At 41.1% G+C, this 287,708-nt stretch overlaps 12 protein-coding genes across 15 annotated transcripts; 6 read left to right on the forward strand and 6 right to left on the reverse strand.

The window, feature by feature from the left end:
• The first annotated feature begins 4,605 nt into the window (after positions 1-4,605).
• On the forward strand, positions 4,606-93,612 carry LOC139294672 (collagen type XIX alpha 1 chain). Its single transcript, XM_070916597.1, has 49 exons — positions 4,606-4,693; positions 5,520-5,594; positions 5,689-5,788; positions 12,441-12,564; positions 12,695-12,970; positions 13,647-13,727; positions 14,223-14,336; positions 20,899-20,943; positions 23,742-23,786; positions 36,415-36,444; positions 36,556-36,582; positions 37,119-37,172; positions 53,602-53,646; positions 55,253-55,288; positions 58,850-58,903; positions 58,978-59,022; positions 61,007-61,039; positions 64,255-64,293; positions 64,428-64,472; positions 65,182-65,217; positions 66,752-66,796; positions 67,272-67,325; positions 68,804-68,884; positions 70,559-70,597; positions 71,685-71,762; positions 72,113-72,148; positions 72,349-72,402; positions 72,638-72,691; positions 73,478-73,519; positions 75,625-75,729; positions 75,905-75,958; positions 76,427-76,480; positions 76,966-77,019; positions 77,108-77,161; positions 77,667-77,711; positions 78,813-78,863; positions 79,008-79,052; positions 80,030-80,056; positions 81,254-81,307; positions 82,182-82,226; positions 82,558-82,602; positions 82,700-82,762; positions 83,210-83,245; positions 84,794-84,838; positions 85,349-85,492; positions 86,589-86,655; positions 86,743-86,880; positions 90,234-90,311; positions 93,512-93,612. Exons 1-49 carry the CDS (start codon positions 4,606-4,608, stop codon positions 93,610-93,612), a joined length of 3,180 nt encoding a protein of 1,059 aa, XP_070772698.1.
• Positions 93,613-98,240: 4,628 nt separating this feature from the next.
• Positions 98,241-110,759, reverse strand: col9a1b (collagen, type IX, alpha 1b). Its single transcript, XM_070916159.1, has 32 exons — positions 110,685-110,759; positions 110,133-110,195; positions 109,992-110,027; positions 109,838-109,900; positions 108,744-108,797; positions 108,337-108,372; positions 108,127-108,150; positions 107,963-108,016; positions 106,956-107,009; positions 106,688-106,720; positions 106,549-106,605; positions 106,397-106,450; positions 104,882-104,935; positions 104,713-104,766; positions 104,512-104,565; positions 104,370-104,423; positions 104,219-104,272; positions 104,079-104,132; positions 103,898-103,951; positions 103,277-103,321; positions 103,135-103,188; positions 102,995-103,048; positions 102,841-102,894; positions 102,112-102,183; positions 101,889-101,924; positions 101,737-101,781; positions 101,584-101,616; positions 101,317-101,463; positions 100,340-100,394; positions 99,235-99,423; positions 99,053-99,130; positions 98,241-98,437 (listed from the first exon to the last, which is right to left on the reverse strand). The coding sequence occupies exons 1-32, from the start codon at positions 110,757-110,759 to the stop codon at positions 98,241-98,243; spliced, it is 2,040 nt and encodes a 679-aa protein (XP_070772260.1).
• A 103-nt stretch (positions 110,760-110,862) lies between these two features.
• On the reverse strand, positions 110,863-113,977 carry LOC139294602 (collagen, type XIX, alpha 1). Its single transcript, XM_070916525.1, has 5 exons — positions 113,938-113,977; positions 113,342-113,474; positions 112,601-112,997; positions 111,257-111,340; positions 110,863-110,991 (listed from the first exon to the last, which is right to left on the reverse strand). The coding sequence occupies exons 1-5, from the start codon at positions 113,975-113,977 to the stop codon at positions 110,863-110,865; spliced, it is 783 nt and encodes a 260-aa protein (XP_070772626.1).
• A 3,327-nt stretch (positions 113,978-117,304) lies between these two features.
• Positions 117,305-130,636, forward strand: fam135a (family with sequence similarity 135 member A). Its single transcript, XM_070915743.1, has 22 exons — positions 117,305-117,345; positions 118,836-118,965; positions 120,084-120,163; positions 120,675-120,814; positions 121,231-121,301; positions 121,431-121,604; positions 121,927-122,053; positions 122,944-123,097; positions 123,642-123,719; positions 124,129-124,178; positions 125,320-125,478; positions 125,625-125,698; positions 125,859-126,013; positions 126,140-126,952; positions 127,010-128,072; positions 128,194-128,354; positions 128,450-128,541; positions 128,654-128,751; positions 128,973-129,124; positions 129,287-129,397; positions 129,506-129,619; positions 130,335-130,636. The coding sequence occupies exons 2-22, from the start codon at positions 118,889-118,891 to the stop codon at positions 130,538-130,540; spliced, it is 4,149 nt and encodes a 1,382-aa protein (XP_070771844.1). The 5' UTR covers positions 117,305-117,345; positions 118,836-118,888; the 3' UTR covers positions 130,541-130,636.
• A 2,372-nt stretch (positions 130,637-133,008) lies between these two features.
• Positions 133,009-143,496, forward strand: LOC139294047 (FERM domain-containing protein 6). Of its 2 annotated transcripts, none has more exons than XM_070915817.1 (14): positions 133,009-133,137; positions 136,396-136,579; positions 136,754-136,844; positions 138,082-138,161; positions 138,354-138,430; positions 138,580-138,775; positions 138,939-139,094; positions 139,606-139,671; positions 140,140-140,208; positions 140,314-140,488; positions 140,998-141,282; positions 141,492-141,623; positions 141,752-141,822; positions 141,926-143,496. In XM_070915817.1, exons 2-14 carry the CDS (start codon positions 136,502-136,504, stop codon positions 142,214-142,216), a joined length of 1,767 nt encoding a protein of 588 aa, XP_070771918.1. In that variant the 5' UTR covers positions 133,009-133,137; positions 136,396-136,501; the 3' UTR covers positions 142,217-143,496. The 2 variants fall into 2 exon arrangements, with proteins under 2 accessions (XP_070771918.1, XP_070771919.1); XM_070915818.1 differs by having other exon boundaries at positions 142,045-142,196.
• A 1,503-nt stretch (positions 143,497-144,999) lies between these two features.
• tarbp1 (TAR (HIV-1) RNA binding protein 1) lies at positions 145,000-157,235 on the forward strand. The gene is made up of 29 exons (XM_070916216.1): positions 145,000-145,924; positions 146,015-146,112; positions 146,212-146,281; positions 146,680-146,834; positions 146,949-147,001; positions 147,099-147,196; positions 147,290-147,425; positions 147,515-147,611; positions 148,208-148,297; positions 148,409-148,556; positions 148,656-148,922; positions 149,148-149,245; positions 149,328-149,486; positions 149,587-149,816; positions 149,981-150,224; positions 150,372-150,560; positions 150,671-150,870; positions 150,944-151,015; positions 151,108-151,228; positions 151,810-151,920; positions 152,029-152,178; positions 152,274-152,360; positions 152,448-152,653; positions 152,746-152,827; positions 152,927-153,098; positions 153,199-153,384; positions 154,045-154,169; positions 154,985-155,121; positions 157,055-157,235. Exons 1-29 carry the CDS (start codon positions 145,000-145,002, stop codon positions 157,233-157,235), a joined length of 4,887 nt encoding a protein of 1,628 aa, XP_070772317.1.
• Positions 157,236-157,866: 631 nt separating this feature from the next.
• LOC139294728 (5-hydroxytryptamine receptor 1D) lies at positions 157,867-160,892 on the forward strand. The gene is made up of 3 exons (XM_070916664.1): positions 157,867-158,125; positions 159,274-159,434; positions 159,594-160,892. The coding sequence occupies exons 1-3, from the start codon at positions 157,975-157,977 to the stop codon at positions 160,890-160,892; spliced, it is 1,611 nt and encodes a 536-aa protein (XP_070772765.1). The 5' UTR covers positions 157,867-157,974.
• Positions 160,893-163,567: 2,675 nt separating this feature from the next.
• On the reverse strand, positions 163,568-209,903 carry slc35f3b (solute carrier family 35 member F3b). 2 transcript variants are annotated; one of them, XM_070916241.1, is made up of 8 exons: positions 209,845-209,903; positions 207,242-207,456; positions 172,041-172,383; positions 167,597-167,816; positions 164,983-165,108; positions 164,308-164,500; positions 164,102-164,191; positions 163,568-163,809 (listed from the first exon to the last, which is right to left on the reverse strand). In XM_070916241.1, the coding sequence occupies exons 1-8, from the start codon at positions 209,901-209,903 to the stop codon at positions 163,568-163,570; spliced, it is 1,488 nt and encodes a 495-aa protein (XP_070772342.1). The 2 variants fall into 2 exon arrangements, with proteins under 2 accessions (XP_070772342.1, XP_070772341.1); XM_070916240.1 differs by lacking the exon at positions 209,845-209,903 and adding an exon at positions 208,403-208,500.
• An 8,486-nt stretch (positions 209,904-218,389) lies between these two features.
• On the reverse strand, positions 218,390-224,349 carry kcnk1b (potassium channel, subfamily K, member 1b). The gene is made up of 3 exons (XM_070916201.1): positions 223,911-224,349; positions 221,180-221,575; positions 218,390-218,863 (listed from the first exon to the last, which is right to left on the reverse strand). Exons 1-3 carry the CDS (start codon positions 224,263-224,265, stop codon positions 218,607-218,609), a joined length of 1,008 nt encoding a protein of 335 aa, XP_070772302.1. The 5' UTR covers positions 224,266-224,349; the 3' UTR covers positions 218,390-218,606.
• A 3,617-nt stretch (positions 224,350-227,966) lies between these two features.
• On the forward strand, positions 227,967-247,580 carry map3k4 (mitogen-activated protein kinase kinase kinase 4). Of its 2 annotated transcripts, none has more exons than XM_070915713.1 (27): positions 227,967-228,032; positions 233,444-233,634; positions 233,761-235,190; positions 236,856-237,116; positions 237,463-237,615; positions 237,751-237,908; positions 238,440-238,556; positions 238,659-238,758; positions 238,913-238,996; positions 239,101-239,370; positions 239,610-239,759; positions 240,163-240,324; positions 240,625-240,758; positions 241,420-241,498; positions 241,614-241,692; positions 242,298-242,391; positions 242,734-242,856; positions 244,454-244,554; positions 244,649-244,729; positions 244,849-245,040; positions 245,127-245,197; positions 245,288-245,404; positions 245,491-245,650; positions 245,777-245,899; positions 246,268-246,374; positions 246,934-247,113; positions 247,350-247,580. In XM_070915713.1, the coding sequence occupies exons 1-27, from the start codon at positions 228,001-228,003 to the stop codon at positions 247,368-247,370; spliced, it is 4,770 nt and encodes a 1,589-aa protein (XP_070771814.1). In that variant the 5' UTR covers positions 227,967-228,000; the 3' UTR covers positions 247,371-247,580. The 2 variants fall into 2 exon arrangements, with proteins under 2 accessions (XP_070771814.1, XP_070771813.1); XM_070915712.1 differs by lacking the exon at positions 227,967-228,032 and adding an exon at positions 233,084-233,160.
• A 2,664-nt stretch (positions 247,581-250,244) lies between these two features.
• agpat4 (1-acylglycerol-3-phosphate O-acyltransferase 4 (lysophosphatidic acid acyltransferase, delta)) lies at positions 250,245-254,301 on the reverse strand. The gene is made up of 9 exons (XM_070916059.1): positions 254,162-254,301; positions 253,323-253,504; positions 252,932-253,101; positions 252,653-252,814; positions 252,392-252,545; positions 252,138-252,240; positions 251,959-252,034; positions 251,290-251,488; positions 250,245-250,708 (listed from the first exon to the last, which is right to left on the reverse strand). Exons 2-9 carry the CDS (start codon positions 253,498-253,500, stop codon positions 250,617-250,619), a joined length of 1,134 nt encoding a protein of 377 aa, XP_070772160.1. The 5' UTR covers positions 253,501-253,504; positions 254,162-254,301; the 3' UTR covers positions 250,245-250,616.
• Positions 254,302-267,275: 12,974 nt separating this feature from the next.
• Positions 267,276-282,695, reverse strand: thbs2a (thrombospondin 2a). Its single transcript, XM_070916403.1, has 21 exons — positions 282,629-282,695; positions 281,670-282,223; positions 281,075-281,159; positions 278,556-278,752; positions 277,070-277,207; positions 276,891-276,984; positions 276,350-276,514; positions 275,331-275,507; positions 274,799-274,972; positions 273,604-273,731; positions 273,362-273,514; positions 271,997-272,215; positions 271,795-271,902; positions 271,547-271,706; positions 271,294-271,412; positions 270,963-271,197; positions 268,927-269,154; positions 268,536-268,807; positions 268,360-268,457; positions 267,902-268,041; positions 267,276-267,310 (listed from the first exon to the last, which is right to left on the reverse strand). The coding sequence occupies exons 1-21, from the start codon at positions 282,693-282,695 to the stop codon at positions 267,276-267,278; spliced, it is 3,546 nt and encodes a 1,181-aa protein (XP_070772504.1).
• Between the last annotated feature and the right edge of the window lie 5,013 nt (positions 282,696-287,708).

The raw sequence follows: 287,708 nt of genomic DNA on the forward strand, positions 1-287,708 counted from the left end.
TCACAGGGAACTGTTTTTATTTCAAGCATTTTGCGTAGAAGAAGTATTCCATGGTTGTGAGTGTTTGTTCAATGTAAAATAATCTGACTGCAGATGGAGAATCCTTTTTGTTTAAGGGTAAAACTGTCCCTCTAAATGCCAGCTCACAACCTAGTTATCATTCCATTGTTAGTGGAAAAACGCTGCAAGTAAAGCGAGAGCCATTACTGAGGGCATGAATCCACCAGAGTCAGAGAACACTGGGGCTGATCCAGACTCAGGGACTGAGTAAAAATAAATACATCAGCTAGTGTTGAATTTACGTAACAGTGGCAGTATTGCAGCTGAAAAGACAGTCAATTTGCTCAAAATGGATGTTTTATAGTATTTGAATTAAAATATTCCCACCACCACCACTTTCATGCAAAGTGTTAACTTTTTAAAAAACAATTATGGAATTCCAGTAACAGAAAAATACAGAAACATTAGCCATTTTCTTATGTTAACTTGTTAACTTAAGTAATTCAGTCCCCTCTTAGAACCAAAACAAAGAATTACAGAAAGACCCACCACTCAAAAGTAAAGTGCTCATGTTTGTATAATATAAAGAAACACAGCCATCTGCTTCATTATAATCTGCAGTTGTTCTTTTAACCATTTTCTCTTTGTTTCTTTGTTTCTTTCATCACACTGCCTAAAAGTATGTCTCTCTGTGTGTGTCTTTCTGTGTGTGTCCATGTGGTGAAGGGGAGGGTGCAGTGAAATCATCTGTCTAAACAGTTATGTGTGTGGAGCCTGAACACCTGTTTCTGTGTGAGTGGGAGTCTTGAACTGTTGGTGTGTTGTTTCAACAAAAAAAAAACTTTAACCTTCATTGAGATTCCTTCAGTTCTTAAAAAAAAACATAGCAATATAACAATATGGATGTGGCCTATACAGCTTCAACATGAGCAGACCCTCAGTGGCGTCTGAATAATATATATAGATACTCCACTGATAAGACTCAGCACAGCGCTTACTCAGAGTATAGTGAGTGTGTTTGCCTTCCTTATAGCAGTATAGTATTGCCACATGGCATTTGCGTCTTCTGGCTAAAATAGTATGTATGGAGTATGTTGCTGTAGCAATACAGGCCTGCCTTTAATCAGCAGCCCATTCTGCTCATAATAGCCTGCGTGTCTAATATGCTGTAGCTATTATGCGATGAATAGACAGGAAACATTGTTTAATTTCTGACTCGCATCAAGATGAATTGTGAGTTCAGACTTTCTTGTATTGTTCCGATATTTACCTTTAAGCTTGCCTTACTGCCACTAACGCACACGAAGCCACCTTAAAGGTGAGCAAATCCATATGAATTAGGCCTTTTATTCAGAATGTGGTCAGATGATAACACATCAAACGCAGTTTAATTCCCGCACCTGGCTCAGTTTAATGGGAGAGTTTGTTTTTTGAACCCCCCCGTTGTGCATTTGTTTTCCCCCTAATATGAAAGCTTTCAGCGGGTCCGTCTTGTTTGCTGGAAGTCTGTGTCAGTGCATTTCAGTAATAATGACAGAGTGGGAGGGCCAGTCGGTGCAACTAATAAGGACCGCGATCTAGCGGGCGATCCCACTGTGACTTTTATTTCCAAGTCCTGGAATCCGGAATCAGACTGATCGTAATCTCACATGGATTATGCTTTTGTCGCTGTGTTTTGTTTCTTTTTGCCTTAGAGGAAACTTTCTCAGCAACTGTAAGTACTTATAGACCAAATTAATTTCACAGTAATTTAAAAAGAAAATCGGCTTAATGTAAATATCAGCGTGTAAACCTATTGAAAAGCCCTTGATAACGGACACCTTTTGCACCATTTGTCGCTCGGTATTAAAGTGTTTTATTATTTTTTTTTTACGCATGGCTTGATCACCCTAACTTGTCCGTTCAGCCGGGACACATGCCTCGTGAACTGGTTACTTCTGATTTATGAACGCTCTGCAGCAGTAAACATGTAACCCGGATTGCATCACTTGTTAACAGCAAAGTGAATAATATATAAATATGCAGCGCGCTGAAACAATATCAGCCTCTTCATCCCGTAATTATTAAAAAATAAAACCACCCAGCCAATCAGCGGCCGCGCAGGGAAACACGCTTCTTTGAATATTGCAAAGTGTCAGAGTGAAGTTATTAGCCTTTCAGCGAAAGTGTCTTGAATGAATGACGGAGAGACAAGTAACGTCACTGTCCAATGTTTAGCGTTGTGCCTCCTCTCTCAAACTGTGAGGTGTGTGATAATAGCCTACAAATATAAATTCACCGTGCCAATTGAGGATTGAAGTCCATGCAGGTTCACAGCAGATGGTGCAGCAGCGTTGCAGTACACCAAACTACATGAGGTAAACCAACGTGTGGTCTTAAAGTAGCAAGTTAACTCCTACAGAATCGTCAATAGTACGAATCAGTCACGTAAAGGAGTAGAATAACTGCGGATGCAGGGTTCGGCTTAAGAGCTGCGTGTAATGCATGCATTTGCAGAATTGACTGGAATAACATTACGCCTTCACACAGGCAAGGAATGTGATATCTCTGTAGTGCTACTTGTCTGCTGGCCCATGCGTGGTTGTAGTTGTAAGCGGCATGGTCACTTCATCCCCGAGCGCCATGATACTGAGTAGGCCCGCATGCAAAACTTTATGAGCCAGTGGGAGAAGGCACAAGTGCTTGTGGCATGGATGGGAATTAATCATTGGTTGCAAAATTAATTTGGATAAAACAGCGGCAGTTAAAGAATGAGTGTATCGTGAAAAATACAATTGGTCACACTTTGTGAGAGTGTGCATTATAAATTAACTTAATGGGTTGCGGCGGTATTATGGTTTGTGGAGGTCAAGTTCATTTCTCAGCTCTGTCTTCAGTCGTTCCTCCCCAGTGGAAATAGACAAATGTGCACCAGGAAGGAAGGATTGTAGTGTTTGTAACGGGATTACAGCTGTGTTGTCATAAAACTACATTACAGGTGCTGAAAACGGCATGTTAGTCATTAAGAATTCTGATTTGCCACTTTCATTTTCTGTTGGATTGAGGAAAAGGTCTTGTTCTGTTGTTTTAAGAGAATAATCACAAAAACAACTTGATTTTACATTCATTTATTCAGTGTCACATCTAGATGATGTGTGCACCTGTTTGAAGGCATCTATTGAGTTTCTTCTTCATCTTTGAAGTCCTAGAAAGTCCTTGAAAAAAAAAGACATGAAATGATCGTCACAGTGCACCAGTTTTGCTGGCAAAGTAACCCAGAAGTTATTGAAAGTGTCTGACTTGTAATAATCTGCTATAACTGACTGTACTTTACTGACTTTACTTTGGACTCCTACCATCTCTGATCTAAAAAATTCTTGCCTTCTTTGTAATGCCATGTTAGTAACGTAGAAGATTTGCTTTGGCAGCACAGCCAAATGGTTTCAGAGATTTACTTGTAACTGGAGGTTTCCAGGTTTGATCCATGCCTATGACGTCCTTGACCAAGACACTGCTGACAGCTCACAGATCAAAACAAAAAGGAGTGTTAATACTGTACTACAGCAACAAAGATCAAGGCTTTGGCATCATAACTAAAACAATACACGAGGAGCCAACAACCTTCTCATACAGTTACTCTGTGACACATACTGTAATATAAATACATTCAGTTCGGGAGGAGAGTAGACTTAACACCCAGCAATAGGATAGGATGGTTAAACTTGCTCATTTGTTGTGTCTTTTTAACATGCGGCATACTGTATGTAGAACATCAGACATGGTAATATCCCCCCTGTTGTGTTCTGTACAGATTAAGTGACATCGGCGCAGTTCCACTGCTAATTTGTGGTGAAGACATACAGACCTAATGAATAACAAACTGTCTGTGGAGAACAAGCGGCAGCTTGGCTCGCTAGTTAACAACCCAAACTTCAACGTAAACATAGCTTAGGGTATAATGATTTAGCCTCAGTATAGACATCTCCATTCATCACTGTGTAGCAGGTGTTCATGAAAACTAATGAATGAAGGACTCAGGGGTGCATTCTCCAGGTTGAGCGACTTTACATAAATACACAGAGGCTTTAGGGACATGTGAGTGGGGGTGTAAAATGGGAGAATCAGATATGATTTACAGTTCAAATTGAATTTCACAATAATACAACTTGCACATAATCTTATTTAGTGGATGTTTTAAAAATGAGAATTGAAAGAACACAGAAATATGATTGCAGCCTGATATGAAGGAGGGAAACCCCTTAAGTTTTATTCATCTTGGTTGTGCTTAGCGATCACACAGACTCTGGATTGTTTCAGTGCTAGGCTTGCTCAATACATTAAATTAAGTCAAATAGCTGCTGCAACCTGCAGAGCAGCAGGTTTGAAATAAAAATCAGTAAAGCCACAATGTTTGCTTATGTCTGCTGTAAAGTTCTGTCTATTAGTTCTGCCTTTGTTGGCACTTGCATGCAGAAAAATGTTTAATTAGGATTTACGTGAGGCATGTGTTTCATTCATTATTTCAATTTGACCAAAAATAAAAGATGAATTGAACTGAATTGTAAAATAAAAGCTATTCTGTTTGCATCCAGGTTTTCAAGTGGACTGCTTTCTAGTGTCAGAGTCATGACTTGCTTGTTAAGATGGACTGCTTTCCTTTGGACTGTAAATTCCATTCCTTGCACTTTTGGGATGGCAGTGAGTGAGCGAACAGGTATGTGTGTTTGTTGTCCAGCAAGAGTGCCATTTTGAAAAACTGATATACTTTAGCTTAAAATACCATTTTGTTCTTTCTCTAAAATGTTTTATCTATAAAATGAATGATGTCTCATTAATGTTGAGGGAAAGAACAGATAGACAAGGACACATATGACATATGGTTGTTGAACCTTTTATGATTAAGAGGCTTTTGTTCGTCTTTAGATAATCATGTATTAAGACTTTGAAATACATCCCAAATTAATGTGTAGAGGATAACATATCCATACTGTTAAGCTAAGCGTACATTTTTAAACCTCTAGATTTATGTTTTACAAGACATAATTCAAATATTTTACAAAACATTTATGGTGCACAATTTATTTACAATGGCAAACCACCCCCCACCCACTTCCATTATTTGGGGAATCCACTTTATATGTTTGAAAATGACTGAGAGTGTGACAGTTTTGAACAAAAAGTATAGACTTAAAAAATAAAAATGTTATGGGACTATCAGTATTCATAAAGACAGTCTCCATTTAATTTTTAGTAAAGCAGATAGCGGTTTGGCTCTAAATTGCATCTCACAGTCTTGTCCCTGTCGGTTAGTTTAAACTAAAGTTTTTAAAGATTAATGAGAAAAAACTGTGAATTGATTTTCTGCTCTGATGTGGATTTCTCCTGAAGAAGATTTGCTTTTAAAATGACAGGAAATGCACTGTGGAAATGAATTCATCATTCAATCTATCTTTTGCCCTTCTATAATACTCAAAACTGGTCCAAAATATAAATGAACATCTGAGCGCTGCGCAACCAACTTCTTTGTGGCTTTCCTCCAGATGGCTCATGTCCCCCTCTGAGTGTAGAGGAATACAGGTTTTCTGATGTTTTAGACCGTCCCCTGGAAATCACAGGTAGGTTCTGAATGAATGCAAGTGCTTTGTGCTTTGTAAATAAGTCAACATTGGCTTGTTCAAATCAGGTGACATGCTGTAATCCCGTTCACAGGATTTGATCTCACAGAAAAGTTTCTTCTCCGAAAGGGAACAGTGACAGAAGACCTGCCGTCATTTCGTTTAGGAAGCAGTCCACTCATTAAGCCAACAAAGTAAGTAGCATGCTCATGTGTGTTACGCATGCGTTTATTTTTCTGCATCAGTTGGGTTCAGATGTTGTACTCTGGTTCCTTATAATATTTGAGGATAACTCAGACAGACAGCCTGCATGTCAGCCATGACCCAGTAAATAATCTCCCTATATTCTGCTTCGTTTCACAATGTTAGCATGCTATAAGACGCAGTCACTCATGTGTGGCCAAGGCTACATGAAACTGCAGTTTTCATTTGGATTAACACCTAGGCGATTACTATTTTTTTGCTCCGTCATGGACAGGTTCCGGATATGGAGTCCTGGTTATTTCTCAAATATTGCATTGATACTGTAAAAGCTCAAATATTACTGCTCTGAGAGATCTCTGTTGGTGCAGACCATGATGAGGATTTAAGCTGGCTTTCCTTCAGATCTGGTGGTGTTCTGAGAAAAAAGCAAGTGCAGCCATAACTGGATTTCATGAAAGGGTTGACTTGAGGCAACCCAGATATACCCTGCTCAGAGCAATAGTTCCATTTGCCTTGGCTAATAAGGGCACGCTGTGAGGTGAGCTGTTAGACAGGGAATAATTTGAACAGAATTAATATATATTGCGTTTATTCTAGAAATCTCCTAAGGGCAAAAAGTGGGACATAAAGGAATGAAAATGAGCACGTATAATAAGACAGGAATATTAAAATAACTACATAAATGACACACAAAGGTGCCATTTACGAAAGACCTTTATTCCCCTGGTCAACTGGTGGGATTGCTCTGTGACTTCACCTTGATGCTGATGATATAGTGGGGATTTGAATATGATATAATATTTATAAAGGCCTATTGCACTTTTCCATTTAGTACCACCAGCTGTACTAAGAAAGACCAGCAGCACAAATTTAGCTTCACAGTGATGTTTTGGATAAAAAAATAAAAAAAAAAGTTCATTGTTTTGTGTCCTCAGGTTGTAACAGTGAAAGAGAACAGTTTGCCATTCTTCCGGGAGGGGGGGATATATTTAGCATTTTTACATGACGTGCAACTGTAAACATTTACTGCCACTCTCCCTCTGGCTAGGTGAAAGAATCTTTGAGCCAGGTGATTTGTGATCTCCCTCCCTGTTCAGTCAGCCAGCTGAAAATACATTTACTTCAGCCCTTCCCTCAGTCCGGGCCCATAGAGCAAGAAGATGCTGGTTCTCAATGACACTGCTGACAGTGTCATTGGTTATAGTGGCGAGACTGCGATCCCTCTCATATCCAATTATCTAAGTACTTTGACAGGTGATACTGCATGTCAGCTGAGGAAGGAAAGCGAGGGCAATTGCACGGAGCAGGAGGCCCCTCTGCCCCTGCCACAGCCACTAAAACATTGCTCACTTTACTCGCTGGATATGCAGCAATAGATGCTCCACTCTCTAGATCTGGCTAATGTTCTGCCAGCTCCTTGGCACAATGCACATTATGGTGCATAGATCGGAGCTGACACACTCAAGGAACATTTGTGTGAGGTGATAAATTGCCCTACAAAAGGCAGCATGTAATCATAATGTGCTTCTATACAGTAGAAACGCACAGTGCTTTATCTTTACATATCTTTACATCTTATATGACCTTCTATCTCATATTCATATCTGAATTTATATGCACTACATTTACATTTAAAATTAAAATGTGTCTTCACTATCCACATTACACATTTTCCTATATATTTAGGCAATTCAAAAACATACAGGCTTCATGGAGTTTGTAACACTGCGCTTTTCTTTCCTTAACTGTTTAGCAACAGACAATCAATGAGTGGTTTCCTTTTCTTTACTTGTGTGACCCCCCCCCCCCCCCCCCCCCCCCATTTTTCTGTTTGTGAATGCCAAATTGAGTTTAAGCACTATTCAGGAGTACAAATGAAAGTGCCTTTGGTATTTAGCATTGCGGGTAAGATTTTTGGGAGTATCACGAAGGTTTTTTGTTCTGTTGTTTAGCCTGGTTACTTTGGTTACTTTTGGTAGATGTTTGATGGGTGCAACTTTTGTCCCCTGAGGATGTTTGATCTCAACAGGAGACCAACCATTTTATTTAATTCACTTTAGTGTGGCGGAGAATGTTGGCGAAGACAATGTCTTGAAAGCTTTTCCCTGGTTTCCAGAGGGTCGCCAGTTTCTGGTTGCCTTTTGCTTCTGGTTGCCTTTTGCTTCTGGTGGAACCAGTGCATTAGTACCCACCACCAGTATCTGTCTGAGGACTAGGGTTGAGACTAGTTAGATAGTAAGTGGAATTAGTTATGTAGGGCTGGGGAGCTTGCAATCTGTGGTGGTTATCTTTGACTTCACCATTGCACGTGTTCCAGTACATGTGTGAATATCTGTTTCTTGGGTTTGTAACCTCCTAGTATGGCTAATATTATAAAATCAGTGCTTTTTGTGTAGTCTAATGTGATGTTGTGCTAAATTGCCTCGAACCGGGTATGCCTTAAGAAGTTTACGTTCATGGTAGAATTGGTTTTGATACTGTAGGTGAGGAACTAGACTATTAGTAGTGAGGAAGTTGTTACCTTAAATGTTGTTGTGCCTCAACTTGGCAGCTTGGTCAAGCAGCTTTGGTAGTAAGAGCTATAGCTCATGCTTTTGTTTGGTTTTGTTTGCGTGAGCTTTGTTAATCCTATAGCTAGGTTTCCTCTTTGAATATGCACCATGGGATGATTTGGTTGGCTAGTGAGCCTTTGTTTTGGAGGAACCTTTGAGTATGCTACTTTGGGTAGCTCTTATATGGTAATTAAAGTTTTGTGTTTATTTGGTTGCAGAGCGTTGTGAATTTGTTGCTTTGTTTAGCTGCAGGCCACTTAGTGTTGGACACATGTGATGAGCTCATTCTGGGGATCCAGACTCGCTGGACTCGCTCCTTGTCACATTCACTGAGCCACTTTGTGACACTTGCTGTATGCAATAAGGTGACTGCCATTACTCCTTTTACACAGTGCTTTTTGTTATTGTAATTATTATTATTGTAAATGATCAGGCCTGATTGTTCTTTTGTAATCTTAAAGATTAAGAAAAATCCAATAAAACTGTCAGCATGAAGCTCAGCACATAATTGATGTGTATGATGCAAATAAAGAATAGTATGTGAAAAGTCAGTATCAGCAGAGTTTCCTTCCATCATCGAATCATCGCCTACATCTGGGGAATGAAGAAGAAATTAACAACATAATGAATCTATTTTCATAGTAATTGTTTCTTTAACGTAATAGTCATTGCTCATTTTGAAATGGGAATGGAATTAACACTTCCTTTGCGACCACAATGTCTCATAATGTGGTTTGTGTGATTGAATTGCCAACTATCATCAAATCAACTAGTAACAAGTAAAATGTAAAAAAGGATACAGTAAGATATTTTATGTGTAGATGCTGAAGATACTGTGTATTCAAAATGTAGATATAAAGGAGCCATTTGTTCATCAATCTGTGGCATCAGTGGCTTGTGACTGTCATGTCAGCTAATTAATCATATGGGTTTACTGCAATCAATACTGTCTAGCTGACTCACTCTTTCTTAAGTCATGAGCATCTAAATTATTTATGGAAAATACAGTTTATAAGTGCTTGCCTGTATTTTTTGATTTTCTGTTTAGAAATATATTTCGTAGCCATATACATTGACGTCAGTGGCCTTTTAGCCTGCACATGCTAACAGTGTGAAGTGCTTTTACTTATCTGCACTTACTGTCAAATCCACGTCCATAGTAACTTGTGTCAAGGGGTGGGAACGGGGCAGCAAGGAAAAAGACCCAAATGCATACAACCAGGCAGAAACAGTGATTTTAATGGTAGAATGATGATACAAAGGCTTACAAGCAAAGGCAGCAAGAAGCTAGCAAGCAATACAGAAGTAGCCGAAAACCCACGGCAGGTCTGGAAAGTTGATTGGAAGTAACAAATGACTTTAAAAGAATTTTATGGGATGTAGTCATGGTGGCAGATCACACATTTTTGAAAGTGTTTGTCAGTTGTTGGTGCCCTGTTGCAGTGTTATCTCTCCATTAGGTATGGGCGCAGGGGAACACTTATTTACACTGAAATGTTGATAACATAGCAATCTTAAACATCTCAGCTACACGCTCAGTTGTGTAAAGTCTCTTCACTGGTAAAATATCCTTCTTCCAGATCACAGGCGTGCAGTTGATTTGGCTTGATCAGTGTCAGTCTTCTATCATGCTGGCAAGCACAGCACTTCCACATTTAAACAGGAAAGAGGACTCATGCTGAGACAAAGTTATAGTCCTTTCTAGCATGAATGATGCATTTAGTGTATAAACCGCCATGGTTGAGCCGTCTTTGATCTGTTGGAGGATTGAGTGTCAGTGATAGGGATGTGAGCCAACTAGGCTAACATTTGAGGTTTGATTGTTTCAGCTACGGCAATCTGATTCCTCTGACTAATTTAAAAGAATCCTCCTGGATCGGATTTCTTACAAGCCAGGACACTAAAGCCGCTTCCGGGAGATTCTCTACCAGACTGGTAGTGTTGCTGTGACATTGTGTCAAACCATTGTCTGTGATTATACAAGGAGTAGTGTCAGCCAAGCAATATGCATGGTCAAAGAGATTTTCCAAGAGTGGTGATAGTTTCCAGAAAGCACATAGTCATTCCTTATAAAAAAGGAATTAGTTCTGATTATAACTCTTGTGGCAGCCATTGTGTTGCTCTGTGATCTTTTGTGCTTCTCTTGATTATGGATGTGCACTCGTTTACAATATGCAGTACATATGTACTCTTGTCTGAAAGACATGTCACTCAAGATGTTTTTCGCTCTGTCTTACAGCTGTGGCTGTTTCAGTAACTTGGCTTGGAACCAGGCCCTGCTACTTCACATTGTAGAATCCAACCCTGTCGTATACGGACATCACACAACTTACGTTGGAACAAAACACTGAATGTAATTCAGGAGGCAGTAACGTTTCTTCCAAAACATATTGGCCAATGCAAGTTAGTTATGTATAAATGGAACTCGTAAGAGACGGAGTTGGCAGAATCACACACAGTATATTGTAAAAGCTGTTACGCTACTGTAGCATGGGAGCAGGGGAAATTTAATTCAGATCCTTTTCATTCACTCATCATCACTTACTTTAACATGCAGAGTAGCAGTAGTAGTAAAGAAGGGTTTAAACCAGCCTACACCGAGCTCCGGGTTTAGCCATTTAGCCACAGGTGGCAGTCAACACGAGGTCAAGAACTTTGACCCTCTGGGCCCTCAGAGATCAAGTGTGCCGCTCTGTAGACAGACCGTGTTTTGAAATGAGAGCAGACTTACTTGGAGGCTTTGCAAAGAAGGGTGTGAACAGAAAACAGCCCTACAGTGTATTCTGCAGAGTATCTCAGTTATATTAAACCTGCTTACATTTATTATGTTCCATAAGTTGCAGTGTAGTGCATAAACTCTTGGAGTTCTCTTTTACGTTTTTCTTTTATGTTATTCCCTGCCTGTAATACATTTGGTACAAGCGGTTACTGTATATGCAGCATGGAAATATTCTTTGTTGAATTTATTTAATAAATACTCATTTTTATAAATTGCTCTGTCACTTTTCATTTTGATTTGCAGCTGAAATAGTCCTTTAGCCCTTCGGCAACAAATAACCTTCCCAGTCCTTGGCCTCTCAAAGAGGCATTTGATTTTTTCGAGAGTTTCAGCTCAGTGTATTTATCATTTTAGTCATGTACCGTTTACACCGAAATCTCAAAGAATTCAAGGGACACAATAGAAGAGGGTATGAAGCTCTGAGAGAATAGGAGATGATATATTAGAGTGAAAACTAATTTCCAACCTGTCTGAAGAAACTCTCTCTCTCTCCCTCCCCTAGGCTGTGCTCTGCCTTCTCAATGACCTTATCATTGTATTATTATTATTTTTGCTGATCTTGATTTATTATGTTTATGCTCCGGCACTTTTGACTGTTAATCTGAGTCTGGAGTTAGGGCTAGGGTTAGAGTATTTTGAAGGGTACAATGTTTTGTTGTTATTTTTATGCAATGTATAAAATTAGGAAGGGAGTAGGGGTGTGGGCTGAGGGATGACTTACTGAATAAGATGTAATTCATATGAGAGTGGGTGTGATTTGAAATACGATATTGTTTTTCCTATACATTCTCTCCTTTCTCTGCATATTTTGTTTCTGCTGGAGAACATTTTCAGCTGTGAACACATAATTGTTGTTTGACTTTACAGAGCAGCTGAGGTCATACACATAAACCTAAAGCTGCACAGCACTAGGCATCTATAACCCTATTACTGTAGCACATGGTATCCCAGTGAGGTAAAAGATTGGCTTCTGTGACTTTGGATCAATTTCTGAATGTTTTCATTATCTCAATGACAGGGAAGCCAGTATAAAATTCATCAAGCTAAATGGAATCAAGTTGGTCAGGTTTATTTATGTGAATGACTGCAGCAGGAGCATATTGAAATGTTTTATTGATCATTGAAGTTGATTGGCTGTTTCATTGTTCAACCACTGCAAGCTTTTAAAGGGTTTATGTTCAATGTTGAGAAATGACACTTGACACTATCATCTTTCATTTTTATGATGTTTTAATTGAGATTTAGATTAGTTCAGATTTGATATTTATATTTTGTGAGGTTCTGACTGTGTTATGTGATGTGTTCTTTTAGATTAATATTTCCAAATGGGATTTCAAGTGAATATTCCCTTGTCACCATCTTCCGGGTAAGAAGAACTACAAAAAAAGACCGCTGGTATCTTTGGCAGATATTCGACCAGTCGGGAGGCAGTCAGGTGGGCACCACTGTGTGTTTTAATGTCACATATCAGTTTCAGCATCTACAAATATGCTAGAATATGATGGGATGGATGTTTTTACTTTGTGACTGGAACACTGATTTTTAAACTCTTCTTTGCTCCTCAGGTATCCGTCGTGGTTGATGGTGGCAAGAAGGTGGTGGAGTTTTCCTTCCAGGGCCCGTTGAAGAGTGCTCTCCGCTACACATTTAAGAGCCGTGACCTACATGCCCTCTTTGATCGTCAGTGGCACAAGCTGAGCATTTCTGTGCAGAGCAACATCGTCTCCATTTACATTGACTGCAAGCTAATAGAAAGGAGACTGACCGAAGAGAAGGACAGCATTGACCCCAGCGGGCGCACTCTCATTACTACGAGAGTGGAAGATGGGCGGCCTGTAGATGTATGTCCCACACAAACTTTGTCAAAACATATTTTTTGGTCTTAAGCTAAATCTACAGTATCATTTCAGGATTTACCAGTATTGGTGCTGTAGTTTTGCTACTCGTCTCCAGTTTTAATAGCATGCTATCTTCACAGAAGGTCTTTAAAATGCACTCCCAGTGCTTTCAAAAGGTATTTAAAACATGCTTCAGGGGCATATTTTCTTACTCTGTGTAAATCCTCTATTGGGTCATATGTGTTACGCTCATTCTCAGAGATGTCCCAAAGTGCCAAAAAAACATCAGGTCAGCTTTGCCATTTGGTTACCCAATGCTTCTCAGTAGAACTTGGCTTAAGTAGCATTAACAGCTGACTTTTTAGTCCACGTGATTTGTAAAGTTGTAAGTCAGTAAATCCGAAAAAATGCTAGGGTTCAAGTTCTGCTCTGAAGCAGCTGCAATTCATGCAGAAGTTGAAGCCTTATTTTAAAATGTATATTTTAGGTTTAGATGTGATGTTTGAACAGTTTTGCTGACATTGGGAATAGAAGTATTAGGACAGTTGAACAAATTGTACTGTCTTAACCAGTGAAGAGCAGGCGCTGTCCGTTAAAAGAGGCAATATGATAGGGGATGTGATCATGAAACTACTGTATGATGCTGGAATTGTGCCATAATGAAAGCTCTTTTCTACAGGTTGAACTGAAACAGATTTTAATCTACTGTGACCCTTATATGGCTGAAATGGAAAATTGCTGTGAGCTACTGGAGCCAAAGGTAAAATGCCATTATGTTTCACCATAGTAATATGACAACAAGTAATGAGTAAAAATGTATGGCAATATTTCTGTCCTTATAATAATGGGTTTCACAACTAAAGAAGTAAATTAGAAGATAAGAGTCTGTTTCCCCTGATAGAAACTTAATACTTCCATCACCATATAATCAATAAGAGCTTATGTTACAGCGATTCCAAATGGAGCGATGACCTTTGACCCCTTACCATTACATGTCTCCAGAAGCATGCTGTCATGTCAGTGTAAAGTTACTCCTAGGGAATTGTTACAACCTTGCATAGTACTTTGTAAGTGTCACTGCACGGTATGCATTTTATGTTTGTCATTTGCAGCATGACGTAAATATAATGAAACCTGGCTAAAACCCAGGTTACCTCGTGTGCTGCATTACAGTGGGTTTTGGAGGTTTTTTTTGCCATGCTGCAAACATGACAAAGGAAGGTGTCTAAATGGTGAACTTTCTGTATTGATCCAGTGTGAAGCCGAGAAGACATTTAATGGGACTTCCCCTCCCCTGGTTACAGCCCAGCTACCCCAGATGCTGTCTCAGCCGGCCTCAATTGACAGATGTCAGTGTTCAGCTGAAAAGGTACAATCAATTCCACCCAACAAGGGCCTCTAATTCAGTAAGTGTAATGTCTATTGCAACTGAACCAGCACTGATTTACACCGCATGCACTCAATCCTTTATAGGCACTAAACAGCCAGTTAAAGGACATTTATACCAAAAAGTATTTTCTTTGGATGCCAACCACAGGCAGTATAGCCATAATCTATGAGTAAACACAGGTATAATTCTCCCAAACTGTTCGAGCATGGTAAATCTGCACCCTGCTATAAATCTGTGAAAATGCAAAATTATTCTTTTGCAATTGCAAATATTAATGTTAGATAAAAATGCAAATTGAGACCTGAAAGCTTCAAGGGAGCAGATGGTACAGCTCCAAGGTGATGTCCAATTCCACACCCAGCCTTTTATGTTTTTGAAATTTTGCCTGAACGTTACAAACAGAATAAACTTTAAACTTTAAACAGTCAAATCAACAATTTGGGGTCCCGGATTAGAGCAGAATGTTGCTACTATACAGACATTGCTATTTCTATCTATAGAAATAGGTTTTAGATATTAGGATAGGCTCAAATGATACAGATTATACATTTTCAAGTACAACTTTACTGATTAATAATTATTTTCATGTTAAAATATATTACTGTTTGGTTCAAGTACTCATTTCCATTCAGAAACCATAAGAGTTATATTTGTTGAACATACAGTACAGTATTTTCTGACAATTTACTTTATGGTATATATATGATTTTAGATTGTGTGTGATTTATTTTTGTTTTCTTAGACTAATGATAAAGAAAATGTTATTTCCTTCCTATCAGTTACCGGTAGTACTGTTTTCTCTTCTTTTACTTTAATAGCACCTGAGTCTAGTAAAATAAATAGTCTTCCGGTGATCTGTTCTCTCTTTTGGCACAGTTTTAAAGCAATTAAACAAACCCAGACCAAGAGAGTGGCTCACATACACCCACGTCTTTGTGGAGACTTAAGAATCCAAAGTCAGAATCACAATTATCAAAGTATCATAAATGTCCACGATTGATGTTGATGCCATAAATCTGTGTGATGGAGAGAGATCCAATGGCAATAGTCACATTTTCTTTGATTACAAGAAATCTTTCAATCCTACTAATGTATGCTATGTGCACAGGGAGATGCTGGTCTTCCAGGTGTAGTTGGACTTTCAGGACAAAAAGGGGATAAAGGAGACAAGGTATGGACAATATTTTTATGATGCTGATACATGCACTTGTTTGTTCTTGTTCTTGTATTTATTTGACAGGAAACATGCAGGGGTTAAGTGAATGTTAGACATGCAATATTTTCACTGCAGTCTGCCCTTAAGTAGGTGGGCATCACATTCAACATACACACTGTAAGTCATACATAATGCAGAAAAATTGATTTAATCATAGAGAGTATCACTGGGCCAGCGTGCTTTGTCCCTTGTTGTAAATAACGAAATGATACTCTCAACTGCTGCCGTGGGTTTTCTCTGTGGCTAGTACCACCACCGGTTTTCCAGGACAGCTGCAAGGTCTAAATGTCAAGAAAGAGAGCAAGTCATCTGTCTGTAGGACACATTTACACTTATCATAAATTCATTGTCAGAGGACGCTGAATACAGTTCTGTCTCTCAGCAAGCAAATGTCTATACAACACTATCTGACAAAGTTTCATGTTCAGCAGTCAAGGTCTTTCAGAGATGCTACCATACAATTACTTTCACAAGGTGAATTTTCTCCCAAATCTCCCAAGGTGTGTGGATTGGGAAATCATACATTTGTCCAGTCACTTGAAAAATAGGTAGTTCAAAAAGGGAAGAATCATTTCTCCTTGACAGCTCAATAGACAGGTGGAACTGTAAATGCTGAAGGCCCCCATCTCTGAAAATTGAGGGTGTTGTGTTGGTTGGAGAACAACAAAAAACATAAACGAACCCACCAAATACTCAGACAAAAAAGTGTTATTTTTCCCTATACAAATCGCATCATTTGCAGGATGAAATCCCCTTTTAGCTGTCTGTGCAAGGTTAAAAAAAGAACCAAGGGAGAATGTGTTCGGCTATGAATGGAATTCATAGGGATGAACAGGTGGCACTCTATGCCTGATAAGACCAGATGGCTTTTGGGGTCAGTGTCCTAATTACCATGATGTGGCTGTGGGATTAAGATATGCAGGATGACTGTTAGACTTTTGTTTCTGGAAAACCACTTATTCCTGGAAGGCACAAAAGCTACACACATAAGAGTGTAACATCATTATACCTATAGAGCTGAGCACTGGAATTTGGAATAGGGGGTATTTTTTGTGCAGTCTACATAGTGAATTATTCGTACTGTCAAAGTGACATTGTTTATTCTATAAACAGCACCAACCAGGCACCACTGGACTGCCTGGATACTTGACACTGGCACTGACACTTAAATGGTGTAAAAGTAATCATAAATGGTAGAGATTGCTAAAGTATTAAGAAAGCAATTCAGGTTTTGCATTCAGCTGTAGTATTTTCAAGCAATTATTACAAGATTATTACATGAGCATCTGTCATTTTCTTCCTAGAAAGATATAATATGGTAGCTTTAAAACTTTATAGTTGTTATTTCTAGTTAGTTTTTGGTTGTTTTTTTTAAATCATTTTATATGGTTAGGTGACAACTCTGCCTGCTTCAGAACAGTCATAGATATTTGTATATTAAACGTGTGGGAACCTCTTACATTCTGTAGACAGGAATACATAGTATTGTATTCAAAACTGTGTGTACATAGCAACAGATTGTACTAATCAGATTAGTAAATGTATTATAATTGGCCTCTAATGACTCTTAATTGACCTAGCAGGGATCAGTTCTCAAGCTGTAATGTGTCCGTGTATGTGCACTTTGAGTGTGTTGGTGATTAATTACTTGCTGCTAATTGATATGACTATATTCAGTGGGTAAGAATGCATCAGGCAATTTCACATTTCTCAAAAGGCAGCATGTATAGCAGGCACCATGACATGTTATTTTGCAAATTGTGAAATATTCCCCAAGTTAGTTTTTAACCAAAGCCGTAGAGCACATCTAAAGAGACCCTTAGTATGCATGTTTTATCTGCAAAGAACCCCTGTATACAGAAAAAGCATGTTCAGAGTGCACTGAGGAGCAGCTTACTGGGCTGTTATGTTACTCAACAACGAGGCCATTCCATTTTTTTCTATTATTTCTGCAGGCCACGTCTTGTGCTATGAGTCAGTGGCTCATACTGTTAACACGTGAAATCTAATTTCAGGTCTTCAACAAATCGATACTTGGCACCATTTGTTTACTTACTGAACAACAAAACTCATAACAAATCCTATTACAGGCTGGAACACTAAATCAATGAAGTTAAGGAAAAACCTGGCCAGGGATTACACATTCAAGATTAAGCCCCCTAGTTTGATGGTGGTGAACTGGCACAATCAGCTGACAACTGTTGTTTTTACTCAGAAAAAACATAATCTGCATAATTTGTTTTATTTTTGCAATGATATTGGTCCCATTTTTCCACTTTTTACTAATAGTATGTTCAGGTAAATGTGATTTGTTTGTCAGAAGGCTGAAAAATCTCAATGATGAACTGAAACTTGAAGTATAATGCCATGTTTGATTCTGATGAAGGCTTGTGATATCAGTAGCTTATATGTCAGCTGCAGCTCTTTATTTTTAATTAGCCTCAACATTTATGCCTGTTGGCACCAATTTTACTGATACCACCAATCTAAACCTACTACAACATTTGATTTGATATGATATATATCTTTTACTGCAAATATTTATTTTGTAATAATTATTTTGTCTACATCACCCACCCCTAGTGTAAGCAGAAATGATACGAACATATACGTACTTTAAATGAGGTTGTAGCATCAAAGAGCATATTATTTTGGCTGAAGTTAATAGGTTTTCTTGCTTTGTCTGAAATGTTATAGTAAATATGAGCAAGTATGTATTATATTCTTGACATTTATTCTTTTGTAAAGACAGTGTTATGGTGTAAATTTCTGACCTACTTCTCCCTACGTGTTCCTCCCACCTCTGGTCTTGAGAGGTTCATCCTCTTCTTCATTTCAACCTTCTTTTCCTCCTAATCCCCTTGTTCAGCTCCTTCATCTCCTCATACATGCATAGTGTAATGAATTGTTGTTGCAGTATGAGAGGTGAAGACATTCTCGGTGTGGAAAAATATCACATGTGATCTAAGGTTAAATCTTGGCTTAACAAATCTCAGGCAAGGGAGGCATTTGTTTAAATGATGAGTGAAATCAATACGTTTACAGGCACAGCAGCTCGAGTGCCACTCCAGCAATTAGTACACTGACAGTGGTGCTTTGATTTAGTGTTTGAATTAGTCCACTCAAGCTACAGTCGCTGTGTTTGAGACTGCGGTTCAATAGTTTTCGTGGCACACTTTATTTTGCCAATAAATAACGTGAAATAAATCCTCTTGGTTTAACATGGTAAGAGGTGAAGGTGTATTTGATTTAATAGGCAGAGCTGCATATGATGTGACGTCAAAGCAGTATATGCAGTATGCCATTCACTGACATAAGTTAAACTTTTTGTGAAGTAAGCAACTGGAACAGAATCATCATTCTGACAATAGCAGCTGATACTTGAAGAAAACGAAATGTCACTGATCATCGAGTGAAAATGTTTCTCATGTCTTGTGGGATTTGCAAATGTTCATGTGCCACTACCACTGAGAGAAAAAAGTAATGTAGTTGGAGCCACCTGTGCAATATATCAGACACGTCATGCTTTGACACCATCACGTGTAGTAATTGCTTTTCTCTTATTCGCTTTGACCTTGTTGCGCATGAATCTGTCTGGTAAATTATGGTAGCAGTGCACTAATGTTAAAGCATATGTAATTCATATTGATCCCTAAATTTCCAAGGGAGTTCCAGTGATTATTAAATGGTGCTGCACTCTTTTAGATTTACATTATAAAACATTAAAAGGGGGTAACAAAGTCATAGCACATGCTGTTAATAAGGTAAGCTCATGAGACTTTCAATTACCAGCATGAGAGTCTGTATCTGTATAAGATTAAAAAGCAGTCAGAGTATACTTATGAACAATTTAGCATGACTTTGTAGAGATTAATCAAAGACATCTGGGCAATTTAGAGCATCTAAAACACCCATAATGAGAACTGTAGGCCAATCATCGTGACCTACACAGAGGGTTTCTTGGGAAAGTGTGTGTGGATTACTTTGGCTGTGTTACTCCAACAGAAAGTACTATCCCGCATTACAGTCAGAGTTTGATGGAGGATTCTAATGCACTGCAAAGGGATTAAACTGCTATGATTAATCCAGAATCCCTCAGGAAATTAAACAGATAAGGATTGGGTTATAAGAATGCAGCTTACTTGAAAGGAAATCCATTTTCTATGGCCTTGCACATAAACCCTGGTATTACTAGATTTACTGCTTCTGCATGTACATGCAAAAGAAAAAAAACACAGGCATAATGGTGAAATTAAAACTTCTTCCCCTTTTACAATACCCTTAATTTGTTTTGCACCATTTACAACTCTCCTGCCCTTATGGCTTGTGTTTTCAATTAGCAGCCTCTAATTTAATTTATACCCATTGTACCTCCGAGTAATTCCAGGAATGGCATTCAAGACAGTTTATTATTGCACTGACACTGTATTTTGATTAGCTGTCAAAACCTTCTATTGTTCCTATTATATTCATCAGTGTTAGAATATTATTAGCTTTTCTACAAAGGGTTTTGTGTCAGTGAATGAAGACTAAAGTGAAAGCACTGTGAAATACATACATTCCCATATACATTTTATAGATTTATCTGTTGTTAATAAACGACATTGGCAGCTGTGAATTTCTATTGTCTCGTGCAAATGGAATAATCACCTAATTGCTGAGTTCATGCAAAGCATTACATCGTGCCACATGCTTAATATCTAGTCAATTGTTTCACTTCACTAAATAACTCAGAAGAGATGGTATGTTGTCTAGTATAGAGATGGCATCTTAGTTATTAGGTTTGGCCACATTTTCTTGTTCTTACTAAATCAGCCTCTTGAGTTCTAACAAACAGGGCTTGAAATGAAGATGTGGCCATGAATGGGCATCATGTTTAATTAGATTCTTAGCTTGCAGCAAGTTCTGTGTTAGCTTAATTTGTTGAATAACCATCTACCTCCATCTTCTCTCTCTTAGCAATATTGAGGACAATTAGTTCCCTTTCCTTTCCCATTCTGTCTTGTCCTATGCTTCCCTGTAAAGTTATACCCTTAAAACAATCAAGCTTTTCTTCCTTTCTTGCTCTGTCCTGTTCTCTTTTTTTTAATGATACCAATTATTAAAATGATACAGTGAACCTTAACAAGGTTCAGATTTGTGCTTTCCAGTTGTTGGGAAATAGTATCCTGGTCTGCAGCTGCTGAGCCACTGTGTCGGCAAGAACATGTAGAACAGCTGTAGGGGCAAGATCGCTGACGAAATGACAAGCCTTCATAAAGCTATTCACTAATCTGTGAACGAGAGACCTTTCACTAACTGTTCTGTGTGTTGTTTCTGTCACAGGGCGCCACAGGGGAGGCCGGGCTTCCAGGAAACACAGGACATAAGGTAGGCCACTCACTGATAAAACAACATAAAAACCTTACCTTCAAAATTCCTTTGTGTTGCTTTGAATTTACAGCTGTGATTAAAAGCTGTGATTGACATGAACTCAGTTGGAAACTTCACTTTTTATGTTTTATTTTCCTTGATAAATTTTGTTTTAGTTTCAAATTGATTTTTGTTTTTACTGCATGGTTTTCTGATCCAGCGAATAGCAGGTGGCAGTTTTTGTTTAGTGATTTATGGAATCTGCCACTGCCCCTCTCTGAGATGATTTTCTAACATCATTGGATTGAATCACTGGCTTGCTTTGTGTTGACCCCATCACAACAACACAGAAAACAAAGCAATCTCAAAATCAAATTAAACCAGCAAGTGGGTGCCTGGTTGGCGCAGAGTGAATGGTACTGCTACAGAGACGCACGTTCAGTCCCAAGCAGCGGCGCTGCTGGTGTGGGCCAGGCGCCCCATTGGATACAGTTGGCAGTATTCCTCAGTGGGAAGCCAATGAGAGATCATGTTCTTGTCGCTGCACCAGCAACTTCTACTAGATGTCCGGTCTGTCTGTGCAGAGAAGGCTGGGATCTGAGAGTGAACCTCAGCAAGCGCATTGCTGTTGGGTGAAAAACAAATTGCTTGCATAACTTTATGCGTATTTTAAGTAATATGTAACTGTCTACACCCTCCACAGGCCTATGGTGGGGATCAGGAGTGACAGACAGTCTGACATTTCAATTGGGGATAGAAATTCATATTCTTCTAATGGAAGCACTTAAGACTGGCTAAGTGCTTGTTTTGTAATGCGCTGTTACTCTTACAGTCCTGAAGAGCTGAGAAAATTGCCAGTTTTGCATGCTCTCAGTAAAATGACATTTTACTAAGATCACTGTTTTGTTGCTCGCTTATTGTGTTATATGGTATTGTCATCAGTAAAATTGTTGACCATCAAACGTGTCATCTTGGATGTGTTAATCTCCTTCAGTGAGGGAGGGCGTGTCCAGTCACCAGGAACCACCACTGACTGTGATGCCAGTACGTTGGTGTTGTTTCTTGAAGTGAATGTCCTGTAGTATTTCCATGTATTGGAAAGAGAAGGTGTGGGATAGTGATATTATTCTCAGAAAAATTAGGAAAATACATAGCAAGAAAAATTCATAGCCACAATATATTTCATTGCATTCGAATGATCAGTTGTACTATAGATGGTTGTGGAAGCAGTTTATGCATCAGCAGTAAATAGGATCATTCCTGGATGTGGAAGATGGCTTAATCCTGGACCTATATCCATTGAAGATGTTAAGCTCACTGTGGGGTGACATATTTGCAGATGAACTGTGGTACATGGAATATGGAATAACACTTAATCGCAAAGCTCTCTCCACTTGTGCTTCTTCAGATGAGGTACAGGAGCCAGCCAAAGCTGTTTTGTTACACAACAGTGCACAAGAAAACATCAAGAGCACTACCAGTAGTATTGATATTGATGCTAATACAGTACCATGTCTTGTAGTATTTCATACATAAGCTCAAATCCTCGTCAATAAAGCTTTTTCTGTTCCAGAGATGTTTCATGAAATCTGCCACAGTGTGTTTCGTTAAATCATGAACGTGTAAGTGTGTATTTGTAATATAATTTTCTACATTTATATATGTATGGTGTTCTGTGCAGATGGCACAAAGCACTGGCTTGAATGGTGCCCTTGGACAAAAACTATGACGCACACATTTTCAGGCTCTTGTGGTCGCCATAATGTGAGAACAACAACTTCATGCAGCTGTCGATATCATAAGAGTAATGATATGGATGCCCTTGGACATTATAATATGGCAGTTTGCTTGAGCTTTATGGGCCAGCTGAGGTCATGAAACTGTATAGGTTACACTCTTATAACAGAGCCAACAAGTTCCAAGACATCTCACACATTTCTGGCAGAGTGTGTGGAAAGTAGGGGCTGGGTAGCTTGAGAAGAATCAGTGATCAGGAAGATATTTGTGGAAATAAGCCTCTAACAGCTTATTCCCTGACAACATACGTATAATCTTACGGATGATGTAGACTTTGCTGAAGCTGAAATGATGCAGTGAGCTCACAAAGCAAACAATATTGCTGGGAATTTGGTGTCTGGTTCCCAAATGTGTTTTTGGTTTTTGTATCAGTTTCACCCTGGTGCAAGTGTGTAGTTCCTTGCTAAGCTCAATTTGAAGGAGCTGTGAGTGAGTTTAAGAGTTTGGGATTTAACTTTATCGCACCAATGAGGACAGGACAAAGAGTTCTAGATACTCTTAGATAGTTGTATTTAGAAAGGATTTCTTTTTTATGTGCCACCATGGCACATGGCAGTGCATGTGGGACACAATGTCGCCCTTGTGGCAAGTGTGTAGTGTTTGAATGTAGACACATTCTTCTAACCACAATAACTCAAGAACAATGCATGATAGAATCGTACCAACAACACACAGTCCTTCTGTGCACTTAGATTGTGCCTTGTTGGTCCCATGGTGCTTAAATTTGCATGTTGATGAGGATAAATGGCTTTCTTGAAACTACTACAACTCCTCAATCCTTTAAGTAAATAAAAAAATGGCATCATGATTGTCCATACTGTAATTGTACTATGTTGGTCTATTCTGTACACACGACATCTATTACATGTCTGTCCATTCTGAGAGAGGGAAGAAAGAAATGCGCCAAATTGTTCAGACCTATTGGGTGTAAAAGTGAAAAAAAAAAAAAAAAGATTAAAGTATGAACTTTTCAAGGGTCTTTTTTTTTTGCCTTTTAACTTTCAATCTTGTCATTGCAGGGGGAACTTGGATCAGAAGGGCAAAAGGGAATCGATGGAGAGAAGGTAAGTACTACTATCTCCTGCAGACATGTATTCCATACATAGCACATCAGCCAGATCTAGTTTCGTCAGGGAATCAATTCTTATAGGCTTTTCATTTTCTGCGTGATGCCCTGTTGGTAGGGGCGAAGCACAGTTATCTGTGTGGCTGATTTCAGGTGCTTGTCATATCTGAAGTGGATCTAAGTGTGTGCTAGCCCTCAATGTCCTTCTGCAGTGAAATTAATTGATATGTATGCTACCATAGGCTTGGCATACTAATGGACTAAACTCATTTTTCAAATTACTGTAAGCCCCTTCTATGTCCTTTCAGGTTACACTTTATTGCATGCTCTTAAATCTGGCTGCAGTGATGAAACTAATGGAAGTAATGTACACCACAACAAGAAGTACCAATAAATGATTTTTTCCTTTCTTTCATTCATTCTATCTTTAACTAAATGCAAATGCAGTAGAAAGAAATTCTTCTTCTTCTTAGTGCAGTTGTTTTAGCCACAAGCAAATTAGTGCACATTCCTTTAAAGTATTAGTTAAATCAAAGGGTGTTTTATGTTGTACAGCATTTGTTTGCCCACAATGGCACAATCTCAGTAGATGGTAGCTGTGCAGATGGTCAGTTTAAAGTGTCTTAATAAAGGGAGTTCTTTTCATCACAATCAGCCCCTTGAGTAGACAAACAGCTGCCACAGAAATCAGCCTCCCTGCAGGCTGTGGAGCTGCACTCTGCCCTGACAGTATCTCTGAGAGAAATTCAAAAAGAAAACAGGGATAAAAAGTATGTGGAGCTACAGTATACTAGAAGTAGAAGTACCTGATCCTCAAAAACGATTTAGTATGAGTAGGAAGGTAGCTCATTAAAAATGTACAACTGGGATTATTTTTATGTGTTTTTCATCAGTGTACACAGACTGCTGCTTTACATGCTCAAGGCTGAATTTCAGAATAGATAAACATATTAGCAGAACTTGAAGTAGTGAGTCTATCTATGCATTTTGCAACAAACCTCATCCTTATGTTACTGTTCTCTTCATTAAAGAGAATCAGGAAGCTGGTCATCAGGCCAGACAGGATAGATTCTGTATTTGTTTCTAGTTGCTTTCACTCTGTCCTCTACCCCCATCAGCATTTCCGTGAATTACCCTAAGAAGGTTACCGTGGATAAATGTGATTGTGCCGTAATCCAAGTAAAATTCAGGTTGAAGGAAAAAAAGGATTAAAAAAACAGAATTGGCAGGTTATAAAGCAAGCATTAGTTTGTCTTCCCACCACCAGCATGGCTCGCTTTGTCCTAAGGTAAGTAGCTATTGGCAGCTTGAAAAGCCAGTTGACATCATGTGCACATTTGCATATGAATGACATGATCAAGTTTATTTACATATAAATTTGAAGGAGAGTGAGACCGCCTAACTGGAGATTAACTCCATCCACATCCAAGACTGACTGATTTGTAGTCATAACATTAGACAATAATGAATGAAGATCAGACTTTGCATGTTTTTGTCATTGATTGCTACTGGGGCTACTGCAATCAAGAGGAGAGAGTGACAGAGCTTGAGAGCAGCCCTTCTTCCTTCGCTCACTGGTTCACCCTGGGCTCCAGTTGAAGGGACATCAGCGGTACATAAACTAGACAGCTGGAAGCTTGTTCACTATGGAGAGACTGAGACTGTGTTGATAACCCTTTTCCAAGAAGAGCAGCTGCTCCAAACTTTGCTAGAAGTCACCAGTTGATGTCGTTTGCTAATTTGCATATCAGCACAGGGAGGGGTCTACCAAGTGTATGGCAATTATGTTCATCACTTTGTCACCAGGAATGAGTTTCTCATTCTTATTTCAGTATTCAGTCAGTGATTAGAAATATGGAAATGGACTATTCCATTTTTAACCAATATCCTGCCACCAATCAAAGTTCTTCATTCACCCATTGACTCATTATTCAGTCATTTATGTGCAGAACCCTCCAACATTTTGAGAATTATGCTTTTACGCCATTAATCCCACAGTCAGATGACAAGATCAATATATCTGGTTCACCTCTACGTGTACAGTACAGGGATAGGTCTGGGACACAACTATGTTTTCCTAGAAGGCTAGCAGGAGAGATGACTTGTTTTTTGATCTTTGTGCATCCCATATGGGCAGTTGGGCTTTCTTTGGTCGGGCTCACATGGCTCACCATGCGAACCCTCCAGGGATTTATTATACTGTGCCCTACTTCCTTGAGTGATTTGAAACAAAAAGAAAAAGTTGAGAAATGGGGACTGCACGTTTGAAGCATTGCTTCTAGTAGGCTTGTTTGTCCAGCATTGCAGAGACCTATTATGGTATGGCTCTGAGACGTGCTTAGCCTAGCTTAGCACTAAAACAAGCAATCTAGCTAACTCAAAAAGTGAAAAGGATATGCTTTAAACCGGCTGTATCTTGTTAGCCAGTTACCAATACATCCAAGAGTCACCTGAGCTGTCTTTGAGCTAAGGTAGGTTAAACATGTCCTGGACCTGTCTTTGCACTGGACGCACAGAGATGACATTGACACCTCTTAGCTAAATGAGCTTATAGGAAACCTACTCTACTGTGGATGCAGTTTTAGATATAGCATAGTACAGAACTTAAGTAAAACGATATTTCAGTGAAAACAAATTACATTAAAAAGTGTGTGCTAAATAAACTGCTATTTCCATTACTTGCATTAACTAATTTTGTGGCCAATTGGGGGCAGTGCAAAAGCTGTCAACACATTACTTAGCTGACAGCATTATCACGTTTTAAGTTGATATAACAAACTTGCTAAACAGTTGCCTACTCACACATCCAGCAGTTACAAAGCAGGATTAGCATTCAGTCCACTATTAAATCTTAAGCGGCTAAATTTTCCAACATGTTCTCCAGCTAGTTTCTAACTTTGTCTATCTGCCATTTAGGCAGGTTGTGTACAGTAGGATTTAAAAGCTTTTCTCTAGTGAGAGTTGAACCACAACAGTGAAGTAGAGGGATGTTCTCTGTTGGTTTATCACTACAAGCAACTCCTTTCTAAGTAGTCATGTTTTTCATTGTTAATACAAAAATATTAATTGTAGCTGCTTTCAAGTGAAGAGATTAAACATAATTTATCATGTCTATTCTTATTGTTTTTTTTAGCAAATAATCCCAACACATATTTCAGCCATTTAGTCTACCTATGCATAAAATTACAGCATAAATCAAGATGTTCATTATTAGCCTTTTCTTAAATTGTGCTGATTTGTGCTTTATTTGATTTCTTGACCTAGCCCTCTGTGTTTGAGTTAGATTAATATGAAGGCAGGACACTGGAATAAAAGATATGAGGTAACCTAGCCCCCCGTGTCTCATCAGTTAGTGTAGAGCAGTACAGGATTAATGGGTTAAAACCAGTATCCCCAGTTCCTCCGTAAGTGAGTGGATGAAGTTGAGCCTCATTGACTACATAAGACTGCAGTAAGGCTGCCCGCTGTTAACCAGTTAATCACCTGCAGTAATCAGGTTTAAGACACTTACAAGTCCGATATTATTTGAAGGACCTCGACTGGGGATGTTCTTGGTCTGTGAAGTAGATATCGCATTGACCTTTTGGCTATTGCGTGGTTCCTTTAGGTCTATTTAAACTGAGAGCTGCAAAGGGGGATCATGTGGTCATATATTTTATATAATTAAAAAAATATATGTATAATGAGTCTTTTAATGCTCCCATCAAAACATCTACTTCGACTTTGACTTCAGTAGATTGTGGTTGTGATGTAATAAAAGGGAGCAGGTGCAGATAGTAAGAACAGCAGAGAATATGTAGGTTACTATCTTTGATTGTAAACAAATTAATTTTATGTTGTGCAAATAAACCTGCTTGTTGATTTCAGTTAACCTATTTACCATGACTACCAGACTCTATTACCCGATCTGTCCCTTTACTGCAATTAGCTCATATTCCATTTTTAAAGCTAGTATGTTATTTAAGGCTCGCGTAGACACCTGAGAAGCCAGAATTCTATGTATGAGCATGTGATCTAGTATCGTTTTGCAGATACACGTCCTATGGGACAGAAGGAGTGCGCACTGTGTTATCCAAGTTACATTTGTGGATACATGATGTTCAGTTGAAGAGGGAAGTGTCAGAAAAAGGAGTCAAGCAGCACTGATAGAACATGATATCCTCGGCACTAGAGGATCTCTCACAGTGTACTCTGATATCCTCACACAATGGCCCCTTGTTTAGGTTACCTTGGTAAACTGTATTTATTCATACAGTGTAATACACATGCTAATAAGCTATCTTTTCTAGCCCTCAATGTGTATGTGATTAGTCTTATACCTCACTGTATGTAGTGGTGTATCGCTGAGCAAATGGAAAGTCACAAAAGGCATTTCCTGCTGTAACCTCCCTGGCATTTGTAGGCCGGCACTCAAGATATCTATGTTACTTAGAGATCCTGTTCCACAGAGCTTTAAAGGCCTGTCATTCAGTATTACAACATCTTCCCACCAGAATGTTCTGAATACTTAATACATCTACAATTTTAATTTAGCCTCTCCCCAATAGGCTGAACCCAGTTTGTGATGATTAAATTGTGCACAGTAACTAAAACTTGCAATCAGTCCACCTCTTGTCAGACGAGGGCACTGACCTGCAGCTGCTCTGGTTGGTAAAAGGCATAAGTAAACGTAATTAGACTGGATTTGTGCGTCCCCGCTTCCCTGGCTCTGTTTATTTGCTTGCCTTAGTTGTCTTGTGCTGGGGAGTTGCCAGATTTTCTTGTGGCCCCACCGCTGCAGGAGTGACGAGACACAGTGGTGTGTGTAATTAGCAGGCAAGTGTACACAGCTCCCCACAGTGTTCTGACCTCGTGCTGCAGGAACGACAGCCACACAGCCAGCACAGGCCTATTCCCAGCCCCTTCTCCCTCCTTCATGCTTCCCTGTAAATGCAACAAAGCCCTCAGCTTGAAACAAAAGCTAACAATATATCCAGCTCCTCTAGTCTACATCTCCCTCCATGTCGCTGTGAACCTGAATTGGGCCTATGGGCTCACGACTGAGTCCAGTAGACAGAAGGGCAGCATCTTAACTAGGCTATGGTGGGCAAGATAGGATGATGAAATAGAATAAAGGTACACTTTTTCCCTGAAGGGGTCATTAGATGTTTCCTGCTCCAGAGATGGGACCTGCTTGACAATCATCAACATACATCATAATTGCATAATTTAATATTGGTCAGTTGAGACTATTTAAAACAGTGTATAAATCAGCATTTCAGTCAGCTTTGCTAACAACTACATTTAGCCATTTAGATCAAGGAACACTTTCTTTTTGACTTTAAGATTATCTTATCCTTTGGTATATAACAAGTATTTCCTAGTTTTTGAATCTTACATTGCATGTGTGCATACATGGGCGCTAGTCTCAAAGCAGTGTATATAGTCTTTCATAGATAAGTAGGATGTTGTTGTTTTCAGTGGTATAGTTAACATTATTATTATATCGTTTCCCTTTCTGCTCTAGTTTCAACTCCAACGGATGTATCCATTAAGTTTTGGTATTATTTAATTGAAAAAGCCTGGATTATTTCTAACGCTTAATTTCACTTGAACAACATTAGAAGGACAGTTTTAAAAGTCTCTATAGGTGGAGGCTTGGAGATGGGAGGGAAACACTTTACAGTGACAGTGTATAAAATTGGCAGGTAACATTTGACTGCACAATTTTGCACAACATTTGCAGCAGTGAAAACAAGTACTCTAAGTTCTAGCAAAGAAAATAGTTTATTTTTGCCCAGGGCTTTGGGACAAACCTTTTCATGTATCAGTTTTATTAAATACAGTCTAGGTTTATTATCTTGAATTTCTGCTCTCCTAAAGGGGATTGTTGAATAAATTGAAATCCTGCTTCTGTTATGTGAGGACCAAATAATTGCAAGTTTATCACCACAGCATATTATTAAAACAGCACAAAATGATGATCATAAAGGTTTTTTGACAAAATATAGCTTTGATATGTAGTCTTTATTTTGACAAGCAATAGTTTGTACCCTTCTAATAAATACATATGGTGAACATATTCAAAGTACCAACTCAGAAATGATAGTGTACATTAACGGCTGTAGGAAAATGAGACACTTAGAGTGAAAACTGGTTGATTGTGTGCGTGTTCATTTTGTGTGTGCCTGAGTAAGATTTTCTACAAAATGTGCAAGACTGCCAAAAACCTCAGCCAAAAACCTGTGAGGGCTCACTTTTAATTGCACTGGTTGTTATTATGTACATTACTACAGACACGTCCAGATGCTGTGCAGTTCCTCAGGTCCTATCCCTGACAGTACTGCAGTCCTGGAATTATCTGAATAGTCACACAGTCGAGCTTTTATCATAAATACCAAAATATATTTTGTCATACTAAATTAACAGCCACAAGAACACATGGGAAAGTGAGCATCGCTCAGCATTAGCTGAGAGAGTGCATTGATAGCAATTGGCAAACTTGATCAGTTCCCAATCTTTTATGTAAAACTGCTTTGTTGACATTTGTAATTAAAATATTTACCTGCAGAAAACATTTTTTGTGGCTCACAGATTAGCACCAGCAGTTGCAAAGCTTAGCTAGACTGTAAAACAGGGTGAGCGATTCAATATATGGTGAAAGAGAGACTTTTTGTTTGACTGAGCTTCCGACTGACCTGAATTTGGTTTCTGATAAGGACATGTGCCATGGGAAAAAATCACTCACCACCTTCCACAATTCCAGTTGCTTTATTCACTTTGGATTATGGCAGTTTCCTGTCAACTCTTCTGTAAACACATTGTCTTGTGTCTGCAGACTGCAGTAGAAGATGCTGGGGAGGGGAAAGTGATATAAAACATAGACTTACAATAAAGCCTCAGATAGTAATAGTATTATTTTGTAATTCTAGCTCAAATATGACAGTCCCAGGCAGAACATGTTTTAGGATGTCCAAACTGTATGTACAGTAGCTTCTGGGATTTATTTTAAGCATGTATTAACTCCTATGTTTTGCATGCTGATATATATATGTATATATATTCAGTTTAGATATTCAGTATTGGTGTAACTGGCATAGAAGATTCCTGTGACTTTGCACTAGATGGCTGCAACATGAATAGGAATGCAGGAGTGTGTGTTAATGGTTGGAAATCTTGCAGGAAACAGTCCCACTTATCCCTTCATTTAAGGCCACTGATACAATAATTGATCCATAACTCCAATCACTTGGCTGCTGGTTCATATCGAGTCAAGTCTTAAGTTTAGTGTTTCAGAGCCATGCAAACCACAGCTCTTACATCTCCTTTTGGGATCTATACTCCTAGAAAACGATGGACTGACATAATGCAGATTTCATGCTGTTCTGGACTGATGAATACCTCATTTCTGATTCTCTTTGTAATAATTCACACTGTTAAAATCATGGCTTCTTTTTATTCTTGAGGTTGCAAATGTGTGATCAGATTTTAGAGTTAAAACTATTGTTTTGCCAAGTTGACAGATGTTGGCATGTCAGTGTGACATTATTGGGTCTTTGTAATTTAATACATGATGCTAAAGCTATGCTATGACATTTTACATGGCTGAAGTACTGTGGTTTTAGAAATGTGCTTAAATTTGCACTTAACTCACCACACAGCTCTGAATGGGAGCAAACATCAGTCTTGTGGTCTGAAAACCACATAATGACTGTAAAGGATCTGAATAAGACAACATGTTTATATTACAGGACCCTGTTCACCACAACAATGAGACAAAATGCCCTTATTACAAAAGCAGTGGCAAAATTCTTATAAGATTAATCAAATACTCTCCCGTAATCGACAGAACCTGAAGTTGTTTACATCCTTGTTATCAGAGGAGCCTTGTACTCTCTGATGCTCCCTCATTTCTGCCACAGCTCTGGTAATAACTGCCTCTGGATCCCCTTGTGTCAGATTGCCCCAGTAAAGTGGTTAGGCTGTCGATTTAAATAAAGAATTGGGCTTTCGTGTGCAGCTATGAGACAGCTGCCCTATTACTGACAGTGTGTGTGGGCTCAGATTGTATCACATAAAGTGATACAATCTGATAAAATCACGTCACAATCATGTCACTGTAAGTGCAACTTATAGGCAAGCTGTGTTAGATGGCGTTACCATAGGGGCAATTATTTCACACCAGTATATATTCTGTTTTCTGAATGGTCGTGTTTAATATGAGGCTTGCTGGGAATATGCAATGAATTAGTCACGTCTCTGGTGGAGCCAGACTTAATGTGATAAAGGTAGGTAATCATCTTGCGCAGATATATAATTCACTATTAATAGCCTTTCTAACTCTAAATTTAACCATGACAAATTATTGTATTTCTGAGTCATTTTACAGATCGCTCGCGCGCCCCATCTTTCCTGCCCCCCCCCCCCCCCCCCCCAACCTATTTCAAAGAGTTGCTGCTACTGGCCCAAATGTGTCACACCTAACAAGGCTTGCTGCAAATTTAGCCTGTCAATATGTGTCAAGCCTCATTCATCATCTATCACTCTTTATCTCAGCTGTCCTTCTTCTTTCACATTTCAGCACCGAGAGGCTTGACTTTGCCCCAAGCTTACGTAGTTCAATTCCACCCTCCAGTCCTCTGCTTCAAGGTGTAAACGCAATGACAATCACAGTCCTTGCTAAACCTAAGTGCAGCGAAGGAAAACAGAGAAGGGGTTGGGGGCAGACACTGTGTAACCAGCTGATTGTAAATCTCTCAGCAGCATCGCGGTACGTGCCGTGTCTAATAATTGACATTATCTGCTCTTTTCTCATTGACTGGTTGTGACAGGCATGAGAATCTCACACCTGCATGAGATACTTGTCTACTGAGTGTCGACACACTGACATACAGTAACACATGTTGGCTTGTTATATATATTATAACCCGTCATTCTCACTGAAAAGAAATATACTTCAACATGTATATTTTTATTCCCAGGGTCTGAAAGGTGACCCAGGGCCAGTTGGTCCAGTTGGTCCAGTTGGTCCCAAAGGAAACAAAGTGAGTGAGCCTGCCATACATACTGGCCTGGACTAAATGACACTATAATTGTTTTGTTTTTTTCTTTTTTTTTTAATGAATATAGATACTTCAGGGAATCTGCTTGACTTTCATGAGCTGGTAATCCCAGTCTCAATAACGGGTTTGCCCATCTGTTTGAAGTGCTGCTATGATTGCTACTCCAAACATGGCCGGCTAAAGAATACTGTTATTGCTATCATAACTTAGAAAGACCTTATTGATGGTCATATAGAGTAGCTTTTATCCCAGCTAAGAGAAAATGTTCCACTCTCTATATTTGCAGAGTATTTGTATATTCATAGGGATAGCTGTTTGTAATGGACATACCCAACAAATCCCTTTATCTTGCCCTCTCTAAACAGTTTTCTTATGGGACTAAAGCCTATGGCAATAATGTGGATTGCATACTATTGCCCTCTTGTTTTGAGACTTTCCACTTCCACTCTTGAATTAGAATATATTTGACATTTGGTCTCAAATATTAGGAATCCAGCAGTTGCGTAGGTATTATCCTGTACAGTAGGCTATGACTGAGATTTGAGACAAGCTGGAAGTGCTGCAGAGGAGTTTGATGCAAAACCTTGTTCTCATCTGCAGCCCCTTTATAGTGTGTTCACTGACATCACTGACATGAATTAGATTAATTCTTGTTTCAATGCAGAAAATATTGGTCTTTTTAAAGTTTTCTTTTCTTTTCATCCCACAGCGGGATTATTTTCCATGTATGAGATGAAATGTTTTTCCTGTAATTAGTTGCCATATCTCCCCCTCTTTTATTTTCCTCCCGTATTGGGGCTTCGTATTCTTTTTTTTCTTTTTTTTTGTTGTTGTCTTTTGGAAGAACTCACCACATAATTGTAGGTGCAATGCTCTGTCTGCCAGCCTTGAAGTTATAATGAGGCCTGTGTGTTTCTGTGAAGACAACAGAGAATCACAGGGTATTTTATCCTATTTTCCAGATGGGAGGGTGGCGGTGGGGGGGAGAGAACGTTTGTTTGTATTGAAACTGACAGAGGGAGGCAGATTTGGAAGCATAAAGTAATGAGTCCCCTGAATATCCCATAGCAGGCATATTTTAGCTGTGACATTCATTTAGACAACAAAATGGATATGAACTACAAGCACCTTTTTTTTTCTTTCATCCACATCTGATAAAAGGGTACTGCCAGTTGTAAAGCCCACTGATTCTCAACTCAGTGCTTTATAAAGTACTGTTGGGATTGTGGCAAAAAGGGGAGAGAGCTGCAGAAATATTGGACAGTGACACATGAGTTTTATCTGAAAAGACAAAAAACAAGAGAGGCAGTAAAAAGCATGTGAGATCATTGCTTACATTGGGTTAGGCTGGTGTCAAAAGACATCTGCTTCTTTCCTTTTATGACTTTTCGTGACTGCCTGTATGTCACAGTCACCAAACAATGTTATCATACCTGTCCATTGTTAATACTGCAAAGCTTTTACATGATATAGTACGGCTGTGTTTATTTTAAGGCCTGTCACATTTAATAGCACTAGCCCACCTGCCAGTTGTCTAACAGTGTGAAAGTCATCAGAGAGGCTTCATTTCAAGATATACTGTAAATACCAGTAAATGGCCTTCTATAGAACATAGTGCATAAGTTGAAATATTACTGCTATGCATAATAAATCTTATTTTACCTGACCTTTAGTTTTTATCACAAACATGATGGCTGGCCTTTAGGGCTAGATGTTTAAAAGTCAAAAAATATATTGTATTGATTTACCCATAGCCATTTCCATTGCACATAGTTAAAGACTGTTTTAGAAGTTTTCACTAATTATTATCTTCCATCACAGGGTGATGTGGGTCTGCCTGGAGCTGCGGGGCTGCCTGTAAGTTCACACTGTTACATTTACATCTCATTATGCTATCTGTATCTTTAAAGACATTCAAAAGAGCTAGAAATGTTGAAATGTACTCATGCGGGGGTGACCTGAAATGGCTGGACTGAGCCCTGTAAATATCACAGCCTTTTGGCAGACCAGGCGCTACACACAGTGTTAAAGCATCTGGCCCACAGAGATGGAAAGTGAGGCACTCAGGTGAGCAGTCTCTGTGTCACATTACCATCGCCTGGGAATGGGTCAAACAAGGAGCAGATAGACAGGGCTCAGTGGGCATCCTCGCTTGGGCCAAAAAGGATAGGTATGAGCAGCCAGGCAGAGAAGACTGGGGCTCCATGTGTCGGGGTTAGGGTGGAAGTTGACAGGTAGTCGCTGGCTGTATCCTACATGGGTGAGCCGTGCACTTATTGGGTTGGTAGCTGTCCGCGTAGGGACAGACACCCGGGAAGAACTACAACACCCTTTATTTATTTCTATTTTATAATTGGACTGGCTGTACTTGTGTTTTTTCCTGTGGTCCTGTAAAATCCAGAGGACAGAGAACATAACCCAGAAATGTACTCATTCCAGTGCACAAACAAATTGTAGCTACATATGTCAGCAGACAGCAGATATATGTACTTGTATGCTTGCATAGTCACCTATCAGCACATATAGTCAATGTGTGGGCACAGATGCAAACACGCATCTATCTCAATGCATTGTAGCCAGGGAGTTGACGGCTACTGAAGATTAAAGGCATACTGCGGGTGGTTTGCTAATTATGTACACATCATGAGGGGATCAGCCTGCCAGTTTTAATCAGCGCTGGAGTGATACAAAAACTGTGTCCCACTGCTTCTGGCTTGCCCCTTTTATGTCACCAAGTGCCTACGATACCCACCCAACATTGCTGCCTTCCATAAGCTATTCTCTAAAACTAATTTTACATTTATAAGGACAAGCAAAATAACAATCTTCCCCCGACTAGTGAACATGGTTTTACCAGACTTTCTCACATTATGCCCGTAAATTGTTTGGTGAGAGTGAGCAGAAAATGTTGGGAGGAAGTTATTAAAGTCGTGTCGACTTGTCGGTGGTGGATTTGCATTGTCTTGCTTGTTACTCAAGGTCAAAACTCTGCTCTCACAAGCCAACAAAAGATGTACCGCTATACATGAATAATTGATTTATTAGCAAAAGTACTGCATGGAGACTGAGGCATGTTTTATTTAGGGTGTCACAGGTCAGAGCTGTCATTCTTTTTATAGATACACTGCAAATATATTAGGGCTGTCAGCCTCCTTGTTAAATAGTTTCTTTCTTCCTTTTGTTGTTTGTTCTTTGCATGAGGCCTCAGACTAACGTGAAAAACATATGTTGTGAATGTCCATTTCTGCAGCTGTTTCCAAGAGAAGTCAACAGCGTTTGACTTTTGAATGCCAATTGAAAGAGGACACCAATTATTTGGCTTGTATTTGAAAGCTGAGATGTCGTATGTGGCCTTGTGTCCATTCTGTGGCCGGGTGGAGAGACGACTCTGTCTGCCCTTTCCTGACAGTGGCCAGCAGGGTGACAGGGGAGTTGTAATAGTCATGCCCTAACTTCTCTCCGGGTCATTGCAGCCAAGGATAATTATCTCACGACCAATTGTGTCGCCTGGCAAACATGTATTGGTATAAGATATGACATGAATCATGTGATTTCATACTGACTTTTTGTTTGTTTAATTCCTAGGCTGACACAGAATGTCTCAAAGGAAATCAGGTACTTAATTTAAGTTGATATTATTTTCACTGAAAGTATCTAAGTGTTCTGTATCCTTTCAATTGTGCTTTTGTTTACATGTAAACCAAAATCTTTATTTGCCACATCTAGGGCCCGCGCGGTGACAAAGGAGAGAAGGTAACACGTTAATCACCACATTTAAATATATTTTTTTGCACACAACATGTTCTCAGGCAATCAAGCACAGCTTTTAGGTTCAACAAGCAATTATTGAAGCCCCCATAAGCATATCCTTGCGAAAGAACTTCAAAACTAAATCATGACTCAGCATATACCCTGATTAACTTGCTAATAGTTCCTTATGAAGATACTGTGTAGAATAATGGAATGAACCTCTGATCAACTGAGGCTGCAAATTGCCTATTAAGGGGATCGTGGAGAAGTCACCTAGAAACTGTTCATGACTGAGAATAGAAACTACAGCTGTACATGCTCCCTTCTATCTATTCACGCAATTTTAACCAAGCTAATGCTGCTGTGTCTCCCGTCTCTGCAAATAAGCCCGCTAGTTATCCACTGGTCTGCTGAGAACATGTGGCACAAACATCTGTCTACATCAGGTTTCACAAGAAGCAAGCCATAATCTCTTCCTGCTGCGCCAAATGCACATGAATGTAGCACCCAATTCACTATGATACATGTCCTTTCCCCAGGGATTGGCGGGGGTGCCAGGTCAGCCAGGGGAACCAGGCAAAGAGGGCAAAAGGGTGAGTAAACAGAAACAGTCCACCAGTTGTGTGGCCTGGCTAGTGGTTGCACTGACTGAGCAGACCTGGCCTGGGGAAAGGCCAAACAGCAGCTGAGTGGCTGTTGTTGTTTTGGGGGGAGGCGAAGATGATCTGTGGCAAAGGGATTGCGGTGGGCCTTCAAAGAGAGGAGGGGAAGTGTTTGCTTGTTGTATGACAATTAATGAATGGGCTTCATGGTCAAGGGGTCACACACACTCACAGTATGACTGGCATCACACATGGCGAAGTCCCACTGGGTGACTGTGGTGGACTGTATCCAGTTTCCGAAGAGGCCAGCTTGATTTGGGATTGAGACAATGTCCGTGACTGATTCAACCGAAACATTACACCACATTTATTTATTTGTCACCTCTGACTGTAATAACTGTGGTTAGGAATACAAGTGGCAGTCATGTAATGTCTAAATCAAAAGAATGCATTTACAGCAATATTGCTAAGTCAAGAGGGCTTCTTTTAAAAGCTTTGTAAAATTAAAAACTAAAAATAGTTTAGAAGTCACATTAGGCATTAGTAATGGGTAAACATTATAGCATTGTGGTGGGCTGAAGATTGCCCAACAGTAAGAATGTTATTGTTCCTTGACATCACAGCTGAAAGGCTGTGTTCAAGGACAGGTGGAGAGAGTGTCCTTTTGAGCTCAGCTTAATTGACTTGCTGTGAATACCTTCGCCTGTGACACTGTGATCAAAAATAGGCTCTTCAGCCGACTGCATGTTCCTGTTTGTCTCACAGAGAATGGTCATAAAACAGCAAGAAAACATTTGGCTCGGCGGCAGCAAAATATAAAATATATAGCAGGTTGAGCTGTAGAGCACCCATAAGTAGGTCAGGCAAATGTTCTTTTCAGATTAAGCAAGAGCCGAGATGATGCACAATACTCGAGACATCTGGACACAAGTATCTCAAGAATTCCACCCTTCTGTGTTTGTGAATACATTCAAACTCAAAACTTGTTCCAATAGCATAAACAATTTATGACCTATCATCGGTTGTATTTCTCAATGAATCCCTCAATGCATGGAGTAACTATCTATTTTCAGGGAAAGTATTCACGGTCAACAAAAGGGAGCTCAGAGGCTGGTGCAGATGTTCTTTTCGATGCTGTTGTCTCTCTACCTCATTAGTTCGGAGTTATTTTATACCTAACCTGACTTAAATAGGGATGGAGTGTCAGAGGCATCAATTATGATGTGCACTTTTCTTCCTGAATACATTTTTATGATGGATCCTTCAATCATAATTGGTTTTGAGGAAATAGAAAGTCGCTGTGTGTTTGATGTTGTGGCTTCTTGGTTTCCTATATACTCATAATATTTCTTGCACTAGGTATTTCTTTGAAGATTTAGTAGGTAAAACAGCCATAGGGCTTCAGACTGGTCATTTCAGACTTTTTGCTGTTGTTGTTGCTGAAGACACAGTCCTGATCTATTAATACCCTGTCTTTGATGACTGGCTGACTGTTAATGTGCTAAGGTTTCTGCTTATTCTTAGCTCTGAGGAGTCACATGTGGCCTCAAAGTTGTTGACCAACCTGTGTTTCTGCAGTTTGACAGCCTATTTTAGGAAGGTGGACAAGTATCATTAGCTAGCTAGCGGCCAGCTGATACAGCAGGAGACTCTCACCCAATTAGCAACTCTTGTCCACGCTCGCAACTTATTGGTTTCAGTAAGAGCCAGAGCTGCTTTACAAATGATGCAGAATATCTTGACGTAGACTGACCACTCCACAACCTTCATATGATGGCCGGGAGTGGAAAGCTTTCACAAGGCCTTAGATTCAAGCCAGACCATCTTTCACACTGTCTACTTCAATTTATTGTTGAGGAAAATGCGACCACTCTAAGCTATTTAGATTTACTTCAAGGAGATGTGGAGGACATTGTAGTGGGGAGAAGAGGAATGATGCCATTTGTGCTGATCCTTCTCTGAAGCTTAAAGCAACATATGCAAGAGATGATATCAAGGGCAGTCACCCAACCCCTCCTGTGACCCCATGTCTAACATTCACAGAATCTTGATTTTATCTTATTACCTTGATGGATGGCTAGTTCAGTTTGTCAGGGTAGAGGTAAGGGCCAGTCCAACCATGTCTAGGAATTTATGGGAATGTATTGCCCCCACATTACACATTGCCATTAATAGTAATGTGAATGGCTTGGTTTTATCTATTATGGATGGCATTGACACAGAATGGCAGGCAAAGAGTAGGACTTTGGGATTCAGTGGCACATTACAGCAGATCAAAAAAGAAGATGGGGAGCACCAGTAAAAAAGGAAATGTCCCCCTCGCTAACTGTGGTGTGCTAAAATTTTCATCAGGCGCTGTAATGATGTGCTAAGCTCTGAGTTGTCGTTGTAGACTGGCCCTGTCCTACGCAGGTCGAGGAGGCGAAAGTCATGCATGCTGGAGGGAACAACCTTGGAATTTTAGAGTTTTCAGTGTAGTCATTTGTAAGCCAAGTATTAGGCATGCTCATACAACATGCAGTGCAGAGAAGTGCCTGCCTGACACCCATCTAAAAATATGTGGAACTGTATAATAAAGTCCTGTGTGCATACAAAAGCGATGTGGGATTTGGTGGCAGAAAGCATTGCAAAAAGTACCAAATGACGTAATTTTGCATGCCCAAAATAGGACTGAAAACCTACGCTTGGTCAATGCACACTGCTTCCTTAATGCCAAAATATACAGGAACGCTGCGGCGAGCTTGGTTTATTCATGTTGTGCCAAGTCTTCCCAGCATACTCTGCTTCGGTAGTTGGCACAGGGTTGTGAGTGGGTTCAGTCAGACATGGGTTCATCCCTTCTATAGTAGTAGGCTCCCGTGGATTAATAAATAATCACCTTAAGAAATCCCCCATTACAAGGTGGGTCTTGGAGTTTTAATCCACCACATTAAGCCTTATTAGCTGTATAAATGTACCTGTATAGTAAAATAAGTCCTTGCTAAATATAAGTTACTGACAAATGCCATGTTGATTCCCTTGCTTTGCCATGCAAGCTGTGTGATGTTGTCATACATAATGGACAGGCATTGTTCTACTTAAATGTTTTGGGACCATTGCATAAGCATTATAAATAGATTTTCTCTATACATAGATTTTTTTCTGTTGATAAATGATGCAGTGTTGTCTTTGATGCATTTTGCAGAATGCAAAAAATGTGAATGCAAAGCATTTGAAATCCCCTTTAATCAGCTGAGGGCCTCTACTGTGTTCAAGGATTGGAAAATGCACATGTCTGACAGATGTGCTGCACAGTGTTTGTTCATATTAGACATAGCTGTGCAAGTGCAGAGATGATGAAACTCCAGCAAGCCCTAGAGGAAGCAGAACAGTGCAACTGCTCTGTCTACGGATGTGTTCTCTTCAAATGAATTATGCAGTGTAGATCCTCTTACTGATTTATTCATTTATTTATTTATTTAAATCTAGTTAGTTGGTTATTTATTTACTTATTTTGCTTAGAGAGCAAAGTAGTTAGCATAGTTGGTAAATTATGTGGTTTGGTAGCTGGTGAGTTGCAGCTCAATAATAAGCATGCAGGTGTCTTTTATTGTGCATGAGGTGAGAAGAGTCATGTAATCTTTGATGCTACAAAGATTTTACCATCAGGTAAGAGGTGACATTCTCAATTGACTGCCTTCCGATTGTCTCTAGTATCTCTCTCTCTTCTGTAAAATATTTCCTGCTTCTCATAGAAACATTCGTCTGCGAACATCAGCTGGGGATGTGGGTGGATGACACTGTGCCACATGAGATGCCTGCCTCATATGTCAAGGAGATAAGAGAGGACAAAAGTCATGATAAAAGGTGAAAAGGCCTGGAGACCAGGCCTGGAGACTGGCCAGGTCGCACAAGATGACCTCGTGGAGGGAAAAGCCATTAAAGGAGAGACTTTTAATCATTTTCTCACTAAATAAAATGATGTGCCACATCAATACCACAGATAAAAGAAGCCACCCAGACTATTGATGGCTTTTGAAGAAACATACTGATTGGAGCTCTAAGATATGGCAGGACTTTGATTTTACTAACAGGTTATTTCTCCTATGCTGAATCAGCTCCCCCTCTCAGCCTGCATGCAGCAGACCTGTCAGTACAGTGTCTGACAAATCATTAATTATTTACGTCCAAGTTATTGTGTTCTTACATCTGTTGTTCACTTTTAAACTAGTTATGGGACTGTAAAGATATTTTTATGTTTTTCACAGAAATATGTTGATAGTATGAGACAGTTCGATGTAACAGATGCAGGCGCATAAGGTTCCTCTAAAAGTGGCTTTAATGCATCTCTATCCTGTGATGGTAGACATGCAGCAGCATGGAGCCTAGTGTACTTTTTGTTTGCCTGCTTAGACATGTGATCCTTACGCCGGAAGTCGAATGAAACCAGAGAACATGATGTTCACTTGTTGACTGTTGGCTTGGAAGACAGTTTCTCAGTAAAGAGACTCTCCTCCAGTTATATTGCAGAGATGGCTATTTGTAAAATAATACGAGTCTGTATCTCAAAACTTCAACTGCTGTCACATCACATTCGTCAGCTGTCATCACTTCGGATCATGTGATGACACAGTCCCAGATCAATGCACGTCAGTAATTGTACCGCAGACACACTTTCAGTTCTTCACTTGTGTCAAAAAAATTTCAAACAATGTAACTAACGTCTGCAGCAGCTGCCTGGGCACTTTAAACTGCCATGGATATAATCTGTCAAAACAGTAGGAAAGATCATCTGTCTTGACTGGTCCACATTTCCAAAGAAGAGGGACGTAATTGCTGTCTTTTGGAAATGATAGTGGTGTTTACATTTTCCATTCAAGGCCTGTGCTGAATGACTGAGACAGCTGTCTATAAGTCCTGACCAAAGGCACAAGCATATTGTTCCTCAAAGGTTGTCTGTCCACTGGGTGCTAAACTAGTGGTCAAATATTTTCTCCCAGACCAGAGAACAACTAAATTATTTTCTCTCCTACCAAACTGTTGGTCATTTTCTCCCAGCACGAGGCACATGAAGCTTGTGCTTGACTTGGCCATGTTTAAATATGTATACGTGTGTCGTCAATATCGCCATGGAGCAAAGAATCCTTTTAACAGGGCACCAATATCCTACTGGTACTCTCCATTGGATGGCATCATGCAGGTGCACTGAGGTCAAAACATTAGTGTCAGATTAGATACAATAGCATTCATCTACTTTAAAAGTAAATCTATGTTTCCTCATTGCAGAGTTAATAGCTTTTGTCATTTAACCTAATTTGGTTTGAAAAAGTACGCCATTCTCTGAAAGCCAAATGCATGCTGTAACTGGAATTTAAGATGCCTCTCCTCTACAGGGCCGAGCAAATGTTGTTTTGAGATAATTGAGCCACCACAGTATATATAATATTCATATTGTATCTGATGGACTTGGCTCGGGTTCATTTGGATCAGTCTGTGTGTCTGCAGAGACCAAAGCAGGCAGTGACAGTGATAGGGAAGGAGTTATGGTCTGGTTTGTGGGGACTGGAACATTTGGCAGCGGTTTCCCTGCTCCATAGGTGAACGCAGACATGAACAGCGTTGCGACTATAACAGACTGTTGACCTCTACCAGAGCACCTGCAGGGCGAGATTATTAACTAACGAGTCCCTGGTGAGAATACCAGCCTTCCTGCCAGAAGTTCTCCATGGGAGGCTGCCGCTGATTTGGGTGATACAGTAAAAGCATGAAATTACAGCAGCTATTTGATAGGAGCCATGCTTTTTGTTGTCCAGCTCAGTACACAGCTATAATGATAAAGTAAATTACATTTTCTTAACAGGAGCCTACATATAAGTTACATTTTTGCATAATATTTACATTTATTATTGACTTTGTGTGATCTTTTGTTGTGTTTAGAACTGCCTTCAGTCAGATTTGATCTGATATGCCACTGGTCTGTTATATATTATTATATATCATAATATACTTTGATATGCATTCATATATCTTAGAAGAAGATCTTTAGTCATTTTGTGGCACATTTTAAAAAGCTTTTTAAGAATAATTACAAACTGGAGTGAAATACAGAACACACGACATGTAAACAATACTCAGTAACATATACTGCTACATATTCACACACAGCCCCTATAAAACAACAGTATATTTAACCAGACACAGTTGGTGATCATATTGATGGCGTGTGTCTTTAAAGCGGTGTTTAAATACAGTAGCGTGATGTAGATATGTAGTTACAGTTTTGGCCCGACCCGTTGAAGCTCAATGGCAGAGTAACACCGAGAGAAGAATTTACAGGTCAGCAGGGCTCACAGCTGAGATTTTATGGCAAGATTTACACCCTGTGAGATTTTACAAGCAAGGGGAGGATTCGTTAACCCTTTGTTGAACCAAATGCAATAGGTTATTCTTCTCTCTCCCTCTGTCCAAATTCGTATTGAGGAAATCCAGAGAGCCACTCTTTTGACACCTGTATTACACCAGGAGGTAACACGTTTGCCCAGTGCACAAGGCAATTAATCTTGTCAATGTCAAGTGCATTGGGAGGGAGGATGAAACAAAGATTTGACCTGATTGGCTGTGAAAAGGTCTCACATTTGGGCCCAGTTGGGAAAGAGGAGGGTTACAGGGGGAAGTGTTTGGCACATGCAAGGACAGATGCGCAGAGCTTTGATTTATCTGTCTGACTCTCGTCTTTCCCAGAGAGCCCCAGTATGGCTACATCCATGGGTGTCCAGAATAAACACACATTAATTGGCCAATTAATTACAGGGACGAATACAGGGGCAAGACTTTGGGAGGGGCCGCTTTGATTGCACGTTGTTCACTGGCTTTTATAGTCACAGTGCGTGTATGTGTGTGTGTCTGTAAGTTGATGTGTGTGTGTGTGTGTGTGTGTGTGTGTGTGTGTGTGTGTGTAAAAAGCTGATGTTCAACAAGGGGTAATGTAGGTCAACACATCCTCTGAGCATTAGATAGGCTTGCTATAGCTGGCCAAAGCGTGGCCTTCATTCACACATCTACCACCTCAAGACTTCCTCAGGAGACAGAGCTGTACCACACAACAGGGACACTGCAAGCATTATACGCGTCCCTGCCGCTCCAGTGTCAGGATTCATCAGGGCCTGGCATCCCCTTGGCCTGTGTCTAATACCTCTCCAACATTTTCAAATGTTGTTTCAATGTCTGCCAGGTCATAGCAACACTAATGGAGTGTCATGTGTCAGATTGGGTCAGCTGAACTGAATTCACTAGACTCATTGAGTTATGTCAATGGACAGGGGGTGACAGGCCCCTGTGACTGTTCTAGGTATCGTGGTCCACACCATGGTTTCAGTCATCCAAACAATGGGATTTCTCTGGCTCCAAACAGTCTAGTAATATACAAAGACACTCTCCTGGCATTTTAGGTCAGTTTAAGGAGGAGAAATGCTGAGAATGTAAATACCTTTTAAAAGGGCATTTTGGATCCAGGGTGCTTGGATTGAAGCATGCCCCGAGTAAGCTCTATCTATGTCTACCATTTCCTCGGCCAAGGGGAGGGAGGAGGACACAGAGAGCTCAGAGTGCAGGGAGAGGGAGGCTGGACGGGGAGGAGATGTAGTCCTGAACACTGCAGAACACAAAGGCACAGTAGTGGGAGGCTGCATCACTTACAGAACACTGTTACAGCCTGCCAACCATATTCTGATTCTTCACACTCTCATCCTGCCGGCAACCAATTTAGATACATTCATCTGTGTCCACTTTAATGGCATGCCAGGGAGAAGCGCATTTACAGTGGCCTGATATTATACAGATGGTAGTGTGTGGGACCTTAGTGTAATCTGTTATGCGTGGTGAGTGATATGAAGCATAAGACTCACTGAGGGCTACAGTACCCGGAGTGAGCGCCCTGTGGAACTTTGCACAGTGTATTCTCTCTGACCTCAAATATTTGGTTTGTAAAATGAACCAGGGTTTTTTCAAAGTAGATTTTCAGCCTCTCCTATTCACTTGTTGGATAATGCATTAATGAAACACTCTGTATCTGTAAACATAGGACGGGAGCAATCTGCTCCGGATGAATAATATGGCCAAAAGTCCAGATGAGACTGTGAAATTTCTGAGAGCCAAGACTAATAACAGCATCCATTAGGAGATGAGAACATTCAAGAGGCAATGCCGGCCTCGTGAGGAGCCAATGCAATAGGCGCCCAGCTTGCATGGAATCTCTGCATAGACATTCATCTGATAGGTGGGAATTGAGCTCATAGTTTAATATAGATTTATCATCTTCACCGCATAAAAATGCAAATTCAGATAATATCATCAGCCCTCTTTCCTCTCCTTAGGAGTTGTTAAAGTCAATGAGCTCTTAAAACTCATCGCTGAAGACGTGGTAGAGACGTGGCTGTTGTAAAGAGCTGTTCTGAGGCTCCCTCGGGACAGCCTTGGCTCAGTTTCCATAGACATCCACCGTCTGCATTTCCTGTGTTTGCCTTCAGCTCTAGTGTTTGCATACTGTGTGGTAGTGAGGTTTTGATGTTTGCTGAAATAGCTCTATAATGGATATTTTACCCAATGAAATGCTGCGTTCTATGACTGGGTACCCTTGTAATGCCACCTGTGTCCCTTTGTATTGTGCGGCAGTTGAAAAGATGCATAATGCGGTATGAAAATTATTGTCACTCTCTCTCTCACTCTCATACAGCTTCTTGCTCTCATCTATTTCCTTCTTCTCTCATCGTTGTAAGCCCTCTACAGAAAAATCTCCTTTACGGTATTCAGTGCCTAATTGCCAGACTGCCTAATTAGGGATGTTACCCAACACACATCATACATTCATGCATTGAGGACATCTATCCTCTCTCATAGAGAGCTTACAGTCGCCTCATTGGCTCTGTCCCCTGCCATGCTCAAAATTTGTGATGAAGCTAGTTTGCCATCTAGTGGCACATGTATAAATCACCATTCAGTCACGCGGGATCTATGATTGAGACTCTGTGTGGAAAGCCTTCATGGAAAGCTTCAGCCAAAGAGACTATAGGTGCAATCTTGGCCAGCTGAGCTGTGTCTTAAGTCGGCTGCAGTGTCAGCCATCTCTTTATACGTCCCTGAATATTTAGATGGCTGGGAGTTAAAGAGAGCATTGTGTGCCAGTCAGAATGGTGAAAAATGCTAAGCTGCATTTGAGCCCCTGCCAGGCAGCTGTCGGCTTTGCCGTTCTCTTCCTGCCCCGGCCGCTCCTCTTAACCCTCAGTAAACAACTGGAACAAATCCTATTTTATTGAGGCTTTTACCAAGTGCAAGGGATCTCTGCAAGCGCCAGTGCCCAGGCATTTTCTGAGCTTGTGCAGTGTCCTAAGATGGCATCCAGCGAGGGCAGTCAGAAGTGGGGAATTTGCACTGTCGGTCTCTAATTGGATCCTTAATCAGAAGCAGGTGAGGCTGCGGTTTCTGCAGCATGTTTTGTGACATTTCAAGCAAGCAGTATAATCGATATTTACCTCAGAAGCATTTCATCACTGATTTGACACAATGAAAACTGCAGCATATAGAGCTGCTAGTTGTTGTGAATTTACTGAATATTTCTCCCCTTCTCCAACTGATACTAAGCTGATATTTTGAAGCTAACGCCCAAAAGCAGCTGGGCCGATGCAGTGTATGTGTGAGAAAATATTATTAATGTTGGTGAAGCTGAGAATCACAATGAAGAAGTATACTGTAGATTTTCCATCACTTTTCTGTTCTCTATTTGGAAAAGAACCCTTTTAAGAAACTGTGACACTGGATATGTAATGTTCATATCCATTCCCAACATATGACTTTTATAATTAGATCCATACTAAACATTGAGAAATGTTTAAGAGGTTGGTATTTTAGAGACCCTTTGTGTATACGTGATGCTGTTTTTTCCTAGTCTTGCTGATTCTCATGGTTCATGGTGCACATTTTTAAATGAGAAATCAGAAAATATTTGCAAGGGGAAAGGATGACATTTCAGAATTAATTACAGAATAAATTCTTTTGCTGGCGATTTGAGTAATAGTCTGTATCTTGAATCTGGATATAACTCTAGGTTTGACCGAAGGACTGAGGGGATCAAATGCATCTGGTTGTGATGTCTCAGTCCTCTTTTCCATCTGTCACAGGCCAGGAGCAGACAAGCATTTTCACTTGGGAATAAATATTGTGACAGGCTGTGTTGTGGCAAACTTTCTCTTACTTGTGTCTGTGCGTGCACGCTGTCTGTCTTTGTGTCTTTTTCTGGGTGTGAATACACAAGTTCACACTTATGGATGTCCATGTCCATATCATCCTTTCAACACTGGCGTGGAAGGATGATTTTTCTGTCTTTGGCCCCTCACTGTTCTGCTAAAGTACACCTTACACATAACAGAAAACAGCCTACGAGCTACTCTTTGTTCTGTGAATTATGAGGGTTTATCATCTTCACTGTTTTGTACACATTTGTTTACCAAGCAAATACAGCTGCTGGTCATAAGATACACAGTCAGTTCCAGTTAAATGCTGTACAGCAGTTAGACAAAAGGCTCAGGTGGCCTGAGTACATGTCCCCAGAGGGAGACAGGACTCAGCTCAGGCAGAAAGAGTGGGAGTGGCATGTGTGTTTTTCAGTCAAGAAAAGGTCATCTCTCCCATGAGCTACATAACATTGTCGCAGACCAACTTGGCTTGGTAATGTCAGATAGTTTCCCCTTCAGGACATTAAACTTCTGTGTCACATATGAGACAGGCAGATGGGGAAAAAAGCAGCATGGCAAAGATTTCTGGTGATAAGTCGGTCAAAAGCCATCTAGCGTTGGTATGTAGGGGTGTAACCAGGCTACATCTGGTTAAAAGTTAAGGTTTAGTGGATGAATAGGTGGTTATATACAATGCGTGGCTTACCATACCTCACTAAAATGGTCATATTGTTGCTCCAACAAATACACAACAGTTTACATTTGGATGTCAAAGTATAAACAGAATGGATTTAAAATTTAGTAGAGAATGAATGTAAATAGGAAAAAGAAATCTTTTGGATTTCCGGTCGCCTTTATCTTTTTCACATAGAGAGGCAAATTAGCAAAAATCAAAGATGACATATTGCGTTTGAAAAACGATAAAACTTAAAATGTTACATGTTCAAATTCATTTAACTACTCAGAACTATCCATGCATACAAAAGGGGAAAAAATGCCCATCATTCTGTCCCTCTGTGCTGTGTCAGGTGTGAGTTGGGTCCTGTGGTGTTCATTTCAGAAGGCTCCTCCAGCTTATCTACTGACCCCTCTTGACAGGGGCATTTGTCAGTGTGGATTATGTGGCTTTTTGATGGTATATCTGCTTTATTGCTAAAAATGCATCACACTCTGGCCTCTCCATTTTATGCCACTGTGTTATCCCAGTATGGGTAGTCGGACATGGAATGTCTCAGAAGAACATGTTGACATTTGGGATAAGGATTATGGAGTCATCATAAAGAGTGCCTCTGCTGTGTGTCACTGTCGCTGTTGACTTTGCTCTCAGATCGGGGCTTGTGTTGCAGGACTGAGCCGGGCCCCATGTCTGTGCTTTACTTTTACACTTTACAACTCATGGCAGAGTTGACACCAGTTGAGGCTGGGATCTATGTGGATTAAGTCAGAAGTTCAAAATACGCTGTCAGTCTACTGAGGCCTCCTCCTTACCCCATGTGTACTCACTCCAGCTTTACTAGCAGCATTATTGAATTAGCAGTTAATGTGGAGGGCTTTTCACACTTCTCTTATATGGTTTGCAGGTTATTAGAGTAGAACAGATAAATAGTGCTTGTGAATATGTGTTTGGTCTTGCCAGCCCATCTTTCATTAACTTGAGAAGCTAGTTCATCTTTCGCTCCTGACGCTCTCTCCTTTTCTCTCCTCCACCTTCCCTTCATCTTTCGGCACCTCCTTCCCTTCCTCTCATCCTTCATTTCCTCCCTAGCCTTCCTCTATCTCTCCCTCCCTCTAATCTACTGCAATGACCTGAAGGAGGGCTTCACACTGCAGCGCTCAAATAATAATCAAGCACTAGGATGTTGTCAAATTTATAGGACACTGAGCGTTGCATAGCAACAGAGATTGCCAGGGTGATCCAACAGGCGCTGGAAGTTGGGTGAGGGAGAAACGGGGCAAGTGACAGGAGACAGCAGAAGGAAGGAGAGATGACAAGAAAAACAGGAGAGAGGGATGAGATGAGAGTAATAGAATTATGATCTTATACACAAAGGGGGAGATAAATGAGGGATGGAGAAACAGAAAAGGAAATGAGAAAGTTACGGTTGGCTTAGCTGAAAGAAAAGACTCTCAGACACTGCTCGCTGGTCTTGTGGGCTTGCCATTCTGTTATAATTCAAGTTATAATTATCATCATGTTGACATATTTTACTATGGCATTTTGGCTTACATACTGTAGGTGGTGTTAAGTTTAAAAGTGACTTGAATACAGCAGAGCAAAATAGCCGTGTGACTAATGGTCCAAGTCCGACTGCAGGCTGCTCTTTTTTTGTTTTTGTTGTAACACATTTCTCATGTTTTTCACATTGTCTCATTTATTTTCTTTCTCTTTTTTGAAGTTGAAATCCTCAGTTTCAGTTTTCTGTTCATCCTTGTTGCCTAGAGACTGCTTTGGACTGCATGTCACCTCTGACACTTATCTTTTTTCTGGTGTTGTGTCTACCTTCTTCGCCAGAAAAACAATAAAAAAGAAATCAATAAGACAAAACTACAATAAAGGTTTGTATAAAGCCCAGAATTCCTGGACTTTATAGGGAATCTGGGAAATGAGCAGTTGATAAACATATTCTTAAACTAGAAAACCATCATCATCATCATTTGAATGCTTATAGTGATGACAATGACAACAGTATACTGATTTTTGTTATCAAATATATCCTGGATGCTCTCTGAGGTACAATTGTAAATATTCTTCAGGAAAGTTTTGTGTTGTGTTGTGTTGTGTTGGGTCAGAGACTAACCTCTTACCAGAAGGGCTTTTACTATTTCATGAATGTAAATGTATTTAAACAGTGAATGCAGTGATTTCACTCAAACTCTGTATATCCATCAGGAAAGGTTGTTGCAACATAAACACAAAGCATGATTAACTATTATATAAGCTGAATGTGTGATATAATGTTTTTGTTTTCTGTTCTGAAGGCAGAAAAAGTAAATGCTGACATTGTGAACACTCTGTTTTAGTTTGTGCCATTAAATATGTATTATCCCCTGCAATGACAACACACCAGCAACCTGTGTTTAAAGTAACTGAAGAAAAAAAAATCTCTAACATGACTGAACATGATTGTAAAATTACCTCAATTCAAAATGTCAGAGTTAGTTACACTTTTACAAAAGTATAGGAGGTCCAAATGTGACATTTAGAGTTGATTAAAATCATTGAAATGGCATTAACACAGAAATCAACTTAGGACCCGGAGTTAATACTCTAAAACACTTCACACATTGTGCTAACTGTTGGTGTCGTATTTGGGTGCTCATGGGCACTACGGTGGTTGCAGGCGTCTTGATTATCTCAGTATTTCAGAGCCGGTGTGTCCCTTCAAAGGCAGTTATCTCGCTGTGTCACGGGCAGGTGTTTCAGTTTGGAGAGTCAACTGAGTGCAAACGGTGATGACAGCTGTGCTCCGGACTAATTATTTCTTGTCACTGTGCACAGATTTGTTGGGCATGGCTGCTAACCAGAGGTCCTCTGGAAAACAGAGTGTCAGTCTAACCCCAAGGTCACCTGGTGCAGTCTTTTTAATGGATTGCTTTATTGTGAAAATGATTGCCTGAGCTGTTGGTGTTTATAAATATTGAATGAATATGTTATCAAAGAAGAAAAACTCTGACATGGACTTCCGTCATAAACAACCAAGTTCATCCACACTCAGCGAACTTCACGAGCTACACATAGCTAATACTGAGAGGTGTGACCACCCTGTTTATGTCAGTTAGGGTAGACTAAATATTAGAAACACCTCTCAGTCTAACGCAGCACAATTCAGCAGCGCCACAGAAATACAGTCTTCAAAAGACCATAAAGTTGAATCAACATTTCTCCACATCAGTTTCAACAAAAACAGAACATTATAATCATCATCGAGGTAGGATTTATAGCAGGGCCGTCGTCTTACAGTGCGTTAGGTGAGGAAGGTGTACCTGATGAAATGGCAAGTGAGTATAAACCCCATGTGACTACTGTACAAGTAATACAAGCTGTAATCCAAGATGAAAATATAATTAATATATTTTTGTGAGCAGAAGTATATTTTAAACAGTAAGAAATGTTTCCTTTACAGCATTTTCAGATGTGGAAAAGGTCCTAAGCAAATATCATACCCTCTTATTAAGAACCATTTTATAACTCGTGAGTGCCAGTAAGCTTCAGACTTAAGTTTAATTGCATGGGGTTAACCCCAGATGGTTATTTAGTTGTTCTGACTTCATTTGTTGAAAATGGAGATCTAGAGTACCACTATTTATTTTGATGATAATATGCAAATACATGGACATAAAATTAGTATGCACTTTGGTGTTAAAAGAGATTTAAGGGCAGATGTGGGGAAATAATATCGAAAGCTGCATAATTCATGACCTGCTTGGAATAATAGCATATGAAATATTCATCAGCTAAATTACTTATCTATGTAATCTGCTTTTGTTTTGCTGGAGTTCAGGGGAGAAAGGGCAGCAGCAGGGGCTGAGGCCTGAACAAACAGTGTGATCTTTTTGCAAACGTAGCAATGATTCAGTGTCTTTCTATTCATTATCAGTGAAAGTAATCACACCATTCACCCACAACGAAACACTGTCTTTATTTGTGAGAAATAGACCTTTTGCACAGAAGTGATGTGTTTTGAATCGACACATAGCACCCTGGTGCACCGAGCACTCATTGAATACTTTGGCTGCCACTCTGACTTGTCTTTTTTTTGCCACAAAGGATTTTGAGGTTTTAAAGGTGCTGTTCATACGCATCAATGATCGAGTCGACATCTTCCAGCTCTTCTCAATGTGGCACTCATTCATGCTCACAGTAAGTTGCCTCAGAGCTACATTAACACAGATGATCAAAAGACGCTGGCCAAGGCTTTGTTGGTACATCAAACAGCATGAACAGAGGAAAGCGCGCAATTCCCAAGAGTAGGCACACACCGGTTGCACTGTGTCATTATTAAGGTTAATATTTACTGTGCTACACCTTGGCTTCTCCTGTTTTCATAATCCTGTAATCTGTGAACGACAAACAGAGAAAAAACACACACGGCACATGAGCATGAACACACATGCAAGCAGATGATTAAAAGCAATAGCTCTCAGTGCAGTTCCTCCCTTTGTCTTTGTTGCAGGCAAACGTACATGTCAAATTCGACCCAGTTAATCAAAGTCTGCGTACATGGGGTGTCAGAGGGAAGAGTCGGGGGCGTTGCGTTGCGCTTCTCTACTTTTCTTTCAGCAGCCAGTGATCCTTTCCCTTTCCCCAGATCTACGCCGCCACTAACTCCGTGGAGGAAAGAAGTGTTTTTGTGTCACCCATAGTGACATATACAGTAGGAGAGAAATACAGTGTTTCAATTGTGTCAGATGATGAAACTCTCATTAGAGAGAGGTAATCATATTTAGCCGTAATACAGATATCTGCATTGTTTCATACTTCTGCCGTTGATTACGCTGCTGTACAGTGAATTGGTATTGGCCAGAGTATTACCATCTCCTAATTGAGTTGATTTTACATCCGTCTTGTGTGTGTGAAAGCCAGCTAATTCCAGGCGCTCCTTATAACACAGAGCCAGTGATGCTCTGCCAGTTTATAGGATAGCTGTAAGGATATCCACAGAGCTTTATCCTCTTTTCGCACGAGGACATAAACCCTCTTGATGTAAATTATACCAACTTTGGTTTGGTTCAGATAGCATTACATCTCATTAAGATGTCAGCTTTTCAAGACTCGTAGACTTTCAAGCACTAAGGCCTTTTTGCAATTCACAGAATGTCACACACACACACACACACACAAAAAAAAAAGATCAGCCTTGAAACAAGCAAAGTGGTTCAAAATAGTCGCTTCCTTCTGACCTCGTTTTGCAGTGCTGGACAGCACTGGCTGGCTTGGTCTGTTTGCTGCTGTATCTACTCCTTGGGTTGATTGATGCACAGAGGGACTCACACAGCTGGAAAGGAGGTAGTAAACCAGAGGAGGGAACAAAGACTAGTGGGCCACACGGGGTGCTGCAATTAAGCTGTTTTCTTGTTGTTAATTAAAAGCAAATTAGAGACTGCGACAGGAGTTGCTGTCTAGCCTTAATTGCTGGCAGCATGTATGCCCAGTCACACCTGTTGGTGCATCTTCACTTACTCATTTTAATCGTCTTTTTTTGTGCCTTCCTTAGGGACGGAGAGGAAAGGCAGGGGAGCCTGGACTGAGAGGCCTGCCTGTAAGTGATATACAGTAACACCCACCCACCCACCCACACACACACACACACACGCACGTTCAAATTTGTATAGAAATTTTACTTTTTAATTTAAGAGGTGACTTCCTTCAACATGAATGAATGAATAATTACTTGATATACATGTCTGCAGTGAAACACTGAAAGCTTAGCTCAGACAATACAATACAGAAGCATTTCAATTTTACTTTATTTGACCAAGAATTCCCCAGAGACTACCAGTGTCTTTTTTTAAGAGAGACCTGGCTAAAATTGGACACATTACAAATGTTACAAAGTCATCATGATTATAAAAGAAAATTAAAGCAAACTGTCAATCAGTAGAGATACAAGATCCAGCTTAAAAAGAGCAATCACTCTCATAGTGAAACATCTGTGTAAACTTGCATTAATTCCATGCTTAGGCTGTATTGATCTGTTTAAAACCTTCTCCCAGTCTCCCAGCCTGCTGCAAGCAAGCTATATTATTAGCACAAAACCACAAGGGACATATTAAGGTAGCACTTGAGGAAGCTTGTATTGATGAGTAGGACAAGTCTGCCTGTAAGGCCCGTTGACTCCTTGAATTATGGTCTTTTCCTCAGGCGTCCAAACCAATCCCAGACACTGTTTGCGTGTTTGTGTAGTGACCCACACACTAAAGGGCACAAACACCACGATGCGTTAAAGGAGACAGCTTGTCAGACTCTTAACTGCTCTGATGTCAGGACAAACAGGAGTGTTTAGGCATCATGTAGCTCCAATGCTTTGGATGTCCAATTATTTTCATGCACTGTTGACCTGATTACACTCTTGATCAGGGTTTGTCTTATTTTATTTCATCCAGATATCCAGAAAGATTCTGATCTGCTTCTATCACCGTTATGCTCAATAGGTTCAATTATCTTTAGTATAATTGAGCTACTGACTGTTAAACCTCTCCCGCATGATTTAAAGAACCCCCTGTCTCCTTAATAATTTATGAAGTTGTAGGACACAAAGTCTTAGGACAGAAGAAAGACAGGATGGAGAAGGTGTGACATTTCTAAATGGCAATGTTCTGATGACACCCTTAGCATGTGCTTCGCCTCCATCCCCTGTTATTGGCATTTATGAGTCACCTGTTTTGCTGAGGTAGATCTCAGGGGCAAAATCATCTATTCAAAACACACACCAGGGCATCACTCTCTCTTGTCCATTGGCAGCAGGACAGTGCTCGCAGTCGAGGGGGCAGTGGTTATTTTTTCAAAGTCAAATTAGCATTGCACGACAACAGGAGAGTCTGTGAAAGGCACACAACAAAGACACGCTCAAAGATAATCTATAGACTGCTGGGGGCCAGCCACGTCTTTATGAGGGCTAACATTAGTGCAAAGGTTAGGAAATTTAATACAACAGGCCTTTGCTGTAAATGTGAATATTTTTCAGGTAAACTTGCCGATTTAAATAAAGGTTAGAAAAGGCTTCGGTTGGTGAAAGAGTTATGCTGAAAAATAAACAATAAACATATGTGCTGTTGACGAGTGCTTATATAATTGTCTTTTTGTGACATGAAATCCTTTTATCCTTTCTCTGTGTGAAAAGACTGTGTCATTGCTTGTAATTGCAGGGTCCCCCAGGAACCACGGAAGGAGCAAGTGTCAAGGTATCACTCAAAACATTATTCATCACACCACAAAGTACTGACATATGGCATTTAAAGTAGATTCGAGCTGTCTCCCTGTTTGATAAACCGGCCCCCACATACTTCCAGCAAGGGTGAATTGTCAAGATGACTGAACGGTGTTCATTGTAGCAGTCCTCCAAATAGGTGAGGCGTTTAGTCATCTGCACTGTGTTGTCTGTATAAAGATGTACCGTGTGTAACTAGCTGTCCCAAGAAGACAGCCCAGACAAGTCGGACATACCTTATGTGTGTGACCTGACCGATGTCCGTGACTGACATTTTTGCGTTTGTAGTGAGGAGCAGGTGTCCCTCATCTGAAAAAAATGGGCATCTTTCAGTCAATTGTAGCCTATCTGTGCAAGTTAAATAGTTGTTCCCACCCTGCACCTCCTGCAGCGCAGCACGGCATAGCACAGCACAGCGTGACTCAGTGCTCACACTCCAAACAGACAGATGGCCATTATGTACAGTGCTTTTGCAAAAAGGGTCTGCAATCATTTTCATGAAGCCCAGGGGTGCTGTAGCTCACCAGCGGCACATGAGATATGCAGTGTAAAAAACCCTCAGACATGGACCTCTACCAAAGCCTCCCGCTGTCTCTTTTGCTACCTGCTTCCTTCACAAACTCAAACCCCACCCCCTCGGCCCCCACCCACCAAGCCTCCAGTGGCCCACTTGTGATCATGCTGAGAGTGAAAGCTATTGTGTAGTGGACAACCTCTTGACCGCAGCTGTTCATTTGATGTATAGGTGCATCGCTTGCTGGGGTGTCAGCTCAGGCCACAGAATTCCTCCTGCTCCCTCTGCCCAGAGGAAGGAGAAGTGTCAGCTGGCCAACCTTGAAAAAGAAAGTTGTCTGTACGAGGACACACTTATTATACCTCAAAAGGGATTGCAGTAGATACACCATAGGTGGACGCACAGTGGATAATGGTTTCATTTGGATGAAAAATGAAACAGCATTAACAGTCCTAGTAAGTCAAACTTAAGAATGAAATGACACACAAACAAAGGTTACCTTAATTAAGTTTTCTGTAATTGGCTGCTGAGTTGCAGCTTTATTATCTCACTTGAATCGGCCTCATATCATAAAATAAAGCCGTAAAACTCAAACTTTCACATTCTGGGTTCAGCATAATTAAAAATGAAACAGTTCAATGTAACAGTAATGAATAATAATTGAATAATATTGTGTGTTTAAAGTTTTTGAAAAAGTACACCTGTAGGCTCACTGTAACTTAAGCCATTAAAGTGAATTCAGAATGATGGGAGGTAGAGAAACACTTCCAGGTGACAGATCCTGCAGGAGACCAAAGCTAGCCATTTGAGATTAGATTAAAGGTTGCATTATGACTAAAGAACGTGATTAAAGCATTCGTTTTAAGATTATTGACTCGTGCTGATGTCAGTTTGAGATATGGCGCTGAGAAACATTATTTCAATGCTCTAATGCTTGCATTAAATGTGCATGCCAGCCTTGCCCTTGCCATGAATCAGTCATGCCCTTGCATTACAGATACATCTTCGCTTTGTCATTATGAATTTATGCTTACTGTGGGTGACAAGAAAACTCTCTTGTCCCCGAGAATCACTTCACGTTTTGATCTGCTAAGGGACATGAGTATAGTCATGCATTTAATGTAATATACACAATCCAACATGATAAGTGTGAGAAACTAAACCGTCACACCTCCGAGAGGAATGGAAGTAACAGTTTCCAGCAGTAATAATTGAGCAGCTTCTCAGTGGCCATCATTGTGCATTTTTTAGCTTGGACAAAACAGTTAGACTAAACTGCAGCTTGTGTTACATCTGTGTGAGCGGAGCCTCCTCTCACTCACTCAGCAGAGTGTGAATGTTTTAAAGTGAAAAAAGGTCTGTGCGGTGCATGATGTGTCGAGAAGACGGCGTTCTCATGAATCACATCACCATAACTGTATCTCCCACTGACACTCTCAAACGGGCTCCGACAGAACGCTGCAGATATTGATGGAGCGACGGAGAGGGATGCAGACAGGCTTAATTGCAGTTTGATGACTCGAGGTGCCTCAAAGTCAACATCCCCCACAGACTTCCACAGGTGGACCAGCTCCCTGTCCTATACACGCTGGGATTTCCCATTGTGTAAATACAGTGATGATCTGGATAAATACTTGCCATGCTGTGGTTAATCTCATTTGAAAGGTTTATTAACTTGTTACATACCCCTCTGCCAATAAACTGACTTTGAATGATCTTCCATGGAGATCTAACAAGGATAACGATAAATATTTTGCCACGAGTCTACGCCAGAATACAGCGCACAACATTTTGACAAGTGACATCCATCCATCAACATCAGATGTGATTTACATTACATGTCAGTCATACCTCAAAAATAGGAAACCATTTTCTGTATACAGTAGGGTATGTGGTTTACAGTTACTGTAAGGCAGATACTGTACAGAGACTGTGTCATAAGCAGCCTTTGTTATTAAGAAAAAGGCCTCTGACTGATAGCACGACAACAATGATATAGTTTGCAAAATCATGGTAAGATTATGGTGTTAAAATCATGAGTTCCCATGTGATTTGTAAAACTGTACAGAATTCAATTAGTACTCAAAGTCAATTTTGCCACTAGCCCATCTGTTCATACATGGCGTCCGTCGACTGACTTAATAACAGCTCATAATTTAGACGAGGAAATAGTGACTATATCTCATTAAATGATCGGTATCACAGCGGCTGTCCTCAGCAAGTCGAAGGACCGGGGGAGGGGCTGGAACTGAATGACAATTATTGTCTGTTAGAGTCCAGCCGCTGCTAAGGATTGTGCAAATATTCTGCAACCTTTCTCAGATGTCTCTCAGATTGCTAAACAGATGCTCCATAATGTCTCAGCACAGAGTATCTGAAGCGTTCCCTACAAATCTTCACACATGTCACAACAACAATAATCTTTGATGAACAACCCTTTTTTTTGGTTCTCTGTTGTTTGTGTTATTGTTTGGAAAAGACAAAAATATCACAACATATGAGCTTTATTAAGCATGTCAGGAGATGCATTTAGTTAATTATTAGCCACACTTCTGCTACGTAGCTAAAATGATAGAACTTTGGCCTCCTTCACAAATCTTTTTAACTATTCATTCACTGTGTGTTTTGACCAAGGTGCAAGTACTTTCGTTTCACAGTTATGTGTACTTCTTTACCTCTCCACATAACTGACAGGAAGAAATCCTATTAAAAATACTCTAAGGACGGCTCACCAGCAGTCATAAAGTGCCATCTATTGGCAGACAGGGGAATTATTTTAACATGGAAACGTGCTGCAAGGCAACAGGGGCTTCAGTTTTTCCTGCTAGACTTGCAACACCATAGTCACACAGTGTTTCTTTTTTTCTTATCATGATTGCAAACACTTTTTTTCTGATATGACAGTACTGTATGTTTTTGTGATTACTTATTTATAACACCTGGCCTTGCCTAAGTTTCACTCTCAGAGCTTTCTGTCTTTGCTGTCAGTCAGTGTCAGTGATCTGCTCTGTTCACATGCAGGGGGAGTCTGGAGTCCCAGTGGAAAAAGGGGAGAAAGGAGAGAGAGGAGACTCTGTACGTATTTTCCTGCTGTGACATTTACAATTCTGTTATGTTACAGAGTCATTAACCAAGGCCTCCTCCCACAGGGTCAGCTAGGTGCAGAGGGGGCCAGCGGAATGAAAGGACAAAAAGTAAGTCACATCAATGTCAAGTGTCATTCATGATGTTTCCCTCTGTTTGTGCTCACTGAGACTTGTGACGTAGCCTGTGTGTGCATTGTGTGTGTGTGTGTGTGTGTGTGTGTGTGGGAGGGGGAGCTGTGGAAAGCGGAGAAAGAGGTTTTTGAGGTAAGGTAGTTTGAGCAATATAATTGGTATGATGTACCAGAATTCAGAATCACTTATCTTCTTCAAGTGTGCTTATCCTCCAAGGGTCTTTGAAATCATCTAGCAGTAAATAATAAAACCGCCGGTGATTATTTCTTGGCTTTTACAGTTGCTATTGTTTGTATCCTTTGCTCCTTTAAGCCTGATTCAAATCATTGTCTTGCTGTTGACAGTTTGTGTCTGTGTGAGTGTGTGTTTACATCTTTTTGTGGTTTTACATGTACATATCATTTTGGCTGAGTGATACTTAGCCCCCTGCAGTAGGCACAGAACCAAGACTAGAGTTTTGCCCTTATGTCTTTTATTTACCTCAGTTTATCTGTTTATCTGTCAATTAGCAGAATACTGTATCTAAAAAAAATGTTTTAGCAAAATCTTGTAGTCTCTAGGAAAGGGCCATGTGTCAAGGAATAACGTGTTATTGTTTGTGCAGACAGAGCCACCATATGGCCATTTACAAGATGTTTGCCTTTTTAATATCATTTAATACAAATACCAATAACACATGGCCGATGACGTCTGCATGCTAACATGCACACCTTGACTATCAATGGCTAACATGGTGATGCTAATCAGGTATAATGCTAAACATGTTCAACATCATGCTCAAAGCATAAATGTTAACCTCATTGCAGCACCAGAGGAGAAGTTAGTGGATCACTAAAGTCATTAGGATAATTATTTTGACACTGAAACAACGACTGTCTGTATACAACTTTGTGCCATTCTATCTAGTGGTTCTTGAGATATTTCTCAGGTTAAGTGACAATTCTGACCATCTGCGCAACATAAAAAGTCAAAGCATCACTTAAGTCATTAGGATTCATCGTCTGGGCACATTGGATAAATGTTCCAAATTTCATGACAATCCATCCAATAGTTGTTGAGACATTTCACTAAAACCCAAAAAATTCAACCAATTGATAGCGCTAGAGGAATAGTCAGGGAAGCCAGTATGATGCATCTTCTGGGAACCATGAATGTCTGTATGAGGGTATTGGAAGGTTTTATGGAAATAAGTGTGACTTGTTTGATTAAACCCTTAAGCCCATATGTTCCCAGGATTTAGATATTCTCAAAAAATCAGCATGATTGTCTGTCACCATGTGTATTTTGATCCAGATCCAGAGGTTTTAAAAACCTCTGAAACTTTTCTGTTATTAAAATGACTAATTCAGATGATTGTGCAGGCTTGATAAGGCACAGCATGCATTCTCTGAGTGCTTTTTAGTTGCTTATAGGTCCCTATATATACGAAGATGTTGTGCTGTGTTTTCTTGTTTTATTAAAAGCGCAGAGGTTATAGCTTGTAAATTATGAATGGAAGAGTGGAGGCTTCCTAATGCAATGCATCACAATTAAGAACTTTCTATGGTTCCCTGGAGTGGTTCCCGGTTTATACACGTATGAGTACATATATATATATATATATATATATATACACAAGCTATACATACGGCAACATTCTACATGATGCACATGAAATGCACACCATTGCAGTATGTTTTTAACAAGAACGCTTTAATCTTTTCTTCCCACTCATCTCATGACTCTTCTCACATCACATGAGTTAGACTGTATTTTCACAGGTCATGTTATTGCTTTCTTTATTGTTGCTCCAAGACCAATTGATGTAGCTGTTTGAGGTCACCTGTGGCAACTTGCTTTCAGAAGTAGTTCCTCCAGTGCATTTTTATGCGGTGTATTTCTTCTAGTTTTGTCACTGTCTGTTTGTCTCTGCGTCTGTCAGACTGCAGTGATTGATATTTTGTTTCTGTTGTATTTTCAGGGTGAAGTTGGCCCTCCTGGTCCCCCTGGCCCTGTAAGTACAATATAGTGGTGAAAGCCCACCTTACAGAATATTGTTCATTGTCAATTAGTATGAGATTGTATCAATGTTATATCATAAAGGAAACCAGATGATGTTGGATAAGTAACAACAAAAGAGAGGATTATAACATCAGTGCTTGTTCACTGCGACCAACCTGAGAAAATGTCAGATTTGTGTGCATCAGGAAGCTGTTCACATCCTACTATGAAAAATTTAGGGACCAGGGAGAAAAAAGCAACAGCAGTGCAGTGTGTTACCTTAGCTGTCACACTTCCAACCAGGTGACATGTCATCTTGTAACCAATTTCCATTCTTTGACAAGCCTGCAGATTTGTTCTATCTTTAGATATATAGTTTTCCAAAAGAACAACATTTTTTTTGGGACAAACTGTGGATCAGGGTTGATAAAGGGCATGAAACATGGGCAGTTAAGATGAGTTGTGTTGAATTTCTCTGAGGAAGAGCTTCCTTGTTTTTTCAGGTAATGAACTCACTGATATTTGGCAGCGAGCTCCCAGTGAGGGATGTTTTTAGCGTTGTACACAGCAGAGAAATATGCACAAAATAGCTTGCACAGGCACTGAAAGCTGTGAACTGTGATTTCCTGTATATCTAGTATCAAATTAACACATTTGCACAAGCCACCGGCCACTAGTGTTGTAATCCTTTGATTGGAACAAAAATCTTTATAGTGTCAATTAATGGGGGCCATGCAGCACACGACCTGCTCATAATGCTCATAATTGTAAATTATAGGAACATTTTGTCGGAAGGCACTCGTGCTGCTTTTAGTGGAGAAGCAGATAAAAAGAGAGAAACCCTGACGTCATGGTGGTTGTCTGATGTACGCTGAAGGTGACACAGAGTGGGTGGTGCTCGGGATGATAGAACTCATTGCTTAGACATTTTAAAGTCAAAAACACACTGTGACAAATCAGTTAAAGATCTCAGAGGGGGTAGTAATGACTCCAAAGACATTCTGCACCTATGAATACCCTTTTACAAAAAAAAAACAAAAACGAATTTAAACTATAAAAGTATCAAATGAAAACATGTTGTGTTGTTGGAGCCCACGTGTCACAAAGTGAGGGGTTTGACGTTTAGATCACTCTGTCCTAATGGGCTCTATTCTAAAGATCTGCTGCCTATTGAGCCTCTGAAGGCTTCAGGCGTGAGCTTGGAAACAAAGTTTGATGGCTTTCATTCTTATTCTCATTGTCATTGCTTGTGAGCAAGTGATTCATATGGAAATTAGACAACTTAATTATATAGCGAACACATATCACTCCCTCTCCACTGGTTTCACTGGTTTTTATCTAACCAACAAAAAGCCTACTTCCTTAATAAGAACAGATATCAGTGTAGGTGGTTTTAATGGCTGTTCAAAACATTGAGGTTTTGCTTTGCAATTATTTTTGAATAGTTGTCTCTTTTCCCTAATTTCATTTCAACTGCAGGAGGAAGATAAAGAAATGTTCTATCAAAACTGAAATACTCAGTTGTGTCCATTGTTTAGTGTAGTGAGGTGTGGGCCACATAGGCTATAGGAGATGTATACTATAGCACACAGCAGAGGTGAAAACATAAGTCATTTGATAAATGAGGCTGTTTGAATATTTAGTACCAGTCTCTGTCTGTGCTCTCTGCTTTCCCGTGGCAGATAATTTTGGCAGTTAAGCATTGATTTCCCTTACACAGCAGAAGCAAGGGTTCAGATCATTACCCTCCCTTCATAAACCTTCTTGTGCCTCTGTTTATTAGTGACGGGGAGGAGCAGTGGGCTTACAGGCACGAATGGCCATCACTTCCCCCACCACCCTTAAAGCAAAACAGTCTTTTCAACTCTGAGACTGTCCTGTTTTATAGCTGCCAATATTGCTTTATAATAGAGTTTTATAATCTAGTAAACTGTTATTCCAAGTTATGTTCAGTAAAAGCTTCTATGAAGTATTTCATTCATCTTGAGAAAAATGGGAAAAAAATGGAAATGAGGCATCTTTCAGCATCTGACAGCAGCTGCTTTGGTGAGCGACTGCAGGTTGAAGGTTGACTGATTATGCAGACACTCCACTGGGACAGTGGGGGATTCAGTACCTTACTGAAGGTTACTTTGACCATTGTTGCTGAAGGAGGGGAGAGCGCTTCATGTCAAGTTTATTTGTACTGTATAGCCCTTAATCACAGTAGCACTCTCAAAGGGCTCACAGGCACACATTAGTCAGGAAACAAGGACACCTGCACAGGTGGACAAAGTAAAACAAAAAAGAAAATGCTTAAATGGGAAAAAAACAAGGGAAGAAACCATTGGACGTGATCTCAAAAGAAGGTAAATCCCTTCCAAGTGCCAAAATACCCACATTTCCCCCACCTGGATATGGCTTTCTTTTATCATTATGCTAAAACCACTGAACTGGTTATAACTGCATTCAGGGGTGAACATGTGGTTAACATGACACAAAGGGCCTGAGGACATTCAGATGTAATGAGAATCTGATGATTATAGATAGATAATTAGATTTGCTCTCCAGATTGCTTTGCTCAGTTTTTAATACATTGGGCCTTCAACATTGGCCTCGCTTTTAAACCCTTTGTGCAGTTTACACCAACATTTTACTGTGCATCTCATATCCAGACTGTATCTAGATGCGCCTGTGCCACCTGCTATTAATATACTGTGTGATCACGAGCAGTCCAACTGAAACAAGCGCTCATATCATCAATGACTTTGCAGTTCCACCTCTGCCTGGTGTGTCCCGTATTCCACCCGTATTTGTATTTGATCAAGATTGTATTCTGATCTGAAGTTCTGTATGTTAAAGCCAGGTCTAAATGAGGTCTTTGGTTTGATGTGTAACATGGACAAAGAATGATATGAGGATCAAGCAGCTCTGTAGAAACAGTTTGAATCTGAGGTGTTTTAATATGGGATTTAAAGTGGAAATTTCTTCTCTTCTAGTAGTTCCAGGAATCAGGCCACATTATCTTGTTGGTCTTGACCTTTCCCCTTCCATTTCATTTAATTTAGTTGGAGACGGCTCTGCCCAGTGGCCCTGTCACCCCACCTAATCTAAGCTTTACTTAAGATATGAAAGAAATAGAGAAACATAAAATCTAAATAGTGATTCAGTCTTCTATAATCAAAGGTTCAGATTGGTAACAAGAGATCACAGAGAGATTTCAGAGTCTGTCTTTTTCATTACTTCTAGGTGATGACAGCTCACGGATTAAGACAGCTCTCTGGAACTGTAAGCAGCTGTTTATATCATAACACTTGAAATCTTTATTTATGGTATCTTATTTTCTGCAGCTCCTCTTCCAATTATATACAAGGTACGCTTCAGTCCCATTTTGAATTTGTCTGTTTTCTCTTGTGTTTGAGGATGAAATGAAGGAGAGGACCCTAAAGGGAGAAAAGGGAGATCAGGTAACTATTTCCCCCATTATTATTTCTCAGTAAATGTAACCATAAGAAACTCGGTATTAGTTTTCAAACACTGCATCCAACATTTGACACCACAGTGTGAAAAATGTTTCAGTTTCTTATGTAACATCAACAAAAGCAGCGATGACATTTGATTTGGGAAAGAACAATTGAACATCACCTGCTGTTCAGAGTTCAATGTCGTCTTTGTGCTCTGCAGAGGTGGAGCACAGCATAAATTGGCGTACAATTATTGTTTGGACCTCGAAAACAACAGATGCATCCACTTGAAGCAAGTACATTACAAAAGCCACTGATGCAGCTATTGACAAACTTCAAAAGCAGCTGAAAGAAAAAGAAAAAGAAATTAGAGAGAAAGAAGAATCTGCAGGTGAAAGAAGAATTACTGAATCATAGCAGGCATCAAAAGGCAAGAGCAAAAATGTTGTGTATCTCAGAGGTACATTTCTTTTTTTTTTTTTAAAGTTGCTGCTTTGATTATATTCACATTCTCAGAACAAAGAAGCAAAGTTGGCAAAGGAAATACTCCATATTCCTAACCTTCACGCAGTATGAAAGCTAACTTCATGAAGGTCCTTGAGGAAATTTTTTTTAACCATACCACAGTCAGCAAGAGGAATGGCTTACTTGACTATTTTCTTTATGCACGTCTTGAGAAATGATGGTTGTCTATCTCCTTTACTTTCCACAGGGGGAAGGAGGAGCTCAAGGACCGCAAGGCTCCAAGGTAACTTGTTGAAGACTTGCACTGGCACCAAAACTTGAGCATCGATATCCAGTGGAAACAAAATAAATCTCCAAAGTCCCTTATGTCCATTGAGTACCACTCTGTGTAGCCCTCCACAGTGTGTGCAACAGCGGTCACAACAGGGTAGGGCTGTATATATGGACTGGAGCATACAGATTGTTGATCAAAATCATTTTTATTGTAGAAAAGATCATTTCTTTGACATGCAGTAAGTCCTGAGCTAGACACTGGCCCTACAACATGCCAGAGATGAAAGGAATCCAGTGTAATTCTCTTCCAGTTCTGTTGTCGACATTTATGCCTCACCTTCAAACCTCCAGAAACCGTCTTTGAGACATTTGCGTGTGCAGCAGTTCAACTGTATGTTGAATTAAGAAAGAAATCAAATATATACTATTCTCTTTTGTGACAAAAACAAGTTAAAAGTGAGATGTTTCCATTTTCCTGCCTCCCCCATTCCTCTTACCCCTTTGCTCACCCTTTTTGGTGATGCCACAGGGAAACATAGGGCTGCCAGGACTAAAGGGAGATCAAGGACCAGAGGTGAGTCTTTACTGTACTTATCTCATGTCAGCTGTGCCACTTACAGTACGTCAAACGGAGACAAAAAATGGCTGAATATAAACAACAGTGAGACGACAGCTACTCATGTTAAAGTCATTAATAGAACTGGAAATAAATTCCCAGAAATTTTGGTCTTTTAAGATCTTGATCTCATTAACAATATCTTCGATAATTTGTTACTTGTAGAACTTGAACATAACAGCTGGTTCAGGCCAATATCAAATAGTATATTGAAAGGTGAACATCTCATTATATTCATCGTTTCTTCAGCTGGTTTTGGTAAATGTTCTGTTTCCATGGTAATAATTACATTTATAATAGAATAACTGGATGTAAATTAGTGGAATATGGAGACAAATACAAACGAATACCTGTAAACACACTCACTGAAATGAATTAAACTGAAAACTCTCATCATTATCTCATCTGAAGTATTCTTTTGAAGTAGGTTCATGAAATTATAGTAAAGCAGATTCCTTTTTATCCCAATCATGGGAAGAGGCATACAAAGATAGCTGCCTGGATACTGATGCTTGTGTAATCCTTTTTTTATTTGTTATCATTCAACATAAGCTCAGTTTCCATGGTAATATGGGGATCATTCACATCATCCGTGTATACAAAGACAAAACAAAAAGCTTATATAGAATAACAGCATAACCAGGATGTGAGCTTTTATTTGAAATAACATGTGCGTGCAAACCTACTGCTGCTCAGCCATCACGATATCCTCAGAATACAGTGCAGTAATTGTCATGAGACTAACCATGGTTTATTAAAAAGGCAGCAGGGGCAGCACTTAAACAGCACTGCTATTTGAAATACTCTCGAAAGTCGATGTCTACAGTGTAGCTGGCTGGGCTATAACATTTGAAAGCCCAGACAATTCTGTCACCAGACAAAAGGAGAAAATAGCCCAAAGTATTGGCTTTCCTTTGTGTTTTGCCAGGGGAAGCAAGGCCTGCCTGGACTCCCAGGGCTCACAGGCGAGCCAGTAAGTATATTGGCACAAGACACTAGCACTTCATGTCAAGCCTTCCTTTCTCTCATTGCCTTCTATCACCTTGCCATATCCTCTTCTATCTAACTCAGTCTGCCAAAATGAAAGAGATAAGAGAAGAGATAAACCTCAACAGGCAGAGACAGAGAGGAAGTAAGGAGAAAAGTCCAGAATTTTTACACAGACGATCAGTAATCAAATTTAAGAATTAATTAGTGGAAAGAGGCAAATCTAAGCGCTTTATGCCAGGAACGGAGGCAGAGGCCCAATCTGTTCTCCACACCTGCTTCGGTAATGAGCATCTGTCTTTACTCAAAAGAAGGGAGGGAAAAGAGGCATTTCATAAATCCTGGCTAAGGGAAATTATGTTGGAACACGGCAGCCTGCTGAAGCAGTGAGGAGGAGGAGATAATGTGTGAGGAGATGAAGGCCTGGTGATAGATGTGTCTCTTTTCACCACTATTTACAGGGCTCGCCAGGGGAGCCAGGGGTGCCTGGGAGAGATGGCCTGAAAGGAGAAAAGGTAGGTAAACTTCAAATCAAGTTCTCACCTCAAAGAAAAATATGAAGCTATGATGTTTTATCATAGGTTGAACATGCTAGACAACTTGTGAAGACACTTTTCAGATTACTTGCACTGCATGCCATCCTCAATCATGTTGTATCTTGTTATTGTTGTTCTCGCCTTTGATGCCTCTGACTACTCTGTTATTTGTACATACATTTTTTTTCTTGCAGCAGGACTTGTTCCAAATGCTGTGCTGAAAGTGGAAAAGCGCACAGTTGACATGCATATTTGATGCGGTTTGTCACTTGTCAAAATAAACGAAGCTGTACTCCCCACCCACTGGAGTCACTCTGTTACACTCCAGGGCAGAGAAATAAACCTAAAGTGCTTGAGCCTCCTACATCTATTCACATTTATAATCCTCCTTTGTCATCTTTGCTATACTGATGCAAAAGGCAGTTCTGGTTGTACATTCAAGTGGTGGAATAGATAAATGTGAAAAAACAAACAACGTCTGTATGCTAAATATGAAGCTAGAGTCAGGAGACAATTAGCTTAGCTTAGCATAAAGAAGGGGGCCTAGCTCTATCCTAGCTCTGTGGATACATAAAAGAAATCTGCCTAACAGCACCTCTAAAGCTGAGTGACATATCTTGTTTGTTTAATCCATACGGGGGTTTGTGTTCCAGACTATTTCCTGGCCTTGAGCAGTAGGACTAGCTGTTAATATTGTTGATCAAACTATTCCTCTAAGTATAAAACTGAAAGCAAAGCAAACGTGTTAGAACAAGACTAAGCGTCAACAGGCTCACTAGCGGCTCGATGAGGCTGTATAGTGGTGTTATGTTAAATGCTATCATCATCATGCTAACATGCTCACAATGACAATGCTAACATGCTGATTTTTAGCAGGTAAAATTTGCCATGTTCAACATCTTAGTTTAACCTGTTAGCATACTACCATTGGCTAATAAGCAGCCAGTACAGCTGAGTCTGATTTTCCTCTTTTTAAGTTTCAAAGACAAAGCCAAATATGCTCACATACTGTACGTACTTTCATTTTGAACTGCAGTAGGGATGTCAAGGTTTTGCAGCAGCTTTGGAAAATAATGCACTAAAGATGCCACAATTATCAAAGATGTTGTCATGTCAGAAACGTTGAAATTGTATCCATGACTAGATTCACCAAATATATTTGAGGCAGGAAATAGAAAGTAGATGCTGATGTCTCTGCTTTGTGGACAGCAATGTCAAACCTACAAACCTGATGGTTTTGTTAGGGTCCATGCAGGGCCAAAAGGTGACCCCTCGAACAAACAATTTTAATGTTTATACCCATTGATGTGCAAAATGATCATGTCTGCCCTTACTTTACCCTTCAGACTCTTCCTTATTTACCTCCCTGTGCGTAATACAGCGCATCCTTTGCATTGTTGAGATGACATTTTGTCTATGGAGAAACTTCTGAAATCTGTCTGTCTTTCTGTCTGTAGGGGGACAATGGTGGAGTGATGGGGCCACAGGGACCTGCAGGTCCTAAGGGTGAGCCTGGAGAACCTGGAGGTGGATATATGGTTGGTACCATACCGAGTTTAGACAGTCACTTTCACTTTCTGACCTTGTTGGCTTCAGCCCTCGAGTGACAGGACACAAAAGTAGAAGTTGGTAGTGTAGAACAGGAAAACAACAGAAGTTCACAAAGCAGATCTTCTGCAAACAGCTGGATCAGCAGCAGATAAGTTAAACAAAACTAGCACCTCCAGCTGTGTAGCTGCAATGACATTATGGGGATGCAGTGCCATTAGGTAATCCACCATTGGATAACCTCAGCCCGGGTAATCACCTATCCAGATACTTTGGAGCTTATAGCTGTTGAAGCACTCTCTTTTATGGACATGGCTTTGCATATAGAAATGTTCATTATAGCTTCACCAAAAAAGGGGGTGCATGTGTAGCCAAGGCCTCAGTCCCGGTTGACGGCACTGCGGCTTCTCAATCACCGGCAAGTGCCCTACAGCTTAAAACAATCATGTTTGTTTGTGTGTGGAAACGCTGAACTGAACATTAAGCCCAACAGCAGACCTACTCATCAAGCAAGGGGTACTGTGTTCAGTTGAGCAGAGTAATAAGGGAAAGATTGCGTTCAGGCAGAAGTATTTAAAGCTCTTTAATGTACTCCAGCACTGTGAAAATTGGAGTGGGATTGGAAAAGAGGGCTATAAGTGTGTGTGTGTGTGTGTGTGTGTGTGTGTGTGTGTGTGTGTGTGTGTGTGTAAGTGTCAAGGGGAGATGTTTACAGCAGGCCTATGACCTCTTATGGTGTTACATAGTTCAAAAGCTAAACAAAGAGTGACGACTATCATAGCACACAGTCCTTCTGCATAGATCCTGATGGTCTTTTACGAACGTCATTTCTTTCTGGAGTAGAATGGATTCTCAACATGTTATTGTCGTTGTTATGTAAGACAAAGAAAAGGAAAAAAGCAATGAACAGAAGTCAATGCAGATGGTCTGAGCTTCTTTAATGCATCAGCCTGCTCAAGTGGTTAATGTCACTTTATTGATTTTGCCTTTAAATGAATAATGAGCAATTTACTCTTTGTTTCTTTTGACTTTTATTATTTGCATAGATTAGCAATCTCCCTCTACTCTCAAGTACTGATATAAAGGTTTTGTTTCAGCAGAGCGCCTATGCACAATGTCTAATGGAACTTTTTGAAAATGCAGTCATAGGATTATATTATTTGCCTCAAAAAGTTCTGTACTACCCAAACTTTTCTCTGTTTTATGTTTGAGTGAATTGCTACATCTCTCCCTAAAACTGTAGAATTGCTGCGTTAGTTCAAATCCAACTTCCACACAGCTAATTTACATTGTGCAATGTAGGACTTTTAACAGTAATACATGCTGACCACAGAAATCAATGTCTCATCTGAACTGTACAGTAAATAATGCTCACAGTAGCCTCGATTCCAATCAAGGTTTTTCTCTGTGATATGGCATTATCAGTGCCTCTACATAGGAACTATTCAAAATGTTGTAAACAGTATTTAACACCAGCTCATCGTGCAACACTGGGTTCAGACTGTTGTTTGTACTGTGGAGTGTAGCTCGTACAGATCCAATATTCCTGTATAAATTCCAGCACTAGCATAGCTTTTTTGGGCTGCACCTCAGGTCTCAAAGTGAATTGCTGATGAATGTGCTGTGAATCTCTATTCTGATGTCTTCTTCCTGTTGTTTTGCAGGGCGATGGGTTGTCTCTAACCAGGTCTCGCGGGCCCAAGGTAGGAAGCACTGGGGTGGTGGAGCATCTATACTGCTCGCTATATTAACATCTGCAGATAGATCAGTGATAGTTATGGTAACTGTGTATGTGTAAAGAATAAGTTCATGTTCAGTTACAGTATAGGTCAGTGGTTCTTAATCTTTTTTTGTCAGATGAACTCAAGCACTCCATCAACACCACATGTCTTGCACCAAATGTGTTTAAATGAAATTATTTAAAACTGAATGTTATTTAACACTATTAGTTATATAAAAGTGGATATTGTTAGCCTACAATGATGTTCATACAATTTGACTGTCATAGTTCAGGTGGTTTGGTCAAGTTTGCATTTGTACTACCACATTAAGTGTTAAGCTAAATGTTTTAACCAGTTATGGTTTACTTTTAGCTAACTTAACTAACTGTTTATTCATTACTTTTAGCCTCCATTTCAACCATTTATCTATTACTTTTAGCTAACTGTTTAGACCTCTCTGATCCCATGCTTACTAGTTTTCACGCACCCTTAATTGCAACACGTTCTGAAGTGTAAAGTGTTTCAGCTGACTCAATATACACATTTAAAGTTGTTTTTTTTTATTATTTGAGCTTCTCTGCAATCTTTAAAGATACCCCCCTGGCAACTGCAGAAGTACCCCCTGGGGTACAAGTACCTCTGGTTGACCTCTGGTGATACCATTCAAAGACAAGACAAAATATGCTCACATACTGTATGTACTCGTTTAAACTGCAGTAGAGATGTCAAGGTTTTCATGCTGAGACTGATAGCAGCTTTGGAAAATAATACACTAAAGATGCCGCAATTATCAAAGATGTTGTCATGTCAGAAACGATACATTTGAATATAGTGTGTATTACAACACATGCATGAGATCAAAAGAAATAGATAATGAATATGTGATTGCCATTGGCCTTGAACATTGTTGTGTTTCTTACCCTTGAAGCTACTAAAGGCAAAACATAAAGGGAAAATGAGTTCCGGCAGAGTCTGAATACTTAATGATCATGCGGTGCAGCAGCTCTCTGTGACTTCTGGATTCACTGTGTCTGAAACCCCACCGACTGCTCCCTTGTATTTCTGTCAGGGTGAGAGAGGTGTCCCAGGCTTGCCAGGAGACCACGGTGAAAAAGGTGAACCTGGAGAGAGTGTCATGGGCCCGCCTGTGAGTATGATGTTGTATTGATTGGTCTTCTGTCTCCCACATTCATTATTTAGTTCAGACTATGATACCTTCAGATTCCCGTCCTTAGTGAGATCCCGTTTGAATATCAAGATCAGTGCACACACAGTCCGATGAAAACGCCGGTCATTACTGTGAGATGTTGGTGTATTGCACCTGCCTTCGTCATATAGCTCACAGATTTGATTGTGAGTGAGTCTGCTTTCATTTTTGAAGTACAGGATTGTTGGAGACAGAATCAATAGAGCAAAAGGTGTCTAACACAGTTCCTTTATTGGATCCTGGGTGCTAGAGGGCAGATGGTGTTAACAAGATGTGTGATGTGTTCTTAGGGCCCCATGGGACCCCCAGGAAAGCCAGGAATTGAGGTCTGTGTAAAGTTTTCTAAGTCCACAACACACAAACAGCATGTTTAAGTTTATCTTTACTGATTTTCAGCTCATTGATGCAGTGGCCACCATTCTGACAATTATTTTACAATACTAATAACACCCTGCAGTGTTTATTAGTTGTTAATTGGTTGGTTAAAGCAAGATTGTTAAAATCAAGTGTCTGGGTGTTTTTTCAGGGCCCTCATGGAGCCCCAGGTTTATCTGGCCCTCCTGGAGCTCCAGGGAGGGAGGTGAGTGAGATCAGTCTGTCCTTCTACTCTTATTCACGCCCTCACACATCTGCAGATAAAAGACGGCTGGAAGCATAAAAGAATGTCAGCTACCCACTGTGGATGAACAAGTACGATCACAGCTCCTGGACACAAATCCCCACCAACTGAGATGGGTGTGAAAGCAGAGTCTTGCATGTCTGTTTGATATCATGGCCAGGAGGATTGTTAACTCCTTTCTTTGTATCAATTAAAGGGCTCCCCTGGTAGACCAGGCCCCCCAGGCTCTGCTGGACCCCCAGGTGAACCAGTAAGTAAGAAAATGTATTTTTTGATTTCTGCAGTTCAGCATCACGGCTGATCTACTGAGCTCACCTTAAACTCGAAGTCACTTTTCAGAGTGCAGCCCCTGTTTTGGAATAATTAGCAGCTATTCCTGCTGCTCACTAACCAACATCACTTTTAGGAAAATGTTACAGTTTACAGCAAATTGGCAGCACCCTGTTGTCAGCATATGATTTCATGTCTTTCTTATCTTTTCATGTGTTTCAAGTAAGCAACATTTGCTATAGCTCTGACAGCTTTAGTGTGAGTATAGAGTACCAGTACCATATGAGTGCTGCTGCTGCTGCTGTTGCATCAAAGCCTTGTAAATTTAGCATTTTAACCTATTTACATTCATGTGTTGTAAAGACGCAAGAAACCCATTTTATTGTCCATTTTATGTTTTAAAAGAAAAATACATGGCTGCAATTCAAAATGTTTTCCTCAACTCCAGAGAAAAACAATACTTTGAAGATGTGAGGATTATGTCTTCCAGCAACAAACTTATTAAACTGTGTCCTCAAGCGTTGCAGATAAAAACTGAAAAATGAAACACTGGAACAGAAATTTGTTAAAAAATGTTTGGGGGGAAATTCACATTCCTTGAAGGCATATAAGATGGTCTTATAAATCGATGTTTTGAGCAATTTGTAAGATGCAGTTGCATCAAACAAACAACAGCAGTATAGTTCCAAAACATGAAAGATGTGTTAGCAGTGAAATTAAGACTGTGGCAATGTCTCATGGATTTCTTTTCTTGTTTTTTTGACAGACTGCCCTGCCAATTGTTGGAGACATGGGTGCTTTACTTAAGGTATTTTATCTTCATAGAGCTTTTCACAAACAATAACATGCAACGGGGTGCCTGGGTTAGTATTTAAAAATATTTGTTAATTTGAAAGACTGCTATTCTTCTATTATATGGATGCTATCAGAGATAGTAAAAGCCCTCGAGTGCCTCCATCAGGATGACTGGGAGGAATATCTGTAGAAAAGACATTCAAATAATCTCACAATAAACCCTGTCTTACTCATTCACCACAGTCAAACCATACTGTATGACAACATGTTTAATAAAGCCTTCCAGTAAAGGTCGTGGAATATAGAGACATCACACCAGCGCAATGTAAATATTCAGTGTGAAACACTTTGAAACAGAGATTACTGTATCGGATAGTAACATTAAACTCCTCTGCAGATGCACTGTGTAAGCAAACTGTAGTTAGTTTTGAAGGTATTATTGCTATGTGGCAGTTTTCCTCCCACTGTATGAAGACTCACCCGAGCCGCATGCTAGACACAAAAACCTACATACATAGTTTAGATGATGACTTTCCTAGTTCATATTTAATACTGCACCAATCAGTCTTAATGGGGCAACAAATTTGTGCCAAATTTGGAAAATGCCGTTAGATCACCCATTGTGTTTATTAAAATTAAACTAGCTTTATCTATCTATATATATATATATATATATATCTAAGATACAGATATAACATAAACAAGTACAGGCAGAAGATAAAAATAATAAATGGTCTGTGTCCTGTCACAAAACTGACCATAACTCCATTACAGCATATCCTTCATTAAATTCATACAAATGCTCAGCTTGGTTGTTTTTGTGATGGTATGTTTAAATCAACTACATATAGACGGCTTAACAAATGCTAAGAATGTATATATCTGAATCTGGCAACACAACATGGCCTCGAATATATTGGCTTATAGTAAGTGAGTTTGTTCCATGTCTTTCAGATCCCATGCAAAACCAAAAAAGTCAAAATAAAAAAAGCCTTTGAGAACAGCTCTCACTTCTCTTCACTTAAACCTTCAACCCCAGTTACCAAACGTTAAAGCATCTGGTAAGAATGCTAAAACACTCTTAAACCACCAGACTTACATGCAAAGGTTATTGCCCCTCATTTTTCCATCAATTGGCACAAACAGCATTCAAGGTCCGTTAACCTTTTCTGACCAAATGCAGAATTTGCACCGGGACTGCAAGGCCAAATGTAATGTGAAACACTATTCAACCTTCAGCCTTTATTCTTTTGTGGCTTTCACAATGGGCATCTTCCATCAAAATTCATTCAAATTACAGATTTGTTCTTTTTTTTCTTTTGATTGAAGCACATTAGTCACCTTACTTAATGATAATACCTGCAGGAAAGCACTTAGCTAAATAATGCCTTTTAATTTTTAATACTTAATGCGTGCCAACTCTGACAATAAATATGATGCTTTCACATGACAAATCATTTGACAGATAAAGCCAGATGCCAGCAGTCTTATAATTTTCTGTCACCTGTTCCTTCAGTGTCTTATTTTCTCCAATAAGTGCTCTGTCAGGTTCAGCTACTGTTTACAGCCTTCGTCAGAGTTGCTTAGTGGCACTCTAATTAGTACCTTCAACACCTTGATGACTCCTACATTCATAACCTCAGTACTAACATGCTTTTCTTATTTTCTTATACTGCTAACATTTCCTTTGACTCCGGAAAGTTAATTAGATGACAGCGATGTACCGGTTATTTTGTATTTCAGACTCAGTTTCTGATTTAACGCTGCTTCTCAATGGTGCTTCTTAGAGCTCCTACCTATTTCCTGGAAGGTGCGGTGCCTATATCTAGACTGGATCAGGGACAATGATATTTAAGATTCTCACCTAAATGTCACAGTCAATAAGTTTGACAAAGTTCACCACTCACCTAGATGAGAGACACTCTTGGAGACACTCTTGGTGGGTTCACATTACTTCTGCTCTGCAGACATTTAGAGAACACTTTGTGTCAGTTGGGGTCTTGTCCTCCACCCAGGGGATGTGACATAATAAAGGGCGAAAATGCAGTGCTCCAGCTCTGCTTGATGAAATCTTATCTGTGCCACCACTTTTGCTTCCTGCCTTGCCTGCGCTGGCAGAATGCCTGCAGTGTGTGCCAGACGAGAGTCCCTGGGCTTCCTGGGCAGAAGGGAGAGAAGGGGTCCTCTGGAACGCAAGGAGTAGAAGGCTTGGTCGGAGAAAAGGTACAAGTGACTCATCAACATGGCAGGCAATTTGGAGCAAACACTGCAAACATCTTTATCTGACCATGATACTTTGCATTACATGACAATTTCCTCTGGTTGTTGCTTATTAGATAGTTTGTGTGCATGGGGGCTTGCACCCATATTCACTGTGTACTTCTATCCTATCTAACAGGGGGATCCAGGTGTAAGAGGTCCCATGGGTAACCCTGGGAAAGAAGGCCCAAAGGTAGGAAAGGAAATATGAGGCGTAAATATCCTCAGTAAATGTTAAAACCACTTTTTTAATGTAATTGTGTAGCTCTAAATGAATTATGCAGCTTCTCAGCATGGCAAAAGAATCAGTGAAACTAATAGCCTCATTCTATGATATTGTTTATTGAAATGTGTGTTTAATCTAGTATATAGAGATTTACATTGACAAATGTTTTTCATAAATTGCCTTTTGGATTATCTCTGGAAGCCTCACCAGCTGTTCTACAACTCACATTATTCTGTACACGCTTATGTGCTTGCTGCAGAAGTTGTTGCTATGGATACAGTGTTGTACCACGGTGAAGCAGGCTAGGCAATTTCAAGTCATGTGCTGTAACGGGAGAAGACACATTTTGAAGTTTACACCCATCAGCTTTTAGTTTTAGGCTTTTGGTGAAAAACATTCGCTTTTCCCTCCCTCAATGGTTCTGCCTTCCTGCAGGGAGTAAAAGGAGAGAGAGGGTTCCCAGGCCCTACAGGAGATAAAGGTGATGAGGTGAGTGAAAAAAGTTGAATCTAAACAAATGAATCCAGTAGTTATCTAACCATCCGGAAGTCAGTGTGACATTGAGAGGCAGGTTGTTCATAAGAATGTAAATGTATTGTAATGTCTGCCTCATCTTAAGGCCTGTCTACTCTGAAAGTCTGTTTTCAAAAGAAGATATCAAAAGCTATTCACAGTGCTGAGTGTGCGCTATGCCCTATCTTTTGCACTCTGAGGAGCTACTTTATAAGGAACGTAGCCTGCCCTGCATGTGTGTGTGTGTGTGTGTGTGTGTGCTAATTAAAAAACAAGGCACTCTTTAGAGGAGCTGAGAAGTATTTCATAGGTCAACTTTCAGCATTGAACTGAGATTTTCACTAACAGGCTCACTTGTTACTAGATATTATAGGCTCAATAATGACATGTTTTTTAACCCTGTTGAAGCTTTTCTTTTTTTTCTACTGATGAAAGAAATAATTGATAGTTGTCTCCTCCAGGGGCCTTCAGGGGTACCAGGACTTCCTGGTGTGACCGGTCGTACAGGGGCCCTGGTAAGAAGCCTCATCTCATAATGTGAAGAGGCTTTTTTCTGAGGTTGATGCTTAAAACTTCATTGTAAGGATGCTGTTCTGTTTGCAGGGGCTTATGGGTCGACCCGGGCCAATGGGCCAACTGGGAGGAAAAGGAGATAAAGTAAGGTGTTTTACCATTTAAGCAATTCTCTATATAATGTAGGTAGTCTGTATGTCTTCTTAGGTTTTATATACTGTATACAGTGGATGAATGTGCACACTATATGACTTACTTACAACTCTATGTTTGCTCATTTGCATGCAAGTATTCAGATATGTTTTGTTGAACACCACAGCTCAAAGCCTGTAGTAAATAAATGATTTGGACTGATTTGGACTGATTTGGAAGTTTAAATAACTTTTCTGTATACTTATTTTCCATGAAATCTAGTTTTGTCCTGAATTTTGAAGATAGGTAGATAGAAAATAAAACACTAAATTGATCCAGTTCCTATAATTAATAAAGATTATAAAGATAAAGTGCATCAACCAGACCTCTTAAAGGAATCTTAAAAATGTCAAATGGGGTTCCATATCATTGGCTTACATTAGCATGGGACTGTGGTTGATAAACATTTCCATTTTCACTGACATGTTTAAGAATTCCTCTGGTTTGTGTTTGGCAGGGAAATGAAGGACCACCAGGCAGACCAGGTCTTCCAGGACCTCCAGTAAGTTCCTTTTGCCGCAACGAAAGCCAAATAGTGATAGCAGGTCTCAAAACCTCTCTTAGGGTCATCGGTTCCATGTCGCCCTATATGTACACTTCAATACATTTTATGGTTAATTTTGTTACACAAACTGACTTTCTTCATTCTGTTAAAAAAGATCTCAAGGTTACAGACTTAAAGCCATCTATTCAACACATTAACGCATTGAAAACATGTGAACATGACTTCTTTCTTGCTTTTATCGGCACTATCTAAAGATCTTCTTTTTCCCACGAACAAGTGAAAGTTGGAGTCAAAGACTTGGCAGCTCCTCCCACAGAAATGACCATCAGTGCACTTATATTTTGCTCAGTCCAACAGTATTTAGTGCAAAAAGAAAAACATAACTGACAAACACGTACAAATGTGATGGAATTGTGGCGACCTGCTCACTGGCATTGAATCATGTTTCCTCCCTTTAAAAGGCCAGTGAGTAAGCACTTCCAAAGGCAAATCTATAATTCATCAGCTGTCCCCTTGAACTTGCCCCCCCCCCCCCCCCCACACACACACACACACACACAAACACCCTGGTCTCATAAACTGCAGTCTGGGAGGACAGGGGATGGCTCAGTGGCCTGAAAAGGGCACGGGCATCCGCTTGCTTCCAAATGAGAACCTTGACTCCTTCTACATTTACAATAGTTGACCTCTACCACTCTATCATGGGAAAAACATCCTTTTATGATCTAATACTACCCAAGTAGTCTAGATTACCTAGTTCTCATACCCGAATCTCTTTTAATCAGTGTGCTCTTTTGTATTTCTGAGATACTCTCGTTTTTTGAATTAACACTGGCACAAGGATTATTAAGTCTGCTGTTCTCTGTTTTTCTCTGTTCCTTTCACTTCTCACTCTCTCGTGCGCTCTTCCCCTCTCTTTGTGTAATCTCCAAATGAGCTATTGATCTCTGTCATGTAGCTTTTAAGGGCTCAACAGTGTATAACTGCCCCAGACCTACTGTACAGTTTTCTGTAAAGACTCTCTGTGCCGAAAACTCACAGAACAGCGAGAGAGTCTCTGAGCGGAGATGTCTGATTTACTGATTGGTTGTGTTTTAGGGTGTACCCTATGTGGAGGGCAATGGGATGAGCAGTCTGTACAAGCTGCAGGTAAAAGACTTTTCAAATGACTCTAACTCAGTGATAATGTCACTGTGATCCATTGAAGGCATGGTATCAGTCATATTGGCAGAAAATAATCTGTGCTTGTGGATAAAATGTGTGTGACCCATATTGTAAAAAATGTCTTTTCAGAGTGGTGGAGCTATTTTAGGACCCCCTGGAGCTCCTGGTGCTCCGGTAAGCATAATCATTGTTATGCCTGAAGCAAATCCTTTACAGCGTACTGTGGAGAAACACTAGCACACAGGCATGTTGATACTGTATGAGCTGCAGAACCTGGGAGAGCCAAATAACAAATGACGTGACCAGCCCTCCAGTGTTATCTCTCGGCTTCTGAGGCCCTATCACAGTCAATCATGTTCATTGAGAGCTGGTAGTTGGTGACGGCCAAGAGGTTCCCTGACTCTCAAACAGGTGTCTCTGACCCTCGCCAGAACTCACAACATCATTGATATGCAAAATGGACTTGGAAGTTCAGTCGCTCTGCACAGTTCCAAGCCGAAGTGACCCGATTTTGCTTATCAGCTCCTCCTGCTCCTCCTTATCAGACAGCTTGCAATCGTGTCCAGTCCTGGGAGACGTTCACTCACAGGCCTTGCAGGGATCCATCCACCACAACGAACACTAAAGGTGGTGACATAAAATAGACACTCCAATATCCCCAGTGCACAATGCACATGAACCGCAGCTAAATCCTGAGGATGCTTCTCCCTGTACTGCATCCATTACAGCCCAACAGCTCCTCTGGAGCAATCAATAAGAGAACATCTTCATCAGTGTTAAGAGGGACAAGGGGCCCAATGTATCAACTATTCTTTGTTTTATTAATGTGGAAAAATGCTGAAATGCTTTACTGAAAAGTTAAACCTGCATGCCCAGTGTTTGTAAAAGGAATAACCAGACTGGATTATATGATCCTGATCTCTTTTAATCTTGCTTGAGAAAGACAACCGTCACATAGAACACAATGTGAGCATGATTTACAGACAGAAATTTGCCAGAAAAGAGAAACAATAATGAATGCTATTAATTTTAATGACAATAATATACAGTAGCCACATGTCATTTCAGACTATATTTATGATTTGTATGGTAGCGGTTTGCACATTTATGGGAGTAATCTGTCCTTTTATTCTCTCTCTCTCTCTTCTAAGGGTCCCAAAGGAGATGAAGGAGTTGTGGTGAGTTGAAGCTTTTCATTCTGAATGTATTTTTAATGTAATATTTGTCAATTTTTTTGTGCTGCCCAAGAAATGGAGAAGTCAGAGTTGCCAGTTGCTTTCTATCATTGTCTCAGTGGTTCTCAACAACATAAGTCAATACACCTTTGAGCATGAGCACTTAAACGCTCTCAGTAGAACTCCAACACACAGCAAAAAAAAGATCATGTCTCCTGCAAAAATGAAACCGTTGTACCATATTGTCTTGCCAGTGGGAACCTATGAACTCTCTCTGCACTTCAGATGCCCTCCCCCCCCCACCACCAACCCCCATACTGACGCCTGAACACAATCCACACAGACATGGAAACAATTTGGCTCTTCTGCCATCAACTTGAATTCTTTATTCTCACGGGGCCAATTGCGTTTTTTATTGTTGTGTTGCACAGTGATTTTTCACCAGGATGTTAATTTGACATTTTAATAAATTGTGTGAGCGGCTCCACTGCTGTGGTGGAATTGCCCCAATCCGTCTCACAGCTGATCCTCTGGCTGGCCCACTCTCCCCTTAGCCGCACTCGCTTATTCATGACAATCTACATGTGTGACAATTACCTGCACAATCCGTCTATGTCAGCAGCGGTTGCCCCTCTATTCTGTGTAATGGCATTTCTCCATGGCAGCTTGAGCAAGATGAGGTAGATAGAGGCCATCACTTGCTCGAGCGCTGGGAATGGTTCTCTATTTTTAGTGCAGAAAGCAAGTCTGATTGTGATTGTCAAATGGGGCTCTTTTTCTATCCCATCTATAGTCTACAAGGTGTGACAGCATGTGTCATAGAGCATACAATATAATACACTCAGGTGGAAGTATTGTCCTCTTAGGATTATCTTCATATTGACACATGAAGGGTTGTATTAATACCTGACTGAGAATATTAAGAGGAGAAATAGAAATGTGTGAAATCTTGGCTCCTGCAGAATTTAATTTACTTTCCTTCATGTTGCTTTGATCTATATTTGGTTGTTTATGCCTACTGACAGCCATATAATGATACTTTTTACCTCCCGGTAGCTCATCACCAAACTCACTCTCCTATTGAAGACTGTGAGACAGAAATAGCATCATTCTTGGTTGCAAAAAGGGGGGGAACTAACAACCCATAGTCTATGTCAATAGTGTCTTGACCACAGCAGGTGGTGTGTTTTTCTCTCATAGGGGGACCCAGGGGCCATGGGATTACCTGGGCTTGAAGGGATACCTGGTGCCAAGGTAAGCAACAGTATGGGCCCAGAGAATCATCTCATCTGCCATGACCTAAGCTGATTACACAGTTAGGGAAAGTGCTGTCTCTGTACTTCATCCGCATTACAGAGTTATTAAAGAGCTATCCAGCTAAAAAACTTTTTTTTTTTTTATAAATGCTTGCCAGTCTGAAAGTGAAACACATTATTTGCTCCTGTTGAAGTCAACTTAAGGGAAAATAAATATGTTCAGGAGAATTCAATCACCTGAGTTTGTTGTTTTTTAATATGTGACTGAAGAAATTTCAAGTTGCAATCTCTGAACTGGATATAGAGTAATACCACAGCAATTTGGAGCCAAAGCGTTCATGTTATAGTCAACCATCTGCACAATGAACTGCTACTATTGGACGCTTTTTCCTTACTGGAACAAAACTAGCCCTGCATGCAACTTTTCACAACTTCCCACATCTAAATTTGTATGGGAAAAGTTGCCACTGATTGACAGTGTGTGACTCTGTGTGAGTGAGTATGTGTTGAGGGGTGGAACGTTTCAGTCTCTGTGACATCCAGAGTCATTTATCCTTTAGGGGAATACTGTCAAGGGTGTGACATATGAAAAGTGTTTATGAAATATGAAGAAGACTTAAGTTCATAAGGAGGTTGTTTATCATATTTCCCTATTCCCTATTTCTGAGTAGATACTTGTACATATCTGTGTGTTTTATGTGTTCATTGCATTTGTCCAAACAGTGAGGAGCACAGGAGCATTCATTATAGCCAAGTTTAGGTAGTGTCTGATATCAATATCTATGTGTGTGCTTGACATGACAGAGATTCATGTGTATTCTTTCCGTAATGTGGACATCATCTATCTGACACGTCTCCAATGTTCCCTTCAGGGTGATATTGGTTTGACTGGCCCATCTGGGATACCAGGTCCTCCAGTAAGTGAGATTTTTTTTTCGATTAATTTACGCGGACACATGCTCCTCCTTGATCAATCATCTGTGTTGTGTGAGTGTGCTGCTGGCAACAAGTCGATGATGTTTCATAAAGTACACAGAATAGCAGCTATCAAAACAGAAGTCCCATAACACAACACCCCTTCCATTAAGAACTGGGATACAAACCTGTGGTCCGTTCAGTGGATTTTCTGTGCAGCTATAGTAGGCGGGTTGGTGTACATAAATGGGAGGTGCAGAGGTGCTGTAGATATGACACCATTGAGGACCTGTCAAACACGGTCTGTTCTCTTCCTATGTTTGTGATTGACAGGGGAAGCCCGGCGCTCGTGGAGAGCCAGGGATCCCAGGAGAGCCGGTGAGCCGCAGCCTCTAACTCTCTTTGAGCTGTCAATCCACGTGTCATTCCTTTGTCACTGCCGACTGACACATCGGCTGTCTCTGTTCTCTGACAGGGTGAGAGGGGGCCGCTCGGAGAGACAGGATTCCCAGGGCCCGAGGGACCCCAAGGTGTTGCTGTAAGGATGCTACATGAATTCTGTTGCTCTTCCCTTTATAATCACTACTAGGTGTTGCCAAAGCACCTCGCAGTAATGTCCAGGCTGGAAATAGGGCTTTGAATAACACACTGCTCCTTTACATCAGCAGGTTTATGCATGGTTGTTTTACCTCTATATGGGAAAAAAGAGCATGATTCAAGGACAATATGGATAAAATATATATGTTAGCGATCACTTGTCCTGTAGATGATTACATTCCTCTATGTAATTACCATCAGAGATGGTTTCTGTAATTTTCCCTGTAAGCACACAATGGAACAGTGTTCACACAGCAATCAGGATCATTACCCTGTGGTTGAGATATCTCATTAAATGTGGAGATTACTAGGAGTGCAACAGTGCTGATCCAATCGAAGGTGGGAGCTGATACAAAATGTCTTTGTTTGTGCTGCACTCCTTGAGCAGGGGAGACCTGGAAAAGATGGAACTCCTGGATACAAGGTGAGTTGTGCGAACACGTTGCAAATCCCCTTATAGAAAGTGCTTTACATCAGCCGAGCTACAGAAAGATGGCACAGCAGATTTTTAACCCCCCCCCCCCCGAGTTACCGCATCCTGAGTGCATTAAACCTATTTGCATATTTGAGATTTTAACGATAAAAACTGAATGGAATCCTGCAGATTTAAGGCTTTGTTGACTTTTAGTCTTTTCCCCCTAATTATACAGTTAATGCTTTCAGGCAATGATAAAGTGTTTGTAATATGGGGCAGTAGACACTTAGATTAAATATGCATTTTCCTGCCTGATGAACCTGGCTAAAATTGAACAAACACTGCAGCAAAGTCTGCTTTTAGGTGACTGATCAAATATATTATACACTATTTACTACATAATCACACAGAATGGGCTCACAGCATGCAGAACAGATTTACTATGAATAGCCATTCCTAACACATTATACAGTCTAATGCCAAATTGGTTTGACTATGGAGTATTACTGTTTTGCTCTCTGATTTACAAGATTTTTGTCACCAAACGCCTTACTGACAGCCCCAACAGTTTGTTGTTTTTTTCTTATTATTAGTTAATATTCCATATTCCTCCACCACAATCTCAGCATTGCCAAGAGTCCTTCTACAGTTTTGTCCTCATGTCTTTCTGCCATGGTGCCTGACTTTTTTGGTGGGGCAACAGTGCCATCTAGCAGGTGGTTTTGCTCCTCTCCCCAGACCCCTTGCACACTGCTTTGAGGTTTAATGTAATGCTCAGGGAAGCACATTTCAGTGGGAAAGATGATAGATTTAAGTCTCCCATCAGGCATTGGGGAATACAGAGTACCGCAGATTAAAGCAGGCACGGGAGAACAGCATCACAAAGAGATGCCCATTTTAAAACCACATCATGCCAGATTGTCTTTTGCATGGCTCCTGTAATCCAGCAGGAAATTGATACAAAGATGCTCCCAGAGGTATTGCTGTGAGCACGGCTAAGGGAAGCAATGAGGAGTGACAGGGAGGGATTGGAAGACACAAGATGTTGTGACATGAAGCCAGAGACAGGTATTTTCTCTCCCAGCTCTTCCATACAGTAGAGACAGCTGGTGGGGAAAGCAGACATTTCTCAAACAAAACAGGAGTGATGCAGAGAAGCAGTGACATTGCAGAAGGTGAAACACTATATGGGGATATATTATACAAGCGATGCACCTGAGCTGAGTGAGAAGCAATCAATGCACAGTCATCTGAAAAGTGTACATTTCTCAAAGTCAAGTAATTCAGGATAAGCTTGCTCACATTTTTTTTTCTTCAGGCAACAAAGAAAAACGTATGCAAATTTTAGAGTAAATATGAGCAATATGTTAATGTGGTGGTTTTTAATAATAGAATATTGCACCGCATGTTGCTGAAAATCAATACTTTGTGTGTAGTGGGGTGAAAAGCTTCAGGGTCAGGATCATTTATTTTTCCAATTATTAAGATGTTACTCCTTTACCTTTTTTCTGTGACAACAAAGCCTTAAAAAACATGTTTCTGCTTTTTTTTTCAAAGGGAGTAACAGGTAGAGCCGGGGACAGAGGATCCAAAGGAGAACGTGTAAGTAGAGTCGTTCCTGTTTTCCTAAAAAGAAGCTGTTTTTATGACTCAGAGTATAATGCACAAAAAAAAGGTTTTGATGAATAGTAATGAAAGTCTTCACTTCAGCACAAATATGACTAATCCCCCACAAGCACATAAGCACTAGATAAAGGCATTTAACGCTCAGTGCAGTTTCCTATTGTATTTTCAACCCAAAATTAAAGAGCTCTGTCACACTTCCGCTGTAATCGGTTGCAAATAGAGGATGCAAAATGAGGCTTTTAGCTTTATAGTTGGCAACAGAACCTCAGGACAGGTGACTGACTGGACACATTAAGAGAAATAGGTCAGTGTGCACAGCATCTTAAGCGACACAGTCAGGCTTGGAAATAGTGACTGTGGTGGAGCTTGTGCCTGCCAAGAAATGTAGCTTTGATTGTTTTACTGTAGAACTCAACCAGATCTAAACAGTTTGTTTCAGTACTGCGTCATATAGAGCTGACACATGTCTGGACTTCTTAACTGCAGGGTGATCCAGGGATTCCTGGAGAAAGAGGCGTTCAAGGCGAGAGGGGTCGCCCAGGAGATCCTGGCCCTATTGGACCGATCGGACCAACAGGCCTAAGAGGCGATCCTGGTCCTCCAGGACAGTTGGGGAGTGTAAACCTCATGGTACGTTGTACATTTGCAGATACCACAGAGCAAACAAAGACTATTAAAACCGTAATCAGCCTACTTTCTTCCTGAGCTTGTGTAACTAGTTCAGTTCTCGTTCCCTGTTTGGAAAATGGTGCAGCTACAGATTTCTGCATGAAACATCAAACAAGGCTGTGCAAGGGAGGATGCTGTTCTCTTTTTCTGCTCAGCGCTTCCCACTCCTCATCTAGGCGCAACAGAAGGTCAGAGAGGGAGAGAGATGGAGACAGAGAGAAAGACAGAGATATGTGGGCGTGCCTAGAGCTCTGCAGTGAAAACACCTCCGTGTGTCACAGACATTTTACACATACTGTACACAGTCACAGCCGTTATATAACATCCAAAGCAGAGATGAAAAGCTGTTTTGAATGCAATGATTCAAGGTCCAAGGCTACTCTTGTTTGCCATTGTTACTGGTGCGGCCCCCGAAAGCTCTAACAATGTTTGAGAAAGGTTGACATGACTGACACGAAGTGTCCTGTCTTCTTTTAACCCATGTTATTTTGGGTTTCTAAGTCCTTTAAGTGGCAAAGCATATATTGTTATATATTTGCCTTGATAATACATACATTTAGATTCATACAGAGCTGGTGTGACAAGCTACTGCAGACTTTCCCTCTTAAGCACAGAGAATTGGACATAAAGTAACACCAAGAAGTCTCTTTATGGAGTTATAATATCTAATTTAATATTCCCCGACTGAATCCATTATTGTTATTTTTACTGGGTTTAAGGCACAGATGTTATGTTATAATGCTAAGTGGGATTTCACTGAATAGTGAGAAAATAAAAAGCTAAAAAATGTGAATTTTAGCAGTAATCCCTCCTCCCTTCCATTGTTTTCAGCACAGATGGTTTCCACAGACTGTGTAGTGGAGATCTGTGAGTTGAGATACATGACAGGCATCCATTTGATTTTCATGCCGTGATAACTGCTGTACCTCCTCTGCTGCCAGTTCACTGTGAATGATAGATGACTTACTGTTGTGTCTTAATTGCTTTTTTTGTGTGTGTGCTTGTCGTCACTCAAATGTTTCAGTGAAGTTTCTATTCTTCTCCATTGCACATACAGGGGGATCCCAGCTTCATGGAGGAACTCAAAATGTATATCAGAAATGAAGTACTGAGGGTCTTTGAAGGTACAAACCACTGCAAATGTATTCTACATGTTATGTCGCTGTTTTCCTGCACTCTGAATGCAAATTCGGATTTGTCTTACCTTGTAGAGAGGCTATCGAGCGCTGCCATGCCACAGAAGACACCTGCAGGCATCTTAGCTTCACAATTCCAAGGGCCTCCAGGACCTCCTGGCAAGGACGGATTACCAGGCCCACCAGGAGAGCTCGGACCTCCCGGTTCCCAAGGTAGGAGCTCAGGCTGCCAGATTGAACTGCTAGACGTTAAAAATAACCACTTCTGTTAAAATAGAAATAACATGCTTAACCTTTGATTGCTCAGAACTATTGGTGAAACTGAATTAACCCTTTGTTGTCTGATGTAATTGTAATCTATTAATGTAGCCACGCCATATGTGTCCACCTCATTGGTGTTAAAATATACCAATTAATCCAAATGCCATATGCTTTACCACACACGTACATTTAAAAGAGGCAGCATTTTCTACTGTATACACAAAGCTGCAGGTTGATATGAACTATGCAGAGTGAACTGCAACAGCCTGCAGTTAAAGATGTTTTTCTTTTTGGATGAAACACTTGAGATTGGCTGGATTGGGGTGGGGGCACCAATGCAGGTTGACACGTGTATTTTGTAGGGATTCATGGGTACTTTTCTCTTGCTTAGACCCATATATCAATGCAGACTGAGGGGCGGGAAGCAGAGGAAAGGCCAGGAGTGTGGTGCGCAGCAGCTCTCTGGGAAATATGAAGACAAACGGAAGAATTGGCTGTGAATAAGAGAAAGTATTATCAATGTGGACAGGAAAGAGCCCCAGTATTGATACCTCACTCCCGGAAAGAAAGCCTCTAAAGTACAAAAGGAGCATAGTCAGGAAGAGGGTAGACGTTCTTTATCAAACTGATACAACTTCCTGACTGCTCATACAACACTAATGGTTTGCTGGTCAGGCTTTATACCTCAAACTTGCTTAGATTTGTGTTGTGTCCGCAGCAGAACTATGGTATCTTAAGAAGAGGAGGAGGAGTGTGTTACAGTGTTGGTGCAGATCAACGCACCACTGCATCTGCCTTTCTCTTTGAGCTTTGTATCTACCTCACATTATTCAAGACCATTTACACTTTAACCCACTGCTATAATATAAACTGCTGCTTTCATTCATGAATAATGTAGTTAAAGTAGGCAACTACTCAACTATAAATATTTGCGCTGTGTTAATGCCGTTTGCATTACACATGTCTTGTATTGTGTTTAGCTTGTTTTATTTTTTTATGCTTCAAACGAGTGTTTTATAGGTGATTCTTAATGCAGCTTTGCAATAAATATTTATTGAAAATAAAGAGGAAAGTTATTTCCCTTGATAAATCAAAAATTCAACAACTTCTTAATTTTTTCTTTGTTGACTTGCGCCTCCACTCAGCTGGGGAGAGAGTTTGGGGTAATATTTCCTCATTATTTCTCGTCATCCTCTGCTGGAGACTGTGCTCCTCTGGAATATCCAATTTGACTCCTTCTACAATATGCCAAAATGAATTGTTTATGGAGAAAAATAACCCCTCTGTTGAATCCACAGTCTTTTTTTCCCCTCATGGTTTGATTTCACATGGGTGAAAGTCTCTAGCTGTTAGAGAACACCCGTAAGGACGCATGCTGATGTGCATCGTTTTTTTTCTTTTTCTTTTTTTTCCCTCCTTTGTTGTAATTGAGTGCTCATTTATCATTCTATTCATCTTTTACTTTTGAGATCGTAATGAAAATACTCACTGCTGTAAGTCATTATGTTGAAGTGCATATTTCATAAATTCTACATTTTGTTGTTTTAGCATTCATTTTTAATTTTGTATTTCAGTGTATTCTGTATATTTATTCATATTGACTGGAAGAAAGTGTCTTTTTTACTCAGGCTGTAAACTCAGAGCTGCTCTGCTTTGTGCTGTGTAATATGGAAATATCAGTAAATATCCCACAGTAATTGGTCTTTGATGGAGCAGCTGCTCAAAGAAAGGTGTTTTTTTTTTCCTTTTGTAAGGCATAGCACAATTTAATAGATGATGATACTGTTTACAACAGTGTACAACAGGTGCAGCTCTGCAATCCTATCAATCAAACATGAAAAACCACTCTGTGGCAATATTATTTTCTATTAACGTATTTGGTCCATTAGTGCCCCTAGAAACAATTTGCTTTCAACCAAGTGCAGACGCATTATGGCATTTTCGATTTATCAGAGTGCACACAACCAGCGTGCCACCCAAGCTTGTTGCCCTGTGTGCTATTCAGTATTTTTTTGCTTAAGGTACAGTGCTCTTTTCTCCATGGAACGTCTCCTCCCTGAATGAATGCCCCAGGCTCTGTGAGTGTTGAAAGAAGTCTCATTATTGCGGCAATGTGTGGATAGCCCCTCTCCCTTTGAGACTCCGTTTTGGAGCATTCATAAGCCTTTTTTTCTGAGATTTTCTCTGACATGTAAGCGTTGAAGCGTTTCCCCTTTGGGCCAGGCGGGTGCAATGCTTGATACTCCTGTCAATGTTTCTGATGCACTCCATGCAACCGCTGGTCCTGAGACTCCATTACTTTAAGTGCCTCATGGGGAAAACATTTCGCAGTCCCTCAGATTCTTACTTGCTGCTGTTTTGAACTGTAAAGACTTACCGGCTTTGCATGGAGTGAGAAAGCCCTTGAATAATATAATAATACTAATGTTTGTGTGCATATTGTTATAAGCAATGCACTTGCTGGCCTGACTTGAAGATTAATGCTAATGCTTTGATTTTGTTTTACTCAGCGACCTTGTTTTGACAGACTAAGCATGTCCTTGTGTTCACTTCTTGTTTTTTTCACCTCAGAGATACATGTAATCATGCAGCAGCCAAATCTCCACCATAGAAAAGACTGAACATAATTTTAACATGAGAGAGATAATCTCGTTTTTGTTATACCAAAAAAGCTGAGTTTTTATGCACTAGCTTTTATGATCATGTTTATGTCCTCCAGTGATCATAGTTTTCTGTTGCATCTGTTTGTTGTCTATTGAATGAGTCCACCTTTGATTATCTTTTCACTCTGAATGTCTTTAGTGACCCACATATCTGACCTCCGATTGAAAAAAGGCCTCTTTGCTCTGTTTTGAAATCTTCAAAGACATGTGCTTGTGGCCCTATTGTTGACAGAAAGCTGTACAAGCCCACAATGCCTCCTTCTTCGAACACTAACGCACAGATGGCTTGTTTGATGATTTCTATTTTGACAGGATGTCAGTACATCTTTTATTATTCAAAGGTTTGGGATTTAAACTGGGAATCCAGAGTAGCCTGTTTCTATATCGACTACCAAAGCTGCTTCACAAGAAGTGCAGACGTGATGCCTGACATTGCTGTCGTATTGATGATATTTGTATCACCTAGAAGCTGATCTGTATGAGTCCCTGGACAGATATAAAGGTTGCAAAAGTGTATCAAGTTACGGCATTTGTACTAATCTTACTAACTGTACGACACGCTCCGTGAACATGACACCGCACAGTTGTACTTCATGTTTTCAGTATTTGTACTCAGCCAGAGCGTTGTGTGTCTGTCCTCAGGATACAGGGGTCAGAAAGGAGAACGAGGCCAGCTTGGTCTGGGGTTACCGGGAGATCCAGGAGACATGGGGCCACCAGGTAAGAGCAGGACATTGCACTTAGAGGCATCCTAGTGTGATGTAATTTATGTGTTTTGAAGTATGTGGTCTAATGGAGGCTTGAGCTATTGCTTGAGCAGACAAAGTGCATATAGTGGAAATTATATATCAAAGATTTTGCTTTCCATCAGAGACTTTTTCATGCACTTGTCAATATTACCCTAGACCGACTCTGCAGTTCCCCTCAGCTCAATGCTCATTCTTGTGGTTTTCTTGTGGGCTGCTCACTCCCACCGCTTTTATCAACATTGTTGCCACAACAGACCACTATTTGTAGCGTAAAGGTTGTGCTGAACCCATTATACGCTGCCCAGCACCAAACAGCAGGTGCTAGCTGGTGAAGATAGTGGAGCATTATGCTGCTAAAAAGACAGATATTTCCCTCAGAAGTTGGTGGAGACCAAAACAGAGCTAAAATGAGAGTGGATATTGGCCATACATTCATCAGGTGGAAACACAGCTCCAAATGAATGTAAATGTTGCTCTGTATCTGCCATGATATGCCAATGTTGTGTTTACAGCTTGTTGCACTGCCCCTCAGTGGCCACAAAAATAAATGAATGCTGCTTTAAATCTTTCTTCTAAGCCTTGCCACTTAACCACTCAATAACCATCAGCCAGTAAAACATAAGGAAGTACGGTATTTGTGCCTATATATAGGAGCACTTCTGGCAGTCGAGCTGCTAATGCGTCAATTATACCACATTTGTCACAGGATGACCAGGCCCTGCCTCTTCCACATCTACCACCCTCCATCAGCTTTTCTTACCTGTCCAATGACAGGAGGGGAGTGTAGCGTACCTCATTGTGATATCAGAGAACTGGGATTGTGTCAAGTCTCACACCTTAACTTCTATTTCAACCTTCATTCGGTATCCCAGCAAGTTTGAGATAGAACACAGCTCCCAGATGGCATCATGTTTTCTAAAACTCGGGAGGCGCTGTGACATGAATGGGACCCCAATAGAGAGCAAAACGCTGCAGTGACAGCGCAATGACGTCCGTTCTGTGAAGGACGGACACAGCTTGGTGTTGTTCTGAACAAAAGTTTCACTGAGCACAACCCAAGATGTCAGCTTGTCCCCTGCTCCTGTGAACTAAAAAATAACTGCCCATACCCTGAAGGAGCGATGAGAAGTGAGATTAGCTCACTTCCAGCCTGTGACAGACTATATCACTGAACCTGAAGTCACTCATCTTATCTATGTAAGTGTGCATAATGCATGTGTAGGGCAAAGGGAACTTGGCTAGAGCTCCTCTAGAGAGGACAAATGACGGCTGTTGAAAGACATCATCTCTAGAGGGGGCATGGTGATAGGAAGCACCTTCGGCACAACTGCCGTGGTTAGGCTTCAGCTGTATTCACATCTTGGAAAGAGCCGGAAAGTACTTGAACAAACTGCTACAGTGTGAATGTGATGGGCCACTGGGTTGGTTTTCAGTCCCTGTACAACGGAAGATTATTTCTACAAACATCATAATGAGGGACAGCTCATACCCCTTGAATTCTACATAGAGCAGGTTCCTCCTGGACCACCTACAGGTTCATGGAGTCACATAGAGGAGATTCACTCAGGAGATAACTCAATTTTATTAGTTTCACTATCCGGGCAGGCTACAACTTCAGTGTTGCTCTCCTGAGGACTAGTAATGTCTAGTAATTTATGTGAGAGTGACCACGATGTCAATTTGCCATCTTTGCCCTCACCTCTTTGTACCCTGACGCCAGCCTGTCATGCCAGCATTAGTTCTGTGCTGTAGCTAATTAGCAGGATTGAGCTAGCAGCTGTAAGACACATGCCGCCTGAACACACAGAATTGGGTAAAAAAAAAAACATTTTGATAATGATACTTTGTGCACCTTTGCTTTGGTATTGAGAGTACAAAGCACCACAGCACTGTGGACAGTTTGTGTGTGAGCAGTTAAGCAGGAGATGGATGTGGCAGTGATGAAAAGGGCAAGTTGTGTTTTCAGAGGGAGGTAAAGGACAAGTAGTACCTGTGCTTCCTTTTGTATGAGCTGTAGAGGAGGCAGGGCTCCCTCGAGCTGTGGCTGGTCTGACTGATGTAATGGACTCTCCTGCGGCTGGACTGCACTGAAGTTTTTTTTTCATAGGCTTGTAGTGACACATCGGACCGAAATGTTATCACTGGTTTTTGTGTTTGTTTGTTGTATGGACGTATATGAGAAACGAGAAGGCAATGTGGACCGCTTCAGCAAGCTGTTGCTAAGTAACATACTTATGCCTCTAGTGCCGTGAAGACCTCACCATATTAGAAAAAGGGGAAATGTGCGTTCTCTGTCCTTCATTCTCATTACAGAGAAATTAATGAATTCATTAATTGTAAATGAGATATCCAGCTTTTGAGAAAAAAAAGAAGAAAAGTGCTTACTGATGTGAAAGTGAAACACGTAGTGGGCTGCTGTTGAAGTTGAGCTGTCTTGAGGAGAATTTAGGGCAGGACAATATGGCTGGAATTGATATCACAATATATTAATTAGAATGCTTTTTCCAATATGGATCTGACAAATGTATGCAAAATCACATACAGTACATAATGATCTATTAATATTCTCTGAAATTAACTGAGTTCCACTGTTACGTTATACATCCTTCCCCAACGTCAGTAACATGTTTTGTTATAGTTACAGTTCTCTTTCAATGATTAATCGAAACAACAAAATGTTGTAAAATGATCAGACTAAATGAGGGAGGGAAGTGACCATTAATTTCATTATTGATTCATCTGTTGGGTTTTGTTTAATTTATGAAATGTCGAAATCAACTTGTCAGTGCTCTCTGGTGGACAAACTGTTTTTAAATGACCACACAGATACGATATATCCGCAATGAGCTAATATTGGTATTGATATATCAACCTGATTTAGCTCTAGTAGAAATATCTGTGGTGGATATAAAGGAAACTATAGCCTTTTGGATTAAAACCAGTTATATATTATTATATTCTTACGTACAGTATTTCACGTGTTACCATCTTTACCAAGGAAACACCCTCCATCTCTAACTCTGTATGGACGGTGTGTGACTGTGTGTGTTTGTTTGAGGGAACGTGTGCCTCTGCCACTGCTTTGAGTTTTATCACTTGTGGAAAGCTCTACTGAACAATGATAAAGTGCAGCCCGGCACAGGAATTAATAATGTCCAATTCTCTGTCAAGGCCCTCCTGGGATCACTTCTCACGGCCCTCCTGGTTCTCCGGGGCCCCGTGGACCTCCTGGGACATGTGACCCCAGTGACTGTCTCCTTCCATCCCTATGAGCCCAGCAGAGCGGTTCAGGCTGGTTCGAGGACACACGTCCAGCTCCGAGCTCAGTGCTGCGGGGCCACAGAGCGGGAGAAGGACGACCTCACTTCACAATAACATTTGGATGCAGTCAGGATTTTTTTTTTTTTTTTTTTGTGGTTGTCGTGTTTGTTGTGAATGCAATATGAAACCTTTTTGTTTTTGTTTTGTTTTTTGCAATGCTGTACTTTTAGGTTATTTCTTGTTTTCACATCCCCTACTGTGATGTAATGCATTCCTTGTATGCTCTCATTATGTCTTTCAAGACCATGAAATTACTTTGTTTCATCAAGTTCAGTCCTGTCTGAAAACATGATCTTAATTATTTGTTTGCCTCCTTAATGGGAATGCCTGTTCACTCTTCTGTTCTTATTCAGATAAGCCAATGGGCTGGCAGAGGGTACATCTCGTGTGTGTGTGTGTGTGTGTGTGTGTGTGTGTGTGAGAGAGAGAGAGAGAGAAGCTGAATGAATGTACTTGTTTTATGTGTTGGTGTTAGAAAATATCAGATTTTCGAAACTCCTTATGCAACCAAAGTGCAGCAGATGTGTCTGATATGGAAATTATTTATTTTGAAGCGTGTTCTTCAAGAATGTATTTAAACTATGGTACTAATAATTGTATTAAATGTAGCACGGATACTCTGTAATATTATTGCTAGCAGGTGTATTCATACATTTGTGGATTACTGAGAGTTTTGTTCTATGAAATTGTCACTCATGACACGTTTGCATTGTGCATGATAATCATTTTTTGAAAAGAAGAATCTGCAGCGTAATCATTGATAAAGATGTCTTCCCATTTCCTGTAGGTTATGCGTCGGTACTGAGTGCTCATCAGTGATGTTCGCCATATCTTTTGTAATTCAAAAACCCACAACTTCACATACATCAAGGGTAGATTTTTCCACACAAAAAGAATGTACTTTAAATGCTGTTGATGTTTGATGAGTGTGACCTCACATTCACCTTTACTGTTGGTTTAATCTGTAAATAAGTTGAGTGATTGTGTTTTGTTTTTTCGCGTCTAATGGGGCTTGTTATGGGACCTGACAATATAATTACATAAGCAAGTTGCCATTGTAATGATGCATCAAGGTTCTCACTTTTCTTATCAATCATACATTGCTGCAAATGTTGAAGATTTGTCTGTCTGTGTGTGTGTGTGTGTGTGTGTGTGTCTGAGATGATGATTATTAACATTTACTGTTTACATAGTGTCGTTTATGATGATTCCTGTGGTTTGTTTGTATATTTTTGATTTTCAGCCACGCAAAGGAAATCGGACCACGACACTGCAACTTTTTGTTCTGGTGAAACATATACTCATAAATGTACTTGAACTTTCTTGTTGTTTTGTTTTAACAGTATCGTGGTCTCTATCTGTCACTATGTATCGTGGGGTTTGGGGGCATCTTAAGACTGGAGTTTTGATTAATTTATTTGCTGTAACATTTTAATGTTTTCAACTAATTTCAGAAGGTTTTGAGTCAACCTTACTTAAACAGGCCGTATGATGTCTATTATCCAGAAACAAGATGAAAGTTTTACTGAGTACAATCACTCTGAAATTGTTCAGACAAAAGTTCCCAGCACTGAAACTTTGGATTGAAATTGTTCCAAAAAGTAACCTAAACTTTATTACCACATTAAACAATAACTTACTAACTATAAACCATAATTGGCCTGTAGTTTGTATTACTTTCCTCAAACTTTCATTTTGAGTGTTGTTTAATGAGAGTTTGACTCAAAGGCTTTCATTTTACTTTTAAGTGTCCTGCTGTGATTAATGTTTGAGAGGTTCTGTGGGTGTATCTGAAAGTTTTGTGACATTAAGAACTCGGTCCTATCTGTATTTCATCCTTTAAGATCTGTTTGACACTTTTTTTTTCATCCTTTTTATTTCACGTCTCACATCATCATGCTTCTCTTACACATGTGAATTATAACTCACATCTTACTTTGAAGCTGCAGAGCATTTTTTTAAAAGATATTTTTCTCAGCGTGCAGGCTTGGTTTTTATCTCTGATCAATTTTTATCAGTATGAGTGGGTCTAATTTTAGATGGGTGTTGGATCAAATGTCTGCAACTGGCTTCATTTGTGAGATGAAAGAGCCCCCTGCTGGACATGAATTTATTTTCTCTTTGCTTGTAATGGAAAACAATCTTTCTTTGGGTTATAGGCTACATAACATCCCCTCCTCCTATTGGCTTCTGTGCTTTCATCGCACTAATTTTCATATTCGGTTTAATGGGTCCCCCCTCTGAGACAATAACGCCGACCTTGACCAAATTCAAATGAGACAGCATCAGCAAACTAATGTGATCTGAAATTTTTGTTGCGACTCTCTGCGTATATTGAATTTAGCTTGAACTGATATTAATGTGCAGCGGTTTGGGACTTCAATTTAGCTAAACAACACGATAACTAGGGCGGACACAACATGGCTGCTGATGTCACAGCCCACTTCACCAGCAATTTTGGTGCCAGCCATTTTACATCCCTCCGAGTTAAAAATCCATTTATTCTAAGTGGAATATTTCAGATGAAAGCAAACTCAAAGGATGGAGGTGTTGTAGGTTGAGGCATCCTTCAGATGAAATGCTGTTACACATCTAAAACAATAACATCAGTTTTACACATCCACATATTTCATTATTGCTTTTTTTATAGTAATGTGAGTTGATCCTGTTGCCACATATAATCTAATCTTGTAAATAAGCTTGTAATGAGGGGGAAATACGGATCAGCCTCTCAGCATGGCCCCCAGGATTAAAAATGTCTGCCTGCTGCTCTCACTGTAACTCCTCTCCCGCGCCTTCATAAGCTCTTGTCGTGCTGAGTGACTTCAATGTGTGTTATTGAATATCTACCTCAGTCTTGGTTTACCACACGTCTACATGGTTATTTTGGGAAAAAATATATCACAATACTAGCTGTTGCCTTTTATTGAAAAAAGAAAAAGCAATTGAAACCTCATGTGTATGTAAAAACAGACTCCAGCAGTCCTGGAGGTTGACATCAGCATCAGATGATCCAGTGTGTATGTGGTTACCAGGTATCAGAGGTTATATTTTACACTTTTCTTTGCAGCATCTTCTATTTACACTGATTAATGGCACCTGCCTTATACATGTGCAATAAATGTTATTCAGTGCTTTACTTCTTGTGTTTTTGTGTTGTATTTTTTAGCACAAACACAGCCCAGGTTACACTTCATTTTATAATGCATTTCTGTGTGTTCAGTGGCAGTTACTGTTTCACATGAGATTATAGTTTGAAGTCCTTTAAGAAGTTATTTTAGTGATTAGTGATTTTTAGCACTTCAGTAGTCTTTAAATTGGAATAAAGTGAATTAATAAAAAGGCAAAGAATATATATATATATATATATATAACCTATTTTGAATTACATTGCTGCAGCTGTGATATTTTTGAGTTTCAAAGTTCATTCTTGACCTTGGAAACAGCTTTTAACAGACTCACCTCAAGGTCCATTTAGTAGCTGGTCTAGATCTTTTGATCACATCACATGATCTTCATCAGTTTGCTCAGTTGTCATGGAAATGTAGATGAAAGAAATGTGTTCAGAAAAGACAGACTCCATCTGCTGATGAAGGTCATGTCATGTGATCGAAAGCTACAGAACAGTTACTAAATGGACCTTGAGGTGAAATTGTTTTGCTGTGATATTTTAGTTTAGTACAGTTTTTGGAAAGACATTCCTCATATTTGTCACAGAGTATTATATCATCACAGAATGATACCAGTATACAGAATAAATTGTTTTCTTTATTCGTAACATTAATGAGGGTCTCCCTCATCCCTAAAGTATATTTCCATAAATGCACGACTGCACTCTGTTGTCATTCTGTACAATGAGGCAAAATCTCACATCAGGTTGTTTTGTAGGAAATATAATTAACCACAATTTAAACATTTTTTACAGATTTACAACATGTTCAACAAACTGAAGTCAGTGTGACTTGATGACATTTTCATCCTCTCTCCTTTTTATTTTGCGGGGCTGAAAAAGACGGTCAGACATGTAGAAATGTATATTAAAAAAGGGTTTCAGCAGGTTTATCTTTGGTACATTAGCACATACAGAACAAAATAATAGCAAAGGGCACTTAAACCAAACAAAATCCTGATCCCGAATTGCTGTGATTATTTGAAATGTTCTGTGAGAAAGTGTTGGAGCTTTTACTCAAGAAAACAGTGTAAATAGGGAAAAGGGAAGAGGAAATTGTAGGCAGAGGTACAATAAGAGTGGGATAAACAAACATTTCTGGTCATTTCATATCGTCTCAGAAACAGGACGCCTTCCTGAAAATATCAAAATACCTCTCAGGTAGAAAAACACACCAAAACAAGCCAGATTTCTGCAGCACATCAATATGTTTTGTGTGTTTTTTTTAAGACTCGAAGAGGCTGGCTCCTTCTGATGGAGATGTGGCTGGCACAAAACATGCTCACAAGACTAGAGGTTAATGGATCAAAGGCACCACACCAACCACAGCTCTTTGGAAGACAGTGTGAAAAATGTTGTGTGCTCGGGGGAGCTAATCCAACAGTCTTTCTGTCTCCGCCAGAGTGGCTCTTAGTTCCCTGCAGGTCCCTTCACATCCAGAGACTGGTGGGCAGCCCCTGCCTGGAGGTTGCAGGCTGACGGGTCACAGTAACCATTAGGACCAGCTGCACCAGGAGGCCCAGGTACACCAGCCTGTCCAGGAACGCCAGGAGGTCCCCTCTGCCCATCCCGGCCTTCCTGACCGTAGCCAGGTTTGCCTGGCTCACCTGTGGTCACAAAATTAATTTTAGGATGCTAGTTGCTACTTTTAAAGGATCACATTTTTCAAGCCTATGTTACAACAGTCACATGCCCTTATATACATTGAAATAGTGTTTATAATCATCCTTTCTGTCGATTCTGGCCTTCCTAACTCAATTTCAATGTTATTGATGGTGGGGTAAACAGTCCTCGTTCTGTGTAAAAATGACTTACTTATGTTAGTCGAAGCTAATATGAGGCTTCAGCACTCTGACTTGGACAAATTAAATGGGTATCTTTCACCTTTTTTGTACCAAATTGCCTCTTTGTGTTTCATTGTTGAGCTGTGGTGGAGGGGCAGTAAAAAAAGGGAATTTGGTCTAAAAATACAATAACTTAGATACCCACTTGATTTGTCCAACTCAAACTGCTGAACTTTGAACACATTTTTATATCAAACAAGGATGGTGTGGATGTTGTCCATACATTGGGAACACGTTAAGAGCAGACCTCTTTACCAGTATGGACAGGAGGAATGACTACAGCGATCGAAAACAGTTTGAATGTACATATGAGAATATGAGTGTTGTACCTGCAATTTTAAGATAGAAGAGCAGATTCAAAAGGCTAAATTGACTCACCAGGAAGTCCGGGAGCTCCTGGCTGACCTTTAGGTCCTCGTACAGTGGGCCCTCTGGAGCCTCTGTCTCCCATTTCACCTGTAACACGTATTATGTAGTGAAGATATTTAGTTATTGTTTCATTTGGTTTATAATTCTCTCACATCACCCTAAATAGCGACATCTGTCAGGAAATTCATTACCTTTTGGTCCTTTCACTCCTATCATTCCTGGTGGCCCTTTGAGTCCTGGAAGGCCTCTTGCTCCAGCCTGCCCAGGGAAGCCATTGTCTCCCGGAGCCCCAGGAGCCCCTGGAGGTCCAGGTTTTCCAGGTAAACCAGCTACGCCTGACTCTGGCCTCCTTAAACTAGCAGCTAACTGGGCCAGCTGTTCTGTTGGAGCACAACAGGAAGAAGATGATGAACCTGATGAACCATTAGATGCAAAACTGGCACCAAGACATTGAATGGTGTAACCGACAGTTATCAAGGGAACTTTTTAAAAATAAGACTTTGTGATAAATCATGCTGCAGCATAAAAAGGCTCATTTTTGAAAGCTCAAAGCAACTCTCATAGAGGAGATGGTCCAACAGCTCCTGTACTTGAGTTCACAGTGAAGCAGAGCGAGGTGAAACTGTGGTCACGATATCCCTCGAGCTCCTCCTGTTTTTCAACCTTTTTCCATACAACCTCAGTAAATTGAGCAGAAAGGAGATAATACTCCTTATTTCAGGCAATCAGCGACAGAAAATGTATGTTCATGGTGCAACGGATATAATATTAATCTCCTGTGGCTCCTTGCTGCATGGTATTTTGCACTTAAGATTCCAGTTTTCTGGCTCCTGATGAAAATTCATGCAGCCGCTGCTTGACTGCTCTTTTTTTAAGATTTCCTTTCCAGGCAGACTCTTTGCTTGGAGCAGAGGAGTGCAGGTCCGCTGGAGGTGAAATTAATTTTTCAGCACATGGAGTATAAAAAAATCATGAGTGTAGGAGATGAGTTGTGGAGACGTAAGAGCAACAGAATGAAGAGAACAGAGGTTGCGACTTCAGTGAGCCATTTTCTAAAGCTCTGAGAAAGGAATCTTTCATCCATCAAATAAACAAAGACTGAAGCTTATTTCATGTTTCAGTTATGAGACCTTCCCTTCCTGAACTTCAGAGGATTCAGCAACCGCCCAGATCAATGAGACAACGGCGGGGCTGCTCTATGTGTGGTTGTGTAATGAGGCATTCTGGGAAAGATTAAAGTCCTGAAATGAGGCACAAGGGAAAGATAAATGGGGTCAAAGGCCTATAAGTTCTTACCTTGCATGACTCGCATGCAAACTTGTTTGATGTGCTGATCACTTGGCTCCTTACCCTGGAAGGAAAAAGACGACTTAATAGATTTCATGACGGTGTCTAAAACAGACTCCACAGCACTGCTATCAAGTGAAAACAGCCCTCCTCCTATTCTACTGACTTGCTTTTACAGCAATTGAAAGATTACTGTGGGTATTCTTGGGCTTATAAACCCTGTGTAATAAACTCAAAGTGCACTGTGGTGAAAGGGTTTCACCTTTCAACAACACAGGTACTGAATTGGAGTTGGGATTTTACCAATCTCGATAAGGAAACGCTCTTTTTGCTTGCCTCCTCTACAGGGATGTCAGAGCACAGGTGAGCCTGGAGCAAGTGGGGATTCAACTCCTGAATACTGAAGACTGATGTATGGTTCGATGTATTCCTTGCTGCTGCACAATACTGGGGTTTAGTGTTTTAGAGTTATTTGCACAAGTTAAAATTATAAGACCGACATCAGAATAACAAAGATAATAGTGAGCAGGGAGAGGTATTCAACCCAGTGGGACTTATTTATGGCCTCTGCCTGTGTATTGTTTTAATATGTTCTGTGGACTTTAAGGAAGACATACTTCCTAAAGTTAGTACCCCTATATCTTCTTGTGCAGGACACAGGGAGATTTTACTTACTCAGGTGCATTAAAAGTCAGGATTTTGATGTCAAATACAAGAAAATGAAAGTGTTGGATTTGCTGTTAATTTGTCTGCTGTATGGAAGGAACATATACAAGGGCAAATAGTAGTTTTTCATTTTTGTGACTTTAAGCATGAACAAAACCAATAATATAACCCCCTGACCAGACACCTACTATACAGAGGGTAGACCAAATGATTCCATTGTTTTTTAGTCTACCCCCTGTAAGTGTTAGCACTAAATCACAACTTTTAGGCCTCAGAGTTTTGGTTAAGGACACTTGACTTGAAGAGACTTGTTGACCTACCGCAGGACCCTGGGACCCTCTGACTCCAGGTGGACCCCTGTTCCCCTGCATGCCCCGCGGTCCAGGTGTGCCCGGCGGCCCCTCGATGCCAGGCTGCCCTCGGCTTCCCTCAGGACCTCTCCTGCCAGGCTCGCCAAGGTTACCAACCTTAGCAGAAAATAAGGTACCAGACCAGAGAAATATTACAAAGCTGCAGCACTTTCTCAATGGTTTGACGCCACAGGAAAACATTGAGATAAAAGGTTAAAATAATCTGTTTGAACTCACGTCTCCTTTAGGTCCAGATTCTCCTGACTCACCCTATAAACAGCATTTATAAAATACAGAGGATGGAAACAGGGACAAATGTAGTCTGGTGAGATTCTATTGTGAATAGAGATGTTGAATAGTTAAAACAATGGTGTCAGTGTAACAACTTACAAGATCCCCTTTGTCTCCAGGGTTTCCCTCATCACCTTGTTCTCCCTATGAAAACATAGTCTGTAAATGATTTATGCCAAGCAGCCCACTTGTTATTTAAATACAGAATTACTATTAAGAGAGAATTAATATTTAGTATCAGAATTTCATACCTGGTCTCCTTTGGGTCCGGCTTCTCCACGTTCCCCCTGTTACAAACAAAACAAATGTGTTAACTAAGAGTTGTGGCTTGTCGAATTCAGTAGTTCAGAATATTTGCCTACACTAGAGGGAGCTGATCAGCTGTTTGTTGTTGAGCATTAATGTCTCTTGCTGCTTAAGACAATAGTCCGACATCTGAAAAGGTCTCTGACTGGGACTGTGGTGATTTCTTACCCTCTCTCCTTTCACCCCGGGCAGGCCATGAGGACCAGGGAGACCAGGAAGGCCGGGGTCACCTTTGGGTCCCTATAACAAACAAACATGCACATCTGATGAGTCATCTAAGCAGATGCACAGCAGCCTTTATAAGACAAAATAATGCAATTTGCTCTTGATTTGTAACCCATTTCATGAATCATAACACCTGTTAACATTGCTGAAATCGCTCAAATATCAGTGGCTATAGTAAGTTACAGTAAACAACTCCAAACTTAGCACTGCTGCTTATTCTCTTGGGCATGTTTGTGTGCCATTTCCCCTTTGATCACTGAGTGACTGTCTGAGGAATGCCAGGAGAACAGAGAGCTCTTTCAGCCCCCTGCTAACAGGTCTCCCCTTCCTGTGAAAATAGACCTCATGTGAGATCCAGCCTCGGCCTATTCTCTGAGACATTCCAGTGAAACAACAGCAGGGACTATGCTCTCTCAGGCGTCCCTCCTTTTCAGCCTCTCTCATTCAAAGTGAAAAAATGCAAGAGGTAAGTATTGTTTAGTGCCGCTCCTTGTTTATGTCTATATTCTATATATTACCACTACTGATTGTTGGATGCACACTGACAGCTAAGATTTTTTATAATACTTTTATTCAAAATAAAAGCATGGATAAAAACGTTTTAATCAAAATCAACCAGTTAAGATTTAAATTTAATTTAATTGTGCTCCACAAAATGTGTTTATAACTTACCCTGACACCTGGCTTGCCAGCTGGACCCAAAGGACCTTGCTCTCCTATACTTCCCTGTAGGGAAGAAGAGGAGAAAATGATGAGAAAGTAAAAGGATTGAAGTTTGAAATTAACATACGAACAAAATAAAGAAATTCAAGCAGAAAGTACTCACAGGTTCCCCAATAGGTCCAACAGGTCCCACCTCTCCCTGTTCTCCGCGCTCACCCTGTGGTGTGACAGTAAAACAGCACGGTGACACAACAGAGGTGACAAAAGAATCACAGTGTTTCAACATGTGCTGCTCACACTTACTGTTTTGCCAGCAGGTCCCATTGTTCCAGAAAGGCCTGGCTGACCAGCGTCTCCCTGTGCAGAAACAACCAGAGCTGCTTTCAGATTTTGAATGCAAGAAAAAACAACTGATAATATTTAATAATTGATCAAGCCAACAAACCTTAGGTCCACTCAAGCCTTTTGGTCCAGGTGAACCAGGCAAGCCCTAAAAACAGAACAGAGGACATGTCTTGAAGACAACAATAATAAGGAGATATATTTCTTACAACGACGGAGAAATATTTCTAGCAGGAAGAAAACACACCTCACTGGGAGAAACTCTGGAGCATAAAGACAGCAGGCTTAGTGGATGAAAAATACATTTGTTTGAGCTTTTGACCCAAATAAGCTTAAGGTGATAAAAGCGCTCTCGACAAAATCTTTCCTTATGCTGCCACAGGCAGGTTGTTCCTGCCAACTGATGCTCATTAGAGCCGTTCATTCGACTAATCACAGGTTTTTTTCCTGCCTGTAGCATAGCCTGCTGTATGAGTGCAATATCACAGATGGATGGAAATCAGTGGTTATGCTTGAAATGTGAACATACAGAAAAAAGTTTGTCATATATTTATAAAATACAAGATGCAAAAACATTCTTCTGACTGCTGTTTTTAACTCCAATACAGATGTGGAGATGTTGAACTACATGAGCTAAGGTGCTTTAAACCGCTCCTGGTGAGTTTACACGGGTGCATCCACTCAGAGTCAGTCTTGACAGTTTGGGATCAAAGGTCACACTCACAGGAAGTCCCTGAAGTCCGACCTCTCCAGGAACGCCTGCCTTCCCAATGCCTCCCTGCCGGGAAACAGACAGTGGAAGAAATTAAGCTACTACTGTTCCTAGCAGCCAGATAGACAATTCTGAGCTGTAACATTAAAACATACTAGTTTTATGAATAAAGTAGTAAAAAACAATGCTCTACCTTTGCTCCTGGCATCCCAGGAATACCCTCGCGACCGTCCACACCCGGTAAACCCTGGTGATAAAAAACACAAACTAAAGTGAGTTCACAACGTATCGGAACATCAAGACTTTATTTGTCATCATCGATCAGACACTCACAGCCTCTCCCTTGGGACCTGGAAGACCTGTGATTCCTCTCTTTCCTTGATTACCCTGAACAACAAAGCAACACAGCACATTTAGTCAATTTCAAACCAGAATTCAATCAGAATTCAGAATTTATTTTCAACATCAGAAAATGTCTACTTACTGTTTCACCTTTAGGCCCAAGCTCGCCCATCATACCTCTCTGGCCTCGATCCCCCTGAAATAATGCATTGAATCATATGCTGCTCATACATACCACATTTGCAGCAAAAATAAAAAGCATTTGTGTCATGGGACAAACTTACAGTTGCCCCTGCAACACCCTGGGGACCTGGATCTCCATCAAGACCTCGAGCTCCCTGCCAGACAACAATAGAAGTGTTGGTATTATAATCTGTTTAAACAATACACATTTGAATAGACAACTAGTAATGGAATTCACACTGGATTCGCAAGTAATTCAGGAAGAATCTGACATATATGGTAAAAATCATAGAAGCACTTACCATCTCTCCCTTGGGGCCCATCATTCCCATGGCTCCACGAAGTCCCTGAGGACCCTGAAATAACAAGGAGATCCATGAGGTGCCTCAGTGAACAAGAGAAGCTGACACCATAAACAGCAAATTGTAACTTGAAAGACTCTAACATCATCTAATAAATATAGTATCTAACCATTGGTCCTTGGGATCCGACCTCCCCTGGACTTCCCTGGTCTCCCTCTTCACCCTGAGTGAATGAAAGAGAAACAACATTAGCAGAAAAACAAAGTCAAAGTCAATCAATTTAACCACATTATAAGAGTGAAACTGCATCCTAACACATGATGCAACCCAGTAGTGCCTCTCTTTTGCAGAAAAAAATCAGAGGCTGCTCCTATCAACTGTGTTAATTAGAAAATGAGGCAGCCATTCTGAAATGTGTTTAATACCCACTTTTTAATGGATTGCAAGGGCGCAAAAGCCGACAATTTAACTCCAAATTACCGTTCTCCTGCTTTGCAAATTACAAATAATTTATACGCTGACTCCGTGGTAGACCTGAGGAGGCATATCCATTAAGATAGATAGTGGTTTGGGTCTGAGGCTGCACACACTTTCTGTCATTAAAAAAGGCAATTTCTTCTTTAAATTATTTCCATTAGAATTGGCTGATAAGGCATGTAAACAATACATAGCTGCTAATCAAATATTACACAACAAATGAACACAATGAAAAGGGTCAGCATTTGTTTACATCATAGAGCAAGAGAGAAATGAGAATATATTCTTAATTCTGCTTGATTGTCCAAAAGAAAGACTGTATCATTACAAGAAATGTCTTCAGTTTCTGGTGGATAGACAAAAAAAAGGCGAAGAAAATCTTATTCTTGTTTATTGCCATAGATTTTTATGATATTGTTATATGTGATATGTAATTACTGGAATATATCATTGTTTCTGTTCGTTTCAAATACAAAGTGAAGCATTGTATGTTTTTGTATGTAACTGGGTCACACAACCTTTTATTACTTACAACCATGTGCAATCTTTCAAATACATACTTATTTTATATTTCAGTATTTTTCTTAAATATCATGAAATTATACACTCTCAACCACAGCACAACATCTGGTTATTCTATTGTTAACTTTAGTTCAAATTTGTGAGTGGAAAAGAGGCAAAAAGGCCCCTCAAATGAAACTTCCAGTGAAGGAGAAAATCATTCCCGGGGACGGAGCGCAGACTGACAGTAAATCATATCCTGGCATGGGGTGATAAAGGGAGATAGGCCCAGACTCATTTCCATTTATATAGTGCATGGACACATTACAGGGAGAGGGTAGTTGTGCTTGAACATCATTTCAAATAAATCATCCTCCGTGCATTACAAGGAGTCAGAGGCATTACACACATGCATGTATCGCTTCCTCTTGAAATAGAGGAGCACAAATAATACTTGTCTCAGAGGTGCCAGGAATCCCTTTTTCACGTTTAAGTCATGCATAATTTCTTTCCGATGTGGAATGTTGTGGCACGTGTGACAGTTTTGAAGGGAAATCCATGTTTTTAAGTAACTATTTATGCAGTTTTATGTGAGTATAAATCCACTTTGTTGATGTTGTTGATGTTTGTAACATTTCACATGACAGGAAATACTTGGCTTTGGGTTAACAAACAAGTATTTTTCCCTAAATTGAACACGTTTTACCTTGTGGCCTTGTTTCCCAGGTTCTCCTGCTTCACCTTTTACACCTTTGTGGCCCTGGAAACGTACAGAGAAAAAAAGGAGCACCCATTAAACACACTATATTTTGGAACACTAACATGATTTTAGTGCGACACAAAACACCATCTACTCACCTTCATGCCAGGAAGGCCAGGATGTCCAGAGGTCCCAGGTGGACATGAGTTTGGACACTAAACACCAACATAAAAGTCAGAAATGATTCCTGACAGCAAAATAAATATTATTTGTATTCTCCAGAAAAGAAAGCTTTACCAGGTCGGCACTGCCTTGCATTCCAGCTGCACCCTGAAATTTAGAGAAAATACAAGTTAACACTTTTATATTGTAATGTATCAACCTCATGATGATTCTAAGGAGCTTGTAAGTCACTAGAGGAAGGAGAGCAGGGCGCAGTGGTGGCATCACTGACATGGCCATATTAATTTCGTGGCTGCATCAAACTCCTTCCCATGTGAAATCTAAAGTCAAATGTAATCATTTGCAAATCTTATGAGATGTCAAATGAAGCTGTGTCACTTACTCTGGGCCCTGTTGGTCCACGAGGTCCCTGTGGTCCTCTCACACCCATGGACCCCTGTGGAAAGACATAGAATTCGTCAAAAACTACACCAAGAGAATAAATGCAATCCATTACTGCTGAATAGTCTACAATATATATAGTATAGTGTATAGTACAGTTAGCTCACATGTTATATGTGCAAATATTCATTCAGGGGAATTTCAAGTTAATATTTTTACTTTGGAAGTTCATATTTTCAAGTGTATTAAGAGGTGATGCTAATTGAAATGTACTATGACAAATTAAGAGCTAAACCCAGGTTGCAATCTTAACAATGTCCAAAATCACTGCTTTAAAATCCAATGTAAGCTGATGCTGACAACTATAGCCAAAGGGCAAAATTAAAATAAATCAACCTGTAATGTAAAGATCAATTCTGGGTTATAAAGTACCAATACAAGATTAGCCAGAAGCAATTTAGTCAGATGAAAGGCTCAATATATTTTATATTTTGTGTTGACTATCTTCCATTTCTGAAAAATCTTAGAAGTGTGAAATAAAATGCTAAATCCATCCATCTTCAATTGGACGAGAACATTTTTAAACGACAAGTCAGTCAAATACAGCACATTTTGATTGATAATGTAATCAGTGCACAGTGTATGTGTGTTAATGTGTGCGTGTGCACAAATGTGTTTTGTCATAGATTTGTGAGGGTTCGGGGTCCACCTCTTCCTCTAGTTTATTGACACTTCAGTATATAGTGCCGTACAGTACAGATACATTGTGTTTATGTGAATTAAATTATATACTTTAATGATGGAAGATATTTGAAATCATCTGCATACAGTGTCTTTCACTTCAGCTTGGACTGACTTCCACATTTTTGTTATCACATCTGTCCGGTCCTTGGCCAGTAGTAGCACCACCACCTCGGTGCCCATGCTGGTAGTGTTTGATGCTGCAGTGTATTTTCTAGCCTGTAGTCCTAATTTAAAACAGAGCAACATTGCACAGTCTCTACTCACAATTGGTCCAGCTTTTCCCACTTCACCAAGAAGTCCTCCAGGCCCAGGTGGTCCCTGTTCAAAGTCATATTTCATGTATTCAGTATTAGCACATTTTTGATAAAGACTAGCTAAATGTAATACAAACTGCTGTATTGATTGTGTGGCATAAACAAATTACTTACGGGGAGTCCATCTGGCCCAACACCCTAAAGAGAGACATACACAGTACAAATCAGTGTGATATACACACACACACACATATATATATATATATATATATATATATATATATATATATATAATTTGGTGTGCACAAGACAAGAAAGACTTCTAGATTATGTCATTTCCAGATTTTCATGGTTGATCTGATCCTTGGAGGAAAGGCTACTCACAGCTGCTCCACGAGGTCCAGGTTTTCCAGGTTCCCCCTAAAAGACAAAGATAAATAAATACATTAGATACACAGACAGGCATTGAAACAAATACTGAAATACTGTGTTCAGGTAAAATTGAGCTGTGTGAGCCTGCAGACAGTCCGAGTTAACATTCCTCCGGCTCATCACATGACTGCGCCGGGCACACTTGACCCAGCAATGTTTAGCCTAATGAGGACCGATGTTGGCTTTCATTCCCCACGGAGATTACACAGAAGACTTGCAGGATTAAGTCTCATTTGTCATGAGGAATTGGTTTATGCGCAGCGGCTCTCGCTGTCATGCCAAAAAGACTGGACAGCAGCTTGGCACCATTTCATTGACAGTCCCTGAAGCAGGAAAGCAAAGGCTCATTAGTCACTCACTTTCTGTCCGGGGGGACCGTCGGGCCCAGAATCTCCAATAGGGCCGGTCAAACCCTGCAGAGAAGAGACATCATGCTTAGCTAATACATCATAATAAACCTTCCAGCACTTCAGCACCTATATATTTTCACCTTATATTTGAAAGTTATATGTAACTGCTACCTCAGCAGGCAGTACTTTTTTCCCTCTGTCAATATTCCCATATGTTACATCATCATAACACAATCACACTCCAGTGGGAGGAGTCCTGTGTATTCATAAGTGGGATTAACTTGACTACAACCCCCCTCCTCTAAGGTGTTTCACTATATACTGCACTGCTACTTCACGTTCAGCAGTCACATTGAGATAAAACCTGTGTTTTTTCAAAACGTCATGACGTCCATGAGGGCACGTTCAATTTAGCAGACACACAGAAAAAGTTTGCACCAGGGCAGAGGGCAAAACTCTCAGACTGCAAACCAAGCAGAGAGCTACATTCCTCTGGCTCATTTCAAACAAGCGCGCTGAAAGAAGTCATTCCACACTGTTTTGAGGATTCTCAACAGGAGATACCAACAGCGGCCAGCCAACAAAGTTGCTATTGTTTTCAGAATCCTGGCAGATGCATCTTGGTATAACACAGGCAATTAATCATGCTGCTTAAAACATGTACATTTCTATCACAACACATTCTGAATGAGTGTTGAAAGAAACTGATACTTTATCTACCTAAACCTTTAAGGTGAACTCATTTCACCTACAGCCCCTCTTTGTCAGTTTATCATCAGCACCAATATTATGTTTGGACGTTTTCCTAACCCTCCTTTAAACTCTGAAGGGAGCAAAGTTAATTACACGCGGGCCCTGGTTCACCCTGTTACAAAGGAAATTTGGATTTGTTCATCCTGTTTAATAAATTCCTCACATTTTTGCTGCTACATATGAAATTTCATTGGTCACTCTACAAGACTAATAAGTGACGAATATAACCTACATGGTGGGAGGATCACACTGTGTAGTTCCACCCCCTTGCAGGCTTCTATGTTGACCTCGTTGTGGCCAACAATGCAACAAACACCAAATATATAAAGTATAAAACATAGAGTGCTCACATCATTTCCAGGAATTCCAGGTAATCCTGAAGAGCCAGGTTTACCTGCATCTCCATCAGGTCCCTAAAAGCAAAGGTTCAACATGTACACATAAGTCAGTGAAAAGCCATGAAACACTACATAATTTATATTCCTTATTAAATGTTATAGTTACAGGAAGACCATCTTCGCCGTCTGCTCCCCTTTCCCCCTGAAAAAAAAAGAGATTCAATGCTTTAAGGTGAGCAAATAGTGAACTATTTGCAAGGTATTCAGCACATTATATGGACAATGTTACAGAACTGAGGGCACTTACAGCAACGCCATCTATTCCTGGGACACCTGCAGGTCCAGGGGGGCCAGTAGGTCCTTGGTTCCTCTGAGTAAAATAATAATAATATAATATCAGAAAATATAAAGAAAATATTAGCTTGAATTTCTAATAACAACCCTTCCAGTTGTGGCCATTTATTATATTGACATACTGCTACACAGACAGTATGAAAAAGTGAGAACAGGTGCACCCACTTATTGTAGGTTGCTAGAAGACATTGATACATACATACATTGAAATAGCTTGCAGCCTGCAGAGATGATCTCTGATGGCAGAATCAGAATTAGAGAGCACTTTGCAAAAGGAAATGTTTAAAAAGGAGATTCCAGACAAAAGTCACATCCTTGACTTTCTTTCTGGGACAGATGTCCAATAAATTAGAAGATAAAACAATCTGAGCATTTCGCCACAACTACAAGTAAAAAATGTTATTTAGCATAAGTACCAGGAGAACACTCACCTGCACCTCTGTCACATCAGTCTATAGAGACAAATAGAGAGACCAGAGAGAGAAAGACACATAATAAGTCTTACTTGAGCGGAGCAGATAAGGACAAGCTGCAGAAGCAGAACCACAAGTGGCCCTCTAACGCTGGGGGCCCGAGCCATGATCTCCCCGTGGGCAGGAAAGGTAAAAGTAGTCCTTTCTCTGGGTTTTGTTGGGTTGAAGGAGCCCCCGACAAAACAACCCAACTGAATCCGCTCCAGCTATCTAGACCGTCAGAGGTCCCATAGCCACCAGGGGTTCATGTATATTCATACCATGTTTGGTTACAGGAAGGGGAGGGGCCACGGCGCAGACACCACCAATAGACAGGGCCAGCGGGGTATTTAACCTCTGCTACGGCCCAAGATGGTTTAATTCAAACTATACTTGGTGTGACACATTTAAGCTCGCACTCTAATGATCGGAAATCCATGGGGACAAAAACTACATACACAAAGATACAGCAGGCCAACAAACTGTGCTTTTACGAACACAATTTGCGTTTCTTTCCCTCTCCAATAACAGCAATTTAGGCTCATCCAGTTACAACAATACTTTAGTTTATAACTGACGGTCTGACATCTAAACTTAGACTTAATATTATTTTAGTTCTTCTTACCGATGTCCTGGCTGGGAGGTCATAACAAGCCTCTGTCCGGGCTCGCGTCACGTCGCAGTGAATCAGCATCGACTGGAGTTCAAACTTGATAAATAAATGAATGAAAATAATAGATTAGTACAATATCGACATAACAGATGTAGCCTACCGTGTCGCGCCCCAATCCTGGAACAAATGTTTTAAAGCTCCTCAGCCCTGTATGCATCCCCACTGCGTCCCAAAATCAAGAGGCTGTTTCCATTAACAATTAAGCCCCGAGTCTGGGTTTAATGCAGCATAAGATAAAAAGCAGAAAGCAGGCGATGTTTGCACAACAAATTAGTTACAGTCTGGGGCTCATTATCGCAACAGTACTAGGGGCTTTAATGGGAGTTATGACGTGGTTAAAGTTGTTTTATATTAATTCAAATTAGGATATGCTTTCGTGCGTAATTGTGTACAACGAAGGCGCCTGAATCTTTGGAGACCTGGGCTGCATGGCGTGGTGCTGCAGGAAGGCTTAGCCTGTGCACAGCACGTATTCTTCACCACAACCTGCAACAAATTCCACATATTTGTCGCTAAAGCCTGAATGGAGAGAGAGAGCAGACTTAAACTACTGAACACTGTCACAGACAGACACAACAGGAGGGTGAGAAAACACTGGGATTCCCAAACGTTTGCATGTCAAGGACTCCCCCGAAGGAAAACTACTAGAGGCAGAAACTGCTCTGCTGACAGTCCATGTGTGATCAAGCGAGGGTGTAGATTATATGAAGCAAAATGTAAGAGAATCTCAGAATTGACGGTCTTTCCTTTCACAGTGTCAACATTACTGCTGCGATAACCAGTTTAAAGTTGATAAAATGTCCTTCAGAAGGGTTCATAGTTTAATGTGAAAGGACACACCAACACCCAAAATTAACTAAATGAGGACGTTTGGCGCACGTGGATGATCAATATAGTGACGGTGAATCAATACAAACACAAATGAATATGTTTATATATATATATAATTACAAATAATTGGTAAAAGCTCTAACAATTCCTCGTATTATATGAGCTCATTCTGCATTTTGTTTCACATACATTTAGCCAAGAAGAAAGCAGGCTGAATGTTTCTCTTCGAGATCTGATGGAATAAAGATATCAAGTATCACCAAATGGAAATTGTCAAATAATGTTGTCTTGCTTGAGAAACTTGATTACTTTCCACCAGTGCCAATGGACTGGATGGGACCGTGTGTGGCTCTGACAGTAGGTGGACTTTGGTTCTGTGTACTGTTCTAGCATTTCTAACATTTCAGAAATGCATAGATGTTGCTTTACTTGCAGAAGTTGTAATCAGTGCTTTATTAGACGTACCGGAACTGCCATCACCGGGTTGTCCTTGAGCTTTCCTATCAACGTGAAGCCATCCAGACTGACTTTTTGCCGGGGTGGTATACTCTGAGAGCCGGCCATGACGCAGTCCACGAAGAGGGTCACGGAGCGCCTGCTGACGTCAAGCAGGACTTTGTGCCACTGGTCATTGAAAAGAAAAGCCAGCGGACTGAAGACAACAGTCTGCATCCCGGCGTCCAGCGCCGTGAAGGTAAACTCCAGAGCCTCAGACTCCCCGTTGAGTCTGACGGCCAGCTGCTCGTCGCCATTCACATCCTGCATTTGCCAGATATTCCACTTTTTATTGATGGTGCTGCCACTCATGCGCAGCACGGATATAAATGTAAACTCCTCCGGCAGTCCCAGGGGATAAGCTGACCTGAAACACAGAGGATGGACTATTATTAAAAACCCAGATTACATCTTCGAGTATAATATTATATTCCAATAAGGATTTGTGACGTCTGCGATACTCTACTGTGTACCGGACATTACTTGTATCATCTACTATATTCTGTTTATGGTCAAATCATACATTTCATCATAGAACATGTCATATTCGTGCAGTGTCTTTTTAAGTTGTATTACAGACGGAATGTGACGATAGATAAGGCCAGTCTTTGTTGTTCAGGACCATGGACAGGGTAAACGGCGTTATACCAGTTTAACCACTAGGTGTCAGCGCCCACTCACACAGCTCCCTTTTAACGCCCTGCAACTTACCTCGTGTTGATTCTGAAGTTGAATGCAGGGCCTATTTGATAAGCAACGTGCTGAGGAGATGATCCAGCGACCTTTTTAACAGTGTCCCTTCTTGCCAGCTCAGCAATGTGGAACTGGGACATAATATAAAATCCTACGGGTACAGGGACAAAAGAGTGGTTAAATAAAATCCTCTTAAAAGTCATGGAAGATAGAGCCAACCCCAAGGTGAAGAACATATACTTTTTATTATTATTATTATTATTATTATTATTATTATTATTATGGTGTTTAAGTATTGCTACAATGATTCTTCAAGTGTTTGTAGAAAGTGTCAAACAATTAACTATATACTGTATATATCTTTGCTTTTTCCAAGCTATGGTTTACAGTTTCAACATACAGCATCGACATGATATCTGTAAGTTATATATATATATATATATATATATATATATATATATATATATATATATATATATATATACATATATATATATATATATATATATTCTTACATAGGACTAATGTAATCTTATGTAGTTCTTTTCTGGTATGGGCAGGGCCAATGACAAGCAAATCAAAAAGCAAACTGTGCTTAGTTTTTGTGAATCCACCTGGGAAATGATCCTCCCCAACACTGATCTGAGGGCACATGGTCTGCTGCTCCCTGTGAATACCAGCTTCAGATGGAAATCTCACAGCTGCAAGATGAAAACAAAAAGCAGCCCGTTAGTAGTCGAAGTGTGCGTGTGTGTGTGTGTGTGTGTTGTGGGGAGAGGATAAAAGCTCAGTGTTTGGAGAGCTGCACCACTGCTTTGAATAAATATTAGACTATCTCTGGCTGTTTGTGGTTTCCTCTTTAACACTTAAGCCCTAGATTTGCCTGTTTTTACACATCTGGACAGGAAGTGAAAGGTCTTTATCAAGTTTGAATGATTGGTTCACATACAACAGATTCTTCCTTTCTCCATTTGCCTGTTGAACATCTGACACTGTTCAAATGTATGACTCAGGGTTGATTGTAATATAATATTTATAATATTATACTAGTGCACAGTTGAATCCATGTGCAGGCACCCAGCTGGACTGCCTAACCCAGCAGTGTTAGTGCTGCTATGTCATAAAATATAGATAAGATCAGCAGTGTGTACAGAGGGAAGAAAAAATAATGTAAATGAATGGAAAAGAAATAGTCATATAATTAGTTCCTTATATTAAGTCACAAGTACAAACTAACCAGTAGAGATATGATTGACATATAGAGTATGTAGTGGGTTGACAGATACTGATAATTATGCAAGTGACCATGACTCACCTTTGCAGCAATGCACTGCATTTCAATGAAATGTTCACAATTTTTTGTCTTCCTTTGTTATCTTACCAATTGCACCTTGCAGCGCAGATGACTACTTACTCTGAGAATGAAGTCCTGTGCAAAGACATTGTGGTATCACATAGCAGCAGCACAAAGACAGAAGGATATTTCTGGAATGCAATCAGAAAGAAAAACCTTAACCTCAACATGCATTTTTAGTGAGAAATGCATTTGTTTTGTATTGTGTCTGTCATTGCAGAATTAAAAGTTCCAGACAGTGTTGGCATCAATTACATCACATTACTCACAAGGTCACAATCAAGTAAATTATTTACCTTTTGACTCCACCCATTTCATAGCTTTGATCAGGAAATGAAAAAAAAAACACCTGCTGCTGGATGTTTCTACAGATTGGCTTCCAGGAGAGAACAAGACTCACGATAGTTGCTCCCTCAGCAGGAGTGAAAAACTTCAGGTCACAGTGTGGGGTCTCTTATAGGCTTGAGTGTTGTCATTTATTTGGGGGAGTGAGTCAACAGTCTCCACAGTGTCAACTTTACATTCCACTGGAGTTCTCCTGCACCCACCTTGGATTTAATGTTAATGTTTCCTCAAGCGCACACAGTATTGAATCTCATTTGAAGTTCTATTTTCATGATTGTGTACCGTAAGTAATACCAAGTAAATTAGCTGTGAAAAAGCTAAAAAATGCTGCGGTGGCTTTATTTGCCCAGCACTCCTGGATCTACATTCTCTGTGATCTCTATGGTTTCATGGTATTCAGACAGCATTGTTTCCAGTGCAGTCCAAACTGAAAATCAAGAAACAATGACTAAGAGGCAATTCAAACTGTGTTTGCTCTGTCAGACCAAGAAACTTTTTAAGGCGGCAATTCCTGAAATAAGGTGCAGGACTTGTAATCCCTGGAAATGTATTGTGTTTATTACCAGGACACCCAGCTTTCATGATATTTAAGAATTTGGAAATGTTAGTGCAGGGAGAATAAGAAATGAAACTTCTGATTGTACATTAGTGTCCCTCCCTCACATTTCCTCCCCATATCCTGCTATTCCTCGCTTGTTTCAAGTGATAAATTGATTGCCCACAATACATTAAATTACACTTATTACACCCAGAACTCATTGCACATACTGCAGAGAATAACACTTAGGTCCTCTTTTGTCAGCAGGTTGCTTTAAGCCAAATCACAGTGGGTCCGTCAACTCAGTCATACACACAGGGAGAAAAAAACAAAGCACAAGACACAGAAAAGCATGTCAGCCTTACCTGGCCTACCCAATGGGCCTAACACAAACCTTAGATAGTTGCCATTCATAAGCACTTTTTTTCAACTCATAATAAATGATAGTGTCACAAAATGTGAATAGGTTTGAATAACTGAAACAAGTTGTATAATCTTTTAAGAATAAGTCCAATTATTTTTAAAAAGCTCCACCAGAAATGCCAAAACTTTTTTGACAACATAATTGGGATATCATAATAACAACACCAATAATGATGATAATAATAATAATAATAATAATAATAATAATTTTATTATTAGTATCATTATTACATTATCTGGAAATGGTTATAACAACAACAACAACAACAACAATAATAATAATAATAATAATAATAATAATAATGCATACTCAATGTTCCATTTACAGGTAGCACGTTTGCATGTGGCGTTAACTGCGTCTCTGGTATGTGCAGTAACGCGCAGTTAAATGTTCGTCAGCGTGCAGCTGGAGCAGCGCCTGCTGTCAGCTCTTCAGATTGAGCACAGTTAGCTCGATGGCTAGCAAACAGCACTGTTTAGAGAGATACATGGCCAGTCTACTCTGTGTATCATTTTAGGGGCGTTTCTCCTATAACGTTAGCCAGACTAGGAAGTGAAATAGTCAGCACAGTTGTGTTTTCTGTTAGTACCTCACGGTGAAAGGACGACGAGAGGACTGAAATTGGAGCTAACGTTGGTTAGCTAGCTAATGTTAGCTTGCCAACGCAATGGTGAGTAGCGTTTGCCTGCCTGTGCGGCTAATGTTAGACCCGGTGACAACTGTTCGGTGGGTGGCCAACGTTACGCTAAACTGTTACCATAAGCTAACTGGCTATCAAGTGAGACTTTCTTTCGTTGGTCTGTTCAAGTACGTTATGTTACGTCTTTTTTGGGTCGTTCCTGACCTTTTGTGGGCCCGAAATGTTCCTTTGGTAGCTTCCCACCTGTAACCCAAAGGATACCCTTGCTGAGATTCTGCCGACCAGCTAGAGAGACCTCTAACGTTACCACCTTAACCACTCACTCTAGTAATAGCATCAAAACCATGTAACTAAGTTATAACTTTAACGGCTGTTTTCTAAATTGGTCTGTATCAGTTGTGGGTTTTAGCTGTTGTCATAAAGGTTCCCCTTTGGAATAAAAGAAGAAACAATAAAGCGATATCTGTTATGGCCTTGTCATATATATATATTTTAATAAGACTAGATGTTTCAATTTAACTTTCTCCGAGGTGGGTAACGTTAGTTGCATTGAAATGTCTAAGTGCCTGTTAGATTTCCCTATCTGCGATTGTCGGAGTTTGGTTAGGGAAATGTGACATTTTGCATTGTTGTGGCTTTTTCCAAATGACAATTTTTACATTTATTGTAAGGTTATGAACAAACGTTTCAGCGGACGTCCATATCCAGCTCCGATTGACAGGTTGGTTTGTTGGCCGCAACATTTCAGCATTCTTAACAGTCAACGCCATACTTCACCTTTTGTATTATCCATATTACTAGCCTTTACATAAGTGTAGTGTTACATCTTCAGACAATGCTCTCGGCTTAAGATTGAATCTGATAAACCAGTTGCTCCAACGACCCTTAAACTCAACATCAGACCTTCCCAGGATCTGTAATGATAACCCTAAATGAAAATGCTTTTGCTCTTTTGGATTACTTAGTAGCAGATCTGTTTGTGGAAACATTTACACAGCTCTGCTTTACAAACTGGGGAACTGTCCGTCTATTGTACAAGTTATACTTTAACAATGACTTATATTTTTCTTCCTTCCCATGTCATTATTGTAGACTTTGCAGTTCAGCTACAAAGTAGGGTCAAGAAAAGTAACTGTCATTGATTTGATATAATAATTTGGTTTGCTTGGTATAAATTGTACTTGGTCACTTGATTCATATGACTGAGTTGCTGATTTCAGTTTTTGTAAAGCAATGATAAAGTAACTATTTCAAGGTCTTGGTATAGGGAATTAACACCTAAGTTAACAAAAATTTGTCAGTGACAGCCAAATGAATTATTTAACTACTGGTGTCCTTGTATGTCTTCTGTGTTGTGCCCAGTGTAATTTTTTTTAATTGACAGCTTTTAAAGATCACTTCTTCCAGGAAGGGAGGCATATTTGGATACTAACATAACCTGGTACTATTTGCTCTGCATCAGGTATCTGTGTCAACCAGGTCAAATTCTTGGTGGCCATTTGTGTCTCATATTGGTTTTCACTGGCATGAACACAATGACATTTTGTCTCCTAGTTGATGATTTATTAATTTCATACATCACTAATTTAGGGAGCGTCTGTGTGATCGCCATTAGCAGTTTTATTTTGCCCCTACTAAAGCCAAAAAAAACTACATGACCTTTTCTTTTATTCGGTCGAAATAAATCTTGAGCTAAAAATGTTTGCATTAAATGACAAGGATGTCTGTGTTCATTTCTAACACTACCAATTGCTGATATTATATTTCAGGCCTATTTATGCAGTGTTATTCATAGTGTTTTCCCTTACCCTGTCATACTTGTGCTATAATTGTCTGAGCTGTTAACCAATTATGATGCGTCTTATGCCAAATGTATGCCCTAGTAATAATTCCCCTAAAAGTTTACCATCACCCAAGTCGTACATATTCTTAAACTTTATCTTGTGACTGTATGACTACTGCTCATGTTTTCTTTTAATGGTAGGCTTCTGATTTTTTTCAGATAATAGGACTTGGCCTCTGCTTTGTGTGACTTAGGGGATAATTTTAGCACACAAGTTGTAGCCTGGTATTTACCAGTATGTCTCTAGTGGGAATACTGTATTTTAACGAAATGGAAAGAACATCTGACAAACCTGTTTGCTTTAGCCCAGATTCTGGAGTCTGGAGTCCTGGAGCTGACATGACTAATTTGATTACTCTTACCTGTAGGCCTACAGGTGTATCCCAGATGATCTAAGGCACCGCTGCCTGTAGAGACCAAGATGACTGAAGTCCAGGCCACAGTGGAGTTCTCTGTGGAGCTCCACAAGTTCTACAATGTGGACCTGTTCCAACGAGGGTGAGTATTGTCTCATTGTCTCTGCATACCTAATATTCTGTTCCTTTTTTGGCAAATGTGCTTCCAGCAGGTGGCAATTCATTAATGCTTTACCAAATGCATTTCTTTCCCAAGTATACATTACAAACAAGTTTACCTTGTCAATTAAAAGTAGGTCAGCTTTGATGGTATGCTTTGATTGGACTTGAACAGGCTTTGGCTTGCAGCTTGCGATTGTCCCATCCAGTCTGGGAAAGTTGGCAACTTGTTTAGACCTTCAGGGGGCTCAAAAATTGTTCTTTGTACAGACAGCATAGAATATGCTAAACAGTGCTTGAGTATACTATTTTATTTGTGTAAGTTGACCTTTTATCTGTTTCAAAATGATGATGAGGGTTGGTTCTCTTATATGACACAGTCAATGTCCGAGGTAAAGATCCAAGGGAAAATGTTTACAGTAACTGGCCAGTGTTTCAAAAAGTGCCCAGTAAAGCCCAGATTTCCCATATTAATTCCCATATGAGTTAAATTGTCAATTCCAGCTCACATATACAATTCTGTTTGTGGCACTGTGTTGTATGATGTCCTATGCTTCCTTGTCCTTCCTTGTATAATTTGCCCCCGGGGATCAGTAAAGTATTTCTGATTCTGATTCTGTCATGCTGCCAATCAGGGATAATGCACCAAATATATGAGATTCCCATTTTTTACTTTTTTTCTTGTTTGCAGACATCTGACATGGTGTCCAACAAACACAGAATTGCCATGTTTCATGGAAAACTAAAATGGAAAATGACTCACTGTTTAAACTGCATAGCTCTAACAGCCACTGTCTTTGACATCTGGAAATACAGCAGCAGTGTAATGATACTTTGTTTTGCTGAGATAGAACTACTACTCTATGCTCCTGGCTCGTCAGTGCTTTAAGGGCTCAGGTTTACCACATGAGTGACTGCAAAAGAAAGTGCTCATTATTCATTTAGGAGAGGTGTAGTGTCATTTTACAAGCAGAGGCACTTGTAGCTAACCTGTGCGGTTTGTTCCCCTTTCACCAAGCCTCTAATGATGCTCCAGACCAAGCTAATAGTTTAAACTTTTCATACCAGTATTCATTTTAAAAAATGTGTCTGCATTTTCAGGTTCTACCAGATTCGTGCCAATCTGAAGGTGCCACCCCGGGTCCCCCACAAAGTTGAGACCAGTCTACTTCACCCGGGAGGTAAATACATTTTTGAAGATGTGTACAATATAAACTTTTTTTTCCTCACTGCATTTAATGTTTTTGCACACAAGGTTGTGTCTACACACACAACACTACACTTTTCTGTATTTTGAAAGGATTCAGGTACCCTCTGTGGATCCAGTTGGTCTAACTAAGGCTTTGTGCATATGCCTCACACCTTGCTTTGAGACCTGCAAGGCTTCTTTCACACAAAGCACTCAATTCTTTGTTCCATAAATATATACAGGACCAGTATGTAATACCAGTGCTTAAATGTTTAATTTTCCATTTCCATTTACTTTGTGAACCTTGCTCAGTAGAGTAGAAGGGAAACAGCTACACTTTCATCTTCAATCCAGACCTATTAAGATATGCCTATTCAGATAAGTCCTGGCACAGAATATATTATAAGAATATCATTACCTGTTGGCAACGGCGCAGACAGGTTAGCAATAATCACTCAATTGTTATTTTTCATAAACAGTTAATCGTTGGGTTTTTTGTCCAGGCTCCGATCTGGCGTTTCCTGCTTCAGTCCAAGATGATGTCATCTGCAGCAAAACTTTCCAAATCCTGTACAAGAATGAAGAGGTTGTGGTCAACGATGTCCTCCTCTTCAAAGTGATGATGCTGCTGGATGAGAAGAAGGTAAGTCATTTGTTCTTGTTATTATTAGTTTATCAACTAAAAGCAGCACATTAGAAGTCACTGAAATGGAGACAAAGTGATTTTATTTATTAACCCAGAGCAGCGTAGCTGTCAGAATGGATGTCTTCATTAAAATTGATTCTACTTATTTCTTTGTGCCGCTCTGCAGTTTACTTGAAAAGCCTTGTTTTAGGAATGTGAAGGGTCAAGTGTTTTTGACAGCTGATGTGTCCTCACGGCAATGCATTACAACAGCTAAAGGCTTCAAAATGTTTCAGGCTTATTAGAGTTGATACCATCAAATATAAAAACACCTTGATGTGTAATACAGATCTTGAAGATCGACTTGGGACATCACTTGCTTTTACACACAGGCTCTAAATATGACTGTCTCCACTGTTTTTCAACATCATCAGGTGGAAGAGTCTCTCAATGACATGGATTTCCAGCTCTTCTTGGATTTATATTTCACAGATGGCGATTACACGTAGGTGCAACATTTTAACTACACATGTACATGTACTTGTGTCAGTGTTTGTGAATTTGATATTTGCATCTCTTATGCAAATGAGGCACTAATAGGGTCCTCTGTATCTTCCTCATTTGATTTCCACAGGCCAGATGATCCAAGCTCTCTACAGAATATCAGTGGTCGCACACTTCGTTTGCACTTTAGCCTTCAACGAGGCATCCACCAACACGTCAATGTCATGTTTGACTACTTTCACCTGTCTGTCATCTCTGTAGCCATCCATGCCTCCCTAGTGGCACTACATCAGCCCCTTATCAGGTCGGTCTGCTACCTAACTCAAGAAGTGGACAGAAAAGGGACATGTCTTGCACAAAATATAGTAATATATTCATGTGTTGGAGCTCTCTCATAAATCTCCATCAGGTTATTCACTATTGTTGTTTGCAGTAAATTCCAACACAAAAACCTTTTTACTTACTCCACACAACAAATTTAACATTACAGTTCAAGTAAACAACATAGCTGTTGAATCTTAACTAGATGTTCATGAATGAGAAGTTGAAGAAACCTGATTAGAAGTATCCCATTAAATTCTTGTGTTGATTAGCTGACTTTGATTTCACTTCATGTGTTTACCTAGTTTGCCTCGACCAGTGAAAACCACATGGCTTAACCGCAACGCTCCACCGCAGAGCAAAGACTCAGTCATCCCACCTCTGGAGAATGTGGTGTTCGGCAGCAGTTATGTCAAGCAAGTATCACCAGATGTAAGTGAACACCTATTATAGCAATGACAATGTCTTTGGAAATGTCTTTTTTTTTCTTTTTTTTTTTTTGATTGTTTGTTTTTTTTGGTAAATGCTACTAAATCTTGGAGCTGTTTAAAAAAACAAAAAAAAACAAAAAAAGATGCCACCTTTTGTATCAGTTTACTAGTTTTGCTGTATTCCAATAGTCTAACAGTTAAGCATTTGATAAAAAGTAAATTAAACTTAATAATAACCCAAGATATGCTGTGGAACTCAGGTTGCTTTCCTTTAAGAGGGAGAAATAAAGGACAAAAAGAGCCTGGACTCAGATTCAGCAGTTCTATACCTCAGGTAGAATGGTGTGCACAGGGAGATGTGTCAGGCTGTTGACAGATATGGCAGAAGAAGAGGAAACTATCAGACCACTGTCACATTTGGCCAGGAGTAATTGGCCTCCCCTGACAGAGAAAGGTGGTCAGCTAAAGCTGTGCCTGAGATGCAGTAATGTGAATGTACCAGAGTCATTGAGGCAGAACACAGGCAATGCCCCACATCACTCCTTGATGCATCACTAAAGGGCAGCTGGGGAATAACAACCCATTGACCACTATTCATTTCACTACAGGGATCTGTGAAGAAGTTGCTATAAAGCATTGCCATGCAGATATTGCACACAAATGAAATGTCTGTCTATAGAAGAAGTGTATGTCAATACACAATAACAATATTTTTCCACTAAATTCTGTTTGTGACCACTGACTGTTCAGTTTTAATGCAGAACTTAAATTGGTAAAAACATTACAGATTGTGTAATGTTTGTCTTTTCCCATGGCAGTGGCTACGAGTGAATATTGTTCACAGAATTAGATCATCTATATCCTCTTTTCTGTGTCCCTCATGATCCTCAGGGCAGGACATTCCTGGTATCTGACCACTGTCTGCAGCATGCCTTCGGTCTGCACCATAGCCTTTGCTCCAGTCTCCTACTTGCCTACCAGAGCCTCTTTGGCTACTTCACCTCTATTACCAAGGACCTGCCCTCCTCCCATCGTATGGAACTAGGTATACTGCGCAAGTGTGGGGTTATTACAGGTTGTAAAGCCATGAAATCTTAAATCCCAGGCTAAAGTATGGCTCTGAACACTGTCTTTATTTTTTAACTCACAAGCACTGAGAAGTATCCTCAAGGTTATACAGCACTGCTGATTCATTTTTTGCTCTGGATGGATTTTCATTGTTTTGTATTTTCAGCATTGGTGTTTGTTGCATACTGCAAGTTTGTTGTGTTCTCATGTCATTTCACCTGATCCCTACACATTAACATATTCTACCCTTTGAACAGACCACACAACAAGCAACCCACTATGTCAATTTAGGCATCTAACTGTAGTGAACTAATCTTAGTTCATTTTACTTGCATTCAGTAGATCAGTCTGTTAACCAGTAGACTAAAGCCAAATTGTAACAGCTCCCAAACACAACTCATTGTTTGTAACTATGGCTCACCAAACCTAATCAACACAAGTGGACAGATACTAATCCAGATACAACCCAGAGGACCAAATAATAAAAAAGTTAAATATGCCTATATGTGCAATCTTACTAGCCAAGCCCAGCATGCAAGTCCTATATGAGAGAGTACTCAGAAGACCCTATCCCCGAAGTCAAAGGCACGTCTACATAGGTATGTCCCAACCCTTACAGTACCTCAAATACCTCAAATCAGCCTGCCTTTCTCTCATTTTCCCTCTTCACTCCTGTAGATTACACCATATCCTCTCTATGTCCCACTTTCCAGAGACTATATACTTAAACTGCTGTCATGTCATCTTTTCACTACTTTGTATATACTCGATCTGTCTTTCCATCTCTATGACTAGGCCTTGGTCTGAGTCTCGTAACACAGTGGTTCTGTAGAATTTGTAGTTTGTCTCTGATCATGTCATATAAAAAGTACTTTCTGACACCAGTGCTGTCTCACACCACTTCCTTATTCAGCCTTTACATTACGGGTTCTTCTAAAAACCTTTTATAATTAAATAGATGAATAATGAAAGTGAAACTAAAGTAATACTGTTCGTCTGCTTCCTCAGAACAACTCGACTTAGAGGCCCGTCTAGCTGAGTTATGTGAACAAGTCAAGGTAAGACCCATTGAATGCTGATATTTTCTGTCTCTGATAATTGTCCCAATACGCAATGCAAAACATTTATAGGACACAAGAAGCCTGGCACATTATCAAATTTATGCTTAGTTTATGGGGCAGGAGGGGTTAACTGGAAATATGGCAGAGGGCCATATAGAAGTTGTTGGAAAACATTGGATGAATGTGTCTGTATGACTGGAGGGCATGAGTGTGAAGTCATGATTTATTGGAATTGTGCAATCATGTTGCATTTTTTAAATGATAGAAGTAGTATGATTGGCTAGGGTGTGTATGAGGCATATCAATAATATTTCATGCTATTTGTTTGATTTTGGACAATTTGTTTTTGTAGGTAATGGTGAACTTGGGGTGGAAGTAAATGGTACCATACATGCAAACTGGGTCTGTTGCTGCATATAAGAGGAGCTTAGAGTCCTCTGATGACAGAGGGCACTAAAGGAATGTAATATTGGTGGATATTGAAGTATTTTCACTACCAAGTGATGCTGAATTGCACTGAAAGCTTAACTGGAGACAGTGAATCCTTTTGTAGTTGCCAGGTGACTCAAGGTGTGTCAGCAAATTATGGAGGAGAGATGCAAGTGATTTCTCTGTGCCACTACAGAATTTATGAGCAGACTGGCAAGTGTTCAGATGTTGCTTCACAGTTGGTACAATGGTGTTTAAAACTAGCCTCTGAGCACATTTCATAATTGTGTAGGTGAGATAACCAGTCTTTAGTGGTTGGGTCCTCGAGTAGAATACGATGGCCCTCTTTAGATTGTGAGTGATAGGGAATATTTGAAGAGCTGTGGAATAATAGGAATTACTGTCGATGGTGGCACATTATGCAGGTCAAGTGCCTCTTGTATGTTTCAGTGTGTTGCACTTTGTTTCTAAATATAGTAGTTCATATTAGATATCCAATGACGATAGGTTAGACAGACACAGGAAAAGGAATACGTTAACTTGCTTTGGAGACTTCATATGGAATTCAAGTAGCTGTATATGATTACAACAAGCAGGTTTTTATGATTTGGAAATATTAATTTCTTTGTCAGCAGTGCCGATAAGTGACTTGAAAAGGAAATGCTCACTTGAGCCCTCTGGTGGATGACTTGTGTCTTTATACTTTTAGCAAAAAGCAGAGTCCCCTGACGAGCTGGCAGAACTGGTAAATATGAACCTGGCTCAGCTCTGCTCTCTACTCATGGCACTCTGGGGACAATTCCTAGAGGTAGTGTCCCTTCAGGAGCATGTTGCTGCCCTACTATCTATGGAGCACCATACACTAAGAGTAAGTCCCAACATCTTAAATCATCTACACATTTGAATATATGACTAGTTATCTTTGAATGATGATAATCCTTTTCCTTTCCAACCCTCTGAGCAATACTATTGACTGAATCTTGACTGTATACTCTGTAATGTGTGTTATTGCAGGTAAGGCGGTTTGCTGAGGCTTTCTTTTGTCTTGAACATCCAAGACAGTCTGCACTGGCGTATCAGGAACTACAGTAAGTTGCAGTCTCATGTTCATCTTGATTGTGAAATATAATGTTGCTTTTATCAAGTCTGTGCTAATACTTGCTCTTCTCAAATACTATGTCCCAAGTATGGGAAACTGTTACTCTGTCTGACTCTTACTGTCTACTTTCCTCCCTCCCCCTCCATCAGTGCTCATAGTCACCAGCAGATGACTAATGCTATCAAAAGCTCCAGCTACTTCCTGTCTTTGCCTCCACTTCCGGTTGAATGTGCAGACCTGGATGGTGATGTTAGCTCCCTGCCAATCATCTTTGAGGATAGATACCTGGATTCTATCACTGAAGGTCAGTAACAGAGTATTGCCGCTCAACTCGACGTACAGTCATTAGACTCATTGACAATTTTTTTTAAACCAAATATGTTTTTTTTTTTGTTGCCCTTTTTATGTTCAACCTGGTTTGATTCTGAAGATCGTGATGGACCCTGGCTGGGCATGCACAATACAAGGACTAGCTCAGTGTCCAGCAAAACAGACAAGCCCAACTCCAAGGACTGCAGTGCAGCAGCCAGCCCCATACCTGAGTCTCGGTGTGCCACAATGGATAACACCTGGCCAGACAGCTATGATCCGCCACCTAAGTCCAAAGGCAAGTCAGTCAAACTGAAGAAGAATTCAAAGACTGAGAACTCCAAGAAGCTGATTAGACAGGGCTCCAAGGACTCTGTTGTTCTGGTGGGCTATAAGAACCTCAAAGCTCCTTATAGTGACACCAGCACAAAATACAAGGAAGGGGAAGCTCCCCTAAACCAAGAAGAGGAACGGGATACCTTGCAGGGGGACACAAGTAGTTATTTAAGGACTACTACCAATTCTGTTTTTGACTCTGGTGCCACATCAGCACATTCTGGTGCAGATGACCATATAACAACTGCTGCTTGTCATAAAGGTCTTTTCAAAAATCCTAAAAACGTGGACACACAGAATAATCCTCAGGCAGGTACTGGGGCTATTGCTACATGCAACAAATCACTTCACAAAGATGAGCAAGTTGACCATGTTGGCCAAAAGCTGCCATCATGGTCTGCTGGGCTGAAGCAAATTGAGGTGAAACCAAGTCACAAGGACCCATACCAAGGGGACAAAGTAACAGTTCTTCTACCATGTCGGACTGATGGGACTCTACACAGTAATATTCCTGAGATCACCCAGATGGATCTCTGTGACTCAAAACAGTCTGTGGTGAACTCGGTGTTCGAAAGGCCAGGTAAAGAGGCAGCACAGCGTAGCCCGTCCTGTCTGCTCTCAGTACAGGTAAAGGGTGATTGTATCAGGCTGCCAGATGGAGGAGTCCCCAGTGCCTCGTCTCGCCTATCAGACTCTGGCATTGAGAGTGAGCCCAGCTCCTTTGCCACTCAGCTTGTTCCAGGACCACAGACTTGTGCAGGGCTGGGCGTTTCTGAATCAGGTGTTGCTACACCACAGCCTGAGAGGCCCCTCTTGGGTCCAGCACCACGGCCTGTTCAGCAAAGCTCAGTGCAAAAACCCATTGGGGCAGTAGAAATTCTTTACCCAGAAAATACCAGTGGTGTCAGTGGGGTCCAGTCCTCTCTCACTTCCATCAACTCCTTGCCTTCAGATGATGAGGCTGAAGGTTCCTCCAGGGGATCCAGTGGAGGTGAAGTCCGAGGCAGGAAGTCCAGTGTCTTGGTTCAGGAGCAGAGTGTAGTCTTCTCTGGAGATAACACTAACAGACCTGCCATCGATGTGGCCTGCACCCCTGACACTGCTGCAGGTGATTCCCAACTTATAAAACCTGTCTTTGACTTGACAGACCCCAAATTAGTACATATTTCTGAAGTTGGACTAGAGGGAGCAGCTAGTTCTGGGGCCATTAAAGAATCCCGCAGTGAACCCCATACTGCCTGCCCCTCCAGTAACTCTGCCACCAGTAGCACCGACCTGGTAAAGCGTGGGATGGTAGAGAACTACTTTGGCTCATGCTCTAGCACAGATGTGTCTGAGATCAGCCCTGTAGAAACATCTGCTATCACACTGGGGATCCAGACAGGACCACAGGTTGATGAGGATGAGGACGAGACGGAGCATGAGATGATTGAGAATGGTTACTATGAGGAAGGTGATGGCTATGCTTTTGTGAATGGTGTTACTGATGAGGAGCGAAGTGGGTTTGGAGATGCAGGTGCTCAAGAGACAAGTCTTCTGTTTGAACAGCTTAGTATCGGCTACCTCCATGAAACAAAGGATTTATCAAAAGCTCCCATCTGCTCCAACCTAGCCTCTGGCAGTGTTGGACATAGCTTGGGAAGACCTCCCTGTCCCTCCACCTCTTTTTCTCCTAGACTGCACTGGTATGAATGTGCACCCACACCACAGATGAAAGCGTGAGTCATCTTGCATAATTATTCTCATATCCCACTTAATGTTGTACCTTCATGCAGATATTTGTCCTGTCTCACACATTATGAATTCATATTCATCAACTATTTAATTGTGATTATGCAGGTTCATTAAGGCAAAGGAAGAAATGAAACAGCTAAGGCTACCTGGCTTCTTGTATAGTGAGGTACCTGAGCTGGCATCCACTGTGCCCTACTTCAGCCTGGAGGAAGATGAAAGCTGTGAAGAAGGCATCCATCTCATAGTCTGCGTCCATGGCCTGGATGGTAGGGAACCTTATCTGTCAGAGTAAATGAGTCCCTTTTAAGATTCTTTTTTTTTTGTATTCAAAAAACACATTATGTTCCCTTTATTGCTGCAGGTAACAGTGCAGACCTGAGACTGGTGAAGACTTACTTGGAGCTTGGACTGCCTGGTGCTCGTATAGACTTTCTGATGTCTGAGAGGAACCAGGTGAGTGGATAAGCACACACCGTCATCTGATATCAGCAACAATAAGCTCTAACACCTCTTAACACCCCAGAACATAGGCTTTCTTTTCATTTAATTCTCTTTTCATCCACAGAATGACACTTTTGCTGACTTTGAGTCAATGACAGACCGGTTGCTGGATGAAATAGTCCAGTACATTCAGATATACAACCTCACAGTGTCAAAGATAAGGTAAAATGTTCTTACCCAAATGTAATATCAGAACCTTTATTCTTAAAAAAAAAAGCAAAAAAGCAAAAAAAAAGCATATGTTACGGATTCATCAAGTAGTAGTAGTAACTCCTCACGACAGTATATGTGTTCTCAACAGTATAGTAATAAAATAGGTAAAACATTAGTAATCACTTGTTAGAGAGGTGTTTGTAAGTGTTTCAAGTGTTTTTCATTTGCAGCTTTGTAGGTCATTCCTTGGGGAACCTCATAGTTCGCTCCGTGCTGACTAGGCCTAGGTTTAAATGTTACCTGAGCAGGCTGCACACCTTCCTTTCCCTCTCTGGACCTCACCTGGGCACATTGTACAACAGCTCTGCTCTGGTCAACACAGGTAAGTTTCAAAGCATTTAGCTGATGGTGGATGATGGCACATCTTATCATTTTCAGATATTTCACTAACGCTACCTTCAGTCAGCTAATTGCTATAGTTGTATTCTCTCTCTCTGTCATTGTGGTGAAGCCTGTTGAGTAACTGTCAACTCTTCGTTCTTAGGGCTTTGGTTCATGCAGAAGTGGAAAAAGTCAGGGTCACTCCTGCAGCTGACGTGCCGTGATCACTCTGATCCTCGCCAAACTTTCCTCTACAAACTCAGCAAGAAATCTGGTTAGCTTTGCTGTTTGTTTGTTTTTTGTACCAAAAATAGATATTTAACGCTGTATATGTGGAATAGGAGATTGTAGAGATAACTTTAATATTGATCTGCTTTTGAAGGTCTGCAGTTTTTCAAGAATGTGGTGCTGGTGGGGTCACTGCAGGATCGCTATGTACCCTATCATTCTGCTCGAATAGAAATGTGCAAAACTGCACTGAAGGACAAACAAACAGGTGAGTTGAAGCAAGATCCTTGTTGGGGCATGCTGGTGTAACGATTTGCCAGAACAAGATGTCATTGGTAAATGCTGTGCGCTCAGTTTGTAAATTGGAGAGGAGCAAGCAAGCAGAACAAGCCCAGTCTTAAGGACTCTGACACAACAAGCAGTTGTCTGCTGTTGGGCTTTATTTTACTCATTTAATGCAGTTTCTTCTTATTATTTGCAATCTCCAGTTTGTAAGTTTTTGGACATGACAAAAACAAAACTACTATAAACTATGGCACTACTTTTTAAGGGTGATTGAGGGTGTTCCTCCTTATGTCTGTCCTTCTTTATTTTACTTTACATTCTCCTCGGTTCTTTCTGTCCTTTTCTTCTTTAGCTGATCTGTAGTAGTACACAGGGCTACACAGCCACAGATGGATTGTGATTGGTCAATCCCAGGCCACAGATGGATTTTTTACTACATTGTATGCCATCATACAATTCTATACATAGGGGCTTTAATCAGAATCAGAATCAGAAATACTTTATTGATCCCCAGGGGGAAATTGTACAGTACCAGTGCTCCCATTCAAGAGTAGAAAGTAGCATAAATTTAGAGCTAAAAGTATGTACAAAATATACAAATATACACATGTACAGTATTTTAGTCTTTAATTGACTAAAGAACATCAAATGGACCAAACCCTGCCTTGTTCAGTCTGTTTCACTTTTGTCTGTACCAGGTCCTGTGTATGCTGAGATGATTGAGAACCTGCTGCTGCCAGTACTTCAGAACAAAGACTGTAATCTAGTGCGATATGATGTCATTCATGCCCTGCCCAACACAGCCAACTCCCTTATCGGCCGGGCCGCCCACATTGCCGTCCTTGATTCTGAGATCTTCTTGGAGAAGTTCTTCCTTGTTGCAGGCCTCAAATTCTTTCAGTAGAACTGTGGCAGAATCAAACACATGGCTGGAAGAGAGGAATGTGGAGCTAATACCTCACTGCAGCTAAACTTTATTGTGGTTATGGTATTTGGATTATCTCTTTGGTTTATAAATACATATACTCACTTTTCAAAGACATGGGCAAAATCACAATTTCTTTGATTTCATGTTGTTTATATTGGAATCACGTTGGATATGGAGTTTGCCATTTTTATTTTTCTACTGCCATTTTTTTAGAACGTTGTTTGGGTTTTTTGTGTTTGGGAAATGATTTCCCCCATCATATGCTATATTTTCGGTGTTATTTATGTGTTATGTTTTGACTTTTAATTATTTTTCTCCAAGTTATTCAATTAATTTCAGATGCTGAACTGGAAATGTAGCTGCTACAAAAATGAAATGGCTGTTTTGGTGAGCTGGCCCAAGTCAAGTCTGCACATACTGTACTCACCATTGCAAATGTTTTCCCACCAGTTTTAAGAAACACTGCATTGATTTGCACCACAACTACATTTTACAAGCTTTTGTACTGAAATGGTCATTTGTACAAGTTACTTTTTTATCAACAATTTTCCATCATTTTTAAAGGCAAATATTGCATTTGAAATAGGATTGTTGCTCGGACATTGCAGCCTTGGCTTTGGTCGTAATACTTTATGCTGTTCCAGCATTCTGCACAACATTTACCCAGCCTGGTGTTGGGAGAATAAAGCTTTGCCTGCAACATAATATTATAGGGGTTTTAAGCAATGATCATGATTCAGCAAAAGCACATGTACTACAAACTTGTTTTATTGAAAGTATTTGGTTGGTATCATTTGGTGATTATTTATGCGTTTAAACTGGAAAGTATTGCTTGGAATTAAAAAAAATGTTTCTAGGAAAATTGTTTATATATCATCATACTCTATCATTAAATATGCATATTATGAAGTTGGTTATATGACTTTTCTTTCTTTCTTGAGTTCATTCAGGATTTGGAAAGTCACGTGTCCCTTCTGATCTCCGAGGGCTTGGAACACTAAATACAGGAAGATAGTTTGGAAGTGATTTAATTGAATCTACTAATACAATCTTAACTGACAAATCTGATTGAAAGTGTGGTTCCTGCAGTTCATAAAGAACATGTCTATCATTTTGATGACTAATCTTAGCCACTGTTGCAATGAATTCCAAGATTTTATGAAGCCTAGTTTTGATTTCCATTGGTGTTCACTTGGTTGTTTGTTGTAATGGATTCATTATGACTGAGCAAATGTAGCAGTAATGGTAATCATATAGTTTATTTTGTTCTGCCATTTTTTGCAATGATTATTCTGGCATATTTCTTTTAATTTGTGTTTAAATTTCTTTCTTGCAATGGACCAAATGGCCCTGCAGATGGCAGTGTCATCACAGTAAGGTGTTCTTTTAAAGACCTACAGGGAGTGTTGGAGTGCTTAGAACCTGTTAGTGTGTATAAATGTAAGAGGCCATCTGTTAGTGTGTATAAATGTTAGAGGCCATACTATTTCAGTTTGAAGTGCCATATATGGTATTATTCTACATATATATGCCTGTGCATGATCTCAGGAATGTTTAAAGTAGGTTTTAACTTGTCATTCCCACTGAGGTACTGTATATTTTACCCCTTTGACAAAGGGAGTTTAAAAGCCCTTTTGCACCCTTCTGATTGGAGACTAATGTGTTCTGCCAATGCACTAGTTTTTGGAAAGGAGGATCATTTCACTGGCTGACAGAAAAAGATAGGTGAAGGCTACAAGGTCATGATGATGAATACATCTGGGTAGTGTGTACATGATTTATTTCCATAAGATAATGGAAGCTGGACCTCTTCTGCCTAGTTTTTATCGAAATATGTTCACAGAAATGCAGTATAGACAAATATACTAAAATAATAATACAAATAAGCCGTATTAAATATTAATTTTATTCTAACCTGAAAAGGTGGGACGAATGGGTTCTTATAGGGTGAAACACCTTCACCATAAGTGCCATGCTAATTGGTCATATATCTGGCGGTCAGACCAGCCCCCCACCCCCTTAACGCCGTCCACATTAGAAAGAAAAAAAAGGATTTAGGGCCGATTTGTTGGCTAAAATACTGGATACACTAATTAAACGTTAATTAAATTCCAGGTAAAACCTGATAGTGGTCCCAACGGCTTGGACCGCTAATTAGCACGAGATCGCCATACCAAGGCAAAACATGGGCGGAGATGTCTGTTTAATACTATATTAAAATATTATGATATGTATACTCCTAAACGGATAAAGAAGGGTGTTTATTTTTAGTTAATACACATGCGATAACAAAACTAAAATAAGTATTGAATAGAAAATGAAAATAGTACGAACATTTCCAACAAGGATTCAATCACAACAGAGTACCCCCACAACTCTCTAAAATGGTATGGCTCAATCGTTTGGGCTCCCCGGTGGTTGAAGAAGTTACAACACGCAATGAGGAGGGGGACAAGCTGGTGTCCTGCTTACTTCTGTCATGTTTTTATTCGGACAAAAAAAAAAAGATCGTGTGTCTGAGCAAGCGTTGAGAAGACCTTCAACTGAACTCCTTCGCCTCGTATAATGTGATGGTAAGTAGCTTACTGTTTTATAGCTAGCTGAACGAGTAGCCAGAGTTAGTGATGCACTTGTTGCATTAACTAAGTTAGGTTGTAACGTTACCATCCCATCCAACCAAACACACACTTGTCCCCTAGGTTAGCTAGGGACATGTTTAACGTTACCACGATTGGGAGTAAAAAAAAAAGCACGATTAAAACTCCTGTTTTCAGACTATAGCTTCTCCTGCTTTGTTTCTGATTTATAGAATATAAATATGTGTAACGTAGGGTACACCGAAACTTTGGTTGAACTAAGTTAGCCACCACTAGCTTACAGCGTTATGTTGCGTTGAACAATATTAAATTATCGCCGGATACGTAACGTTAAATAATTTATCAGGCGACCGTTTTATAAGTTGGAGAATATAGGAAGTTTTTACTAAATGCACCTGTATTATCTTTAGTGCAAAGTCTGTTGTTACAAAGTTTTTATTCTCTAAATGAATCATTGACTTCTGATATAAATTTGCCTGTCGGGGGCTCTGATTCAAACCTAAGAAATGCACCGTTCCCACAACTGAAAAGTTGGCAAACCCTATCGTTTTCAAGTGGGATGAGTGCAAATGGTGTTCCCCTGTTTATTCAGATCCCCCCTCTTATGTTATTCCTTGATGGTTTTAGTGGGCAGTGAGGATCCCTGACACTTCAGAGAGCTTGCACAGTGCAGACGGGATGTTGTTTTTTCAACAGCCAGCAGTGTGCTCAGATGTAGGGATTATGACAGTCTTGGAGGGGAATTAAAACCTACAGATGGCTGCTCTCATGTGATGCCAGGTTTCACCGTGGTCAGCAACAAGGGGGATGTCTGAAGACGTCAGCCAACACTGTTGGGCTGATAGTAAACTTTGTTTTGGAGTTGGGCTGCAGTGAAGACTAGGGTAGCTTATATACCTGATGGTACACTGGATTTGTGGCTGAGTAAGGTTAGTATGGTTTCTATTAATTCATTAGTCACTCAGTAGTTTTCATGCTTTACACCAGGTGCTTGTCCTTAATATTTAAGGCATATTTTGATGTAATATTACAGCATTGCTTACTACTTATTCTTTTACATAAACATATGTTTGCTGTGCGTTATTGATAACAGGTTATTTGTTGTAAATACATTTAATTTGATACTGTGGACTGGAGTGAAAAAAATATAATGATTAGGGTGCATTGAAACTTAATGTATCTGTTGTCTATGGTATCTTTTTTTTTTTTTTTTTAGAACTGAGCTGTTACGTAAATTATATTGCATTTAAGTCAATTGTGGAAAAAAGTCTTCTACATAAACAAACCAAATGCTACAAAAGGGGTGAAATGATAGGCTTATACTTATTTCTTAAACCAAAGTAATTTAGTTATTGCAATATACAGTATAAAACAGTTTTCAGAGTCAGACCGATGCTAAAACAAACAAATAATACCCACAAGAACATCCAAATTCCTGTTCAAAGCATGTTTTTCTCCTTTAGAAATCTGCCAGCAAGCTCCTCCTCCAATATCTCAGTAATCAAATCAAATATAGTGTATTATCATTTGGCTATCATCACAAATTCTGTTGCATTGCCTTAGTGTGTAATTTAATGATTATTGATTGCTAAATACACCTGTTGTTGAAGAGTCTATTGTTTAAATGCAGCAGGTTTGTAATGTTTTTAGCAGTATAGTTCACATTACAGTATATTGACCAACCAGAGTGTAGCTGCATCGGCCCGCTCTCATTATGGGCATAAATAATACTGAAGAAGCACTCCAAGACTCAAAAAGTAGATTATTATTAAAAAGAATGATGTAAGAATGATTTATATACTATAAACGTGTATAGTGTACTTGAGTCTATTAGGTTTTTGTATCATTTGCCACAGTGTCAGTGTCAATGTACAGTATAGTTTGACTCTGTCATAAACAAGTCAGATGTTGAAGCAACTGGAATTTCAGGTTTTTTGATGTCTGTTTGCACTGACACACAGATGTGAGTAAGGCTCTGTTTGAACATGTCCATAAATCATATTTGGTAACGCAAATGTTTGGCTGTCTGAGCCAAGAACATTCACTTTTATGGTTCCCACAACTTGCTTTGTACGCTGGCAGCACCTTTTTAATAATGTTTTATTTTTTGTTGTGCTTTATGTTATCAGAGAGGCTGCATCAGGTGCTTTTAAATTATAGTATGTAAACATGTTTTTTCCCCAGTGTGAATGCTAAACTCCTGAAGAGTTAGGTGTAAAAATATGCAAAAAAACAGCAGTTTGTTTGCCCAAGGAACCCTTACCATGCTGGTTGGTTGTTTTTGTACTTTTTACTTGGAAGAAATTACTACAAGAGCAGGCTGCTTCAGTTACAGTTCAGTTGTTTTTTGTTTTGTTTTTTGCTGGTTATTGTCCAGAGCAGGATTTAAGGGGATCAGAGTCGGCGCACGGCAGTAATTAACCTGATTAATTGATTCTTAGACGTTAATCAGATGAGCCTCGTACTGGTTGGGACTTCGGGGTCAACATAGCAGGGCAAGCTTCAGGGGAGCCTTGGTTGCAATAGACTGTCCCTGTCCACCATGGCCATTTGTTTTGGTATGTTGAGTAGAATCTGCAATAATACAATTCCTTTTTGTAATTGTGTGTTGCTGTAGTTACTGTTCGAATAGAGAAGGTATTCAAAAGGATTATCTGATTGATTGTTTCCAGTTAATGACTATTATTAGGATTACAGTATGATAAGCTCATTGAGTTTTCCCAACTATTTCCCTATTTTTTAATTGTACACTATTATAGTGTTTGCTGATGATTTGGGTCAAATGCTTTTTAAGGTAGACCAACTATTGTCATTTATTTGAGTAATTTTTTTGGATGATCTCTCTGGAAGATATTTGTGATGGAAAAACATTTGGCCTCTAACCCCTCAGAAGGGACGAGCCATGTTGAGTTAATCTTGGTTGTGGGATAATGGGAGACATCCATGGACTTATGTCTGAGTAAGGGATTGTTTTTGCTTTGATTGATTGACAGTATGCTAATGCAATATCAGTGCAGAATATTTCATGTCACACAGCAGATCCTAGAACATTTAGTTTTGGTTGTCTTATTTGTTGAATTTCTTTCAGTTTGGCATCAGACCTTACACATGAGTTGGTGATCTGTTTTCAATTCCATTCGGCTGTCTTCATCATTCACATTGAACTGTTGTTGGATCATGTTTCTTAATTTCTTTTCTCAATCTGATGTCATATCAATCAATCTATCTTTTTAGATGCCATATGGACACACTGCCCTGGAACAGATGAAAAGTGAAGCAAGAGAAGACTGAAGCAGTTTAACAGAGAGAAAGTACTTATCACAGACATACACAAGACATCATGTCCACCTCGATGAAGCAGGAGAGAACCATTTGTGTTCTCCTCCCCAACAAAGACCAGCTGGACATCACTGTAGGGGTGGGTGTTTTAATAAGTCTCTAGCTGTCCTCTTGATGGTAGTCAAGAGGTCTTGACAGATGGTCAAAGTTCTGTTTATCACTATCATGTTTTGGCTGCACCACATCCGGTATTTCTTTGCACATTGTGAATACATATTGAAAACAGACTTCTTTGTCTTTTCACCTGCTCCAGCCGAAGTCCACAGGGCAGGATGTTTTTAATCATGTGGCAGAGCTTCTTGGAATCAAAGAGCTACACTTCTTTGGCCTCACAGTGGTTAAGGGTAAGTTCACTCCTCATTGACCCCTCTGCCACTAGAGTACACAGCAAAATATGATGTGATGAGCAGTCAACCCATTAGATTGTAAACAAGAGCACCATGTTTGGATTATGAACGATTTACTGCAGGGCTTTGCTGTGCCAGTCTTTTGGTGGCACTTGTGTATGTGGAAAATGTTTTCTGCCAAAAAGTTATTTAACAAGACCAAAAATAATTAATTCTGCCCTCCCTGTCTGCATAATTGAATGGTGCAATCCACTTTAGCCACTGAGCAAAGTTCTGAACTTTCTGTTTCCTTGTGTTTCTGTTCTCTTTCTTTGTACAAATACGTTGAAATGCCTTGGTAATCTTGTGTGGCTCACCACTTGAACAAGCAGCCTTTTGTTTTTGTGGTGTTGGTTCAGCGATCACTTAGGCCTGGATTCCTGCAATATTAACTTCATTAAGCCTGGAATGCACCCTTGCATTCCTCCTCTTCACTGAGGGGAGGGATGGATTGATGATGGGAAGAGGAGGGTGGGAGTTGAGGGAAAAGAGGTAGAGGGACCCGTCATGACACAGGCCGCCTTACTCAACTTTTACCCAAAGGCCTCAATGAGGGATGAGAGGTGAAGGAGTTGGAATGAGTCAGAGTGGGAATGAGAAGGAGCTGAAAGGAGAGATGGATGGTTAAAGAAATGAGTTGCGAAACAGCTCGGCGAGCATGTTTTGGTTACACAAAGTTGGAACAAAAGAGATAAGGTGGATCAAATAGAAAATGCCCATGTCATGACTCATCGAACCAGGCTGAGAGTGATACAACATCCTCATTCTCAGCACAGGCTGCAAACAGCTTATTAGCCCCTCCTACTGAAAATAGAATGCAAATTTGTTTTGATGAAACAACATTAATGTTAGTAATGGGTTATATTTAAGGGATTGCAGGGTTGAAAAAATAGCAAAATATCAAGATAAATGCTCTGCTATGTTGAAGGCGTCGATTGCACGTTAACAGAATGTTAAGCACACAAAGTTCCTGCCGTCAGTGTTTTGTCTGTTCTGCAATGCTACCACTAGAATTAGAAAATGTATATATTAACATTAGCATTGTCATTAGTTTCGTAGTAGCCTCATTCACAAACTTTTTTCTTTTTACCCGAATGAATCCCATTGTTTGGGCAAATTTCACGCATGGTTACATTATTGTTTTGTTTGCTGGCTAACTGTCTGCTTGTTTCCTGATTGTCTTTCTCCATCCCAGACAATGAGCACATATTTTTAGATATGGAGGAGAAACTGATGAACTACTTTCCTAAGGAATGGAAGCAAGATTCAGGAAAGGTAAGGCAGCCTGTTGCCAAGGGAAGCAACATTTGACAGCATTTTGCTGCGACCCACTTCAAACTATTGTACGTGTCAGTTAATTAGGAGGCACAGTCCAGTGGCCTACATGCCACAACTTTTCATTTAGCATGACAAAAAGATGCTAACACACACACAGGCCTTTTCTAACATGTCTCTCTCTGCATACAGGGATCACGGAAGAGACCGCTGCCTCTAGTGCTCTTCCTCAAAGTGCAGTACTACATAGAAAACGGTAGACTCATTTGGTATGTCCTTCTATATGCATCTTCTTCACTACTGGACTAGCTTGCTTTTTTATTTTATTACTGTTTTTTATCTTTGCTCTCCTTTCTGACATCTTTTTGTGCCCCTCCTACACCCCTCCCCCCCTTTTTTTCTTTTGGTGTGGTACCAGTGAACGCAAGGCACGGCATCTATACTATTCTGACTTGCGGGAGCGAGTTCTTCGCTCTGAATGTCGTCAGCAGGAGGAGGTGTACTTCCAGCTGGCAGGTTATGCCTTACAGGCTGACCTCGGTGACCACCCGCTGCCCAGGGAGGACATGGAGATCACTCCTTACTTTGAACCCAAGGAGTACTTTCCGCCTTGGGTATGTGTTACCGTGCAACACCAGCATTAAAAAAAACAACAACTTTGAATCTAACTTGACGTTCAGTTTAAAATCTTAACACATTTGTCCTTAATATATTTGACTGCTTTGTATTTTGAGGTCATGTTGCGCTCTGCATGTCTGTCCCTTTTTCCCTCTGTAGATTGTAGCTAAGCGTGGAGTAAACTATCTCCTCTGCCATGGGCCCAAGGTGCATCAGGAGCAGTGGGGCATGTCTCCCCGTGATGCCGTCCTGCTCTTCATCAGGGAGGCGTGTCGACTGGAGGATGTCCCTGTCACGTTTTACAGACTGCAAAAGGTCATAGGTCAATTTAGTATTCCAGTGTCATTCACTGAAGCAAGTTGCTTTATTTGAGTTTTTGTAGCACACACCATACTGGAGGCTTTATATCATTAAAATAAGAAATGATGATTATTTAGGCTGGTGGGTAATGGAATTAGTTTTCAGCTCATTTTTAATCTACGGACATTCCAGGCGTAGTTCTTCCCTCTGACTGAAATACTGTCTTTCCCAACACAAATACAGTTAGTTTGGCTTCATTTTAGCTGTGCTGGACAAATGACTGGGGCGGTTATGTAACCCTCCATTTACTCCAGTTTATTGTCCTCAATTCAATACCATTGAATAGCTACTGAGTGATATTTTGACGGCTGGCCCATCCATTGCATAATGCGCTCCCACTTTTAATTTGTTGTTAGCAGCAGCCCAGTGTTTCCCTGTGAACTAGGAGAGGGCCTTAACTGAGGAGTAGCTATCTTATCTGAACCGCTCAGATGCCTCTCTGACATCTCATCTTTCATTTGCCCAGGACAAAAAGGCAGAGAGAGGAACGGCATTGCTCGGTCTGACCCTGCGAGGAATGCAGGTTTATCAGGTGCGTGCATGTGTGAGTGAGTTATTAATGCACAGTATATGCGTCAACACATATGTACTCAAGAGTGAATCTGCGTTTGCTCAAAGATTCAGGCTTTGTATCTGCAGTGCTATGAACCTTAGACTAGATAAAGACTAGACGTGTGAGGAATGTGTGGGATCACCACCAACAGCAGTGCATGAAGAGATAGGAGCCGTCTGCCATGCCCGTCAGTTGTTTGATCTGTCCATCAGGGGCCATCTGGGGGGATTAGGGCTCCAGGCCTGGCTGATTAAAGAGCCAACAGACCGTGAGATGCCTTGAGAAGCCTTTGGCCTCTTTGCCAAGTTCAGATGGCTCCTGTGAACAAAAAGACAATTGATTATTGATCACTAATTTTAAAGTATATCCAAGGAGATTAGACATCCAGAAACTGTGCACAAACATTTGAGCTATTTCTCTGTGTGTGTGTTTGTTTTGTATTCATAGGAGGTGAATAACGTGCGACAGATGCTGTACAACTTCCCCTGGTCAAATGTTGGACGTCTCACCTTCCTGGTATACACACTGCTCATTTCCATTTTCTGTTAAGATGAGGTGGAATCGTAATTATTTAATGGGCATTAGCTATGTACGCTGTGTATAATATGTTGTCCTATTCAGGGTAAGAAATTCGAGATCCAGCCAGATGGCTTGCCGTCAGCCAGGAAGCTGGTTTACTACACTGGGTCATCGTTCCGCTCTCGCCACCTCCTGCTGCATCTGAGCAGCAGCCATCGCATTTACCTCAGCCTACTGCCTGCCCTCAAACACCTACGCCAGCTGGAGGAGAGCGAAGGTAGGGGCGGGAGAAGTGAACACAAGGACAGGATTAGTATCAGTGATAATTACAGTTTGGCTGGGGGCCACTTGTACTCAGCAGAACACTTCAAAGCATAACTTATAAAAGGCACTACAAAAAAATCAAAAGGGTTCCTTTTCAATAAACGCATTCATAGCACAGTAGCTGTGAAGATATTTGACATTTTGCACTTCTGTGGTACATTTGTAAAAAGTGCAAATTGATCTCTATGGTACAAGCGTAATAAAATGCATCATAAAAGATGAGTGAAAATAAGTATTTTGGTGTGTTTTAAAAGGTCTAAATATGGGAGTCTAAGAGGAAGCTCTCACAACAGCTCCTATAAATAACCATCAGCTTCTGGCAGTTTCCAGTTTACCCAGGACAGCTAGTATCTTCTGTATATCTTCAGTACTTTTTATCAACTTCAACAAACACAGCTGAACCCAGTTTCTTTAGATGGTTTATGCTCTAATTTTTAAAAACATATCTTCTCTTCATTTTAGAGAAAAAGCGATACAGAGAGTCCTACATCAGTGATGACCTGGACTTGGACCCCCCAGGCAGTGAGAGCAGTCCTGGTCTGTCCCGACACTCCACCAGCAGTTCTGGAATTGAAGCTGACGCCCGCCAACACAGCATCTCCACAGAGATGGCCTCCATGGAGGAGGAAGGTCAACGGCAAACAGGGGAGTGTTTCAGCTCAGCAGCCAGCCGTGGCAGCTCCTGTACCTCTGAGTTTGATGCAGGCAGTAAGGCGCGATTAGAAGATGAGGGGTGGCAAGAGGAAGGTGAGAGGATTTTTATATTGAAACATTAGCACCATTGTCATCTGCATATTTTGTGGAGTAAACTGATGCTTCATTTGTTGAATGAAATAGTCACGTGGTAGTCTTGAAAGCAGCATTTTCATATTTGTTCCATTCTGCTCTTAAATGCGTATATGGCCTCTGCAGATGAGATAGACTTCTTTTCAGATTTCTAAAACTTTTTTTCACAGATATCAAGACCAATGTTGGAAGTCCAAAGGAGGTTCTTGTGGATGACCCTGATGAGATGTTCCAGCTGGCTGATCTTCTTGAAGGAGTGTCAGTGGATTGTGCAGAACGTTCCTCAGAGACTCGCTCACCAGGTATGAATAATTTGATTGTGACATGCATGATATTATTTACACAATATTTTACTTGTTCTCATCCCACCAGTGAAAACTGGCTTGACTTCTTTGTCAAAATTGACGATGCAATCTTTTGGCCTCTACAGAAAACAAAGTGTGTCCTCCAGGCAGCGATGAGGATCTCGGGAAATTACGTAACAAGGATATGTTAAAACAGGTTGGTCATCTATCTTCTTTCCCTTTCCTCCTTTTTCTTTGCCTTTTTTGGATTTCTGTTGTATTTTCTTTGGATGTCTCTTTACATCCTGTCTTTATACCAGATGCTGAAATCTAGGGCACAAGTTTGCGTGGATCGGCACAGCCACAGTCTAGACGATGTGCGTCTGTTCCCACCTCCGGCACCCCTGGGAATGACACTTCCACCTGATTCCTCCCACAGCTATACCTTTGGACTCCCAGATGCCTCAACGAACACGAAGACCCCCGTTGATCACAGCCATTACCCCCTTTTGCACTGTCAAGCCAAACCTTCCTTCTATGGCCGCAGGTCTACCAACTGCCTGTCCCTGGACATGTTAGGTGATGAACAGTTCCTGGAGTTCATACTTTGAACACGTCAAGTGCTGGTGTCCACAAATACGCCTGTCCCCTTCCTTCATTTACAGTGCAACTTAACTGGCAGGTTGCCAACACATGAATGTCTCAGTGTTTTCTATATGATGATGATGATGACGGATGTGTGTGCTTCAAATTGCAGAGACATTATTGAAAATGACGGGACCCCTCAATCCTTTTAGAAAAGCTGGGGATTAGATAACGGAGATCTAATTCAGCAACATTTCAATCAGTAAATGGAGCATATTTATTAATGTTGTTGTATATTGTGTACATACTACTTGCACTATTTTATTACATCTCAACTTATTTGAGCAAAAACATTTCTAATCAATTTTATGGTCTTTTATGAAGTTCACCCTGTTAAGACATTTTCTGAAATGTTAATGGCGAGATGTTTTGTAATTTTAAAGCCATGCAGTCCTGTGCTGCATTGGACATTGATAAGATGGGACTTACTTCCCTTGCCATTAGCCTATTCGCTAATGTAAACACTTAAATGTCCTTGTTTTATTCAGGAGAATCTCCAGAAGCCACGGCAGTAATTTTTGTGGTCCTGTATTCCTTTGTCCCTTTTTAAAAAAAAAAAAAAAAATTAAAAAAAGTCATATTTTATAATATACTCTATTTTTGTATAGTGTACTCAGTCATGCTTTTCCTGTTAGTCTGCCACAGCAACGTAGCTGCCGATGTGGAAAATTGAACCTCTTTACAGCTGGCAATGCATTCATCCAAAGCTTCCCCATTCTGTACTCTCCTCTCGCTGCAGTAATTACAACAGAAAAGTATTATTTGTAAATCACTATTTCTGTTACCAGTACATGTACAATGAATCTGCAGTATTTTTGAAATATGTAACGTCCAAACAAAGAGCATTTCTGTTGTTTTTTTCTAAGACATTATTTTCACTGTTGTGTAAATGATAATTGGTATGCAAAAGAACTGATGTCTTCAGCCTACATGGACTCACTTGGACAGAATGTGAGCCATTAAACACAGAAAAAACTTTCACTGCCTTTTAATGCCAATAATGTATGAGAAGCTGTCGGTGTTAATTAACAAAACTGAACAATTCATTTTTATCTCAAGCACTGTTAAGAGCACTGATGACAAAATGCGTGATTACTGTGATGGCTCTCAGTTCTCTTCACACCTGTTGTTTAAAATGTACCCTGATGCTCTTCAAATACAACTTTACTTTGATGACCTCGGAACAACAAATCTTTTGGGTACCAAGACAAAAATAAATAAGCTACGAGCTGTGGATTTTACCTTACGCAAATATTCAACTTGGGTTTTCTGTTCAACGCAGAGACGGAGATATATTTTGCAACCACTTCTGGATGACTTAAGATTTCTTGAAAATTCTGGTCTGACAGTGAAGTTAAAAGGTCAAAACCATCAACTGTATGGTACTGTTTGCCTGTTAACAGCAGGTCATTTAGTGATGCATTCACTGTGTGGATACCTTGAAAGTCTTCCTGCAAACAGTCAGTTTTGCATGATGGACAAATGCACAGTTTACATATGATGAAGTTGAGTTGTGCACCAAAGACTATTATCAGCCTGAATGAACCAAGCAAAACGGGTGTGAAGGAGGACTTTTTGAATACGCTTCAGTATTTCCAGTAACAGAGAACATAAGTGTTGATATCATGCATTATATACTTGAAGGTGTAACCCCTTTAGAGGTAAAACTTAATGCTGCGCCATTTCAGGAGAAGCTGATGACTTTGATGACCAGATTTCAAGTATTGGTAACACCCTAACCCTTTCTCTAAAGCGAAGTGTGGAGTAACACCCATACACACAATCCTATTTCATATCCAAGTCTTATGCTTAAGGTCCAAGCCTTACACAGCGCTGCAACCTTGCCAAAACAGAGTAGCTAATTTGTTGTGATGTGTTTTTGTGGATGTGAATTTACAAAACACAAATAAAAACAATGTTTGTGGATAGTGAAATATTTGTGGATCATGGTACACATTTGTGGATTGTCTTCTGTGGGTTACAACCATTAATGTCCAATAAAAACAGTCAATGAGTTCTGTAATAAAGTGAATTTAAAAAGAGCAGTTGTCTCTCAGATAGGCCTATAACAATATCTCGTATGAATCCGGGGCTCATGCCTACATAATACAAAAGACCACAGAATTAAGTTACACTCACAGATCAATGATATAAAAAAGTCTAAGTTGTCTTCAACCAGTTCACCTGGCTGTCTTATCCTTCCTCCAGAGACAGAGGTACATTTTAAATTTGCTTTTTCTTTTTAATTTTAATTATGGCCGGATTATTCCTAGTAGTGTAGTAAACTAATAATATGAATTTTCTATTTGGAATTATGACCAAAAATTTCCTCCATAGAGATCTCCGTGATAACATCACAAACGTTGATTGGCTGAGGGAGTCATACACGCAGAGGACTATCATACAACAACCACTTGGCAAAATCAGGGTGTGCAATGTTTTTGTATGATAGTGAAAATAAATTCTTAATGCCCCTAAATGACACCAGGTTTTGGTCTTTTTTGTACTGCTGCAGCAGCATAATGTTAATTTTATTTTTACATTTGATATCCACTATATTTTTCAACTTGCGCAAAGTATCTGGTACTTTTCCTGTACCATTAGGCCCTCCTCTCGCGAGAGTTGGAGATTACGTTTGCGGAAGTTTACATTCCGTTCGGAAAAACGTGTCGCTCATGGTAGCCGTGAGGAAAGCCGGTTGCGGGTATCTTTAGCTTGCTTGTTCTTGATAGTGTAGCAGCTCCCTACAATGTATTCCGTTTTAATTAACGCGGTCTTGTCCAGCTCTCCTGACTATGGCCTTTTGTTTGAGTCTCTGTCCTGGCCGAGTGACTCATGGCCGGGGACGGAGCGGGTGGAGGCGCTGACAGCTTTCATTGAAGGACTCGGACCTCTTTTGGCCGACTCGGACACGGCTCCGTTTTCAGCTGCGAATAGAAGAACTATTAAAGATAAAATCGACTCGGTGATTTGGACCCAGTGTCTGCCTCTTCTCTCCAGAATATCGGCAGAAGCCGGTGAAGAGATGCGGTGCAGGGAGTTTACCGGTGCTGCCTGCAGACTTGTGAGTGTCTGTGTTCCGCTGTGTGATGAGGCGGTACCGGGGCGGGTAGCTCTGTCTGTCCTGCCGTCGCTCCAGCTGCCGGAGGAGGAGGTACCCGGTACGGGACGACTCAGCGTGGAGGTTGCCAGTGAAGTCATGGCTGCTCTCATACCTTCTCTGTCAGCGGATGAACAGCTCACACTCAGCACCCTGTCATCTGCCTTGTCCTGCATCAAAACACTCCCTGATGCTATGGTGTCCAAAATCACAGTCAGGCTTGTCTTGACTTTGCTGAACTGCTGCAGCGGTGCGAGGTTAGGAAGCATCCTCAAGCTGATCCTGGATGATCTGTGCAGCTGGCACTCCACTGACCGCACACCTGTGGTGACAGAGCGGGCACTGCTGTGTTTGACCGCCCTGTCGGACCACCTGCTGAAACCTCACAGCCTCCCCTCTTCCTCCTCCCGTGAGCCCGACCCTCGTCTGTCACTCCAGTTCTGGAGGATGGTTCAGGATGGACTGACTCACAGAGACAGCGTCTCACGTAAGAGGGCGTTGTACCTGCTGAAAAAGTGCGTGGCCCTGTCAGAGGAGGAGGGGATGGACTGTCCCCTCTCTCCATCAGGGGAAGGTAAAAATGCTCAGAATTGCTGACACTGTACCAACTTTAAGACTGTTTGCTGTACCGTCTGTTTTCTTACTGTTCTTGAAATTGTCGCAGATGAGCTCTTGTTCAAATGGGCCCCTAACAGGAGCCAGTTGCTAAGAGAGTTCTGGGAGGATTACGCACTGGTGATGGAGACCCTGGAAGAAAACCAGGTAGAAAATCCCACATGACTGTTGGTTCACTGCCAGTTCAGAGTTGGGCATCATGAGACAGCTTTGTAATGCTGCTTGTCTCTTTTTTCCCCCCTGCAGATTCATGTTGTGCGGCCAGTTCTAAACAGAATAGACACGTTGATCCAAACAACAGTGAATGATAGTCAAGGTAACACTAGAATTGGGCAAATGAAGGAGTTATTTTTTACATCTTTGTTATGAATGTTTGGAATGATTGGTTTTAATTCTTCTCTGCCTCTTTTCAGCAAATTAGTTTTTTCATTTTGGACATTTCTGGCTTTATTTTTGGTGTTGGTCGGATGTAGTGACGTGAATGTTGTTTCATGACAGTCGGATGAAGTCTATCCTACTAGTTCTCTATGAATCAAGGCTGACTTGATCATATTAACCTTTCATCCACCATTGCCTATTTCATCAACACAGTTCTGCTTGTCTTATTGCAGTTAAATTTTTAAAAAAATGAGTAAAGGAAAATAAGTCAGCGGCAAAAAGTATGTTAAATCAAGTAATCCAAAACAGCTTTTTTCAGTTACAAACTTTATTCAGCTTCAGGTCAAGGCCTCTTCCACCCCACCTGGCTGCTGTGTGTGTACCAGCGGATGTTCCACAGTGAGAACAAATCCTTAATGAGAGAGGGAGTGTTTCACCTGCTCGAGCTGCAGGTCCTCCAGCAGCCTGCCTTTGCTTTGGCCTTCTCTCAGGTACAGGCTCAGACACAGTTCATTCAGAGGCATTTAGGCTTATTCATTCAATTTCACTGAAATCAAGTCAAATTTGTGCATCAAGGTTTCCTCTTCTGTTGCTTTGCTCCTCAGTTCATCGTCGGCCCTTTTATGGATGTTCTGTCTGAAACTTCACTCTTCCACAGGTGAGGGTTTAAATCAGTACAAGCAAATAAAAAAAAAATACTGTTTTTACTGTGTTTTTTTTGCACCAGTGCTCATTAACCTTCTGTCCACATGTAGGTCAGCTGGCCAGAGTGTAGGAGATTGTCCTGAGCTCGGGGCTAAACTCCAAGTCTTCATGGCCACCTTCTTCAGTAGCCTGCCATCAGGGCACAGAGGTACAGAAGCCACAGAGAATACATGTTAACAAAGCTCTGACCCACTTCCGCTAAAATGCCTGTCCATCTCGGACTATTGGGTTTTCTTCGCAGGTCGTATATTGCTGCAGGTGATTCAGCAGCTGTGCTCAAAGCACTGGTGTGCGGTGCCCCTCCTCTTCCTCTCCCAGGCTCTATCCAAACTCCCCCCTGGTCCACCGCTAGGGATTGACGGGCTCACTGCTCTTAGGTACCTCATCGTGTTTACAGTTAGACAGACGGGTGGCGTAGCTTGTTATGCTTGATATGGCAGCTCATTTTGTCTGTGGTGTTTTACAGGGAGGTGCTGCGCTGCACTATGATCACTCATCAAGTCCTGCTGAGAGGCGCCGCTCAGTGCTTCCTGCTGAATAGCGCCCTCCGTCTTACAGAAGTGGTAAGACACAAATGGTTTACACAGTGCAAAAATTAACTGAAACACTTTACAATAAAATATGACAGCTCGGTAAGTATATTATTGTTTTAAGTGAACATTCAGTTAAGTCAAAATAAAGAAATAAAATTGCTGATTTCACCTTATCAAATGTAAAAATCTTCTGCTTTCCTCAGTTTTTCCTTCTAACTGTTAATACCTTCAGGTTGAAAACATCCAAATGGTAGAATAACTAAGAATGGAAATTATTACCAGTTGCAGCCCCAGTGCAAATACAGAAGAAACATTTTAATGTGGCAAAAGGAAACATCCCCAGAATAATGAAAACATGCCTAACAAAGGAAATGTGCTTTGGCAAAGAGGATCAGTGGTTACACATTAACCTCCACCAGAAATGACACTTTTTCTCAATAACACCACAAACTACAGCATCAAAAATAGATCTCAAGTTAAATGAATACCTCTGACAGTCTCCACAAAAACACTGAACTCAATGTTGTACTGCATCGTAAGGTGTTTCTGTTATTTTGTCCAACCCCTGTGCTTTCAGACACAGCTTTAAAGTCAGTGAGCTGTATAATTGAAATATCTTGTTTCAGAGCGCAGTGACCTTAGATGATTTTTTTAGTTTCCTGATGGATTTTCGTGCAGACGAGTCACTGTGTAGAGGCACGCAGATTTGGAATCAGGTACGTTGTAATAGAGACGTTTGAAGGAGCACTCAAACTAATGTGTTAAATGACACATTAAGAAAGTTGTATGATTAATTGCTACCCTGCATATTTGTGACATTTTTGCAGTCGTGTGCCTGGTTATTGGACAACGAAGACAGTTTCAAGCCCAGGATTGTGGATGGAGATTATGCTGGTGCTGCAACAAAGAAAGAAACTGTACGAGGCTATGTTCAGAACGAGATACACGCCTATCTCCGAGTCCCAGCCAGCACAGGTAAGTCTGAAGTGAGGCTGTCATAGATAAATCTGTATACCCGATCATTTAGGTTATACCTTTTGGAGTTTGGTGTAAGTTAGTCTCCCTACTCCTCAGGTCACACTGAGAGATTACCTGACCCCAGAGAAGCTGATAAGTTGGCCAGGGCCATTCTGCTGTGTGTGGACATGGAGAGGAATCAACTCAGGCCAGATATCAGTAACACTTTGGAGTCATTACTGTCTCCGCTGCTGGACACCCTGAGCAGAGTCAGCACCAACATCTACTTGCCTGTGCGTAAGAGTGACAAGAGCCTGCAGCTCGTGCTCCGACTGTTCCAGCTCGGACGAATACCAAGCTGTCAGTATGTTGGAGTGGAGCAAGGTTTGTAATGATTACACTGAAATTATTCAATTATAATTTTGATTTTCATCATTAATTCTGCTAAAGTTCTCAGGGAACCTCAGACACTTATATGCATATAGAAAAAAAGTAAAACTTTATTTTTCTTCTTGTAGCACTGTGCTTATAATTTTCCCTGCCATGGTTCAGATATTAAGTGGCTCAGGAGTGTGTGACATTCAACTCTTCTCACTCTACTTTTCACAGTGGATGACGTGATGGTGGCCATGAAGAAGCTCATTTTAAAACTTGTCGGTCCAATCCAGGAGTTTATCTTGAGGCGGCTGTTTGGGGAGCTGCAGGAGGTAAACAGCAAGTTAAGCAAGTCAACATCTCCCCAATTAGCACGAGTATTCCTAGTGGCTAGCTTTGTTTTGTTTTTTACAGCTGTGTGATGTGGACCGGGCAGAGCTGTACCTGTGTGTCCTGAGGCAGCTGGTGGTCATGTACAGTTCTACACCACAGCACCACAATACAATCCAGCAGACCTATTTCTCTAAACTCATCACATACAGCCTCAAGGTCCTGCAAGAACCAAGTCAGCAGGTACAAAGCTAAATATTCAAGCCCCAGTCATCAGGCAGGAATTTCATGAATCATTTTGGCTTGCTTGATTATTCAACACTGATTGTTTTTCCATCACCAGATCTACTCTGTGGCAAACCAGGTGACTAGAGCGGTTGCTATGGCATCCCTTGCTACGGTATGTGGTCTTGTGGAACAGGAAGTGAGTGGCATGCGATCAGAGACCATTTCTGTCCTGAAATCACTGAATGACTACTTCTACAATCCAGCGTCATCTTCCTCCCAAAGTCTGCTCTCTCTGGGAAACTTCAATAAGCGCCTGCAGAAACCACAGACAGGAGACGGTTCGAGGTCAGTGAAAGTCTGCTGAGAGTGCTCAGTAAGCCTTAAAGGGTATGAGAAATAAAAAATGGCATTGATTTAGGAGACATATGGCTTAAAGAAAATGTTCAGACTAAAAGTGTACGCTCTCCTTGCACCAGCCTGGCATGAAAAGGTGTAACTTTTTTCTGTAGTGATGTAGGACTGCAGGGTCCTCTGCTGCAGGACTGGGGACGCATCGCTGCCAATTTTATGCGGGACCAGTGGATTTGTCTGAGCTTCCTGATTAAGGCTGTTGGGAATCCCGAATCTGGAGAGATTTCCAGAGAGTCCGACACTCTCAAGGCTGCTCTGAGCTGCAGTGTGGAGGCCCTGGCTCTGCTGCCCAGTGACCTGGTGCTGCCTGTGCTCACCTTTATAGAGACAGCGCTGCCACAAGTGAGTCTCAATCAGTTTGGGTCAAATTTAAGCAATTTAAATGAGGTGTTTTAGGTATAACAAGGAGTTATAATGTGAAGAATTTCATACAAAAACAAAAGTCAATCTGATGTGTGTGTTTTTGTTTTGGTGATGTTTTGATCCCAGTTAGTACTTTATGAGGAAGCCCTCTGTGTGGAGGCTGTGACTCTGAGCTGGGAGCTGGTGAAGGGGCTGAGCAATAATGCCCATGACTTCTGGCCGGCCCTGAAAGGCTTCATCTCTGTGGCCTTCCACAATCAACTGCTCGAGCTGACAGACACTCAGGCTCCAACACTTACGGCTACCCTGAAACAGGTGATTAATATCATGCTGGTTGACTTGGGCAGGACGGAGTGTGGCACATTCGACATACATTTTGTATAATATACATGTGTATGTTCTGTATGTTGTGCGATTGTTTTTAGATTGCCACTGAGCTGATGGAGCTGTCTCAGTCAAAGAGCGGAGTGTTCGGCGTGCTGCTTGAACACTGCTGTCAGACGTGGCTGCCCACAGACCGAGGCAGCGGTGACATGGCTGACACTGTGTTTTCTAGTGTTTTCAGCCACATCAACATACTCACTGAGGCGTGTGTCTATGGACCAGTGTTCAGAAGAGATCAACGGTAACTCTCAACAGCATTTCCCAGATGTGTTCAATTGTTGCTATTTTAACTGCTTCATCTTGTTCTTCCAAAGGCTCATCCAGGATGTCCAAACATATGTGGAGCAACTCAGTGAAGAGTGTGCTGCCAATGTCGCAGTTACAAGGTGAACTGCAGTCTGAGTTAAAATAATGCCACTAGAGGTCTCTCTTGCTGTTCAAATGTTTTCACAGTTGAACTACTGCTTTTATTTTCCAGCGATAACAGGGATGATCAGTTGCCCCGCACATGCGTACTGGCTTTCCTCAGCCGTCTGGATTCCTCTAATGTGCAGCATGAAAGACTGATAGAAGAACTAGTTATGGATTTGGTGAAAAAGGTAGGCTATAGATTAGTTTGGGTGTGTGATACAGTTGAAATCACACATAGAATAATGTAATTTATGTTCAACTCTTCAAACAAAACAAAACCTCAAAAACTGCAAACTGTTATTTGAAAAAAAAAAATTATGTTCAGTTTACTTGAAATCATTAATTTGAAAACATTTTTGTAAAACAAAATCCAAATATGAGCATGACACAATTCCACTGAAAGTCAATAAACAAGAAAACTTAATTATTGCCCAAACACTAACATCCGTTTTAAGAATTTGTGTCTCATGACGTTTGTTTTCATCTGAGAATAGTTGACCATGACATTTCAACCCCTCCTCTAATGTTCTTCTCCCAGGCTTAAAAGAGCAGAGGTAAAGACAAGCCAGGCTCTGATTTGCAAACAATATGTAATTTGTTTGTACTTCGTTTATGTATGGCAACAAATACTTGTTTTGCTATGTAATCGGAATTGCACTTGGCATTTGGGCATTTTTTCATTAAGATAACACGTTCAGCACCAGTCACAGCTAATTTAACAACACTTAACACCATTTTTCTATTACCTCCTACCACCCCATCTCTCCAGGATAATGGAATATCAAAGTCAAAAGTGCGTTACTATAGCAACTCCCTGCAACACCGTGTCAAAAACAGAGTATGGCAAACACTGCTGCTGTTGCTGCCCAAACTCCGAGAGGTAAGATAAATACACTCACACTTCACACAGGAAATAACCACTCAGAAGGTCACAGTGTCTGTCTGTGTGTGTGTGTGTGTGTGTGCGTGTGTGCGTGTGTGCGTACAGGAGTTTGTCGCCACTTTGCTGAACCGTGTGTTTGAAGCTGGATTCTGCAGTAACCAGGCCTCAGTCAAGTACCTGATCGAGTGGATGATGATTCTGATCCTCGTCCGCTATCCGCAACACATGGACAGCTTTTGGGACTGCTTCAACATGGTGAGCTACCACTCTGGACACCTATCTATCAGAAAAACAGAAAATGATGAGTGAAATAGTTAAATGACTGGCCCATAACTCTGTTTTCTCTACAGGATCATGAAAAGACGAAGACAAGCAGCTGCACCTTCCTGTCAGTGCTGGTACATTTCGATGTCATCCTTCCTAATCTTAAAGATAAGGTAAGGCCTTTGATGTGTTTTTCTCCACTTAGCCATTCTCCTTGTATCACCTCTCAGTATCTAGATTTCTCTCCCTGTGTGTTTAAGGCTGTGCAGCTGCGTAAAGCGCTGGACATCATCCTGCAGTGGTGTTTCAACCATAACTTCAGCGTGCGTCTGTATGCCTTACTGGCCCTGAAGAGGGTGTGGAGCTTGGCTGAAGTCCAGGCAGAGGAGGGGGCTGATGGTTTGGGAGGGCTGACCACTGTGATCAAGGCCTGTCTGAACCAGGCTGAGGCCATGCAGAGCACCGGGTGAGAGCTGAACAGCTACAATAATTGCAAAAAGTTTGTTGTAGTATGCTAATGTATTCAGTGGAGTATGTATTTGCTGTCTCACCATTTAGAAATGCCAACAAGAACTGGATGAGGATTCAGGAGCACTTCTTCTTTGGTGCCTTTGATCCTATCAGGGATTACAGTGTTGAGGTGTGCTAGTATGTTTCTGCCGAACAGATGAAGCCTGTTAAAATACAGTAACACAGTGTGATAACATACTCGTCTTTGTTCTGTGTTTTGCTTTCCTAGACCATATTCTATACTTTCCCCAGTCTGTCAGAGTTGGCCGATGATGAGTGGATTCCACCCTGGAAGTTTGAGAAACTGTCGTGTTTCTCTGAAAGTCCATCTTTTCCTTTGAGAAATCCTGCTCCTGACCTGAGCCACCTCCAGCCGGGAGACTGGATCCAGCAAGACAAAAGTACAGTAGCACCTCTCACAAGCAGTAGCACTACTTGATGCAACATACCATAATCTTACCTCATCTCTAATCGAGGTGGTCATGATGTTGTATCTCCCAGGTGAGCAGAGTAAGGAGGACCGCTGGGCTGAGGTGCAGAAGAAGATCACTCCCTGGAGGTTGGGGATCCAGGAGCAGGAGCCTGAACTTCAGCTGGTTCCGCAACAGAGGGCTGCTCGACTGGGCAAACTGCACGGCACCCTGCTGGTGGTAGCCTCACTTATAGACAAGCCCACCAATTTAGGAGGTCAGGAGCAGCACGACAAATTACATTACTTCACATTTTTATCATACTTGTTCGTCAGGAAATAATACTAAAATGTATGTGAACTCCGTCTTGATTTGTGTAATATTGTGAAACACTGCAGGCTTTTGTTTGGTTTCACAATGATGATCTGGGCAAAGAGGTCAAACACAGCTGCCACTAAAACCAATCACTTGAGTCCCCTTATCAGAGTTTAGACAGGGCATGTCCAGCTTTCAACGCAGACACTCCTATTTTATGTTCTCCACTAGTGTACTCCATCGCTTTTGTCTCAGGTGATAAGGGGGCTGAATCAATCAGAATTTGTTAATAGAGGAAAAGACCCATTTTCAAAACCAATATTGATACTGGATGGTGTAAGAAAGAACATTAGCTTGGCCGTTCTGTAAATGTTTCACTTGAAATCGACCTCTCAATCGCTATTACAGGTGTAGCTTTTTATATCCGTCTGTGCCCATGATGATAGACTGGTAGCCATTTTATGTTGAGTCATCACTGCCTCAGATTATGTAAAACAAAATAGAACAGGAAAAGTCTCCCTTTAACCACAGCTTAATATCATGGCAATTCAGAGTTCATATTTAGAGAGATGTCACTTACAGGCTTTGTCCTCATGTGTGCGTGTGTTTGTTGGTGTTCTAGGTCTGTGCAGGACGTGTGAGATCTTTGGTGCCAGTGCTCTGGTTCTGGATAGCCTCCGTCATGTCAGTGACAAACACTTTCAGTCCCTGAGTGTCTCGTCTGAGCTGTGGCTTCCTCTGTTAGAGGTAATGCGCATATTTCACTCCAGTGATCGCCATGTCTACTCTGTCTTTAAGATCTTAGACCTTAGACCTGAGGATTGTGTGATTTGACCTGGTTGGCTTAGGTTTAAAATGATCTCAGTCAAGATCAACATGAAGACCAAGCAGCAGCCAGAACAGTTGGATGCCGAAGCCAATACAGCAATGAGATGTTCTCCAAACCAAAAAAAACTGTCTTTCTTGAAATTCTAAGAAAATGATTTTTCTATATGATGTTATGGTTTCAGTAACTAAATGTACTTACTATGAAGTTTGCCTTTGTGGTGATTTCCTCATTCTTCAATCTCATTTAGAGGAGGTGGTTGCTAAATGCTCGTTCCACTTGAGCTTCACCCAAGCTCCTTCTTTTTTTCCCTCAGTTTTGAAATTTCTATTTCTATTTAATTTATCTATCTATCTTAATTTATCTATTTCTATTTAATTTATAGTAAATGCAGTAAACCAAACCAAAAATGAATCTAAATCTTCAATTTAACCTGCTGATAGCCTGGTGTCATTCCAAGTCTGGAGCGTCTTTTCTTCCACCATCTGGAGCCGAAAAAGTGAACACATCTGCTTTTGCTGATGTAACAATGTGACAGCCTGCAGCAGATTGCCACTCTGGAAGCAATATGGCCGACCAAAATATTATAATATGTGTGTGGAAACGGCTTAAAAGACTTTGTAGATGTGTTGAATTTACTGCTCATCCATTTAAAATGTATATTGACTGTTTTGACTTATTGTTTGAAATGAAAGGTTAATTTACGTCATCTCTAAGATTATAATCTGCCCATCAGGTGAAGCCAGTGGAGCTCACTGACTTCCTGCAGCTGAAGAAGAGTGAAGGATACTGTATTGTTGGAGTGGAGCAGACAGCCAACAGTCAGAGCCTTCAGGATTACCAGTTCCCTGAGAAGACCTTGCTCCTTCTGGGGTATGACAGCATTAAATACTCTATCGTACAGTCAAGCTAAAGTCAAAGCACAAAAAGGCTCCAAGTCCTTTGTTTCCATCAATGTCGTAACCGTCACACAACCAGTTGTGCATAAATGCATGCAAGCGTCTGTACTTCACAAGCCCTTGTGACTCTCACATAGATAAAGGTGTGAGCTGACGAGGCTATTTAATGTTATCTCACCGGTTCGGTGTGTTTCCCTGAGGGGCCTGCGCCTCTCCCTCTCCGTGGTGTACCTGTCGGGGCATGCTGGGCTGTAATTGGCTCTCCCTGAGGAGGAGAGCACAGGAAATATATCACACAAACCAGTACAAGCAGTGAGATGACAGCAGCAGCAGAAAAACTTTAACCTTCACCTAGTGTAGTTTGAGACGTGGCTTTCATCAGCGGGACACAAAAAATAATTTTATTACTATTTGTAGCTACTCAGAAGTGAAAATGACTGTAATTATAAGATTGTGCAGTTTGCGGCAGTAGTTGTATGATTCACTCTCCTCGCTGTGTACTGCAGTTGTGCAGCCGGCCTGGGGGAGAGGGAGACATTAATATTTATCACATCCATGTAGGTGTCCTGTTTTGTTTTATCCTGTTCAGTCACAGAGGTGTGAGCAGCGCTGTTAGCTTAAACACCCTGTGTGTGTGAGCTGAATCCTGAGTGCTTTCACAGCTGTGATCTCCCCAGCACAGCACGGCCCAGCTCTCATCTCTCATCAGGTCGCTATTATCTCACCCAGTTGCACTCATGATAAGTGTAGCTCATCAAATCACGCTTTCTTACTGTGTGGCACCCTCTGTAGAGTCATTGAATGCCAAATTCATTACTGCTTTATGTTTGCTTTGCATAGCCCATATTGCTGGATCTCAATATATACTCACTTGATTACAGTTTGAATTGCTCTTGAACTTGAGCTCATGAGTCATCTGTGTAAAAGCTTATTCCTCATAATTGTAAGGACTTGAGAAAATGAAGGATTAACTTGCCCCCTCATGGTAAAGGTTCTTAAGTGAAATCAAGTGGATGGCATCTTTAAGCCAAATGAAAGGTGAAATTGAAAACACACAGTTACAAAAAATGTTGATTGTGGTGTATATGATACACATCGGATGGTCTGATGTTATATATTAGATATCAGGTGTCACTGTTGCCTTATTACTGACATGATGCACATTCCAATGTAAATCCTCTAGTAGAAGTGATTTTCTTGACATTTTTAATACATATCAATAATATAATATATGTAAATGAATTTGCAAAACACAGTAGCATATCCCAATGTTTCCTGCTATTGAAAAGATGTCAGTGTTGTTTTTACGTGTGAATTCTCTTTCCTCCCTGACAAGAATAAAAGCTTGAGGTATAAACTGAACTCTTTCCGTAGTGGGCATGAAGATTGTCAAATTTAAAGGACTACTTTAATATTTTGGAAAAAAACATATATTCGTTCTCTTGCTGATAGTAGGATGAAAAGATTAATACCACTCACGTCGGTGCAATTTAAAAATGTAGCTAAAGCCAGTGGCCAGTTAGCTTAGCTTAGCACAAAGACTGGAAGACGGTTAGCTCTGTCCAAAGAGAACAAAATACGCCAACCTGCACCTCTAAAGCTCTTGAATTAACATGGTATTATCTTATTTGTATCTTATCTGTACCAACACCAAAGTGTAAAAACCAAGGTTGTGGTTTTACCGCTAAGCTGAGCTAAGCTAACTGGCTGCTGAATCTAGCTTTATATTTATAGTGCAGACATGAGCGTGGTATCAATCTTAACATCTAAATCTTGGCAAGAAAGTGAAAAATAATCTCATTATTCCAAAATGTGTTGTCCAGACATTAATGTATGCTTTTTGCTAAATCTTCTTGTTACTTCGTCCCACTCTACTGCATATTGTTTTTCTCTTTCCCGTCTTATAGCAACGAACGAGAAGGTATTCCTGCCAATTTACTCCAAATGTTCGACGTGTGCGTGGAGATCCCTCAACAAGGGGTCATCCGTTCACTCAACGTGCACGTGAGCGCTGCCCTGCTGATTTGGGAATACACAAGGCAACATCTCACCTCTGGCTCAGCTGAAGTCAACTCAAAACGCAACTGAAGACAATCGACGATGGACGTGACATCTGGCCTCCAGATGTTGACCGCATGTGAACAGCGTCTTGGGGGACAGCTACTGTACATGAAGATGCTCCATGAGGATTTTCATGTTCTGTCTGGATAGGAATTTTATCCTGTCAGGTTTTAATGTGCTCAGCAGTCGTCAGTACTGTTCTTGTGCCTTTTAATGAGAGTCATGAATAGAGATCGGCCCTGGTTATTGCATCTAAATATTCCACTGGGCATGCTGTTATATTAATGGAGGCAATCTCTGTGTCGGCAGAGCAGAAGCAGAAATGGAAATTTTTCCCCTTTGAGGAGGAGGTGTCTTGTTTATGTGAGCAATTCGTTTTTGCCTCAGAGCACCAGGACTGAACTGTAATGTCCACACCAGGAAACTTTTGTTGATGAGCATAATTACATGTGTTATGAGTGTTTTTATTGCAGCTTGTGATTTTCAATTGTATTTTGAATGTTTTTTTTTTGATACGGTTGAATAAATAAAGCTTTGACATAATTATCAATTTTATACACAGGTGTTTTTTTTATTTTTGGGTAGAGGTTGCAAGGGAGCATCCCCCTCCCCCTGACAAGGGAAAAGGAGTTTCTTTCACCTGGAGACCGTCCGACCAGAGGGGGAGCAGATGGAGTACCTTTGATAACGCTCATTTCTTTTTCCGTCAAGTCACGCGTGTCCGTGGCTCATGATGTGAGGATAGCAGTGATCTCAGTGGGACATCATGGATGACCTGGACGGCTCCTGGTCGTCTCTGCAGGCGGCAGCGGCGGTCAACGCGAGCTGGACGGAGGGCGCAGGGCACGGCGTGTCCCAGCGGACCCAGCTGGTCCTGGAGATCCTCATGGTGCTGATGTGTTTGGGCGCTGTGACAGGTACAGAATCACCCGTTGACATTTTATTTATTATTTAAAGCATCAATAAAACTTCTAGCTTGTTCGAATTGTAATTCCTGTTATTTTTCATTAAAGACAATGTCCCTCTTAAATGTTTGATAAGAATATATTATATGTTATATCCATACTGTTCAGCAAAAGCACAGCAATTCTACATTATATGTCCTTGTTCCAGCACCTCTGTGGTATCACACACGATTAACATAGTGACACAGTGGAAAACTCTTCATTTGGTCCAATAAAGCACCCTTTATAAATGGTTTGTAAAAGTAATTTAAAGTAATGCCTTTATTAGTGGTTAATAAATAATTCTGTATAGACCAGTCATAATCCGTTAATAAGAACAGTTTTCGGGTTGCCAGGTTTGTGAAACATCCCCCTGGCTAGTGTTGATCCTCCTCCAGGAGTGTCAGCAGTCTCTTTTTTTAGTTCTTTAGTTCATCAGAAAGACATTTGACCACTGACTGTCTGGAGAAGAGCTGCGGAGCATCTGGACCAAAATGTTTTCATTTACAAACATAACTGCAAACCTTTTCTTAAAATCAAAATTGACATTTGAAACCTGTGACCTTTTGTATTATTGACTTTATTAACATTTGTAACTACCAAAGTGACAGCTTATTAAAAAGTTAGATCCAAGAATCTTTATTGATTATTATAAAAATTATAAAAACAACAGGCTGAAAAGACAGCTCTTAAGTTAGAAAATGTAATTGTACATGGTTTGAGCACCATCAACAAAATTCCATTCATCTCTATTATCAGAAATACCAGGAAAAAAATCCATAATTATCTGCATTGTATCTTTTATCTAGTTTGGTATATTGAACAAAAGGCACTTACGTCACTGATCAATTGATTTACAATCATGGCCTCATCATTCTGCAATGCTGTAGGCTATTGTACAATATCAACATTTTAAAAGTTCTTTTTATGCTTGTTTACATGCTATTCAGAACTATTTTGATCAAATTCAGATTGTCCAGAATTCAGTTATTAAATCACAGGTGTACTACTGTGTGGATGTTTGCCTCTGTTGCTGGGTTACAGATGGAAAAGATGCTTGTGATCGTGGTCTGGCATCCAGCCAGTCTGACCTCTGTGTCATTGTCTGTATTTCTGTGTAGGTAATATTCTTGTCATTGTTATTGTGGCTGCAACCAAGACTTTCCACTCTGTGACGTCGGTGCTGATCATGAACCTGGCCATCAGTGACCTCCTGGTGGGCGTCGGAGTGATGCCTTTTGTTGCTTTGTCCATCATGAACCGTGGATGGGTGGATTGTACTGTACGTCACCTCTGTCCAGTACTATAAAATGCTTCATGTAACATCACAGCATTAGTGTCTGACACGACCAAAAGCTGACCTCTTATGTCACAACACCTATTTTCCTTTGATCCAGTGAGTGTATATGTGATGAGATTCTGTCTCTCTCCTGCCTGACAGGACCTCTGTTTGTACGTGGGTTACACCTCCTCTGTGTACTGTACCGCTTCTGTACTGACATTAGCTGCTATTGCCCTCGACCGCTACCACTCCATCATGGACTGCCTGCGCTACAGCTCCCGCTGCACCCTGAGGAGGTGCTGTGGTGTGGTCCTGTGGATCTGGCTGCAGGCTCTGGCCACCAGTTGCCCTCCCCTGCTGGGCTGGAGCTCTGTCAGCTATGTGGTTCCCATGTACAGCTGTGCAGTCAACTGGGCCAGCAGCCCCAGCTACACGGCCTTCATGGCTGCCCTCTCCTACCTCATACCGGCAGTGGTCATCCTCTTCTGCTACGTGAACATCGTCAAGGTGGCCCGCAGCCATGCCAGGAGGATTCATACATTGGAGGACTCTGTCCAGCGCAGCAGGAACCCAAGCTCTGCCTTCACTCCTGGTGATTCATCTCGCCAGCATTGTGGGAGCCTCCACAGCCCCTCGAAGCTGATCTATCATGTAAGTGGACAGTTTGTGCCTGAGGTCAGCAGAGAAGGGGGAGATTATATCAGCCCTGCTCTCCCAGATTCTGCTACAGAGCAGAATAACCCTACACCCAGACGTTTGTTCTCCTTCCTGGCTCAGAGCACCTCCCAGCCACCCCTGCAGAACTCCCAGCAGCACCACCATGGGGTGGTGCGTCTCTTCCTGGTCATCTCAGCCTTCTTCCTCTGCTGGACACCTTACATAGGTGTGGCCCTGGTTCAGGCCACAGAGACTGCAATCTCAGGTCAGTCCAGCCTCGTCCCACCCTCTGCTGTTACCTTTTCGTACTGGTTGGTGTTGCTGAACTCTGACATCAATCCACTGCTGTACGCTCTGCTTAGCAAGCGTTTCCAGGGTGCCCTTCAGGGACTGAGGCTAAAGATAAGAGCTCGCCTGGGGAGTGTGGTGGGCAGGGGAGGGGAGGTCAGGGCAGAGGGAGATGAAGGCAGGAGCAGCGACCCCTGCACTCTGACCACCACCCATCCTGGTCCGCCTTCCAGCTCTGAGACTTGTGATGACTCCAAGTATTCCTCCTCCATTTTTACTGTTAGCGCTGACTTCAAACATCAGGATCTATGCAAAGTGTGTCACCGTGAAAATACCTCCCAATCCTGCTCCGTGTGGCAAGATGCTGTTGGTGAAGGGATAGTGGACTGCCTGCAGGTCCCCTCTCGGCCACAAGAGGGCGGCAGACTACCTTTCTCAGCTCTGACCAATGAGCGTCAGGCCACTTTCTTCTTCGGCCAGATAACAGTGAGAGTAGAGCATGATGTTTGTTAATCTGATTTCTGCAGAAAAATGTGGCATTCAAACTACTATTGTCAATTAATTGATTAATCATTTGGTTCATAAAATGTCCATCACAATTTCCTAGGCCCAAGTTGGAATATTCAATGTGCTTGTTTTGTCGACCAACGGTCCAAAATCCTTCTAATATCGTAGAAGAACAGCAAATATTCACGTTTGAGAAGCTGGAATCAGTTTTGTGGTATTTTTGCTAAAAGAAATTACTTAAATGATTAATTGATGAAAATATTAATATGAAAATAGTTGCTGATAAAATTCGGTCCATGTAAAAATAACGTGGAATATTTTCTGTCTTGTGTTGTCAGAGTCCAAAATATTCAGTTTACTATCATGTAATACAAAGAAAAGCTGCAAATCTTTACATCTGAGAAGCTGGAAATAGCAAATGTTTGCATTTTCTGCCTGAAATATGACTCGATCACACTTTTTCAACTCGTCATGTTGCCTGCAGCCATTTCCAGTGATCAGTAATTGCAAATAGCACTACAGCACTGAGGAGAAAACAAACATGGACAAATGTATTGAAAAGAAGTCTTTTATATAGTACATGTGATTACACTTGAAGACACCCAACAGTAGATCTAATAAATCCATCATTTATTCACGCTCTAAATATTTCTTCCTCAAACGTGATAATCATATGTTGCATCTCAGTGTAAAAATCATCATTCCTTACAAAGGTTTACATTTATGTCTAGCAATAATTCCAGAGGAATACAATATTATTATTTATTGTCATAGAGAATGACAATTGGAAACAGTGCTATTGTACTCTATTGCAAAACAAAGAAAAGGCAGTGAAGTGGACTTGTCAGCTGTATCTGCTCATACAGTATGTGCATGCTCGTCCTGCAGATGTCACTCACTGTCCCCTCAAAAGTTAGTAAGCAACCAAATGCAAAAATATAAAAAGTCCTGTACGATGTTTGTTCCAAAAAAATGCAACTCGGTCAGATGAGTACAAGAAGGATAGTATTAAAGAGTCTCTCTGCAGCAGTCTGTGGTGGCACTGTAAAAAAAACAGATAGCAGGTAGCGAACATGTGTGGTCGAATGATGTTCATACATTCACAACAAGGCAGAGTTTCCACCAGTCGCTTTACAAGGCGCGAGCCTCATTTGCTCTCAGGTTCATCTCGGTTGTTGACTTGCCTCAGAAATGTGAAAACAGATACAGTAAGACTTTTTTTTGACAGACAGCAGAGGTGGATGAATGCGAGCCATTCTCATGTGTCAACACACCTCTCCTCAAGCCTACAGGGAGACAGTTTTCATCTACTGTCTGTTGTTTTCTTCAGGGGAAAAAACCCCCAAAACAATTTAACTGATAATTGCCGCAGATTAGTTTGTGTGCATACAACTCTGGAAAGTTAAATGTGATTGGAATTCAAATGGAGGCTCAGTGATAGCTATGGTTGATGTTTAAGGTTATTAAAGGGGTATTTCCAAGATTTCATGAAGCCCGTCTGTCTCATTAAATAAAGTGTTAGTGCTTTAAGTCCATCCAAAGGTTGGGATACCTTAAGCATTAATTGTGAAAGTTGGCTATGTAATAGTTTGAACGGTTAATGGACAGTGGACAAAAGAAATTACATTTAATATCATTTGAAAGACAATACATGTAATTATATGTATTACCTGTATTGCTTGGTTAATAAAATGTTAATACTGTCTGCTGCCAGTGTCTCAGCAACAGACAATGTGAGGCAAGTGCTCATGGATGAACTGAAAGCACTCACACTTCTTGACAGACAATTCTCATGCAGTGAAAACCTTTGCAATAGAGATACTGGTTTTAGTTCTCTCGTGAATAAACTGTGGGCCTGAGCAATGGGTGTCAGCAGTAACAGAGTTGGAGTCTAGCCCCAGGACAGCACATAACCACAGGAAGCCAATCAGTGTTGTCAAAAAGAACCTGACCTCTCAGGATGAACAGAGTGAGGCGTTGCGAAAAGCTTCTTCAGCTCAGATTGATCCTCAGACATCCGGACAGTTCCCTTCACACCAGATGAGCCCATTGGGTCCACAGCTCCGGGGACATCTGAGGTGTGAAACACAGCTATGTACAGTGCATGAAAGGCAGGCATTTGTCATTAAGTTTTAGACCTGAGGGACGCCACTGTGGGCCTCCCTTTTGTTTTCAGGCATTCAGCATTTTAGGCATTCTTCTTTGGATCTTAAAGGTGTGTAAATGTGTACATGTTAAAGACAGCAAGTCCACAAGGTGTTAGGTCTGCCTTGAAAAGTGTTTTTTTTTTTTTACCCAGAACTGAAAAATATCAGGCAAGTTGGCAAGTCTTCCCAGGCGCAAGGATGTAGTGGTTGATTAAGAGGTACAGCAAAATGAATACGTGACTCAGTTATACCTGATAATCTTTTGGGGTAAGAAGGATTACAATTGATACGAGTCCATGCACCAACTCGGACGACTTCTGAGTGGAATGGACGCCAAACAAATGATACACAGTCTGTGCCTCCTGCATCTTCCCTCTTGGCCGTAATGTTACTGATCAGAGGGCAGTCTAAAATACTTCTTTTCACCCAGGGAGCTCACCAGGCAGGTCAAATGTCCCGACATCAACACTAAGAGGTGTTTATGTGTCTCCCTCTCTGTGTTTGTGTGTGTTTGCATGTTAATATTTCATGCAGTCAATGTGCAAATGTTGACATGGGGGTCCTGGCCCTTCCTCTCCAGTTGAGCCCCGTGGTGGCACCTGCCTCTGCGCTGCCCTCTGCTGGCTCGTCACGTTTGCGCAGCTTCGTGCTGAGCTGGATGATGCACTGGTCCCAGTCCTCCGGTAACAGCAGCATGAGGAAACCCAGGCAGATGATGAACACAGCGATGAGGCGCACTGTGTTGAAGTGAATTTCACATGTGTAGAGGTCCACCACTGTAAAAGCATGAGGATGCATTAGTATGAGCATATGAAGGAATTTGTAAGTATTGTAATTCACAAAAAAGAATTTATAGGATTAATATAAACTATCAATATGCAAAGTGGAATGTAAATCACCACAAATAATAAGTTGATATGTCTGTCACCCAAAAGGAAACCAATTTGAAATTTAAATTCTATTTATCAAATATAGATGATAACTTTTGGGGGGATTTCAATGCCATCAAATATTTAATGGTGACCGTATCTAAAAAGTTGAGTCTGGGAGGAAAGCCAAGAGACTTACTGGCATTTACAGGAACACTTAAGACGATGCCAAGGGAAATTAATGTTGGGTATGTTATCGCGATGCCAAAGTTGACCAGGATGTTGAAAGCTGTGGGCAAGAGGCAATGTCAGAGCAGCAGCAGACTACACAATTAAACCACACAACTTGAACCATTACAGTATCAGGTTTAGCACACTATTGCCTCATGTGTCATGTTCCCATACCAAAAAGCAGGCCTGCAACCCCACAAAGGTAGGCCCAGGGGATGTCTGCAGGTGAGCCGATGTACTCCACGTGTGTAAAATACAGGATGACCGGCACAAAGCTGATGAAAACAAAGTTGGCACTCCCGACAATGCTCAGAAAGAGTGCAGCCTCTCCGAATTTGGCACTGCCCAGGACCATCTTGAAGAGCACCTGAGGAGAAACAGGGAGGAGAGTCACGAAATGCACAAAATCTGCCCCCTTAAGGAGTAGGGGGATATTGCAGAGGGTGCACCTGCCAAGTACCTGTCATGTCTCTGGCACAGGGTCGCTGCTGTCTGTTTATCACATTAGGCGGCACAGACAGCAGGGCAGAGGAGACCAGAGCCCCGTCAAAATATAGCTATCTGTCCCGCAACCTCCTTGATCAGGACATCACAGCCTGAGGCCAGCCACCAAACGCTCACATATCACACGCTTCTGTCAGCTGAGTCTTACATTTCATAATCTCCTCCTGTCTTCTGCCACCTGGTTATATAAGTAGAAATGGAGCTCCAGGATTTCTTATATAAGACTATTCATACATATGTTTAGCTATTTTTACATTTCGTTGCTCCACTGCAAAATGAAGGTGTCACTACAAAGGAAGTTTATGGAAGAACGCAAGCATAGTAATAATGTTCTTTAGCAAATACCTTGTAGAGCGCTGACATCGAAGCAGAGGCCACCACAAAAGTAATGCCGATGACTGAGTGGCTGTGGAATCCATCAGCATAGGTCATCATTACAATGCCTGCTATGGCCAAGATAGCAGCTACGATCTGTAGAGAGACAGAGAGAGAGAGGAGGAACATCAGAGAATGACGGATGGGCGACACGCTGCTCGCAGTGTGGTGATAAAGACGCCCGAGCCTTCACTGCTGTGTAGGAACACAGCAGGCACACATGGCCTCCACTTTGTTATTCACTGCAGAAATCACAAGCTTCACAGGACATGGCGTGTAATGGTATAATTAATATGTGGGTTTTATTTTATAGTCAACAGTCTTTTACACACTCCAAATGAAATCAGGTCTCAGATTCACAGAGCAAGTGCTTCCAACACAGGACAGGCAGCTTCTACACGGCTTGATTGTCTGACATTGATTTTCGTTACACTGCCATCATGTTTACACACCAAACACCCCCCCTTGATCCAACAACCCCCACCTCACACACCCAGTCCCACTCCGCTGCCTCTGAGATTATCACAGCTTCAAAACGCCAGCAAACCATCTGTTTCATCCCGCTCTCAACTTACCCTTGAAGAATCAGAACCAGGATCATCAATCCATCTATGCTTTATTACATTTACAGCATTTGTCTTTGCTTTATGTGCGAGTGCATGTGGTCATAACAGTGGGGTTCGGCTGAAGAATAGCGATAGGGACAGGGCGCGAGTCCAGCTGAGTGGATCAGCTCTGCATTAAGGAGGTGTCAGGAAGATAAATGAGCCGTGTGTTTTTGCTTGGCCAAAGCCCCTGGGCACCTTTTGGCAAAATGGCTCTTTCTGCACTGCAGGCTGCCTGTCAGTCACAGATACACCTTTCACTTCTTGTGACGGACTGTTTGCTTACAAGGTCGGCGACCCTGCATGTGTTAGTGTTTTAGTTTCTCGTCTTTCAGCACAATTTTGCGGGGGGGGGGGGGGGGGGGGGTTATTATTGCAGCATGTGGATGTGAATTAAGCTGCATCTAACTCATTTTACAACTGATAACCTGGATGACCTTCTAACCTGTGCAGCCCTGACTCTGACTCTCCCATCTTTTTATGTACACAATATCACCCAAATAATCCCTGTTTCACAAAGATGATTTAGCATCCCCCGTCTTTCTCTCCCCTGCTTCACTGTCATGACAAACTCGTCCTAGATCCCCTGCATTGCTGCAGACATCCAAACACTGCAATCCCCACCACCGAGCGAGCGAGAGAGAGAGAGAGAGAGAGAGAGAGAAGCAGGATTATTACAGTATTTGTCTCTTACTGAGGCCTTTCATCACAGATAATAGGGGTGCGGAGTAGGGGCATGCACAAGGGAGGGATGGGGTGGTTGCATTGGAGTGTGTGGAAGAAAAAAGGGGGAGAGTGCAGGACGGCTGCAGATATGAAAGCATGTGAGGAGTGCAGTGGAGGGAGAGCAGGAGATACCTCAATTCACAAAGCTAAACCCCTTACTCGCCTTGCTTGTCTCTCCTCAACCGGACAAAGTCGAGAGGCAAACATGCCAGCGCACACACCAGGAGCCACATTTGAATGACACGGCGATCACTACCACGCGGGTAACATGCTCTCTACTCCACCGCGCTGTGTGTGTAGCTCACACATTCAACGGAGAGCGCAGTCAGAGCAACCCAATCTCATTATTCCTTTGGGGGTTATCTCCACATCATGAGTGAACTCCGGTGCAATAGAGGTGATACATACACACTCCAGGACACTTAGAGGAATTAGTGGACTAATTTCTCTCCACCAAAGCAAAGAGAAACAGAATAAGAAGCCTAAGGGCAAGTGAAGGTTATCTTGTAATCTTGTGTTATCCAACATACATCAACAACATACAGATATAATGCGAATAGAAATAGAAGCACTTTGTCTTTGTTAATGGCTCCCAACATGGGAGTCGTGACCCCTCCAAGGTCACAAGATAAATCTGAAGGGTGGCGAGATGCTTTACAGTACAGGAAAGAGGGAAGAACATACTCCGGCTTCGCAAAATTATATATTTTTCTGACTCTTCTCCAATCTTGGGTTGGTTCTTGTGAAAAACGGGATACTTTTACCTCTTACTCTTAAATTTAGATATTAGATTTGGCTTCAAAAGTCACGTACTGGTCAAACTCTAATCTCAACTGAACTGTAGTGTAGTAAGATGAAGGGGAATATCAAGCATTCAATTACAAGATAAAATCACTTCATATTGTGGTTTCCAACAACCAAATGCTACATTGATAATATGTACTTTATACAAGCAGACGTAATAGCATGTGGACACAAGTGTTGCAAAATGGCTTTAATGGGAATTTTGGACAATGTGATTTTACAGTATGCAAATGACTTTCTTTTAACGGTCGCATGTTTTGTTTGTAATTATGTTGTTTATTACACGTGAAAGTCACCCCCAGGTGTGTAGCCCGAGGGTAAATTATTATTTTACTATCCACCTTGCTGTTTGTGGCCTCTGCTTGACTCTCATCTAAAGACGCAACAGCAACATTTCCTCTCAGGATGTGAAAAACTGACAACAAACAGACGCAGGCGGGTGTACTCACCCTGACCCCCATGAAGCGGTCTCTGAGTACAATCCAAGACAGCAGGAAGACGAAGGCCTTGTTACAACAGAAGAGCGCTGACACGTCTGTTGTGTTGATCTTCCTGAGGGCCTGCAGGTACAGGTAGTTGGTGAGGATCCACAGCAGACCAAAGGGAGCCACCTTGGTGAAAAACACCTTTGGTGTCAGCCCGTCATCCCCGAAAAACCTACAGCACTCCCTGTGCAGAGACACAACGAGAGAGTTGATAAATATTATTACGGTCTGGGACTTTAATCAATATTTATGAACATAAACAGCTCTGTCTGAACAAATGATACCAGAGAGACCAGAGACTCTAATCAGCGATGAGTGTGTAAAGTAATTCCCATTTTAACAGTTACATCTAAATGAACTTTGCATCACTATGCAGGGGGGACCAACTCTACTGGAGAAATATGTAAATATTTACGAATACAATAAGATCTGCCACAAGGCGCTGAAGTTTAATGTTTCTGAGCTAAAGTTCAGCTGTCACCACTAATGAAACTAATTTATTTATTTCCTCCTCAGGTGGTTTACGTGATTTGTCTTTGCACATTTCTGGTTACACTCTAGAGCCGAAGTAAAACTCAGGGCAATATCTAAGCTCATACAAAGTAGAAGAAGTGAAATTGAAAACAACATATTAAACAATGTATTATTAAAACTGTGCAAAATATTCGAGATTTTATAGTCCGCCTGCACCTGTCTAGACAAAATTAATGTGCTGTTCATGAGAGTCAGCTGTAGCAGATAAATACACTTAGCTTAGCAAAGCACTAGGATAACTTCTGCTGCAGCAGCGCGGCATGAAAGATATTAATGAATCAAAGAAAAATCAGTTTGGCGACAAGAGGCAGAAGTTTGTAAAGTCTACTGAAAGAAGTTGGTGACCTGTTCCATATGTGTGTAATGCTGGAGGCTCCAACGTGTCAATGTGTTCTAAATACACCAGAGATTTATACAAATAACCGTTTCTGGTATGTGCATCTGTGGCAAGGTTGTGCTGACTCATTATATAAGGAGTCATAGTCCTCTCAGACTTACTGGACGAGCTTTGGAAGCAAAACTGAAACATTTTGTTATCTTGGAGAAGCGATTCAGCTTTAAGGGCTGTATTCCTGGCCATGTAGTCATACACTATGGACGTTTATCATCTTCACTAAATTCTGGCAGAAGTCTGGACTTGATCCCTGTCTAGAAGAGTTTTTATTGTAGATTTTCAAATATTTGTAATAGATGAAAATGCCCTTAAATAAAGACAGACGGTATAAAGCTATTGGCCTGACAGTCACTGTGTCACACTCACTGTGTAATGTGAGAGAGGAACCAAACCGTGACATTATACGTCAGTATCAAAATACTTGATAGTGATCCTGTCCACTCTGATACTATGTTTTGAAACGTCCCCACCTCCCCCAAGTCAAAACATTACTGTGTTTTTGAGCGTTTTGACTGCTACTGTTTACAGTGTTCTTGAGTTACACAGTTTACCCTGAAAGCATCTGGCCCTGTGAAAGCGATGAAGCAGCAATAAATGAGGAGTGGCAGGTAGCACATTTGTCAGAGTGTCCTGCCAGATATCGAGGAGCAGCTTTGTTCTGAATCAGCTCCAGAGAGCTGAGTCTGCACTAAAAACACACTGAACACCCCCCTTTTAACACAACACCAATTCAGTGACAATCACATTAAAGTCTATCATCATTTCATCACAGACACCGGATACACCACCTTCAAATCCAAACCACTAACAGTTTGTGGTTTGATTCTGCTTTGCTGTGAGACTTCCAGCTCTACAACTGTGCTGAGTAAGTAGATTTTAAACCATCTAGCAGCTCGTGAAGTCAACCGTTACACTTTAAAGGCACTGCATTTCAAATCAAAGTCATTCAGATTAGATCAGACCAGATCAGATCTGGTGCTAGACATTTTAAAAAGCCTGGACGAAATAGAAGTGATGACATGGAATTTATTTATGTTTTTTATATGTAAATCTTTAACAATGACTTGATTAAAAAAAACCTCACTATTTATTAGCTTTCAACCAACATTGTGTCTTCCTCAACAGACTCAACTCATGAGGGTATTTTCCAAAACTAAAAAGCTTCTTGTTTAAGGTTTTAATTATCAATACATTAAAACTAAATGTTTAAATGTTTTACCAGATATATGAGAATAATTGTCATTTTAGTATTGCGGCAGAACTAAGAAAAACCATCCTCGCTTTCACCCTTCATTCAAGGGACTTTTAAAAGGGTGTCATAACAACCAACAACAGTCAAACCTTCTCAAACTACAGCAAAGAGAGGCTTGGCCTCCTTTGATTGAAGTAGGAGTGACTTGATTTTATGATTATGTCTCTTGCGGCTACAATCTGTCAGGTAAATCTCAATGCAGCAGGAAAGGCGATGAACAGACACAGTGTAATGAAGAGCTTCTGCCTCTCGCAGTGAAAATCCTCTCCACTCACGTCTACGAGGAGAGAAGCCAGCTATTATCAATGTCAGGTTTTTGTCTCTCTGGCCATCGTTTTTTATAAAGACAGCTAATGTCAACTCTCTGTCTCTATTTCCCTGCATTGTCTGAGATTCACCAGCAGATGCAATTTGAATAAACACAAAGGAAACAGAGGGTTTGATATTCGGAATACATCAGCTCCGGCCGAGGAGGGGGAGCCCCAGATCCTTCTGTAAGCCCTCAAAAAGGAAGAGTTGCATCACAGAGGTGCAGCAGAAATACAAAGCGGCTCACCGACCCAGCACGCTGTCCACCCCACCACCCTCTTTGTCTCTTTGTTCTAAAGTAGCACAGCAGGTAGCAGAGATAAGACTTTTGTCTAAAGACCATGATTAATGGACTGTTTCAAGTGTGAGAGCACTTCTAACACACTCAGGATTACATTCTTTCTGTTTGCTGCAGCAGCATAACTAAAGATGGCATGGGAACCTGATAATCCAAATGAAACAAGTGATGGGCTATTTTAGAAATCAAATATGAACAGGTGACAGTGCAGTGACTGTGCATAACTAACTAGCAAACATGGAAGGTAAACATCTCTAACTCTGAGATTATCAACAGGCCTAAATTACGAGAATGCTGCTATTCTAATTGTAAGCAGTTGGCCAAACAGACTAAACGTGACGTGTGTGATTCCTCATACAGAAAGGCTGTGGTCTTGGTAAGAAGAAAAGTGTACTATACCCCCCGATAGACACACTGGTACACTAAATATCATATATCTTTAATGTTTAATGTTTGTGATTAAACTGACATCTCTAATGGACCTGGCTTTAATGGATGTTTTCTGTTGGCTATCTTTGCTTATGCTCACTCATCTACTCTACCTCTGATTACCAGTTGCATACTGGTTGTGACCACTTCAACCAAAGGGTGATTTTCAATTAATCTTATTTTCAAAGGCCTGAAAGGGTCAAAGTTGTCCAATTATCCAAATAATTTTTGACAGACAAAATGATTTTTTTATTTTAATCTTTGGATAATTGGATCCAAAGATTAAAATAAAAAAATCTGGACTCCAGGTTGGGAACCACTGCGTTCATATATTTCCCACAAGGCTTTTCAACAGTCTTCGAAGTATGTGCCTGAGCATTTCAGCTGCAAATTTCATCTGTTTAAAGAGGAATAGTAAGACCATTTGTTTTCAGTTGAGAAAACAACTTGAAAACAAAATGATTTCTAATGACTACGTTGCATACTGGTCTACTGAGGCTGCTGCTGACGGGAAAATTGCTTTCTTTTCTATGATGTGAAATCATGGTGCCTGACAATAAGAAAAACACTTTCAGCACTGAAAGAAACCAAGGAATTAAAGCGACATCTCTGATTGCTTCTTTTTAATGGAGTTTAATAAGTGTTTTAAGGTGGAAAAGGTGCCCTGTTAAGTAGACCCATTCCCTTAGAATGGTACATTGATGCATTGTCATTGTTAAGGATTCAGTTGCTTTTGATCCCAATCTAACTTTTGAGCTCCATATGAAGTCTCTGGTTCAGTCCTGTTTTTTCCAACTAAGGAAGATTGCGAAAACCAGACCCTTACTTCAAGTAATACATACTTTTATTGCGTCAAGACTCGATTACTGTCACACCTTGTTCACCTCCTCCATCTTGACTTCAACTGGCCCAGAACACTGCAGCGAGGCTTTTTACACAAAAACTAAATATGTATTGCACATTACAGTTTTAGCTACTCTCCACTGGCCCCCTGTGATTTTTAGGGTTGATTTTCTGAAATACAGGGGATTACATGGTCACCTTTGTATTTAAAAGAGCTGTTGTGTTCCTGTTCTGTTTATTCTATCTCCTCCTTTCCTTTTCTTGTTCCTGTAAAGCACTTTCTAACTTCAGTTTAAAAGTGTGCTATAAAAATAACGTTTACTTGCTTGCTTGCACTGAGTCCTCTCACCTGAATCTCTGTCTGGGCGTCTGCCTCTCTGGACTCTTGCACAGGTGGCCGATGTAATAGAGGGGGAAGAAGAGGCAGTTCCAAGAGGTGGCGAACCAGGTGAGGGTGAAGGGGGCGTCAAACTGCTTGAAGGTCAGCTTGGCCAGCTGGGTGGACCCCGCCCAGGACGAGCACACGCACATCACCATGGCGACCCCCCACAGGGCCTTCTGCACCTGTACGGTTGTTACTCTGATGCAGCAGTGGAGCTTCCGTCTGCTGGAGCCGGACTCTGCTCCTGCCGCACCGCCAGCTGACTGTGCGTCTGTGGTGCCCACCACATTCTCCCTGGTGCGGTCTTCTCCTACATGGACACATATGTACATGTTAGATTGACATTGCTTCAGCTGAGAGGATTTTGCTCTTGTTTAAATCAGTTATCACATTAAACCATTCGGATTCAAGCAAAAATTATTTATATTTGTATTTGTACAAGTTCTGAAGTTGTTTATAAAATGTAGTTTAGTATTATACATCTACATATATAATATGTAATATCTGTTGCAGTAAATCTGAACTAAGAGCTCTTTAGACTCTTTTATCTGTGCATGTGACTCCAGGTCACCCATGTCTTGCCATCTTTTTTCCCCAGATAAAAATAGCTGCTTTCACAGTTTAATTGAACTTGAAGGTAATCAATCAGACATCTGAGTTAAAAATGTGGTGATCGAGTGTGACAGGCTGCAGCCAAACAGAGGACAAAAGAGGGCAGATCAGATATCCAATCCAAGACGACTTCTTCTCCACCTCATGGCTTACACTGACGTCTGTGTGTGTGTGTGTGTGTGTGTGTGTGTGTGTGTGTGTGTGTGTGTTTGCCCAAGCGCACAAAGGCACACGCAGCAACACTTAACTTTTCACTTGCTCCTGTCAAAACCTGATAGCCTCCATACTTCTTCAATAATGTGTGAATTGTGTGAAAAGTGTTGACACGCTGTTTTCTGTCCCACTCACACCCACTCTGTGCCTCAGAACAGATTCACTTACCAAGGTCGTTTTGTTCCCTTGAGTCATTAAACTTACTTATGGACACATTGTCTACTGTCACCTCAAAAACAATTCAGTTAAAGCTGCACAATCATGTATGAAAGAATAAAAGTGAAGAAACTCAAACGCAACGTTAAAGATGACCTTCCAATTGCTCAGGTCCTATGCATGGACATTTATCCTGCAGATAACTTTGGATACATTATTCATACAGCAGATATTCACTGCTGCCTTGTGACATTGCGTATAGACAAAACATTAACATATCTTGGCTAATACTAGCAGTAACAAAGCACCCCAACACTATCATCTTTAGGCTCTCAGACCAGAACCTATACTTTCAGCCCATATAAACTCTGTTCCATAAGGGCTGTATAATATGCACCATGCATCTTCTGTAAATTTCCTGCCTTCCAACAAGTTAAAAATGAGGGATCTCCCTAACGGTGTTTCCAGAGGCAATGATGTGCCGCAGGGAGCCTTGTGCCGATTCATCTGCACTGTACAACGCTGACTGGAATACAGAACACACTTCAAAAGCCCTCAGTGAGACAAGAATAAATCTAACTTGGAGTAAGTTGGAGTTACACTGTGAAAATGATTATTATACAACATCGACAGGACCCTGAGCTCTCTCTCTTGCCATATACCTGATGACACCGTCTGTTCTCATGTTAATGTGATCTATGCCATCAAAGAGACGCCTATTGTCTCATCTAAGCTGCTTACTACGTATTTTGCAAAAGAGCTGTATAAGAGGGCATCCATCATGCCCAATGAGGCGACTCATTCTTCCTGGGAGAACTGCCTCTGACCTTGCCAGGTGGTCTCACTGTATCACAGATTAACTTCCCTGATGACTATCGCCTCCCATGCTAATGCCCTGGCTTCCCCAGGCTCTCTGCTGAATGCACGAGAGATTCTTATTTCTGTTTATCTGCTTGCGGGGGAAAGAAAAAAATAAGAACGTGATGCAATTAAGATGAAATTGTGCTGCATTATTTGGACATCCTGAACAATGCTCCCTGTTGCTGCACCAGCACCTGACAGCTCTGACAGCCCTGGAGCAAATTTGGCAGCAATGAAAGATGATTCAAGATCATTGTCTGTTATTGCAAGGAAATGATGAATCAGCAAAGACCACGTGGATGTCTGTCAAAGTCTTGGGCACAAGGGTGAGAGTTAAGTTTCTCTATTCTGAGCTCCGAGCCTCTTTGTCTTGTTCTGAAGGTCATCTCTTGTTTACGCTGCACCGTTTTTGTCCTTCCTGGGCCTCCGTCCCACATCCCGTGGGCCTGGCCACTGCTCCATACTGCAGCACAGTTTAATCTTCCAAATGCAGTGATGGGCCAAGCCAACCAGCCCCCAGAGAGGCCCAGCTAAGCATTTCCAGCTCTGGCACATGTGAACACACTTGGTGAAGTGTCGTGACAACATTAAGCGTAGTGATATTCACACAGCCCGCACTCTTCAATGAAGCTGTTACCATAATACTCATATACTCATAATATATTCTCCCTTTTATCAAATGATGAATGTTGTATAAATTATTAATTAAAGCCTCTATGATTAAATGCTGAGACATCAATGTACATTCATTTGTTACCCACCGAAGCACTGACTCAATGATTTGAAGGTAATGCACTTTTTTTACACTTAGCCTGGCGGTGGCTAATGATACTGTATCAACCTTGACTGCCGGTGATGAACAATATGGAGCAACGCTGAACTCATCAGCGTGAGAGAGCTGGGTCAGTAGAGTGGCTGAGCGAGGTAGAAAGGCTCCTCCGCTAACGACATCTGAAGCCATAATTACCACGAGTGAAACACCAAGAAAGAGTCTCCTTCTGTAACTGCTAAATGATTAACTGAAAGCTCTTAACCCTATCAGTTCCTAATCAGATGTCAACTGTCAAGGTCAGCCTGTGACGCCAAGATGACTGCAGTAAAAAAATCCTGAAACGCAAGCCTTGCTGTGATTTAATGTATTTTTTTAATAATATTTCATACTAAAACAGATTTAGATTAGGATTTAGATGAAAAAAAATCTCCAGTCATTCCACACATTCTCTGTCCAAATGTGGTTAAATAAATCTAACAGGCATCTGTGAAATCACTGGAGACAGGAAGAGTTTGGCATCCTTGTAGGACCAGCTTTGGATCCACTCTGACAGCCGTACATGGCTTCTCCTTGTTCATCCCAACCACTCAGAATCAAGGATTTCGCTATGATACTTAAAGCATTAATCGACAGAAGGATAATATTTCAGCCCTGTTGGTCTTTATCACAGTGAACCATATACTTTTCTCCTTAATTAACATTTTAGGAGAAAAATCCAAATATATGAGAATCTACATTAACCAGTCTCTTAAGCACTAAAGGCACAGTAAATCAATCTTTACCTTATGTGCTCATTTGTCTGCTTCTAGTGTTTTAGTACACTGAGCACCTCATAGACTGGATATTGAGTATACGTCCTACTCCCAGTGTGGTCGAAGCGCTCCGATCGGTGTTGAGATTTATCTAGCCATTAACTAGCGGGTTTTCCAGTTTTTTATCCACCTCCGTCCATGCTTCCCCGCTTTCCGACCAGCCTCATTCCCACTCCCACTCTCCTCCCTCCCCCTGCAGACTCTGCAGTGCAGATCTCTCCTGCTGATAGCTGCAAATCCCAAACGTGCCAGCAGAGCCCTGCCTGACTGCCTGCTCTTACACTTCACAGAACCTGGCCATGACAGGCAGAGAAAGACACCGCTACAGCTCCCAGAACGGGCCACCGCCCTCGCCATCCACCACTCTCTCTGCTGCCCTGCTACTCTCGGAGCAAGAGCAAAGATCCCAGTAGGCAGCAGTGACGATGACGTCAGGCTTGGGTTGGTTTGCCCGGGTGGCCATACAACTGTCAGGAGCGCTACACTGGGACCTCAACGTAAAGTTGGAGACACTGAAGTAAGAGAGCCTGTCTGTTTGGCTGTTTGGCTACACCTCCGTGGGAGTGAGAGTGCACTGCAGCGCTCTGCCTCAGTGATCCAAGAGGGTAAACAGATCAATCACTGATACACACTTCAGACGAACTCTTCTTCCTGTCTTACTGTCTGCTGGGTCTCTGCTCACTGATGAATATGAATTGACTGGTGCAATTTACTCATTCTATCATGCTCATAACCGCGTTATAGTGTGAAGTCCTTTTTTGGCTGAGAGGTGCACCGCTTATGTTAAAGACCTTTAATACCTTAAATTTACCTTTGGGTGCAATAATCTAGATTTTAAAAAATGACAGAGCTTCTTTGCACAAATGTAAGAAATGCTCGTTCATCTTTAAACTCATCTTTGGCTGTCACACAACATCAATCATTGCATCAGTACTCTTAATAAAAATAAATCCTTCAATGCCACATTGACTTATGCGCTTTGTCATTTCTGACATATAAGTCAAAGTCCAAGCTTCACAGTCTATATTTGTTTAAAAAGTAAGACCATAAACTCGAAATGTCACATTAGACATTAGACAGAGGGGTGGTAGTTTCATCATGGCCGACAGACAGGCAGCACACAGACAGGCAGCAGTCACTGTCTTTGTAATCTCAGTGTCTGACAGACAGTGGGAGTCTGTGATACTTGGCTGTGACAGCTTGGCCTGACCAAGCTGTCAGTCAAAGGCCTTTCAACACACCAGAGCAGGCTCATCTGACGAGCCTGTCCCACTCAATAACGCAACAGAGAGACAGGCGGAAAACACACCCTGCTGCGTAAACCACCTGACAGGTGGGACCACATGGGCTGAGGGGACAAAGGCCCAGGAGGGCAGACAAGGGCAGGACGACTGTTACTGATCCCGCTCTCCTTAATTCTCCTTCAACCTCAAAGGACAGTGGAGCGACTTCCTCACCGAGCAGCGAACTTGGTGTTTATCACTGCCCTGACCTACCCAGCTGGCTCAACAGACGCTTATGATACAGGTCAATGCTGTGGCCCTCTGATGCCTCATTGGTTAGTGACACGACAAAACACTGGTGCAGGCAGGCTAGAGTGTGTTTGTGTGTTACAGCAGAGCAATAGCAATTACTCATATTTGGCACAGGGTACACTGGCCAACAGTAGATCCCCCAGTCTCGAAGCACCCCTCCCTCTCTCTTGCAGTCCCTTACAACAGTGAATATAGCGTGATGGACCTGCCAGGCTGGCAAGAGTCCCAGCACTTTCCGCGACAAATCAATATTTAAAAGATTGGCCACAGCGTCCCTGTTGAAGTAATGGATAGGCAACCACCGCAGTTGTACACTCTGAGTGGCCCAAACAGCGGTTTTACCCCCTCCTTGCACCCCAAGGCCACTGATAATGCAGGGACTCCATCAGACTTAAGTAAACCTCACTTATGACTTCGCTATTTTCAGATACGTCTTAACTTTCCCATTATGTCACCAGTGTGCTGATCGTCTTTAATGGCATCAAAAGAAAAAGGAAGTTTGTCAAACAAGATTCAGATGGAGTGAACTGCCAGCTAAGTCATTTTCACAGATGAAATGCAGCGAAGCACACGGCACACATTTTTGCTGACACTATTCCCGGGCTGGTCACAATTACTACAACCGCTGTAGGGATGTTGGAAATATTTTGTTATTTCAGCTTTGTAATAATTAGCCTTCTAGGCAAACCACAACTGTACCATCTGGTCTACTGGTTGCGTTCGACATTTGGAGAGGACAGGCAGCCTTCCTGCACCCCAAAGAAAGCTTTCGGATCAACTGCCTCAATTTAGGATTAGAGCTTCGAGCTTCCTCTTTACACATTTTTGCTGAGGATTTTTTTTTGATTTCAAAGATGAAACACTACTACACTGTTACAGGGGGCTTTTTCTTAGATGAAATACAAATGAGATATGCAGGAATGAAGTCACGGCAACATGCCTCAAACTGACTCATACAATGAATCAATTTAGCATTTAACATCAATCCATCTATTCAATGAAATCTCATTAATTACAATGAAACTGATAGCTTTCTCCGCACACACTCTGCGTTTGATAATCGAGAGCAAAAGCTTGGCCTCCAAATGAAATAAAAGTCCTGTCATTGTGCATTCATTGCACACTTACCAAGCGAGAAAGGCCCGTTTCACTTGCTTTTAAAATGAATTTAGGCTGAAGGAGAACCTCCCTTTTACTCCTCTGACTGCCTTCAAAGTCAATTACATTCAAAGGATGAAAGTAAGACACAACATTTTAATGGAGCTTGGAAAGGAAAACTCCCAATTTTATGTCATCACATGTACATTACCAGATGTAGCTTCATCTCCATACATCTTCCTGATAATCCACATCACCAGGAAACACTTTGTCACTTAAGATCCAGCACTATGTTAAATGAGTTTATCTGTAGATTTTGACATAAATCTCTACCTCTGTGTGTGAACAGTTATAATTTGCTATCATTCGACTGATGTACAGTAATCTGTGGTGAAGGCGCATGGAGCCCCGGGGAAAGATTCAGTGTGCCCATAATAGCAGCTGGTGAAATATGACCAGCTTCCTGGGGGACGTATGTGCAATGAATCGCTTTTCAAAGGCGCCTGTTCAGTTTCAAAGCGTGTAATGAAATCACAGAGATTAAAGGGACTTTTATGAACTTCTCATCCCCTGACGACACGGGGAACAACACAAACATTCCCCAAAGACATCATCACTAGAAACACATCTGAAGACAAATCAATAACTATCATCCACGGGCCGCTGGTAAAGGAAGAGGTAAATACTGCAGATGAAGACAGTGAATCAAACTTGTGGCTGTAGGAGACGAAAAAATTGAAATTCGGGTGACATTAAAGGAACATAGAATGATTCTGGGATGTGCTGCCTGATGATAGATTGTTGTGTTACTAGCCTCAAGGTGACGATTGTGCCACTAAGTCTGATGTCAAAATTGATTGGTGGCGGTTCCACCTTCCTCTCAGAGCACAAAGTCTGACTGCGTCTGACTTGATAGTTCCTGAGGAAGTGTTGGTGATCTAGTGACAGCACCAAATGTGGGGAAACTAGAACTTCATGTTCAAATCTGAAAACAGCAAATTAAACTTCTGAATTTGGTTTTGCAACATCTTCACAGTCTGGCCCTGTGGATGCTAACTGGACACAAAAAGAGAAGAAAAAAGAAAGATCCCAAACTGAAACTCTGTGACAGTCGGGCGCAGGTTGTTAGTGAGGAGAACAGAGGTTTTAGAGCTGGAGTTACATAAGCAGCAGAGTCTCTGAAAAGCTGCATGTTGATCCGCTGTGGCCCCCTGTGATTCCCTCTTCCTTCAAAGCAGCTGCTGAAACGGGGAGCCGAACACTCACATCATAAACTCTACAGCTTTGACTCCCTCCAACAATTTACAATACTGTCTCACCCCCCAACACACACATTTACAATCTTTTCTCCATCCACGGCCTCGTGTCACAGCACTGCGTTTGTTAAATCTGTTTATAGAAGCTTGTCAAATAACAGCCGCGCCATCTCAGTTATTCTGAAAATAAAATGTTTTCAGCTGACATTCACACTAATAAGCTTAAAATCTTTGGTAAGCCAGCAGCAGTGATTATTCTGAGGTTATCCAGAGTGCCTGACTGAATATAAGCAACACAGTTTTAACAGCTTCAGCATCTCGTTAGTTAATTTGATAGATTTCTGCAGTGCCCATATACAACTGCATGGACATTCCTCATTCATAGTCGAGCAGCTGGTAGAGTCATAAATAATGAATGATGAAGCTTTTTCACATTAATACCCCAGACTGTTATGAGCTCCCAAACAACAGGAGAGACAGAGCTTCACTGACAAGTCTTAGTCAGCAAGCTGTGAAGCTCAAGTTTTGACTCCCAAAAACTACTGTAACACAGAACGAGAGGTAAAAAGATTCAGAAGTATTTATGTTATTGTCTTCATAATTGACTTTTGTATTAAATATAACTTGAAACGAGCTTTTTTTTTACATTTTGGCATATAAGCTGAACTTGCTGTGGTCTCACAAGTTGATCAGCCGCAATCAGTGTTCACTTAAGCACTACCTTACTGCACTGCACGAAGCACACCTACCAGCAACCCTCTCCTAACATAACATTAAGCTGATCAAACAGTAATTGTATCTGTCGGTCATCATAACATGCACATGTGTTTTAATCATGCTAAAACGAATAAGATAATGAGGTTATAGAGATAAGCTTATGCTAAGAATGCAAGTTTGTACACACAAATCATTTATGAATTCAACTGAATCCTTTTTTTTTCTCTCTTTAGCTTGCCTGAGAGAAGCAAATGTGCCAGGGATTACTTCAGATGCAAGGCGCGAAAATGCTGTGAAATCAGCAGCCAATTCGGTGTTTGCTCCGCGCTTAGTGCTCGGTGCTCTGTGCTGAGGGACAGATTAAGGAATGCACGACATCGCTCCTTTGCACAAGCATGAGGCTGAAGAGAACATCTGGAGGCGTACTGTACAGTCAGGAGGAGAGCTATAACACTATACTTGGTCAGGACAGGTGTGTTGGGAGTGATGCAGCAACACACACACACACACACACACGTGCGCGCACACAAAAAGAGTCAGAGTAGCAGAGGAGTTGTTCCTTAATGAAGTCAGCAGGAAATGTCTGTTTCCTAATTGTGCTCCTGCAGATCAGAGGGACTCTCAGACAAGACAGGGAGACCCCAGTCCATCATGAAGCCACTAGAGGCAGACTGAGGAGCATTTACAGGGATCATTAACATGTTTACTGCTGCAGGTCCATGTCCCAGCTGCTCTGACGGTGGTGCTCTGGTATTTTAGCACTGACTCTTGCAGACAGTGGTGGGTGGAGGGTGGAGAGAGAGAGAGAGAGAGAGTGAGAGGGGAATCCCTGCTGCAATAACAATTTAAGGTCCTCCCTATGGACCAGTACATCTAGCACAGTATTCATCAGGCCAGCATGAGTCGTGCTAAATCCCCCCAAAATCAATGCGTCAGTAGTAGTTTGGACAATACATGTCTACATCACACGATGAAAGAAAATAAGAAATAGATCACATGATTAAATTGAGACAGCATTAGGCGGCACTCATATGCAGAACATGATCATTGTTTGTATAAATGTTGCATCATAGATTGAACGCTAAGTTGCGCGCTCGATTGGTTTCCGTGTTGTCTGATCTTGGTCGCGGCAAGAAGTTGATCCACGTCTTGAACGAGGTGAGTCGCGTTTAGAGGGATATTTCAGGTGAAATCCTCTCTCCAGCAGCTCAACAGAAGGATGCATCTAAATTTAGAGTATAGCCTGTTCTGTGAAAGGACACAACAGGCTGCCCAACAGACAGCCCCAGTTTACGGGGCTGCAGGCGGTCTACATTGATATGATCTCCCCCCTACCTTCCACTTTGGTGAGGGTGAGCACCGGACTGTTGCAGGCGGACAGCGGGGCAACCCTTGCGGAGTGTTTCTTCATGATGATGAGCTCGGATGGGCTGAGCTCCAAACCGCTTCGACTACATCCCTGAAGCTGATTTGGTGCAGACACCAGACCTCTTGACGGGACCCTTGGTGTTTCTAGAGCCGGTCTCCTACTCGCTGTCCCCTCGCGTCCATCCAACTCCCTGTTGATGATTTTTTTCCTACCTCTGTCGTGTCCCCCCACCCCCTTCCTCCACTTGCCTTCCCTCCTCAAATCTGCTGTTTCCAGTGCGTCCTGGCTGGTCTCTCTTCACGCACAGTTTGGCAATTGCTGCAATTCGCCAACGTCACACATCCATCAGTCCCCTTATCGCATCACAACCACCTCCCACCGCCCACCTACCCCTGTCCCGAAACAGGCGTGCCCGTCTGTCCTCCCCTACCCCCCCGTGGCTGTGGTCCCTGCGGGGCAAAGGAAGCTGTGCGTGGAAGTGACTGGACGGAGGCACTGAACTGACAGCGCGCAGGCAAACTCTGGGCTATGAGCGTGTGACAGATATGAAGGGACCAACGCAGTTAAGGTGGTGGTGGTGGTGTGTGTGTGTGTGTGTTGGGGGGGTTGTTTAGCCCATAACCACTCCAGTGGTTTATAATGAAACGAACTAATCCCAATTTCATCTGTTGGCCACATCCCCGCAGTTAAGGCTCACCGGAGGTCCCCAGACCCCACTTTGTAATCCAGCCTATTGATTTGCTTTCAAAGCTATTTTTCGTGCTCATGCTTGTGAATTTTACATTATGGCTTCAATGAGAATTACAGTAGTATGGGAAATGACTTCAGGCTTTTCCATTTAATCTGAAATTAACACAGAAATTGTGGAGAACAACCAGTGCTGGTTATGCAATTAAAGGTGATACAGCTCCTCACATGTATTGTTTGGCACAGTTTGATGTTTATAGTGTGTTAAGGGGTCTAACTATGGTTAACTTCATGCACTTAGTGAACAGGGAATGTTATTCACAATTATTTTTGAAAACCCAGTTTAAGAAATATTTTTTTTAATGTTGACGCATGAGAATATATGCGATATGCTATACTCAAAAATACATTCATATGGCAAATGAATCACCCTATTTAAGTAATAAATCTTACATGTTTCTTATTTTCCTATTCTTGTTTTGCCCAGCTGGGTGGGGACATGGGTTTGATAAAGATGGACATTGAGAAGTTGCAGATTTTAAATGAGATTTAAAATACTACATTTGAATGAAGGGCAGTATGGGGATGATTTGTAATCCTCAGGAATAATGCAGCTTCACAGTAAAACCCATTAATATTGAATAGCATTCTCATATCATTTTCATTAGCATAATAAATGTGGAAAGATCAACATGACAAAGACTGATTTATTCTACAGCATACTTGGTGTGTGTGTTTAGTCTCATTGTCAGGGTTTGCAATTTAGTTTAGCTTTTTAGTTGAATTGACACAGAGATATTCGAGATGCACCCATCCAGCCTTTTCTGTACTGATACAGATTCCGATACCTCGACTCAGTAGGAGTACTGATCCAATACCACTGCTTTCTTTTCCCACACTGCGTAGAGTTCATTGGAAACATTTCTATGTAAGGTAACATGGGTTGGCCCACCATGACTCAATTAATTACATACCAGATCCGTTTGATAAGGTTAGTGTCAGCACCAATACTGATCTGGCATATTGGATCAGAAAACGCTTTGCAGTCTTATGATGACTTGGCAAATATACAACTTCAACTTGTGCCATGAACAGACTCCACATTAGTACCTTAGCTGTTCAGAGTATCCTGTCAGCTATGTTTTGTTAAAGGATTGAGACCTAAATTCCAGCTGGCTGACTGGCCTGGGTTAGAGTCCAGATAGCCTTCAGTTTCACCTCACCCCTCACGTGTCCTGTCTTTGACTTTGCCAAAGCCATCGCAGTTCAAATTGTACTGACAGAAGCGTTGAAGTGGGTAACGCTTTCAGGCTCGTCCTTGAGGCGAGTGAGAGGTGCTGAAAACGCTGAGTGTCCCGTGACTCTTATCTGTCAGCTCCTTCTACCAACGGCAGAAATTGGTTTTGAAACCTGAAGGTGCAATTCAGAGCTTCACATCACATCACTTCACATCCAACTCACTCTGTGGTAGCAGCCGGTCATCTCAAATTGTGCCTGACACCCTTTCTGTATATCTGTATCATGTCCTCCTACATGTCGCTTGTGTTTCACTCCTGAGAAGCCATTATACACAAGCAGATCATACATCAAAGGAAAGCAGATCGCTGTCAGTGGTACAAGTTGAATTGCTCAGTATTGATCTGAGAATGCCTCTGCTGTCCCTGTGACCCCTGCATTAATGTCTTTAAAGACATACATACAGTATGAGTAGAGTCTGCAGTGGCTCTGCATGTGTGTTTGTAAAAGCCGCTGAGTGTGAGCATGCCTAAAGGAAGCTGCACTGAATAATTCACTGCTTATACTCTACCTCACACTCAAGCAAGAATCCCCTGCCCTGCCTAACTAGGACAGGAAGCTCTAAAAACACCCTGCCCACATCCATTCTGACGTCCCTCAGCAACCAAATCCACTGGATCCTTCACTATGTGAAGTGGATAGGAGCCAATGGATGAGGTACAAGAACTCACAATGAGCAAACAGAGCAAAAAGCAAAAAGAGCAGCACAGGATGTTTGATGGATAAACATAGTAAACATGTCACCTATGAATTCACCTGTGAGTTGTGTGTCACAGCGAACATCTTTTTGTGTGTGTGTGTCTCTGTGAGTCCCAGTGAAGCTCTGCAGCTGCCAGCTGTCTTTGGAGACTAATGTTGTCAGTTTTCAGTAGCTTATACAGTAAGAAGAAGACGATTCAGTCGCAGTGCACATGCTATTATTGATAGAAAAAACAGGGAGGTGGAAATAGGTGGAGCGGGTGAGATCATTAAAAGATCCCAGTCAGTGACTCATAGACTTTTATCTGTGAATACAGAGGAGGATCAAACCAGCCCGTGCTCCGAGACACCACGCAACAGCTCTCTCTCTCTCTCTCTCTCTCTCTCTCTCTCCAACACACACTCACACACTGTATATGAATAGGGATAAGTGTGTATGAGCAATAAAGAAAGTGTGAAAAGGCTCCTGCAGAAGCACAGCCTTTTGAATCTCCATTTCTACCCAGAGACTGATAGAAGCAGATCCGGGACGAGAGGCGATTATTCTTCCATGTACAGTGGAATGTACTAGTGCGCTCCAAAGAGACTTTTCTTAAATGTTTATTCATGCTGAATAATGAGGGAAGCTGCAGTAGCTATTTTCCAGGTCAAACAATCTTTAACTGCACCAATCAGTGCTGCTATAATGTTCCTACTGGTGGTCAACCAAACATCATATAAAGTCTTTCTGGGACAAAATAAATGCAACTATTAAAGACATTATGGGAACCTGTCCTTGCAGCCAGCCAAAAAGCTGTAACAAGAAATGGCTGTGAAGCTTATCCTCCAGGGAAAGAGTAATGGCTTGATATTACTCAGGAAATGTATTTTAATGGAAAAGCTGACCTATCTTTTGAGAGTTAATGGAAATATGTTTTGGTAGAAAAATGGGAGTATGGATAATTTACATTAAACTGGAAGAAAAAAGTTTAACTGTTTAAATATGGAATAATAGGAAATGAGAATGTGTAGTTTTAGTACTCCACAACTATTTGTTATGTTGTGTTTGTGGTTCTGTCACATTTTGTTTTCAAATCTAAAAATCCCCCAAAAATCAAAGATAACAAGACTGAGGATCAACAGACTGCACAATGGTGCTGCAAAGTCGGCATGCTAACATGCTTACTTGCCATCCATCCAATAGTTGTTGAGACATTTCACTCAAAACCACAAATGTCAACCTGACAGTGGCGCGAAATATGAACTGTACAAAATGTTGCTCCAATACAGATATTTTACTGGATGTGCAAGAGGACAAGTCAGGGGGCTTCATCCGCCATGAAAATTTCTTGGCAATCCATCTGATAGTTGTTGAGATATTTCAGTCTGGGTCAAAGTGGTGGACTGTCCAACAGAGTGACAGATTGACAGACTGACAGAGTGACATTACCATCCACAGAGCCATCCTGCTAGCTTGGCAAAAATAAACTATCGAATATATAAAATACTGATTAACAAAAGATCATTGACACTAGCTATAGAAAAAATAAAGATGTTTTCAGATCATCATGTTGGACAATGTTCAATGGATAACCTTATCAGAAATATGCACGATAATTAATTCATGTAAAAAGTTCACCTAATTGGAGGGAGATCCGGCCTTGATATCTGCATCTACTTGATACATCATGTATTCACCACTTTCACAAATCAGCTGTTTACTGTAATCCTACAGAGCAGGATGGGAAGAAGGAAAACGAGGTGGTCTGAAATCTATTTTATTGATTATGCATAAAAGTGCTTCAGCTGCAAATCAGAGCGTATGGAGCACTTGATAGTGGAAGATGATTGACTTGGAGTGCTTAAAGGTGTAAGAGTAAATTATTTCTTGCTGTCTGATCTAAATAAACCAATAGTGCCAATGTGAGTAAATGTGCCTGTTTAATTTGTGTAGCTGCAGCAGCTGTTTGGTACAGATTGTCGGAGCTGTTGTAGTTGCCTCTTTGCCAAACATTAACAGATTTGTTATCGGCATTTCCTGTCCAATTACACAGCTAATCCTGACTTAAGATAAATAAATTCCTTGCTTAACCCCAATAACAGCTACTTAACATGAGCCCCGTCAGCTGAAATTAAGACAGCTTGGAGGCACTTGGAGGAACATGTCCGTGCCCATAAAGTAGTTGTGTAGTAGTATATATAGTTTCACATATCAAAATCGGCTTTATTTACCAAAACTTTGTGTAGAAGCAACAATTAATTTCAACAGCACAGGTTCACTTTAGAACATTGATTGCTTTTTGGGTGATCTGGCCAGGAGGGACACACAGGCTTTATGTTTATGTTAGATTAAATAAAATGAGTACAATCATAACTGTAAAACAGCTTTTTGGCAGTTAGATATGTCGAATTTCCATCACCAGTCAGACAAAGAAAATGTTAAAATGCTGCTATGCTATTAGCCATGAGATGGCAATGTCGGTCAATTGTTCGGTTGGTCCACCTCTTTCCAAACTGAAAAATAAACAACTATTGGATGGATTGCCAATAGTTGCCATTGGAGATCCTCTGACTTTTCCTAGTGCCACCAGCAACATCCAAATTTCCTTTATCCTGTGAAATATCTCAACATCTACCTACTGTATGAATTGGCACACATTTTTCTAGCATGGCTGTGGATAATCTTGTCGTACAAAGGCACTGTCATTAATGAACTAGCTTAAATTTTAAGGTTACTTTTTGCAAACTTTTCCCAGCTTTAAAATAATCAGACATAATCCCGTTATGAGCAAAGCAGATGAGGCTATGTACACAAAAAATAGAATAGGTCATTTCATTTTAATATTACTATGAATATTAATGGTGCATTGATTAATATTAATATCAACTATTGGCAGTGTTCTCTTTTAAGTAAACTAAAGAGAGGATTTCAGTGTTTGCTTCGCTCTCGAAAAAAAAGTGAATCTTCTCTGAACCATCACTCCCCCCACTGCTCCAGTCCAGGTCACTTCTGGCTCCTGCTTAGCATGGGAAACAGGTAGCAGAGCTGTAAACATGAGGGCTGAGGGTTCATTACAAAAGTGAATAGGAGTCAGTCTCGCTGGCCCTCTCACTTAATAACAACTCCCAGGGCTTGAGAAAGGAAGAAGGGGGGGTGGGGTGGGGTTGTGGCATGGCGTCCTAAATAACAGCTTGTTTCAAGTACCAGAAAGGTCAAGTCAAATTAACTTTCCCTCTGCCCTATACATCTTCAGTGCAGACATAGCTCATCTGTGGAGGCAAGCGGCTGTCAAGGTAGCCCACTGCAACCAACAGCATTTATTAGATTTATGGCCCCAGCAAGCTCCCCTGGGGTGTAGCAAGGAGAAAACAGTTGCCAAAACACTTCCTTCCCCCATTTTAGTTATATTACAGAGCTACATGGTGGCCCACACTTGCATTGATCTTTTCTATGTGTGTGTGTGTGTGTGTGTGTGTGTGTGTGAAACTTTGCACTTGAAAATGCTGTGATAACTATAATAATACTAATAGTGTAGGCTGATGTTTTTATAAGAGAAATTCCTCACAAAATATACAACCCCATGTTGTCTGGGGGTAAATTTATACCTCTGTGCATTATTGTAATATATCTTCTCTCCAAGAGCAGCATGAAATTATATGTTATGATATAAATATAAATAGTTCACTCCATGGTACTTGCTATCCGCAATGTATTCAGTCAACTCCTCAATAACAAACAGAGCAACATTGCATTAAAGAAACAGGGAATTTAAACTTTTACCTGTCACTCAGAGTAGGACAAACTCACCTTTTTATGTCTTTCTTTACAGTCTGAAGATATGTTAAGAGATACAAGATTAGCCTCCAGTTGTTAAGCTAAATTGCTGAATGTTTAAGGGATCAGTGTTAGCTCTCAAGTTCTAAACTCTGTATAGATGGATGGTCTAACTAGAGTACAGATTCTATTTACATCCAGGATGAGCTGGGTTATGGGTGTTTATGATCAGCACATCTCCATACTGCTGGAGGAGATACAGTAATGCATGTTCATTGTACTCTGGTTAATTAGAAAAAATTGCTAAAAACTGGCGCCTGCTGCACAGATTACATTCAAGTTCTAACTAACAATTTTTTTGTAGTGTTGATAAATCTGCAGATCATTTTCTCAATGAATAGATTGCTTGTTTGGTCCATAAAATGTTTAGAAATACATGAAAAATGCCCAAGTTGACTGATTCAAATGTCCTCTTTTGTTTGAAACCCAAAGATATTTGGTTTACTATCATAGAAGACAAACAAAACCAGCAAAATATTCATATTTGAGAAATTGGTTCCAGTTAATTTGAGGTAAATTACTTTTAATAAATAATTTACTTTAGTCATTAATTTACTAATTGTTTTGGTTCTAGATTACATATATACACCCTTCCACATATGGTTGCTAAGACAAACACAAATAAATAGTCTGACTGGTAGGTAGAGTACATAAGTCAGAGAGCTTATTGTTTCTTTGTGATCTGTCCATGTTTTTATTTCACACTTGCTTTGGCAATGTAAACATTTGTTTCTGGTGCCAATAAAGCCCCTTTGAATTGAATTGAATTGAATTATAACCTCCCACTCGAAACACAGAGCTGTCGAGGAGGAGGACAGAAAGCGCTAGACTGGCTGCCACTTTAAAATAAAGTAATGTGGGACTTCCTCTTAATTACAACCACAGTTAATAAAGTCCAGCAGCATCTATTAAATGCCATCAAGTTGTAATACCTAGTGCTAGCCTTTATAATCACACTCTACCCTAGTGGCCCACGCTTAATCAGGAAGACTGAGCTTCCATTAAATTTACATCCCACTAGAGGAATCAGCCCCTGACAGCACATCTCTCCTTTCCAATTAAGGTTGTTTCAGAGCCACAACATGTGATGTGTAAAAGTTTCATTTGTGGTTCAGATGTGACAGATGTGGCCCAGAGGCTGTAGTCCAGTACAGGGCCCTGAACGCTGTAGGACATGTGGGTCGCTTTAGTACCTGATGCCATAATGTCAAACAAGAGGGGTATAAAATTAGACTTGACACCTACGCGGACAAATTGGAGACAGCTGGTGAACATTATCTGTACCAAATGTCCACCTTAAAAGGAAACAGATCACCTCCTGTATTATTTGCATATGGATCACAATGCTTTTTACCTGTACAATAAATGTAATAGACAATAATGCTGCAAAAATGAACATGTACTCATTTTGTACTTTCCTTAGTGAGTCTCCTTTTATGGCAGCTAAGCCACACAGATTTAGTCTGAGGCGAGATCAAGGAAAGGTTGGAGGAGGCACAGCATATATCAGTCCTTTTCCAGCCGTCGCTTCAGACACAGTGGTTTCAACATAATGACCACACCTCTTTTGTGAGCTCTTATGCGTCATCTGTAGACACAAATGTTATTCGTGAAGGGAAATTTTACTGGGAGCAAGGCTCTCTTCTGCAGAAACACCCTCATCACTCTCACAGTTACATACATTCATGCATGGAAGCTGCCTGGCACATTCACTTTCCCCGTGCAGTTTTATCCTTGTCCAGGGATCAAACGGCCAACCTTCCGCTCAGAAGCCTCTCTAACCATCTTCCTGGTATTCCTAATGAAAACTGCTGATAAAGGCAGCAAGATGCAACACTGGTTTTGAGGTGGCCCCACTAATGAAGTGGCGGGGTAGTTACATCTTTAGTATGATTGAACTTTATCCATGAGGAAGCAACTTAACTCCTCCTCACTCCAGGAGCAAAGAAACTGACCCTTGTACCCCAACTGCTGTTGAAAGAGAGACGTTTAGTTAGGAGATTTTCTATGAGAGGAAGATATTTTCTCTCCAGTATGGTGTTGGCTCCCTCTGTTGTCAAGCTACAGTATGGCTATTTCATCTTTTTTTAACTGGGGTCATATAGCCTGAATAACTAATAGGAATTTGATGTCATTTTGCGCATGTCCAGTGTTTAACTTTACATTTAATGCATTTTTAACATTCAGAGTCATCTGTGGATCTGAAACAGGAAAAGCCGCCCAAGTGTTTTAGCTGAAGCGGCTCCTCTTTAAACTGCATTTATCTCGCTGTGCTTAACATTATTCAAATTGTTTTCAATTATTGTAATTATGGGGCAGCATTTCCAAAAGCTTTTCTCTGCCATTTGCATTTATAGCAGGCAATTACCTGAGCAAGAGAAGTGTGGGCATGAAGTTCTAACAAGTTATGTAATCTCTTCCATTCTACTATAAAACTGTTTTTATGAATAGAAAATAGGCTCTCGGATGGTGCATTTTGTTCCAGTTATGACAAGCTCTTGTGTCAGAACCAAGTGACTTATACATACAGCCTCAAAACATGTAACAAATAGTACATATAATACATTATGTTGCTGTGTTTGTCATTAGTGTATGATTCAAAAGAAAATGGGAATATAAGGTAGTCATACATGTCATACATGCTGTCTTGATTTTGTTGTCTGTGGGTACAATATCCTGACACTGCAGAGCCTCCATTGTGCCTGTAGGGGGCACTGTGACCATGTGTACTTGCTGATAGAAATTTCAAATAAAGACACCTGCTCAGGGTTTGGATGAAAAATGACCAAGAAATCAAACTGCAGCCCAGAAGTGGATACAAAAGTGGGCCAGCTGTAATGAAAGGTGAGCCACATACACACCTGTATAGTACACTTAAATAGAACCAGACATACACATTAAGAAGCACACAGCCACACTGACACACACACACACACACACACGCACACACACAGGCGAAAAATAGTAACAAACGGCATGTCAGCTCTTTGTGATCACTTCTCACTTTCTCCTCTCTTTCTTGTCCTTTCGGGGGACATTGTTAGAGCTCTGTCACACTGTGAGGCACCCACTCCCATTTTTGATTTCAGATTTCTTTTCCTTCAAGGCGCATCCTTCACAGTGAGGTAACAAAAGGCTGCAGCGAGTCCAGAGTGACCTGAAAAAGCACTGACAACTCTATTAGCGTCCGTGTATGTTGGGTTTCCAAAAATGGAAACATAACATAGAAAATAAATTTAGCTTAAAAAACTGCTACAGAGGTGGGCCATTTTAGGTTGAATAGAATTAGTAGCTTGCTTTAAAGGGGTTTCAGCATAAGCAAGTTTTAAAGGCAATATCTGACAGTTAGCAGAGCTCCAAAGACACCAAGTCATGTATAAAATTGCAGGAAGACTGGTAAAAAAAAATGAGGTAGATAATAGGTAAGGCTGGTGTTATTCTAGATTTTTGGCCTCTTAATGCTTTCCGACTTCCCTACCTTGTTTGGTTCCCAACTTGGTTTTTACTGAAAATGAAAATCTTTGAAAATGGGTCAAAGATTTTTATTTTTAAAACAGCTGACCACTGTAGTTTGTATCAAATGTTACACAAACAGTTGTAAATAGAGCATTTGTTGGGGGCTATTTTCAGTGACTATTCTCTTTAGTGCATATCTATAGCAGCAGGACACTGTATGTGGGATTTACTCTAAACAACTGCAGTGCCTATGTTCATCGTCATGAAGTTTTTAATGTTTTTGGATGATGATGAGGTCTATGGCACAGAGAAATAAGCTATATCAGGCTCTGTCTACACAGACAGTACAGTTAGTAGGATCAATTCATTGCTGGATTTGGCCTTTTCATGGGTTAACTGGTTGTTAAAAAAATATGTAGAATATATATCATCCATTGTCAGTGGGGATGATCTGACAAAATATCCCAAACACTTCTAACAGCGGTCACAAATTCAAACTACAGGACATAATGGACCTACAGTATATAATATATAAGGGGTACACCACACCCTCTGTATGTCTGAGGCATACAGAGGGATGTGTCTGAATATATCACAGTATGAGGCAGCGTTCATGTACTGGTGCATCTAAGCTTAATTAACATTAATAGCAATGGGCAACGTGAATTTCAACAGAATTTATTTTCTTCCCTGAATTTTTGATCCCTCAAGCGGGAAATCTTCTTTTCCCCCTTTCTAGTTGGGATGCAGCACTTAAAAGCCGGTAAGTCACTGCTGATTAAAGGGGTTGCGGAAAGAACGAGGAGTCATTTATGATGCTGAAGGATGCTTCAACACGTACGGCCACACAGGGGATCCAACCTCTAACATTCACCCTCGCTAACAGGCGGGTCAATCCTGCAGCTCTTCATTAAATCACCTAAACAACAAATGAAAACAACATTATCTGAGCCTGAGCAGTGACCAGGCCCAGAATCCTGCTGTGAATGTTGGAAATGGAGGACCTGTTGCCACCTTTCACTCATTTTCACTGCACTACAGCCTAACTGCTTCCCTGCCAGCGACATGGGACCTTAAATGAGGGATTCAACTAATCTCCATCTTTGTTACAGTTGATGCCATGGAGACCGCTGGCAGAACTGTGAACATCCTGTGCAGAAATGAGAGCAGCGAGAAACAGTAAAATAATACACCTGAGACTCTACACCTCAATTATGCAGAGATTTGGCGACATGAATCAATTTGCTTGAACATAATTGAGGCTGGCAGACTGACGAAAATTGGACATAGGACTCTGCCTTTTGTGGTAAATAATTCAAAGCTAGGGAATAGGTTGAAACACCAGGAAAGAAACTTAAATACAGTTGTCAGTTGCAGCAGTAGCAATATGAAAGTCTCTCTCACGAGGATGGAGTGCTATTTCTTGATTGGTTAATTCTGCCCTGTATAAACACATTAGCACTAAGCTTCAGATCCGTTAGATTCTGTCTTTGAAGTGTTCAGCCAGGTCGCTTTCAACACTGATCAAACTGGTTTCTGATCACTTGCGAACGGATCTTTCCATCCACCACAGCAGCAGGTGTTTGGAGGCCCTTCAAAAGGCCAGGGGCAGGTGTGTGTGTGTGCTGTCAGTAGTGTAAAATTCACACTCTTTCTCTCCTCCATCTCCACTTCTCCGTCCGACCTCAAACAGTGAGAGCACCCAGGCAAATAGTGAGCAGTCAGTGTTGGACAAAAATAGGACTTGATTCTCTTGCATTCCCAAAGCTGTAAATGCACAGCTTTGTGGGCTTGTTATAGGATTCATGGAAGAGCTGTTTTCTTTCTCAGCTGGTGATGGAATCGCCAAAAAATGAGGCAATTTATCATTTCGATGAGACCAGTTCTCATTACAGGGAAGTGTGGTGTAAGCAACATGGGTGACAAATGTCACCTGAAGTCATGCTTCATTTATTTACAGTATTTATGATGAGCAAAAGGAGAGAGACAATCTACATCTGAAAGTTATATTGTCTGTGTTTCAGACTATTTGCACCGTTTGGACAGGATATAAAATTAGCCTTTAAAAGCTGTGTGCGTGAAGAAACTCTTATTAACAGTAGTAAAATGAACTCCGTAACCTGTTATAAACACTACACTATTATACTAATATTTAATGTAATATATTCTCATTGTGACCATATTTATTCTTGGTCAAAAGACAGTGAAAGCACTTTCAAAACTGCATATTTTTGGCAGCCAATGGAGATGAAACACAGTAATCAAAGCATGTAAATGCTTTCAGTCATAAACAGATCTGTCAGAGTGCTGTCTTTAAAGTGTGGAGTGATGTGTGTGATTGTGCATAGTAAGTATCCTGGCAAATGGAGGCCTGTGCATTGGCTTGATTTGAATAAGCATTGTGATTAAGTGGTTGTTCTGTACGTGTAGTGGGCTGAGGGATGTGGACCAGTCAGCCCCCTGAGGGGGAGAGGAGGTTCAAGCCTTCCTGGCTCCTTCTGCACTCCCCCATTTGCTGTCGGCTCTCATCCATGTCCCCGGCTCCCTTAATTGCCTGATTTCCTGACCCCACGTTGAATACTTTGTACGCTGGGGGCTGGGGGTTATAATAATGACTTATAGTGACATTCATGGGGAAGACTTGCTCCCTTGGCTATCAAAGCTCTCACCGACTGACTGGAGCCCCATCACAGACCTCTTGATTTAATACTTAAATTAAATCCTCATATTAGGCAGACGAGAGTGATTCTCACAAAATATTCTGGGTCTGGGTCAGACCAATGCAAAATGAGGAGGGAGGAAGAAACACAGCTGGAAAACAAAACTTTGCACAAAAACCCAACCTGTCAGAAATGTAGCATTCTTTTAAGAAGAACATAGAGGTGTGGATAAAACTTTTTGTCTTCTTTTTTTAAACAAAAACACCAACTATTCCCTTATTCTAGCTACTTAAATGGGAAGATTTTCTTGCTGCTATATGATAGTAAAGTTTATCTCTTTGGATTTTTAGCCATGCTAGTGGCATGCTAGGGACAGTAATGTTGGTCAACTGCTTTGGTCCGGACTGAAATATCTCAACAATTGTTAGATGGATTGCTGTGAAATATTGTACAGAGATGCACGATCCTCAGAGGATGAATCCTTATTTTTCTTCTAGCACCAGCACTTGGTTCATATTCATGGTCACCGGTGGATGATTTGTAAAAACTTTGATCTTCCTGACTTTTCATCTGGCACCATTATCTGGTCAAAATCTCATTGTGTTCAATACTTTGCTTTATGACTCAAGTGCAGCCTCAAAGAGCCGCTAGCATGGCTGTAAACTCTGTCTTGTTGTCACTTTAGGAAATTGTAACAGGCCATTGTTTCTACTGTTCTCTAACATTAAACAATTAATCAAGAATTGGCAGATTAATTGATAATGAAAAAAATAATTTAAAATGCCAAATATTTGCTGGGTTAGGGTTAGGGTCATACTCTAGTCATACCTTTCTTAATTGTAAATTGAACATCTTTGAGTGTTGGACTGGATTGGACTATTAGTCAGACAAAACAAACAATTTGCGGATGTCACCTTGGTCTCTGGGAATCATCATCTGATATCTTGTGATCATGATGAGATTATACTGTAAGATGATAAAACATTAATTTACTGTCCAGCTTTACTTTATAGTTGAATCTACAATACCATAAAAACCTAGAATACACTTTTATTTTTGCGTTGATGTTCGCAAAGGCAAAGTAAGCGACATCTTGTTCAAAAATGTATTCCTGACACTTTCTGAGCTTTGAAAGAGCACATGAGAGGGGGGACATGAAATATCTTTTAAGTCATGTCCTGCTCATCATCTTGAACAGTTTATAGTGTACTGCATCGAGACTTGAAAGCATTTTAGTTCTGATGGTCAGGACACATGAAAACCCATCATCTGAGGAGTTCTTCATGCTCACACTGTGCTATTGTTCACTATTTATGAAACTCTCCATGCAGCGAGGAACCACAGAGATGGTCGGATGCGCTTTTCTCATGGCTTTTGGATTCCTAAGGAAATCAACTGCTTACACTCTCACAGTCATTAGTGATACTCCTGCGAGCACACCAATAATCTATGAGATGGAATGAGAGAATGAGAGAGTCGGCTAGACAACAGCGTACTACTTCTAAATGTGAGTCTGAAGTGAAATTTTAATTTTCAATTTACCACTTCCTTCCTTATTATTTGAACTAGTGACACCTTTCAGTTGGTTGTAGTCCAAATCTCTATCTATGTTAATTAAATCTCTTACCAGCTCAAAGAAAAGATAAGGTTCCAAAAAGATTAACATTGGAGTGCACACAGTCAGTGAGGATTATTCCCCTTTGAACAATTTCAGACAAAAGGGATCAGCTGTCAAACATTCACCAGTGATCATTTTTCTCATGCAGAGACACCAATTAGCCGGGCTATCACAGCCTATACACACCACAGAGGCAGTATGGGGGTCTCTATCATCTAGAAATAGATTCATCCAGTTGGTCGTCTTTGTTGTTCTTCTTCTGAGCCTCATCCTCTTCCTCTGACAGATCTGTTCAGACTTTGTGTGGCTTTTACAACCTCTCTCCGGAAGCAACTCTGTTTCACACATCTACAGTAGCTTGTGCGTACACCATCAGCATTCTATCAGGACACACGTCACCTACTTAAAGGAATAGTTCCACATTTTGGGAAATATGCTCATATGCGATAAAGGAACTACCGCTTACCGGCTTCTCTAAAGCTCAATATTTAACATGTTATATCTTGTTTGTTTAATCCGTACAAAAACTGAAGTGAGAGTCTGAACTGGAATCTCCACTGGTTGCCTAGCAACCAGTCAAGAAATCGTCCGACATACCACCCCAGTAAAATCAAACTTTGTTTTTTGTATGAACAACCGAGATGTAATGTCTTAATGAGTTTTAAAGGTGCTGCTAGGCAGATTTTGCTACAGAATCAGGCTAGCTGTTTCCCTCTGTTTCTTTATGCTAAGCTAACAGGCTGCTGCGTGTAGCTTCCCATTTACTGACATGAGAGCGGTTTCAATCCTCTTATCTAGCTATCAGCAAGAAAGCAAATGAGCCCATTTCCCAAAATGTAAAATAATTATTTTAATCCCAGGCTTTAGTCAGTGACGAAGAGTGAAGATGCTTTGCCATGAAGAGTGATGATGTCAGCATGGAAGTGTGGTGAGAGAACATCCATGATCCTTCAATGGTAACACCATGCACGGTATCCTGGAGGCTGTACTGTGCCCCGCCCCACTGGTTCACCCCTGGCTGCACCATCATAACCCCCACCACTGTCCTCTGCCACAAACTCTTTTAAGAGAAAACAGTATAGCTTCTATATGATTGCCAGGACCATCTCACAGCTCTCCCAAGCATAGTGTGAACCGAAATGCACAAAGCACCATATTAAACAATGGGCTGAAAATAATCTCAGGGTTGCAATACCTGCCAAATTTACTGTTTACTAGAACTATTCTTCACATGCCATGCATGGCTGCTCCTGATTGTTTCTCCCTTGCCTTAACCTCTCCAAACTAATCTCATGCTGAGCTCGATTTTTGCTGCAGTGGTGGCAGAAAAGGCCACTCATGTTTCTCCTCTTTATGTCCCTACCTGAAAAGGAAAGTGACTAAGACAAAGAGTAGGGGTAAAACAAGGACACAGAGGATGAGACTGGAATAGATTTAGGGTCAGGAGCAGATGGGTTGATCGATGGGATTGCAGCTCTCACACTGTTGCAACCATTCAACCAGTCATGCATTCATTATATAAGAAATGCCTGTCAGACAAACGAAAACAAACGTGAGAAACGTGACAAAATGAGAAGGTGGCGTGAGCAGATGTCGTATGACGGTGCAGGGAAGAAAAAAGGATAATAATAATAGTGCATCATCAAAAGGGACCCTAGGAGAGAATCAAACTACAGTTGCAACTTTTAATATTTTTCCACAAGGGATCTATGGAAAATCATGCACATGGCACACCTGGAAAAAAGCAAGCAGTTGTAGGCCAAGGAGAGCAGCTGAATGATAAAAAGAATATGTGTGTGACTGGTTTTTGCTATCAGCAAAGTCTTGTATCTGGACCGTATGTAATCCTGGCATGTACTGTAATGTCTGCTGGTACAGTAGAGTGATGCTGTGTGGTGCAACACAGCAGTCAATGTCAGTGGTTGCATTGTTTGTACTTTGTATTTCACTTTATTCATTAAAACAGCTACAGTGTAAAAAACACTGCGAACTATGTATGAGAGCCAAACATGCAAACAGATTGATGCAAATAAGGCCATCAGATCTCTCTGGGCAATCAAATGTGCAGCTAATATCCAACAAAATCATATATTCCATTTATGCATTGAAGAGAAATCACTTTTACATTCTTGCCATTAGCTGCATATTGTTTTGTCTTCATTGCTATGAATCTTACTTTTGACAAATATACCTATTTTTGAATAGTTTGCCTATTTTTTAGTTTTCACACCGACACAAGTACAGATTTGTCCTAATCATGGACAAAGGTGTAATCACCTATCAACAAACTCTGAACACTGGACAAATCTGCAGCAACACAATCAAACATAATAACAACTTTCACTTTCATAAATTCAAGAATCAGTATAAATTGAACATAATCAGCCATGACTTCTTCATGCTATTGGAACATTTTGTGAATGTGTTTCTCGACATAATTTATCCTCGGGGACAAAGTATCAGGTTAAAAACACACATGAATTAACAATTGAACTAGAATTACTCATCATCTCTCTCTACTGTCAGCCTCTGGACAACATGAGTCACTGACGCTGGTGAGAAAAATGTTGACCCCAGAGAAAGAAAGACATTACACAATATATTTACTCGCAGTTTACAATGGCCCCTGTTCTGGTGGAAAACTGACTCATTTTGGTGACTAGTGAGGACGGATTGCTTTGAAGTTTCTATTTTTTGTGATTATCTGAAGGACTGTATAATGATTAATGTAATGCACAATGAATGTGATACAAATGTAACATACACATACACATATCAGACACGTACTCCTACATGGATGTTGTTCTGTTCCACTGATAATCTTAATGTTAACTAATGAGAATCACCAGCCGGTATCAGACTCATATCCCATTCTGGAACATTATTCATTTATGTGTTTTGTAATATTAATGTTGCCTATTGCTTCTAATTCATGTCAGTGTTTTTTGCAGTATATCTATTCCTATAAAAACAAAAGGTCTTGCAAAAGTGTGCAAGAATCTTTTCAAAAATCTTGCAGTGCAGTGGAAAACAATATATTTACAACTTTGTAATCCCATGGTGACAAAAAAATAAAGTAAATCTTAAAACAGCATTCAATTACTATTTTTGGCAAATTGGAGGCAGAAACTGTTAATGGGACACTGACACACTGTCACCTAATAAAGGTTTTATGGTGAACGTGTTAGCAAACATTTTCCTATCTATAGATCTAGCAGACACTGAGCTTTTATGGTTGGAAGTGCGGGCAACAGAGATTGGACCCAAACGCAAACAGAGGAGGCAATTTGCAAACTGGTGCAGCTCGATTGTGTGTCAGAAAAGCTTATAGGCAGGTACTGGTAGGTAGGCAGGCAGGCAGGTAGGTAATCAGGGAGGCAGGTTCAGGGTGACAAAAACTCAAAGGCAAAAATACCATAAGGCACAAAAAAGGGACAAAGCAACTAGACACAAGGCAACTAGGATGAACTGGCAAAGGAACACAGGATCTAGGCTGGTGTATGAGATGAGTGGCTGATGAGGGTGACAAAAGGTGAGTAGGTGAGGGGAGTTGGAGTGCATGACCTGGAAGAAGATAGAGAGAGTAATGCATAGGGCTGGGGATGAGAGTCTGTGTGAGACATGAGCAACATTATCAGTAATTTGGAGTTGTGTTTCTGATCTCCTGACAAATTTAAGTCCAGCGTTCACACTCCTTTCAGCTCTGTTTTGGTCTCCACCATCTCCAGAGTGAAACAACTGGCTCTTTAGCAGCACTATGTTCATTGGCTAGTTGCTAACTTTTCTTGTCAGTATGTTTTTTCACTGAAAACGAAGTTGATCGGAGCAATGAGAGTGAATGAAAGCACTGAAGTTGCAGGCCGTAAAACTAAAACAATGAGTTGAAAGATGCCAAAATGCTCTGCAGAGCTGAGGGTGACAATTCTATGTGGGTTCATGAGTACTACCACCTCCACATGCAGGTCGTTGTGTGATCCATTATTTTAAATAAAGTACTGATTGGCACAGCTTTAACAAGACACTAGTAAGGTGATTAAGTGGTTATGAAACTTTACTCCACATTGAGCATTGACATACTTGCGTGTCTATCTACTGTCTCATGTTTTCTTGCTGCTGCTGTACTTCTCTAATTAGAACAGCTCTTAATTAGCTGACAAGGAAGCATAGACGCCAGTGGGTTAGTGTTGGATTCTGTGGCATCGCAGGCCTCGATTGCAGTGAGAAGGTCAGGCACCAGCGTTGACACCAACCCCGGCATATTGCTCTGGGAGTACAGAATATGAAAGTGAATATCAATACAGGAGTCTAAATGTGGTGGTGATGAGATATGCAAAACTGGCAGAAAGGGTAAAGGAAGCTTATATTTCTCTGAGAGTTTAATATGATTGAAAAATATACATTGACAGGGGAAAGATTGCTCTAGCAAATAGGAGAAGAGGCACAGGGGTATGACAGCAGTGCCCAACTTTTCATAACTAGGTCAGCTGATACTTTTCTCCCAAACCAAAGTACAGGACTGAGATATAGATAGAGCTGACTTTTGTTTTTTTTTGCTCTTGCACACTTGCACACTTCCACTCATGACACTTGGCACAGATGCAATCTCTTTTTTGGACTATTTTCATCTGTTATATTAATGATGTCTGCGCTATAAGCAGAACAAGTGGATGCAAAGTGATATTAAGCAAGATCTAAACTAGCTAATAGCAGCTGAGGCTTGTGTTTGTGTGTAAGATAAGATAAGATAAACTTTATTTGTCCCACAGCGGGGAAATTTACAAGTCACAGCAGCAAAGACAGAAAGGTGTAGAAACACACAGCAGACAAGAACTGTGTCAATAAAAAACAGAAGTTTTTTTTTTTTAAAACAATATACATATAATAAATACAGATATAAAAAAATATGGGGAACAAAATAAATATATACACGGAAAATATAAAATATGTACAGATGTGCAGATGTATGCACATCTGTACAGATGTATCAGTGCTACAAGCTGCCATCAACTCCTCTTCCATCAAGATGCCCAAATAAGCCTCCTAATTACTCACACAACCCTATTTACACTTTGTTCTCCCTGTTCCTGAGCGCTGCTCTTCTGTGGCCAACACAGACAATGATGTGCTCTGTATGGCCATACAGTGTTTATTAAGTATGCAGAGGTAGGAGTCATCACTTCGCAACCTCTAATTAACAGCAGATAAAAGGAGTGAGGAGGAGAAAGGGATGACAGCAGGACCGGATTTAGCATTAAACTGGCAAGATTTCCATTACAAGGAAGAGTGAGCACTGAGAACGGAGCACTGCGGCTGTAATTCAGTTAGCGCTTTTGTCTTCGGGATTAATTGTAAGAAACACAAGCGCTAATAATACCAAGCTGAGGCAACCAGTTGTCTCAGATATTACATAAGGTGTGCAGATGCTCTACAAGTTCACACATGCAAAATATTTATGCTTTCCATTAAGCAAAGTGTCTACTAAAGGGGTCTTCTAAGAAATATCCAGCACTGAACTAAGACTGAATCTTTCCCACAATACTGTTCCGATCCAACTGAATTGGAGGTCTCATTTGCACCTCTGCATCCGCCTCCCTCTCTGTGGTAATCTCCACCACTTTGGATGGCACTGATGAAGAAGGACGAGCAGCTGACAGAGGCAACACTGGAGGTTTTCTTCTTCAAAGTGGTATAGCTTGATTTGCAGCTCCTCCAGTCCACTGAGTACGAGCGGGACTTCAGGAGCAGGTGTGTGATGATCTATGCATCCCTCTCAATTATAGATGAGATGTTACGCAACAGAAGCTGCTTCTACTGTACTAGAGATGGTAAAAAAGCCTAAAATACACTTGTTCAGAGAAGCCTTGCTCACGCCGCTTGGACAGAACATGAAAATAGAAATGTTCAGCTCAAACAGTGTCTTTTAAACACTTTAAAAATTATTTAAGGACGGTTGGAGTCAGAAATTCCTATGTTTTGGTTGCCAACACTGGTAACCTTTCTGACATGGCAACCCTCCATTGCTTATAAAGCAGTGACAATGCTCTTCAAAACATAGGTGATTCTAATTCATCTTTAAACATGTTGAACCAAATTAAAAATGTTTACCTGTTAAATTCCTACTCGGACAATATGCTCGATACATCACTGAATCTATAGTTACTTTTGCGCCACAGTCAGAAATGTCTCTGTACTGAATCATGATTGTTCCAGTCCCTTTGGACAGCTGAGGCAGGATAATTTGCTGTTTGGTACTCATACTCCTGCAGAGAGGATGCCTCAATTCCTCTTTTGAGGGGTAAGACTCAACAGTTATCGATACATGAACACCCACAAGTGGAAAAGGACTGTATGTCTGAATTATCCCATTTGGTTTGTACCCAAAACTCATAAATATGTGTCCCACTGTCATATAAGCCACTTACATAAAATATTAAATATATCATGATGATCAAGTCCTCTGGGTATATGTTTTTTTCAGTATGCCGTATGTTATGCATATCATTAAAACATCTAGCAGTGTTTTAAGTATGCATAAAGAAAGAAGAATAGAGATGAAAGTCTGCAGGGTAATGCATTGTTTCCCTAAATACTGTACTGATGTTGTCTCCATTTCTTTCATCTCTTTTTGCTCTGTCTCTTTGTGGACGACTGTGCGTGTGAGCGCGTGCAAATCTGAGTGTAACAGTGACTCCGTGCACATACGTAGATGATCTTGCCCCTTGACTGAACATCGGCCTACATGACAGGATGTGTGTCTGTTCCGTGCGTGCAGTCTCTTGGCTTGAATAAGGGCTACAGATGTGGAGGAAGCTGATCGAGGTTGGAGAGGTTTCATTTCCAGTCTAATACACAAGTTTCACATCACACAGAGAACAAAAACTGTTTTTTTATACCCACTGAATCAATGAATTTATCTCTGTGTGGCTGGATTGACTACATTTCCCGGAGTGCCTTTCCCAAGCCTCAGACAACATGCTCATGCTTGTCGCACTCAGCTGTGGATTATACTCAAAAGAACAACAGCTCCTCTATGTGAGAGGAAGTGTGAGTTGTACTCTTCACTCACAAAATCTTGTGATCGAAGGGCATTCTAGTCTACTGAGGCTTTTTTGTTGATGGAAAAAGCTGGTATGTTTCACTGATTACCTGGCGTAAAATGGAGATTCTAGGAAAAAGCTCTTGTTCTTTGACTTTGAGGAGTTTGCCACCGAGCCTGTATGTGAGCAGGACCTCAGCAAGCGAGAGTGTGTGTTTGCAACTATTAGCGTCTTTCTCCTCAGCTCCAGCTGAGTTTAAAGGAGTTCTTCTCGTCGCCAGTCACAGTTGGCCCATGCCTTGCCCATCCCTTCCAGCTGTCCTGTTCCAGTGAATGTGTGCATGCGTCCATATAGGCTCTCTACAACCTGCTCCATTGTTGCGTCGCACCATGCCCAAACCCTGAGCTCAAAATAGAATCCAACCTCATTTCATGCCTCGTGAAGCTCTAAATTTGCACCAGAGGGGACGCTACATTTGTGATAGATAGTGTGCGTAAATTAGGGAAAGAACAAAGTCTGTTTGTCTGACAAATGTTTCACTTCTCAGTGGAACTTGTCAAACCTGAAGGGACAATTTCACAGGAAGAAAGGGCAGGCCTCATCTTAGAGAACGCCATTTCTTTCTATGAGGATCTGAGGTAAAACAAACTTTTTAGCCTGGACTTAAACTCTGTGGACTCTGGAAATGCCTAAAAAACCTGCCTGAGCAAAATAACCTAATCTAGCTTTCATGAATGCATTTTAAAACAATAAAGGCAGCAGTTGGCAACCAGCTCTCCTTTTAGAGCAATGTCATCTTCAGAAGGACCTGCTATAAGCATATATTGTACTTCACTTTTGGATCTAAAGTTCTGCCTGTGAAAAATGTAATTAAAAGAAAGACAAAAGTTTCATATTGCTTCTGCATGTCTGAGGTAACTGCATACTATACACACAGAGATATATTAATGAATGCAAAGGATCAACATAAGCAATCAAAAAACATTAACCAGTGCGATAACTGAAGGGAAAATAAATGTAAATGCCCAAAAACATTCAGTTCAAGATGATTTTAAGTGGTATCATTTTAGCTAAAAGGCTTTTTTTCTGTAATATGTCCTGAGGACTCCTCAGGCAGAGGAGAAAGTGATGACACTCTCAATTTAAAAAGACGTTTTTACTTTCCATTTTCCCCCGCATGTGAAAAGAGTTCCCTTGTATCTTTAAGAGTTAACCTGCAGCAGCGATATCAAATTCAATTTACTCTCAGGCAAAATTCTAATCAGTCTGCAAGGAGGACATTCATTTGATGTTTTATTAATCATGATGTGGGTAGATTTTATAAGATGAAGCAGAAGTAATTCACCATGCTGGAAGGACATAAATGAGATAAAATGTCAGAATTTCCGCAGCATTGATAGTACCATTGCTCTGCCGCTTTATGTCAAAGCTGACCAGTGGATGTCTAAGCTTTCAGATTCCCCATGCAGAAAGAAAAGAGTAGAAGAATGCTAAATCTTAATGGCAAAATGAGTGAAATGTGTTTTTTTTAGGATATATAGATAGCTCAATATAGTCTCTCCAGCAACCTTTCTCCAGTAACCAGTGACCTTTTCTTTGATACAGACATCAATCCCTCCATCTACAGCCATTTTCAGTGCAGTAAGAGTGGTTTTCTCTCAGGTAGGATATGTGGGATGATTTGTTGGTGTTCGCTGTCTGAGAACAGAATTGATTACTGGCATTTTGGCTGTACTTATGTGTTTATCAATCTATTGCAGTGGCTAGAGAGAGAGGAGAGAGATGCCACATGAGTCTGAGACAAGAAATCAAACTGAAAACATTGCAGGTACATGGTATGCAGTCAGCTGAGCACACACACATAGCTGGGCCCAAACATGCTAAACACGGCCTGAATGCAGAGCTGTGGCTTCCTGGGATAAAAGGGACAAACCTGCAGTATAATTCACTCACATCTACTGCATCAAAAGCAAAACTCCTTTGAATGTTCACCACTCCAGGGAAAGTGACTCAGAGGCAGGTTTGATAAATGAGCAAGGTTTTCATGTTGTATTTGAGGGCTATTACAGCATCCTGCATGTTTGTGATCCCTGCAGTCTCATATTCAGGATATTTACATGATCCATTAAGTCACACTGCCACCTTTCATCCTCAGCCTGAGTCATGGTTTACTACTAGCTCCACTCTGCCTCTCACTCTGCTTACTCCTGTGTGAAAGAGCATGTGTGCCAGTTTGGAAAGGTTGGTGGTAAATGAAACAAACAGGCATCTCTTTGCACTCCACTGAGAAGTACTCAGCCTCCCACCTCTCTTGAAATTGGCTGCCTTCAGCATCAGCCCTCCACTTTTTAGCCATTAGCCACCGCTTTCTAATTGCCAGAGGGCCCTGAGTAGTCAGGGTGATGTGGGCTGTTCAACACATGGCATGCGATTGTGTGACGAGTGGGGCTTCTGTCCGAAGGGGAAATGTCACTTCTACAGCTGCAACTACTGTACGTGGTTCAGAAGGAACTGAGAGCAGCGTGGATTTGGAACATAATTTTCTTTTAGGTTTGGTTTGTTAGAAACAGAATCATGCTGAACGAACCCAACATTTCCTGAAAGGCAAAATGCAACACTCAATTAATTGAGAAGTGACATTTCTCCTGATGGCCATGCACGCAGAAAAAATGCCTGATGCAATGGTGCGACTCATCATGAAATATTTTATTCGCAATATGACTGCCATCCACAGAATGCTATTTCAGGGAACAGACGACACAACAAAACTCTTTACAGGGGAACATTTCACTTCTCAACATGGATATTGTGTTTTGGAATTAAAACCATTTATCTAATTTAAGTTGAAGTGTCTCTATGCTTTTGGGAAAATGGGCACTGTCATATGTGTCATAACTCTCATTAGGTTTAATAAAAACACAACCACTCTAACAAGCAATACTTGCCACTATTATAATAAGGCAACTACATGGAAATTACCTGTTATACAGAAGATAAGGGGTTCCTTGAATCAGTGCGAAACATATTTCTTAAGGATGTATATAAATTACCTGCACATAAAAAGATGATTTAAGACCACTAGATGCCAGATGCCCCTTGAGGGCATACTTGGCTTTACTGAAAAGCTTCTCAATCTGTAGCTCTTTTAATTATAGTTCAGTGTGTAAGAATATGAAGTACTTGTGTCTATAAGAGGACATATACAATAATGTAAGTATATTTAAGTACAGTTGCTTTGGCAGCCACAAGGCCCTGCAGATGACAGAACTAAGTATGTGTATTTTTCATCAAATGTAAAGAACTGTGTATCTCTCTTCTTGTAACAAAAATATATATATATTTCAATCTTGAGTCATGGTCACCACAGCCCCCCTCTTTTCAATCAGGCTAAAGTGGAATTTCCCACCTTACTTCACTCTCCCTTCCCTTGTCACAGCACCAGTGGCTGCGAAAGAACTAAAGACAAATTCAGATCTGAACGGCAGCTGTCCTGTCTGTCTGCAGTGTTCAGATGTTAGGTATAGGCCTATGAATTTTGAAATAGCCTTGCAGCTGTTTAATATTGCAGTCTCTCATATGTAATTTACAAACTTTTCCACCAGCCACCGGCTAAATGTCATCAGCCAGCAAAGTCCTACTGAATGGATTCACATCAGAGCAGCAATAACAAACAAATGAACAAAGGATTGACAGTTGTTAGCACTGTGGTTTGTCCTGACACACAGCCACAACAAGATAGAGCTCCTAAATGAAGCCACAGAGCGAGCGAAGCAATACTGTAATTCATCATCCAGCCAGGATCAACAGCAGTTTAATGCTGTGCAAATGAGAGAGGAAAATAAAAGGCTGCGTTGACAACTTTTTTCTTCAAAGAATCAATCGCTCCGAGCAACATCCCCACTGTCTGGCTCAACAAGCTCAACAAGCTCCAGTGAAGCAAACATCTGCTCCACTGTCTGCTGCAACCGACAGCAACACTGATGTTTCAGCAGCCAACTCTCACTGTGAGGGACAGTGCAAAATTTAGGTTTGAATGATGAAGATGCGCAGCATCAGGGTGAGTGATACTGTGTAATTCACCAGTCCTTGTGCTTTGCTTTAACACCAAATTGAGGTTAATGTAAAGGACACATCACGCTGCCTTAGACCCGGGGGCCCGAAATGTCTAAACGTGCCTCTGGTTGGTGAAACAATGCATTTCCATCATCCTGTGAACTCTCACAGTGACAATGTGAAACCTGCAAATGCTTGCCCATAGGTTAGTACAGATTGATACTCTCACATGCGGGATATCACCCTGTGTTCCCACTCTTCTAACTCCATCCGCCCACATACAGCATCTAACCTCTAGTTAGAGCACACCATCAAACTGCACTCTTTATGCAATCAGTCATCAATACTCTACTGTTATCTGAAATCCAATGAGTGTCAGCACATGCACCACTGCATGCTCTATACAGTTAGAGAAGTTACCAGCTCCATGCATGTAGACTAACTCACTGTGGTAGCTTGCACTCCAAGGCTGATATCCATAATAACCGGTGATTCGCAATATTCGCTCCTCTATGGACGCGCTGTTGATGTCCTCGACTGAGCGGGAGGACTTCAGGTCCTCCTTGATGGCCTCGTCCACCACCAGGTACTTGAGCTGCCTGAGTTGAGGGCTGATGTCCGAAAGCCTTCTGGGGCTCACGTCGGGCGACTTGCGCATCCCGCTGGGAAGAGAGAACAGAGGGGGTTGGCGGTGTTACAAGACAAATGGTGATGGCAAAAGGGGAAAGGGGGAGCGTGTAAACCTTGTATGTGCCTGGGTAAGACAAGAGTTCTCCTCGGCTAAACCAGGAGAGTCAGTGCTGTATGTTCCACAGAGACCAGCGTCAAGGGCCCCTGCAGCCTCTCTTGCACAGTAAAGAAATCATCATCCTTCACTGGCCCTGCGTCCGCACAACAACAGTGTGAAAGACACTAAGCGAAAGTGACTGGTCCTGCAACTGTTGTATACTATGCGCTGTGCGGCCCCTATTATGGGCTTATAGGAATTTCAAACTAATGAATCGATCACGAGTGATTTGTAGAGACGGAGAGGGAGCATTAGTGACAGCACCGGAGCACTGCAGCCCAGCCTACCACACAGTCGCCTATAATATCATTTTATCATGCAGAGGGGACACACACTTATTACTTTGTGTCCGGCAGGTGAGATAAAACGATATCGTTGAATATTGCACCAATAAAGCTGATGCACCTGATAAAAGTGGCACAGTGGTGACCTGACAGCCTCTCAGCTGTTATGAAAGCGTCAACATGTGAAAGCAAAGCACGATTTATTGACCCACTCAGAGAAAATCGGTGTGTGAAATGTCCCCCCTGTGCTGCCACATCCTAATCATAGCCCGCATCATATTTTAGTATCCTATTGTAGTCTGACTCCCAACTATCCTTATCAGCCAACAGCCCTCAGTTCATTTAAAACATCCATCATTTGGATTCACAGAGAATAACACTTACAGCTTTATTGGATATTTGAGGTTTTAACACTTTTGCCCAATAAAGTCTAATTTACTTGCATCAATTATCAATGCATCTGTGATATCAAGTGCGCAACAGGTGTGGCCTGCCTCCCTGTCGCTCGGCGCATCTGTAAAAGTTTAAACATCTTACATCGGCATCAAAGTAGTAGGAGGTCCAAGGTAGCACATGCAGTCCCGGTGGGGCCGTCCGACCCGGTCCCACACCGTGCCCTCTCCATCACCGTACATCCTCGAGGCCACTGAGCGGGGCGGCTACTGGGAATCTAAATCCTCACTCATCAAGACTGACGGAGACACAAGTACCATAGTCCTGCTCCCTCTCACCCCCAAAAACATATGCCTGCCTGGCCACTACACAGCGCGCGCGGTCTCAACGCTCAGAGGGTGCGCTCTGCTCTGGATGCTGCCGGGTCCTGGAGCCACTGCAACAGCGCCATCTACCGGGCTTACTGGAATTACCATTACCTGTGAGTGTGAGATGCAGAAAATACATTGTGCCAGCTGCAATCAGCACATTGACATCTATCAGGTATGATGCTATGCAAGGTCATGCAAATGACACTTCCAATAGTTATTCTAGTGGGCTACACTCTCTTCCTTTGGTGAAATATAAGATAAAACTGACTTTTGCTGTCCCCACAAGGACCCCTGGTGGCCCCTAAATCTCAATCTGCACATGTCTGCACGTCTACTGACTCAGCTCTCTCCCTTGTAGCTGCTCCAAAGTGTCTGAAAATGTACCTTTCTGTGTGTGTTTTATCTGATAGTGGCAATTATTTGTGGCTCGGAGCAGTATCGGGTGGTATTCAAAAACGGGGAATGGGAATGTGAGGCAGAGGCACAATAAAACCCCCGCTTAGGTCTTGTGAAATCTATCATTTAATTTTCCCTTGTACCTTTTATGTCAATGCATCAGTCACAATACGTTTTCCTTGTAATTCTATTGTTGCTTTTCATTTAAGGTAACTGATCTTATGGATGTGACAGAATGAATCCTCCTTTATCGCACAGAATATCACAGAAATATTGACTGCACAAGCCCAGACTGTTTAAGGTGTGAAGCATGCACTGACACAGACAACTTTTTCCAGCAACTATCATATACTGTATAGATTTTTCAACAACTCACAGGCCACTGGGGTCCTCTTTGGTCTATAATTCATAGTTTACTCATAGTCCACTAGCATTTCAAGATGATGGCAGGGCCTTCAAATGTCTGGGTGAAATGAAACAGTAGAAAGGTTGCTTCTGTTCAATACCACAGAATCAAAGACAATTACAGTGACTTGATTACATCCAATCAGAGCTGCTTCCAGTAACGGGGTAATTATGTTCACTGGTGGTGATTATATCAACTTGGAAATGAAAATCAAGAAACTGTCTTTGCCCGTTGCGTTCGGAAGTGTGTCTCTCATGTTGTTAAAAAAGTGAATCCTGACTGTCAACAAGGTTTTCACATGATTGTGAATATTGTTGCATGGGAAAAAATCCCCATAACACAGATGAAGCTAGTCCCTAGATAAACTTAAGTAGTGCATGCAGTTCCAACAATGAGGACAAGTGAAGCTCTACCTTGCATGAGTGGGGTAGTGTCGCCCATGGGTCCCAGGTCTGTGGTCCACCCGCTGCATTGCGTCGGCATTCTGTGAGCTCCTGACTGCGGAGAGCAGCACAAGTACAGCGACTGTTTTTGAAGACAGGTTTTGCATCGATCAGTGCCCAGCCACAACTCACACATCCACACAGTGGGTATGTGAGGGGGGGTCTGTGCTTACTCGAGCAAAAAAAGTGGAGTCTAGTCATCAATAAGCGGGTCAACACCTCCCATCGACAGTCTTAGGGAGGAGAGGATCAGGTTCATCTTGTATAATGCACCTCTCAACTTCACAGCTCAGCCAAAGCCAAATCAATTCTCACTGTTCGACCTTCTGCTTTGCCAAAACTAAATAATGTGGCCATCTTTCCTGTGAGACACAGCCCATAAATATCAGATCACTTGATATAAAAGGAGTGCTGATATATTCAAGTCATTCGCTGCCATCTTCCACTTCAGCAGTCCTCTAATAGCGATTTAATTGGTGCCCCCGATCTACAGGGCACTGCACTCCTTTCTAAATATGGATCAGAGATGAACTGGGTGCCAAAGCTCAAGGCCAAGAAACATGAACACAGTGAGAATGATCCAAATTTTGCTTCACACACAAGACACAAGAAACTGACGAAAATGATAACTCATTTGCCATTTATTAAAGTTTTCTAATGATCAATCTATTTCCATAAAACCAGGTCTAATGGACCTTTTTCACAGCAGACATTTTGACTTGACTACAAGACAGTACACAAACATATGAGTAGTTACTAAGTCGTTCCTGATTAGCCCTGAACTAGTAGCCACTCATAATTACTAATTACCTAATAATACCAAATACTTTGTTTGTGCAGCCCAAGTAAAGTAGTACATCAAATCGACACAGTCACGATGTAATGTGAAATCGTTTTTTGGTTTCACAGTATTTGAACTCATGGTCCCTTGCGAAATGTGACTTATGAAGATAAGTCATTTTCACAGAAGACATTTTGTCATGTCAGTAGGAAAAGCACAGCTGTATAATAAAAGTTACAATGGCTGAATTCCATTTAGCTGCTTCAGTCTCATGGTCCTGGTGTTATGCAGGCTGGCTCACTGTCACACTGCCATACTGGGACACTTGAATAGATCAGAGCCATTGTTAATGTTTTTCGTAACATCTGTGCTTTTCCTGCTATGACAAGTCAAATTGTCTGCTGTGAAAGAGGCTCATTATCTAGTCACTTCAAGAGCCTCTGGGCAGTTTCTGCACCCTCAAAAACTTGTACATTTCAGCATTTATATTCAGAAACAAAAGCCAGCATGTTACAAACCTTGATCTACTTTCTCATTCAATTCCATTATTTCTCTTGTCCTCCTGTGTCCAGTTTCATACCATTTAAAAAAAGCATGATGTAAATCCTCTCTCTTCTCACCATCAATATTTAATGCAGCTCTGAGCCTGGAAACAGTGTGACAGGCCACTGCTGATTGGCCAATGCAGGGAGAGATGAGAAACTCTGAGCCAGTAAAAAAAGGTCACATTCTTCACTGTGTATTTAAGTGTGGTGGAGGTTTTGTAAACATTTTATTTCTCATTGCTCAGCATTTGGTTAGCGATGTGTATTGTTACAATCCAGAGAGACACATCTGTGCTATAGCTGTTGACATGTTATTTCAGCCAGGAGGAAGCATAACCTTTATGGAATCGGCACCCTGTAGTCCCAAGGGCCTGTGTGATTTCTTTAGGGTATATTTGTTATTTAGCTGCCATTATTGTTAAGGTTGACACACAGCTGGAGAGCAGCCAGAATCTCTGTGGACGCTATTATGTATTAACATCATGAACCAGTTAGCAGCTCCAGTGGGAGGAAAAGATTGGCGTCTTCTGTCTCCTTCCTGGCCATAACTGCTCTGATCTCCAGTCTCAGATAATCCCTTTTTAGTTTTGCTGACAAATGAAAACAAGATAAAAAAAAATACATGATTAAAGTTCTGGAAGTATCCATGCACCGTCCCATCTCTGTTGTGCTGCTATTAATATTGAAAGACACCTCTGAAATACCAGGAAAATGGCACTTCAGAGGTGCTTTTCAGCTGACAGCTTCACAACAGTTCACACAGAATGTGTCATGGAAAATGTTTTTCATTAGCACATTGATGATAAACTCTGCTCTGCTTATACTGTAGCCATCACATAAATGTAATCAGTGACTGAACTGGAGTCTCCTCCAATTGAAACACACCACCTTTGACCATTAGACATTCACAGTCTTATTGTTATTATAAGTAGGACATGTTTTTGTGCCATACTATCTTACAGCTCTTTATTTCTTTCCCACATACATATTTACTTGCCATATTAAGGCATTATTCTCATATTATATAATACTATATATATGATAATAGATTGAAATTCTGTCCACTGTTCTTTACTTGTAAATCCTTCTGCTTGTTGTGTCTTAGACAGCGTTCACCTGTCCTGTTACAAATGTCTGCTTTGCATTTTTGTTGCCCAATTTGCCAAAAGGGATTTGGAGTAATTGGTCACCCTGTGTTGGCGAGGGAAAACTCCCCGAGTCCTGAAGGTTGTCTGACATTCGCCACTTGAAACAAGCGATTGCTTCTTTTGAATATTTATAACCAATTATTTTCATCGAGGTGAGGAGTGTGAAGACTTGGAGAGGATGAGATCTTGCGAATCGCGCCATTTTGAGGTTACTGTAAAGGCACTCTACCAACATGGCAATTCAATTAGTCAGTGTGGTTCCTTCATGAGCTTATGATTTGATACAAGCTGTTGGCTATCTGCCTTTTGTCTTCCAATTAGTGGCCACAACATATTCTCAGCATTTTCTCAAGCTTGCTCATTTGGATGTCAGATCTGATTAACCCGGATGTCAGCTTCAGTGGGATGACAAAGTGGAAAAGACAGAAAAAACGGCTGTTGCATTCCCAAGAGTTGCTTCATATGTTTCAGCATGACTGATGATGTTTCAACCTGTGATGGCTTTTGTCAGACGTCTGAACTCTTGGGAAAACAACAGCCTCTTTTCATATATATTCATGTTTGTCATCCAGCACATGATAAATGTGCATTCTTGTGTGCCTCCTTTGTATGAAACATGAGGGGAGCTCACTGTGAGCCCTGGTGTTCTCAAAACAACACACACTGCAGAGATGGAGCTTTCACTGCAGAATGGTTGCAAGAGTGAGTATGCCCGTGGCTGCAGGATCCATTCGCCCCCCTCCTTCTCTTCTCTCCGCCCTTCTTCTGGTCCTGTCAGTTTGTCTCACCTCGTATACATAAGACAACGTTAACTGGGGCAGTGTGTACGTCCTGCTAAGTGTTTGCTGTGTGCCTGTCTATACATATATAGGACTGCCATGTATGACCACAATCTCAAAGGCACAATTCCATATTTTATTTTAGTTATTTCTTTTTAGTCATTCATTCACACATCATTTAGAAAATATAACCAACACTCCCTTTACTCCAGCAAAATGAAAGCACCATGTTTGCAGTAGCAAATGAGAGTAGTTAGAGAGTTGGCAGTGGGGAATGCTTGAGGCCTCCTGCATTCCCATAGTCCCAGTGTGTGTGTCAGGATATAAATAGAGTTGCTCCACCACCAGAAAGCGGTGCTATAGGGTAGATGCCTGTCATCGCCTCAGTTCAGCCCAACCCATCCCCTGTCCTGGATGACCCCTGAGTCCCTGGACCACTAGCGTATGAGTAGCCAAAGTTGCAACAATGGACCTGACTGATGAAATGTCAAGCATTACAAAATATGCTCCTGGGCGATAATGCAGTGTGTGTTACTCTAGTGAGTGTCTTGCCTTATTTGTACCCTAACACAACTAAAGCCACATCTGGATTCCTTAAAAAATAGCTTTAGATGCAGTGTAATGATGCATTTCTCACTTTCTGCACAGAGATAAAAAAAAATCACTCCGGTTGCAGGATTTAAAAATAAAGCCTCACAGCTCAGGCTCAGGTAGTTTCCTGCATGCATATTAATGATGCAAAAAGATCAGATAGAAATATTAATGACAAGAAGCGGCGGGTACATTTCAGTCCGGCGTGTGGAGATGGGGCCTTCAGGGGATAGTCTGTTCTGCCATGATACACTCCTGACTGACAGCCCGGTTGCGTCTACTTACAGTTGTACCATAAGTGCTTGTTTGTGCGTGGGTACAAATTAAAAGCAAATGAAGGAGAGAACAGGTGGGGCAGGAGAAGACATGATGTCCTCAGGTGTGCTTTAGCTGGCCAAGTGCCAAAGTTGGAAGGTATTTTGCTGGAGTCTCTGGGGTCAGCAAATGCTTTTTTTTTTTTTTTTTTCTGTAAGCACACACCTTGCTTGTGCATGCAGAATGTTAATTTCCAGCAAAGGGGATGCTCTCTCCTCTTTCTATTCAACATTGTTTGTTTGTTTGTTTTTTCTTTGTTTTTTTACATATGACTCACTCACAACCCCCCCCCCCCCCCAAAAAAAAAAAAAACCTCACAAACCTATTCATGTTGACCTGCACCACCTGCTGCCAAGGGAAGTAAGAGCAGCAGCAGATTACATGAGTGTGAATGTGTGTTATTACAGTAAATGTGATGCTATTTTGCTTTTGTTTTTTCTCATTACCTCTTGAGTCTCTCCAAACAATAATACATTGTTATTTTGATGTATTGTATGCATTAACTGTAAATGTGATGGTTGTCTATTTAGATTTAATGAGAAGATTTAATTATACTTTGTTTTTTATGAAGTTACAGTTTGTTATGTACAGAAGCAAGACTGTGAAAGATGAATATTTAGATTTTTATGTATAAAAATTAGGTTTTATGGTGACCACAGACCATTGCAGCATGTCTTTGTTTCAAATGTTGCTACTTAAATATATTGTTAACAGAGCTCACCTGATTTAAAAGGACGACAGCACACACATGGAATGAGGGCGGGGAGTGAGATGCATGTGGCTCTCAGTTGTTGTGTTTTCAGCCTGTTTGGTAACAGGTTTTTCTGAGGTTTAACTTCCAGAAACGCACAGTACATAAAGTGAAAATTCAAGCAGATTACATACTTTAAAATAGGGATTCTGATCTGAATACAGTGATTTGTTACAATCACATTATATAAATGAACAGACACACTTGCTATTCAGTGCTAATTCTGAATATGGTGGATTTGTAGTGTGTCAAACTGGCTGACATCCTCAACAGTTACTTTCAATTACTGTGCGCCCACAACGTTGTTCTCACAACGTTCCTCCAATAAACACTTCGCCGCGAGCTGCCCTCCCCCTCATCCCTATTCAGGTAGTTAAACTTGATAACATGGATGTCGGCTCAGTGGCTCTGCAGTGAGAGGTGTCTGCATGTCAGCAGTAATTACACTTCTGTTCAATGAGAAATATAGCTGCTGAATAAAACAAAAGGCTTGCATTTGTTTCAGCACCCCATACATACCAAATTAAATGTGCTCTCCTCAGAGAGACATACGCTGCCCGTGGCCATGAAATACAATATATTCTGGAGCACTGGGATGAACGCTGAGGTTGAAAGGAATCAGATAATCCCTGACAGAAGATTGAATACACCCGAAATGACTGGGTTTTTTCCATCATTTTTTTATACATTCTTTGTGCCAGATATTCTACAGTAACACCAAACCCACTAATATATATTTTAGAGGTCTGTTGGTCTTCATAGGTTCTCATCATAAATCAGCATCTTTCAACAGCTAACAATGTCCTCTGTTTTATGAAGTGCCACATTTAAGAGTCTGTGATGGAGACAAAGATGTGTCCACACCTCCACTTCATATTCCAAGATGAGACAAATGACTGAAATAAGTGTATTCAAGTACCAACAATTTAAGCCTTTCTTTAAAAATGATACCCAAATGAATAATCACATTAATTTCCATTTGTTCTGCTCATCTTTTCAATTCACCCAAATGGTTTTATATGTGCAAAAGCCTGGCAATTGTCCTGTGTATTCATTTGATGTACACTTTCACGGTAAACAAGTTATATAATCACACGTGTTGCTGCAGGGAGAGCAGGGAGAAACTGCTGCCAGAGCACAATACCCATGACCTACCACTGGGTCAGCTAGTTTTGATTTTTGTTTTTTGGCATTGAGCATAGGTACAGTAGCAGCTCTGGATAATACAGTCAGAGGGATACAAATACTCAACAAGAGTCAGACTAAGTAATAATAAACCAACACTTTATTTGAGACACACTGATATTTTACAGTTTATGGATTCACTTTTTATGCTGAAATGAATTTTACGTAAAACCTTGGCGCTCAATGGCGATCCTGTATCACAATATCAGTATTTTAACACTAAAATACTCAACGGTGCATATGAATCTACAGAATGCGCGACAGCATCTGAAGAGATGTGCACAGAAACGTACGACTCCAAACGTGTTACTTTTGTCGGCATAAATAAATAATGTCAGTGTGCTTCCGTTTTGTAATCCTTGACACACTGTTTACTCCCTGAACAGAACAACTTTACCTGACAGCTCTCACCTTCAAGACAAACTGCATGTGCGTGACAAACACTGCCGAAAACAGTAGCGCTGAAGGGTTGAAGCCTTGACATCAATCTAATTAATGCATCCACAAAACAGTGAAACATCTTACAGTAAGAGACAATTCAAGTTCTCCTTTTTCTCAGCAGACAATATGAACAGTATCAATACTTCACAGTTTACATGAAGGCCTAGACTGGTGAAAAAAACAGAATAACTACAATCCCGCTGATCTATACAACATTATAGATCAGTGAGTAGATGACAACACAGTCAAAGATGATTTCCTAGCGGTAGTGACACTTGCACACATTAAATAAACGCGTCACTTCTAAACTAACAGAGCCAGCAGAGTAGCAGGGAGTAATGCTGCACTGTGGTCAGGCTTGAAATCCCGCTGGAGCAAACAGCATAAAAAAACGTTACATTCAAGACTTCATAAAAGGCTGCGACTGCGTCTTGATGTGGCGATGTAGCAGAGAAAGATGAGGTCAGAACTCCGGCTCCACACAGGGACTGAGACTTAGTTAAAATTCCTAACAAATGCATCCTATTAAATGTACTAAAAAGTATATATGACAAGTAAGTCTGCATTACAGCAGTATACTACACTGCATGTGTGAGTGTCTATTTGCGCCAAAGAGGATATTAGGGGACGGATAAAGGCATGAAATTGGTACTTCTGTCACAACACTTTTCCTCCAGATAGAAATATTTTTAAAAAATACACAAATGAGTGCAAAGTCAATGTCATACAAACTTGCAATCCATACATCCTCACATCTACTGGTTTAAATTCCAATTAACAACAGTTATCCTTGGTTGATGAGCAGATTAAAAAGTGATGGGGTAGTTCATCAGAACTGGGATGTTTTAGCTGCACTTCCCCTATCGTACCTCTAGAATACAGAATTGATTTCATTAATCACTAACAACATCTTGTAAACCTTCCTCATGTCATATTCAAAAATATACATTTCTACATTGAAATTATGTACGTACAGTAAAGTCGTTTCTGTTCAACATCTTGCTCTCTTTTTTTCTCAGAGCAATCATCAAGCCTTTACAGATCATCCACAACAAAGGTATTATTTTTCCATTAAAAATATCTGTTTTTATGGATGAAATCTTTGCAACCATGTGCCTTTTTTCCCTTTTAGAGAAATCCCAACAGTTATTTTCTGTACTACTGCCAGGCTCCAGTACATGTGCAAACTGAGCTTTCATTATTGACAGTAAAATGCGACAGCCGGCAGCCCTCTGTGGTTCCCTTTTTAAACTGGGCTAACCTCACTTCCCTTTTCACACAGTGAGCCATTCCAACAAATCAATAAGTTATAGTGCTTATCATCACACATGGGCCACTTTGAAATAGCACTGTTGAGATGATGTTGACAAAATACACATATCTGCAGACAAATATATTCCCCTCACAATGAAATGTGACAATGTGGAGTGCAACCAGAATAGTGAACACCTCTATAAAGATGAGCCACAGCTGCTGCAAAACACAGACTGCAAAACTACGCTCTCATGTGTAGAGTAAATTGTTTCTTCCTGGCAGTTTCTTAAACAATTTCAGAGCTTACCCACCAACAAACTTTGAACTCAAATACTTGAGTTGTTTTTATGTTTTGGCTACTCTTTGGCTCATCTTTTAACAGGTGTGTTAATTCTAGATGGCACAATACTGTACATCTTTAAACAATCGCCTGATTATGTACATTCCACATACCTGTCAAGCATCTCTATTTATAAGATACATACATATTTATGTACTATTTTGTGACAGACTACAGAGAAATCTCCTATGTTTCAGCTAGATTTAAGAGACCAATTACTTTCTAAAATGTTCCTAAAAATGCAATAAATAATACCAAATAATATCATAAAGGAGCTCCTGTGTCATAAATACAGGAAAATGATTTTCTTTTATCACTAATTTTGTCTGAATAATCACGGTTAAAATATTCATTTTCTCTCTTATTGAATATATTAATCTAATCTCTGTTGCACAGCACTATGTTGTCAGTATTGTGGTTTTCTAAAGGAGATTGTTTGCTTGATCTGAATAGTCTCAACTAGTTTTACTACTAAAATTTGCAGGGTTGAGCTTTGCAGAATGCCTAAAGCTGAGACTTATGATCTACTCATTCTATCTACTTATAGTCTTGTGTGCATTTCCCCCTACTTTTCAAGTTTTCATACTTGGCTCTGTCGATGTTTACTGGATCATGGGATCATCATTGGGAGAGGCCAGAGTTGGGACACTAACAAACGGATGGGTTTTGTCCTCATTGTGGGCTGTGGCTCTTTTGGACACAGTAGTGAAGGACAGGTGGTCGTGCTCCAAAATGGCGAGGCGGTCCTGCGGCTTCTCCTTCTTCAGGTAGAACATCTTCCTCAGCTGCTTCAGTTGTTGCAGCTCGCAGAAGGTCTCCAGCACCACCAGCATGACTATCAGACCCAGTATCAGGTAGACTGACGAGACAAATGCACAGGGAAGGAAAGGGAAGAAGTGTGAGTAATTCGCTGCAGAGGTGGCATTATTAACTAACTCACTAATATATATATAATATATATATATATACACCATATCAAAAGCAAACCATAACCACGCATTCTCTATATTTAAGCTTGTGATTCAGTGATTGTATTTAATCTGTTATTGTATTATTGTAGAGCTTTACCTCATGTAGGTCTTTAATTATGGCAGCTGCTGATGAAATGTTGGTGTTGTATTTATACAGTAAGACTCTATTTTTATGATTTCTCTAAGTTATTCTATTGGAAAAACACAAGTAATGCATTTCTTCACTATTGTCCCTTCTTCACAACCTGTTGTTTGTGTGCACTGACAGAAGAGGGCAGTGGTTAGCTAACCATGTTAACAGGAACAGAGAGTGTTCCTTGTTGAATGGTGAGCTAGGGGGAAAACAGACAATGCTGGAAATCCCCCATTTTAATGTAAATGTGCCAGCAGTAAAATCCCATCCACTGAGTGACTTTCACCTGATACAAGCAAACCATTTTTAGCATCATCTAACATGAAAAAACCCCTGAAACCCCTTAGAGGCCAAAGGTGTGTCTTGACAGGTGTTTGGACTATATAAACCGTAATACAGCTACTGTATTTATACTATAAATAGCCATTGCCATTATCATTTATATTATAAATAGTAGAAATATTAAAGCACTATCAGGGGCATGTTGAGTCTCTTGTGCCTGAATTAGCAACTGTTTAAAATACATTTGAAATCCCCCTTTCCTCTAAAAATATAGTCTGGCATTAGCAGGAAGTGACATGTTTTATTGTATGTTTCCATTTAAGCAACAGAAAGCAAATCACAAAAGCAGTTACTGCTCATCACCAAAGGCACTGGCAAAATCAGGACAAACAAAAATGTGTCTTGATGTCACCTCCAATACAGACGTCTAATTTTTCACGGTAGTGTACAAATGTGTCTGGTGTTATTTGTACCAGCTTTCTCTCCTCCAACAGACTGACAAATTGTGCCTTCAGAATGACGTCTCTGTGGCTGGTGCGTACCACACACCCACACACACACACACACACACACACATGTGACAAATCACTGGAGTAGCGTTTCAACCTTCATGCACACCCACAGCTTGTCAAGACTACATGGGCTCAAATTGAATTAGACTTTTTTTTTATTCTACTCTCTATTAGCCCTGACAGTGCTGCTGATAGCACACTGCACAATCACCCAGAAAATGCAATCAATGCCTTGCTGCTCTCCATTAGGCCATGGCTCGATTTTTCTCCTGCGCCACACTGTGTTGTCTTAACTGACAGATTACTAGGCCTTTCAAAAAGCAAAAAGTATGTCAAAATGTTTCTTTGTCAGCAGCATACAGCAGCTTAAAATATCCAAAGTGTGGAAAAAGTCACCCAAAAGTGCAGCTGAACCATTTTAATGAGCAATGTCAGTGACACTCTGTGTAGGGCAGATTATTTCTAGTATTGTTGATCAGTTACAGTACATAGCTTGTTGAAGTTTTGTAACAGCAGCCTATTTTCAAATCAATAGTGATGATTCCAACTGTATCTTTCAGGGAAGTAAAACTGTAAACCACATCTCCTTTTGTCTCTAACACCAAGGTGTTTTGTTGTTTTGTGGATTATAAATTAAACTGCAATAACTGATTTGTGATTATAATGCAAGTCAAGCTGAGACAAAGCCACTATTACCATAAGTACTACAGGCTAGATCTAAAACAGGTTTATACCTCTTATCCATCAGTTTATGAAAATATAAAATTGTTCTTAGGAGGAACCAAGTATATCAGAATCACATCTGTGCATGGGCTTCACTTAACATGTCAAAATATTCACCAAACAGATTGAGTCACACCAAGGTAGGTCAATAATGAAAATTGACGGTAAGCAGAATTAATTTGAGACCTAACAGTAGTGATACTCAACTTGCGGGCCGTTGTCATGTCGCCAGAAAGCCTTTCTGACAGAAAGACAGGACTTTCACCGAGGAGGCCAGGAGATTATTTTAACCAAGACCATGAGCTTTTCCTAAACCTAACCAAGTAGTTTTGGTGCTTAAACCTAACCAAACTGCAACCGAATGTTAACCATGTGTTAGAAAGGCTTTCTGTCAGAAAGGCCTGAGGCCTATTAATGTTTATTAACTGGCCCCCGGCCTCCTGTCATTCTGCAAAAGTGGCCCCCAGGCAAAGCGAGTTGAGTATCCCAGCCTAACAGCTTCCACCGCCTAGCCATGAAAATAGCTCCAAATATAAAGAATCATCAGCACTCACCAGTGATGCCCAGTTTGTAGAGCTCCCTGAACCTCTGATTAACGGCTTCTCCAGGTACGTAGTCTCCCAGGCCGATGGTGCTGAGGGAAATGAAGCAGAAGTAGAAGGACTCCAGGAAGTTCCAGTTCTCCTCCAGCGATGAGAAGATGGCGGCGGGGATGAGGAAGAAGCAAGAGACGGCCAACATGGCGAGCAGAGTGGCATGAACGATGGCCACCAGTGGCTTGGACAGGCCCCAGTGCATGTGAATGTACATGACGGGCCTCCGTGTGCTGAACACCATGATCCTCTGCACCACAGCAGTGAGGAAGAGGAGGGTGAAGGGGATGCCAATGACTGAGTAGATGATGCAGAAGGCCTTCCCGCCATCTGACAGTGGCGCTGTGTGGCCATACCCTGTAGGAAAACAAACAGGACAGAAAATGTTTCAATTACAATTAAGAAAGCTGCTGCTGGGAGAGGTTTTCATGGGAGCCCAACTTTTTCTATTAAACCTTTCAACCATCTAATCAGCGTCACATAATCCTAGTCTGTATTTTCTCCAGAATCTCTTGACGAGGCACTACCAGGTCAGATGTCAAATTATTCACATACAGTAGAACAGAATTTTGTAAATATTACCCCATCAAAGTGCACAGCAATAACTGTGTCTGTGTATATTTTATTTTATTGAAATTAAACTTAATTTGATTTAATGGTAACATAATGTACCAGGAGTACTTTGTAGACAAAGAGGAATGTTTTTTGCTGGCAAATATTACATCACATCGACTTATTATTTCCACACGTCCCAGAACATTTTCATTCATTTTGAAACTACTTTGCCACATACATGCACTTTGTATTGGCATTGTGATTTTCACTTTTATTACTATTTACTGAGGAGATTTTCAAGATGACATATTACAATGCAGTACACTGTATATCGAACATTATGTACATTTTCACACTTCTAGGAAAATGGCCTAAAAAACAAAGTAGCAAAAGAAAAACATCAACTCTTTATTCAAATGTGTCTGTTGTTGAGGGAGTAAACAAGCTTGTATATGACTTGATAGACAAAACTAAAAGGCACTGATAATTGTTTTTGTGAATGTGGTTTTGTAAATTCAGCCTGTGTTTGGCTTATTTAAACAGGGTAGGTTGGCTGAACATACATGCATTCCCTTGTCAACAGTTTCACTGAGAAACAAAATGACAGGAACAGATAATAAACAAAGCACAGGCTCAATCAATTACAGGCAGGTGGAGGATGACTGAGAACAGTCATTATGTCATGTCATCCTCATGAAGTGAAGAGGGTAAGCTGTAAAAACCTAACATGTTCTTGTGAAGTGGACCTAACAAGAGTGTTAAAAATACCATGGCTCACTAACAAGAGTGTGCAAATGAGGAAATGTCAGTAGGTGGATGTGTGCCATGTCAACCTTTCGACTTCTGCTTGGTACTAATTATATTATCAAACACATTGAAACTACTTCTGTTTAGAATAAAATCAATGTATGGCTTCACATTGGTGAGAATTAAAAAGGTACTGTAATGCCATCATGGTGTCTGGTACTGTATTTTGTAACCAGTCTGTCTGATGTAACTGCTGAGTAACAGGTAATAGAAAAAATACAACAATCAACATCAGGGGGAAAAAACTCATTCTAGAAGGTGATTGATAAGAGCAAAAAGTTTGAGACTAAAAGAGGAGTCAGGGCTCTATCTGTCCTAAATATCTGTCAACTCTCTTTTTAGCCATCAACAGAACTCGTTGAGACTTAAACAAGGAACAAGGAGTTTGATGCAGGCAGGCAGCCACTGCTGCACACGGTATCTGCGCAATCGAGTATGTTGAAACCTGACAGATAATTGCTGCCATGCGGTCAGACTAAAGTTCTCCTCGTATCCTGACTGACAAGCATCTGCAAGACATGTTCTTTTGTGCTAGATAACAGAAAATGACTCCATGTACCGTGTCATGCTAAACTGTCCAAGTGCCTTGAGACAAAATATACCAAACTATTTGTTTGAGGGTTTGGCTAAATTTGAACATGTGATTACCCTCGGGGGAAAGGGAGATTAAGATGTTGACATAGACACAAGTCTCAAGTTTATTAGCTTCTGACACTTGCTGTAGCCCTGCTATGGCCTGGAATACAGTAATACACTTTGCTGGAAGGCTGTTTCTTTACTGTGTAATGTTATATTTATCTAAGGCTGTGCTGACTGCAAGGCACGTTCACTGTGCTAAAATGAAAACAAGATAGAAAGACGTACAGCTTTAGCTTCTGATCCTAAATAACGAGATAAAATCAAGGGAAAATGCATCTAAGCTCACATGTTTTTGTAATTTGAGGATACACACTGCTTCGTGGCCTGATTGAAATCTTACAATAAGCAAGTTAGTGATGAAGGAAGGGACATTAAATATGCTTTTTGTACCCAACAATTATCCCATTCTGTGTGACACATTTTAGTTTCCACTACCTGCCTAGTTACACTCAGTAGGCCATAGGTTTGTGTGGCCTAGTAGTGGCTCAGGTAACTTACCCTGCAAATCAGACCAAAGGGTGTTTTGTTCAAATGATCAAATACTGAAAGCGGAAAGGTCAAAACAGGAGCCCACTTAAGACTAATTCTGGTTGAAAATATAAATATATTATATCTTATGCTGCGCACCTGGTCGGCTGCAGCATCCCCTACACTGTCCAGCCTGAGCCGACCGGCGGTGACCGACTCTTACCTGTGGTGGACAACACGGTGCTCGCAAAGAACAGCGCAGAGGTGAAGTCCCAGTTCCAGTTAGCTGAGGCGTTATTGAGGATGGAAACCCCATAATTGCTGGCATCCAGAGCTTTCTTTAGAAACCGCTCCAGACGCTCCTCGGACAGACATTCATTTTCCTGTAGGAACTGTTTCTTAATGGCCCTCAGCTCCTGGCGCAGGAGGTCTTCATAAGGCAGCTCGACCGAAGAAAAGACAACGGCGCCGAATATGAGATAAAGCAGATACCCCAAAATTAGAGATGCAAAATACCACGTCGATTTGTGACTCTGTATCAACCGCACACACGAATTGCTGGCTAGAGACTGGAGCATTTTCAAGAGGTAGTATATCACCTCAGTGTTAGGTTACGGGTTTAAATAAATATGAAAATAAGCCAACGCTATTAGCTTAATCGCCTCTCGTGTTACGTTATCGAGGGATGTTGTTAAAAACAAAAGCTTCTCTTCCCCCTCCACGAAACCTGCTGTGGCACTTGAGGCTTTCAGGTGCAGTCGGAAATGTTAAAATTATACAATGAGAACAACGAGGGAAGCTGAGGTCCTCCACGTGATAGGCTGCTCCACTTGTGAAGTTGTGGTCATTATGGATGTCTTGGGCAGACAAGATTTAAGACGACTTCACAAAACAAAATCCTTTTAAATTCATAGAAGTACGCGAAACCCTGCTTTATGTTGCTTTCTCTCTGCTGCTAACTTAGGCTACAAAAAGGCATATTGGGGCATAATTTGTAAAAAATAATACAGTTACACAGCTGCTATTAATCTACCATTTCCATTTTGGTATTATTTTAGAAAAAACACCAAGTTAAAGTCTCCTGAATTAGTAGTTGTCGTATTTCCGAGCTTTAAATGACACGTGAAGGCAGCAGGTGATGTGGCGGCGACAAAGGCCATGTGACGTAAAAATTCCGCTTTCTCTCCTCCCAGGTAGTCGGGGGTGTGCGTTCAGACGTCTTTCAGTTTCAATTGAAAGCATCGAAAAACATCAGACAGCTATTGTCACTGTGTCCCCGCCTGCTTGTTACCAAACAAGGTGATAAGGTAGAGGGAACATGAAACGGCCCGATACGCACAATTTAACGCAGGTGGAGTGCAGAGAAATGTGGGGCGGGGAGGCACATGTCTAGGATATTAGTGGCTACAGGAAGAACTGGCCTATCAGGCTGCAAATGAACGTTTTATATTTATATTCACTTTCAGAATAATTAATGAAACAGGCCTACTCCTGTGGGGATTTTTAGTGTGTGAGTGGTAGTCACTACAAGTTTAGGAGTATTCATTTAGTAGCAACTGTGCGTCATAGATGCAGTTTTTTTATTTTTTGGCAAGGCTTTACTTGTGGGTTATGTGTAGTTTGTCCAGAGGACTACTTGATTAATATCCTATAAATAATATGTAGGTGTGTTAAAATGACATTATAAAAGTCATAAAAGTTCAAATGTGTGCCATTATAACAGAAGGCATTTGTTAGGGAATGAAAAGATGAAAACCAGCACTAATTGCTGTATCTTGTTTCTTATAACTCTCCAGCGAGTCATTTAGTTATTCCTAAGTGATACATCATTTTGCTCTTTTTAACTGCTGCATTAAAACAAACAATCATAATTTCATCAGTATAATCTAGGGTCTCTGATGATATTAATAACGTTGATCCATCTTGAAGAAAAACATCTCTGATGGTAAATCACAAATTGGCTTACTGTAGTGGTGTCTTCAGATCGTCCAAGAATTGCATTTTATCATTTTTGCTGTGTTGCGTCGAAAATTGAATGATGGTCAGAATAAGGTCATTGTTCTTATTGTACTTCATGAACCCAAAGATGGTAGAACATATAAATCTGTTCTTGCAGTCTACAATTAATGAAGGCTTGACCCAGAGATTTTCCAGTACGTTTCCAGTAGTTTTTGTCAGAATCAGAATCCGATCTGGTTTCTTGCCAAGGTTTTCACAAACAAGGAATTTGCCCTGGTATATTGGTGCATAACAATAAACATACTAACACAGAAGAAAAAATAAAAAGCAAGTACTGCAAAATATTGACCAAGAAATGTGCAAACGTTCACAGTATAAAGAAAATGTGCAATACAGAGATAATGATCCAAAACATGTGCGTCACTGTAATGCATTATGACAGATGTGGAGACTGTACATTAATGTAGCGTGTAGTGTCCATGGGGTGGGATAAGAATCAGTGTCAGTGAGAGGCCCGGGCCTTGTTGATGAGGCCAGCTGCAGTCTGGAAGAAACTGTTCTTGTGACTTGAGGTTTTAGTCTTGATGGATCACAGCCTCCTGCTCCAGGGGATTGTCTGAAACAGTTTGTGTCCGGGTGTGAGGGGTCAGCCACAATCTTTCCTGCTCGCAGCACAGTCCTGGAGGTGAACAGGTCCTGAAGGGATGGCAGATTGCAGCCAATCACCTTCTCAGCAGAATGAATGATATGTATGCTGCAGTCTGGTCTGCTGCTCTTTGGCAGAGGCAGCAGCGTTCCAGATGGTGATCGAGGAAGTGAGGATGGATTTAATGATGGCGTTGTAAAAGTGCACCATCATTGACTTTGGCAGGTTGAACTTTTTCAGCTGCACCAGGAAGTACATCCTCTCTGCTGTGCTTTCTTAGTGATGGAGCTGATGTTCAGCTCCCACCTGAGGTCCTGGGTGATGATGGTACCCAGGATGGACTCACACAAGGTGATAGGGACAGGTTGGGTTTTTCCTGTAATCCTCTACCATCTCCACTGTCTTTAGAGCGCTTAGCTCCAAGTTGATCTGTCTGCACCAGGTAACCAGATGGTCAATCTCCCACCTGTAGGTAGACTCGCCCCCGCCAGAGACGAGCACAATGAGGGTGGTGTCATCCACAAACTTCAGAAGCTTGACAGACTTTGTGTGATATTTACTGAATCGGTCCCATTACAACATACTTTGCATTTGATTCAAATTTTGGGGTAGACGCAACATCATAACTGTTTAATCAAGCTCATACTCCAGTTATGAGTACCTAATTTATTCACTTTCACATGCTTTTAGGTACATTTCAGTATCACCACATACAATTTATGTATAGAAATGTAAACAAATATTTACATTTATGTCATGTAAACATTCTGTAACATAGCCTCAGGATAACTGTCCCAAAACCACCAGGGGCCCCCAAAACCCCCATAATGCATATTATATGCAAACACAATATCAACTGGCATGTTAACAGCCATAAGGTGGGCCTGCTTTATTACCTGATCTCAAGGCCAAAATCAGTTTTACGGCCAATATTTCAATTGGCATTGTATGTTCACTGTGTACTTTCCTATATTAATTTGTGTTTAATCAGATTCACAGGAGGTTAGGAACAGGGGGATTCATAGGGGCACAGAAGCTCATTTTTGTCCCAGGCTACTGAGTTGCATCCACGCTTAAGAAATTCGTCATTCATCATACCATAGACAGGGTGCTCCTGGACCTGACAATGGGCTCCTGACATCATGTCATATTGGGCCCCCAGTGCTGTTTGAAGCACTACAGTAATCTCTGATGGTGAAGGGCCATCTGAAATCAGACCCCTTATTCTCCCACTGACAACTACAAACTAGGTTATCATGAATAATTAACTGAAATTATCCCAAGCTGTCATTTGCAGCAGATTGGATTTTCCACTCCACTATAACAAGTGATTTAAAGTATAACTATTCATTCAAAGTATGACGATTAATCAGTCAAGAGTGACCGTATGGTGATGGTGATTCACCATGACTGTACTGTACTCTGAGGATAAAAACAAGCACGGGGGCCCTGCACAGTTATGACCGTAAATGACCTATCCGAGTTGCCGTAGTAATACAAGACTGTGGCACTCCTCCTCAATGAACGTTGGAAAGATGGCGACGGCATACGCACAAGCGAGAGTCAACTGTGCCGGCGGATAGAAAGTGCTCTAAAGAGACACAAATCCGCCTCTCTTGCAAAGATTTAACGGTGCAAAGTCTGTCTGACATCGCTTAGACATGGTTTAGTCCATGCACGGCTAGGAACAAGAAGCCACTGCTTTGCTATGGAGCCTCCGGATCGTAACAAGCCCAGCAGGTATGCGAATTTGTTGAACAGACACTACACCATCAGGACCTCGCACTTGCCAAATAGGGAGCTGAACGTGACACCGCAGTCGGCTCTATGGGAGCGCTTGCGCATCCCTTAGAAATCGACTTCCTGTCAAATAGTGGTACGCGTGCAGTTATTGCATTTGCAAGACTGGAGTTGCAAACTTTTTGGAGCAACATTTTCAGGCGTACTTTGCTGCAGATATTAGCTTCTCATCTGATTCTCGTCTGCTAGAGATAAAGGCAGAATGCTCGCCAAATGATAAGGTAACATTACGAACAATTATCAACCGCTGTAACAGTGCAACATGTCAGAGAACAAGCTAGCTAACATCTACTATTAGCTGTCGCTTGTCACGTTATTGTTCAGCCAAGTTCACCAACAGAAGCTGACCGAGCTAAAGCTAGTTACGTTTTGCAATGTGGGCTCGTACGGTGGACTTTGAAAGTGTGTTGTTGTATATTTGAGACTGCCAGACCATGCATTTCATCAGTAACGCCGAAGCACAAACTTCGCTGGCTTTAGCTAGCATGTTGCTCCTCTGTTATTGTCAATCCTCCAGCTAGACTTGGCGCTCGTGTTGTTGTTGTCTCGCACTCCAATGCTGAATCATGACACGGTTTACACTTCATGCTATTCTTTTTATTTGGATCGTTGTTTCTCGTTGAGGTATATAACTTAGTTAACAGTGTGTTGCAAATGAATGTGCAGACACAGCAGTGCTCAGAAGACAAGGTTACTGAACGATACAATTCTGCAAATCTCGCAGGGGAATGCACTCCAGCAGACACTCATAAGATGTTGTTGTCATATGTGCGCATCTCCTAATCGAAATTCCGCAGTGTTTGCCCCTGACCGCTGGCGACAGACCCTCAGGAATCTGCTGTTATGTCTTCCCCTCTCCTCCCTTCTCCTCACATGCAGTTGTTTGTGTGCAGAGCGACTTTGTGTGCATTTATCACGTTGGACCAGCTCTGTCATCTGTGATAACCCTGGTTTTGAGTAAATAGGTTGTTTTTTTGTCGGCTATTTCAGCAGTGGTTGAGTACTAGCCAGTTGTTATTCCCTTGCACCCTTGTGGCCACTCAGTCTGAGGTGGACACACAAACAAGCTCGCATGATTGTGCAATACTGGACCTGTTAATGTAATTGCTGTCAGGCAATGCTGCATAAACAACAATACAGAGTTTAACCAGGCTGGGCATATGTCAGTGTCACAAGTTGACATGATTAGAAGAGATGAATTTTCATGTTTTTCTTTAGAATTTTACACCCCTGTTTAGTGTGCGTTCAAAGTTTGGGGTGAAAGGTAAAGCTTGCTCTAGAGAGCTCAAATAAATGCCTTGGCAGTGTTTTACTCGTCAGCACATACTTTCAGTAAGTCTAAATTTGAGTTACCGTTTCCATAGTAATGGGATTACAAGCATACAAAACTTGGACCTTTGTAAACAATAAAGGTTACATGGCCGAAGCTGCATAGTTTGCAGGAACACGTTAGTTCAACCTGTGTTGTGTTCAGACTGCGTAGCTCTGTAATTAAATTCAAACTTCAGACTGAAATGACAGGCATCACAACATGCAAAAAATAGTTGTCTTTTAATCTTTGTAACAGACAGGCCCCTCTATCCACCTCGATGAGTGTGTGATGCTAAATGTGAGGTTAGTTCAAACTGAGAAAGATGAGTTATGTGCTTGCTCGGCAATGGGCGGTTATCACTTATCGTTACATGTACAGAGGTCCTTTGTCGTTCTCATAAAGACATTGTGGCTCACAAGCATTCCAGAGATTTCAGGATGTGGTGTACTGTGAGCCGTGGATAGCTGCCTGAAGCCCCGGAGATGCTCATGGGTAGAACTCATTAATGCCTGCATTTGCCAGGAGCACAGGCTGTAGAATACAGATGGACTGTCCTCTAGCATTTCCTAACTGCATCCTGTCTCTGCCCACACCTGCTTTACAGAAAATAGTGCTGCTCTCACATTCTGTCCCTCTCATCTGTCATTTCCTTTTAAACAATAGGATCTTTGTAACTAGTGAAATTGATGATCCTGATACGCTGCAGGAGTATGCTCGTGTAAGAAGATAAATGATAGAGAAGGGAAGGAAAGATGGTTGAGTTCTGCAGAATGAGGTGTTCGTGTATTTGATTTGACATTTATGGTGTGTGCACAACTGCAAGAAACTGAAATGCAAGTTGAAAGTGACACAGTTTTGACTCTCTACAGTTTCTGATTCAGATTCATTTCAGACCGCTGCCTGCACTGCATTTATGACGTAAGTGGAATAAGGTGCAAAACATGTCATTACACCATTTGCCTCATGCTACAGCCCATAGTCTGCAAGCAGTGACTACATTTGGATGCATTTAGATCATGGGACTCGTTGTGGTTAATGGCTTGAGCTTCCACTGGTACAGTACGGTCTATGTCTTTTCTTAGACTGAGGATGTTTCCTGGTGTCAAGTAATTTAAAAGGCCACATGGTAAGCACAGTAGCGTGTAAGAAATGCACTGACTTTCTGATTCTTATGAATTAAAGTGGCTGTTTTGCATATAGTATCATGTCTTGCTGAAGCAAACTCCTCTATTGTGCTTGTACAGGATGCTTTGCACAGTTGCATGTAGGAGAGCTTGGGAGGTCCACTCCTGGCAGTGTCGCACTGTTCCAGAGAAGGGTGGGGTCAAGTACGTCATGTTCATTGTTTCTGAATTCTGTCAGGCTATGGCGCAAATTCTGATCGCTGCATCAGCTCTGCCTGTTTATCAGGGACTGACAGCACATCAGAGATGCATACTGTTGTATGCATGAGCTACACTTCCATTGAGATTTGGGTTTTATATTCTTATTGCCTCAACAGTTTACCCTGGGCTGAAATTAGTAGCCGACAGACACTTCCTTTTTACAGTGGGGGGTAATCAAAATCTGGATTTAGCCTATCGAGCATCGGTCATGCCAGCATGACCTAATTGGTGGAGAGTGTGCTCTTACAAAACCCCGGCCACCTTCTCCTCCTTTTCCTCTCTCTAAAAAAAAAAATCCCCTTTAGTTTGGGCATTGTGAGCAAGTGTGCTCACTAACCAGCTGTGTGCTATTCAGCTGTGGGCCTCACGGGCCACGTGTCACAACTATACAATAGAGTGCCCCCTTCCTGGTACAATAGTGTGGATGGTTGGTGTCAAAGGTCAGGCCCTCCTGACTCTGGCAGCCCTTGGTATTACTGCTTCAGTCGCTACACAGAAAAGACTCTCGATTTTGTGCTGTTTATTATGCACTCAGTGTTTCTGCCTAGGGGCTCTAGCATTCCACTGGCCTTTATTGGAGCCCCAATGAGCCATCAGATGAGCCATTGAGACCAGCCAGACACCATCTGCAGTGATAATTCACTAGTGGCAGCCAGGCAGGGACAGCTTGAAGACCATAGTGCAGCTATGGTTAACTGCAGGGCATGCAGGCCAGTAACTTTCTCTGTGTGGCCTGCAAGTAGGTTTAGGAAAAACGAAAATCATTCAGAAGAGGAATTTGAGCAGTCTGCACTGCAGCAGCACGATCTGTGCTTGAAGTGTCTCATGGCAACCAAACAAACAACCGGCAGTGATGGCGTCATTGGTTCCGCTGTCATTCCTGAGTGATTTAGTCATGCTGTTCTGCGTAGACAAGTGTCTTTTTAAAACTTGGTCTTGTTCCCTCTCACATGCATGTACTATTTCTGTCCTCAGACACCACACACCCGTACATGACTGTTTACAAATGTGTGCACAATCTGATCTTACTTGTGATGGACACAGTGGGAGGTTGATGGCATTTACTCTATCTGCTTTCTTTATGTAGTTTCCGGATACCTGTCTCAATTTTTGCGTTGCAAAAGCACAACGATTTGTCTGTTGTTGTGCTAAATGCCTGATTGTAACACACAAGATTGCTTACTGTGCCTTCTTGTGCCTGCATACTGAAAAGATCACTGTCGTGTCCTGCTCCTGCAGAACAAGCCCCTTCACAATTTCTTATACAATACACTCATAAAGGCACCAGTGTTCTTTCATGCAAGAGTTGTATTGTAATTTCAAGACTGTCGTGGTTAAGATGGCTGTGCTGTTGACGTTATTCTTGCAGTATGTTTTAGTTCATGAAGCCGTGTTTGTGTCTGCAATCTTATTACATTTAAAGTTGCAGGATTTGCAGCAGGTGTCTGTCTGCCTTGCATGTAGTTCCACAGCTGCTCCCAGGGGACTGTGTCTGTGTGTATGTAGTCAGATTCTGCAGTGGGGCAGATGGACAATAGAAGTCTGGACTTTCTCTCAATGTGGCTCCTTGAAAAGCTTAAGCAAGTGATTTCCTGATTAGCCCCCCTCCCTTAACACTCATACACACTCCCCCAGTGAGTGTGTGCCGCTTTCAACCCTGTCTACTTGGACGCGAACTGGCGCGTGTTGGAGAATGCCTTTCAGTCAGATGATCGATGGAGGGACACATGGTGACCAGCATATAGAAACACCCGTTTCATGCCCCTCCTCTTCTGTCTCTTTTTGTTTTTGTTGGCGAGGTCAGACCTTCCAACCTTTCTCTCTAATCCTATTAAAACACCCTCAGAAAGGCATTAGGAAGCAAAGCTCTGACATTGTAATCTGGAAAGGCGTGCTGCTTGCACTCTGGTTTCTTTTTTTTTTCTTTTCCTTTTTCCCCAGAGGGAAGTGTTGAAAGTGATTATAGTGTTTCCTTTCTGCAGAACTGGATGCAACATATTCTGCTGTGGCCTTTTATTGTCTGAAATTCGCAGTTGTTGTTTAGCAACCATGATGTTCACATCTTTATTGTTGCTCAAGATTTACTATAATCACGTGAAAATTACATGCTGTTTTGCATAAGCAGTGCTCCTTGAAATCTGGACTTGTGCAGTATGGTTGATGACTTAGCAGACAGAGTTAATGAGGGTTACTATTTCTTTCTCTCTGGTTGAGCCCTTATGTTTACCAAGACCAAGAGAGGGTGCCGATAGAGAACCCACAGCTTATTATCCTGCGTCTGGACGGCTGTGGTCATGCACAGAGTATTGCTGCTGTACATTTGGGAGGCAGCCAGTCAGGCTCCAAAGGACAGACAACTCATCAGTCTGCTGTAGGTAGCAGTAGACATTCAGTCTACTTGCAGTTTAGTAACCTGTTTGCCGTGGCATTAGAGAAGATTTGCTGCACACTGTTATAGGTACAAACAACCCAGCGCTGTTTGACCTTGTAGACACATTTGTTTGGTTTCATTGCAGTATAACTATAATAGTAAAGTATTGGCTTCCTTTTAACATCACTTCCAGGTAACAGTGCTTGTTGTAAACATGCAAATCTAGCCCATGTCAATAGTATGTCCTGTCTATTTTTGCCACAATGTCATTAAATGTTGACAGGCCGGCCAAGCCAGTGGAAGATGCATCCCAACAGAACTCTGAGGTGGGTGAATCCTGGGACTCTCCCAGTGAGGAAGAGGAAGCTCTGTATGGCACATCACCTCCTTATACCCCCCGTCAGATGAAACGCATGTCTGGCAAACATCAAAGGAACAGCCAGGCGAGGAGTGCTGGTCGGTCTCCCAACAAGGGTGAGTTAATATATTTATTCGACTGTAGTGGTGTGTGTGTGTATATAAATAGTTTCTTGAAATGTTTGACCATATTTAAATGCATTGCCCTGACTTGTAGTGTTTATTTTCTGTGTTTTATTTCAGTGGACCTGATCCCGTCTGTCCCGAGAGAGAGTCCCAGGCTAGCGGAGCCCCCTGAGGACCACAACTACAAGCAGGGCAAGAAGCAGAGGGCCACACTGCGCTCCACTGAGAGAGACCATAAGAAGACCTTTGAAGGCTCCTTCATGCTAGATCCACTCTCAAAGTCGAGCCCTTTCGGTGCCCTCAACATGGATCCCAGGAAGCATTACTTGAGTTTGGGCTGCAGCAGTTGCAAACTTCCTGTGTCCATGCCCCATATTGCCCGGACCCACCGCCAGACCTCCCGGACAGACTGTCCCGCCGACCGCCTCAAGTTCTTTGAAACTCTGCGGCTGCTGCTCAAGCTCACATCTATGTCCTCCAAGAGGAAGGAGAAGGAGCAGAGAGGCCTGGAGAACATGGCCTTCATGGGTCACAACAACGAGGTCATTTGGTTGGAGCTGCAGGCTTGGCATGCACGGCGCTCCACTGGCGACCAAGACCTTTTTCTTTTCACTGCCCGCCAGGCCATTCCTGACATCATCAACGAGGTGCTGCACTTTAAGGTCAACTATGACAGCCTGAGGGGGGCCCAGGGTTTAGGGTCTGAAACAATCCAGGGGGACTATCAAAGTGTCCCAGATCTAGTCTGTGGAGAGGAGAGAGAGCCTGCTGTAGCAGAGACCTACCACTGTGGAGTAGATCCCTGGGGCTTTAGCGCCTTCCCCTCATCAGCAATGAATGCAGCAGAGCCTCTGGGCTCCGGTGCTGACTGCAGGGAGCACCTTCAGCGCCAGCGGCTGGCATTTGAGCAGGTCAAGCGTGTTATGGAGTTGCTGGAGTCTCTTGAAGCTTTGTACCCCTCTTTGCAGGCCCTGCAGAAGGACTATGAAAAGTATGCAGCGCGAGACTTCCAGGGCAGGGTGCAGGCGCTCTGTCTGTGGCTCAATATCACCCAGGACCTCAACCAGAAGCTGCGCGTTATGGCCACTGTGTTGGGCCTCCATGATCTATCCCGTATCGGGTGGCCTGTCTTTGAGATCCCTTCACCTCGCTGCTCCCGTGGCAATGAAGAAGAAGAGAACGAGGAAGGTGAGGAGAATGACTCGACAGCCACTTTTACAGCTGAAAGCGATGGAGAGGACAGGGATGCTGAGGAGGAGGAGGGGGGAATGGGGCATGTAGCAGAGGGAGAGTTGTCTCCCTCCCTGACTCCTAAATTTGCCCGATTGTTGTCAGAAGAGGAGTTTCTCCCAACTGCCACTGCAGGAAGTGCAGAAGCGGTTGCGGGAGGGGGAGTATTCTGCCCCACAGCCATCTACAGACCGTTTGTGGATAAAGCTCTGAAACAGATGGGACTGCGTAAACTGATCCTCAGACTGCACAAACTGATGGACCGCTCTCTTCAGAGGTCCAGAGCAGCGCTGCTCCGCCACACTCCTGCACTGGAGGTGAGGCTGTCATTTCTTCAAAAACTACACACTTAATGATTACCATAATCTCCCAATCTTCCTTTGATGAGTTTCTTGCTTTAGGGGGTCTTCAAGATGTTCAAGTTTCTAAATGATGTGTTGTGTTACTGTGTAACATAAGATCAGTGACAGATGAACAATTAGCTTGATGACAGTAACAAACATATATACGATATCAATGAACACCTCTGGAGATTAAATTAATATAAACACAAATACCACAAATATGAAACTATTAAAGAAAAATTAAGGTAAAAAATGAGGATCAGATATACATCAAAATGCAGCCTATTGAATAGGGCTGAAATAATTTATGAACTGATTGATTAATCAATTAGTTGAAAAGTAGTGATAAGCAAGTAGCCTTTGGATTTTGGACTGTTGGTCATTGTGACAGCCTTTTTTCACTACTTTCTGACATTTTATTGACTAAATGATTACAGATCCATCAATAACACATTACAGCTATGTTTTACATTGTGGCAGACAATATGAATTTTATGCCTGTTTATAGATAACAACAACTGGGTTTTGTACAGAAATAACGTACTTCTGTTGGATCATTTCCTTTTAGACAATAAAACAAGATCCTAGATCATTTTCTCTTTTGGAAAACTGATTTCACCTCCAGGTTTATTAAAGCAGTGATACAGCCTGAAGCATGCTGTGGTGCTTAACAGTCAAACTAGATGCAGTATTCACTCAATTTTCTTAGATGAGGTAAAAGTGTATTTAAAGCAGAATTCATTGCAAATGGTCACTGAATTGTCAAATTAGAATTCAAGTATTCAAAGGTTTATTTATCACATACACTAATAATGTGTGGTAAAATGCAATGTGATGTGCTCCTAAGTTTGTGCAAAAAGTGTCATATTCCAGTTATAATGGTAATATGGTACACTGTGTGAAAGCAGCTGGATAGCAGTCATGTTTACAGTCTGGAATTGCTGTAGGGAGCAAAAGCAGTCAAACAGCTATTTGTAATGCTTGCAGTGCCAGTGTTAGTCATTTAATTAGGTACTTTAGGAAACAGCCTTTGGAACTTACAAGAAGTCTGAGCCCAGGCTGTAAACAACAGAGGATGTGTTGACACAATGAGAAAGCTAGTAAAAGAAAGGGCAGTACAGAGGAGAGGATTGTTACTGAGTTCATTGGAATGGAAAATCAGTTCTTCTGAGTGTTGGGAATGTTGAGCTTTAATCATTTCGTGGAGCATTTCGAGAAGGTTCAGACACGGCCCTCCTCCTGCAAATGTACAACAAGGAATGTGAACACTTCTTGGATTGCTGATCTGTTGAATGTAATTATGATGTTCAGAGGCTGTGTTGTAAGGAATGAGGAGGACACTTAAGTTGAAGCTGCACAACTTTAGTGATCTGTCTTTGCACAATTCTAGAGCTGGTCAAAGTGTTTTGGTAATGTGCACGATGCCGTGCCACAAGGGATGTTACAGATAGTTATTACAGAATCTTTGCAGGTGCCTGTCTGAGATTGGGCAGCCATGATGGATCAAGCAATGAAAATCCAGTTTGAAAGACATTTATTAAATAGCAAAATAAGATAAAAAACATTTTGATTCCAAGGTTTGATTCTTTTGTGTTGACATGCTGAATTAACTTCACTGGACCTATCTTCCACCTGCAGTTTTCAGACTTCCCCGACCCCATGCTGTACAGTGATTACCTGCCAGAGCTGTCTCGCCATGTGTCCTGCAGTGGTCCGGCTCATCCAGAGCTCGGGGCAGACCAGGTTTCCTGGGAGGATTTGCTGGACATGGACCTCCCATCCTTCCGGCCAGCGTTCCTTGTGCTGTGCAGGGTCCTTCTCAATGTCATTCACGAATGCCTTAAACTGCGACTTGAACAGAGGCCTGCTGGAGAGCCTTCACTGCTCAGCATCAAACAGGCAAGCAGCTGTAGAAACTCTTTTTAACGTTAAGATTTAAGTGACTCTTCTCTATATACTGCACATATAAAGGCTATATGTGTACTTTCTGTATGGACAAAAAATTGGCTGGCAGAAATATATTTTTATTCCTTTTAATTTGATTGGATTTTGGTTGCCACTTGCCCATGTCTTGTAGTAGTTGTGCAGTCCCTCTGTATAGATCAAAAAAATGATTATGCTTAGTTAATTTTGGCTCGAGAAAAATATTGAGATAACTGTTACTGGCCAGCACTGTCCGTGAAGACAGTAATACATGGCAGGTGCTAATCTTTGTCTTCTTACATGTGTTGTTTGTGCTCTGCAGTTGGTGCGTGAGTGTAAGGAGGTTCTTAAAGGTGGTCTTCTGATGAAGCAGTATTATCAGTTCATGCTGCGGGGTGTGGTGACTGATGCTCAGGGCTTGCAGACAAATGCCAATATTGATGAGTTTGAAGAGGACCTTCACAAGATGCTGGTGGTAAGATTCCTATCCTTTGTCCCTCTCAAGTGTAAAATCATCGTAGAGAAAAGCTTGTGAATTTCTGCATTATTGGAATGTAAGTTGTTCATGAAGGATCCTGCGGTTGTTTAACATCTGTCGCTGCTTTTGTAGGTCTACTTTGACTACATGCACAGTTGGATCCAGATGTTGCAACAGCTGCCTCAGGCCTCTCACAGCTTAAAGAACCTGTTAGAGGAGGAGTGGCACTTCACCAAGGTCATCACTCCTTACATCCGTGGAGGGGAAGCCCAATCGGGGAAGCTTTTCTGGTCAGTTACCTGCAAACCAAACTTTTTTTGCTCATATAAGTTAAAAGATAGGTTCACAATTTTTGAAGTCTGTCTTAAATCAACAGTCAGGTGCCCATACGAGCACTGCAAAAGGTGTGTGAAGGAGTTCAGCCCCACCTTGGGCAAATGCCGCCACAGAGCAAAGAGGCTTCTTGTGGGAAAATCTCACTCCCTGGTTTCTTCGAGTACCTCTAAAAGGACTGACCTTAAAAATAGCCTGGGTTCTTAATAATTTAGAACCAATTTGTCCAACACAGACAGCTGAAGCCCCATATTAGCTTCAGTTAAACTTTAGAATTTATTTTTACGCAGAGCGAGGGCTGCAGATTTTGTCCACCATCACTTACCTATACATTGATTTGGGAACAGATCTCTTAAAGACCAGTATGAACAGAAGAAATGATTACAGCAAGCTGTGTCAATGATCATATGGGCACCTGACTGACATAAAATGTGAACCTGTGAGAGTGTAACTGATAATTCATATGAAACTGAATCTGCTCTTTGCAGTGATATTGCTGGGATGCTGCTTAAATCCACTGGAGAGTTCCTTGATGCCGGCCTGCAAAAGAGTGGTAATGAATTCTGGGAAAGTGCAGATGACAGCACCGCCTCAGATGAGATCAGGTAAGGGGAATAACATTGTTATTAGATTTCTGTTTCAGTCAGTGTTCATATTTTTTGTCCCAGAGGCGGTGTTTTCAACTTTGAACCTTTTTATTCTTCAAGGCGGTCAGTTATCGAGACTAGTCGGTCACTTAAAGAGCTGTTCCACGAGGCCAGGGAGCGAGCGTCCAAGGCTCTGGGCTTTGCCAAAATGCTTCGCAAGGTGAGAGACAGCAGTGAAGACTTTTCTCTTCCTTGAAATAGAAAGCCACAACAGTAGTGACCGTGCAGTTTATCTGTGACCCTGTTTTCTCTGCTCACCAAAGAGCAGGGACTGTGTGTTCTGACGCCCACTTTGTTTGCGTCCCTCCCTGCAGGACTTAGAAGTTGCTGCGGATTTCAGTATCACTAACGGGGTGACCTGTCTCCTGGAGGCACTGAAGAAGAGAAACTATGTCAAGGTGTGTTTGCTTTCCTGTAACTCTTGCACGTTTCTGATCTTTTTTTTTGTCTGTCCTCAGGTAATTTATGTACCCATTGAACCTTCTCCTTCTTTTATATCCAGGTACAGATTCCCGGCTTGGAGGAGCTGCAAGTTTTTGTCCCCTGTGGCTTGATGGACCAGCGGCCTCTCATACTGCAGCTTCTCAACGCTGCTGCTGGCAAAGACTGCTCCAAAGAGCCTGACGAAATTGTTGAGGACGATGCCTACCTGCTCATGAGTAAACATGGAGCTGGGGACTCCACTACTGATTCTGACTGGGCTCAGTGGGACGGACAGCTGCTCAAACTGGTCCCCCAGATGGAAACTGTTGACACTTTAAGGGCCATGCAGGTATGTGACTTTTTTTAAATTTTTTTTATTCAGTGTCTGTGTCCGTGTCCGTGTCCGTGTGTGTGTGTGTGTGTGTGTGTGTGTGTGTGTGTGTGTGTGTGTGTGTGTGTGTGTGTGTGTGTGTGTGTGTGTGTGTGTGTGTGTGTGTGTGTGTGTGTGTGTGTGTGTGTGTGTGTGTGTGTGTGTGCGCGCGCGCGCCCAGTGTTTACAAGCCTCCTACTGGTCCAATGTGCTTTCAGGTGGAGAACATGCTCTTGATAGTGATGCAGTCAGCTCACCTGGTGGCCCAGCGAAAGGCCTTTCAGCAGTCCATGGAGGATGTGCTCACTCTGAGCCGGGAGCAAACATCTAGTCAGCCTCTCATCGCGAGTGCTCTGGAGGAGCTCAAGGTATTTACATAACCACACGCCGTGATTTCTAACCTGTTAAAACACCTGTTTATTTTGTGTTGTTGTAAAGACAACTCATGTTGGTGTCCTTCTTTTAAATCTTTTTTCACTGCAACTACTATCAGTTACCCTGAATTAAAAAAAAAAAGACAATATGTTACTATCAGGCCAGATTTTAGAAGTGATTCTCAGGAGGTAAGTCCCTGAACTTTCATATCTGTTACATTCAGAGCCACAGTACCACATGTAATTTCATGTACGTATGCCATCAGTGTTCAGTTTTGAATGCTTTCATTGATTGCTTTGAATTTGAGGTTTTGCTACAGAACCTTTTTATTAGAAAATAAAAATAAAACATATTAAAACTCTTATTTCTCTTTCTTCTTTTTCTCTTCTACCACAGGATGAGGCGTTACAGCTATGCATTAAGATCAGCATGGCCATTGACCGAGTGGAGTACATGTTCACCACAGAGTTTGAGGCAGAGGTGGAGGAGTCCGAGTCAGCCACTCTGCATCAATACTACAGGGAGGCAATGATACAGGGCTACAATTTTGCCTTCGAGGTAACTGTAACACAGTTTATGTTTTTAAAGAAGCACATGCTTTAGATGTTACACATCTAATCTACCGCTTCTACTACAGATTTATCTTGGTCAAAGCTTGTGGCATAACTGTCACATGTCCACTTCTCTAACAATTAGGCTAATGGTGGCTTTGCAAAATATAACCCATAACCGCACCCATATTACAAAGGGACAATAAAGCTACATAATTAATTGAATTAACTGTGAAGTCATCAGATGAGGTGAAGTTTAGACAGTAATCGTAAATATACTGTGTTTGCAATTTTTTGCTATTTACAGTACCACAAGGAGGTAGTGCGCCTGATGTCGGGGGAGTTCAGGCAGAGGATCGGGGAACGCTACATAGCTTTTGCCCGCAAGTGGATGACCTATGTCCTGACCAAATGTGAGAGTGGCAGGGGCACCAAGCCCAGGTAAGGCCTTAATTCACTTATGTCTCTCTTTTGCCCTCTGATTGGGTGCTGCATCGGCCAGCTCGTGTGGTGTTCCTGCGGTAGCATTTAAGCCTGGCCATCTGGTTAGACATTATCCTAACCAACAAGACATCCTACTAGTGCAATTAATCTTGGATAAAAAAAGTTAACAAAAAATGTTCCAAATCACCTTAAACAAACTGTAGACTTAGACTAATAAAGGCTTTTTTTATTATTACTTTTCTTACTGTGCAAGTTCATAGTACATAATTGGGTTTTGTTTGGGTGATAGATTCCTCAGTTGCTCTGCTGTTTGCTATTTTTAGAACTATTATTAACTGTAAAACCAGATATATTTATCTCCTGTGTAAGAGCCACAGCCTTTAAATGCATTTATTTTAGCCCTCTTTGTCAAGAGCTTTCGCTTTCAGCCACTACAAGCTACCATGGCAACATTGTACTCTGATAATAGAGTGAAGCCTTTAGGTTATTGCATGGAATACAACTGCAACAGTAGCATGACCTTTTGGAGACATAACAGAGACCTTTAAAAAAAATATATATATATATTATGACACAAATGGTATAGAGGGAGAGAAAGAAATGAACAGTGGCAGAATGTTTTTGGACACACTCTTTGACTGCCATGTTTCACCCACAGGTGGGCGACTCAGGGTTTTGATTTTCTTCAGGCCATCGAACCTGCCTTTATATCAGCACTGCCAGAGGATGACTTCCTGGTAAAACTGCCTGTTTTCTTCTTTTTTGTCATTTTCTACAAATTGCACAACCATCATGCTTGGAATATGATGTATTTATTATCTGTTGACTGTGAATTTACACGTCTTTCTGCAGAATTTACAAGCTTTGATGAATGAATGTATTGGACACGTGATTGGAAAACCTCATAGCCCAGTCACCGGCCTGTACATTGGTAAGATGCACCTCTGTGATACGAACTGTTGGTGACTTCCATATCTGGAGTTCAGGATTTATTTCAGTGTTTACATTCTGTTGCAAGTTTATTACCTGGGTGTCAAGGGGGTGGGCTGTTACACAGAGCAGGCACAACGGCAATGAAATAACAATTCAATTCCCATAGAAGGTTGATTGAGCAACTCCATGCTGCTGTTCAGTGGCCAACAGTAGAAAACTGTGGTTGCCCTGGGCAAGTATCAAAGTGTGTGAAGTTGGGTGTTTCTGAAAAAGATTGTGTTTGCTCAGCAAACATTTCCTGATTAAATAAAGATAGAAAAAAACAAAAACAATGAAAATAACCAGACCAACTCTGACAGCCGTGTTCCTGCCATTTAATGCAATACAAAAGTAGTGTTAAAAATAATGCTGCAAAAAGTGACCACCAGATGTGGCCAAAATAATTTTTTGCAATACTTACATAATAACCCGACCACTGGATGTATGTGGTTGTAAAAAACATTTTAATTAATGTTAATTCTGTGATGTTACTTCATTGTAGAAACACGGGTTCCTTTTGTAGGTGGCTTGACTAAATGAAGCATTGGGTGTTTTTCTTTTCAGCTCCCAGGAATAGTCCTCGTCCTGTAAAGGTCCCTCGCTGCCATAGTGACCCACCAAACCCCAATCTGTTCATCTCTAATGCTGAAGGTTTCAGGTAGGCGATTATAGTTCAAGCTTTTCCAATAATCTGTGTGCCTACTGTGTTTTAACTCTTTCCTACATGGCTCATTTCCTTTGCTTTTTCTGCCTGCTGATGTTTTTGCTTTGTAGTTGTTGAGCTTGTGTGTGTGTGTGATGTGAGCTTCTGTGTGTGTGTATGCTGTGAGTATGTCAGTGGTCATTTTCTTTTTTTAAATTTGGATTGTTTCTGAGTGAGTGAGGCTGTACGTCTGTCCCTCAACCAGCCATCCAGTCACACCCTTGAACATGTCGCATCCCACGCAAGCCACCTTACCTCCTAAGACAGAGCTCCTCAGTTTGTTTTTTCACCACACAGCTCTCGAAGTCTCCCCTGCGACCTCCGGAACCAGCTGTTCCCCAACGGCCCTCGCCCTGTCCCTCAGGGCCCGGGGGAACAAAGCCACACCAAAGCACCCAGCAGCAGCCCCAATGACGTCAGGTAGCCTTGCCCCCCAAGTCACCTGGTAGAAACTGCTGTCAAAACACAGTCTCAGATGCAAAAACAAAAAAAAGCCATCACAATTTCACAAGGCTTCTGGAAATTGAAGGAGGAGGTGCATCATGTTGAAATCTGTTTTTTTGCAGGCCCCTACTTTGTATTGAAGAATGAAACACTGCTTATGATCGCACTCTTATAGAGGGATATATTTTATATTATACTTGTTTCGCTTCCACCATTACTTTTGTAACTTTGATTTATATGTTTCATTGGCAGATTGCTGATTTCCTGCTTTTAGCCCTAAACAGACACTATAAATGTGGATATTTAGACAGATATTGGATTAACAAAGTATCCACAAAGTCAGTCTCCCATTCTTTGTAAATTGAGCATTTCTAGGCTCCACATTGGTGCATTTGTATGTGCAGTTTAGGTCTTTGGACAGCAGGAAGCATTTAATTCCATTAGCTAAAGAAGCATTTCCCTTCAGATTCTACCTGAAATGTCATTTCACTTGAAGAATTGGATTTTTAATGCATTGGTGCACAACAGCATGGCTGTTCAGATGTAATCATTTGAATCACTCTAGACTTGCTACAGCTTAAATGAAGTGTTAGAAGATGCATCTGAATGGCATGGCATTGGTGTAGGTTAGAAAAGATTTGACTTCTTACTAAATGTAAGAAAAACCTCAGAATATTTTCAGCCTTAAAAGTGTCAATGTAGCTTTAACAAGCCCCGCAAAAATGTCACTAAATCAGAAAAATGGCCTTGAAAAGAAGTCTCGTTACTGGTCAAGGGAAGAGACTGTGATTGTTGTGCATGGTGTGAAAATGAAAAAAATAAAACACACACTGCCTCATTGAAAGAGTGGGCTATTATATTCTGCTTTTTAGTGCTTTTAACATCAGTCTTGCTTTGGTGCTGGTGATTCACTGCCATTAGATTCTTGGCTTATTTGTGTGCTTTTGAAATCTGAACATGCTCTCAACAGATCTAACCTTCGAGTGTGTATGAGCTGTGTAATGACTCTGACGCATGCTGAACTGTTGGCGATGTTAATTAATAAGTTTCAAAAGGCATACGGAGAATCAGCTAAATCTGTTTCTCTTGGAAGGTCAGATGGTTTTGTCAGTTTTTTAATATCATCTTGAAACCTAGTAGTAACCCAATAGTTACTTTCTTTCCAGCAAAGAATTGTGTAGTATTTGATTGGTTGGATAATTGATATTGTTTACAGTATTTATGTAATTTTCATTTTAAGCACAAGTCTGGGAACATTTCCCCGAAAAAGCGTCTCAAGTTGAAGATGATCTCTGTCCCCTTTGCAAGTCTCATATCTTTAAGATGCTTTTAAGAAGCAGTGCCCTGTACTGTTACATTTTCCACAGTTAATTAAACATAAAAGAACAAAGAGCATACTCAGCCATTTTGAAAGCATAAAAATAAAATGCGGTCTTGGCAGAAGAAGTTGCACTCTGTATTGTTCCTTAATTTGTCTATTAACGGAGAAACTCCCAGACTTAAACATACCATCTGAATCTGTGCTTTTTCGGTGAACCACAGTGTTGCATCACTTTCCTCCTTGTCTTTGCAGGGGATCCAGTTTCCATGAGAATGACCGTCTGTCGTCGGTTGCAGCAGAGTTGCATTTTAAATCTCTGAGCCGTCACTCCAGCCCCACAGAGGACAAAGAAGGTGGGTGCATCCAGTGATCAGCATGCTTTGATCCCCACATTGCATATTAATCTTCCTGATTGGCTGAATTGTCTCTTGTGATTTCTTTCTCCAGAACCCTCCTATCCTAAAGGAGACCCTAACAGCACTGCACGCCGAAGCTGGGAGCTCCGCACCTTTATCAGCCAGTCCAAGGGTGAGATTGTTGACTGATGAGGCGTGTTGGATTGACTCAAACAAACAATAGGAAATGTTTTCCCACTTGAAAATAATAAATAATGAATCCTGTTTCCTGTTTCCTGTCTCCCGTCTCAGACACAGCAGCACGACAAAGCCCCATGGAGGCCGTCCGTCGCTCCATTCGCAAGTTCGAGGACAAGCGCTACGCTGTGATGAAGCAGCGCAACATCATTGGCCAAGTGTGTCACACACCCAAGTCCTATGACAACGTCATGCACGTGGGGCTCAGGAAGGTGACCTTCAAGTGGCAGAGGGGCAACAAAATCGGTAAGGCTGCCTACTGACTGCTTTTGTCATTAAGTAGATTATTTTACACATACAGGCAGTGATGTTATGTTTGTGTGTATGAACAGGTGAAGGCCAGTATGGGAAGGTGTACACCTGCATTAATGTCGACACTGGAGAGCTAATGGCCATGAAGGAGGTATGTACTTGAGCAAGATCAATTCAGTTGTTCAAAATAATCATAAGATCTGCAGATAGCAGTAACAAACTTTATTTTATTGTCAACCAGATCCGATTCCAGCCGAATGATCACAAAACAATCAAGGAGACTGCAGATGAGCTGAAAATATTTGAAGGCATTAAACACCCAAACCTGGTGCGATACTTTGGAGTGGAGCTCCATCGGGTAAGAGGCATATGTTTATGTCAGTTCAGGCATCACACGGTGCATACTGAAGCTGTTTGACATAAATTTCCATTCACCACCTGTAGGAGGAGATGTACATCTTCATGGAGTACTGTGATGAGGGCACTCTGGAGGAGGTGTCCCGACTGGGGCTGCAGGAACACGTCATCAGGCTCTATAGCAAACAGATCACTACAGCCATCAATGTCCTGCATGAACACGGCATTGTCCACCGTGATATCAAGGGTCAGTGTCACATGCTCTTTCTTTCTTATCAGAAATACAGAAAACTCTGAATGAACTCCAACACATTCATTTACCCACTGTTAATTCTGTCTGTTTCTTTTATTTATTTTTTTATTTTTTTATCAGGAGCCAACATCTTTTTGACATCGTCAGGGCTCATTAAACTGGGTGACTTTGGCTGTTCAGTTAAATTGAGGAACAACACTCACACCATGCCAGGGGAGGTGAACAGCACGCTGGGAACGGCAGGTAAGAAATGACATCTTGTGTCTGGGTTGCATGCCGCCACCAGGGGTCATTGTGGCTTGATATTTAGTTTTTTTTCCCTTTCATAAATGGATGTCCACCCACATGCTATTCTTTTTTGTGTTCTTGCATTGTCATGGTGATGACCATGTGATGCAAATGTTGGTTATCCTATGTATGTTTTAATATCTTTATTTGTTTTGAATGTGTTTTTATATCAAACATATTTCCCATTGGTCACAAGGGCTTATGCACAAATATAGTTCTGCCTACATGCTGCATTATATCTTATTATTATTATTATTATTATTATTGTAGTGCTGATTAATAAATTCTAGTGTTTTAACTTTGTTGTTTTCTATTTTAATCAGCATACATGGCACCTGAAGTCATCACCAGAGCAAAGGGTGAAGGTCATGGACGAGCAGCAGACATCTGGAGTTTGGGCTGCGTTCTCATTGAGATGGTGACTGGAAAGGTAAGTAGTGATAGAAAAGATCTTGTCCTTACGTTACAGAGGAGACAGACTGAAATAATTGTACTATTGTTGCTCTGTTATAGTTGATACTATTATTATCATTGAAAACAAGAGACACATTGTAGATCAGCTGTGGCTTCCACATGCCATTATTGTTTCAATGCAGTCCATTTCAACACTTACATCGAGTTTCCATTTGAAGGTTCTTTCTGTTAAACAAGCATGTTTTGAATAAAATCTTTTGGCTGTGAGACGTTCCCATCTCATGATAAAGTCTTTGTTTAGGCAACAAATTGCTGTTTCAGTCTGATAAAATCTGTGGAGCTGGTCGCCCTTTAGCCAAACTGTCACTTCCAGAGTAGAGAAATTGTTGTGGTTATTTAAATTTGCTGTCTGCTTGTTAAGCTTGTCAAAGGCACATTTTTTGCCCACATGCTTAAGATCTTAAGTTTATTTCCCCCTTTCTTACCACTTCAGGAAATTCACGACACCAAAAGCAGAAGTAAAACAAACCACAATGAAATTATGTTATGTTTCTTACCTTTATCTCAACCTGCAGAGGCCCTGGCACGAGTATGAGCACAACTTCCAGATCATGTACAAAGTGGGCATGGGCCATAAACCCCCCATCCCGGAGAAGCTGAGCACAGAGGGGAAGGACTTCCTCGGCCACTGTCTGGAGAGCGAACCTAAACGCCGCTGGACAGCTAGCATGCTGCTAGACCACCCGTTTGTCAAGGTGAGACACTGCTATGGCATGCGTTTTTAAAGCAGTCCAGTTCTCTTTATTGGGATGTTGATCTCCAGACTAAAACCCAGTGGAATCACAAAACGGTGAACTGCCATTGATTGACTGAATATTTGCACGTTTTTAGTAAAAACTCTGCCAACTTTTTAAAAATATTTTTTTATAGATTGATAAACTGATTGTCCAACAAGTTCCCATTACAGATGCTACCTCTTTGTCTGTTTCAGGTTTGTACGGATGAAGAGTGAATGGAACCTCCTCTGTGGCTTTTAAGTTTACAAATTAAAGCACTACTGTACATGCTGATGGCAAAAGAAAAAAGAACCGTGGACAAGGCAGAAGAGGAAGTTACGGCTGAAGGCACATCGAGTTAAACTGAGGAACTAATACAATATCATTTCAGAGGACAACTGGACCTAAGGGGTATAGGGTTGTTGTGTCTGTATGTACCCATGGACTGGGGGGAGGAGGGGCCGGGGTGGGACTGTACATACTGTAAGAATAGGATTGGCTTTAATTCTTGTATGAACAATATTGTAAAGTTAAAGTAACTATTGCCACATGTGTTGTTCTCACTGGTGAAGAGACCTCTGAAAAGGCATTGAGGAATACCTTTTTTTTTTAAACAAATGGGAGGGAGTGGGTGGGGGGGACAAAATCTATGGCACTTTTAAACTGTTTACCCAAGGGGCAGTTGAGTAGAGGAGGGAGGAATCTTCTTTCAGTCGCCCTTTGAGAAAAAGGTGTGGTAAGCCTCACTGAATGGAAGGAGACGTTGGTTTACCATTATGTAATGAACACCATCCAAATATTCAAATTAATTTATCACTTGTCATTTGGCAAGCGCAGGCACTAGGAAGGATTTTTTTTAATGTATTTTTCTTTGCCTTTGCTGAGGAGTAAATGTCAAGTTGGAGCAATGTTCAAGTCTACTGGTCGCCGGTGAAGAGCTGTTCACGTGACTGGAGCGTAGCCAACTGAGAGGAGAAACGGGGCCTGCTCTCCCTCCCTGCTGCTGAACACAAAACATCCACACACACAGACACTGACACACACACACACCACAACTTCTGGTCCTCTGCTGCTCTTACAGTGTTTGCTATGTACAAACAATATTAATAAACCAATCGTTTTGTTTTTTTTAATGAAACGTGTTTTTTCTTCCACCGTGCCTATCAAAGAGGAAATCTTAGCATTGAAGTATTTGCATTCTTACTTTAGGCACAATATTTTTTAATGATTTTCTAAAGCGAGTTGAACACTGGCTGCTTGACACTGTCCAGATGATCTTGAGCTTCTGAATCAGCTTTAAGACGAAAAAACAGGTGTGCAGACTGGTGGTTACTATTCTGTTGTCAGAAGCTTGCAGATTAGTAGCTGTGCAAAGAGTCTTTAGTTGTTTAGAGGAACCTCCTCATGCTAGTAACTCGAGCCTTTTTCAATCTCAGTCTGGCCGATCATTCAGCAAACTCCCAGTGAAGGAAAGAACTTTTCTGATCCTGATCTGTTTACTTTCCTTGAACAAAAATCATTTTCAAAACACTGGGAAAACTGTGTGAACACCTTCTAATAAGGCATCCTTTATAAAGTGGTTGTAAGTTGTAACTAATGGCTTTATTAATGGTAAATTAGATGATAAATTATTGAATTATTATTAATTACTAATAAGAAAATGAGAAACTGAGTTTGAACAGCTCTTCTTAATAATGGCTTATGAATGATCGATAAAGCATTAGTTTTAGATTGATTAACCATTAACCTCTAAACCCTTCATTAAGAGTATAAATTTATATATAAATATATATGTATATTATGTATGTATATGTATGTATATATGTGTGTGTGTATATATATATATATATATATATATATATATATATATATATATATATATATACTGTCACTGTAGTGCTTATTGAGAAGAAGGTGAACACTGTGAGAAAATGAATAATGGACTTTCTTCAACACAGTTGTAGTGTGAAATGAGATTTGATATATATTTTGCAGTTGTCTACAAAAGCACATTTGACTTGATACAGTGCAACTGACAGTTATACATTTGAAATGTTATTGACAAATGTATTTACCGTTGACACATACACTAAATGTTTTGAGTGAATGACAGCAATCTGGAGGACAAATGAAAAGTCTAGGTTTTGTGAACAAAGATAGTTTGTCTACATTTTTGCTGCTTCATGCAGACTGATTAATAATTCAACTGCGTGCATGCAACATAGAATGATCTTGTTCAGAGCAACAAAGTTACCACTGAAGGGACAGCAGCTAAACATCAGCCAGCACCCACAGGCTGAAGTATCATCTGTACTCACAGCTACTGATGCAGCAGCCCAGTCTGATGTTGATCCTGCGAGCCAGCTGCTGACTGACCAGCCACAGAGGTACAGAGCTGCAACAGGTTGATAATGAGAGGGGGAAAATAAATAAGTACATTTACTGTACTTAAGTGCAATTTTAAGGTACTTGTACTTTAAAACAACTTTTGCTTTAAACTTGTACTTTAAACGTTCTTTGTTATGTATTCTATGATGACCCTGAAGAACGGCACAAGCCAGAACTCTCTGATCTGATAAGGAAGTTGTTCCTCATCGTGCTACATGCACCCTGGAAGAAGGTGAAGTTGCGTCAGAAAACCCTACTCTGTTTATTAAGATTACCTTTAACTGGATTTTCATTACTGTCTTTATTTTCATACCACACCGGGGGAGATGGACAACACACTTGGAATAGCGGCTAAGAAATGACATCTTGTGTAGTCCTGGTGACGAGTATGTGTGCATGTATCACTGCTGAGTAAATCCTACCAGTGGGACTGCTGGCTATTTTCCATCTTCATGGAAAGTTAAGGAGTGATAGAAAAGATCTTCAGTGCTTTTGTAGCAAATCTAGTCGCTGCTCTGTTCATAGAAAAAGGGGGCTGCTCTTCCTCCCTGCTGCACACAAAACATCCACACAACCATACACTGACACACACACCACACATTCTGGCCCTCTGCCACTCTTACAGTGTTTACTATGTACAAATTACTAATACAAATACAAATATTAATAAACCAACATGTTTTTGAAAAAGTGAAATGTTTATTTTCTTCTACCATGAAAATGTCATTTCTGCTTTACATTACAACCAAAGAGGTAGTCCATTTTTAATTTAAGTTTGAGTTACGGGTGAAAATGTTTGTCTTGACTGTATTCACATATTTACACTGTGATTTGAGGAGAATGCAGTAAAGCCATATTTGATCTTGCCTGAAATTCTTATCTCAAGTTTCCCCAAAGCAAGCTGCCTACCATGATCCAGTTTCATGATCTTACATCTTGAGCTTTTGCAGCATAGCGTTAAGACGAGACTTCTATGTCTGCATTGTGCTTTGACTCAGGTTTAGCAGATCCTGTCTGACTGGTGTTTACACATTCTGCTGCCGGCATGCTTGCAGATTAGTAGCTGTGCAAAGAAGCAGCGTCTTTGAGACTCTTTAGTTGTTGTTTAGGGGAGCCTCCTTATTCCCGTAGCTGGAGCCTCTGTCAATCTCCGTCTGGCCAATCATCCAGCGAACTCCCAGTGAAACTGTGAAGGAAGGATTCAGAACATTTACAATGATTACTTGAGCAAGTCACACATGAGTGGTGACAGGTTTTTGAGATCCTGTACAGGTTATTTCCACACTAAATTCCCTTTTTAATTTAGTACATTTCAAAGTGTTTCAAAGACTCTTCAGGATCCGAATTTAGTGACGTGGTTGAATTTGTCACTGAGATGGGAAGCTAAGGGTTAAGTCTGTCAACAATCAATGTCCAAAAAGAAAATCCAAAATTTAGCTCCAATTTAACTGACACTTTTTTAATAAATGTTTAAGATTGAGCAAACATGGGCACTTATTGTGGAAACTGTGACATGCTCTTAATGAACCCACGCTGTTAGAGAAATAATTTCTCTATTTAACACCTCAGTGAAACTCTTTAGATGGATGAATGTTTAACTTTGAATGCTGTTAGGAACATGCTCCAAAACAGGGGACTTACATTTGAGCTGTCAAATCTGCTGCTTTTTGGAATATGTGGACAGAAAGGATCTGATTAAATTTAGGGAAAGACCGTTTCACCCATTTCAGACTGACGTCACTTTGGGCTTGAGTGCATGAAACCAACCTGCAGAGCAGAGAGCCACAGCAGCTAAGATGGTCAGCGATGATCCAGAGCTGATCAGCTGAGCGAGAAGCAGGCCGAGCGGGTACAGCAGCAAGCAGGCCCAGAACAACCAGTTGATCAAGGCCCAGGGTCGCCGTGGAGGGCTCACTATGGGGCCAGGGAAACGCCCTGTCTGTGTGTAGTGCTCCTGGAAGCTATCCTGTCGACACATTAATGCAAACATAACAAGTCCTTAACAGAAGAACATGGCTGTTGGCTGGCTGTAAGTCTGTTGCTGTTAATGTCTCTAGAAAATGGTAGGAACAAAAATGTAACTAGTATAATATTCATCATTAGCCAGTTCAGATTAATGACTCACTCAAAGTGTGTGAACAGAAAAGTAATGAGAGACGCTACAGACTTAAACTTAGCTTAAGACATGTTATAGTCCATGGTCTTCCACAGTGTTTTATAGTGGAAGCAGGCCACACCTTGCTAACATCCCACTTTATGAAATAAAACATAAAAAGAGCAGAGCAGAGGCACTATTTTACACAGTAAATACTACAAACTGAATGAGTTCGGCTACTGTTTTGGCCGTGAGGATCTGGGAGGCTTCCCCTCTACTCAACACTCCCCTGTGGGAAACCCTGTATCCATCAGAAACGTCCACCTTCAACATACTCTAACCTTTTCCTGGTAGAGTTTGTGGAGCCAAGCAGCGCACTCTGCCTCATCTTCTGGGATCAACTCTAGAGGGATTCTCCTACAAGAAAGAGCTGAAGTCAGATCTCTCAGATAAAGAATGATTACAGCAGAAAACAGGAAGTGAAATGTTGCAATCCTTACTGTAAAATGTTTCTTTGTACCTCACATATAAATCTGCATGATACTTCTTCCCATTAAGGATCCCAAGCAGGGTTGGCGTTTCGTTGTTTCTGAAGTTCAGTGTGGAATCATAAACAGCTGCAGCTGCACAAGACAAGACACACAGGCACAGCAGCTAACTGTGCAGCTCATTTGATTTGCAAATACCTCAAGCCTTTCCCTCTCAAAAACATGCAGCTATCTGTGATATCTACTGGTGGCCATATTTAAATACTTCTTCATGATGGATACTCACCAGCCCCTCTGAGGTTTTGGACAGTTACCCAGAATCCTTTGGTCCTGGGCAGAAGATGATACTTCAGTTTGGGTAAACCTTTGCTCTCAGCCACCTGCATGCTGATCTGGTGCTTCTTTGGTGTCAAACGTGTTCCTTCACAGTAGAGCAAGAACTAGACCCAGGAAATGAGATCGTTTATGAATAGCATCCTTCAAAATATCTCTGTAATGTCGCTCAGCTATCTTGATTTCATAATAATTTCCACAGGTTGATATTTACCCAGTAGTTTTCTGGGTAATCTCGCAGGTTCTGAAGACTCTGAGCCACCGTCATTCTGTCCTCCTCCCACTTCCTCTTGCAGAAAACTATCTCCAAGAAGTACCACATCCAGCCAATAACAGGCACATAACTCAACTCTTTTTTGGCTAGCACTTTTGAGCTCTGGAAAAAGATAAAAATTGAAAGCATGTTAAAAAAAGGACAAAAAAGGATAGCACTGAAATGCCAAAAGGTCAAAAAAGGGGCAATGGTGGAGATTTCTGGGACACTTTCTCTCACCCCAAGAACTCCGAATCTCTCACAGAAAGTCCAGCCACACAGGAAGTCTATCTCAAAACTGTGGTTGAGAACCACAATTGCGTTCTCATTTCCATACAGTGGATAACTCTTTGGGTCTGTGTAGAGCGTGCATTCTGTCCCAGACCACCACTCCAGGGCAGCGACCATCTCTGAGGATCATAAGGACACAATAATGTAGAAAAGTCTATGTTTTGTGAAAAAAGGGTAGTTTGACTGCATTTGTAAAGCGGCCTTATGCCTCATATAGACTGCTTAATAACACCACGGCGTGCATGCATCAGGATTGGACAGATTTCTTCCTTCCAGCAGGAAAACAAACACAGTACCAACAGACTCCAGTATCATCTATGTGGCAGAGAACAGTACTTACGGCTACTGATGCAGTAGCCCAGTCTAATGTTGACCCTGCGGGCCAGCTGCTTACTGACCAGCCACAGAGGTAAAGTACAGAGCTGCAACAGGTTGATAATGAGGCCGCTGACCAGGAACACATAGCAGATGATCAGTTGACTCAAGAACTGGGATTTCAGCAGCTGCAGGAGGGCCATTGTTCTGTAAAAGTTGCACAACTTATTAGAACACAACCACCCCCTCATGTCACACACCTGACTTAAGACGACATATTTCATCATTGTCAAAACAGAGCTATCAGCTTGTGTTGGCCGCAACAGCAACTGTTCTCACTCAGCCCACTCTGACATAAAGGTTTTCTTTGACTGGACTTTCTCGTGTCATCTGCTGAATGGAGCCTTTGAGCTGGACTGCGCATAAACAGCCAATCACAGGCCAAACGATTTCTCCTGAAAGTACACATGACCTTTTCAGGGATAGGTGCACTGTATCTTCAACTATTCATAGCCCAACCCATAACTATGCTGCAGTTTTGTCAGAGACATTTCCTAAAAAGTCGAGGTAATATCAGTTTATATGAACACTCATATAATAATCAATTGGATCAGTGTGCTCAGAAAGGTCAGGCCAATCATTCTGTGGTTTAGCAGCTTATGATAAGGTTACATTTCCCACTTACAGCTGTTCAAACTGTTTCTGGTGGTAAAACACCTGCCTGCAAATCTGCAAAGTGAGTGGCAACAAACAATCATCCAATAACACTTCCAAATCTCAAAGCAGCATCTACATGTGGGTGGTGACATGAGACGGAAGTAAAGCTTAGAAATAAAGTTTGATAAAGGTCAAGTTATTACTCACCTATAACAAACGTAAATGACAGACAGTCTGTGGGCTCCAAGAGAGATGTCAAAAGATGTCAAAATAAAAGAACACCAGTCTTCACTATGTGTCCATGCCCTGGAGTTACTGCAGTTCTTCTTCAGATTTTAGTCATGATTCATTCACACATGATGTGTATCCACCAGTGGACTCACCGTGAAAAGAAAACTTCCCTGCACAGGGAACCACACCCATCTGCAAGCCACGCCTGGACCCGAGGATGGAGACGTCTGTGCGAGGTTTGCGTCCTTTCCAGAAACTCTGGAGCCAGGACGGCTGCAAATATCGTTTATGCTTTTCAACATAAATCAATAAATGGTGAAGAAAAAAACGTGATCGCTGTTTTCACGACTGCACGCACACACAGAGACACCATGTCCATAGCCACCGTAGCCGCTCTGTTACCATGGTGACATGTTAAAAAGTTATACATTTCAACGATATAGCCACAAAAGCGTTCATTTAATCCGACATGGATTTATTTTGTGGATGATCTGAACAAGTAAAACGATTTTTATCAGGACGCCATAATCTCACAACATTTCCCGACGCTGATGCAATTACACTCTGTCGTTTGTTGGTGCCACAATTTGGGACTGAGTGAGACCTCTTCGGGCTCCCCCTCTTCTCTGCGTTGCCTGTATTTGGTAACAGGAACTGCACGAGGACGTCAAATTGGGAGTGGGACACATGCGCAGTGGTCTTTTCTTCATAAATGTATCAAAGTCTCGTGAAGCTAGTGAAAGTAACTGGTAAACATGGCGGAATGTTGGTGGACAGCACCCCCTGCTGGGGATGCACTGTATGTGCGTAAGATTAAGTGATTTTACTGCTGAGCCCAAAGTGAATGCAGTCAGCATCACTGGAGTTGGCTGTTAGTAGCAATAAGGTGGACGTGTAACAGAAATTAAACACTGTACAAAACAATGTAGCTAGAGGTTGGTACTGAATGACTTCTATGCCCTCCAAAAACTACAAAATACATCCTGCAAACAGTCACTCCAGTAGCTGACTCATTAACCTGTTAAACACTGGTTGTTCATTTAAAGTTCCCCACAAGCAGGTTTAAAGTTAAATATTTAGTCAACATTCTTGTAAAATCAACAGTACTCATACTAAGAGACCTAAAATGCCACATATTTAATGACTGCATCAATTCTGAAATATTTCAGATATCTTCTGCATTATCTGCATTTCCTTAAAATGTAGGCTGTGAAACTTAAGTATTTTGTAGCTCAGAACCAAGACAGCTTTCTTAAATTACTATGTAAAACTCCTTTTCTGGATACAAAATCAAGTTTGATAAAAGCAAGATTCCTCTATTGACTTTGCAACATGAATAACTTTAACAGGCTAAATAATCCACTTCCTAAAATTACAGGTTCTCCAAGAGGCCACACATAATAAGTCAAGTCAAGAGCTCTGCATCAATCAGGTCTGTCGCAGTTAATAATTACATCTGTATGAGTTGGCTTGTGGAAACGCTGAGTTAGATAGACCATCTCCTCTCTCAGAAAATATTATCATTCCTCAGCTGAAAGTAAAATAGAGCAGAAGTGGAAACAGCTACACTCATTACTTTTCCTGACTGATGTTAAACCCAAGACATTCACTTTTAATGCTAACTTCAATTTGACCAAAAAGACAGACATTTTCCCTTCGCCAACCCCAGGGGGAAGTAAAGACTCACCGAACACACTCCCTTAGATGAGAAAAACATTAATAGAATAATTATCCTCTAAATAACAAATCGGTTTGACTTTTTATTGTGTGCACACATATGTTCTGTTTTTTGTCTGCAAAAAAAACATGTTATGATATGTCATCTATATGGAACCTCCATGCCAAAATAAACACTATTTGATTATTTTCTTTTGCAACCCAGAGACCCCTGAAAGGAGGTTAATGGGGTCCTGTGGCCGTCCCACCTTGGGGGTTGCAGAGTATTTTCAAGCTCTCTTTTTACAGGTCCCATCATGCTTCAGTACTTATATTCTTTACGACCAAATAACCTTGAAGAGAGGACATGCCTGTCTGAAGAGGTCCAAACATACAGTAAAGTAACTCGGGAAGCCCTTTATGTTCAAATACCAAAGACAAAGCGTGTGAGGCGGCTCAAGGGAATAATGCTCAGTAAGTATAGTATGTGCAAGTCACTTTGTAGCTGCAGAAGTGATGGAGCTTGGCAGGTTTTATATGGTTAGCTGAGGAAGAATCGACTACACGTATTAGCTATTTTAAATCCACATAGCACGTTTACCAAGTAGCCAAAGTCAGAATTGATGCATGTCCTACTCACGTTCAGGCAACCATTTGACGACTGTAAGTAATCACTTTATGTAGTCAAGTGAACACGTGAAACTTTGCGCCTTCTAGTTTGAAACTCCACACATACAGCAGTCTGCACAGCGAAGCTCAAAGTTTCAGTGAAGTAAAACACATTTTTGAGAGGAGGGGGACTTCAAGTGTATGTCTCAAACATTTGTTTTTAAGGAGACGTCTTATAGCACAATCATAAACAGTTTGGTCTTATAGATGTACCCTAAGAACTGCCTAAGCTGAAACACTGTAGGACACAGCCAAAGCCCAACTATCCAAGAGGCAAATACATGAGAACGACTGCTGAATGGAAAACGTAAATCACAGTGAAAACATATGTCTGGAAATTGGTTGTTAAACTGAAAAGACCAACCATCAGTGTGCCTCCTACCCACAGTGGGGTAGCCAGGAAGGGGAGTGTCCCATTCACATTTCACCGACTGACTTTCGTGGAAAAGAAAGTGCAGTTGATATGAGGGTACTGGATTTAAAGATGTGTTGAGGGGGGGCACCTCACCACAAGAAATTACCGTGTTCCAAGAAATGTCAGCTTTCATTAAATGAGTTATGTGTTGTTGTTAAAGTTGCCCTTCTAGGGCCCTTCATTGGTACAGCAGGCAACTGGATACCATATAAGAGTAACGTTGTGAGTTTGAGTGCAGCGCTCGACATTTGTTGCATGACATCCCCCGACTCTTATTTATTGTCCACTGTTAAATCAAGCAGAGAGGCTATAAAGATAATTTAAAAAAGCTTCCTTGCTAGATCAAACTAAAGACCAGATGAAGCAATGAAGCTGGACTACTTTGACATGTGGGATATCTGGCCAACTCAGAGCACAAAACATCCGCTTTAATCTTGAGAATCTCTCTGTTGTCACCCTTTTGGGAGTGCGGAACACATTTTTAATAGCTGATGCTTGTTCTTTTATTTATTTCTTGAAGGGAATGAGTCACTCTTATCAAAATCAGTGGCTGCAGCTGACATTTTTCAGTCAAGACAGAATCAGGTTGATGCAAGCAGGCCAAAGCCAGCAGCTTTCAGCCAGGAAGAAGTATACTTTTGGCCTAGCAACACAGGGGTGATTTGGATGAGCATGCTGCATAAAGAATGCAGTGAGCATTAAGTGAAATCACTGCATAAGTGTGATTTATGAGCCATTCTGCATCAATAGACTGTGACTGGCTTTCACTCCTTTTACCAAAAACAAATTAACACTCATTCAACCCCTCTGCATAACTCTTTGAGGTAATAGGTCGGTTTTTCAGCCTTCACTCAGAGGTGGGTCTCACTGTGAGAAAGCCTACGTGCATATTCCTCATAATGCAGTGTATTTATTTATTAAATGTGTGGCTCAGCGACAGATATGCAGGTGATAGCAGAAGCTGCTTTGAAAGTGTGAGGAAAAGAGAATAGCCGTGCAGCTGCACTACAAGTCTGATGCAAATGACCTGACCAGACAGCACAGTCAGCTGCATTAGTTGGTATTCTGACTGGAAAACTGTCACTGACTACATTTGTGCAAACGGTCTGAATAAATCAGGAGGAACTCTGGAAAAAGCTGCATTCATTTAGGTTTTGTGCAGGCTTCAGTAAATAAGGCACTAAATTGGATTACTTTCTTTTGGATGGCTGCATGTTGGAGTGTCATGAAAGGAGATAATGTGCCCAGATTTTCTGAATGCATGCATCAGGCTCTTTGACATATAGGAAAAGAGTGCAAATCAGAAAAAGTGACAACATAGGCTGAGGCCTAAACTTTATATGACACAGTGTATATATGTAGTAAGCCAGTAATGAGATCCTGATGTATGCAGTGTCTGTTTCTCCCGGGACTCGGCTCTGCAGCCTAAGTAACCGTGGGCCCCACCGACACATCCAACTGTCAGAGAAACGCTGGGAGGTTTTCTGGAGACACCTGTCCTGCTGCGCTCTTGGGCCCACGCAGGAGGCCTGACTCAAGTGCCAGAAAGAACTGGCCTGAGTGAAGTTATTTGATGTAATGCCATCGCCAAGGTGAAGAAGATTAAAATACTGCATGGTTATGCATTTACATGTCCTCTTTTTCAACTCCTGCTCCTGCCTCCTCCGACAGATGTCTGAATTGGGATTTGAGTGCTCGGGTCACATGTGCAGAACTCTGGATGCTGGTCTCATGTGTGAGAGCAGCAGTTTGTGCTGTTAGTGTAAGGTATCCAAATGGGGATAGCATGATATCGCTAATGTTTCCTTGCAGTACAAAAGGCAGCGAAGGAGCAGGAGAGGTTTCTCCTTGTTAAAGTGATTCATATTTAGAGACAATATTATCCAAAAATAAAATATACACTCAAGCCAATCCAGGCAGAAACTATTTTGTTGATGATTGAAGATATGTGATTGTTGAATGGTTTAAGAGATGTTATGTTTCTGCATTTTCCAGTTTGGAAATTCACATTGCTTTGAACTCGTCTGCTCTCGTTACACTGAGTGGCAAGAGAGCTGTAAAGCACAAGTTTCATTAAAATGACCAATGGCAGAGTTTAACTACATGTACTCACATATTGCATAATTATGAAGCAGTTGTACTTTTTTTGAGTGTTTCCATTTTATGCTACTTTATACTTTTACTCCTCTACATTTCAGAGGCAGACTTTTTAGTCCACTACATGTATTTGAGAGCTACAGTTACTTTACAGATTAAATAGATTAAATAACCCAAAAGTGTGTAAAATAGTTTACAAAAGCTTAACCTTTTGTCCAAAAAGAACATTACAATGCTGCTTGCACAGAGTGATAATAGAATATTTTCATTTTTACCCTTGATGGATGGGATGAAACAATGGATGAAATGACTACGTATAATGCGAAAGGAGTCACTCACAGAGAATTAACACCAACTCTGCAGTCCCCCTCATCTCTACAGAGCATTTCAGCATCTTGCAGCTCAGGGTCCTGGTTTTACAGCCAACAACGTTGCTATTTGGGTTCAGTCCCGCCGCTCTCATCATCTGCTGCATATGTAAATAGCTAAAAACCTACGTAAAGTTCACCCCAAAATAAAATCAAGCAAGCACTATCCACCAGACAGTTCTGTGTCAGCGTTTTGACAAATGACTGGAGCCATTTTTTACTGCTCCAACAAGCATAAAAAGGCCATCAAGTGTTTTTTCCAAACAGCCTGTGAAGACTGTTCCAACTGTTTGGTAGAGAAAGGATTGCTAGAGAGATTTTCATCACACACATTCTGACATCTCTTTGTTTTAGACGATGCCAACAGCTGCGCTTCTGAACATGTGTGCCGCCAACAACCTTCTCACAGAAGTCGGAAGAGCTGTTAACATATAAAAAACTTGACTTTGACTTTACAACCAGCCAGACTATATATATCCAGCTATATCATGAGCTGTGGAGGCAGTGCACGCTGGCGCAGTGGCAAGTGTGGTCAAAGACTTCACCACATATTCTTTAAGATGAATTATTTACGTAGAAGGCCGCTTCAATTTCTCATTTTCTCACTTTAGAGATAAGTCATCTTCAATCAGTCAACACACAGTGAGCTGAAGTGTTGGCATTGAAGCGAAGAGTCTGTTGAGGACACATGGAAAATGTTAACGTCAGTTTAACTGCTGTCTACGTTCTTATCACTGGAAGGGTAAACTGATTACGTTTCCAGACGTTTTTATGCATTTCTTTTAGAGCTGAGATAAAAGTCACTTACAACGAAATCAGAACTTCCCACGGTCCTCAAACACCTCATTATTATAGCAATTTTCTCAAAGGTATCATTGAAATTCAATCATATGTCATAAATTTCCTTCAGAATAGTGTTACAAAGTTGTCATATAGTAAACATAAACATTTGTCTTTTTATTGTAAGTTGAAATTAAAGTGCACCAAAGCGTTTCTCAAGACACCAGTTTAAAGATTTAGTTGTTAGGTAAAGAAAATGTGTATTTTCATTTGCATATCTTCAAATATGATTAAAATAAACTACTTTGGCATGAAGAGTGGAAAACTCAGATTTTCCAGCAGTTCTGTCAAAAAAAAAAAAAAAAAGGAAAGAGAGGAGTGAATGGCTGATATCGTCAAACAGCTTGCCATGTGTATTTTCATGAGTGGATGTTCCATTACAGCAGAGTGCAACATGGCTGAAAAACCCATCAGAGATGTAAAAGGATATGGTGTGATCGCTTGTTTCCACTGGTGAAAAAGGGAGGGGAGCTTGTAGCATTGTAGTCCTTCTCATAAAGACCAGACGCTGCTTTCGTCTCCTGTCGTGTCGATCCTTCAGGCCTGCCTACAAGGCCTCTGCTGCTTAGACACTAACATAGAGCACATATGCCTCCATGTAAGCAGCTATAAGCACATTGTAAATGTTATTAATGTATTTATTTATTTGTAATGTATGAATGCCTATTCAACAACATAGTCAGTGGTTGTCTATAGCTTTTGCTGTTGCCAAAATGTTTATTTTCTGTAAATGGAGAAATAGTGTCGCTCCCTCCATTTTGGACTAATTTACTGCACAGTTTGCTAAAAAATAAATAACAGTTTTGATTTGTTGTGTGTTTTAGATATGGGTCATTGTGTTTACTGTTGGATTATTGTCTGTATAAGAACTCATCATATGAAACATCCGTACCTAGTGTTAGAACACATAATGAATGACTGACAATAAAAGTTGTCATATAAAACGTGAATATTTATAAATATAAATACTTTTAATAAATAATTTTATTTAGAAATACTTCCTCTTCACTCCCTATGACTACTGAGTAAATGCTTTCCACTGATGCCATGAGACGCAGCTGAAAGGTCTGGAAGAAATCTAGTAAGTGGACCTTGAGTTAATTCTTTTTTTTTAACTATTATTTCCGACGTCAAGAATGAACATTTATAAACTGTTGCGATTCTTCATTTATAATTGTCAACAAACACATTAACCCTTAAACGTCTCCTTACATGTGCTTACTACATTATAGTTTGTTATAAGCGTTTATTAAGCGTTTATATACTGATTATAAATGCTAAACTGCTAAGTAAAATGGTACCAGTGATTGAGCTGTTGGTTTACAGCGTCAGTCAGCAAACAGACCTTGTGACAATTCAGCAACATGCAGGTTTGGCTTCACTGTTATTTCAGGTGCAGGTGGAGTGTAACGTGATGTCTGGACTGTGTAAAAGTGTTTATGTGTGCCAAAAGCTCCACACACCTCCTGTGGACAGCACACACTGCAGCATCCCATCACTGAGCGTGGCAGAGTCTGCTTTTCAGCTGGAACTCATGAGTCTGTCACAACCTCTCGCATTTCAGCTCTCATTCAGACATAGTGTTTAGCTGTACATTCAGCAAGCGGAGTGATCTTTGTATTTGCCGCATGCTGGTGATGTAAAATGATGTTTCTTTTTGACCTTTGTGTGACCCGGACAGTTGACTTACTCAAGGACACCTCAACAGTACTGTTTCAGAGTGACTCAACATTCAGATTTCCTCAAACAAACGAGGATTTGACCACCCATCAGGTTATTTTAAGAAGATGAAATAGTTGGAAGTCATCAAGATTAAAGCTCCTTTGGTGACACAGCAGCTCTTGTTGTGTTGATTTGGCTCCGGCACCACTACGCCAGCCAACACAGATTTCCAAATATTAAACAATTTCATGGATGTTTGCATTCTTGGATTATAGCATTAACAAACGAGAGAAAGGTGATTTATCTCAAAGCAAAGGGAAGGGAAGGGATATCTTGATTGTCTCTGTTTTCCAAAAGATAAGAGGGCTGTATTCAATCTGAGTTTATTTTTCTAAGTCAGATAAATCAGACTTTAGAACGCCTGCAGCTCTCTGCACTGTCTGGCTTTGTTTTGTGCAAGGTTACTGCCAGGCCAAGACTTCACAACCTGATTTAATGAGACCCAATGCAGCTGTTCCCACTTTCACACCGGTGCCATCAAGACCTAAGTGGAAACAAGCCTCGCTCTGACACCTTGGACGTTTCTGAGGATCATACTTGCACACTACTGGGTCTGTGAAAACTGCAGTTCCATTTGGTTCTCTTGAATATACATCCCTAAAGATGAGAGCCTTTTACAGCTTGGATTTGAGCAAATGTCCAAGCATATAATTACTGCTGCATGGGAATACTTTCTCTTTTCCTTCTTTTCCACTTGAAAATTCCCTCTACTCCTTCTTAGCTCTTGACTGTTGTACCGCTCTCTGATGTCAGTCACTGAAAGCATCTGAAATGAAGCATCTCAAAGCCATGAGTAATATCAAAGAGTTGGGTTCATGCAGACAGCTTGGAGCCCCTTTTGCTGCAGGACTTTAGCCTACAGCCCAACCCAACACTTCTGGCACCTCTGTTTTCTGGGAGGAATGAGTGTGCGCCCCCAAGGTTGGCAGAGAGAAAGGACCATGGATATTTTCCCAATGACTAGAGGAACTCATGCCCTGAAATAAATGACTTGCTTTATTTCAAATGACAGACCCACTTCTTTCCTAGCACACTTGCCCTTGGCAGCCCCTTAGTCACTTTGTTCAGCAACAACATAGGTTCACTCATTAAAAGAGCCAGTGGGAAAACTTGTTTCCCGGGAGTCACAGCTTCTATTTGATCAAAAATATATTTCCGTGGGTGCACAGGACTGGGTGGCTGGGTTTTAAGCACAGTTTGAGGTTTGAATTTCTGGGGGGCACTCCACCGATTTTATATATGAAGAAATGTCATGTATGTTGATGTATGAAGTCATATAATCACAATTTTCTTGAAGTTCTATTTATTTATTTATTTTGCTTGTTTTTCTTGCAGTAGGCCAATGTGACATTTTGGGAAGTTCTTGCTTCAAGAGTTAGATGAGAGGATCAATACAACTTTCATATCTGTGCGATAAATATGAAGCTACAGCAGTTACCTTTGGACAGAGCCAGGATAGCTGTTTGCAGCTGTTTCCAGCCTTTGTGCTAAGCTAAGCTAACCGGCTGCTGGCTGTAGCTTCATACCATACAGACATGACAGTGATATCACCGTTCTCATATGACTCTTGGAAAGCTAATAAGTGTATTTCCCCAAATGTTAACTCATTCCTTTAACAGACAATATATTTGCAGAAAATAAAATCTATATTTTGATAAAGACCAATCAACCAAGTATCTTTAAAAAAGAAAAGTTGATTTACGTTGAAAACTGATGAAATGATGTCATCTACTGGCTGATTTTTTTATGTCCTAAGAAAAATAAGATCTTTGGAGCAGATGAAATAAACCATATCTTCATCTATACTTTTTATATTTATCTATCAGTCAGTGAGCTCCCATATTTCCTAAAAGACGTTAATGTGATGTTTGTGTGCAGGTTTTTAAAATACTGAACAATGGGCAAGGATCAAGGAACAAGAGGAATAGTGAGGAGGAAGTGGAGCTGGTACACAGTGGAGAAAGTCAGCGAGTAGAATATTGTCTACTAGCCCAGCGCTGGACAGGCTGGTATTTCACACCACTGTGACTGAAGGGGAACATCACACACACAGAGCAGTTCTGCTTTTAAACTTGTATTTGAATAAGAGGCCCTCAGCTTTCTGTGTATCTCTCTGTGCTGTTAAAACTGACAATCTGGTGCGGAGCTCCACATCCATACCTCCAAGATAAATACATATCAGAACCAAACTCTCTGAGCTTTAACTCGTACAGCAATGATGACCTCAGCCTTGGTATCAGTCCAAACCGCTCACCTTGTGACACTTTTTCTTAAAAACCACGGGTGAAAGTGAACTTTTTTTTATGTTTCTTCAGTTAATTGCAGCCAGTTTACTTGAGGTTATTCATCCTTTTAAAATGCCTGCTGGTTGCTAAATACTCGCCTCAGCAGAAAATGCTGGTTTACTGTGTCACACGTTGACATCCTCTGGCAAAGCTGTGTGAACCACCCTGGAACGTGCTCTGGGCTTGAAACCAGCTGCCATTGCCAGACCCATATAGCCACTCTTTGGTGTGTGCCACGTGGACTATTCCAAGAGCCTCAACCCAAATATCTCTGCCACAGAGCTACGAGAGCAAGGTTTTGACTTCCCCATTTTCCCTAATAGCACATTTTTTTCCTGGCCTCACCATCATTTACTTAACCCCTTCACTCCCTGGTTTCCACACTGTGAGACAGATGGTCTGGTGCAAAACCACAGACACAGACCTTTTCATCTCTCTAAACCATAAGATTCTGCAAACTCAATTGTACATTATCACAAAGACCTCTGCTGAGGCAATGCACATTTTCTAAGTATATTTTACTATGAAGGGTATTTGAGGAATTGGATCAAGCTGGTTGACTTTCTTTTAAGTTTATCATGAACGTGGGCATTGTAGTTTATTTTGAAATACTCACTAGCGCATAAAATGTATAATTGCCACCAAAAATAGTCCCCAACAAATGTACAACAAATTACATTTGCTAAAAACTAGTGCCCAGCTGTTTACGGAAATTATTAAGCCTTTTAAAACAAACAAACAAAGAAAAAAGAATGAAAATGAAATTACTCTTCAGTAGGAATTAATGAGTTTGGGGCTGAGAGCCACATACAAGATAGGGAAGTGAGAACACAGAGTGTGTATACAATAACAGAAATATAAATGAACATAATCCTTCTAAATGTACTTTAGCTAGTATTTCATACGGTAGGAGTAATGTTGGTTAAACGGTTTTATTTTAATAGTACGGCAGTATTACAATGGGATACCTGTCAATCCTCATGTATATAATCAACAAAATGGTGTACAAGTGATTTATTTATGAAACAGAACAATCTTACACTAATGTTTGTAGAAAATGTATATCTAACACAAGTATACAAAAACATTTACATTTTGTGCATTTCAAACTCTCAACAAAATGAACAAGATGGAAACCAAACATGGAAGTACACGAATGCTATACAAACTAACGACAACAAGGTCGTACACTGACACGTCCTCGATCCACACTATACAGTCACACAGTCACACCGTCGTCTGGATTCCGTTTCAACCAACACTGTAAAAGTTTCACGACATCCATAAGTGATATTTATGACTTACATATGAATGTAAAAGTAATTTGTATAAAATGTTTTCACTGTGTTTGATCTTCAGGACTCCATCACACATAATGATGGACTGAACCTCAGACTCTCTGTTGTGCACTTAAAACTGCAATGCAATTAGTTTCATTATCTTTTCAACTGATGTTATTACCCTTTTCTACATTTGTTTTGTTTGTAGACATGTTACAGATGAGAGGTGTTTCAATATCATGTAAGAAAAGGGTGTTTGCTACAGTGCCAGAAGCTCAATTTGCAGCCAATTTTGATGATGGACCATTTATAAGCTCCTATAGCCGTTGAGTATGAGCACTGAAAAATATTCCACATGTACCAACGTGATATATCACTTTGAGGACAATGAGGCCCAGTCTGGACAGCTAAGAAAATAAACACAGTGGCTTTTTTAACATACACATACTACCAGAATTAACTTTCTTTGGCAGCTACTATCACATACATAAACATATGCTGTGATTACTTAAGAGCAGCTGATGCTCATCCTTCCCAAAGCTTCACACTACAGTTTATCTGAAAGATTTGAAAAACTAAAAAGTAAAGGAAATGCATGACAACACTAAAAATATTGCAATACTATAATGTGTTATCTTGACGTTTGTGATATTCAATTATGCGTTTTTGTCAGTGTTAACAAATAAATAATTATTTACAAACTCTAGCAAAAAATGCAAACAAACAAAACAAGCAGAACATAAATAATTTACAAAAGGAATTATAATACAGACTTAGTATAAACATCTTTGGCACTTGCTAAAATGGCTTATTTAAATTGTTCACTCAAGTTCTCCGTAAAAAAAAACAAAAACACATTCAGGATGAAGAGAATGAGGAAAAATAGTAATGGACTTGAGACGGCTAAATAATTATGCTTTGGTTACAGTTTATGTTTGTTACGACACTTTATGATCAGTTATTCAGCAAAACAGAAGCCATGAATGAGCCTCTTAATCCCAAACAGACATAAATGTATTAAAAATAGTAAACAACCGAGTCACTTACAAGTTGTAGGAAGTAAGAAACTGTAGGAAAGCACATACAGCATCTAAGTGGTTGTACAATGAATCCTTTAAAATGTAGACATAGGTACATTGGTTATAATTAGATAATCTGCCAAGGCTTTTTAAAAACTCCTCCACTCTCATCAGTTTTTCTTTCCCAGCTTAAGGAAATGCATATAAGTCAACAGGAAAACTGAAATCGGCCATGGTTTCCTCTCCAGTGGATGGATCCAGGCAAAACACAGAAAAAGTATGGAAAGTCCCATGTACGTTGAAATGGATTTAGCGTTGACGTGATGTTTACTTTGAGAGATTCTTGTCTTTTGCCTTCTGATGTTTTTTTCTATCAGACTTGATTCAGTTATCTGTGGAAAGATTGAGAAAATAGCTTCCATTACCGCCACATTTATAATCAAAACTAGGACACTCAAGGAGATTCACACAGTCAGAAGTGCCAGAGTGCAGCAACAACATGTGCACTGTGTGCGTCAAAAAAGCCTGTCTTCAGGAACGTGGCTGTGATTGTGAAAAGGCTGCGGGCTCATTTTCCACTGTTTAGCACTCAACAGAAGATCTGAAGTCCTTGGACTGACACACAAGGTCTTTCACAATGCATCTGGGGCATTGTACATGGGCAAGCTGACAAGCAGAAACATAGCGTGACTCTTTTTCTTTGCTTCAGCCAACAAACAACACATAACCGCTCTCATCATTACCTTGTGAACACTGTTGGCAACTCCGGCTTATCTGAGGTTTGAAAAAGATGTTGAAGGTTTAAAGACTTGGCCCACATTATTCAAATATAGAGACAGTTGTCTCCCTGATCTCTCTGATCTTTGTACGATACACGTATCGACATGTGTGGACCATACATGTGCCCCATTACATACACATATACTGTACATACACGTATATAGAGCATACACACACACACACACACACACACACACACACACGCTTACTGCAGCGAGTCTGGACCAAGATCCTACACAACTAACACCTGAAATTCCCATCAATCCAACGACTAAACCCATAAATGTCTACATGTACATTTGATTACATTTATGTTAAAGGAAAAAAATACATTGGCTAGATGGGTGAACTATGTTCAAGTGTATGTGGCACTTTGAGTACAAGGTGTCCTGTAATGCATTAACGTAGGTGCATGAGGTTCAGCACAGTACAAGTGTCTTAGCTGTCGCATGTAGTGGTTTCTGAAGTTTCTGTTTTTGAAATTGAATATCATACACACACACACACACACACGTTGTTATTTCTATGACAAAACAGAAACTTTTATGGTTAGAACTTTAAAGTAATGAAAGTGTTTGCACTAACCTCTGCACTCATACTTGAGGTCGGAGAAGAACACCAGCTCTTGCGAGAAGACAAACAAGCCTAACCTTCCTCCGGCAAACGTCTTGTCATAAACTGGTCCTGAGTCAGCCATGATCTGTTTACCTTCATAGACCACAACCCTGCGAAACAAGAGGCAAACATGAACGTCTTAATGTGTGGAGATAACACCTTTATACATATATACTGATATACATTTATCACCTTTATGTACAGAAATGTGTGTCTGTGGCTGAACCAACATTTCACATTGTAAACTTCTTTCTTGTTGTCACTGGTGATCTTGTTTGTGTTCCTCTGTTTCTCTCTGTTCTTGCTATATTACGTCTTTCTAATCTTTTCTGGGATGCACTAAAAAGCCATGTATCTGCAGTAGAGAGACTCTTTGTCCTGCAATCAAAGCTGCCTATTATTGAGAGTAATTCCACTTTATTTCTTACCTTATAAAACCAGTCTTTGGTCTGTGGATGAGATGCCACCTGTAAGCAGTGTAATCCTTCCAACCAATGTTTTTGGGGTCATGCCACAGAGTGCGCACCTATGCATAATAATGAACAACACTTAATATTGCTACAGCCTTTAAAACAGACCAAATAGCATTTAGACTGCAGCCCACCTGTCCAGGAGTGTTGCCCGTGTGCCACAAAGCATTCCTGAGGTTTTCTCCGGTGCCAGTGGTCGAGTTGACGACTTTGAGTGAAACGCCAGAGATGCCAAAGGCCTTGGAGGGCTTGTCCTCCCAGTAAGTCTGTGTGATCTGCTTCCACATCACTACATAAAAGCGCCCACTGGACTGGTAGCCGAAAACAAAGCCTGCATAGTCATCATCTCTGTCCGTGTTCACGTACATCGTCCCACTGAAGTCCACAGCGTTGAACTCATCAAAACCTGTGATGGCGTGAGAGAAACGTGATGCTTCATGTGGCACTCTGTGCAGTCAAATGGAGTGTGAGCAGCAAATGAACATGAAATGGTTGTTGGAGAGTAAACATATGTGTGCTGCTCACCTACTGCAATGCCTGGGTCAGAGTTGGCTGTTTGAACCAGCTCTTTGCCCTGGTGTCTGACCACCCAGTTGGGATCAATTTGAGTGGTTCCCTTAGGATCCAAGTGGACCATCTGGAACTTCCGGAAGTCCGTGACACTAATGGCGTTGTTCTCCGGACACACATCAAGAATATCTGGGATACTGTCGTTGTCAAAGTCATCTTTGCAGGCATCACCTCTTCCATCGCCTTTAAAAAAAGACATCAAATAAAAAGGTTTGACCTAATTCAAATTAGACATGCATGATATAAACTACATTTTCCTATTTTACCATAGGTTGGAAAAAGCTCTATGGCAGCTAATCTGAGTGTCATAATACTGCAGTGAGTGTTGAAGAGCTCCTCCAAGTTGATATTAAAAATGAATGGGGAAAAGAGCAATTCCTCCCAGGATACTGGCTTTAATACCTTTGCCAAGTCCACTAAGGAAAATCAGCCATGTTTTCATGCTATGACAACTTCCACTGATACTTGTAACTATCTGAAGTCTGAAGTCTATTAGAGCCAGACTGCAGGCCAGGAGCTCACAGTGGAAAGGACACCAGTGGCTAATGAAGGCCACTGCGTGGAAGTAGCTAGCTGCTTTCTGTCATCATCTTTGTTATTTCACAAGGGGCTAAAACGATTCTATCAAATAAACACTATCTGACGAGCTGTGAAAAAAGTGAGCGCGTAGGTGTCCAGGGCCTTCCTCCTTCGTGGCCTGTTTCCAGTTACAGACAGCTGTACAAACTCCAGGTAACCCTGCTTAAATTGGGCACTGTGGATTAATCACGAGCAAAGCCTGAAGGAAATAAAAACTTCACAGCCTGGCATGTGCCCCCGTGGGCGGCTCACTGAAGTCATGCAGAATGACATCAGCCATGCCAACCCAGTCTTTGACTCTTTCCACAGACACCATATTTCACACCTGCTGCAGTGAAGCTAATTGCTTACTGTGAAAACATCTGGGAAAAGGCATATTGAAACAAAATGTGAACATCACTGAGTAATGAGTACAAAGTCTGAGTGCATGGGGTTCAAGAGAGAAAGACTATTTAAGCAAACAGAAAATCTGGGCCATTATACAAACTATAAATATAGTTATAGATGATCAATTCCCAGACTGACAAGTACAGCTACAGTCTCAAGAAGTCTCTCAAATCAGGACAAATAAGATTTAACTTAATGTGTGCTGGCATGTGTCATAAACTGGTCATGTGGTAATTAACTAATGGTAATTAAATGGTAATTAATTCATTCATGGTGAGATTATTTTGTCAACTGCTGTTTCCAAGGTCAAGAAAGAACTCTCAATCTTGAAATCTTAAGCCATCATGGACAAGAAGTCCTTTCAGTGCTCAGAGAAATCTGAGCATCCAGCTCATGATACAATCGAAAGCTCCAACTGAGTCCACCTTGTGGTGAGAGTATTTTGTCATCTCTCAGTATGTCATACTGTATCTTTATGTAAAAGTAGTAAGTCATTACTTACTATATACTATTTGCAAGAAAACAACAAATGATGTTTACTTGTGTTATTTTCTGGTTTCTGTGTATTTACTGTTAAAGTACAAAATCTGTTGGTTTTCCAAGTATTATAATTCTACATAATGACAACAAACAGTATTATGAAATGTTAAACCCTGATCTTAGTTTATTCAACATAAACCAAAAAGTACATTATCTAGCTACAGATTTATGGGTTTGTTGTTAGTTTTGTTGTTGGCTTGCCAGTTCACAAGTCTTATGATAGCATGCAGCAAAATGATACTACTGCAACTTAGTAACTTTAGTCTGAGAATGTTTTAAGTTAGCTACCGTTGATTCAAGCAAATGTGTAATTTGTAGTTGAGCAGGAAAATTTTGGTCCCCTTTGGACCGACATTTCTGCATTACTGCCTCAAACAGTATGTATACTACTGGGCAAATATGCAAAACATCAACAGCTGGATTCACAGAAAATTCAAAAGCACATGGCAAGCAACCTATAAACCCTTTAAATGTTACATCCTCACCATCAGAGTCCAGCTGGTCTGCGTTGGGTGTTAGTCTGCAGTTGTCCTTGTCGTCAGGTATACCATCATCATCATCATCATAGTCACATGCGTCTCCTTTGCCATCTTTGTCATGGTCTGCCTGGTTGGCGTTGGCCACATAGGGACAGTTGTCCAGGTTGTTCTGATGGCCGTCTTCATCGATGTCCTGGTTATTGTCACACTGATCTCCAACCAGGTCATTGTCTACGTCAGTCTGTTGGACAAATACAGACAGAGGTTAACAGTATTAACTTCCTGTCCCTATACAGTTGTACAGGAACGTGTCATTATATGCAGTGTGGTTCAGTACCTGGTCAGGGTTGTGCAGCAATGGACAGTTGTCACACTGGTCACCAACTCCATCCATGTCAGTGTCCTTCTGGTCAGTGTTGTACACGTAGGGGCAGTTGTCATTCTCATTCAGGATTTCTGAGGACAAGGGGCAGTTGAAATTAAGGTGTGAATATAATATAATGTATTTTATAATAATAATATAATATAATAATAGCTGCCCTAGATGAACTGATTACAGTATGTTATCTGTTAAGGTTTGGCAGTTTTACCATCTCCATCAATGTCCACTGCGCAGGCGTCCCCTTCTCCATTGTGGTCGGTGTCTATTTGAGCAGGGTTGTGTTCATAGGGACAGTTGTCGCAGCGATCACCAACTTCATCCTTGTCAAAGTCAAACTGACGAGGATTGTAAAGTAGAGGGCAGTTGTCCTGTGGCGGAAAAGTGTAAGGTTGTTAGAGAATTCTTTGAGTATCGTGAATCTGATCATTGAATAAAATTTGTGAAAAACTCTCGTACCCTCTCATCCAGGATTCCATCGTTGTCGTCATCCTTGTCACAAGCATCTCCTTGACCGTCTTTGTCAAAGTCTTCTTGTCCAGAGTTGGGAAGGCTAGGGCAGTTATCCTGAAATAGCAGTGGGATGTTTTACGGATACAATAGTCTAGAATCACTGCAGGATAGGCTACATCAAATTAGGTGACAAAGTACAATGAAATACCTTCTTGCAGTGATAGGTGGCGTTGGCACCACACACAAGGTTCTGATTGGGCCAGCCGTCCAAGTCTGAGTCTTCTCCACAGATGAAACCATCTCCAGCGTAACCAGTCCTACACTCACACTTGTACATAGGGTCACTGAAGTGGCTGATGTAGATGCATTCGGCATACTTGTGACAGTTGTGGGTCTTGTCCTTGCATGGGTTCTCTGGCTCACACACCTAAAGAAAAAAAACAACTGAGTTGAACTGTATCATGAGATTTGCCACCAACCACACCCAACGTCAAGGGCACTAGATGTGGTCTGCCTGAAAAAGAAAAATTCCATGCCCTTGTCATCAGTCATACATGGTTTCCGTTTTGTTGTCAGCATCTGGTGACATGTTCTCTATGTAGTTTTCTTTTTGGAAGACCACTCCAAACTCCAAATCAAACTGAAGGGTTAAGGGAGAGATTTTGGACAAAGTCAAAGTGTGGGGCACTTCTGAGCACAGTTGATTTTATGAAATACCACTTAATGCATCATACACCCCACTACGACCCACTGTTGCCCTTTTATTGCAGCACAAGGTAGGCACAGCTGCCACTCATTACCAGAGGATGAACATAACTCCAGTTTGGATGCCACTCCATGAGCTCATAGAGCAGAAGGTGACAGTGAGAACAAGCCTTTGATCAAAACTGTGAAATGGAGCCCCTTAATGCCAGCAATGAGACAATTCCCTTTTTCCCAAATCAATTAGTGAAATTGGGGCATCATATCAAAGACAAGCAGCTGCAGAGGCCAAATAGTGACAAAATGGTCCAGGAGGGATTTTGTGCAAGTACTGGTCAGAGTGGCACGGCAAGGTTTTCAGTTTTCCAGGAACTCTGTGAATTCAGTGATCACAAGAGAGCAGAAAAGTGTGTTCCAATCAAGTAATTAATAAGACATATATGACATGTAATATTATCTGTGATATAGCTAAAATTTAGCAGTTATGACAGGAGCGGAAATGCACATTTTAATACTGATCCATTCAACATCAATAGTAAAATTACAGTATAAAGAACTGTGTCAATCTGCCCCTGATCTCACAATGAAAGAACCAGAGATGTGTAGTACATGTTGTTAAGAGTTGCCCAACTCTCCTCCCTTTCCTTCTGCTTGCTGCTTCTGGGTCAAGGTGAGTCAAATTTATATATGGTGGCCCAGGGCCTCCCCTCCAACACTGTGTAAACACTCTCACTGCAACAATGAAGCCCATAAATCACCCAGCTGCTGCTACCATCATTCATAAATTTAGATCTGACATACAAATATCTGCACAACTGCTTTTGAATCAATGGTCTGCTATTGGCACTGAATGAGAGTAACTTCAGCTCACCTGTTTGTTCTTCTTGGCAGCCTCCACACCCATACCAAAAGGCTGGGTGCCCTTGTAGCGCTTCGGACAGGGCAGGCAGTGGAAACCTGGATCGGTGTTGACGCAGCGCTGCGTTCCACTCACTTTGTAGCAAACATCAGACACCATGTCACACTGGAGGAGGGAAAGAGAGAGAAGCACCGGTAAAACGTAGAGTAAAAGGTCTGGTTTATGCACATAAGAAAAAACCTATAAACTTTTACCTCATTAATGTCTTCACAGTGGGTACCATTTCCACGGAAACCAGCAGGGCATGGGCCACACTCCCAGGATCCATCTGGAGAGCTGTTGCAATCCACTCCTCCAAAGCATGGGTTAGACAGACAGCCATCTGCAAGGGATTTAGATGATTTAAACATCGCTGGACATATCTGCATAGTGTGTCTCCAAATGACTCAACTTTAATTTGTAATGGTTTCTATCTAAACTTGATGTCTCAAGATAAAGCCACACCAGCTGGGACATACTCTGCATAAACAATCCATACTTTAAAGGGTTGGTTCAACCAAATTACAAATTTTCTCTAGATGTATAAAGCTATGCCTAAAGTTTTATATGATCAGGTTTTGAATTTTTGCCTTCACCCCGATACAATAGTGGTAAATGGTATTGGTTTTAGTTCGTGGTGTGCACAGCAGTGACAAAGTACATCTCTTAAAAGAAACAGTGGGTCCCCCGTTACTTACGCAGTGAGGAGTAAATGAGAAAATCTTTTCTTTTTTATAATTTGTGTGAACCAGCCCTTTAAAGCCTGCATTCAGTCAAAAATATGTAATACTAAATCATAATTTTAAAGTAACAAGACTAACAGCTTGATTCCACTGGGCACGGCTTCATACCCCACCCCCACCCCACCAGCAGTGTTTCTGAAACGCACTGCAGCACATCTGGTGGGATCACAAGCATTGTCTAAAGGGGCCGCGATCAGCTCCGGCAGGCATCGCAGTCTACAACCATGCTAGCTAAGCTACGTAGGTGCAGCGGTGCTTTGAGCTTAATGCTAACATGCTCACAATGACAATGCTAACAGGTATAATGTTTGCCATGTTCAGCATCTTAGTTTAGTATATTAGCATGCTATCATTTGCTAATTAGCTGTAAACACAAAGACCAACTGAAGCTGATGGGAATGTTAGTTTTGCAGTTATCTGGTCTACGATTGTGACTGAAAGCCACAGATGTCAACTTATTGGTGGCACTAGAGGAAAAATCATAGGATCACCAATGCCAGTAGGATTCACCCACTGGGAGCATGATTGTCTGTAGAAATGACATTGCAATAAAAACAAGAGATATTTCAGTCCTGACCAAAGTGGAGGGCCGACCGCCCGGCATTGCCATCCCTAGAGCCTGTTGCTCGCATGGCTGAAAACATAATGTAGAGTGACCGATGCTCACCAACAGGACAGGCTTTTTTGTTACAGCTGTCATCGTCGTTGGCCTCTCCGATACACTTATTGCCGCCGTGCTGAGGTTGAGGGCTGTTGCACTCACGCGCCCGACTTTTGACTCCCCCTCCGCATGTTGCTGAACAGGTTGCCCATGGAGACCAAGGACCCCAGCCACCATCAACTAAAAAGATGCACAGATAGATTTTCAGTTGTTAATCTTTGACATCAAGCATTTTATATCACAAATATTTCAACTCTTTGTTTTGTTTCTTGACAGAAATATGTCAACATTTAAAGTCCGAAAAGTGAAAAGTGGCCAGAGAGTCAGAAGCCTGGAACTTAATACTACAAGAGAAAACATATTGAGCTGATTTGAGTCAACATTTCCTGAGAGACAGACAGGAGGCCGGTCCAAAACACATGGGGAATGTTGCCTCAGGGGAGCCATGAGGCACGAGAAAGTCTGGATGTTCGACAGGGGCACTGCTGTAATGGAGATGCTGCTTTTGAGAGTTCCCCTCACAGGCTGAAACACTCACTGGGACAAGGCTGGGCAGTACAGCGCTGAGTCTCTCTCCCACTTCCCTCGCAGTCTTTGCCCCCCAGCTGAGGCACGGGAGCATTGCAGTGCCGTATCCTGGTGATCTGTCCTTCTCCACAGGTCACTGAGCAGGACGACCACGGCGACCACAAACTCCACCCTCCGTCCTGGCGAACTGGGTATCAAACATCAAACATATCAGCCAGACATCACCAAAACACATGTCATGTATTATCCTCTAGATTTCCTCTCAGTCAAGTATTTACAGACATGTATAATTTGCAAAAGTAAAAAAAAAAATGGCCACCACATTTTCTACAAGTAAACATTATGTGATGCTGGCGACGATGGCTCACTTTCAAAGATGTTCGAAGAAGCTTGCGCCAGTATTTATGTCATTGTGGGTAAACTGTCCTCCAGCGGTTAGACTGATTCAGTCACTCACACAGATGCAGTGTAATGTTAGCTGCAACCAATAACACATGCTAATCCTGCAATTCACTAGCTTTGGCATCCAGCACAAATCTGGCGAAATCTCCTGACACCCCACCTCATATAGAGTAAAAATCTAATGATCAAATGCATTAATATTTTATAAATTTGCATGGCAGACAGTGGTGAGTCATTGCACTGTGGAACACCCTCTCAGCCAGTGATTTATATGGAATTAACTTTGACTGGGCACACCCTGCAACCCGACCATGCAATCCAGTTCCTCACTGGGATTCAGTCTCACTGAGATGGATCCATTCTCAACAGATTTATGGAGGCATTTGGAGAATCTCATATCCATCTGATCTCATATTTAACTCACTGCTGAGTTTTTCCACAGTTCCATCATGTGCCTCCCTCCCATATGTCATACTGTTGTTTGTTTTAGATTATTGTGTTGTTGTGGCAATGGCAGAGACATACTTAGATCAAGAAAATATCACAGCACTAAGGCGATTACTACTGGATGTCATCTATTTGAATGAAACAGCGACAGGAGATAAACTATTAAGAAAATATCCGCACCACGGCTGTCGCATTTGCTCAGGCTGCACTTGCGGGTCTGGATAGAAGGTCCGGTGCAGGGGTTACTGGTTGCATCACATGAACGACCCCTTTGTTGAGTTCCTGTCCCGCAGGTGACTGTGCACTCTGTCCACTCTGACCAGGGGGACCAGCCATCACCACTGTCTTTGACGGGAAGAAGGAAAAACACAAATTCAACATTGTGTTCCTTTTTTGCAGAAGAAACACTCCCATATCTACAGTGTTAACACAGAATAATAAAAGTACTAGCAAAAGATCATGTCTGCACTGTTTTGTTTTTATCACATGACCTCATCTAAAAAAACCACAGTAGCCATTCTGCGTCTTATATTTTGACTAATAAATATGTGGTTCACTCACAAACACAAAGTGGCTTCAAAAGTCCTTTGGTATTAAACTTTTATACGAGTGGAATATTGTTTTTACAGCATATTGAACCATTAACTTAAAATAGCTTGTGTGTTTATAATTGTGTTTACATGCTGGCCGCATTGGCTAACAGGAGGTTCTGACTACTTACCCGTACACATGGGGCAGCACTCGCCGTCGACCAATAAGGGGCTGGCACAGGCCACTGGGGGGCATGTAATTTGGTGACACACGATCTTGGACTCCTACCATCAATTGATAATAGAGATATATCAAGGTCATTGACGTCCACAGTAAATCTGTACATATTTCCGTATGACTTGGCACTACCTGGCAGGTACATTTGGTGCAGCTGTCTACAACCCAGTCTTCCTTATCGTCAAACAGGCGGCCATCCTGCCAGCACATGTTTTTCTCTTTAGAGTTCATGTTCCCAAGGGCCTCCTTCATGACTGTGTTCTCCTCTGTCTGAACATACAACAACAGACAGACTGGCAGTCAGAAAAGAGATCAGTCAGAAATGATTAGGACACACTCATGATAAAGGTACACTGCATTCCATTAAGCAGGTGAAGGTATACACCTGCTGACAAGCTGAGCACATGTGAGGTTACTTTTCACCAGGTGGCAAGAGGAACAGTATATCCTGCTCCAGTAGAAGTACTGCTAGTCCCTTAAATATTATTCATATAGAAGTAAGATTACTTATGTAGAAAACCAGTCAAGTAAACTGAGAAACACAACCGCCACTATACATATTATAATAATTAAGGGCCAAATGTAGCATCCTGTCACCCTTTCGATGAACCTATCCCACCAACATACAGTATATTCAGTAACGCTCTGAGGTGGACACCATGAGGAAACATAAAATGGACAACAAACAATAAATAAATGATTATTATTAAATTATTGATTTAAATTAAGTCAAAAAAGTACACCTCAGTACTCCTTTGTATTGACAAAAAAACTTGTAGATTGTTCATTTCAAAATGTGCGTCTCATTACTGTAAATTGCAAACACTAAATTTCTAATGTTTCTAAGAAAATGGCACTTTGAAAAGTGCTGCTTGGTTATGCACTTAGTAACCTCCAACCCAATTGGAGACCAGGGGTTCACTGGCTGGACTCCTGAACATTTGGCAACTGTCAGTCGATAAACTACTGCCAAAGGTTTGTGTGTGTGTGTGTGTGTATGCATCCTCCCGTTTGGAAAAGGGAGGCAGCAGTGTGCAGCACTAGAATCTAAGACACCACTCGGTCTGGAAGAGCCTCAGGGACCCTTCTCATCCCAGCCGTTTTTTTTTCCCCCCAAGGTTCATGCCCAGACTCTCTTATTGCTGGGAGGCTCCCAGAGGAAACACATGGGCTGTTTAAACACAGCCAGACATTAGACTGGACCCCATCGCTGCCAGGGGAACACTTCCTATATCCACATGTAACATGTCATAAAATCTGTCTGACTCACGCTGCCACAGATAGCAGGAGTCAAACGGGTTCAGCCGTCACAGGCGACTCTATAAACAGTCCTGCGGCTACATACTGTTTGCTTTCAAACCAATGTAGGTTACCTAGTAACCTAATTCAAACCTCTTACCTCCTGGCTGCCACGCTGAGGACTGTATAATTTATTTTCCTAAAATGTCAATTTTCTCTAAAATGTTGATTTTCTTCCCTCACATGAAGACAGATTTCGGCAATTTCACATTCATCACTGAAATTGGCCTGTAAAGCACGGCGAAACAGGCAGTAGCTTGTTTAAAACAAACACAAGTCAGGATTATGTGATTTACACTACTTCACTTCTGCTACTTACCACTTTTTGCAAGCCATCAATAAGGTTACTGACGACAACACGAAGGCCTTGGAGCTCCTGGAACATGGTGCTAAGTTCCTCGCAGGAGCGCTCGCACATATCCATGCCCTCGTCTGTCTTCTGACCTATAATGTTTGTCGTGATGGAAGGACTCACATCCACGATTTCTGTGCTCTCGCTCACAATATTAGCATCATCTGGAGGGGCAAAAAAAAAAGGAGACAACATAGACTGGTGATGGAAAACATATTTGAGAGATGTGATGATTGAAACACAAGGACTCTGATCAGGGAACACAGTGATTTCCTGTTTTCCTGTAGGCGGCCAAAAGATCACAACAATGCGGTGATTACAATGTTTATTGAGTTTCCAAAAACAGATGTTCAGTCAGCGGCATTTGATTTGAAAAATGGATCTGTGACGGTAAATCTTTCCACCAGAGATGACAGCAGGGTTGGTTGTGGGAGGACAGGAGGGGATGGCATTGCAGGAAATCTGGGTGTTCCTCATGTGATGAGAAACCATGCCGTAGTCATAAATCTCCACGACCTTTTAGACAAGTGGACACTTCAAATAAACTTAACAGACTGGAGTGACCACACAGATGGATTTACAAGGAGCCTGTGAAGCTCACTGTCATGTCCTTACAGCTGATCAGTTGCACAGGCACTAGAGATACCCTCGTCTAGACGTCAGCTCAGTAGAATCCAACGTGTGTGAAAATCCCTCGAGTTGCAGCCTTTATCATTTGTTACTAAAACTGAAGGGTTTACAATAGAAGCTCTTCTCCTTAAGGGCATAATGTGAAAGGGTATGCGATCTTATGTTCTATATCTGTTTGAAGGGCATAATGAGTCTTTGCACAATCTGCAAGTCTGGAGCAGGAAGTCCATCCCAGAATAAGTGTCTGCCAGCTGTGATCTTTGTACAACACAGACAGGCAAAAATACAAATCACAGAGCAGGACAGGGCATATTTTTGTGGGGAATTTAATCATGAGTATCTATCCTTTGCATCACCTCAATTGACTCCTCAATTTATTTCCCACATTTATGTCTCAAACCACTGAACTCCAGTTATATCAGGATGAACTCTGTGAATGTGTGATGCCGAAAACAAACCCACAAGACACATATCAAAGCTCTGTGGAATGCCTGTCATTCAGCCAAAGCACAGCACATATCTGCAACTGGTTTGCATCTCGCTATGTAAATTGGTGATGATTAACGGCAGGCCAGGGACTCTAAATCAAGAAGCGGTCCAAATTGCCCAGTGATGTCCCACTGTAGCCAGTGCTATGTTTTCTTTCCTTTTCAGTCTGCTGGATCCATTCAGCATCTCAGGAGGGCTTCACGCTGTGTGCATGTGAACGCGTGCGAGCTCGTCTGTGAAAGCGTTTACACATTTTTCTTTCCCTGATAGACATTCTCTATTTTCTAAAAGCAGGTCGAGGAAAGAAATAAAAAAAGAGCTATTTTAATACTGCTCATTAATGTCCAAGATGACAGTTTTTATGAGCGTGGGTTGTGTGGGTTTATGAGTGACTTTTGGCTTTAAGGTTGCTACCAGTGCAGAACCCTCGACTGGTACCAGCCAGCATGCAGAAAACTTCCAGGCCTTGGTGACGTTTGTTAAAAAAATAAACTCATTCAGCTGGAATGAGTCAACAGAAATGCAATTACCTCTCTATCACGGACAAACACGCGCATGGACTTGCTTTGTCACAGTGAACCAAAGACACTGTTTCCAGGTCTGGTGACCCTTTACCTTCATTGTTAAGGATAATTATCTACATGTTTACTCAGATATCTGTATCTTTTTAGCTGCAGCCGCTCTTCGTGTGAGCCCCGCTGAGGATCACGAGGTACTATTCCTCATGCGAACAAAGATTCAGCTGAGAAAAGCAAACCAATCAGCCAATTCATGACTTCATGGTGTGTGTGTGTGTGTGTGTGTGTGTGTGAGCGTGTGTTTGTGTGTGCAGCTGGAAGTGGAAGCTCCCCACTCTGCAGTATAGCATTCACTTTCTCTTTTCTATTTTCTTTCCCAGGGCATTATCCCGAGTCCACTGCCAATGGAAATAAATGTAAGCATCTGTATCTCCTTTTTGCTCACCACGCACACTGCTCGACCTCAAGCCACTGCATCGACGCGGCTGTTTCCCTAAACGTGAAGTAATCGTGGGAGATCTTTCCACATATCAAATCGGCAAGCTTTTTGACCCACTTAAAAAAATAATAATTCATACAAAGGGGGAATGCTAAACAGTTTGATCTGGAAAGTTGCTGTGGTTGATACTTAACAAAACGCAGATACCATGCTTTGGAGGGTTGCGTGTGAAAGAGTTTCCCAATCACATCTGTAAGGTATCGGGCTTGAAACAGTTCGCTAATGTCATTATTTTGACTCATCATTTGGCTTATGAAAATCACACAAATAGAAATGGTTCCCACAGATCCGAGTATAGCAGGAACTTTAGGGTGAATGCTGTTTTAAACGCCTTAAAAATCCACTCTTACCTTGTTTGGTGACCTCGCAGTCTCTGGTCAACAGGACGTCTTCCACTGAGGTGTCAAAGATGAAACGCACATTCTGCAGAAGGCCCTGTTTGGTGAGAAAACATGTGTCTTGACCACTGCGGTTACAGTCTCTATTCCATTTTGGCATATTTCAGAAGTGACTTACGTGCGTTGACTATACTCACTTACTCCTATTCAAGTATGCAATGGGAAACAGTCTAACAGACAAACACACGACCTTGTCACACACATTCAAACTCACTTTTACTCACAAGGGGCAATTTAAAGTCTAAATTTGGAGTCCTTTCAACACAGAAAACCCAGGGCAACACTGAGCCACTCTGCCATACTTAGAAGAGGGAGTATGTTAGTCTCTACTTCTCGACACTGTTGTTTAAAAGGACTTTTTATTATACAGTAAGCTTAGTTAAGACAGCAATTTTGTTGTGAGAGGTGACAAAATATTGTAGGGCTGTTTAAATCTCCCAGCACAGCTGGAAAAGTCACAAAAGGACTCAAGTAGAAAGGCAACTAAAGTTCCCGGATCCTTGGAAATCCTTGTCTAGCTACCAAAAAGCCAAAGTGTCTGTCTTACCCTGAAGTGGTTCTCCCGGATGGATCCCTTGGCAACATACATGCGGCTTCCCTCAGCCTGCAGGTGCTCGTAGAAAGGCTCATCCAGGATGAAGCTGTCTATCAGGCTGCAGCCCACAAACAGGTTTGCATTTTCCCCATGAACATGAAGAGTGATATTCTTCCACTGTGAGTCAGACAGGTCCACATCCTCGAATGAAACCACGTTCTGGGAGCCGTCCACCCAGTATACCAGGTCCAGAGTGTTGGCCCGTCCGTTGGACACAATCTCAAACTGCCGCCGGCCATCAGGGCCCTCCAAACCAATCAGGGTGCCCCGTGAGGCGCGGTCCTGACGTATGCTGGCACCGAACACAAAGCCCTCATTGTTTTGGATCTGTCGTAGTATTTGTTTGAGTATAGGAGGGCTCACTGGGGGCAGGTGGTCGAAGCGGATGAAGCGGTACGCGGGGGCATCTGAGTTTTGGCCCCGGAACTGTTTGGCCCCTAGGGTCTTGCGTGTGATGTGGCTGATTTCAAACAAGTCAAATGATGTCTCATCCTCCTGCTCACCATCTACAAATCAGACGAGAAGAAATGCAAATGGACAGTCACTGTAAGAGTTCATAGGCCCTTTTAAAAAAGTACAATAGCAGAGCGCCTTGATAGCTGAATGGTTACTGCGCATGCCACATTGCCAGCAACATTTGTTGCATGTCATACCCTTCTCTCTGCCCATTTCCTGTCAGCCTTTACCTGTCACTACCCAATAAAGGTAAAAACAGTAAAAAATATATGTATTTAAGTGGCAAAATGTTTCACCTTAAAAGAAAACTTCACTGCTGTGGATGATTGCACCTCAAGTTAGTGGGGCTTCTAGCATTGAGTTAGTTTCAATAATAATAATAATAATTCTCATTATATGAATAATAATCATTAATATTAGTTAGCACTACAGTCATTCACAAGTTTCCCACTTACCTTGAGGTAATGCGTGGAGGAAATGAAATGATAAGAGCAGCAAGAAGAGACTTCTTCTGAGGATCATGTCTCCTTCAAAAAAACAACAGAAATGCCTTTGATTAGTTTTTATGTCCCCCGTCTTTTCTCGACGTCCTGGGTCCATCTCTAATGTTGAGTTTGAACTTGAGCCCCTCAGTTAGCCAGTGAGTAATGCGGAAGAAAAAAAATGCAGATGCAATAGAAGAATTGCGGCTAACCAAACAATTGACAGCATCACATGTGAATGTTCAGGACTAAAATAACAGATTTCAGATTGAGCTCTTAGTGCTTTCAGTCAACAGGTAGTTAATTACTTGAATTAATTTGTCTCGTACCTTACACTATCTCTCCACACAGAAAGGATCAAATGGGCTGTGGTGCCGTCCATGTCACTTACCTGGCGAATGCTGTTTTTGTTTTTTTAATTCAGTCACTTATTCGACAACGAAAAAACTAAAAAGTTGAATTCGGGAAAAAAACAACAACAACTTGTGGTATCTCCTGTAAACCTCCTGCGTAAAAGCCGTACGTCCACTTTGGTTCACTACATCCACAATCTGGAGGACTCGAGGCACAACAGTGTCTAAGGTGCCCACCTCCCTCCTCTTATAGGGAGGCTCGCAGAGAGCCTGTCAGTCAAACTCTGCTGGGTATGAACAGTTTGAGGGCGGTTGTTAAGAGACAAGAGTTACATAATCATCTTCCGATGGCGTAATTTTCTTATCCGTGCTCTCACACACAGGATGGTGCGGTGGATTCGTGACCCCTCCCCTCCTCTCTCTCTCTCTCTCTCTCTCTCTCTCTCTCTCTCCGTGATGCCCACCATCCCCTCTCTATCAAACCCACCTCCCCTCTGTGTCCTGGAGCTACTTCACGTTCACTGGGGAAGAGGGATGGAGGGAAGTGGGCTGTTTTACTCTGGAGGGACAAAGTTTGGGTGATAAAGAAACCAAAAACCGTGTTCAATAGCTGTAGTAGCAGTAGGTGCAAATGTGCTGCTATACAATTAATATGAATAAATTCAGAGATTTGTGGGGTACAAAACAGAGCTATGATGCCCACTTTCCTGAATATTATGGGTGAATTTTTATCCTTAATTCAAAACTTAAACTTAAAAATATCAATAACTCAAAGTGAGAATCCCAGCTATGTCTGCAATGTGAAACAAAAAAAGAACATGAAAATGACCTCTAATACAATAGATACTCTGGATGCTTCCACTCTGCTGGCAGGCAGTGTCTTGCGTCTGGAGATTGTCAGGTTTGTGCCAAGGCTTCCCTCTGCGGTGTCAGGGAAAGAGAAAGCTGATACATCGTCTCATTCTTGGAGCCCTGTGGAGGGATCGTAGGGCTGGATGTGGGTAGACCTTTGTGTACCAATAGGATACGTCTCAGGGATGGTTTGCGTCAACTGGAAATGTGCATTCCATTTAGAGGAAAAAAAGGGGGGGACTGAAGAACAGACAGTTTCTTACCAAATGGGGCGATTGTCTTTCAACAACATGGATTCACTAACCTGACAGAAATTAGAAACAGTAGTGAACGGTTAGTCAGACATACAAGAATATGTAACACTGATGATAAAAGCTTTCTGCAGTGACCAGAACACATCGGATTAAAACTGTCAGGGCTGGAAAAACGTTGAAATACTCCACAGGCTTGCACTCATGAAACGTGGTAGTGCTGTCAGCTGTAGCTTCTCAAGACGGGTTTGAATCAGTTTGAATATGTTCCTTTTACATCAGTAATCATCAAAGTTATTATGTCAGTTATGGTAGAAAAAAACTGTTTTAGTATAAAGCTGGATCTGACTGTAACCTCTAGTTGGATGTATGATCAAATTATGAATTAGACTTTTAAAACTACTTGAAGATTTTCAATAGTAGAGGTTTTTTTTGCACAATAACCATTATTCTCAACAAGGTGCCTTTTACTATTAAAATCTGCATATACCCACTTATACCCACTATATGTCAAGCAGAACTGAGGAACGAAGCTTTACCAGAGGAGTGGAAAATTGTTGAGACAAAAAGTCAACTTTGGCATCCTCAACATCCCTTTTAAAAAGAGCAGAGCTACTGCAGAGCAAATGCAGCCAGTGGGAGTGAAACTGTAATGTTTTATCGGTGCAAAGTCGTTTAATATTTACAAATGAGAAGAATGAGAGGTAGCAACAAATCCATGTCAGACTTGTCCACGTCAAACTGTGCCAAGAACGCGCTGCTCTAATTTCTTGCTCAAAACACACAATTTGGACAGTCCAGGTTTCCATCACTTTTGAGATGTTTTTGAAAACTTTCTGGGTCACATGGATCATACCACGATCCAACTCTTACCTGGTGCTCAGCAGAGATCCACACATCCTGTATTAATGCTTCAAACACCAGAGGTCTGGAGGAGCCATGAAATGAAGGTGATGGATGTCAGTTTGGTTGATAAACAACTACAGTTTCCAGTCCTCTTCTCCAAGCTGTGACTTCACCTTGGAGGTTTATGTGTTTTTAACAAAAAATCAGTTCAGTGTGACTCAGGAGCACCATCCAAAAAGGAAATCTGGCACCTGTAATGTTTAAAGTACTGAGAACTGGAGAGAGTGACACATGTAACATGCAAATCCCACAACCTCTGTAAAATACAATAGTTTTGGGAATGGTGAAAATAAAGAGGTTAGGTAGAAACAGTCTTTTTAGTTAAGATTTACTTCAAATAGTCCTTTAAGTTGATTATGCCAGAAGTTGAGTAATGCCAATGAAACATATTTGGCCAGAATGGCTGGCATTGTAAAATAAACTTGCACAATCTCCCAAATGGAATGACGGCTCTGTTTGCATGACAATTACACTATAATGTACAGTATGCATTTAAATATCTGGAGAGAAGCAGCATTTTCTTTGGATGTCCTCTCCACTCATTCACTGTGCTCTTCACTTCCTACAGAAGTCACTGGTGTTAGTTTGCTCGTGGTTATGGAAATGGCATTGAATGAGTCTTTACTGCTCCAAAGCCAATGTGGCTATTCATCTCTTCATTTCACTATATAGCCTACTCTGGATGTGGATGTAAACATTATCAATGGGAGCCTCCAGTTTGTTATTGTTTCTTTCAAAGAGTTGCAGACGTCTGCATGCCCGATAACTGGCAGTCTTGTCAAATTAAAATTAAATAAATCAAACTTTATTCAATAGTTTACTAAAATGAACCATAGTGTTAGTTTAGGCAAGGCACTGAAGTTACGCTCGTTTAGGCACATTGGTATCAGCTGTTTGCAATATGCTTCATCACGACTGGATCATTCCCAGCTGTGTGGCAAGTAACGTCCACTCATATTCATGCAGGTGTACAACACAGACATTACTATTGAATGGACTGCCATGAAATTTAGTTTGGGCATTCATGTTCCCCTCAGGAGGAATTGTAATGACTTTTTCTATTGCCACCATCAGGTCCTTTTATCCAATACTTTGGTTTATGACCAAATACCTGCAAGACTAACGACATTCCCATCAGTCTCAGCTGTACTTTGAGTTTAGCCCTAATTAGCAAACGTTAGCATGCTAAGATGCTAAACCAAGAAGGTGAACATGGCAAACACTATAACTGCTAAACATCAGCCTGTTAGCATTGTCACTGGGAGCATGTTAGTATGCCGACATTAGTATTTAGATAAAAGCACCACTGTGCTATAGCCTAAATACAGCCACACAGAGCTGCTAGCATGGCTGTAGAGTATGTATGTAGAGTATGTATGTCTGACTAAAGTGTTCAGTGATGCTGCCTAAAAAAGAATGACTGGAGTTTCAGACGTTTTCTTCAAGAGTTCTCACAATAGTAATTTCACTGTCAAAATATTATAGTGTTTCCTTCACCAAACACAGATCAGTTCAATTTCACCGTCGCTGACTTCATTTGTTTTCGTCTCTTGCCTCACTTTTCAACACTTCCAAATGTATCTTCCGACAATGCATGTTCATTTGACCTGATAACACAGTTTATTGTTTACAGCTGATGTATGGAGCCACATCAAAGCAACCACCAATCAAAGCCCCTGCAATGCAGAAAGCTATGGACAACTGAGATAGTTCTTGTGCAGAAATAGAGCTTCACCCGCAAAATGATTATTTTTGTGCGAGCTGATGTCAGTTTTTATACAATTCATGACAAAAAAGCACCAAATGTGTGCATTTACTGACTCAAGTAGTGTCATTTTTGAACTCTTCAGCCTCTGATGTTCTTGCATCATGCATAAAACGACACCATGATGATCCATTGACTTCCTGAAACATCATCAGAATGTCCTGCCTGAAAATCCAGTGTAAAAGTCCTGATCGTACTTCAAATACAGGACATACAGAGCCTTTCCTCTCATACTGCGATGGATTGTTACAGGTAGCAATTTACAACAGCGTTTGAGTCACTTTTTACAGAACGGAGCTCCATGAATTGTTCTCATAGGTTTTGTGAGGCAATTGAGAAGTCCACAGGGGAGCAAGAAAACTGTGGAAAACATTGACGCTGATCTGTACACACCATTAATCATTAAATTGCAACACTGCAGGACTGCTAGTTTGACTTTCTGGTCTGATCTAGAGCGCCAGCATCCGCAACGAGGTATAAAATGGATAAAACGTATTGTCTACAGAGTCTAGCATGTAACTTGCAAAAGAGGGTACTTGTTTCCAGGATACCACGTTTGCTTTCAAAGCATCTAATTCCAGTTTTCATATAAAAATGGCGCACATACCTTGGCTTAGACCAGGCACTACATCAAAGTGAGATAACCAATGTTTGACTTGTACTCCTCTCAAAGGTTTATATGTGACTTATGTGTGGACGGGATTTGTTGATACATGATTTATAAATATAACACAACTGAATATTTCTGAAGTGATATCATAACAGCATCAGAGGAACACCTCAGTGTTATTGTCTCAAAGAGTACAAAATAAGTTGATGATGCTGCTGCTCAAAATGTAGACCCGCCAAACCGTTGCTTGTGTGCTTAGCCAATATCTTGAGCGGAAGGATGAACAGAGGGAATCTTGTTTACTTCCTTTGTTGCC

Source organism: Enoplosus armatus, chromosome 12, assembly GCF_043641665.1.
Source record: "Enoplosus armatus isolate fEnoArm2 chromosome 12, fEnoArm2.hap1, whole genome shotgun sequence".
Lineage (NCBI taxonomy): Eukaryota > Metazoa > Chordata > Actinopteri > Centrarchiformes > Enoplosidae > Enoplosus > Enoplosus armatus.

Excerpts from the sequence above, each read along its gene's own strand:
- LOC139294672 (XM_070916597.1), top strand. The coding sequence starts at position 4,606 with ATGACTTGCTTGTTAAGATGGACTGCTTTCCTTTGGACTGTAAATTCC. Across the intron at positions 65,218-66,751 it reads AAGGACCGCAAGGCTCCAAG|GGGAAGCAAGGCCTGCCTGG; the intron begins GTAACTTGTTGA and ends GTGTTTTGCCAG. Across the intron at positions 72,149-72,348 it reads CAGGAAAGCCAGGAATTGAG|GGCCCTCATGGAGCCCCAGG; the intron begins GTCTGTGTAAAG and ends GTGTTTTTTCAG.
- col9a1b (XM_070916159.1), bottom strand. The coding sequence starts at position 110,759 with ATGGCTCGGGCCCCCAGCGTTAGAGGGCCACTTGTGGTTCTGCTTCTG. Across the intron at positions 100,395-101,316 it reads GAGGGTCCCAGGGTCCTGCG|GGTAAGGAGCCAAGTGATCA; the intron begins GTAGGTCAACAA and ends TTTTCCTTCCAG. Across the intron at positions 98,438-99,052 it reads AGGAGCTCCCGGACTTCCTG|GTGAGCCAGGCAAACCTGGC; the intron begins GTGAGTCAATTT and ends TTGTGACCACAG.
- LOC139294602 (XM_070916525.1), bottom strand. The coding sequence starts at position 113,977 with ATGTGCCCTCAGATCAGTGTTGGGGAGGATCATTTCCCAG. Across the intron at positions 111,341-112,600 it reads ACCCGGTGATGGCAGTTCCG|TTTGAACTCCAGTCGATGCT; the intron begins GTACGTCTAATA and ends TTATTTATCAAG. Across the intron at positions 110,992-111,256 it reads ACCTCCCAGCCAGGACATCG|CAGAGGTTAAATACCCCGCT; the intron begins GTAAGAAGAACT and ends CTTGGGCCGTAG.
- fam135a (XM_070915743.1), top strand. The coding sequence starts at position 118,889 with ATGACTGAAGTCCAGGCCACAGTGGAGTTCTCTGTGGAGCTCCACAAG. Across the intron at positions 126,953-127,009 it reads AGGTAAAGAGGCAGCACAGC|ATGGAGGAGTCCCCAGTGCC; the intron begins GTAGCCCGTCCT and ends TCAGGCTGCCAG. Across the intron at positions 128,752-128,972 it reads CTCACAGTGTCAAAGATAAG|CTTTGTAGGTCATTCCTTGG; the intron begins GTAAAATGTTCT and ends TTTCATTTGCAG.
- LOC139294047 (XM_070915817.1), top strand. The coding sequence starts at position 136,502 with ATGTCCACCTCGATGAAGCAGGAGAGAACCATTTGTGTTCTCCTCCCC. Across the intron at positions 136,845-138,081 it reads TGGCCTCACAGTGGTTAAGG|ACAATGAGCACATATTTTTA; the intron begins GTAAGTTCACTC and ends TCTCCATCCCAG. Across the intron at positions 140,209-140,313 it reads TTGGACGTCTCACCTTCCTG|GGTAAGAAATTCGAGATCCA; the intron begins GTATACACACTG and ends TGTCCTATTCAG.
- tarbp1 (XM_070916216.1), top strand. The coding sequence starts at position 145,000 with ATGTATTCCGTTTTAATTAACGCGGTCTTGTCCAGCTCTCCTGACTAT. Across the intron at positions 147,612-148,207 it reads CCCTCCGTCTTACAGAAGTG|AGCGCAGTGACCTTAGATGA; the intron begins GTAAGACACAAA and ends ATCTTGTTTCAG. Across the intron at positions 154,170-154,984 it reads TGTGGCTTCCTCTGTTAGAG|GTGAAGCCAGTGGAGCTCAC; the intron begins GTAATGCGCATA and ends TCTGCCCATCAG.
- LOC139294728 (XM_070916664.1), top strand. The coding sequence starts at position 157,975 with ATGGATGACCTGGACGGCTCCTGGTCGTCTCTGCAGGCGGCAGCGGCG. Across the intron at positions 158,126-159,273 it reads GTGTTTGGGCGCTGTGACAG|GTAATATTCTTGTCATTGTT; the intron begins GTACAGAATCAC and ends ATTTCTGTGTAG. Across the intron at positions 159,435-159,593 it reads GTGGATGGGTGGATTGTACT|GACCTCTGTTTGTACGTGGG; the intron begins GTACGTCACCTC and ends CCTGCCTGACAG.
- slc35f3b (XM_070916240.1), bottom strand. The coding sequence starts at position 208,500 with ATGTACGGTGATGGAGAGGGCACGGTGTGGGACCGGGTCGGACGGCCC. Across the intron at positions 167,817-172,040 it reads ACGCCCAGACAGAGATTCAG|GGAGTGCTGTAGGTTTTTCG; the intron begins GTGAGAGGACTC and ends GTCTCTGCACAG. Across the intron at positions 163,810-164,101 it reads AAGTGTTCCTGTAAATGCCA|TGGTGGACCTCTACACATGT; the intron begins GTAAGTCTCTTG and ends ATGCTTTTACAG.
- kcnk1b (XM_070916201.1), bottom strand. The coding sequence starts at position 224,265 with ATGCTCCAGTCTCTAGCCAGCAATTCGTGTGTGCGGTTGATACAGAGT. Across the intron at positions 221,576-223,910 it reads CACCGTGTTGTCCACCACAG|GGTATGGCCACACAGCGCCA; the intron begins GTAAGAGTCGGT and ends GTTTTCCTACAG. Across the intron at positions 218,864-221,179 it reads CTACAAACTGGGCATCACTG|TCTACCTGATACTGGGTCTG; the intron begins GTGAGTGCTGAT and ends TTGTCTCGTCAG.
- map3k4 (XM_070915712.1), top strand. The coding sequence starts at position 233,084 with ATGCACAGAGTATTGCTGCTGTACATTTGGGAGGCAGCCAGTCAGGCT. Across the intron at positions 233,161-233,443 it reads AGACAACTCATCAGTCTGCT|GCCGGCCAAGCCAGTGGAAG; the intron begins GTAGGTAGCAGT and ends AAATGTTGACAG. Across the intron at positions 245,198-245,287 it reads AGCTAATGGCCATGAAGGAG|ATCCGATTCCAGCCGAATGA; the intron begins GTATGTACTTGA and ends ATTGTCAACCAG.
- agpat4 (XM_070916059.1), bottom strand. The coding sequence starts at position 253,500 with ATGGCCCTCCTGCAGCTGCTGAAATCCCAGTTCTTGAGTCAACTGATC. Across the intron at positions 253,102-253,322 it reads GGGCTACTGCATCAGTAGCC|AGATGGTCGCTGCCCTGGAG; the intron begins GTAAGTACTGTT and ends TATGATCCTCAG. Across the intron at positions 252,815-252,931 it reads AGAGATTCGGAGTTCTTGGG|AGCTCAAAAGTGCTAGCCAA; the intron begins GTGAGAGAAAGT and ends ATCTTTTTCCAG.
- thbs2a (XM_070916403.1), bottom strand. The coding sequence starts at position 282,695 with ATGATCCTCAGAAGAAGTCTCTTCTTGCTGCTCTTATCATTTCATTTC. Across the intron at positions 272,216-273,361 it reads CTGCCAAGAAGAACAAACAG|GTGTGTGAGCCAGAGAACCC; the intron begins GTGAGCTGAAGT and ends TTTTTTCTTTAG. Across the intron at positions 271,707-271,794 it reads ATGGAATCCTGGATGAGAGG|GACAACTGCCCTCTACTTTA; the intron begins GTACGAGAGTTT and ends TTTCCGCCACAG.